At 45.3% G+C, this 238829-nt stretch overlaps 7 protein-coding genes, 5 long non-coding RNA genes and 3 pseudogenes across 20 annotated transcripts; 10 read left to right on the forward strand and 5 right to left on the reverse strand.

Annotated features, from left to right (window-relative positions):
- The first annotated feature begins 6937 nt into the window (after window positions 1-6937).
- On the forward strand, window positions 6938-60250 carry LOC105721759 (peroxisomal membrane protein PMP34). Of its 2 annotated transcripts, XM_064368122.1 has the most exons (10): window positions 6998-7077; window positions 22930-23065; window positions 26454-26514; window positions 30520-30586; window positions 33118-33269; window positions 46868-46984; window positions 48269-48414; window positions 48507-48602; window positions 51888-51970; window positions 59342-60250. In XM_064368122.1, the coding sequence occupies exons 3-10, from the start codon at window positions 26469-26471 to the stop codon at window positions 59487-59489; spliced, it is 855 nt and encodes a 284-aa protein (XP_064224192.1). In that variant the 5' UTR covers window positions 6998-7077; window positions 22930-23065; window positions 26454-26468; the 3' UTR covers window positions 59490-60250. The 2 variants fall into 2 exon arrangements, with proteins under 2 accessions (XP_021524404.2, XP_064224192.1); XM_021668729.2 differs by lacking the exon at window positions 22930-23065 and having other exon boundaries at window positions 6938-7077.
- LOC135271260 (riboflavin kinase-like) lies at window positions 33278-37100 on the forward strand (annotated as a pseudogene).
- On the reverse strand, window positions 56475-56598 carry LOC135271355 (U4 spliceosomal RNA; annotated as a pseudogene).
- A 17633-nt stretch (window positions 60251-77883) lies between the features above and the next one.
- Window positions 77884-92753, forward strand: LOC135271261 (cytochrome P450 2D19). Of its 4 annotated transcripts, none has more exons than XM_064368125.1 (10): window positions 77884-78211; window positions 83699-84248; window positions 85607-85778; window positions 86311-86463; window positions 86552-86712; window positions 87175-87351; window positions 87503-87644; window positions 87861-88048; window positions 88684-88825; window positions 88922-89610. In XM_064368125.1, the coding sequence occupies exons 2-10, from the start codon at window positions 84174-84176 to the stop codon at window positions 89098-89100; spliced, it is 1389 nt and encodes a 462-aa protein (XP_064224195.1). In that variant the 5' UTR covers window positions 77884-78211; window positions 83699-84173; the 3' UTR covers window positions 89101-89610. The 4 variants fall into 4 exon arrangements, with proteins under 4 accessions (XP_064224195.1, XP_064224194.1, XP_064224193.1 ...); XM_064368124.1 differs by lacking the exon at window positions 77884-78211 and adding an exon at window positions 82573-82926; XM_064368126.1 differs by lacking the exons at window positions 77884-78211; window positions 83699-84248 and adding exons at window positions 84820-84909; window positions 85259-85412.
- Window positions 92754-93233: 480 nt separating this feature from the next.
- Window positions 93234-100589, forward strand: LOC110567499 (uncharacterized). Its single transcript, XR_010339381.1, has 3 exons — window positions 93234-94203; window positions 97871-99094; window positions 99780-100589. It is a non-coding gene; the product is annotated as an uncharacterized LOC110567499 (long non-coding RNA).
- A 6978-nt stretch (window positions 100590-107567) lies between these two features.
- Window positions 107568-115802, forward strand: LOC135271262 (alpha-N-acetylgalactosaminidase-like). 2 transcript variants are annotated; one of them, XM_064368127.1, is made up of 7 exons: window positions 107568-107697; window positions 108066-108157; window positions 109964-110099; window positions 111308-111479; window positions 111953-112130; window positions 112434-112528; window positions 113074-115802. In XM_064368127.1, the coding sequence occupies exons 2-7, from the start codon at window positions 108142-108144 to the stop codon at window positions 113338-113340; spliced, it is 864 nt and encodes a 287-aa protein (XP_064224197.1). In that variant the 5' UTR covers window positions 107568-107697; window positions 108066-108141; the 3' UTR covers window positions 113341-115802. The 2 variants fall into 2 exon arrangements, with proteins under 2 accessions (XP_064224197.1, XP_064224198.1); XM_064368128.1 differs by lacking the exons at window positions 107568-107697; window positions 108066-108157 and adding an exon at window positions 108991-109124.
- On the reverse strand, window positions 107629-120242 carry LOC135271263 (NADH dehydrogenase [ubiquinone] 1 alpha subcomplex subunit 6-like). Of its 2 annotated transcripts, none has more exons than XM_064368129.1 (3): window positions 120026-120242; window positions 115730-115845; window positions 107629-107871 (listed from the first exon to the last, which is right to left on the reverse strand). In XM_064368129.1, exons 1-3 carry the CDS (start codon window positions 120162-120164, stop codon window positions 107644-107646), a joined length of 483 nt encoding a protein of 160 aa, XP_064224199.1. In that variant the 5' UTR covers window positions 120165-120242; the 3' UTR covers window positions 107629-107643. The 2 variants fall into 2 exon arrangements, with proteins under 2 accessions (XP_064224199.1, XP_064224200.1); XM_064368130.1 differs by lacking the exon at window positions 107629-107871 and adding an exon at window positions 114457-115014.
- A 255-nt stretch (window positions 120243-120497) lies between these two features.
- LOC135271265 (uncharacterized) lies at window positions 120498-136479 on the forward strand. Its single transcript, XR_010339383.1, has 2 exons — window positions 120498-121000; window positions 132872-136479. It is a non-coding gene; the product is annotated as an uncharacterized LOC135271265 (long non-coding RNA).
- Window positions 136480-139947: 3468 nt separating this feature from the next.
- LOC135271264 (uncharacterized) lies at window positions 139948-143983 on the reverse strand. The gene is made up of 2 exons (XR_010339382.1): window positions 141443-143983; window positions 139948-140757 (listed from the first exon to the last, which is right to left on the reverse strand). It is a non-coding gene; the product is annotated as an uncharacterized LOC135271264 (long non-coding RNA).
- An 8229-nt stretch (window positions 143984-152212) lies between these two features.
- Window positions 152213-163756, forward strand: LOC105722472 (postacrosomal sheath WW domain-binding protein-like; annotated as a pseudogene).
- On the forward strand, window positions 163751-169304 carry LOC135271315 (uncharacterized). The gene is made up of 3 exons (XR_010339422.1): window positions 163751-163814; window positions 166374-166480; window positions 168903-169304. It is a non-coding gene; the product is annotated as an uncharacterized LOC135271315 (long non-coding RNA).
- A 28149-nt stretch (window positions 169305-197453) lies between these two features.
- LOC135268078 (alpha-N-acetylgalactosaminidase-like) lies at window positions 197454-208336 on the reverse strand. Of its 2 annotated transcripts, none has more exons than XM_064368131.1 (10): window positions 208212-208336; window positions 207752-207843; window positions 205808-205943; window positions 204428-204599; window positions 203777-203954; window positions 203379-203473; window positions 202672-202833; window positions 200277-200474; window positions 198611-198754; window positions 197454-198096 (listed from the first exon to the last, which is right to left on the reverse strand). In XM_064368131.1, the coding sequence occupies exons 2-10, from the start codon at window positions 207765-207767 to the stop codon at window positions 197962-197964; spliced, it is 1236 nt and encodes a 411-aa protein (XP_064224201.1). In that variant the 5' UTR covers window positions 207768-207843; window positions 208212-208336; the 3' UTR covers window positions 197454-197961. The 2 variants fall into 2 exon arrangements, with proteins under 2 accessions (XP_064224201.1, XP_064224202.1); XM_064368132.1 differs by lacking the exon at window positions 208212-208336 and adding an exon at window positions 206785-206918 and having other exon boundaries at window positions 207752-207768.
- Window positions 208337-208888: 552 nt separating this feature from the next.
- Window positions 208889-212684, forward strand: SMDT1 (single-pass membrane protein with aspartate rich tail 1). The gene is made up of 3 exons (XM_064368133.1): window positions 208889-209142; window positions 211189-211329; window positions 212434-212684. The coding sequence occupies exons 1-2, from the start codon at window positions 208957-208959 to the stop codon at window positions 211324-211326; spliced, it is 324 nt and encodes a 107-aa protein (XP_064224203.1). The 5' UTR covers window positions 208889-208956; the 3' UTR covers window positions 211327-211329; window positions 212434-212684.
- Window positions 212685-215576: 2892 nt separating this feature from the next.
- LOC135271268 (NADH dehydrogenase [ubiquinone] 1 alpha subcomplex subunit 6) lies at window positions 215577-220992 on the reverse strand. The gene is made up of 3 exons (XM_064368156.1): window positions 220788-220992; window positions 216493-216608; window positions 215577-215777 (listed from the first exon to the last, which is right to left on the reverse strand). The coding sequence occupies exons 1-3, from the start codon at window positions 220924-220926 to the stop codon at window positions 215646-215648; spliced, it is 387 nt and encodes a 128-aa protein (XP_064224226.1). The 5' UTR covers window positions 220927-220992; the 3' UTR covers window positions 215577-215645.
- Window positions 220993-221309: 317 nt separating this feature from the next.
- Window positions 221310-238434, forward strand: LOC135271269 (uncharacterized). 2 transcript variants are annotated; one of them, XR_010339391.1, is made up of 3 exons: window positions 221310-221762; window positions 233632-233704; window positions 237523-238434. It is a non-coding gene; the product is annotated as an uncharacterized LOC135271269 (long non-coding RNA). The 2 variants fall into 2 exon arrangements; XR_010339390.1 differs by having other exon boundaries at window positions 221311-221762; window positions 233632-237561; window positions 238160-238330.
- Window positions 238435-238829: the final 395 nt, after the last annotated feature.

The raw sequence follows: 238829 nt of genomic DNA on the forward strand, positions 1-238829 counted from the left end.
TTTTAAATTAGCAATGTTTTCTTGTACTAATGATATCAGAAGGAAATTTTTTTTCTGCTTAAAAATATAGTTATATTTCTAGCTGTGTTAAAAATACGGTTTTAAACTATATATTGGGCAGGTGTGGTGGCTCATGCCTATAATCCCAGCACTTTGGGAGGCTGAGGTGGGCAGATCATCTGAGGTCAGGAGTTCAAGACCAGCCTGGCCAACATGGCAAAACTCCATCTCTACTAAAAATACAAAAATTAGCCAGGCATGGTGGTGCACACATGTGATCTCAGCTATTCAGGTGCCTGAGGCAGGAGAACCACTTGAACCCAGAAGGCAGAGGTTACAGTGAGCTGAGAGATCGTGAAACTGTCTCAAAAACAAATGTAGCAGGACACACCGCAGACAAAACCTCTCAGACACCAGATTTGTAAAGGAAGTGGCTTTTTATTCAGCCAGGAGTCTTGGTATACTCACGTCTCAAGAGCTGAGCTCCCTGACTAGAAAATCCTGGCCTCTTTTAGAGGCCCACAGTCTTAGAAGGTACATGTGAGAGGGTTGTGACTGATGAGGTAAGTGAGGGGTACGTGACTTAGGTGGAGGTCTAATCGTGATTAAGCAAGAACATTGCCTTCTGGGGAAGATTCCTCCACACCGTGCCTGTGATCTGTAGCTAGGATGGGAACTAGGGTTGGGGGTTTGATCTGTAACCTCCAGGTCCAGCTAGTGGCACCGGTTTTGTCTCCTCCACTGACCTTGTGCCTTCTATTTTCAACTTTTACTTTTGAAATGCAATGTAGAAGGTTCAGGGGAAGTGGTCTTAGAAGCTTAAGAGGAATAGGTCTCCTTCCTCATCCTGTCTTTGAGAACCTCACCTATAACATTATTGAGAGTTCTCACTCTCATTCTCATTTTCATGTTCGGGATCCAACTGGACCCCTTACTCACACAGTCATACACCTCCCACCACCTAAATTGAAACCAAAAGCAAGACTTCCAATGTTAGTTACAGAGAGAGAGCTGTGTTCATGAGTGCCAAATTCAGCACATGTGGGTGATCAGGCCAGGCTTCCACCTAAAGGAGGTGGGCAAGTTTCCCGGGACCAGTCCTACTGTGTTTCTGTCGTCTAGACTGCCAGTGCTGGCAAAGCATTCCACTGGGGCAAATGTCTATCTGGGAGCACTCAGGACCTGCATTGCCCAAGCGGTCTGGAGCCCTCTGCTGGGATGCTCTGCACGGCAACGCAAACTGCCTAAGAGGTTGTCTCCAGCTTGGTCAGGAAACCAAGAAATGGAGCAGGACATGCCACAGACAAAACCTTTCGGACACCAGGTTTGTGAAGGAAGTGGCTTTTTATTCGGGGTCGGGGGGAAGTCTTGGCATACTTGCATCTCAGGAACCAAGCTTCCTGACTAGAAAATCCTGGCCTCTTTAAAAGGCTCACAGTCTTAGAGGGTACCTGTGAGAGAGTCGTGATTGAAGAGGTAAGCGAGGGGTACATGACTTAGGTGGAGGTCTAATCGTGATTAGACAAGAACATTGCCTTCCGGGGAAGATTCCTCCATACCATGCCTGTGATCTATAGGATAGGAACTAGGGTGGGGAGTTTGATCTGTAACCTTCAGGTCCAGCTAGTGGCACTGGTTTTGTCTCCTCCACTGACCTTGTGCCTTCTGTTTTCAACTTTTACTTCTCCTTTTGAAATGCAACATAGAAGGCTCAGAGGAAGTGGTTTTAGAAACAAGAGGAAGGGGTCTCCTTCCTCACCCCAAGGCCTTTTTGTAGCATATGTTTTATGTCTCTGGTACTCATCTTATTTACTAGGCATATAAGGCTGCAGATTATTAAGTCTTGCAAACAAGGACCCCTAAAAAATACGTACTTTTCTTTTGGGTAGCTGTCCAGAGGCAGGCATTCTGCCATACTCAGAAGGTAGCTTCCATTTCTAGATCCAAAGTTGCTTGCTCTGGTGCTCATCCCCCAATTAAGGAAATAGAAAGGGTGTCTGGGAAACATGCTGAGATACTGAAGCTAATTTATGAAGTTAACGTTTTATTACTACTAATATCCCATTGGTCAGTTTGTGTGTTCAGGCTATGTTTAAGCTGCAGCGAAAGATAGCCAGTTTGTCATCCATAGCTGTGTGGTCATGGGCTCAAGAAAAAACTTACCGTAGAAACAGAAAAGACTTAGGGTGAGAACTAGCAGTCTACCATACTAGGAAATACTAGTTTGATAAGGGAGAAACAATTTTATTTTAGAGGTTTGCTAATAACTAAAATTAATGCACCTGAGTAGGCAGAGGTTAAGTAGCCCTGTTAGAATCAGTTTGCAAGTATTGGATCAATTCTGGTAATGACCATAAGGGTAGATACTGTTAGCACCACTTTACAATTTTATAGATGAGAAAACTGAAGCACTTAAGTAAATTGGCCCGGGATAACACAGCTGATTATTTGTAAAGCTGAGATTCTTGAATACAGAGGTTTGTGACTTCAAAAGTCTTCCTCCTAAACTCTATAACTGTACTGCCTCTGTGTACAAGGTTGATTCTTGCAGAATTTTAAGGAACTGAAAACAACTAAAATGTACATGTGAATAAGATTGGTTAGATAAGGAATGTCACACATTTAATGTGCTGATGTGTCATCCAATGGGTTTCTTCCCAATAGTAAGGGATATACCATAATTGAAGTGCATGACAGGCCCCCAAATAAGGGCAAGAATAAACTAAAAAAAAATTGTACAGTAATTCTGAAAATTTCAATATGTACTAGTATTTACAACCAGTAAATAATGTATTTAATAGAGCTCAGTTTGGGGAGGAAGATGCCCTAAAGTAAATAGGCAACAAAAATGAATAACTGTTAAGCTTTAAAAAGCAAATTTAAATAGAATGCCTGTCAAGTTGGCAAAAGCTTTTAAAATTCGGCAATTATTCAGTGAGACCTTTTGTATAGTACTGGTGGAAGTGTAAGTTTATGGTTTTCTATAAAGTTGTTTAGCAATAAACTAAAATTTTGATATTTGATGAAATCCTAATTTTAAAACAGCTCTAAGAAACCAGGAGGTACACAGAAGTAGTAAATGTATATGGTGCTCTGAAAATCTAGGCATCTAATACATAATTAAGTAGTTCACTCACCCAGATCACTGGGACATTTTTAGATTGCAGGGTAAGTAACCTGACCATACTTAAGCCAGTGTACAAGCAAGACACACGAAATGGCAAGTACTAGCTAGGTTCCTTTAATTCTTATAGCATGGGTGTATAGAGAATGACCCTAATTTTTTTATATACTTTATGTAGTGTCAGGGAGTATGATGCTTTTATCATTCAGAGGACCCTCTGTTTTGTCTTGTTTTGTTTTTTTGTTGTTTTGAAACACTCACTTCTTCACCCAGGCTGGAGTGGAATGGCTCAATCTTGGCTCATTGCAACCTCTGCCTCCCAGGTTCAAGCCATTTTCCTGCCTCAGCCTCCCAAGTAGCTGGGATTAAAGGTATGTGCCACCACCCCTGGCTAGTTTTTGTATTTTTAATTGAGACAGGGTTTCACCCTGTTTGCTAGGCTGGTCTTGAATGCCTGACCTCAAGTGAATCCACCTGCCTCAGCCTCCCAAAGTGCTGGGATTACAGGTGTGAGCCACTGCACCCAGCCTCAAAGGACCCTCTTTAAGGAAAATAATATCTAATTACGAACACTAAATTGGACACAAAAGTGGATATTTGTTTAGAATGAAAAAAGCCAAAAATTAAAACCCTTAGTTTTTTCTGAGACAATCTTTCTCTGTTGCCCACACTGGAGTGCAGTGGCATGATCACAGCTCACTACAGCCTCAACCTGGGCTCAAGCAATCCTCCTACCTCAGCCTTGAAAGTAGATGGGACTGCAGGCATGCACCATCATGCCCATCTGTTTTCGTTTTTTGTTTTTTTTTTCAAGACGGGGTTTCACCATGTTGGTCAGTCTGGTCTTGAACTCCCAACTTCAGGTGATCCGCCTGCCTTGGCCTCCAAAATGCTTGGATTACAGGCGTGAGCCACCACGCCTGGCCCTGTTTTCGTTTTTAACCACAATGAGGTCTCATTTTGTTGTCCAGGCTTCCAGGTCTGGAACTCCTGGTTTCAAATGATCCTCCTGCTTTGGCCCCCCCAAAGTACTGGGATTACAGGCGTGAGCCACTGCACTCATCTGAGTTACTATTTTTTTTTTTTTTTTGAGACGGAGTTTCTCATCAACCAGGCTGGAGTGCAATGGCGCTATCTCAGCTCACTGCAACCTCCGCCTCTCAGGTTCAAGAAGTTCTCCTGTCTCAGCCTCCCGAGTAGCTGGAATTACAGTTGCGCACCACCATTCTTGGCTAATTTTCATATTTTTAGTACAGACAGGGTTTCACCATATTGGCCAGGCTGGTCTCAAACTCCTAACCTCAGCCTCCCAAAGTGCTGGGATTACAGGTGTGAGCCACTGTGCCTGGCCTAAGTTACAGTTTTTTAAAATCATGTCTCAAACATTATATCATCATAGTTCCATTTAATAACTGATGTAGCTGTGCAATTTCTAAATTTTTCAGTGCATACTCTGATTATATGAAAATGACATTGGCTGGGTGTGGTGGCTCATGCCTGTAATCCCAACACTTTGGGAGGCCAAGGTGGGTGGATTACCTGAGGTCAGGAGTTTGAGATCAGCCTGGCCAACATGGTGAAACTCTGTCTCTACTAAAAATATAAAAATGAGCCAGGTGTGGTGGTATGCACTTATAGTCCCAGCTAATCAGGAGGCTGAGGCAGGAAGATCACTTGAACCTGGGAGGTGGAGGCTGCAGTGAGTCGAGATCACATCACTGCACTCCAGCCTGGGCTGTAGATCAAGACTCGGTCTCAAAAAAAAAAAAAAAAAGGTGACTTTGTACTGTTTTCAATATGTTCATCTTCAAGTAGTCGATCAAGGCCCAGTACAGTGGTTCATGCCTATAATACCAGCCACTTTGGGAGGCTGAGGCAGGTGGATTGCTTGAGCCCAGCTGTTTAAGACCAGCCTGGACAATGCAGAGAAACCCTGTCTCAGGTTTTAAAAAAAAAAAAAAAAAAAAAACTGATCAAAATGTTTTTGGTAGCTAAGATAGAAAAAACGTCAAAAGAAAGTATTCTAATGTTTTCTTAACTGCATAATCCAATATATTCTCGATAGCAAGTTCCCAATTTGATCAGGAGTCAATGAGAACTGAGTTCTCAAGTTTTGCAACCTACTAGTTTCTGTCTACATCCCCGTGACAAAATGATTATCTTTTTTTTTTTTTTTTTGGAGGAGTCGTCTTGCTCTGTCCCAGGCTCGAGTGCAGGCACAATCTCGGCTTACTGCAACCTCTGCCTCCTGGGTTCAAGCGATTATCCTGCCTCAGCCTCCCTAGCAGCTGCGATTTCTATATGTCTGGCTAATTTTTTCTATTTTTAGTCGAGAACGGGATTTTGCCAGCCTGATCAACATGAGAAACCCCGTCTCAACTAAAAATACAAAACTTCTGACCACAAGTGATCGGCCCCCCTTGGCCTCCCAAAGTGCTATGATTACAGGCCTGAGCCGCTGCTCCTAGCCCAAAATCGTATCTTAACTTTTGGTCCTGCACTTTCACGTAATGACTCTAAGGTGTGATGGGAATGTTCCCGGAAGCAGTATCTTCTGCAAATTTTGTGAAAACGACCAGGTTAAACTTCGTTAGGACCCTCTCCCAGGTATTAAGTGTGATGTTGGGCATAAAGCACTGATCTTGGCATGTAGTCAGCACTCAGGAGTTATCACGAGGGTATTCTAAAAGGAAGCATGATAGAGACAAGTGGTCAGGAAACAATGGAAGCTGGAGTCCCTGAGGAGCATCCTGAAGCAGAATCTCAGTATGTATGACAGGTTAAAGTTGAATGCGGCTTCTTTAGTTCTATGTAATTTTGTTACTCACTTTGCAACATGGAAAGAAAATTTTTTCCTTCAGTATTTTATGAAGTACAGCTACATAAATTGGCTTTCCTAATCCTCACAGCAAATGGGGATTGTTGGTACTAACATTGTCATTTCACAAAGGAGGAAACCCAAGAGGTTAAATGACTTCCATAGTTGCCAGCTAGGAGGTTGGCTCCCACTCGCGTCTGGTATCTTGGGCTCCTGATGCTTAACATCTCTTCCCACCACACTTGAAGGCTTTTCGGGAGGGAGAACCTTCCAAGTCTACAATTGAGTTTTTTCCTCTTGGCCAAAATGACTTTCAGAATAGAAAATAGCTCGCTCGCAGAGAAACAGGAAGGTTGGAGTCACATTGAGTCTCCCCATCTTTGTCACTAGAGTAAAAGAGGGCCATTAGGATTTCTGAGATGGGCCAGGGGCGGTGGCTCACGCCTGTAATCCCAGCACTTTGGGAGGCCAAGGCAGGTGGATCACGAGGTCAGGAGTCCAAGACCAGTCTGGCCAAGACGGTGAAAACCCGTCTCTACTTAAAAAAAAAACAAAAACCCACAAAAATTAACCGGGTGTGGGGTCGCGCGGTTGTGCGCCCGTAATCCCAGCGGCTCCGGAGGCTGAGGCAGAGAATTGCTTGGACCTGGGAGGCGGAGGTTTGGCGACAGAGTGAGATTCCGTCACACACACACACACACACACACACACGAGTGAGATTCCGTCACATACACGATTTCTGAGATGGTGGTACTGGTCAGAGCCCTGGAACGCGAAGGAACGTGGTCGGACCCCGGAGCCGGGTACCTCGGCTCCTGCTGTCCTGCGCCCTGGAGCCTGGCCCGCGCGAGCACCTAGCTGTTCCACGCTGCGCCCACAGGGGCCAATCAGCGTTCAGAGGCGTTTTAGCCCCACCCTCTTTTCCGCCCTGCAACCCGGAAGCGGTTCTTGAGGAGGCGGGCGGGTCTGAGAGGGTGGGGTTTTCGACGCTCACGCCGCGGGCTCCGGCACTCGCTTCCTAACTCCGCTGGTTGCTGCATCTGTGGGAAAAGTGTGGGTGGGTCTTGGAGGAGGCGCACCAATGGCCTCTGTGCTGTCCTACGAAAGTCTGGTCCACGCTGTGGCCGGAGCCGTGGTGAGACGGGGTCTTCACGCCCGGGCCGCAGCTGGGTGTGAGGCTTCTCTGGGGCCAGTCCCGGGACATGCCTGGGGGATGGGTCTGAGAGGGTGGTAGTGTGGGTTGGGTCCTCTGTTATGACTGTGGGGCAGGGAGGAATGGGCCATAGGCGGAAAGTTGTTGGAAAAATTCGGGGTGAGGGCCGAGACTTCGCCACCTCCTGGTTTCCTAGAGACTGGGGTAGAGAGCCGTGTTCACACATGCCCACTCCGGGCCCGCGTCTTTGCTTTTGAGAAGTTTAAGGTCAGTCTATCTTCCCCGCACACTCAGGCACTTTGCCTCATTGGCCTGGAGGAGAACGTGGGTGTGAAGGCGGGTTGCTTAATCACAGGCTCTCCTACCACCTGTCCGGAGTTCAAGAGATTCTCCAGCCTCAGCCTCCAGAGTATCTGGTACTACAGTGGCCCTGATGCACAGTTAATTTTTTGTGTTTTTAGTAGAGACGTGTTTCACCGTATTAGCCAGGATGGTCTCGATCTCATGGCCTTGTTGTGATGGCCCACCTCAGCCTCGCAAAGGGCTGGAATTATAGGCGTAAGCCACCGGGCCCGGCCTTTTTTCTTTCTTTCTAAATCAAGATCTGGGTTCCCGTCTACTACAAGTGTGGTTTGCTATGAGGTGTATGCTTGATTCTTGGGATTCTGGTGTCTAGGTTCCACTTCCCCCCTCCCCTCTTTTCCTTGAAACTTTCCATTTTTGGCTTGGGTGATTCCTCTTTTGGTTCTTTTATCTGTCTGCCTTTTCTCATATCCTTCCCCAGTTATTAGCACACACCTTTAGCTGTTAAAATCACTGTGATTTCAGAGGAACGTCACTGAATCCTGTTTATCCTCCAGAAACTTCACTGAGAGCTCATGTTCTGTATCTGGATTGAACCCTAACTCCATTGTTAGCTAGATGCCCTGTAAACCTCACTTTCCTAATTTGCAAAATAGGGGAAGTGATACCTACCTCACAGAGTTTAGAGAATTAAGTGGCATAGTATTTCATCAAAATGCCTAATTCAGGAAACCTGGTTCATTCAGTTCAGCCAAAAGAGCCTTTCAGCCAGTGTGAAGGCCAAGATGGACGCTCGCGTGACTTGATTTAAGATGGGCATGGAGGCCTGTGTGTCTGGAATGGAGGGAACAAAGAGGCAAATAGGTTTCAGGGGATCAAATTGTGTGAGACTTTCACTCTGGCTAGCTGTTGAATTTGTTGATTTACTTTTTTCTTTTCTTTTTTTTTTTTTTGAGAGGGAGTCTTGCTCCATTGCCAGGCTGGAGTGCAGTGGCAGGTTGTCGGCTCACTGCAACCTCTGCCTCCCTCGTTCAAGTGATTCTCCTGTCTCAGCCTTCCAAGTAGCTGGAATTACAGGCACACACCATGTCCAGCTAATTTTTGTCTCCCAAAACGCTGGAATTATAGGTGTCAGCCGCTATGTCCGACCCTACAGGCACGTTTTAATAATTAAATTAGTAGCTTTGAGTGTTCTATGGCACACCCTGGGATAATTGCAGATAATCTGGAATATCTCAAAACCAGATTTTTGTTGCTTCAGGAAAATGTTGTATTTTCGATTCATAATTATTTTATGTACATCAGTGGCCTTATATATAAAGTATTCTCAAAATTCAAGTATAATTAGATTTATAATTTTATATTTTGGTTTCATTAGATTCGCTTTGAAAGGTAGATTTTATTTGTGGAAATGTACATGTGTAAATAAAAGAGATTTTCTTGGTCTAGAATTTGAAAAATGCTGCTGTTGAAATTGCCCAGAGTGTTTTAGACACTGAAATAGACTTTGGAATTGTAATGCTATTGATTAAATGCTAATTTTCTTGTGTAGGGGGGCTTCTTCTCTCTGTTTATTTAGATGTTTTATTTGCATAATTTATATTTTAAAAGAATTACATATCATTGAATAAATGCTGACTCTTAAAAAATTCAAATAAAGAAATTATGAAAGGCCGGGCATGGTGGCTTTTGCCTATAATTCCAGCACTTTGGGAGGCTGAGGCGGGTGGACCACCTCAGGTCAGGAGTTCAAGACCAACCTGGCCAACATGGGGAGACCCCACCTCTACTAAAAATACAAAAATTAGCCAGGCATAGTGGCTCAGCTACTTAGGAGGCTGAGGTACGAGAATTGCTTGAATCTCAGGAGGCAGAGGCTGCAGTGAGCTGAGATTGAACCACTGCACTCCAGCCTGGGCGACACAGTGAGATTCCATCTCAAAAAGAAAAGAAAAAAATTATGAAAGATTTTATCTTTATCTTCCCACCTCCACCTGTCATTGCTCTGTGACCTAGGACCCAGGCCACCTATTACAAATGTATAAGAAGTCTAGTTTAGAGCACTTTTCACCAGTTGGTATGAGAAAAGAAAATTAGTCCCAATTCTTTGACTCTGTAGCTCATGCACTTACCATCACACTGGACTTATTGCCATGTAGACACAGTACCTGCCCTTTAGAAAACCCCAGCCTGGGAAACATAGTGAGACCCACATCTCTCCCCACCACAAAAAAGAAAAACCTAGTTAGACATGATGGCACAGGCCTGTAGTCCCAATTATTTAGGAGATTGAGGCAGGAGGACAGGAATTTGAGGCTGCAGTGAGCTATGATTGTGCCACTGCATTTCAGCCCGGGCAACAGAGCAAGACCCTATCTAAAAAAACTATACCAATCTGATCTGCAATCTGGCAGCTTTTTCAGCTTCTGCCTGTTCTCTTTCCCTCTAAAAGCTAAGCTTATTTAAAAAATATTCTGCATGTACTGCCTCTCCTCATCCTACTTTGACCACTGGAACTGCTCTTCCAAAGATCGACTCTGACTTCCTAACAGCTTAATCTACTATTGTGAATGTTGTAAGGTCAGGGATAACCAGGTACACACGTGTTTGTGTCTTTTCACACTGTCAGACTTTTATTGTATTATTTCAATTACAAAAGTCACAAGTTACATGGAGTTCTCAAGGAGGCAACTTTTTTTTGTACTTCTCATTCACTAGGTAGTCAATATTGTAAATCAACAATATTGTCAATATTGTTGCAGAATGTTTATAATATTTATATATTAAGTATACATAGTATATAAATATTATAGATTAAACATTCTACAACAAAGTAACATTGAACATCAAGAGAAAAGAGCTAGGAAAAAGGGTTAATGAACCAGTCCAGGGAGAGTGGTATAGACAGGTAGACAAAAGGAGTATCCTGGTCTGTTCTTGTTATGGCAGTGTGTTGGTCTTGTAAGAAAGAAATCTTTGATGTGGGCAGAGCCTTCGGAGAGAGAGATCAGATGTTTATTACAAGTGACAGCAAGACAGTGTTGTTAAGAGACCATTTTGAGCTTTTTAAGTCCTGTTCTTTTTATGGTCAGAGTCTTCTGGTGAGAACTGATAGTGGAAGAGCATGCTTCATTGTGTCTTTATCTGGAAAAGCATCTGGTCCCTGTTGTCAAAGCGCTTTTTGAAATGTCAGATGGAATCTTTTTCTAAGATGGAGTTATTTATGTCAAGAGTGCTCTATACATCTACTGACTGTTTTTGCATTCTTATTTGATTCTACTTTTTTATAAGTATTCTATACTGTGGACTCTTCTACCTTTCTGAAGCTCCTTCTGAAAGAGCAGTTGGTCTTTATTTTTTTACTAAATAGCAATTGCTCTTTTGGAAGGATCTTGAGAAACCATTACTCACTTTACGGCCCTAAAATTAACACTGACTCCTAGTACTAACAGATGCTATAGCTATAAAGGACATGTAGAAACCAACAATTGTTGAGTGCTGACTGTGTGCCTGATATGACGCTAGGTGCTTTCCATAATTTTCTTTTCTTTTCTTTTTGAGACTGTGTCTCGCTCTATCACCTAGGCTGGAGTGCAGTGGCACGACCTCGGTTTGCTACAACCTCTGTCTCCCGGGTTCAGGTGATTCTCCTGCCTCATCCTCCTGAGTACTTAGGATTACAGGCATGTGCCACCACGCCCGGCTCATTTTTGTATTTTTAGGAGAGACAGGGTTTCACCATGTTGGCCAGGATGGTCTCAAACTCCTGACTTCAAGTGTTGGGATTACAGGTGTGAGCCACTGTGCCTGGCTTTAAGATAATCTTTCTGTTCTATAATGCAGTGTTCTAAATCAGGAGATGCTGTACACTGATTTCAGTGCTGCTGCTGTGACTCAGCCACTTCTAGACTCCTCTGGAAACTGTTTTTGGACTAGTATTGTCTCCCCACCCCCTCCCCCTGCCCCCACTATTTTCATCCTCCTGCTGGGATAAATCAACATTTTAGAAACAGTCACATCTGGTGATTTGATTGGTATACCAACCTAAACATCCTTGTTTTATGCTTAAAAGGCATGAAAATCTGCTTCTGTATTTATGTATGTTCCTGTCTATTATTCCCATAAGATTACACATGCTGGGGGGAACCAAGTCTTGACCAGATTTGCCCAATGTTTCATTCTTACTCTGTAAAAGCCCAACCTCATGTGTGAATTGTATTGGCCAAATTAAAAAGTATATTTTAGATATTTGTTGCCCTTTTACAGGAGAGATATAGACCAGAATGAATAAATCATCTGTTTTTAGTATATAGCTCTAAATGTAGATGATGATACATTCTTTTTTTTTCTGAGACGGAGTTTCGCTCTTGTTACCCAGGCTGGAGTGCAATGGCGCGATCTCGGCTCACCGCAACCTCCGCCTCCTGGGTTCAGGCAATTCTTCTGCCTCAGCCTCCTGAGTAGCTGGGACTACAGGCACGCGCCACCATGCCCAGATAATTTATTGTATTTTTAGTAGAGACGGGGTTTCACCATGTTGACCAGGATGGTCTCGATCTCTTGACCTCATGATCCACCCGCCTCGGCCTCCCAAAGTGCTGGGATTACAGGCGTGAGCCACCGCGCCCGGCGATGATACATTCTTAAGAAATCCAGGTGCCAGGCTGGACGCGGTGGCTCACGCCTATAATTCTAGCACTTTGGGAGGCTGAGGTGGGTGGATCGCTTGAGGCCAGGAGTTCAAGACCAGCCTGGGCAATGTAGTGAGACCTTGTTTCTAAAAATAAAGGAAAAGAGAAAAAGAGAGAGAAGGAAAGAAAGAAAGAGGAGGGGAGGAAAGGGAGAGGGAGAGAAAGAGAAAAGGAAATCCAGGTGTCAGTTGTGGAATTGTTCACAAAAAAGAGGAACCCCCAAATCCCCAGGAACTTAGGCTAAAAATTGTTTATATGACTGATATAGTTTGGATGTTTGTCCCCTCCAAATCTCATGTCAAAACGTGACTCCCAGTGTTGGCAGTGAGGCCTAGTGGGAGGTGTTTGGCTCATGGGGACAGATCCCTCATAAATGGCTTGGTGCCATCCCCTTTGTGATGAGTGAGTTCTTGCTGTGAGTTCTTGGGAGAGCTGGTTATTTAAAAGAGCCTGGTGTCCCCCACTTACCATATGACATACCTGTTCCTCTTTCACCATGATTGTAAGCCACCTGAGGCCCTCAGCAGAAGCAGATGCCAGCACTTTGCTTCTTTTACAATCAGTATAACCATAAGCCAAAATAAAACTTTTTTCTTTATAAATGACCTAGTCTTGGGCATTCCTTTAGAGCAACATAAAACAGACTAATACAATGACTTTGCTTGCCATTTTTATATCTAGCTAAGTTCTGTCTCTGGGCTGCAATCTACTATTGCCAAATGCCTAAAAAAATTTTTTTTGCCTGTGAGATCATTCATTAATTCATTGTTAGGTTCCTTCCTTTGAAGTGCCTATAGTCTAATAAGGAAAAAAAAAAATCTCATTAACAACTAAATACAATACAGTGCAGTAATTTCTTTGTAGTAGCATTTTCTTTACAGGACACACAATGCCATTTGAACCCAGAAGAGACAGTAATTAATTCATCATTATCTCAAATTCACTACTTCTGAGATTTAACTAATAATTTCCTAAAACTAGGTACCTCTTTTGACTTTGTTATTTCCGTTAATGATATCTTCACTCCTGTGACTCTTCCCTTCTCCCTTACAGTCAATATCTAGTGAATCAGCAAATCCTGTTGATTTTCTATTTATCAGTTCTTCTGACAGATATCTCTTCTCTGTTTTTCTAGTCACCACACAAACTGTCTCAAGGCCTTCCTGTTTCAAATCAGATGTATTTTGCTAAAGCAGTGTTTGTATTTCTGTTCCGATCTTTCAGGTTGAAAGCTCTTGAAGCTACTTTGGCAGTCCCCTAAAAGACTTTTTGTCTTTTTTTTAAAATCAGATACTTGTGTACGGCGGTCGTAAGCAAATTTCTGGGGTTTTCCCTCCCTAATTTTGTCATTTTCCTATTTTCATATCCAGGATAAAATGACAGCTATTTTTTTTTGAAATGGAGTTTCACTCTTGTTGCCCAGGCTGGAATGCAATGGCGCAATCTTGGCTCACCACAACCTCTGCCTCCTGGGTTCAAGTGATTCTCCTGCCTCAGCCTCTGGAGTAGTTGGGATTACAGGCATGCACCACCACTCCTGGCCAATTTTATATTTTTAGTAGAGACAGGGTTTCTCCATGTTGGTCAGGCAGGTCTCGAACTCCCAACCTCAGGTGATCCTCCTGCTTCGGCCTCCCAAAGTGCTGGGATTACAGGCATGAGCCACCACTTCTGGCCAAATGACACGTATTTTATGTTTGTTTTTGGTTAGTATTTGTTACTCTACTAAATTTCATAAAGTTTTTTTGGAAGCAGAGAGATTAAGTTAGCAATACATTTCTTAGCTCACTCATTAAGTATCCAGGGAACCGATAAGAGTGGTGTTAGATGCTGTGGGGTAATAGATTACAAAACATGAGTCTGTGACCAACCTGCCCTTATAAAATTTTACCATGAATAAGAGCAAAATAGAATAAACAGCAAATAAATAAGTAAATCCACAAATGTTTTAATATATTTATTTGCTAAGGCTAGCAGTAGTCCACTGTAAAGTATTTAAAATGGGATTTCTGTTTCTGAAGAGCTAATCTAACCTCCTGAAAACTTGCTTCTATCATAATTTTTTAAAAGCCTGTATAAAATATTTAAACAACATCTTGAAAGCATTAATAAGAAGGCAAGAATGTAGGGTATTCTCAGAATGAGTGAAGGCAAGACCTAGAGGAGAGCAGTTTTTGCCCTGCATCAATTGCTTGACCGGGAAACATGAGTTTTAGATTTGTAACTTTCAGAGATGCAGGGAGGAGAAGAAAAAGTCTAGTCTGTCCAAGGTGAAAGTCTAGTAGGGGACTTTCCAGTAAACTTTGAATCCCAAAGGAATATGCTATAAAGGTGAGTGAAAAGTAATCTTGCTCTTCTCCAAGAAAATCAGTTATCTCCAAACTTGGCACAGAGTTGAAAGGGGGAAATCACTACTGAGATTTTGAAACCACAAGCCTTAGGTTACAGCGTGAATTCTCACTACATCCATGATTTGAAAACTAAATAAATTAATAAGTTAATAAAGCCAGCAATTTAACTTAGAGGGATCCCCAGTTGGTAGAGCCCAGAAGTAACTAGCAGAAAGCAACACCGAGTTTTCCAGATACCCACATCTTCATTAGGTCTAATACAATGTCCAAAAATTTAAAAACAATTTTTTTTGAGACAGGGTCTCACTGACGCAGGCTAGAGTCCATTGGTGCAAACATAGCCCACTGTAACCTTGAGTTCCTGGGCTCAAGCAGCCTTCCCGCCTTAGCCTCCTGAGTAGTTAAGACTATAGGCATGTGCCACTGTACCCTGCTTGCATTTATTTTTGTAGAGACAGGATCCCACTATAATGACCAGGCTGGTCTCGAACTCCTGGGCTCAAGTGATCCTCCCACCTTGGCCTCACAAATTACTAGGATTACAGGCATGCCACTGCTTCCAGCAAAAAATAAAATTCTAACAAAAATAAGCAGCTCAGTCCAAACTAAACTCACAGAGAAATAGGGACTATGAACTAGAACTGTAGACAGGAGCAACAGTCCTGCATGGAATCAGAAAATGAAATTTTTAGTCACAATCTAAAGTTATTTAATATGTATAAGAAAATAAAAGAAAGGCTAGAAAATATTTGTTAAAAATAAGAAACTCAGATTGCCAAACAGATTTGAAAATTAACCAAATAGAATATATAGAAATGGGCTGGGTGTGGTGGCTCACACCTAGTATCCCAGCACTTTAGGAAGCCAAGGTAGGTGGATCCCTTTGAGCTCAGGAGTTTGAGACCACCCTAGGCAACACTTTTTCTACAAAAAGTACAAAAAATTTAGCTGGGCATGGTGGCTCTCATCTGTAGTCTCAGCTACTCAGGATTCTGAGGCTGGAAAATCACTTAAGTCTTGGAAGCCAAGGTTGCAGTGAGCCGAGATTGTATCACTTGCACTCCAGCCTGGGTAACAGAATGAGACTCTGTCTCAAAAAAAAAAAAAAAATTCTAGAAATAAAATTACTACAATATAAAAGTTACTGCACAATTGGCCAGGTGCAGTGGCTCACACCTATAATCCCAGCAGTAGGAGTCCAAGGCAGGTGGATCACTTCAGGCCAGGAGTTTGAGACCATCTTGACAACATAGTAAAACCCTGTTTCTACTAAAAAATAAAATGAAAACAAAAAAATAAAAGTTAATGCATAATAATCATGGGAACATCAATTATTGATTTAAGCAAAAATCTTAATTATTAGAAGGATGGAGAGAATAAAGACAGGGACTTGAGACCAGCCTGGGCAACATGGTGAAACTCTGTTTCTACAAAAAAAAAAAATACAAAAATTAGCTGGGCATGGTGGCTGGAATCTGTGGTTGCAGCTACCTAGGAGGCTGAGATGGGAGGATTGCTTGAGCCTCAAAGATGGAGGTTGCAGTAAGCTGAGATCAAGCCACTGTACTCCAGCCTGGGCAACAGAGTGAGACCCTGCCTCAAAACAACAACCAAAAAGAGGGAATGTGGTCTAAAAGAGCTGAATTCTCATTCCCTGTAAGAGAATGTAGATGATTGATTAATGTGTAAAAATGGTTAATAAAAAGATATTAGTATATTATTATATGGAGATGTATAAATTTCAAAACAAGAATTTAATTGTCTCTTTGGAGGAAGATTGGATAAAGTAGAGAGGAGTGGGGCAAAAACTGCTATATTTTGTCATTTATACGAAGCAATTTTTTAAACGATGTGCATGCTTTGCTTTGATCAATTAAAAATGTACAATTAGAATATTTAATGCATAGCTCTGAATTTATAATTGTTGAAGCTGAGTGATAGGTTCAAATTCAAGCACAAATTTCTGAACATATTAGATACAGTTGAAGATGCAATTAATGCACTAAAAGATAGGGGCCACCAGTCATCTCATTATGTACAAAAAGACACCCTTAGCACTCTGGAGATTCCAAGGGTCTTAGATGCTCTTGTGTCAGGAACCAGGGACTAAGACACTATTATAACAAAAGACATTCCTATCATTCAGGAAATTACAAGAATTTTACCAGGAGCTCTGTGCCAGGAGCTTGGGCTAAGAACCAAATACATACTTTGCATCAGAATATCACATCCTGTCATTTAAAAACCCTAATAAATGATCATCTCTAAGACATTAATTATAGGATATAATTAATATCCTATATAATGTATTATGTATAGATAATAAATTATATATTTTTCCTAGTGGTATTTACCTTTTATAGAGTTTTCCTGGAAAGGACAGTAGCCAACTCAGAGGTAGTGTGATGATGTCAGGTTCTGTTTTTGTGACACTGGTATGATAAGTTAGCTGAAAGGAGTATTAGAATTGATAGTAAATCATAATGAAGTTATAAATTTTTTTTTTTTTTTTTTTTAGTTAATGGCCTGTATTCAAACTATGGTCACAGGACCCATTCACACTCCTAAAAATTACTACAGGCCAGGCACAGTAGCTCACACCTGTAATCCCAGCAGTTTGGGAGGCTGAGGCGGGCAGATCACCTGAGGTGGAAGTTCAAGACCAGCCTGACCAACATGGAGAAATCCCATCTGTACTATAAATACAAACTTAGCCAGGTAATTTTGGGAGGCATGCGCTGCCAAGCTACTTGGGAGGCTGAGGGAGGAGAATCACTTGAATCCAGGAGGCGGCGGTTGCGGTGAGCTGAGAACACACCACTGCACTCCAGCCCCTGGCAGCAAGAGCAAAATACAGTCTCAAAAAAAAAAAAAAAATTATATATATATATGGCAAACCCCAGAGTCTTGCTTATGTGGTTATAACTATCAATATTACTGTGTTAGAAATTAAAACTGAGAAATCATTGAGTTTTTCTTTTTTTTTGAGACAGGGTTCTCACTTTGTCACCCAGGCTGGAGTGCAGTGGCTTAATCTCATCTCACTGCAGCCCTGACAGCCCGGGCTCAAGACATTCTTTCACCTCAGCTTCCCAAGCAGCTGGGATTACAGGCGTGCACCACCACACCCTGCTAATTTTTTTATTTTTTGTAGAGACTGGGTTTCTACATGTTTTGCCATGTTGTTCAGTCTGGTCTCCAACTCCTGGGCAAGTAATCCACCCACCTCAGCCTCCCAAAGTGGGATTACAGGTGTGATCCACCGCGCCTGGCCTTTTTGTTTGTTTGTTTGTTTAAAGGGATATGGTCTATATTGTTGGTGCTCTTGAACTCTTGGCTTCAAGCAGTCTTCCTGCCTCATCCTCCCAAAGTGCTAGGATTACAGGCATGAGCCACCAAGCCTGGCCAAGATATTTGTTAATTCATTAAAAATACATTAGCTGGGTATGGTTGCTTATACCTATAATCCCCATGTTCTCTTACCTCTACAAAAAAAAAGGTAAAATACATCTATTACATGTTAACATATGTAACCTATATTTTTTTGAACCATATTTTCCAAAACATTGTAAGATGAATGGCATTGATGTATAGTTTTGCAAACTTCTGTTTGACTTGATAGAAGATAGCTGGGTCCTTTTATCTGCTTCTGAATTCAGTCTGTTGCAACTGAAATGTGTGACATTGCAACAGACATCTGTTGCAATATCACACATTTATGTAGCCTTTGGAAAATTTTGCTACACACGGTGAGAGAATGAGAATGAGAATGGCAAATAGCATTTTATTATTTCATAATGATACTTACAAAAAGATTTTTAATCCTACAAAGCCTCCTAGAAAGCATTTGGGGACTTTAAGGGATCTCTAGATTATAGCTTGAGAATCACTATACTATATTATCTCTTGTATTCTGATGTCTTTTACAAAAAATATTTGCCTCTTACCCACTTCAAAACTAGATTGTTTAACACATGCTTCTTTATATAAAATTATACAGAGATGCATAACATGAGAAATAGAAACCACTGTTAATTCACTCCCTTTCCCCATATAATCACTCTTAAGAATTACTTGTTTATTTTCCCAGATCTTGTATGTATGTGTTGTGTACACTTTTATAAGTGGAAGAGAAAATTTCAATATCACGTGTGTCTTGATGAAAAAAGGTTGAGAACTTATGTAATAGAACAATGAACAGTAGGAATAGGAGTCAGAAATCTTGGTTGTAACCTTGCCTCTGCCACTCTGGCTTTGGGTAGACGCCTTAACTACCCCACCTGTCTCCTCATTTCTCAGCTGAAGGCACTCTACTGCTTCAAATGCCAATATAGTGTAGGAAGTCACTTATTCTCCCAACACTGAATGGTTAAATGCTGCAGGGGCGGGAAGATAGAATGTTGTAATTAAAAATGTTTTGGGTGAGATATAAAGAAGGGTGTCTCTTGGGAAATAGATTCTTTAAGATTGTAATTGCTGTCAGCGAGAGAACTCCCACTCAGATAGATTGTTAGAATTCTGTGGGACTCAAAGTAATGGATTTATTTTATGCCTCTCTGGCACAACAGTATTATACAATGTGGTTATCTTCTCAGTATTTTTGCCTTCTAATTTTATATAAGTGAACAGACAGTCCTCGGGGAAAAAAATTGAGCATTTATGTTAAGATAAATTTAATTCAAATTCTGAAAAGTTCTGTGCTTATACAGCTTGGCGTAAGACTCACATGTATAACAAATATTTTGCTTCAGGTAACAGCTGCTTATAAAAAAATCATCTTTGTGTTTGCGTGGCTAGGAGACAAATATGGCAAGTCCCTGAGGTATAGAATGCTGTGTTCCAAAATTACCTTTAGCATTTGGAATACATTATCTTATGGATATAGACTTTATCTGTAGAGGTATACATTTATACATTCATTAACAGTTTAGGGCTTATGCTATGCCAGGCTCTATGCTGGGTTTTCACACTAGTTCGTTTAAAAAAATTGACACATAGGGCCAGGTGTGGTGGCTCATGCCTGAAATCCCAGCACTTTGGGAGGCCAACGTAGGTGGATCACCTGAGGTCAGGAGTTCAAGACCAGCCTGGACAACATGGAGAAACCCTGTCTCTACTACAAATACAAAATTAGCTGACTGTGGTGGCGCATGCCTATAATCCCATCCTATAATCCCAGCTACTTGGGAGGCTGAGGCAGGAGAATGGCTTGAACCTGGGAGGCAGAGGTTGCAGTGAGCCGAATTTGTGCCACTGTACTCCAGCCTGGGCAACAAGAGTGAGACTCCATCTCAAAAAAAAAAATAGTTTTAATTATGGTAAGAACATGAACTCTGTAGTCAGGCTGCCTGTGTTCAAATACTGAACCTGTCACAAACTAACTTCAGGAAAATTGCTGTACCTTTTGGCATTGGCTTCCTCATCTGTAAAATAAAGAGAATGATAGTGGCTGCTTCATCCAGTTGTTGTGAGGATTAAATTTTTTTAACTGAGATATAATTCATACAACATAAAATTATTTCAAGTACAGTTTAGTGGTAATTAATACATTCACAATGTTGTACAACCACCACCTCTATTTAATTCCAAAACATTTTGAATAGATAAAATGTGGTATATACACACAGTGAAATACTCAGCTATAAAAAGGAATGAAGAATTGATACATGCTGCAAGATGGGTGAACCTTGTAAGCATAAGAAGTGTAAAGAAGCCATGGCCAGGCATGGTGGCTTTCATCAGTAGTCATAGCTACTTGGGAGAGTGAGGCAGGAGGATCACTTGAGCCAGGAGTTAAAGGCTGTACCATGATCGTACCTATGCATAGGTACAGCACTCCAGCCTGGGCAACATAGCGAGACCCCATCTCTAAGAAAAGAAAAGAAAAGCCAGTAGCAATAAGTCAAGGTTACATGATTTCCTTTATGGTAGATATCCAGAATAGAGACAGAAAGCAGATTAGTGGCTGCCAGGAGCTATGTGGAGGGAGAAATGGGGAGTACCTGCTTAATGGGTATGAGATTTTCTTTGGGATGATGAAAATATTTTGGAACGTTGGTGGTGGTTGAACAATATCATGAATATATAGAATGAAATAATTTAAAATGGTTAATTTTATAATATGTTAATTCCACCTTTTTTTTTTTAAAGCCCCTTGAGCAATTAGACTGACAAAAAATCCTCAGACAACCAAAATAGAGAGCCTTCATGACCCTGTAGGTTTTTAATCTTTCTGGACCCAGTGGATTTCCCTTACTTTCTTGTGAGCTCAGCTAAGCATTTAAAGGGTGTTTTATTTATATATTTTATTCAACATTTCTAGGTGTTTTGTAGTACGTTGTCTAGGCTACCATACTGCTGGAAATCAGACTACATTTCAGCTTGAAATATTTAACCCTCACATTTACACATATGTTTTCTAACAGCCTAAAACAAATCTGTACGTGTGTGTGTGTGTGTGTGTGTGTGTACGCCCTCTCTTTTAATTGGTTAAAACTGGTCAACTTTTAGTTTCCTCCCCACTTCACGGCTTTCCTCCTGCCTCTGCCTGTTTGCTGTTTCTGGCCTCCAGGGATTGTAGCAAAAAGGTGGAATGGGTTCTGGCAAAATATGAGAATGGTTAGCTTTCTGGGCACAGAAATTGCTGTTCCAACTGGGTGCTCCAAGTCACCTTTGGCAAGTCAGGTTCCCATATTCACAGTTACTACTACTACTGCCTATCTGGTATTACTGTGGCACCCAGCCAGTCAACCTGAAAGTTGGCTCAGGGCTTTCTTCTACTTCCCAGTGTTTGTGTACACCATTTGTATAATAGCAATCCTGTTGTATTAGTTTTCTGTTGCTGTCACAAATGACCACAGACTTAGTCGCTTAAAATAACACAAATTTATTATCTGTAAGTCTTATAGATCTGTAGATCAGAAGATCAGACTGATACAGGTCGCACTGAATTAAAATCAAAGTGTCAGCAGAGCTGTGTTCCTTTTTGGAGGCTCTAGGCCTGCAGCTGTGTCCGGTCCTTTGAATGCGAGGACGTTTTTGCTTATCTGTTGTGCACGGACATCTGTTGCGGATATCACAAAAATTATGCACGGACCTTTTTTTAAGCTCATCAGCTCTCATTAGTGTTAGTGTATTTTATGTGTGGCCCAAGACAGTTTTTCTTCCAGTGTGTCCCAGGATTATCCCTAAAAAGTTGGACATATGTGCTCTAGGGGATAATCCATTTTCCTTGCCTTTTCCAGCTTCTAGAGGCCACCACATTCCTGGGCTAGTGGCCTCTTATCCCATCTTCAAAGCCAGCAATGGTGGGTTGAGTCCTCATCACACTGCAACATTCCTACTCTTCTGTCTTCCTCTGCTACCTTGTTTTGAGATGAAATCTCACTCTGTTGCCCAGGCTAGAGTGTAGTAGAGCGAACTCACTGCAACCTCTGCCTCTCAGGTTTAAGTGATTCTCCTGCCTCAGCTTCCCAAGTAGCTGGGATTACAGGCGTGTCCTACCACTCCCAGCTAATTTTTGCATTTTTAGTAGAGATGGGATTTCACCATTTTAGCCAGGCTGGTCTCAAACTTCTGACCTCAAGTGATCTACCACCTTGGCCTCCTGAAGTGCTGGGATTATAGGCATGAGCCACCACGCCCAGCCAATAATGCTTTCTTCAGAATAGCAGTTCTTGACCATTTTCTTTTTCTTTTTTTCTTTCCTTCCTTCTCTTTCTTTCTCTACCCTTTTTATATTTATTTTTTATAGAGACAGGGTCTTGCTATGTTGCCTAGGCTGGTCTCGAACTCCTGGCTCAAGTGATCCTCCTACCTTGACCTTCCAAAGTACTGGGATTAACAGGCCTGAGCCACCACACCTGGCCTTGGACCATTTTCTGACAACAGATAATGCTCACAGTTGACAGACCTGGAGGCTCTTTGGCATGTCAACCATAATCCCACCCTTTTCTCACACACTCAAGGAGACACTTCAGGCCAGAGTGAAGAGACAACTTACACAATAGGAGAAACTATTTGCAAACGATGCATCTGACAAGAGGTTAATATCCAAATAACAATGTCGTGCATATTTCAGGATAGCTAGAAGAGAAGATTTCAGATGTTATCACCACAAAGAAATGATGTTTAAAGTAATGGGTGTGGTAATTACCCCATTTTGATCATTATACAGTGTATACAAGCATGGAAACACCTCACTGGAACCCATAAACATGTACAATTATTATGTGTCACTTGTAACTTAATTTTAAAATGTCTAACTCTGGTATTCTTTTAATTCTCATCTACCAATTAGACCCCTTTTTGTTTTTCTATATAGTCCTTTTATATATAAATCTGTTCTCATTAGTCATTGGAGTAGGGAGGAGGCACTGGTGGGTTTTCAGGTAACCATCTTGAGCCAGTCTTTCGAACACTAATAAATTTATAAAACTGTTACTTGGTTTTACTGATTTAAATTTTCTTTTTTCTTTTTTTTTTTTGAGATGGTGATTCGCTCCTGTTACTCAGGCTGTAGTGCAGTGGCACTATCTTGGCTCACTGCAGCTTCCGCCTCCCGGGTTCAAGTGATTCTCCTGCCTTAGCCTCCCAAGTAGCTGGGATTATAGGCTGGGATTACAGGTATGCGCCACCACACCCAGCTAATTTTGTATTTGTAGGCATGCGCCACCACCCCTAGCTAATTTTTGTGTTTTTAGTAGAGACTGTGTTTCACCATGTTGGCCAGGATGGTCTCAAACTCCTGACCTCAGGTGATCCGCCTGCCTCGGCCTACCAAACTACTGGGATTACCGGTGTAATCCACTGTGCCTGGCCTGATTTGAATTTTCATATGCCAGTTCTTGAGGATGTAGTAGACCAATGAGCTCTTTGGGCTGACTGTTCTCTTGGTGTTTCACTTTAAAATTTCCAGGTAGGTAGGCAAGGACTTTTATGTTAGGAACCTTCAAGTGTCTACTTAAAGCAGGCAGAAAAGAGGGATGGAGGTGGCCCAGTGTTTGAAGAGGTAGCTTCTAAGCTAGACTTTTTCTATCTGGAGATGCCCTGTCTATGCAGTACACTTCATAGAAATGCAGTACCGGCCAGGCGCCGTGGCTCATGCCTGTAATCCCAGCACTTTGGGTGGCCAAGGCAGGTGGATCACTTGAGGTCAGGAATTTGAGACCAGCCTGGCCAACATGGTGAAACCTTGTTTCTACTAAAAACACAAAAAATTAGCTGGGCATGGTGGTGGGTGACTAATCCTGGCTACTTAGGAGGCTGAGACAGAAGAGTTGCTTGAACCCAGGAGGTGGGGGTTGCAGTGAGCCAAGATCGCACCATTGTACTCCAGCCTGGGCAACAAGAGCAAGATTGCCATAAAAAAAACAAAGAGAGAGAGAGAAAGACAGAAATGCAGTACCATGCAATAGAAAATGAATGCCAGAGCCTTAATAAACTTAATAAGCTTTCTCTAACTTTCCAGCTCCCATTTTTCTTGGAAATTGCCTCCTAAAGATGAGCAAGTTTACTGGATGCATAGATTTGTAGGATTTGTAAAGCTTTGTGGGTTTGGTGTTTTGTGAGACATTGAATATCATTTAGTCATTGAGTATCATTTCTGGAAACATTGAATATCATTTAATCATTTGTCATTACTGGAAAAGAAAATTTATGTTGGGGTCATCAAAAAACCATAAATAAGTGAAAGTACAGTGAATTGAATACATTTTTAATTGAGAATCTAGGATGTGCAAAGATACAGAATGAATATCCTCACAAATTAGCAGAAGAGTTGTATTTCACTGTAACATGTGCTGAAAGAGTCATAAATAAGTTCTATGGAGACCTAGAGGACTGAACAACCATTTGTAAGCTGATAGGTAGGGTGAGGTAACATTGAATATGAGTTTGTTTGTTTGTTTGTTTGTTTGTTTTTGTTTTTTTTTTTGAGACAGAGTTTCGCTCTTGTTAGCCAGGCTGGAGTACAATGGTGTGATCTCGGCTCACCGCAACCTCCGCCTCCTGGGTTCAAGCAATTCTCCTGCCTCAGCCTCCCGAGTAGCTGGGACTACAGGCGTGTGCCACCATGCCCAGCTAATTTTTGTATTTTTTAGTAAAGACGGGGTTTCACCTTGTTGACCAGATGGTCTCGATCTCTTGACCTCATGATCCACCCGCCTCGGCCTCCCAAAGTGCTGGGATTATAGGCGTGAGCCACCGCGCCCAGCCCGAATATGAGTTTTGAAGGATACAAATATTATAATAGAATATTCTCCCTTGTCATGGAGGCTGACCTATTTAAATAGATAATAGGCCTACCAAATTTTCTTACTTACCTTCAAAGTTGACTTAGATTCTAGTTGTTCATCATGATTAAAATATTGTACGAATCGAGGTGCGGTGGCTCACACCTGGTATTCCTGCACTTTGGGAAGTTGAGGCCAGAGGATCACTTGAGGCCAGGAGTTTGAGGTCCACCTGGGCAAATATAGTGAGACTCTGTCTCTATAAAAAATAAAATTAGCTGGATGTGGTGACACATATCTGTAGTCCTAAATACTTGGGATGCTGAGGGAGGAAGATTGCTTGAGCCCAGGAGTGCAAGATTACAGTGAAGTATGATCTTTCCCCTACAGTCAAGCCCAGATGACATAGCAAGACCTTGTCTCTAAAATAATTAACTAATTAAAATATTGTTTGTAACCATTATTAGATCAGCAGTCTGAAACTTGATTTTATGTCTGCAAATCTATACCAGTGGGTATGCATCTGGGTTGAGAACCATAAACCAGAATGGAAGTTTCATGCATATAGTTTCATCCCTACATATATGCTTATGGTTTTTATATAAGACCTTATGAGTGGAAGGACTGTTGTTTGCTTGTTTTCTCATTGATAATTTGTGTCACTGTGTTATCTTGGATGAGCTTAAAGAATTTTTAGCAAAGAGATTGTTCCTATTTAAAACACAAGCAAACCACTACTTCAAAGAACAATATGATTCTTACATGTCCTTTTACTTTGTGGCAAATGTATTAAGCACAGAATAAAAGTATGTATCTGTTTAATGAGTGGATATTTTGGTTTTGGGGGTTATCAGGGAGTGAGCATGGGAGCAGCAACTGACCTGTAGAAGGTGAAAAATCCATTTACCTGCTATCTTTGACATGTGTCCTAGGTTGCAAACCCTTAAATTTGTCATATGCAGGGAAATACTACATTTTCTTTTTCAGTATCAGAGAGAGAGAGAGAAAGAAGAGGAGTTTTATTCTGAAAAATTAAATGCTTCTAATAAAGCATATAACTGTAGAAACTTGAATAAGACTAATCCTCATAGATTAAAATATTGTATGTATTTATTCACTGAAAATCTGATTTGATCCATTGCTAATAATAAACTTTTGTTCATTTAAAAATTGTGACTCCCAGCCTGGGCAACAAAGTGAGATCCCCATCTCTTTTTTTTGAGACCGAGTTTCGCTCTTGTTACCCAGGCTGGAGTGCAATGGCGCTATCTTGGCTCACTGCAACCTCCGCCTCCTGGGTTCAGGCAATTCTCCTGCCTCAGCCTCCCGAGTAGCTGGGACTACAGGCACGCGCCACCATGTCCAGCTAATTTTTTGTATTTTTAGTAGAGACGGGGTTTCACCATGTTGACCAGGATGGTCTCGATCTCTTGACCTCATGATCCACCCGCCTCGGCCTCCCAAAGTGCTGGGATTACAGGCGTGAGCCACTATGCCAGGCCAAGATCCCCATCTTTACAGAAAAATTTAAAAATTAGCCAAACATGATGGTATGCACCTGTAATCCTAATGTGGTGGTATGTGCTTGTATCCCCAACTGCTTGAGAAGCTGAGGTGGGCAGATCACTTGAGCCCAGGAGTTTGAGGCTGCTGTAAACCATGACCATGCCACTGCACGCCAGCCTGGATGACAGAGCAAGACCCTGTGAAAAAAAAAAAAAAGTTGTGACTTATTATGTTTGTGATACTGCAATGGCTAAAGCCTTTTTCAAACTTTTCAGGGAAGCGTGACAGCAATGACAGTGTTTTTCCCCCTGGATACAGCTAGACTTCGACTTCAGGGTGAGTATTTATCTTTTGTAGAAATCATATGCCTGTTCATTTGGTGTCAGGAAGCAAACATTTTCTCTAGTAATTTCTTTCTTTTTTTTTTTCTTTTTTTTTTTTTGAGATGGAGTTTTGTTCTTGTAGCCCAGGCTGGAGTGCAATGGCATGATCTTGGCTCACTGCAACCTCCGCCTCCCAAGTAGCTGGGATTACAGGAACCTCTTTTTTTAGTAGAGATGGGGTTTCACCATGTTGGCCAGCTGGTCTTGAACTCCTGACCTCAGGTGATTGCCTGCCTCGAACTCCCAAAATGCAGGGATTACAGGCATGAGCCACTGCTCCTGGCCTCTTTTTTTTTTTTTTTTTTTAAATGTATGTGTGATTTTATTTTTTGGAGGGATAGGGTCAAGGGGGAACAAGTTTTGACTGAGAAATGAGCTTTTTAGCTGAAACTGTATCCCAAATGTTTGAAATAAGTTGTAGAAGAGGGAGAAGATAGACACCTGGTAGACTGGGACCTAAAGTTGCCACCTCTTTTCCCACTCTAGAGGCCCCATGACTTCCTCTTCCAGATTACAGTAGGGAAGGAAGCTTTCACTTTATTCTGCCCATCGATGATCTGAAAGAGGCAGATGGGGAAAAGGCTCTGAGGAACCAAGGGTGCACATCAGGCCATGTTACTTTCTCTGTCTGGATGAGTTCTCTACGACCCAGGGTAAAGGGTGGACTGTAGCTCTGTGGACTCGACTTGCCTCCAGACCTTTTCCAGAGCTTTTTGCCCAGTCATAGCTGACAACTGACGACAAGACAGTCAAAGATCAAGGCTAAACCAACAGCCTCTTCGAATTTCCAGAATAGGCGTGGTTGCATCAGAGCTGAGCAGATGGCTTTTGAACTCATTCCTTAGGTGAGCTGCATGTGGTTTTCTCCACAGACTCTGTGAAGCCACACTCTGGGATGGTTTTACCCTAGAAATGAGAATGGGGAGTACCCCCTTCTATGCAGATCTGAGGTGCTTAGGACTGCTGTTCTCAGGGCACAGAGGCAGCACTTACTCTGTCTGCATCCCTTGCGGAGGTTCCAGGTCAGGGCGGGAAAGCTGGAGGTACCCGTGGGGCAAAGGCTCTATCAGATGTCCCTGTGGCCACAGCAAGAAAAACCCATGTGCATTTGTTGGCTATGAAGGGAGGAAGGGCTGGCCAGGCACACAGGCCTGGCCTGCCCTCACCTCAGTTTAGTGATTTCTGAATTAATCTGTGATTTCTGATACTATAGAGATCTACCGTTGACTTTAAATACTGGTCATCATTGTTTCCTATGTTATTTTTTATTTTTAAGTTTTATTTTCCTTTTCTTTCCAGAAGATATCGTGTTTCCTAATTAACAGAGAGTCATTCATGGATGAGTCATAGCCTTAGCCATTTTCTAATCCAAGAATCTGAGTGGGTTCGCATTAATAATTTTGAATCACTACAGTCCTTTTCTAAGAAGCCATATGACTTTTAAGGCACACAGTGGAGAGTTTTTTGAGGGAGTTAGATGGTCTCAAAAGAAGAGGCAAAATAGGAACATAATGGAGCCAAATACTCACTGCCATTGCTAATGCAGACATATAGTCCTAATCTGCCTCTGCAGCTTTATAGGACTCTACAACTCACTGTGATTCTTGCTTGTTTTTTCTTCAGATTTGTTCAACTTGAAATTGTAAACCTATGCCAGAACTTACTTGAAGAGATGAATAAGATTAGCTTTGAATAGTAATTCAGAGGTTAAATCCTTTATGCCTACTATTTTTGGTTAATTTTAGAGTTTTTGGATAAATAATTTTATATGATCAAAAGGCAAAATATATAAAAAGGTATATAGTGCAGTAAAAATGCTCACTCTTAGTCTACCCTTTCTCCCTTTCCTCTTCACTGCAGGTAACATGTTTACTAGTTGCTTGAATAGCCTTGCAGACTTTCTTTATAGGATAACAAGTGAATAAGAATATATAGTCTTAGTTTTCTCCCTTTCTTACACAAAAAGCATACTTTACATGCTGTCCTATACTTTGAACTTTTCATTTAACAATATGTTTTAGATGCCTTCCATATCAGCACATTGGGAGCGTCTTCGTCTGTCTTACATCTGTGGAGTGTTCCATGGTGTGACCACACCATAACCTGTATTACCCTCCCTCTGTTGTAGATTCTTGGGTTGTTTCCACCCTTTTGTTATTACAGAAATGATGTAAGAATAGATTTGTTCCTATATCACGTTGTTTTTGTGAATTCTATGGGATAAATTCCCAGATATAGGATTACTGCATTAAAGGGTAATTGTGTTTTTGTGTTTGTAATTTTGATGGTTATTGCCAGATTGCTGCTTTTTTTTTTTTTTTTTTTTTGAGACGGAGTTTCGCTCTTGATACCCAGGCTGGAGCGCAATGGCGCGATCTCGGCTCACCGCAATCTCCGCCTCCTGGGTTCAGGCAATTCTCCTGCCTCAGCCTCCTGAGTAGCTGGGATTACAGGCACGCGCCACCGTGCCCAGCTAATTTGCTTTTTTTTTTTTTTCAAACAGAGTCTCACTCTGTCGCACAGGCTGGAGTGCAGTGACTCAATCTCAGCTCACTGCAACCTCCGCCTCTTGGGTTCAAGTGATTCTCCTTTCTCAGCCTCCCAAGTAGCTGGGATTATAGGCACCCGCCACCATGCCCGGCTAATTTTTGTATTTTTAGTAGAGACGGGTTTTCACCATGTTGGCCAGGCTGGTCTCAAATTCCTGAACCTCAGGTGATCAGCCAACCTTGGCCTCCCAAAGTGCTGTGATTATAGGTGTGAGCCACTGTGTCCAGCCTCAGATTATCTTCTGTAGGAATTTGCCAGATTGCCATCCCACAAGCCATACTGGTACCAATTTTAATTCTTAGGAAATTGGTTAATTTGCATATTTTATGTTCTCAAATTATTTCTCAGGTATGGGTAGGAAATTTGAAGTTAATTGAGGTGAGTTTTGTTTTCAGTGAGAATGCCAGGAAAAATAAAGTCTTAAATAAGTCTCATCCTTTTGAGACTTTATTTTTTAGATTAGGACACAACACAAGGCTAAAACCCTCTAAGAAACTTGAATTTTAATACTAGCTTTGTGGCCAACCATATCTGTCTTTCCAGATTTTGTGTCTATAGCCTCTCCTGTAAAAGGTAGATAGTAATTTATTTCGTCTTTACTTTATAAGATGCTAAAATGAGAAAATAGTTACATTAATTTGAATAAAACAAGAGAGCTTTATGAAATATAAGAAATAATTTTTTTCTGTCACATCTTTTCCTTTGGAAATTAGGAATTAAATTGAAATGCTTTATGGTTCATGAGTAATAGATGAAGGCCAAGTGATCTGCACATGGTCTGCACATGGAATTTTAGCACATGGTCACACGGGTGGATCATTTAGTTCGGGGGCAAACTAGGGAGATCAAAGGTGAGGTAAATGGCATTTCAGTGAAACTTGCTTATGCTGACAATTATAATTCTCAAAGGATTTAGTTTAAACATACACAGGCCAGGTGTGGTAGCTCATGTCTGTAATTCCAGCACTTTGGGAGGCTGAGGCGTAAGGATCTCTTGAGCCCAAGAGTTTGAGACCAGCCTGGGCAACATAGTGAGACTCCGTCTCTAAAAAAATTAAAAAATAGGTTGGATGTGGTGGCTCACTCCTATAATCCCAGCACTTTGGGAGGCCAAGGTGGGTGGATCACCTGAGGTCAGAAGTTGGAGACCAGATTGACCAACATGGCGAAACCTCATCTCTACTAAAATACAAAAAGTAGCTAGGCGTGGTGGTGTGCACCTGTAACCCCAGCTACTTGGGAGGCTGAGACAGAAGAATCGTTTGAACATGAGAGGTAGAGGTTGCAGTGAGCTAAGATCACACCACTGCACTCCTGTCTGGGTGACAGAGTAACACTCTGTCTCAAAAAAAAAGAAAAAAATTAATAAAAATAAAATAAAATAAACATACACTGTTTGGTTTTGTAGTTGATGAAAAAAGAAAATCCAAAACTACACACATGGTGCTCCTGGAGATCATTAAAGAAGAAGGACTGTGAGTATGACCTCATTTCATCTTCGTTAAACAAAGCAACTTGTTAGGAGATTCCTGTGTCTCTAGTAGAGTTATGCTTACTTTCTATCTATTCTCATAGCACTATAATGTTGTGAATTTGTAATTGCCTGCTTTATAAGTACATAATTGTTTTCAGTTTCTTAAAGATCTGCAGTGAGCCATTTGATTCTTTTTATTTATTTTTGTGCAATATTTATCTTAAGCCATTTGATTCTTGATCATGGAGTCTTCCATGAAACTAAAGCATTGTTTTATACACAGTAAACAGAAAAAAAAATCATAGTTGCTTAGTTCATTCTTGTCTGGTGCATTAAGACAGATTATGTACCTTTTTTTAGCCTTTTATTTGGAAATAATTTTAAATTTACAAAAATTTGCAAAACTAAACTTAAAGAAGACAAGTATATGCTTTGCTCAGATTCATCTGTTAACATCTTTTCCTGTTTGTTGTACTGTTTGTCTCATGTTCTCTCTCTCCCACCTCCCTTCTCTCCTTCTTACACACACTATACATGATTCTTCTCTGAATTATTTGAGAGTAAGTTACATACATCAAAGCCTTTTAGCCCCATGACATTGACACTTTTTTTTTTGAGACAGAGTCTCACTCTGTCGCCCAGGCTGGAGTGCAGTGGCCTGATCTCCACTCACTGCAATCTCTGCCTCCCAGGTTCAAGTGATTCCCCTGCCTCAGCCTCCTGAGTAACTGGGATTATAGGCACCCACCACTGCACCTGGCTGATTGTTGTATTTTTAATAGAGATGGGATTTCACCATGTTGGCCAGGCTGGTCTCCAACTCCTGACCTCAGGTGATCCACCCACCTTGGCCTCCCCAAAGTGCTGGCATTACAGGCGTTAGCCCCTGTGCCCGGCCAGACATTGACATTTTAAAAGAATACAGTCCCTCCCGGCTGGGTGTGGTGGCTCACGCCTGTAATCCCAGCACTTTGGGAGGCTGAGGTGGGTGGATCACCTAAGGTCAGGAGTTCGAAACCAGCCTGACCGACATGGTGAAACCCTGTCTCTACCAAACATACAAAAAATAGCCGGGTGTGGTGGCACATGCCTGTAATCTCAGCTACTTGGAAGGCTGAGGCAGAAGAATCACTTGAACCTGGGAGGTGGAGGTTGCACTGAGCCAAGATTGCATCATTACACTCTAGCCTAGGTAACAAGAGTGAAGCTCTGTCTCAAAAATAAATAAATAAATAAAAGAATACAGTCCCTCCCACTAAAAAAAAAAAATAGGGTGTTTCTCATTTTAAGTTTGGCTCACATTATCTCATGATTCCACTGAGGTCATACATTCTTGGCTTGAATAATACCCAGGGGATATTATGTCCTTCTCAGGGTATCACATCTTGAGTCACATATTGTCTACCTGGTTTTGGTTGGTTAATTATGATTTCTTAAATTTGATTTAGCTACTGTACAATTACTTTTTTATTCCCTTGTAACTATAAGCAGTCTGTGGGGAGACACTTTAAAACAATACAACCAGGTGCAGTGGCATGTGCCTGTAGTCCCAGCTACTCGGGAGGCTAGGGTGGGAGGATCACTTGAGCCCAGGGGTTCTGGGCTGTAGTGTGCTATGCCGATCGGGTGTCCACACTTAGTTCGTCATCAATATGGTGACCTCCCGGAAGCCGGGGACCACCAGGTTGCCTAAGGAGGGGTGAACGGGCCCAGGTCGGAAACGGAGCAGGTCAAAACTCCTGTGCTGATCAGTAGTGGGATCGAGCCTGTGAATAGCCACTGCACTCCAGCCTAGGCAACATAGCACGACCCTGTCTCTAAAAAACAAGACAGTACAAATATCCTGTACCATATCAAATTTTCTCCCCTAAATTTACCATGAAATTGCAAAACGATGACTATTCAACTACAGCATTGTCTCCACATTTACTAGTGTTGGCATTCTGCTAAAAGCAGGACCTCCCCTTCTCCCTCATTTATTTATCTACTTAATATTGGTATAGACTCAAAAATGTCTATTTTTCATTGGTTTACAATTGATTACTGTACTTAATAATTTTGGTATTCAAATTGCCTCAGATTTGGCCTATAGGAGCTCCTTCAGTTTGCTTCCTGTGCCCTTATGAATTCCCCCATCTTTTTTTTTTTTTTGGTACTTATTTTCTATAATTACTTCATTTTAACTGTTCTTGCCCTGTAGCAAACCATGAATGGTACTATATTAACTAACAGCCATGAGGAAGCTGTCTCTAACTTTACTTATATACCAATGTTACTAAAGAAAATTAAGGGAGGAAATTAATAAATCAATCAGACTTTGTATTGTTTCTTTGGTATCATTAGTGCTAGAATAGATTTCTTAATTTGGACATCCTTCGGAATGTGAGGTGTGTGTACAGTTTGGAGTCTCTTGTATTAGTGTAGGAGTGAAACTTGAGACCATGTGAGTGATGGTCAGCCTTTCCTAGGACTTGTCTGCCAATTTCTAATTTGTCCATGACCTTTACTTTGCTTATTGTGTTTTTCCCCTAGCCTGGCACCATATCGAGGGTGGTTTCCAGTGATTTCCAGTCTCTGCTGCTCCAATTTTGTCTATTTCTACACTTTTAATAGCCTCAAAGCAGTCTGGGTCAAAGGTCAACGTTTTACCACTGGAAAAGATCTGGTAATTGGGTTTGTTGCAGGTAACAAGGTTTTCTGGGTATAAAATGTTTTCATATTTATCTTGTGGTTTTATATCCTCTAAGAAGTTATTTAGCCCAAAGTAATGGCTTACAAAGAATATCGTCAGTTTTCCAACTTTTTTTTTTAATTGTGTTAAAAAACACGTGACATAAAATTTACCATGTTAATCATTTTAAGTGTAAGGTAAGTAGTGTTAAATATGTTCACATTGTTATGAAACAAATCTCCAGGACTTTTTCATATTGCAGACCTGATTCCGTTCTCATTAAACTCCCCTTTTCCCTCCCTCAGCCTCTGGTAACTGCCATCCCACTTTCAGTTTCTTAAGAATTTGACTACTTTACATACTTGATATAAGTCAAATCATACACTACTTGTTTTTTTTGTGTGTCTGGCTTATTTCACTTAGTATAATGTCTTCAACTTTCATCCATACCATATAGCATGCGACATGACTTCCTTTTTTATGACTGAATAATATTCCATTACATGTATATATCACATTCTCTTTATCCATTCATCTGTTAATGGGCACCTAGGTTGCTTCCATCTCTTGGCTGTTGTGAATATTCAGTTATTTTGGATATATATCCAGAAATGGGATTCCTGGATCACTTGGAATTCTGTTTTATTTTCTCTGGAACCTCCATACTGTTTTTCATAACATAGTAGCATTATAATCTCACCAACAGTATACAGAAGTTCCCATTTTTCCACATTCTCACTAACACTTATTTTCTGTTTTAGGATAGTAGCCAACCTAATGGGTGTGAGGTGATATCTCACTGTGGTTTTAATTTGCATTTCTCTGATGATTAGTGATGTTGAACATCTTTTCATATGTTTTTTGGCCATTTGTACATTATCTTTGCAGAAATTTCTATTCTGATCCTTTGTCCATTTTTTAATTGAGTCATTGGATTTTTTATTTTTAAGTTGTAGGATTTCTTTAAGTGGCATAATAAAAAATATATGTGCCCTTTGTCCCTGGTTCCTGGCACAGTTCCTAAAACTATCGGAATTTCCTGAGTGGCAGTATCTTTTGTCATTCCTAATGAGGCCCTTTGAACTATACCTGAGTTGTTTAGGCTAATAAGGTTACTATTGGTGGGCCCCTAGATAGCTTCAGGATGGAGGCTGGTGGCCAGAGGAACCAACCATGTGCTTAGAGAAAAGGGAATTGTGGATAAATAACTCAGGATAGAAATCTAGGAGTCATCACAGGCTCTTTGTGCCTTCCCACCCTCCACATCTGCTTGGCCATCAAGAACCATTGGTCTGGTTGGGTGCAGTGGCTCACACCTGTAATCCCAGCATTTTGGGAGGCTGAGGCAGGCAGATCACAAAGTCAGGAAATCAAGACCATCCTGGTCAACAAGGTGAAACCCTGTCTCTACTAAAAATACAAAAATTAGTTGGATATGGTGGCGTGTGCCTGTAATCCCAGCCACTCAGGAGGCTGAGGCAGGAGAATCGCTTGAACCAGGGAGTCAGAGGTTGCAGTGAGCCAAGATCACGCCACTACACTCCAGCCGGGTGACAGAGCAAGACTCCATCTCAAAAAAAAGAACCATTGGTCTGTCTCCTCAGTATCTCTTGGATCCATTTCCTCTTCTCCATATCCCTAGCCATTTCCCCAAATCAAGCCTTATTGTTGTTCATCTGGACTATTGCACTAGTCTGATCTTGCCTTCGAGGGCTTCCTCATGAACCCACTTTGCACAGTCTTGCAGCCTTTCTAGGAGAGTAGTTTTCCAACAGTATCACAACTCAAAGAACTCAAGTTTGAGATTTGTTCACTTTGGGAAAAAGTTAGAATAGTTTCTATACAGAAAGAGCTTTTCTTTTTTTTTTCAGAAATTACAACAAATGGCAATCCAGTAGCATCTTCTTTACTTGAAACCAGTTATTTGTAATACCTTGATTTTAATCATTGTAGATTACTATAGTTTATATATATTTGCATTTGAAAGATTGACTCAGAGGGACTAAATCATATAACTTTCCAGGAAACTTCTAATTCATGGATGATATGTTGAAATTTTTTGCTTTTTAAATTGTCCAAAGCTGTTTATTTGCTGCTGTGTCTTCCATCCCATTACCCACCAGATATATACCACCCTTGTGTTACTGTCTCTGTGTCCTGTTCGTTTCCTTTCTAACTCATACTGCAATTTATGATTACAGTAGACTTCCCCATACTTAACACAGCTGGACTGGTATAGTAGGCAGTTAACTTTTATTTTTTACTTTTTTCCACTGCTTTAAAAAGTTTTTTTCAAGGCTCATGCAAAATTTTTTTCTTTTTCTTTTTTTTCTGAGGCTCAGTTTTTAAAAGTCAGTTAAAGTAACAAATATAATAGCCTACTGACCTTAATTGTTATATTTTAACTTTAAAGTTCACTCTTCCAATTTTTTTTTTTCTTGAGATGGTGTCTCACTTTGTCGCCCAGGCTGGAATGCAGAGGCGTGATCTCGGCTGGCTGCAACCTTTGCCTCCCAGGTTCAAGTGATTCTTCTGCCTCAGCCTCCTGAATAGCTGGGATTACAGGCACCTGGCACCATGCCCAGCTAATTTGGCCAACATGGTGAAACTCTGTCTCTACTAAAAATATAAAAAATTAGCCCAGCGTGGTAGCAGGCACCTGTAATTCCAGCTACTCAGGAGACTGAGGCAGGAGAATCGCTTGAACCCAGGAGGTGGAGGTTGCAGTGAGCTGAGATTGCGCCACTGCGCTCCAGCCTGGACAGCAAGAAGGAAACTCCATCTCTAAATAAATAAATAAATAAAATATTTTAAAAGGTAGGGAAAGAAAGAAAAAGAAAATGAAAATGGTCGGGAAGCCCAGCTACTGAGTCTTCTGGCAGCTTTTGTTGGGTCAGCGGCATCAGGGATCCCTCGCGGCATGTCATCGGCATGTCATTGGCGCCACCCGGTCCCTGGTGCGCCCCTGCGACAGGCAGAGTTCACGCCCCTTTCCCATCCCCTGCTGGTCCAGGTCCCGGCACCGCGTTGACAGCATCTCTGCAGGACGCACGGACCGGGCCACAGCCCATGCCCCAAGCAGACTGTATTATGAGGCATCTGCCCTACTCCTGCCAGGGCCAAGTGGTGCGGAGCTTCCGCCATGACTCCAAGCAGCTGGGCATCCCCATAGCTAATTTTCCTGAGCAAGTGGTAATCTGCCAGCTGATACATTCGGGGACATTTATTATGGTTGGGCCAGTGTTAGAAGTGGAGATGTTCATAAGATGGTGGTGAGCATAGGGTGGAACCCATGACTACCAGAATAGGAAGAAGTCCATGGAAATGCATATCATGGATACCTTTAAAGAGGACTTCTGTGGGGCAATCCTTAGTTTGGCCATTGTTGGCTACCTTAGATCAGAAAATAACTTTGATTCTTTAGAGTCACTTTTTTCAGCAATTCAGGGTGATATTGAGGAAGCTAAGAAATGACTAGATTTACCAGAACATTTGAAACTCTCAAAATAGACAAATTCTTCCGGGTTTCTTAAAGCAAAATAATGAACGGCCACTGATGAAAAATCATATTATTTATTCATTCACTGTTTTTTAGTGTTTCAGTGTTTATTACTATCCAGCCTCATCTTGGTTATATTTCAAAAATCAAACATTTTCCTACAGCTGTGACTTAAACAATGCAATGTAGTTACCATATCATGCTTCAACTGTTAAATTAAGCCCATCATATCATAGCCCTAAAAAGATTCATTTAAAAATCAAGATTTAAAAAATACATATTGATTAAGATGTACCACCAGGAGCCGGGCGCGGTGGCTCACGCCTGTAATCCCAGTACTTTAGGAGGCCGAGGCGGGTGGATCACGAGGTCAAGAGATCGAGACCATCCCGGTCAACATAGTGAAACCCCGTCTCTACTAAAAATACAAAAAATTAGCTGGGCATGGTGGCGCGTGCCTGTAATCCCAGCTACTCAGGAGGCTGAGGCAGGAGAATTGCCTGAACCCAGGAGGCGGAGGTTGCGGTGAGCCGAGATCGTGCCATTGCACTCCAGCCTGGGTAACAAGAGCGAAACTCCGTCTCAAAAAAAAAAAAAAAAAAAAAAAAGATGTACCACCAGGAAGGTACTACATGTGTATAAGTATGTTAAAAAGGCAGTCACTAGTTTGAGATGAAAAGTAAAATTTTCATGATAAAATACCAGCATGTATGTACTTGTATAATGTATACTTCTTTTTTTTTTTGAGACGGAGTTTCGCTCTTGTTACCCAGGCTGGAGTGCAATGGCGCGATCTCGGCTCACCGCAACCTCCGCCTCCTGGGTTCAGGCAGTTCTCCTGCCTCAGCCTCCTGAGTAGCTGGGATTACAGGCACGCGCCACCATGCCCAGCTAATTTTTTTGTATTAGTAGAGACGGGGTTTCACCACGTTGACCAGGATGGTCTTGATCTCTTGACCTCGTGATCCACCCACCTCGACCTCGTGATCCACCCGCCTATAATGTATACTTCTAAATAGAGAAGGCTTATTCAAGTAAATGCATTAAGACCAAGTGCAGTGGCTCATGCTTGTAATCCCAGCACTTTGGGAGGCTGAGGTGGGAGGATTGCTTGAGCTCAGGAGTTTAAGACCAATCTAGGCAACATAGCGAGACCCCATCTCTATAAATTAAAAAAAAAAGTAAATGCATTAAATGGAATGTTGATAGTTTGCCAAAACCTACAAAGATGTTTGGAAAATTTTGTTTTAGTCATTTTCTTTGAAGTAACATCATTGTACTATCTTCATTTTTGGATGGAGCTGCTTCAATTCTAAATCTTCTAGATGTCCCCTGCCTATCTGTTTTTTGTTGTTGTTTAAGACAGTAAAATAAGTGTTTTTTAAGTCTAAAAATGAAAAGAAAATGGTCAAGGACTGCTATTCTGAAACTCTGAGTCTATTTTATCCTTGCTTAAAAGCTTTCAGTGTCAGTCCCTTGCATGCAGCTTGGCACCCTCAGCATACAAGTCTCCTAATATTTACAAGATAAAAACCTGATATATCTTATCTGCTATGATACTGCTTACCTCAAGTTTGATCTTTCCTGATTTTGATTGCAGACACCACAGGTAGGCTACTCGCTAGGATGCCTATGCTCTTCCACTTCTAGTCACTGAGTTTTATGCTTACCAAGAGTGAACTGTTTATTCTCAAATCTGCTTATGCCAGTTTCATCTGTTACTGTAGGCAAAGCATTATGGTATGGGTGTCCTTCCATGCCAAACTGTGATTCTTTTGACTGTACCAACCCATTCAGTAACTCCATTCCACTACACCAACTGTGGTCTGTCTGACACAGTCTTACTGCTTATTTCATCTTATTAATTCCCATTCATCCCTTTATTCTCAGCTTCCTGTTCTTCAGGAATCCTTCCTTGTTTCCTGTACCCACCACCCCTAGGTTTTTTTCTGGGTTAGGTGCCCTTCCTGTGTGCTCCAGCATAGCATCTACCTCTGTCTTAGTGTTTATTGTCTAATAATGAGCCTGCATATTCTTCTTCATCTTTAACTGGACAGTAAGCTCCTTAAAGGCAGAGATTACATTTTTGTTATTTCCAGATCCCCAGTGCCTTAGCACACTGCCTAGTACATAGAAAGTGCTTATTAAACATTGAGTGAATTAATTAAATTTAAAATACTGCTCCTCCTAGAGTCTTCTCCATTTTACTAAATGGCAACTCTGTTCTTCCAGTTGGTCTACCCAAAATCTTGAATGTATCCGTCTTCTCTCTGACCCCACCTCCAATCCATGAGCAAACCTTTGTTCTTATGATACCCAGAATTCAACTATAGTCGACCCTCCACATCCTTGGGTTCCACATCTGTGGATTCAACCAACTGTGAATTGAAAGTATTTGGGGAAAAAGAAAAGGGTAGTTGCATCTGTACTGAACATGTAGACTTTTTTTTTCTTGTCATTATTATTCCCTAAACAATACAGTGTAACAAGTATCTACATAGCCTTTACGTTGTATTATAAGTAATCTAGAGGGTTTTGTTTTGTTTTTTGTTTTTGTTTTTGTTTTTGTTTTTGAGATGGAGTCTTGCTCTGTCACTCAGGCTGGAGTGCAGTGGCACAATCTCGGCTCACTGCAACCTCCGCCTCCTAGGTTCAAGCGATTCTTCTGCCTCAGCCTCCCAAGTAGCTGGGATTACAGGTACCTGCCACCACGCCCTGTTAATTTTTTATTTTTAGTAGAGACAAAGTTTCACCATTTTGGGCAGGCTGGTCTCGAACTCTTGACCTCAGGTTATCCGCCTGCCTCGACCTCCCAAAGTGCTGAGATTACAGGCATAAGCCACCATGCCTGGCCGAGATTATTTAAAGTGTATGGGAGGATGTATGTAGGTTCCATGCAAATACTTGTCCCATTTTATATCAGGGACTGGAACATCTTTTTTCACACCATATTGGCCAGGTCTTGAACTCTTGACCTCAAGTGATCTGCCCTCCTTGGCCTCCCACAGTGCTGGGAGTGAGCCACCGTGCCCACCTGGCTAGAACCTCCTAACTAATCTCTCACTTCCGCCTTAGTCTCCTTCAGTCTGTATTCAACACGGTAGCCAGTGTGATCATGTTATAACATGAATGAGGGCTGGGTGCAGTGGCTCACGTCATTAATCCCAGCGGTTTGGGGGGCTAAGCTCAGAGGATTGCTTGAGGCCAGGAGTTTGAGACAAGCTGGGCAACATAGCAAAACCTCATCTCTACAAAAAATAAAACAATTAGCTGGGCACGGTGGCACGCACTTGTAGTCCTAGCTACTCAGGAGTCGTTCAGAGTGAGATCCTGTCTCTTAGAAAAAATTTTTAAAAGTGAATGAGATCATATTTCTCTGTTCAGAGCCTTCCAGTTGCTTCCCATCTCACTCAGAGTAAAACCCAAAGCCCTTACCTAGTCCTGCAAAGCCTGTTTAGCCTGGCCATCCTATTCTCTTTACTTACACTGCTGCAGCCACCCTGAATTCTTTTCTCCTTCCTGAACACTCCTGACATGTGTCTGCCTGTGTCCCTGCTGTGACTTCTGCCTGGTGACCATGTGGTTAACTCCTTCACCTCCTTTTAGGTTTTTCCCTAAATGGCCACTGTTAAATGATAAACTTTAGACAAATTGCGTTTAACAGAGTTTTTTTTGTTTTGTTTGAGGAGTCTCATTCTGTTGTTGTACCTGAGCGAGTCAAGGAATGTGCCTCACTCGGAGATTGAATTATGTCCTTTATTATGCCTGCGACCGAGAGGTGGCTAACACCCAAAATTCTCTCGGCCCCTAAGAAAATGTTGGGTGGTCTTTTATACCCTAGTTTTAAAAGGGAAGGGGAACCTAGCTGAAGCAGGTTTTTCACAGAAGCAGAGTAAGCAAAAAGTTAAAAGATAAACTAGTACATGAGAAATAAAACAGTGCCAGGTGCAAGGGGTAAAGCTGTCATGAAAGACATACAACTTACAGATAATGGGGGCTCTGGGCACTCGACAGCACCTGCATTCCCCGGCTCTGCTGGTACCACTTAACTCGGCCTCTTATCAGCAGATACATTCCTGGAGGTGCCCAGTGTCAGCCTGCCCCAGCTACATACTACAGTTACATACTTAATGGTGGGAAAATAACTAAAATGAAGAAGCCAAGATGGAGTCTGTCCGACTCAAGAAGCTAACATGAAGCCTGAACAGCTCTCAGTCTGAGAAAGAGGGAGTCAGTTTTAGCTGGCAAAAAAGGTTATCACACTGTCACCCAGGCTAGAGTACAGTGGTGTGATCTCAGCTCACTGCAACCTCTGCCTCCCAGGTTCAAGCGATTTTTCTGCCTCAGCCTCCTGAGTAGCTGGGACTACAAGTGCATGCCATCATGCCCAGCTAATTTTTGTATTTTTAATAGAGACAGGATTTCTCTATGTTGGCCAGGCTGGTCTCAAACTTCTGACCTCAGGTGATCCACCAACCTCAGGCTCCCAAAGTGCTGGGATTACAGGCATGAGCCATGCGCCCAGCCTAACAGAGTTTGATCAAGCAAAGAACAATTCTCAAATTGGGCAGCCCTCAGAACCAGGTCAGAGTGACTCTGAAGCTGTCACATGGTAGAATATTTATGGACAGAAAAAGGAAAGTGACATACAGAAATCAGAAGTGAGGTACAGAAACACCCAGATTGGTTACCACTTGTTTACCTTACTTGAACAGTTGGCTGTCTGTGATTGGTTGAAACTCTATGATTGGCACAAGATCCGGTTAGGTTGTAGTTCTGTCGCCCAGGCTGGAGTACAATTGTGCAGTCATAGTTCACTGCAGCCTCCAATTCCCGGGCTCAAGAGATCCCCCTGCATTGACCTCTCAAGTAGCTGGGACTACAGGTATGCCACTACACCCAGCTAATTTTTTTTTTATTTTTTGTAGAGATGGGGGTCTTACTATGTTGCCCAGGCTAGTTTCAAACTCCTGGCCTCAAGCGATTCTCCTGCCTCGACCTTCCAAAGTGCTGGGATTACAGGTATGAGCCACTGCACCCAGCCAAATACTCATTTTAAAAAATAAAAAGAATATTTATTTTTATTGATATTAAATCTACCTTCTTAAAGCAACTAGAAACAAATATGAAACTTATTATGTATGTTTTCTCCCCCTACAAAGGTATGAGTTAGCAAATCCAAAATGACTTTATGTGTACTTTAGGATAAGTAAATATATTGTGATCCTGGCCTAGTTGCCTTGGACAATAAAGAAAAAGTATACCCTCTCCCACAAGCCATTCATTCATCATGGTTTGTTCATTTAATATGTATTGAGTATCTAGTATGTGCTAAATCCAGCTCTAGGTGCTAAGGATACAGGAGTAAATAAAAAATGAAAATGTCCTCATGAAGCTTATGATCTAATAGTGTAAGATAGACAATAAACAAGGAAAATACATGGTATGTTAGAGGTTAAGGTTATGGACAAAATTTAAGCAGAGAATGGATAGAGAGTAGTGAGGGTTAAAAAGAGGTACCATTGGCCGGGCACGTTGGCTCATGCCTGTAATCCCAGCATTTTGGGAGGCACCTGAGCTCAGCAGTTCGAGACCAGCCTGGCCAACATGGTGAAACCCCTTCTCTACTAAAAGTGCAAAAATTATCTGGGTGTGGTGGCAGGCGCCTGTAATCCCAGCTACTCGGGAGACTAAGGTATAAGAATCGCTTGAACCCTAGAGGCAGAGGTTGCAGTGTGGGAGACCACACCACTGCACTCTAGCCTGGGAGACAGAGCAAGACTCCATCTCCAAAAAAAAAAGAGAAAGAGGTATCATTTTAGATAGTGTGGTCAAGTTAAAGCTATCGCTACATATTTTAACTTCAGTGCTGGGAATGTTAAAAAATTAAAAATAAATTAGCTGGTGTGTGCCTGTAGTCCCAGCTTCTTGGGAGGCTGAGGAGGGAGGATCACTTGAGCCCAGGAGTAGGAGGCTGCAGCAAGACCATGTCTCAAAAAATAAAATAAAATACTTTTAACAGCTAATGGAATAAAAGAGGTGTGAAAGTGAATTCCTGTGTTTTGAAATTGTAAAGAATAAAATGAATAATCACTTGGTGATTAGATTATAGTAGTGATTCTCCACTGAGGCTGATTTTGATCCACAGGGTCAAATGTGGCATCTAGTGGGTAGAGGCCAAGGAGACTACTAAATATCCTACACAATAGCCCACATACACACCCACACACAACAAAGAATTTTCTACCACAAAATATCAGTACTGTCTCAGTTGGGAGACCCTGGGTTAAAGAATTTTACAATCCTTTGTAATCGTGAGATTCTCTGATCATAGGTCTTCTGTTTTTCTGAAGGTTGGGAGTTCCTTGAAAATTATTTTTGTGAGTTTTAAACTCCTCTTCATAACAAGTTTTTGTACTTTAATATGTACATATTTTTATAATAATTCTAACAGCTTTCTCTCTTCCTGCTGTGAGCCTGTCGTAGGATTATAATCACTGCAGAAATGAGTTGTGTCATCTCTAAGGAGAACTAGAAACAGCATTGTTGCTCTTCAAATTCTTCTTGAAACTTAGAAATTTATTATTTATTGTATTTTCCTAGAAAAACAAGCCTATAAAGCTTAATAGCCTGGAGAATAATTTGAGACAGAACCTTAACAGATAACTTAAATGAGGAGACATTCATTTTATGAAATTGGAATTTTTACCAGTGACTCTTAATGAATGCCAAAGGTATTATCATTGCTGTGATAGTTCAAAATGCATTTTCTGCCCTCAGTCCTTAAATCTGGCAAGACAGGTTTGTTCCTGTTGTGTGTGAAGTTTCATTCCTTCCTACGGAGTCAAGTGATTTTTTAGATTTGTGCCTTTTCCTGCCATTTTCTTATATCCATGGTCATTGCACATATTTTCCAGAAGTGCATACCCAATTAACATACTTCGTTTGTGTTTTCTCTCCATAACAAAGGAGTCTCACTGCTGATAAAACTATTTGTTTTCACGATTTCAGGAGTAAATAGCTATGTTCCAGTTGTTCCTTGATTTAGTGTGTTCAATCACTGTTCTTCATCTCTTAATTTTGCTGTGTTCTTTCTTGTAAACAATTTGTTACATAAAAGAATGAAAGAAAATAGAATTATAGACATTAGAATTAGAAGAAAAACAGTCTTCTGCCCTTTAGTAGGTAAAATATTAATTTATATTTCCACTTTAGAACTGAAGTAGCATCCACAGCTTGGAACTGCCAGAAGAGTTGTTTTTTGTTGTTGTTTTTTGTTTTTTTTTTTGAGACAGAGTGTTGCTGTGTTACCCAGGCTAGAGTGCAGTGGCGCTATCTCAGCTCACTGCAACCTCCACCTCCCGGGTTCAAGGGATTCTTCTGCCTCAGCCTCCTGAGTAGCTGGGATTACAGGCACCCACTACCGCCCCCAGCTAATTTTTGTATTTTTAGTAGAGACAGGGTTTCACCATCTTGGCCGGGCTGGTCTTGAACTCCTGACCTTGTGATTCACCCACCTTGGACTTCCAAAGTGCTGGGATTACAGGCGTGAGCCACTGTGCCTGGCTGGAACTGGCAGAAGAGTTTTGTACACAGGCTTATACATAAGCAGACAATTTTCTTTATCCTTTGGGCCTGTCAAGAGTTGGAACTGGTACTCATGAATGGTTTGTGACATGCTTCTCTCGGTGGAATTTTGACCTTTTCTTGATGATATAGGTTGCAAGTTTTAGTAAAGGATTCTTACTTTACTTGGATTCTCAAGTATTTTGAGTGGCTTCTCTCAGAACTCATAAAATTATAGTGGTTAAAAAATATTCCTCCATCTATTTTGGCTTAGAGGGTGAAAAAAGTACTTGAACTTCTCAGATAAAAAGCTTTGAAATACCAAATGTTATTACAAGGACTTGATAATTTGTTATTTAAATAATGTGGTACATTTTTATACTTGAAGTTGTCCTTTAAAAGAATCCTTTCAGTCTTTCTGCTTGTGTTAATAATGGGGATATGAAAGCAGATTTTTTTTTTCTTTAAATAAGAAAAGGTGTCACTCTGTTGCCTAGGCTCTGGAGTGCAGTGGCATGATCACAGCTCACTGCAGCCTTAACCTCCTGGGCTCAAGGGATCCTCCCACTTCAGCCTCTTGAGTAGCTGGAACCACAGGAGTACGCCACCATGCCTGGATAATTTTTAGTATTTTTTGTGGAGATGGAGTCTCCCTATGTTGCCCAGAATGGTCTTGAACTCCTGAGCTCAAGTGATCCTCCCACATCAGCCTCTCAAAAGTGCTGAGATTACAGGCATGAACCACCACACTGGGTACGAAAGCAGAATTTTAAAGAATAGTTAGATCTTAATCTTAGCTGCATTGCCTCCTAAGTGTTTTTGTATGTGCCTACCTCTTAGATGAAGAATTTTTTTTTTCTAAATAGTATTTAATAGGCAACATTTCACTTGTTTAGAAAGGTGTGTGCACTATGCCTTTCTAGAGTGTCTGTGGAAGCTTGTGATCTCTGGTCCTGAGTTCTCCTGTCTTCCTTTTCTCTTAAAACGAATGCAGTAGGCTGCTCAATCCACTTTCTAGTCTGATTTTTCTGGCTGTTGGTTTTTCTCTGTTAAATGAAGTGTGCATTGCATTGAATAGGAATACATTCTAAAATCTAGGCAAATAGGAGTGTGTTAATATCCTTCTATACTGGCCTCTGGGGCACTAGTACTTTTAAAAATAGACTAGCAGGAATCTGTAACAGGGTTTTTAAGATTATAGTCAATGCCTCCAGTGACAATGTATGAATATTTTTAAGTTATAACTAAAGATGACTCCTTAATGTTATGTGAATCTATAAAAATATAACAAATATGACTGATAAAAGTCTTAGGTGATGTCTTTTATTTTGAGAAATGTGCTGTCATAATGCTCCTTAGAGATAGGCAGCAAGATATCTTTAACAACTGTATGCAACCAGTGAAAAAATTGAATTTGTATCTCTTGGCTGTTTTGCCAGGTTTATCCTTGGTTAGACTATATATAATATTCCTATATAGACTATATATAATATTCCTATATATAATATTTTGACATCCCTGAAATCAAAACTTTATTTCTTCAATTGTGTTTAAATGAATTTTAGTAAAAGACTCTTGCTTAAGATTTTTTTCTCTTGCTTCTTCAGATCTTGCTGCTTCAGATCCAGACAGCTGGATGTGTGCTTTTTTTTACTGAGTTTGTTCATTACTTCATTTGTTCCACTATTTATTTAACAAATTGTAACGTATGTACCATGTGTCAGGCACTTTGTTACAATTCTATCTGGTATTTTTTTTTAATCATTTCAGGACTGGTGAGGAATATTTTAATATCTCAAGATGGTGTTAAATTGGGATCATGTGTTTTCAAAAAAGAAGCACCTGGCTCTTTGTATTGTTCTACTCTGAGGCAACCTTGGGGGGCCAAGATCCCCGTCCTTAAGCTTGTAAGGATCATGATGCTTGTGAAGCTGTTTCAGGTGTTTTGTGACACTTAATAACTACTGCTTGCTGCCTGCCTATCCTAATTCTCTAAGGGATGAGGAACTCTTCAATGAGCTTCTAGTCTCTGTTAAGGCACTTTAAAATGTCACCACTTTTCCCCCTCCTGTCACCCATTGTACCAGATCCAGACTCACATCAAACCATGTGAGCTACTTAAGAGTTGTAAATTGTGTGTTTTATCTGATACTGTCATAGACTTAGCATGTTAGCTATAAGCCACTCCCATCTCTAAAGCTGTTATGTTAAAATTGTATTTAAAGCTGTATCTAAATTGCTACTTTGAATGGTATACAAATTGACAAATAGATTGCCTATTGTATAAATGAGGAAACTTGTTGCTCTTCATCTGGAGAGGTGCTGCTGCCAGCCATTTTGCCATTTTGCTATCAGCAAAGCTTCCAAATCGCTTCTAACAGTAGTGGCTTGCGTTGTACCCTGGCACAGAGGGACTCCTTACCTTAGGTCTCCTAAGAGATCAGTGGCAGAGATAGAAATGGAATATTGGTATGTAGCTTTAAAACAGCAAAGCTAAAAAGCTGACATTTTGCTTTCCTTTTTTCTCTCCATCTTTCTTGTTAAAGGAGTGGTTAACGTGTTGCTAACAACTCCACTCTGGGTGGTAAACACCAGACTGAAGCTGCAAGGGGCAAAATTTAGGAATGAAGACATTGTACCAACAAACTACAAAGGTGTCATTGGTAAGTATCTCTTTGCTGAGTTCCCGTTTAAAGGTTTTCCTTCTTCTTTGTATCTGGAATATGTTGCCACATAAAGCTACATAATAGAAAACCTCAAATCTCGGCATCCATCTGTAGCATTTTTTTTAACTCATGTGTCCGTGGATTGATGTGGTGAATTTGGCTCATCTAAGCTAGCCCTAGCCTGACAGTCTCAGCCCACATGTCTCTCCTCCTCTTTCTGGGACCAGCATGAGCATATTCTCCTCATTGTGATGGCAAAAGCTCAAGAGGACACAGCCAATTGTATAAACACCTTTCAACCCTGTTGGCACCTTGTCTGTTGACATCCCAGTGGCAAAGGACATCACATAGCCAAGCCCAAGACAAGAGGTAGAGAAGTGTACTTCTCCCAGAGAGTATCAGTGGGAAAGGATGAACATTTTTGAAGAATAATCTATACTTTTTTATTCCAGTGCTGTCTTTGGATAGATACCAGATTGGTATCAGATATCTTTGAGCTTCTGCCTTTCAATAGTACGGCATTACCAGGTTCTTCTTTTCCTATCACTCTTTGTACTGAAATAGTGGTTTTTAGAAGTCAAATCCTATATAATAAACTCCAGGAAACAATCTTACCTTTTCTTGTACTGGACTTTATTGTGAAATATGTGGGCTCAGTTCACAGTTCTGTATAATCTAGAGTTCCCAGTGATGGTGATAATGACTTAGGAGAATATGACATTCTAGCCCTGGATCATCAGGAATGGTTGCCTGTGATTGAAGTTAGTCTCTCAATAACTTGGTGACTGTCAATATCTGATTATCAAAAAATAATTAAGTGATAAACTTGCCCCCAGACTATCATTGCAAGAAGGAATTTTTTTTTTCCTTTTTTTTTAGTTGAAGTCTCACTGTGTCACCCAGGCTGGAGTGCATTGGCACAGTCTTGGCTCACTGCAACCTCTGCCTCTCAGGTTCAAGTGATTCTCCTGCCTCAGCCTCCTGAATAGCTGGGATTATAGGCTCACGCCACCATGCCTAGTTAATTTTTGTATTTTTAGCAGAGACAGGGTTTCACCGTGTTGGCCAGGCTGCTCTCAAACTCCTGACCTTGTGATCTGCCCACCTTGGCCTCCCAAAGTGCTAGGATTACAGGCGTGAGCCATTGCACCTGGCTGCAAGAAGGAAATCTTTATAGAACCAGTATGGTTTGTGTTCTGGGTACATTTGAACAGAATTCATGTTGTCTTTAATTAGGGGATTGTCATCATGCTTTTCAAAAGTCTCTCATTTCTTGCTTAGATGCTTTTCATCAGATCATTCGAGATGAGGGAATCTTGGCTTTATGGAATGGCACATTTCCCTCCTTGCTGTTGGTCTTCAATCCTGCCATCCAGTTCATGTTTTATGAAGGTTTAAAACGGCAGCTTTTAAAGAAACGGATGAAGGTAATCCCTGATTTTGAAAGCAGTAAAATAATTCTTTCTGACACCTTCTTGTTGACTAGATTGATGTGCTTTGTTCTTTCTTCGCTTTCCAGCTTTCTTCTTTGGATGTGTTTATCATTGGTGCAGTAGCCAAAGCGATTGCCACCACGGTCACCTATCCCATGCAGACGGTACAGTCAATTCTGAGGGTGAGTGCTGGGATTCTCTTCACATTTAGTCAAACAGCATTTTATTATATGTGGTCTCTATTTAAAACATTGTTAATAAAGCAATAGAGCAGTTAGTTGGTATGCCAGAGTATTCCCTATCCATTTTTTTTTCTTTTCTTTTTTTAAGACAGGATCTCCCTCTGTCACTCAGGCTGGAGTACAGTGGTACAACATGGCTCTCTGTAGCCTTGACCTCCTAGGCTCAAGCAGTCCTGCCTCAGCCACCTAAGTAGCTGACTACAGGCATACACCACCTTGTCCAGCTAATTTTAAACTTTTTCTGTGAAGATGGGGTGTCACTATGTTTCCCAGACTTGTCTCAAAGTCCTGGACTCAAGCGATCTTGCTACCTTGGCCTTCCAAAGTGCTGAGATTGTAGGCTTGAACCATTGTGCCCAGCCCCCATTTTTTCATTTGTTTGATACTCTGTTTAACTAGGCTGGCTATCATTGGTTTAGAATGCAGTTTGCATTTGTGATTTCTTAGGTAACGTAATGTCTCAGAAAACACAGATGTGGAGACAGGTTCTTTAAAGACCTCGGGAAAGCACAAGTTTGCTTCCTTCTCATTCAAGTTAATTGGTTTGGTGCCCCAGGGCTGATTATCCTTTACAAAGTCAGAGGTTAATTCCTTTAGTTCGCTCAGGAGGAATTAATGATTTAGCTTTTCTGAAGCACTTTCAAATTTTTGTTTTTTAATTCATTCAGTTATTTATCCATTCAAGTATTTATTAAGCACCCACACTGTGGGCGGACCTGGGCATGCAGTAGTAAATAAAAGTCATAATCCTTGCCCTTTTGAAGCTAATGGAAGAGAGACTGAATAGGTAAACAAACAACATAAATAGTTAATTACAAATTGAAAAAGGAGCTATAAAGGAAATTATTTAGTGGAGAGGGGCATGGTGGGGATCTTTTAAGATAGCATGATTGGAGTTGCGCTTCTTTGAGAAGGGATATTTAAATCAAGATGCAAGGGAGCATAAGACCCTAGCGGGGCAGGGTGGAGGAAAGTGCATTCCAGGGAGGGGGAGCATGATGTGTGTATTAGTCAATTCTCAGGATAGTCTAAAGGACTGCCTGAGACTGGGTAATTTGTAAAGGAAAGAGGTTTAATTGACTCACAGATCAGCATGGCTGGGGAGGCCTCAGGAGACTTACAGTCATGGCAGAAGGGGAAGCAAACACATACTTCTTCACACGGTGGCAGTGAGGACAAGTGCAAGGGAACTCGCCTTATGAAAACATCAGATCTCATGAGACTTATTCACTACCACAAGAATAGTAGAGGGGAAACCGCCTGCAAGATTCAGTTATCTCCACCTGGCCTTGCCCTTGACATGTGGGAATTACTACAATTCAAGTTGAGATTTGGGTGGGGACACAGCCAAACCTTATCAGTGTACTAAGAATTTGGTGCATACTAGGGACTGAAAGGAGGCCTTTATGCCAGTAGAGTGGCTCAGGATGAGATTGCAAAAGTAGCAGGGAAACTGTAGGTGAGGAATCTAGATTTTTATCCTCAGCGCTTTTTTTTTTTTTTTTTTGAGACGGAGTTTCGCTCTTGATACCCAGGCTGGAGTGCAATGGCGCGATCTCGGCTCACCGCAACCTCCGCCTCCTGGGTTCAGGCAATTCTCCTGCCTCAGCCTCCTGAGTAGCTGGGATTACAGGCACGCGCCACCGTGCCCAGCTAATTTTTTGTATTAGTAGAGACGGGGTTTCACCATGTCGACCAGGATGGTCTCGATCTCTTGACCTCGTGATCCACCCACCTCGGCCTCCCAAAGTGCTGGGATTACAGGCTTGAGCCACCGCGCCCGGCCTGTCCTCAGCACTTTAAGCTGAGAATATGTGATGGGAAAGGCTTTACGCTGGGGAATATGTGATGTGATTTGCAATTGGAGAAGATTGTTGTTGCTATTATGTGGTGAATTGGTCAGAAAGCTAAGAGAGAAAGCTAGGGGCAATCTGGTAGGAAGCCATTTCAGTAATACAGGCCAGAGAGGGTGGTGGCCTGGACCACAGTGGCGGCACTGGGGAGGAGAGGGATAGGATGAGGACAGATTCAAGATCTGTTTTAGAGGCTGGGTGTGCTGGCTCACACCTGTAATCCCAGCACTTTGGGAGGCCAAGGCAGGTGGATCACTTGAGGTCAGTAGTTCTAGACCAGCCTGACCAACATGGAAAAACTCCATCTCTACTAAAAATACAAAATTAGCTGGGGGTGGTGGTGCATGCCTGTAATCCCAGCTACTTGGGAGGCTGAGGCAGGATAATCGCTTGAACCCGGGAGGCAGAGGTTGCGGTGAACCAAGATCGCACCATTGCACTCCAGCCTGGGCAGTAAGAGCCCAGGCTCTTACTCTGTCTCAAAAAAGAAAACCCTTTTTGGAGAAAAATTTTCAAAAGGCTTGTTGCTAGATAAAATAGGGGTGGTCGTGAGAGTATTCCAGTTCAGAAAAATTAGTACTTTCTGTTAAAAGCATTTTTACTAAAATTGGTACTTAATATAAGGGAATTCAGTAGCATTCTTATAAATGTATTTTAACACTTTTAGAACATAAACATATAATATGAAGAGCTTAGATTGCAGAGGTTCTAAATGATTCATTTATCAGAACTTCCTAAAGAAGTGGAAGTTATTACCATCAATATCCAAATCATCATCCTGGGCATGTTTTTTTCTTTTGAGGTAGAATTTTCCCTATACTTCTCTATAAAATGAAAATGATTATGCTTGCTTCACTGAAAAATTTTTCTTAGGCCTGACATGGCTGCTCACGCCTATAATCCCAGCACTTTGGGAGGCCAAGGTGGATGGATCATTTGAGGTCAGGAGTTCAAGACCAGCTTGGCCAACATGATGAAACCACATCTCTACTAAAAATACAAAAATTAGCTGGGCGTGGTGCCACATGTCTATAATCCCAACTATTCGGGAGGCTGAGACAGGAGAATCACTTGAACCTGGGAGGTGGAGGTTGCAGTGAGCTAAGATTATACCACGGCCCTCCGGCCTGGGCAGCAGAGTGAGACCCTGTCTCAAAAAAAAAAAGAAAAAATTTTTCTTATTTTTACTTACTTAATTGAAATATTTCACTCAGTGGAAAAATACAGGATTAATGAAATCTGTGGTACTCATTGGGTAAATTTATTAATGTACGCTATAAGACGCTGCTCTAACCTAATATTCTCTCCAGGTAGAGATTAAGATTTTAAAAAGCAGTAACAGTACTTATCTTTTTTTCTCCTCTTTCCTCAGTTTGGGCGTCATAGACTAAACCCAGAAAACAGAACACTGGGAAGTCTTCGGAATATTCTCTATCTTCTTCACCAGCGAGTAAGGTGAGCTTCGTAGATGCCTCACGTTCCGTGCTCTCCTTCAGCAGCCATCTCTTCCAGGGAGTGGTTGGATTTCCCTCTTTTACACTACTGCCTTGGTGGTGGCAACCTCCAAAACCTCTCCCTTGCTTGCTGTGCTTAGACATTTCTCATTTTAGGAGCCTTGTACAGTATGACAGCATTTTGGGAAATTATGGAAAAGTTCAGGTTTTTATTCTTTGTTTGTTATTTACATACATACAGAACTCCTTCAGAAAGAGAACCCTTCTATACTTCAATCACCCTGAGTGGTGCTTTCACTAATAGTATATCCTATGACCCCTCTTAGCAATGTAACATCTGCCTATAGAATAGGAGTACTGAAGAAGGGAGGGCAGTGGAAAAAGTAATAATAGTGATGATGATGATGATGATGATGATGATGATGATACTGATGATGCTAAGAGTAGCTAACATTTTCAGTGGTTTGCTATGTGGCGGACACTGAGCTAGAGGCTATACGTAAGTAATCTCAATCCTAACAGTAGCTCTGTGAGTTAAGAACTATTATCATTTCCTGTTTCATTTAAAGAAATTGACACTTAGCGAAGTCAGATAAGTCAGGGACGTCCTTTGAAGCAAAAGCTCTTAGAACTTTATTAGTGTTTCTAGATACAAGCTACTCTGAAAATAAATTTATTCTTAAAATAAAATATGCAGCTGGGCACGGTGACTGATGCCTGTAATCCCAATGCTTTGGGAGGCTGAGTTGGGAGTATGGCTTGAGGCCAGGAGTTCAAGACCAGCCTGGGCAAAGTAGTGAGACCCTGTCTCTACAAAAAATATTTACAAAATTAGCCAAGCCTGTGGTATGCATCTGTAATCACAGCTACACATGAGGCTAAGGTGGGAGATTCACTGGAGCCCAGCAGATTGAGGCTATAGTGAACTATGATCGCACCACTGTACTTCAGCCTAAGGCTGTAGAAGCAAGACCTTGTCTCAAAAAAAATAAAAATAGGCCGGGCACGGAGGCTCATGACTGTAATCCTAGCACTTCGGAAGACCGAGGTGGGCAGATCACCTGAGGTTGGGAGTTTGAGACAAACCTGACCAACATGGAGAAACCCCGTCTCTACTAAAAATACATGAGCTGTGCGTGGTAGTGAGCACCTATAATTCCAGCTACTTGCCGGGGGCGGTGCGGGGGGCACTGAGACAAGAGAATCACTTGAACCTGGGAGGCAGACACTTTAGTGAGCTGAGATCTCACCATTGCACTTCAGTCTGGGCAACAAGAGCAAAACTCCATCTCAAAAAAAAAAAAATAATGAAAAGAACATTCAAGGGACTGAAAGATAAAATCAGGCTGGGCATGGTGGCTTACACCTATAATCCCAGCACTTTGGGAGGCCCAGACAGGCACATTGCTTTAGCTCAGGAGTTTGATACCAGCCTGGGCAACACAGTGACACCCTGTCTCTACAAAAATAAAAAACTAGCTAGGCATGGTGGTGCATGCCTGTAGTCCCAGCTACCCAGGAGGCTGAGGTGGATTGCTTGAACACAGGAGGTTGAGGCTGCAGTGAGCTGTGATTGTGCCACTGTGTGATTTTATTTTATTTACAAAATTAAATAAAAGACAAAGAATAGGTATAAAATAAAAAATAAATACTCACCATACCAAGTATTGGGCGGAATGTTGGAGCAGCCAGAACTTACTTTCTCCTGCTGCCGGCAGGAATACAGAATAGTACAGCAGCTTTGGAAGGCAATTTGGCATTTTCTTTAAAAATTTATAGATACCACACCTATTATAGGACCCAGCCATCCACTTCACGGTATTTACTCAAGAGAAACGAAAGCATATTTCTACACAAAAGCTTGTAAACAGATGTTAATGATGGCTTTGTTGTTTATTATTATTTATTTATTTATTTATTTTTAAAATTTTTTAATTTTAAATTTTTGTGGGTACATAGTAGGCATATATATTTTTGAGGTACATGAGATGTTTTGTTACAGGCATGCAAAGCATAATAATCACATCGTAGAAAATGGGGTATCTATCCTCTCAAGCATTATTTTGTTACACACAGTCCTATTATACTTTTAGTTATTTTTTAAAGTATAATTAAATTATTATTGACTATATTCACCTGTTGTGCTTGCAAATACTAGGTCTTATTCAAACTATCTTATTTTGTACCCATTAACCATCCCCACCTTTCCCCCAACACTACTCTTCCCAGTCTCCGGTAACCATCCTTCTACTCTTTATCTCCATGAGTTCAATTGTTTTGATTTTTAGATCCCACAAATAAGTGAGAACATGCAATATTTGTCTTTCTGTGGTTTGTTTCACCTAGCAGAATCACCTCCAGTTCCATCCATGTTGTTACAAATGACAAGATCTCATTCTTTTTAATGGCTGAGTAGTATTGTATTTTGTATAAGTATCACATTTTCCTTACCCACTTATCTGCTGATGGACACTTAGGTTGCTTCCAAATTTACGACATTATTTGTAAGAATCAAAAACTAGAAACAACCTGGCTGCATGCAGTGGCTCATGCCTGTAATCCCAGCACTTTGGGAGGCCAAGGCAAATGGATCATTTGAGGTTAGGAGTTCGAAACCAGCCTGACCAACATGGTGAAACCTCGTCTCTACTAACAATACAAAAAAAAAAAAAAATTAGCCAGGTGTGGTGGCACATGCCTTTAGTCCCAGCTACTTGAGAAGCTGAGGCAGGAGAATGAACCTGGGAGGCAGAAGAATGAACCTGGGAGGAACAGGTTACAGTGAGCCAAGATCTCACCAGTGCACTCCAGCCTGGGAGACACAGCGAGACTCTGTCCCCCCATAAAAAAAAAAGAAATCAGACAAAAAAAGAATTCATACTGTATTATTTCGCTTCAATAAAATTCTAGAAAATCAAGACTAATCTGTAGTAACAGAAAGCAGTCAGTGGTTATCTAGGGCCATTGTAGGCAGAGAGAGGAATGGTTATAAGGATATGAGGATACTTTTGGTGATGGATATGTTCACTGACTTGAAGGTGAACTTACCAAGATGGTGTCATGAGTATATACATGAGTCAAAACTCATCAAATGAAATCAGTTAAACTTCAGTAAAAGCTGCAAGTACATGCATACATGCATACATAATCCCTATTTTTCTCTCTCGTCTTATTTCTTTTCCAAGAGGCAATCACTATTAACATTTAAGTGTATATGTTTCCAAAATATTAATGTGAAATTTATATTGGCAACATATTGATACAGCTTGCCTTTTTTTTAGTCATCCTTACTCCTTCATCAGAATTTTTTTGGTTGGGAGAGATAGGGTCTCACTTCTGTCACCCAGACTGGAGTGCAGTGGTGCAATCATGGCTCATTGCAGCTTCAACTTCCAGACCTCAGGTGATCCTCCCACCTCAGTCTCTCAAGCAGCTGGGACTACAGGCACATGCCACATGCCACCACACCAGGCTAAATTTTTGTATTTTTACTAGAGACAGAGTTTCACCATGTTGCTCAGGCTGGTCTCCAACTCCTGGACTCAAGGGATCCACCTCCCTCAGCCTCCCAAAGTGCTGGGATTATAGGCATAAGCCACCATATCTGGCCACAACTTGCCTTTTTTTTTTTTTTTTGAGACGGAGTTTTCGCTCTTGATACCCAGGCTGGAGCGCAATGGCGCGATCTCGGCTCACCGCAATCTCCGCCTCCTGGGTTCAGGCAATTCTCCTGCCTCAGCCTCCTAAGTAGCTGGGATTACAGGCACGCGCCACCGTGCCCAGCTAATTTTTTGTATTAGTAGAGACGGGGTTTCACCATGTTGACCAAGATGGTCTCGATCTCTTGACCTCGTGATCCACCCGCCTCGGCCTCCCAAAGTGCTGGGATTACAGGCTTGAGCCACCGCGCCCGGCCCACAACTTGCCTTTTTAATAAACTTAATATCTCAAACATCTCTTCACATCGAAATCTATAGACTTAATCTATTTTTTGTAGTGACTGCCTGGTTTCCTATTATATAATATACCATGATTTGGCTGGGTGCAGTGGCTCACGCCTATAATCCCAGCACTTTGGGAGGCCAAAGCAGGCAGATCAGCTGAGTATCAGGAGTTCGAGATCAGCCTGGCCAACATGGTGAAACCCCATCTCTGCTCAAAATACAAAAATTAGCTGGGCGTGGTGGCAGGCGCCTGTAATCCTAGCTACTTGGGAGGCCGAGACAGGAGAATTACTTGAACCTGGGAGGTCGAGGTTGCAGTGAGCCGAGGTTGCACCATTGCACTCCAGCCTGGTGGACAAGAGTGAGACTGGGTCTTAAAAATAATAATAATAATAATATACCATGATTTATTTACCAATATACTTATTGATAGATATTTAGGTTGTTTCCAGGTTTTGCCTTTACAAACATTGCTGAATGAACAACCCATAAATTTAGCTCTGTATACCTGAGTGATTATAATTGTCGAGAAAATTATCTTTTTTTTTTTCAAATATTCAGTCTCTGTAGAGACTGTCAAAAATTGCCAATACCGACTATATTTCAAGTTGTCATGGCAGGGTATTGGGAAAGGTTTTCAATTAGCAATAATCGTGCCTCAGATAAACCTCATCTGCGCAAAGCTGAGAAAATTATCTTAACCAATGAGATTACCTGATTAAGGAGTATGAACATATGAACCTTTGATAAAAAATTTGCAAATTGACCCCAAAACAGTGGTAACAATTTCTGTTTCTATCAGCATTGAGAGAGTTAAGAAAGATGTAGTTAACAAGAAAGCTAAGAACATAGTGTTAAATAGAAATCTATGGGTTTATATAGTTTTCAAATCTATTGTGTTTTTATATTTTACATCTTCTTAGGGTCTCATTCAACCTTAGGGATGTGGAAGGGTGATTATATTTCCATTTCGAAGATTAGAAAACAGATTTAGAGAAAGAAAGTGACTTGCCCAATATGAGATCAAGGCAGGGTCAGATGTTCAAACTCAGATGCTCAGTAAGCACTCAGGAAGGACTGAATGAATAAGGGCTTTCATTCTGTTCTCTTGAATGCTCTTCAATGATGGAAACATCTGTACTGTCCAATAGGGCTGCCATTAGTTGCATGTGACTGTTGAACACTTGAAATATGCCCAGTGCAACTAAGAAATTGAGTTATTTATTTATTTTTATTTTCATTTATTTATTTTTTGAGACAGAGTCTCACTCTGTTGCCCAGGCCGGAGTGCAGTGGCGTGATCTCAGCTCACTTCAACTTCTGCCTTCCAGGTTCAAGTGATTCTCCGACTTCAGCCTCCTGAGTAGCTGGGACTATAGGCATGCGACACTGCACCTGGCTAATTTTTGTGTTTATCGTAGAGATGGGGTTTCACCATGTTGGCCAGGCTGGTCTTGAACTCCTGACCTCAGTTTATCTGCCTGCCTCGGCCTCCCAAAATGTTGGGATTACAGGCATGAGCCACTGTGCCCAGCCTATTTTTAAAAATTTTTAATTGCCACATATGGCTAGTGGCTGTGATAACAGATAGTGTAGTATACCGTACCAGGCCTCTCCAAACTTGTGTGGTTAAAAATCACTTCAGGTGCTTGTAAAATGTAGGTTTGCCTCCTCTCTGGGTTGTGGCCTGGCAATCTACATTTCTAAACAAACTCTGGTGCTTCTGATATGGCTGGTCCTCACCTAGAGAAACACTGAGGTGGAATTTCTTAGGTTTCTTGGGGTAACATAATTCAGATTAGTAAGGGAGCTAGAAATTCATGGGTCAAGTCTTTAAGTCATTCCCTTTTATCGTATGGCTTTCCCCCAATTATAGGTTTTCACACAGCATATATATAAAATGTAGTAATAGCTTCTGATGGGAACATTTGATTCAATATCTCAATCTGCATGCTATAAATAACCCTGGAGCTGCTGATGAACTGGCAGATGAGATTAATTCACTCTCAACAAATAGCTTTAGAGAGATCTTTTGCTCTAAACTCCCATTTTAGCTGAAACAATCTTCCGAGGTTAGAGCAGTGGTTCTTATGGGCTGGTTTCCAGGCTGGCATCCTCCTCCTTCTCATCTGGGAGCTTGTTAGAAATGCACATTCTTGGGCTGGGTGCAGTGGTTCATTCCTGTAATCCCAACACTCTGGGAGGTCGAGGCTGGAGGATCACGTGAGCGTAGGAGTTGGAGACCAGCATGGGCAACAGAGTGAGACCCTGTCTCTATTAATAATAAGAAGAAATGCAAATTCCTGAATTTCACCCCAAACTTAGTCAATCAGAAACTCTGGGAATTGACCCAGCAATCTATGGTTTGTTTTTTTTGTTTTTTTTGTTTTTTTTTTTTTAACGGAGTTTCACTCTTGTTGCCCAGGCTGGAGTGCAATGGTGCGATCTCGGCTCACTGCAACCTCTGCCTCCCAGATTCAAGTGATTGATCCTTAGCCTCCAAGTAGCTGGAATTACAGGCATGCGTCATCATGCCCAGCTAATTTTGTATTTTTAGTAGAGACAGGGTTTCTCCATGTTGGTCAGGCTGGTCTTGAACTCCCAACCTCAGATGATCCATCCATCTTGGCCTCCCAAAGTGCTGGGATTACAGGCGTGAGCCACCATGCCTGGTGCAATCTGTGTTTTACCAAGCCTTTCAGGTGATTTGGATGCCTGCTAAATCTGAAAACCACTGGGTTAGAGGATGAAATGTATGGGAAGTTTGAGCATCAGAAAGCTCTTCATTTGTCACTTTCTCTAGTTATATTGAGCTAAAATGATCTGAACATATTGACAGCTTTCCCCCCGTTTAGGGACTAAGGTGAAATAACTAAATTAGCATTAAAGTGAAGATCCACATCCTGGCCAACATGGTGAAACCCCATTTCTACTAAAAATACAAAAATTAGCTGGGTGTGGTGGCACACGCCTGTAGTCCCAGCTACTTGGGAGGCTGAGGCAGGAGAATTGCTTGAACCCGGGAGGCAGAGGTTGCAATGAGCTAAGATCGCGCCACTGCACTCCAGCCTGGTGCCTGGAGACGGAGCAAGACTCTGTCTCAAAAAACAAAAAGTCAAGATCCAAAAGTTCTTCGTTAGATCTCAGATTTTGCATTAAGATGGTTTTGGGATCTGCATCCTCTCAGTGGGATATCGTCAACATTCTGCTAATTTATGGTGACTATAAAGACCAAGTATTAATGGTTCATGAATACTAAACCTTCATCAGTCCCCAAATACCTTTAAAGATAAGAAGTACTTTGACAACAAAAGTCTGTGTTGAAATCTAAAACCTCCATTGCTTGTTCTCATCAAAGTAGCTATCTAGGTAGCATGTTCTCTGATGCAGGAGTTGACTTCTGTTTTTTCAAACCTCTTTCCCTTTAGACGTTTTGGAATAATGGGACTCTACAAAGGCCTTGAGGCCAAACTGCTGCAGACAGTCCTCACTGCTGCTCTCATGTTCCTTGTTTATGAGAAACTGACAGCTGCCACCTTCACAGTTATGGGGCTGAAGAGTGCACACAAACACTGAGACGCCTTCCCATGAGAAATTCCGAAGATGCTCAAGAGGGAGGTTTCCTCCTGAGTAAAGAGAAATGATTCTCCTTTGACTCGCTTCTGCCACCACAAACGTTACCCTCATTGGCTTGAAAAGCATCCAAGGGTGAACAGGGAGTATGGCTAACTGGACCTGTTGTCACCCTAATTGTTATGCTGGCTGGTTGGATTTTTGGGGTGGCAGTTGGACTAATATGAAAAAAAACATTGTCGAAAACCTCAAAATGAAAGTTTTTGAGTGTTTATTGGTTTTCTTAAGAGAAATGGACTATTTTGCTCTCGTATGTAATCTTTTCTATTTAAGTTTTTCTTAAATATGCCAGCTGTTCTCTTTCCATGAACTCTCCCCCAGGTTCTAGGACAAATTTAATAACATGTAATTCTCCTCAAATACTTTTGTATGTGTCAGTGTTGGTATTTTCCTCTGTAAAACTAATATTAGGACTTTGCCATGGGCATGACTTTATTTTTCTTGGGCTTTTTTTCTTCTGCTTAAGGAGAGGTGTCTTTTTTATTTTTAGGATATGAGCTATTTATTTTGTGAAGTGAAAATTGTTAATCCCAAATGAGTCTCTTATAAACTATTTGTGAATGTCACTTATTCATTAGTGTTTGACATAATTTTTAAAATATTTATTTTGAATCAGTCCTTTCATTACAGAAGCCTTGAGGTTTGTGTCCATCCGCACAAGCCCTGGTCAGTCAAGTCCCAATAAATGGTCAACACAAACAAGATATTCTTGAAAATTGCTCTTTATTAAGGTATTACATTGAGTTTGCAACCAGATGGGAAAAAGTACAAAAAAGAGAAGGGGAGCAGATATCTTTTTGAGGTCTGGCATGTTATCTCCCTTTATAAACTTGGTATAGGCTATATATTTTGAAAATAAACATCTGGTTGAGGTTATTTCATTTGGAAACCTTCCTTTGAGTCCTATTGCTGAAATGAGGTCCATCAGACAGTAACACTGCCATGAGCTGAGAGCTGGCTGGGCATGCAGCCCAGAGTTTGTGAATTCTGTTCCATATTTTAACATCCCCAGGTGATTTACAGTCACATTCAAGTTCAGGAGACCATAGGACCCCTGACCCATCAGAAGAAGTGATTGGTTTCAATTATAGAAATCAAGATAGGCCAGGCGAGGTGGCTCACACCTATAATCCCAGCACTTTGGGGGACCAAGGCGGGTGGATCACAAGGTCAGGAGTTCGAGACCAGCCTGACCAACATGGTGAAACTCCGTCTCTACTAAAAATACCAAAATTAGCCAGGCGTAGTGACACACGCCTATAATCCCAGCTACTCAGGAGGCTGAGGCAGGAGAATCACTTGAACCTGGGAGGTGGAAGTCACAGGAGCCGAGATCGCACCATTGTACTCCAGCCTGGAGACAGAGCAAGACTCCATCTCCAAACAAGAAAAAAAAAATCAAGATAAAGATTTTTCACAAAGGAAACATAGATTAATGTATTCAAACAACCTCTGAAAAATCTAGAAGTCCTAGGTCACCTTTTGCTTTCACATCGCAGCACGTTGTTAAGCTGGTAGAGCTTTTATTATGCGGCTAGGAAAGGATTTAGATATCTTGATCCTCTCTAGAAGCAAATTCTCTTGACATTAGTAGAGCAGTTCTTTGAATTTTTATGACTTAGTTTTTGTCCTTATAACAAAATGACAGGTTTTTCATTTATCAGTCCATGATTCAGTCAGAGTAATAATGAAAGACTTCATTGTTTAGGATTCTGTTCAATTTTGGGAGTGGAAATTTCCTTCTCTTATTTCCTCTCTTTAGTCCCTGTGGTAATTTCAAAGTATATAATTGTTAAAGATCATTGTATTGTTCTAGCAAACAAAAATTAGCAGGAGCTAATAATCTGGGAAGAAGACTGAACATTCATTCCCTATTTAAGTCAGATAATTGAAGACAGAATTGTTTTTACTACTTTTTAATTTACTTTAAGGTTTTTGTGTGCCTGTGGCAGACCTTGAGTGGGAAGCACAAAATTATTTTGATTGCTGTATAGAAGAAAAACGATCATAAAGGTGCCGTGTGTATTTTCATTGTTTTAATTATACTGTTCCCTTTGGAAGTTCAATTTTGAACTCAGTATATTTTGAGTTGGTATGTTAGGATAATTTCCACTTCAAATTATTTCTCTGTGTTAGGTATTTATGATGTGAGAATGTGTTTGATGCTTTTCTTTTTCTGATTTTATGAGGAAACAATTTAACATTGAGCGTTATGTTCCTTATGGAAATTTACAGACTCATTAGTTGAAACTAGGTAGTAACACACCTAGTTTTATAACCATTGGTTAATAACAAGTCGTTTGAGAAAACTAAAAGAGCTGAAGTCTATACTACAGAAATGGATTTTTTTTTTTTTCTGAGACAGAGTCTTACTCTGTCACCCAGGATGGAGTGCAGTGGCATGATCTCAGCTCACCACAACCTCTGCCTCTTGGGTTTAAGTGATTCTCCTGCCTCAGCCTCCCAAGTAGGTGGGACTAGAGGTGTGCACCACCATGCCCAGCTATTTTTTTTGTATTTGTTGCAGAGACAGGGTTTCACCACATTGGCCAGGCTGGTTTTGAACTCCTGACCTCTGGTGATCCACCCGTCTCAGCCTCCCAAAGTGTTGGGATTATGGGCATGAGCCACCATGCCCGGAAAATGGAAATTTGTTATTTTTAATACTTAGTGCAGTTTCTCTAGAATATGAGGATTAAGAACCTTAGGGATTATATTAGTATCACAGCAGTAGAAAATTTAATTTTTGTAAGTATTTAATGTGTGTTTTGTAAGTATTCAATGTGGGCACTGTAATATTTCTACCCTTGTCTGTTCTACAGTTAAGTATGAAATGCAGAAATAGATTTATCATAAGAACATATTCAATGCGAGTTAGAAATCTTGGGTTTTATTCCCAGCTCTGTTGCTGGCTAGCATATTACATCATCTCTTTGTAATTTTCTGTTTGATAAGTGGAGATAATACTCACTACCCACTTCAGAGGACATTTGAGAGCTAATGATGTCAGCTAAATCCCTTTATGACTGTGGGATAGAGAAGATCTGAGTGAAACTTCAGACAGTACCTAGATTTATATAGTAGTTTCCCTTTTTATAGCTTATATACTTTCTCATTTTATAATCCTAATATTTCTGTGAAATAGGTAGGGACAAGTAACAATATCCCCATTTAATTAACAAGGCAATTGAGAGAAAACTATCAAATGACTTGCCTCTTTGGAGGCAGGACTGGAGTTGAGTTTCCTGCAGTGTAGTGTAATGATTAAGAGAATGGGTTCTGGAATTAGATAGACCTAGATTCAAACTCTTACCCCACTCCATACCAGCTGTGGGAAAAAAGCAATTACTGGACTTTTTTTTTTTTTTTTTTTTTGAGACGGAGTTTCGCTCTTGTTACCCAGGCTGGAGTGCAATGGCGCGATCTCGGCTCACTGCAACCTCCGCCTCCTGGGTTCAGGCAATTCTCCTGCCTCAGTAGCTGGGATTACAGGCACGCGCCACCATGCCCAGCTAATTTTTGTATTTTTTAGTAGAGACGGCGTTTCACCTTGTTGACCAGGATGGTCTCGATCTCTTGACCTCGTGATCCACCCACCTCAGCCTCCCAAAGTGCTGGGATTACAGGCGTGAGCCACCGCGCCCGGCTTACTGGACTTTTATGAAACTTGGTTTCCTCGACTATGAAATGGATATCTTGATAAACCTACCTCATAGGGCAGTTGAGGATTAAATGAGATCATATGCATAAGTCACTTAGCACAGTGCTTGCCACATGAGAAGAACTAGATAAATATTAGCGAAAACTGTTATGATTATATCATTGTTACTGGTTAAGGATATGACTATTTGAATAGATGTATCTGTGGTTTAGCAGAAGGCACTCTGGATTTTGAGCCAGATCTGGTCCCAGTTTTCATTCTGTCGCTTATTAGCATTGTGGCTACAGACAAATCACTTGACCTTTTTGAGCTTTAAGGTCTTCATCTGTCAAGTAGAAATGATAACCTCTCAAAGCCATTCTGATGATCAAGAGCTGTAGATGTGAGAGAGTGTCTGGCACAGTATAGGGCATAAATATGTGCTTAATAAAAGCTGTTTGAGGCTGGGTGTGATGGCTCACACCTGTAATCCCAGCACTTTGGGAGGCCAAGGCAGGCAGATCATAAGGTCAGGAGATGAAGACCATCCTGGCCAATATGGTGAAACCCTGTCTCTATTAAAAAACAAAAAACAAGCTGGGCGTGGTGGCACGCACCAGTAGTCCCAGCTACTTGGGAGGCTGAGGCCGGGGAATTGCTTGAACCCGGGAGGCAGAGGTTGCAGTCAACCGAGATCGCACCACTGCACTCCAACCTGGGCAACAGAGCAGTGAGGCTCCGTCTCAAAAAAAAAAAAAAAAAAAAAAAAAAAGTTGTTTGAACCAAGCAAATGAACTAGGTTTTATTTCAGGGCACCTTTTCCTCTTTCCATTTTTTTAAATTGTGAACATTTCTTTTCTGGGAGCCTTCCTTTGTTGCATCTTCTCAAAAAGAAGCCAAATCCAGTAATTTTATATTTTATTTAGTCAAGTTTCCCAAACACTTAATCAGTTAAACAGTAAAACATAAACTCAGTTAAACAGTACGCCGAGCGTGGTGGCTCACGCCTGTAATCCCAGCACTTTGGGAGGCCGAAGTGGGCGGAGCACGAGGTCAAGAGATCAACACCATCCTGGTTAACACTGTGAAACCCTGTCTCTACTAAAAATACAAAAAAGGCATGCGCTTGTGGTCCCAGCTACTCTGGAGGCTGAGGCAGAAGAATCGCTTGAACCGAGGAGGTGGAGGTTGTAGTGAGCCAAGATTGTGCCACTGTTCTCCAGCGTGGGCAACAGAGAGAGAGAAAAAAAAGAAAAAAACAGTAAAACATGTTTTAATGGCAAAGTCACTGACTGATCTAGTGAATCACCTTGGCTCTTTTGAAAAGCTAAAGAGGCCAGGCGCGGTGGCCCACACCTGTAATCCCAGCACTTGGGAGGCTGAGGCAAGCGGATCACCTGAGGCCGAGAGTTTGAGACCAGCCTGACCAACATGGAGAAACCCCATCTCTACTAAAAATACAAAAAAATTAGCCCGGCATGGTGGTGCATGCCTGTAATCCCAGCTACTCAGGAGGCTGAGGTAGGAGAATCACTTAACCCGAGAGGCAGAGGTTGCAATGAGCTGAGATCGTGCCATTACACTCAGCCTGGGCAATGAAAGTGAAACTCCCTCTCAAAAAGTAAAAAGAAAGAAAAGAAAAGCTAAAGGATGGTGACTTCAGGAGCCAAATGCCACATGCCTAAGGAGAGCTTTTCTCTGGGTAAGTGAATTCATTACTTCCCTGGCAGTGTGGAATGTCACCAGAATACCAAACATACAAAGCCTCATTTGTAGAATATTTATGTATGCACTAAAAGTACCTGATTGAGACCAGGCACTAGGGTTCAGGCCTGTAATCCAAACTCTTTGAGAGGCCAAGGCAGGAGGATCACTTAAGTCCAGGACTTTGAGATCAGCCTGGACAACATAGTAAGACCCTGTCTCAATTATTAAAAAAAAAAAAAAATCAGCTGGGCACCATGGCTCATGCTACTTGGAGGCTGAGGTAAGAGGATCATTTGAGCCCAGGAGGCGGAGGTTGCAGTGAACCGTGGTTGCACCACAGCACTCCAGCCTGGGTGACAGAGGGGACCTCCATGTCCCCTCACCACCAAAAACAAGTGGCTGATCGAGACCCTGCAGGTTTTTTTTTCTTTTGTCTTCACAGGAGCAGTAGGAGAGTTTTTATTATATATACATTAAAGGTTAGTGCTGATCTTTCTGGGATATAATTGTTGCCCCTGAAAAGTCTATTCGGTGGGCTTAATGAGCAAGAAAAAAAGTTTTCTAAGGGCTAAGTGGGAGAAGAAGGAAAACTACTATTTAAAGACAGAGTGAAAAAGAAATTAAGAGATGGTATGAGAGTCAAGGAATGGGAGAGACCAGTGCCTATGACAACACTCAAAGAGATGTTCAAGAAATGTGTGGCAAGTACATACTGGACAGTGAACTGCGGGACCCAGCAAGTGGGGTTCGGTCTGTAATGACATTGAAGAGAAAGGAGAACTCAGTTTGAAACTAGTTACAGAGCGTAAGAGTGGTTACTGAAATTTCTATGCAACCATTGAATGCCCACTAAAATGCTAGTTACAGTTCATTTATATACATCACGATATCCTTGTAACTAGCAGAACATGCAGCAGACAAAACCTTCCAAACACCCCACTGAGTAAGGAAGTGGCTTTTTATTCAGCTGGGAGCTGCAGCAGGCTAATGCCTTAACAACCAAGCTCCCTGAAGAGCAGTTTTTTTTTTTTCCTTTGTAAGGGCTTACAACTCTAAAGGAGGAGCAGAGGTGAAACTGTGTTATTGCCCATTGGTGAAGCAGCTGATCTCACAGTCTTTGGCTTTCATCGATTTGCTAATTTATATTTGGTGCACGTGGGAAGGGAAGAGGGAAAGGGTTACAAGAGCTGAACAAAGGTAGTAAATCACTTGGTGGCAGATGCAACTCTAAGCAGAGGGGTCTGGATTGTGCAAACATGGAGTATGTGACTGGGGGCAGGTTCCTGAGTGAGAGGAAGAACATTCCTCTGCTACATTTCTAAGGTTTATAGATAACATAGACACCAGTTACAGAAGGGGAGTTATTTTCCCAGCCCTCAGGTCTCTCTGTGGCAAAGCCACTGGCTTTAGCTAGTTGCCTGTAGGTTGACTTCAGCTTCTTGATATTTTATTCTTTTTACCAGCAAGCAACAGGCAGGAAATAAATGGCTTCTCCTCACATAACAACTCTAATGTATGGAGTTTATTCCCATTAACAGGTGAAGTAGTTGAAGTTTAACAGGTAATTTATCTACAGTCACACACCTCATGAATGGGGTAGGGATTTCTAATTGAGGCTGACTTTTTACCCTGCCGTACGACATTCGTCAGATGTTCTTAAAAGTAAGCCATCTAGGCCGGGCTCTTTGGTTCACGCCTGTAATACCAGCACTTTGGGAGGCCAAGGCAGGCAGATCACTTGAAGTCAGGAGTTCTAGACCAGCCTAACCAACATGGTGAAACTCCGTCTCCACTAAAAATACAAAAATTAGTCAGGTGTGGTGGTGGGCACCTGTAATCCTCCTATAAAGCTACTCGGGAGGCTGAGGCAGGAGACTACTTGAATCCAGCAGGTGGGGGTTGCAGTGAGCTGAGATCGTGCCACTGCAGTCCAGCCTTGGTGACAGAGCAAGACTCCGTCCCAAAAAAGAAAAAGTAAGCCAGTGTGTGTGTGGTACCCATTTATAAGGGGGGCATATGATTGAACACATGCAATTCTTTCTGTAATGAACTGTCTGTACCCCAATATGATGCCACAAGTCCAAGGGAAGGTTGTGGACCATATCCAAGGATGGCTCCTTGACTCTATGCCACTTCTTGCCCCAGTACCTTTGTGTATGCTTTCTGGTCTGTCAGGAATCTCTTCCTACAACTCTGAGTGCAGTGGCGCGATCTTGGCTCACTGCAACCTCCGTCTCCCCGGTTCAAACAATTCTCCTGCCTTAGCCTCCCAAGTAGCTGGGATTACAGGCACCTGCCACCACACCCAGCTAATTTTTGTATTTTTAGTAGAGACGGGGTTTCACCATGTTGGCCAGGATGGTCTCAATCTCCTGACCTCATGATCCGCCCGCCTTGGCCTCCCAAAGTGCTGGGATTAAAGGCAAGAGCCACTGCGATTGGCCAGATTGATTTATTTCTTTGCTTTAATTGGAGTCACCAAAGTGACCTACCCTAAGGGTATTGTTTATGTAATCCTGTCATGTGCATATCATTCTTGTTTTGCTTTGTTTTCTGTAGAACCCGTTTGCAAAGTGGATGGCCAGTCAAGTAGGTGGCTCCCTGCGTGGGTATCATATGGAGGACCTGATTAAATTGCAAATTCCTATTCTAAGAATAACATTATATTCATTTAAGAAATTGTTTTTGATTATCTACCATATCCAAACACTATGCCAGTTGCTGGGATTATACGGATGAATAATAGTCTCTGCCCTCATGTATCTCATTGTTCAGCATGGGAATCATACAAAAACAGCTTAAAATTGTACCACTGATGAGTTCTGATGAGAACTATACTGTAAATGTACAGGAGTTGCTTTGAGAGCATGAAGCAGTGGGACCTAACTCTGTATTGAACTGTGGGGCCAGAAGGTGACATTTGAACTAAAAACACACCAAGCAGAGGATAGAGGACCTCCTTGACAGGAAATAGATAGCACATGCAGAGTAGGAAGAGGATGATACTTTATTATTTAGGCATTCGTTTGAATTAGATCCAGAAGCTTTCCAACCTGGACCTCTGGGTTGAACAAATATCGAAACGGAGGAGAAGAAAGAGCATCAGATCACAGGGCCTGCAACAACGAAGGAGGGGTAATAGGACCCCTATCCTGCTTAGCAGTTGTGTCTACATGTAGACTTGAGAAAGAAGATAAGGTGCTTGTACCTCTAAGAATTTAAAATCTAGGCCAGGTGTCATGGCTCATGCCTGTAACCCCAGCACTTTGGGATGCCAAGGCTGGCGGATCACATGAGCCCAGGAGTTCAAGACCAGCCTGGCCAACATGGCAAAACTCTCTCTACAAAAAATACAAAAATTGGTCTGGCGCGGTGGCTCTCGCCTGTAATCCCAGCACTTTGGGAGGCTGAGGCGGGCAGATCACGAGGTCAGCAGTTCAAGACCAGACTGGTCAACATGGTGAAACCCCGCCTCTACTAAAAAATACAAAAATTAGCTGGGCATGGTGGCTCATGCCTGTAATCCCAGCTACTTGGGAGGCAGAGGTAGGAGAATTGCTTGAACCAGGACCTGGGAGGCGGAGGTTGCAGTGAGCCAAGATCGCACCACTACACTCCAGCCTGGGCTATAGAGTGAGACTCCATTAAAAAAAAAAAAAAAAAAAAAAAAAAATTAGCCAGGCCGATCAGGTGCTGTGGCTCATGCCTATAATCCCAGCACTTTGGGAGGCTGAGGCAGGCGGATCACGAGGTGAGGAGATTGAGACCATCCTGGCTAACACGGTGAAACCCCGTCTCTACTAAAAATACAAAAAGCCTGGTGTGGTGGTGTAAGGTTTGTTCTTAAGTTCTTGCCGAGTTTAAAAGGAAGAAACTGAGGCCAATACAAGAAGATCCAATGTGAAGGAATTTATTCAGCCTACCGGGCGAGGTTCTGCGGTCCGACAGGAGGGGCTGGAGAAGTCACGCGGACTTCTCGCAGACATGGGGTTTTATAGGAAGTGAAGGAGCTCGATTGGTTGTGGGAGAGCAGGACTACTATTGGGTAAGGTTACAAACTTTTGTTTGCATACAGGACTTGGCTGCTATTGGTTAGAATTACTCGGCTGCTATTGGCTAGAAAGACTCGGCTGCTATTGGCTAGAAAGACTCGGCTGCTATTGGCTAGAATCACAAGACCTCGCTTGCATACTGGGTTCTTTAAGGGAAAGCCAGGCTGTGCGAGAAGGGGAGAAGGGAACATGCCCGAGCATGTCCGAGCTTTCGGAAAAAGGGGGAGTGGGGTGTGTCCGAACTCCCGGCGAGGCAACTGCCCTTACAGGTGGCACACGCCGGTAGTCCTAGCTACTCAGGAGGCTGAGGCAGGAGAATCGCTTGAACCTGGGAGGCAGAGATTGCAGTGAGCCAGGATCATGCCACTGCACTGCAGCCTGGGCAACAGAGCAAGATGCCATAAAAAAAAATAAAAATAACCAGGCATGGTAATGCACACCTGTAGTCCCAGCTACTTGGGAAGCCATGTGGGAGGGACACCTGAACCCAGGAGGCAGAGGTTGCAATGAACTGTGGTCGAACCACTGTATGCCAGCCTGGGTGACAGAACAAGACCCTGTCTCAAAAAAAAAAAAAAAAAAAAAAAAGCGGGGCACCATGGCTCACTGCTGTAATCCCAGCACTTTTGGAGGCCAAGGCAAGGGAATCACTTGAGGCCAGGAGTTTGAGACCAGCCTGGTCAATATGGTGAAACCCTATCTTTACTAAAAATACAAAAACTAGGCAGAAGTGGTGGTGGGCACCTATAATCCCAGCTATTTGGGAGGCTGCGGCAGGAGAGTCATTTGAACCCAGGAGGCGGGAGGCTGCAGTGATCCAAGATCACACATCCAGCCTAGAGGACAGAGTGAGACTCTGTCTCAAAAAAAAAAAAAAATTAAATCTAATTTTATGTTATTTATTTTTATAGAGATGGGGTCTTACTATGTTGCCCAGGCTGGTCTCAAACTCCAGGACTCCTCCCACCTTGGCCTTCCAAAGTGCTAGGAGTACAGACATTAGCCACCATGCCTGACCTAAAATCTAATTTTAAATGTACTTTAAAAATTAGACATAGGGCTAGGTGACAGAGTGAGACTCTGTCTCAAAATAATAATAATGAGACATAGCATTAATTGCTTAGTTTTACCTTTATGAAGACTGACCAGGAAGAACAGTTTAGGCTTACTGTTAATTCTTATTATCAAGATCTGGACTTGGATTTATATTGATTAATAGAGAAATGTTTTCTTGGAAACTAGTTCAGAAACTAGTTGAAGTTTTTTTTCTCCCCTCCTAATTTTTTTTTTTTTTTTTTTTTTGAGATAGCTCTGTTGCCCAGGCTGGAGTCCAGTGGTGCGATCTCAGCTCACTGCAATCTCTGCCTCCTGGGTTCAAGCAATTTCCCTGTCTCAGGCTCCCAAGTAGCTGGGACTACAGGTGCCCACCACCACGCCCAACTAATTTTGTATTTTTAGTAGAGATGGGGTTTCTTCACGTTGGTCAGGCTGGTCTCAAACTCCCAACCTCAGGTGATCCACCCACCTCAGCCTCCCAAAGTGCTGGGATTACAGGCGTAAGCCACCTCGCCCAGCCCATCTTAACCATTTTTAAGTGTGGAGTTCAGTAGCATTTAATATATTCATAATATTGTTCAACCAATAACACCATTCATCCTAGAACTCTTCATCTTGTAAAACTGAGACTCTATACCCATTAAACACTAATTCCATGCTCCCCACCTTCCCTTATCCCCTGGCAACCACCATTCTAGTTTCTGTCTCTATGATTCTGACTACTGTGAGTATCTCATTTAAGTGGAATCATATAGTATTTGTCTAATTGTGACTGGCTTATTTCACTCAGCATAACATTCTCGAGGTTCATCTATGTTGTAGCTTAGGCCAGAATTTCCTACCTTTTTAAGGTTGAATAATATTCCATTGTATGTATATACCACATTTTGCGTCTCTCTTTATTGATGGACATTTGGGTTGTGTCCACAGTTTAGCTATTGTGAATAATGCTGCTATGAATGTGGGTATACGAATATCTCTTTGAAACCTTGCTCTAAATTCTTTTGGATACATACCGCGAAGCAAAATTGCTGGATCACATGGTAATTCTATTTTTAATTTTTTTTTTTTTCAGACAGAGTCTCGCTCTGTTGCCCAGGCTGGAGTGCAATGGCATAATCGTGGCTCACTGCAACCTCCACCTCCTGGGTTCAAGGAATTCTCCTGCATCAGCCTCCCAAGTAGCTGGGATTACAGGTAGCTGCCACCACGCCTGGCTAATTTTTTGTATTTTTAGTTGAGATGGAGTTTCACCATGTTGGCCAGGCTGGTCTCGAACTCCTGACCTCAGGTGATCTGTCTGCCTTAGCCTCCCAAAGTGCTGGGATTACAGGTATGAGCCATGGTGCCCAGCTGTATTTTTAATTTTTTGAGGAATTACCATACTCTTCCATGGCAGCTGCACCATTTTACACTCCCACCAACAGGGCACAAAGGTTCCAATTTCTCCACATCCTCATCAACACTTGTTTTCTGCTTTTTTGATAGTAGCCATTGTAATGGGGTGTGTGGTGATATCTCATTGTAGTTTTGACTTGCATTTCCCTAATGATTAGTGATGCTGAGCATCTCTTCATGTGCTTATTGGCCATTTGTATATCTTCTTTGGAGAAATGTCTAACAAAGTCACTTGCCTACTACCTAGTGAGCCAACTCAGAATTAAAAAACAAAAAGTTATTTCCTTGTTTTTGAATCAAGTGCTTTTTTGTTGTTGAGTTTAGGAATTCTCTATATAATATGGATATTTATCTCTTATCAGATATATGATTTACAAATATTTTCGCCCATTCTGTGGGTTGCCTTTTTACTCTGCTGATAGTGTCTTTGATGCACGCATTTTGAAATTTTTATGAAGTCTAACTTGTCTGTTTTTTGTTGTCTTTGTCTGCTACTTGGAAAGCTGAGGTGGGAGAATATTGCTTGAACCCAGGAGATGGAGGTTTCAGGGAGCTGAGATCAAGCCATTGCACTCCAGCCTGGGTGACAAAGTGAGACTCTATCTTAAAAAAACAAAAAAAGAGAAAAGAAACTAGTTTTTATCTAAGTTCTTTATTTTGCATTTGTTAGTGTATTAAAAATTATAAAAGATTGGGTACAGTGGCTCATGCCTATAGTCCCAGCACTTTGGGAGGCCGAGGCAGAAGGATCACCTGAGGCCCAGGAGTTTGAGACAAGCCTAGGCAACATAGCAAGACCTCATCTCTACCAAAAATAGAAAAATTAGCTGGGTATGGTGGTGCTTACTTGCAATTCCAGCTACTCAGAAGGTTGAGATGGAAGGATTGCTTGAGCCCAGGAGACTGAAGCTGCAGTGAGCCACAATCATGTCACCACCCTCCAGCCTGGGTGACAAAGCAAGATCCTGCCTCAAAAAAAACCACATATATATGCAAATATATATATTTGTATATAATATATAATATGTATATATAAATTATATACACACATTTATATATAAATGTATTTAAATATATATTTATTTATTATATATTTTTATATTACACATAAGGATAATATATAAATTATCCTTCACCTTAAGTCTTCATTGTTTCTAGATATATATTTAATAATTTATTATAGATTTAATGTATGCTATATAATATATAATACATAAACATATATTTATATATTAATATATAACATATATTTATATTTTTAATGTTTTAAGTTGAGAAAATCCTATTTCTTTCCTTAATTTGCAACACGTTTATAGGTATAGTGTTTCCAGATTTTTCTTCTAATGTACTCATTCTCATTTTATTCTCTCTAGTATAAGATTTATTTTAGTTACTTCATACTGTATAGATGGAAAATGAGATACAGGTCTGGCTCAGGTCATATAGCAAAGAACGGGGAGTCTAAAAGAGGAATTCAAACATCCTGATGTTCTTTCTACCCCAGAATCTTATAGTGTCTTATCCTACAGGTATCTGTATTTTATTTATTTATTTTTTTAGAGACAGGATCTCACTCCATCACCCAGGCTGGAGTGCAGTGGCATGAGCAGCGCTCACTGCAGCTGTGACTTCCTGGACTCAAGCAATCCTCCCATCTCAGCTTCCCTAGTAGCTGGAACTGCAGGCACATGCCACCATGCTATGTTAATTTTTATATTTTTGGTAGAGGTGGGATTTCACCATGTTGCCCAGGCTGGTCTCAAACTCCTGGACTCGAGCAATCTCTCTGACTTGGCCTCCCAAGGTACCGGGATTCCAGGTGTGAGCCACTGAGCCTGGCCACTTTTCTAGTTCTTTAAGATGCATTGTTAGGTTATTCACTTAGTTTTTCTTCTTTTTTGATGTAGGGACTTAGAGATAAAAATTTCTTGCTTAATACTGTTTTCACGGTATCCCACAGGTTTTGCTATGTTCTGTTTCTATGATCATTTGTTTCAGGAATTTTTTAAATTTCCTTTTTTTTGAGACAGAGTTTTGCTCTGCCCAGACTGGAGTGCAGTGGTGCCATCTTGGCTGACTGCAACATCTGCCCCCTGGGTTCAAGTGATTCTCTTGCCTCAGCCTCCCAAGGAGCTGGGATTACAGGCGCCAGCCACCATGCCCTGCTAATCTTTGTATTTTTAGTAGAGATGGGGTTTCACCATGTTGACCAGGCTGGTCTCGAACTCCTGATCTCAGGTGATCTGCCTGCCTCAGCCTCCCAGAATGCTGGGATTACAGGCGTGAGCTATGGTGCCCAGTCAAATTTCCTTCTTAATGTCTTCACTGAACCACTGGTCATTCAGGAACATACTGTTTGATTTTCTTGTGTTTGTATGGTTTCTAGAATTACTCTTGTTGTGGATTTCTACTTTTACTCTGTTGTTGTCAGAGAAGATGTTTGATACTATTTCAGCTTTTTTAATGTTTTAAGACTTGCTTAGTGACCTAACATATGGTCTGTCCTTGAGAATGATCCATGTGCTGAGGAGAAGAGTGTGTATTCTGCAGACTGTGGACAAAGTGTTCTGTAAATACTAGGTCCATTTGTTCTATAGTGCAGATTAAGTCTAGTGTTTTCTTGTTGGGTTTCCATCTGGGAGATCCATCCAGTGCTGGAAGTGGGGTGCTGAAGTCTCTAGCTATTGTCACATTAAGGTCTGTCTCTCTAGCTCTAATAACATTTGGTTAATGTGCTCCAGTGTTGTTAGCATATATATTTACAATTATTATATTCTGTTGCTGGATGACCTTTGTCTCCTCTTAGAGTTATTGTCTTAAAATCTATTTTATTTAAGTATTACCACTCCTGCTCTTTTTTGGTTTCCATTGGCATGGAGTAGCTTTTTCCATCCCTTTATTTTCAGTCTATGTGTATCTTCACAGGTGAAGTGTGTTTCTTGTAGGCAACAGATCACTGGGTCTTGCTTTTTCATCCATTCAGCCACTCTGTGTCTTTGTATTGGATACTTTAGTCCATTTATATTCAATGTTATTATTGCCGAGTAAGGACTTACTCCTGCCATTTTGTTACTTATTTTCTTACTGTTTTGTGGTCTTCTGGATTTTTTGTTTTTTTTTTTCTTTCTTGTCTTTTAGTGAAGATGATTTTTATTGGTGGCTTGTGGTATGATTGAATTTCTTGTTTTTTATGTATCGTGTGTGTGTCTGTGTGTCTGTGTGTATGTGTTGAGACAGTCTCAGGTGTTTTTTGATTTGAGGTTACTGTGAGGTTTGCAAATATCTTACAACTCATTATTTTAAACTGATGTCAACTTAACACTGATTGAATAAATAAACATAAAGCAAAAAGAAAACTAAGGAAAACTCTATACTTTAACTTCATCCTGGTGCTTGTGCTTTATTTATTTATTTATTTTGAGACAGAGTCTCACTCTATCTGCAGTGGTGTGATCTCAGCCCACTGCAACCTCTGCCTACCGGTTCAAGCAGTTACCTGCCTCAGCTTCCCAAGTAGCTGGAATTACAGGCACCCACCACCATGCTTGGCTTTTTTTTTTTCTTTTGTATTTTTAATAGAGACAGGGTTTCACCATCTTGGCCAGGCTGGTCTTGAACTCCTGACCTCATTATCCACCACCTCAGCCTCCCAAAATGCTGGGATTACAGGTCTGAGCCACTGCCCCCATCCTGGTGCTTTTTAACTTTTTGTTTCTCTTTATGTTTTGTTTTGTTTTGTTTTGTTTTGAGACAGAGTGTCACTCTGTTACCCAAGTTGGAGTGCAGTGGCACAATCTCAGCTCACTGTAACCTCTACCGCCTAGCTTCAAGTGATTCTCCTACCTCAGCCTCCTGAGTAGCAGGTGTCCACCACCATGCCCAGCTAATTGTTTTGTATTTTTAGTAGAGACAGTGTTTCACCATGTTGGTGAGGCTGCTCTTGAATGCTTGACTTCATATGATCTGCCCACCTCGGCCTCCCAAAGTGCTGGGATTACAGGCATGAGCCACCGTGCCCTGCCTCTTTATGTTTTATTGTACTGTCTATGTCTTGAAAAGTTGTTGTAGTTTTTTGATTGGATCATTTAGTCTAATTAAGAGTACACACCACAGTTACAGTATTATAATATGCTGTTTTTCTGTGTGCTTACTAATACCAGTGAGTTTTGTGCCTTTAGATGATTTCTTCTTGCTCATTAACATCTTTTTTTTCAGATTGAAAAATTCCCTTTAGCATTTCTTGTAGGACAGGTCTGCTGTTGATGAAATCTCTCAGCTTTGTTTGTCTGGGAAGGTCTTTATTTCTCCTTCCTGTCTGAAGGACATTTTTGCCAGATATGCTATTCTAGGATAAAGGGTTTTTTCCTTCAGCACTTTAAATATGTCATGCCACTCTCTCCTGGCCTGTAAGGTTTCCACTGGAAAGTTGGCTGCCCCATGTATTGGAGCTTCATTGTATGTTATTTGCTTTTTCTGCTCTCAGTGCTTTCAGTATTCTTTCTTTATCCTTGACCTTTGGGAGTTTAATTATCAGATGCCTTGAGGTAGTCGTCTTTGGGTTAAATACGCTTGGTGTTCTATAAACCTCTTGTACCCAAATGTTGATATCTTTCTCTAGGTTTGAGATGTTCTCTGTTGTTATCCTTTTGAATAAGCTTTCTACCCCATGTCTTTCTCTACCTCCTCTTTAAGGCCAATGACTCATAGATTTGCCCTATGACTTAATAGCTTTAATTATGATTTATTAATAGATTTGCCCATAAATATATATATTTTTGCATATGTGTGTGTGTGTGTATATATATATATATATATATATATATATTTTTTTTTTTTTTTTTTTGGAGACAGAGTCTCTCTGTCACTTAGGCTGGAGTGCAGTGGCATGATCTTGACTCACTGCAGTCTCTGCTTCCCAAGTTCAAGCAATTCTCCTTCCTCAGCTGCCCAAGTAGCTGGGACTACAGGCACCCCCCTACCATGCATAGCTAATTTTTTGTATTTTTAGTAGAGACAGGGTTTCACCATGTTGGCCCGGGTGATCTTGAACTCCTGACCTCAGGTGATCCACTCACCTCAACCTCCCAAAGTGCTGGGATCATGGGCATGAGCCACCGTGCCCAGCCAATGCTGTGGTTTTTGAAACCTCATAGAGGTACCACCTGGGTGGTCTTAGATAGGATCTGGAAGTATTCTCTGGATTATCAGGCAGAGACTCTTGTTCTCTTCCTTTACTTTTCCCCAAACAAATGGAGTCTCTCTCTCAGTGCTGAGTCACCTGGAGCTGGGGGTGTGGTGATACAAGAACCTCTGTGGCCACCACCACTGGGACTGCACTGGTCACACCTGAGGCCAGCACAGCACTGGGTCTCACCCAAGATCTGCTGGAACCGCTACCTGGCTACCACCGATGTTCACTCAAGGCCCTAGGGTTCTGTGATCACCAGGTAGTGAGGCCATCCAGGTTTATGTCCTTCCCCCAGGCCCTAGGTGGGTCCAAAGGTGCTGTCTGGGAGCAGGGATTATTGTCAACAACCTGAGCAATTTGCCTCTTGTTCTATTCCACTGTGGCTAAGCTGGCACTCACACTGCAATACAAAGTCCTTCTGCTGCTGCCTCCACTTTCCACAGACAGGGGGTCCTCTCCAATGGCCACCACCCTGGCCAGCCCATGCTGCAGGGTTCTGGCAGCCCCCACTGGTGTTCACTAAGGCTCAATGGCCCTTCACTCAGCTTGTGGTCAATGCTGCCAGGCCTGAGACCGACCCTGCAGGGCAGCGGCCTTCCCTCTGGCCTAAGGCAGGTCCAGAAACACTGTCCAAGAGCCTAGACCTGGACTCGGGGACCCCAAGAGCCTCGTTGGTGCTCTGCCCCACTGTGGCCAGGCTGGTAGCTAGGGTGCAAGACCAAGTTCCCTTTTCTCTTCCCTCTCCTCCCTCTCTCACCATCGCCACCAGAGCTGGGAGTGTGCTGGGTCACTCCTGAAGTCAGCACGTCTCAGAGCCCAAGGCCCCTGATGTACTACCTGGGTATCCCTGCCAGTTATTCGGGGCCCACAGGTGATGAATCCTGCCAGGGCTGGGTCCTTTTTTTCAAGACAGTGGGTTCCCTTCTGCCCCAAAGTGTGTCTAGAATGCCAGTGAGCTAGGGCCTGGGCTGGAGGCCTCACTCCTCTGCCCAGTGTCCTCTCCTCCTGTGGTTGAGCTGGTATCCAAGATGCAAGACCAAGTCCTCATTACTCCTCACTCTCCTCTCCTTGAGCAGAAGAGAGGAATTACTTTCATTGTTTGGCCAGCTGTGCAGTCTGGGGTTGGGGGAGGGTGGCAAGCACTCCCTCGGCCACCCTGGCTCCTGGCTCCCTGGGTCATGTGCCACCCCAATCCCCGGCTCTCAGCCGAGCCCAGGACTAGGAGTTGCAGAGGAACTGCAGTCCTTGGGTCCTAGGCCCTCTTGCAAGTTTCCCTAGGATCCCTAAGTACTGTGGCCCATGGTGGGGAGGCTTGCCCAGAAACTCAAGTTCTGGCCACTGGAATGGGCGATTCCCCTCTGGCTAGGGCTGGCCCAGGTGCTCCCTTCCAGTTTGGGCACTGACTGAGCAAAGCATGGCTTTGGCTTTGCTCTCCGCAGTGACAGGGCGGCACTGAGTTCAGTGTCAGGCCTCCCAGTCATTGCTCTCTCCCTCCCGCCAGTGCACAGAGACTTGGTGCTGCATGGTGTCTGCCAGGGGGTGAAGGACAGGTGGCACCAGCGAATCAGGACTGTCTCTCCCACTCTCATCCATGCCTCTTTCTGTGATACGAAGAGAAAACCAGGTACTGTGATGGCTTGCCTGATTTTTGGTACTTGTGACAGTGCTTTTCTGTGTGCAGATAGTTGTTAAAATTTGGTGTTCCCGTGGGGGTGAGGGGTAGGATGAATGCCACCCCTCTTTTTTTTCTTCTTTGTTTCTTTTTTTTTGGATACAGGGCCTCCTGTGGCCCAGGCTGGAGTACAGTGCTGCAATTATGGCTCACTGCAGCCTCAACTGCCTGGGTTCAAGTGATTTCCCCCACCTCAGCCTCCTAAATAGCTTGGACCATAGACCTGCGTCACTGCACCCAGCTAACTTTTAAATTACCTGTAGAGACAGGGTCTCACCATGTTGCCCAGGCTGGTCTCAAACTCCTGGGTTCAAGGGATCCTCTTGTCTCAGCCTCCTAAAGTGCTGGGATTACAGGTGTGAGCCACCACGCCCAGCGTATCCTTTATTTTCAATGTAGCTAATGGCACGCAACAATAACCAAGGGATTGTATATTTAGCTTGTTTCTTGTTATTTTACATCTCCTTACACATCTGCTGTGCCAACTCTGTTGGGTCTTGGTTCCATCGTTTCTAAATTCCATAGGTAACTTTTAGCTCTTGTAATCAATCACAGTGCAGCTAGTGATGTAGTAACTGTGCAGAAATAAAGCTTCATCAGCGCTTTACCTTCCTTTCTCCAAGTTAAGCTTGCACTAAGTTTCAGAGAGGGTAATTCTAGCGAATCGCATTTCTGAAGCCAACTGTGTCTGGAGTCCCCAAGACCCCCCCTCAGTTCAATGATTTGCTATAAGGACTCACAGAATTCTGAAATGCTGTTATACTTACTGTCATGGTTTATTACACTGAAAAGATCCAGACGACAGTCAACAGAGGTCAGTGGTGCCCAGGACAGAGCCCAGGACAGACACAGCACAGAACTCCCGCTGTTGGCAGGGCACAGTCTCTCACACCTGTAATCCCAGCAGTTTGGCAAGCTGAGGCTGGTGGATCACCTGAGATCAGGAGTTCGAGACCAGCCTGGCCAAGATGGTGAAACCCCGTCTCTAATAAAAATACAAAAATTGGCCGGGTGCGGTGGCTCAAGCCTGTAATCCCCGCACTTTGGGAGGCCGAGGCGGGTGGATCACGAGGTCAAGAGATCGAGACCATCCTGGTCAACATGGTGAAACCCCGTCTCTACTAATACAAAAAAAAAATTAGCTGGGCATGGTGGTACGTGCCTGTAATCCCAGCTACTCAAGAGGCTGAGGCAGGAGAATTGCCTGAACCCAGGAGGCGGAGGTTGCGGTGAGCCGAGATCACGCCATTGCACTCCAGCCTGGGTAACAAGAGCGAAACTCCGTCTCAAAAAAAAATAAAAATAAAAAAAAATACAAAAATTAGCTGGGCGCCGTGGCAAGCACCTGTAATCCCAGCTACTTGGGAGACTGAGACAAGAGAATCACTTGAATCCAGGAGGCAGAGGTTGCACTGAGCCGAGATCACGCCACTGCACTCTAGCCTGGGCGAAAGAGCAAGAATGTCTAAAAGAAAAAAAAAATCCCGCTGTTGTCTTCCAGTGCAATCACATAGACAGTGCCGGATTCTCCCAGCCACAACGTGTGATACATGTACAGGACACGGCCTGTCGGGGACCTCTACCAAGCCCTCATGGCCAGGGGTTTTGCGAGGTTGGTCTTGTACGTACTGAGGACTTGGGTGGCTGACATTAGGTACCAAGTCTCCTGCCCCCTCCGGAGGTCAAACTGATCAACCGGATCCAAGGTCCTACCATACATCACATTGTCAGCAGACTGTCTGGCATGGCTGAGGCTCCAGGAACTCAAAGACACTGTTTCCAGGCAGAATACTACCAAAGCACACAGCTCATGTTCCAGGAACTGGTCAAGGTCTTGTTTTTCTGCTCAAAGATACAGAGACCCTGCCTTCCCAAGCTAGTGAGTATACCCTTTACTGCACAGGGGTTCTCTCAGTCTGGAGGCCCACATTTCAGGCCCAACTCAGGCCAGAATACCAAGGGCAGCGGTCCCACCAGCACCATCACAACGGTGACCTCCCTTCGTATATGACACCCCAAAATAAAAGACGAATCATGGAGAGTCAGGGAGCTTTGTGCCAGGGTTCAGTCTGCAGCTGCCAGACCGTTCCCTGGGAAGGACCCATGGAAGCCCAGGACTGAGCCATCACTCTCCGTCACCTCACCACAGGACTGGCCACCTCTCCAGGTCCTCAAGGATGCTGCTGTCCAGATGCCTGACCAGTGAGTGACAAGTTTCCACTCGGGGCCAGGCTGGAGATTGAGGAGGATGCTTGTCTGGGCTCCGACCTTAAGGCCATCCTCCCGGTGGCTGGGTCAGGCAGGGCCGTGCATGAGCCCTGTGGACAACAGGCCTGTCCTAGGAACAAGGGGCAACCTTGGACCCATGAGGCACTGGGGTGAACAGAGGAAGTGGTGGCGTGAGTGGCTGAGAATTAGAGACTCTGACCCTAGTCCTGGCTCTGCCACTGCCCCATGTGACCCTGGGCCTGCCCCTCCCCACCCTGGGCTTCTGTTTCCTTCTGCCAGTGAGAAGGCTGCTTCAGGTGCCCTGAGTCCTGTCTTTCTGCTCTGCCTTCTGGGGCTTTGGCCCTTGCTGGCCTGGAGCTGGAGCCCCCACCGAGGGCAGGGACCACTGTCCCCCATGTCTGTCCTCAGCACCACAGCTGGCTGGGCTGGGCACACAGGCAGTGCTCAAGGTTTCTAATGAGCATTTGCTTACCTGAGTCCTGAGCAGACCCTCTTAAGGGGACAGCCTGGAGCAGAGAACCAGACACTCCAAGAAGCCACTTGAGGCCTCTTTGGCAGAGGACCCTACAGCCTCCCTGACAGTGGTTCCCGCCATCATTTCTGTAAATGTCCTCGTGCCAGGGTGCACTCCAGCTGTCAGCACAAGAGGGACGTTGGCCTGTCCCCTGGCACTGAGTCAGAAGACCAGCCAGGGCCCCCTTGGGCCACTCCAGAGACAATCCACTGTGATGGCAGGGCTTGGTGGCAGGAAGTGCTATTCCTGCAGCTGTGGGACACAGAGTGTGCATGAGGCCAGACTGGGTTTGTCTGAAGATGGAGGCCCTGAAGGCGGCAGCCAGGCCTGTAGCAGCAGCAACAGCTTGTGGATTTCTGTTTTTTTTGTTGCTCAGGAGGCTGAGGCAGGAGAACCGCTTGAACCCGGGAGGTGGAGATTGCAGTGAGCTGAGATTGCAACACTGAATCCAGCCTGGTGACAGAGTGAGACTCCATCTCAAAAAAAAAAAAAAAAAAGTTATAAAAAAGAACCAAATGAAAATTCTGGAGTTGTAAGTAGAAATAACTGAAATGCAAATTCATCCCAGGGGCCCAAGTGCAGATTAGAACAATTGGAAGAAACAGTCGGTGACTGTGGAGAGCGGCCACCTGAGATCGTCCCCTCTGAGGAACAGGAACAAGAATGAAGAGCAATGCACAGACATCCAGAGACCTGGAGACGCTGCCAAGTTTGCCAACATACACGCAATGGGAGTCCCAGGAAAGAAGACGGGGAGAAAGGGCTAGAAGGAATAGTTGAAGAACTAATGGCTGAAAACCTCCCAAATTTGATGAAGAACATTAATCTGTACACCCAAGAAGCTCAACACACTCCAGATAGAATAGAATAAACTCAAAGAGATCTTCAGCCATATGCATCATCATAATCACTGTCCAAAGACAGGATTTCTTTTTTTTTAGAATTGTAAATGTACCTTTTAATTTGCTCCTGAGGCTAGGAGGCAGGATTGGTACTAGAGCAGTGTCCGGGATCAGAAGAATTTAATAAAGTGGGATTGGGTCAAACGGTTGGGTTAGGGGAGGCAACCTGCTCAGGAGTATCTGCCTCAGCCTGTCCATCCAACAGGACCTCCACCCTCCCTCTCCATAGGCCCACACCTGGAACCCAGAGCCATCTGCTGCTGCCCAGATCATGGCCGACAGCACTCCGCCAGACTGCAGCTGGAGCAGGAACAGGATTCGCTATGGAGGGCCATGGCCTGGCCCAGCTCATAGCCTACACCCAAGGATGGCTGTGTCACTTCTGCCACGACCACATCAGCCTGCCGCAGCCACGTCAAGTACTGTTCACGGATGAGCCTGTCACCCCCAGCAGCCTTATCGACCCCGGGTCAAGCTCCATGGCCACCACGTGCTCAGTGAGCACGGGCCCCAAGCACGGCAGCCACCACTCGATCCTCCTGTACAGCGCCTAGTCCTCCCGTCCTCCATGGATGATCCCGCAGAAGTCCAGGGCCTGGCAGCCACCCTCCCACAAAAGACAGGATTTTGAAAGCAGCAAAGAGCAGAGATGTATCTGCCAAGTGTGGTGTCTCAGGCCTGTAATCACAGCACTTTGGGAGGCCCAGGTGGGAGGATCACTTGAGCCCAGGAGTTTGAGACTAGTCTGAACAACCTGGCAGAACCCTGTGTCTACAAAAAATACAAAAATTACCTGGGGCTGGGCGCGATGGCTCATGTCTATAATCCCAGCACTTTGGGAGGCTGACGAGGGTGGATCACCTGAGGCCAGGAATTCAAGACCAGCCTGGCCAACATGGTGAAACCCCATCTCTACTGAAAATACAATAAATTAGCCAGGTGTGGTGGCAGGCACCTATAATCCTAGCTACTCCAGACGCTGAAGCAGGAGAATCGCTTGAATCCAGGAGCCAGAGATTGCAGTGAGCCAAGATTGCGCCATTGCTCCACCCTGGGTGACAGAGCAAAACTCCATCTCAAAAAAATAGGGGGGCGGGGGCGGTGCCAGGCATGATGGCTCACCCCTAGTATCCCAGCACTTTGGGAGGCCAAGGTGGGTGGATCACCTGAGATCAGAAGTTCGAGAACAGACTGGCCAACATGGTGAAACCCTGTCTCTATTAAAAATACAAAAAAAAAAAAAAATTAGGCTTGGTGGCGGGCCCCAGTAATCCCAACTACTCGTGAGGCTGAGGCAGGAGAATCTTGAACCCAGGAGGCAGAGGTTGCAGTAAGCTGAGATCACGCCACTGCATTCCAGCCTGGGCAACAAGAGCAAAACTCCACCTGAAAGGAACAAAAATTAGCTGGGCTCGGTGGTGCCTGTAGTCTCAGCTACATGGGGGGCTGAGGTAGGAGGTCCACTTGAGGTCAAGACTGCAGTGAGCTGTGATCCTGCCACTGTACTCCAGCCTGAGCAACAGAGGGAGACCCTGTCTAAAGAAAAAAAAAAAAAAAAAAAGCCATATATCATGAACAAAGGATCCTCCATAACATTACCACCAGATTTTTTTTTTTTGAGACAGAGTTTTACTCTTGTTGCCCAGACCGGAGTGCAATGGCCCAATCTTGGCTCACCACAACCTCTGAGGCCTCCTGGGTTCAAGTGATTCTCCTGCCTCAGCCTCCCGAGTAGGTGGGATTACAGGTGCGTGCCACCACGACCGGGTAATTTTTTGTATATGTTACCACCAGATTTCTAATCAGAGACATGGAGGCCAGAAAGCAGTGGAGGACAGCGGCCCTCAGGAAGCCACTGGAGGATGTTGTCAGAGGCTGTGGCAAGGGCCTTCAGGCTACGAACTGGGAGTTCTGGGAACAGCCCTGTTGCAAGCGAGAAGCCATGGCCAGGCTGGAGTCCAGGAATGTGGGCTGGGTTGGGAGCCAGGTGACAGCCTTGAGCCTTACTGGGAGCAGCCTCTGGACAGGAGGGGTCAGGTATGGCTGAGAAGCAGGGTACTTGGTGCTGGGTGGGTGGGGGTGTGTGTGTGTGTGTGGTGTGAGAGAGAATGCATGTGCTCTGAGTGTGAGTCTGTGTGCATGTGAGCATTGTCTGTGAGTGGGTGGTTTTGTGAGTGTGTGAATACGTCCCTGTACATGCAAACAAGGGGGCAAGAGTCTGGGAGTGTAGAAGTGTGTGTACCATCAGGCCTGTGCATAGCATCTGTGCATGTCAAGAGTGGAGTGTGAAGTGAAGGGACCAGGCCTGTGCGCCTCTGATCATCATGAACTCCCGAGGCCCCAGGTAAGTGCCAGTGACAGACAAGGGTGGTGAAAGCCACTCTGGAACGGGCAGGTGGGGTGAGGAAAGGGCAAGGCCACGTTCTGGAGGAGGGGTTGTGACCACATAAGGGCACATGAGCCTAGCAGGGAGGTGGATGGCAGGGTCCACTGAGACCCTGGTTATCCCAGAAGCCTGTGAGGGCTTGGAGAGTTGGGAGGAGTGACTTCTCCCACCAGGCCCCTCCACCGCCCTACCCTGGGTAAACAGCTGGGACAAGGACCTTTGGTGCGGCCCCTACGTGCCTTGGCCTGACCCTGCACCCACTGGCAGCACAGTCAGCACAGCAGGTTGGCTCACAGCAGAGGGCAAAGGCCATCATCAGCTCCCTTTATAAGGGAACAGTCACCACTCAGTGTGCTGAGTGTCCTGCCTGGTCCTCTGTGCCTGGTGGGGTGAGGGTGCCAGGTGTGTCCAGAGGAGCTCAGTGGGCAGCGAGGCAGCCATGGGGCTGGATGTACTGGTGCCCCTGGCTGTGACAGTGGCCATCTTCCTGCTCCTGGTGGACCTGATGCACCGGCGCCAACGCTGGGCTGCACGCTACCCGCCTGGCCCCATGCCACTGCCCGGGCTGGGCAACCTGCTGCATGTGGACTTCCAGAATACACCAAACAGCTTCAACCAGGTGAGGGAGGAGGTCCTGGAGGGCGGCAGAGGTCCTGAGCATCCCTCACTAGCAGCAAACATGGGTGGTGGGTGAAGCTGCAGGCTGGACCAGAAGCCAGGCTGCGAAGGGGAAGCAGGTTTGGGGGACGTCTGGGGGAGGGCATTTGTACATGGCCTGAAGGATTAGCTTTTCCAAATGCCAAGGAAGAGTAGGGCAAGGGCCTGCAGGTGGGGCTGGACTTGGCAGTGGTTGTGCAAGCCCACTGGGCAGCATAGACTCTGGAGCACAAAGTCCCCTCTGGTGACACCAGAAGGAAAGGACTTGGGAATGGGAGGGGAGTCAGGGTCCTGAGTGCCGTTTAAATCAGGATCCAAGGATGAAGGGGGTACAGTGACCCGGTTCAAGCCTGCACTCTGCATTCCCCGGCCTCACTGCTCACCAGCATGGACAATCATCTGTGAAATGGGATGCTGACTAGGGCCTGTCTGCAATTTCGGTCACTCTTGCAAGGTCATACCCAGGTGACATCCAAACTGAGTTCCTCTATTATAGAAGTTGTGACCCCCATCCCCGCCCCAGGATCAGGAGGCTGGGTCTCCTCCTCCCACCTTCTCACTGCTGGTAGCCCCGAGGGTGGCCCAAGGCTCACTTGGGACTAGGACCTGCAGTCTGGGGGGACCCTGGCTTGACTAAGGCCCTGACCCTCCCTGTGCAGCTGCGGCGCCGCTTTGGGGACGTGTTCAGCCTGCAGCTGGCCTGGACACCGGTGGTCGTGCTCAACGGGCTGGAGGCCGTGCGTGAGGCACTGGTGACCCACGGTGATGACACCGCCGATCGGCCGCCTGTGCCCATCAACCAGGTCCTGGGCTTCGGGCCCCGCTCGGAAGGCAAGCGGTGGTGGGGACGCAGACTGCGTTTCCGCGGGACTCGGGTGGGCGGTAACCGTAGCCCCAGCTGGGCCGAGAGGGCTCGGGGTTGTGGATGTGAAACACAGAAAGGCCAGCGAGTGGACTGGGGACAGCGGGGACACCACCTGATCTGGGGAGGTGCGAGCGTGCGGGCGGGGCCACTGCCCAGAACCGCCTGGAGCCGGGTGGGCGGGGCCGGCGCCTTTCCCAGCTGAAGTGGGTGTCTGGGTGGCCGCGCATGTACTGCGGGCTCAGTGCGGGTGGGGCCGGGCCGGCGGGATCTTCCCTGAGTGGAAAGGCGGTCAGGGCAGGCAGAGCCAAGTAGGGAGGCAAGCCCTGCCCCAGGCAGGGGATTGCAGGCGAGCAAGGTGGATGAGCAGAGCGGACCCTGTGCCCAGCTGGACGGGGCAAGGCAGTGCGAGAGACTAAAGGGAGCGCAAGGTTGGAGTGGGCGGTGCAGGGCAGGGCCAAGGCCTTCATGCCCACGCTCACGTGTCCATCTGGTCCCCAGGGGTGTTCCTGGCGCGCTACGGCCCCGCCTGGCGCGAGCAGAGGCGCTTCTCCGTGTCCACCTTACGCAACTTGGGGCTGGGCAAGAAGTCTCTGGAGCAGTGGGTGACTGAGGAGGCCGCCTGCCTCTGTGCTGCCTTCGCAGACCACGCCGGTGGGTGATGGCCAGAGGGGTGCAAGGCGGGAACTGGGAAGGTGGGGAACGGGAAAAGTGAGCCCTGCTCCACATCTTCTGCCCCCAGGACACCCCTTTCGCCCCAGAGGCCTCCTGGACAAAGCGGTGAGCAACGTGATCGCCTCCCTCACCTGCAGGCGCCGCTTCGAGTATGACGACCCTTGCCTCCTCAGGCTGCTGGACCTAACACTGGAGGGACTGAAGGAGGAGTCTAGCTTCCTACGCGAGGTGCGGAGCCAGGGACCGTGGGGCGTCTGCAGGGTGAGCTCCTGAGAGATTCCCGGGCTGCGGCGGGCTTCCAAGGAGCAGGGTTTGCATAGAGGGGTTTGGGAAAGGACATTCCAGGAGAGCCCACTGCAAGAGGAAGGGCCTGGAGGAGGACAGGAAATCTCAGACACAGTCGTGGAAGAGGTGTGCACGGATCAGGGGTTCCAGGTCAGGGGGCACCAAGAGAGGCCAAGGACCCTGTGCCTCCTGTCCACATTGAGAATTTGATTTTAGGTTTCTCCTCTGCCAGCCCCAAGGTAAGAAGAGAGAACATGGAGGCTGGCACTTGGGAAGGGACTTGGGAGGTCAGCGGTGGGGACAGGCAGGCCCTGGGTCTTCCCTGGAGAGGGCTGGGGCCTGAGACTGGTCCAGGTGACGGCAGAACACAGGAGAAATTGAGACCCCGTTCTGTGTCTAGTGCAGGTGCTGAATGCCATCCCTGTCCTCCTGCGCATCCCGGGGCTGGCTGGCAAGGTCTTACCCTCCCAAAAGGCTTTCCTGGCCCAGCTGGAGGAGCTGCTGACTGAGCACAGGATGACCTGGGACCCAGCCCAGCCACCCCGAGACCTGACTGAAGCCTTCCTGGCAGAGATGGAGAAGGTGGGAGTGGCTGCGAGGGTGGGGAGCAGGGATGGTGGGTTGAAGGTCCAGAGAGCAATGAGTGGCCAGGCAAAAGCTGGGGCTGGTGCATCACCCTGCAAGCAACACCTGGGTTGACCTGTCTCCTGAGTACCCTCTCGGCCCTGCTCAGGCCAAGGGGAACCCTGAAAGCAGCTTCAATGATGAGAACCTGCGTATGGTGGTGGCTGATCTGTTCTCTGCTGGGATGGTGACCACCTCAATCACGCTGGCCTGGGGCCTCCTGCTGATGATCCTTCACCCAGATGTGCAGCGTGAGCCCAGCTGGGGCCCAGTACGGGGCAGGGGGTGCGCAAGGGAGGAAGGGTACAGGCAGGTACTCTGAGCTTAGCTGGGACACCTGGGGCTCCAAGCACAGGCTTGGCCAGGCTCCTGTAAGCCTGACCTCCTCCAACACGGGAGGCAGGAAGGAGGGCATCATGGCCAGTCCCGTGGGTGCTAACCCATTGTGGGGACGCATGTCTGCCCAGGCCGTGTCCAACAGGAGATCGATGACGTGATAGGGCGGGTGCGGCGACCAGAGATGGGTGACCAGACTCGCATGCCCTACACCACTGCTGTGATTCACGAGGTGCAGCGCTTTGGGGACATCGTCCCCCTGGGTGTGACCCACATGACATCCCGAGACATTGAAGTGCGGGGCTTCCTCATCCCTAAGGTAGGCCTGGGGCCCTCCTCACCCAGCTCAGCACCAGCCCCTGGTGGGTGCCCCAGCGTGGCCACTGCCAGGTGGGCCCAGTCTGGGAACCCTGGCCTGCCAGTCCTCAATGCCACCACACTGACTGTCCGGCCTGTGTGTGGGGTGCAGAGCACAGTCAGGGCCGGTCTGTCCATCCAGAGCCCAGTGTAGTGGGGAAGACAGACCAGGACCTGCCAGAATGTTGGGGGACCCAACACTCCTAGGGAGAGGGGGCAGTGTGGGCACTGCCAGGTGGGCCCAGTCTGGGAACCCTGGCCACACAAACCTCAAAGCCACCACACTGTGGGGCATACGGCGGAGTCAGAGCTATCCTGTCCATCAAGAGCCTGTCTAGTGGGGAAGACAGACCAGGACCCGCCAGAATGTTGGAGGACCCCACACCTGTAGGGAGAGGGGGCAGCGTGGGCACCCCCAGGAGATGTGACGACTGGGACCTGCTATAGGGTCAGAGTGGGTGCCCAGGGGCTTCTTAGGTGAAGAACTAGTAGAGTCCAGCTGTGTGCCAGGCAGTGTGTGTCCCCCGTGTGTTTGGTGGCAGGGGTCTGAGAATCCTAGAGCCCAGTCCCCACTGCCGCCCTGCATCTCCTGCCCAGGGGACAACGCTCTTCACCAACCTGTCATCAGTGCTGAAGGATGAGGCCAACTGGGAGAAACCCTTCCGCTTCCACCCCGAACACTTTCTGGATGCCCAGGGCCGCTTTGTGAAGCCAGAGGCCTTCCTGCCTTTCTCAGCAGGTGCCTGTAGGGTGCTCGGCTCCCTGCCCTTCTGTGGAGTCTTGCAGGGGTATCGCCCGGGACCCAGGCTCACTGAGGCCCCTCCCCTACCCACAGGCCGCCGCGCATGCCTCGGGGAGCCCCTGGCCCGCATGGAGCTCTTCCTCTTCTTCACCTGCCTGCTGCAGCGCTTCAGCTTCTCCGTGCCCGCCGGACAGCCCCGGCCCAGCACTCATGGTGTCTTTGCTTTCCTGGTGACCCCTTCCCCTTATGAGCTTTGTGCTGTGCCCCGCTAGAATAGGGTACCTAGTCCTCAGCCTGCTCCCTAGCCAGGGGCCCTGATGTGCAATAAAGCAATGTGGTACTTCCAACCTGGGTCCCTGCCAGGCCTTGTGATGGGCCTCCTGGCCTCCCGAGGGCAGCCCCACCCCTGCCTCATTCCTGCTTACCCCAGCACCTGGCCTGGCCGTGTTTTTGAGACAGGGGTGTGTGGAGATTGAGCATGTGTCAGCTGGCCTTGCCCCTAATCCCATGTCCCCCACTGACCCATCTCTGACTGACTGCCCAGATAATTGGTGACACGAACTGTACATTGTCCCAGCATCTAGGGAAGGGGCCAGAATGGGCTGACTAGAGGTGTCAGTCAGCCCTGGGTGTGGTGGAGAGGGCAGTACTCAGCCTGGAGGCCCACAATTCAGGCCCGACTCAGTCTACCCTACATCAGGGGCAGCGGTCCCACCAGCACCATCACAACAGTGACCTCCCTTCGTATACGACACCCCACAATAAAAGACGAATCATGGAGAGTCAGGGAGCTTTGTGCCAGGGTTCAGTCTGCAGCTGCCAGACCGTTCCCTGGGAAGGACCCATGGAAGCCCAGGACTGAGCCATCACCCTCCGTCACCTCACCACAGGACTGGCCACCTCTCCAGGTCCTCAAGGATGCTGCTGTCCAGACGCCTGACCAGTGACAAGTTTCCACTCGGGGCCAGGCTGGAGATTGAGGAGGACGCTTGTCTGGGTTCCGACCTTAGGGCCATCCTCCCGCTGGCTGGGTCAGGCAGGGCCGTGCATGAGCCCTGTGGACAACAGGCCTGTCCTAGGAACAAGGGGCAACCTTGGACCCATGAGGCACTGGGGTGAATAGAGGAGGTGGTGGCGTGGGTGGCTGAGAATTAGAGACTCTGACCCTAGTCCTGGCTCTGCCACTGCCCCATGTGACCCTGGGCCTGCCCCTCCCCACCTTGGGCTTCTGTTTCCTTCTGCCAGTGAGAAGGCTGCTTCAGGTGCCCTGAGTCCTGTCTTTCTGCTCTGCCTTCTGGGGCTTTGGCCCTTGCTGGTCTGGAGCTGAAGTCCCCACAGAAGGTAGGAACCGCTCTCCCCGTCTGTCCTCAGCACCACAACTGGCTGGGCTGGGCACACCATTTTAGGGAACAGCCCGGAGCAGAGAACCAGACACTCTGAGAAGCCACCCGAGGCCTCCTTTGGCAGAGGACCCTATAGCCTCCCTGACAGTGGTTCCTGCCAGCATTTCTGTAAATGCCCTCATGCCAGGGTGCAGCCCAGCTGTCAAGGGACATTGGTCTGTCCCCTGGCACTGAGTCAGAAGGCCGGCCAGGGCCCCCTTGGGCCACTCCAGAGACAGTCCACTGTGGTGGCAGGGCTTGGGGGCAGGAGGTGCTGTTGCTGCAGCTGTAGGACATGGAGTGTGGATGAGGCCAGAATGGGTTTGTCTGAAGATGAAGGCCCCGAAAGGCGGCAGCCGAGCCTGCAGCAGCAGCAGCTCTTGGATTTATTGGAAACTTTTTCTTTGCGGTTCTGAGTCTTGGGGATGTCGGAGGCTGAGAACCAGCTCTGTCACGAGCATGGGACCCAGTCCCAGGGCCTTTACTCATTACTGTCCTCTTCAGAGGCCTCTACAAAGTAGAAACCGGCAGCCTTCTAAGTCCCCTGCTGGGAGCAACCCTCCCTCTGAGATGCCCCAGGAGGGCCAGTCAGCTGTGGTGAAAGGACAGGATGCAGCCGGCTCAGTGGAGTGGCCTGGAGTTCCTGCCAACCCAGGGAGGCTCCCGGGAAGGTCAAGACACCTGACTCCTAGGCTGCTTCCCTCCCCTCCCCAGGTCAGGAAGGTGGGAAAGGGCTGGGGGCTCTGTGACCCTAGCAGTCACTGAGATTAGCATGTTGGGCCCACGGTCTTACCAGATGGAGATGCAGCAAATTCCTTTGGAACCTGTTTATTTTCCTGGCAGGAAGAAGAGGGACCCAGCAATGAGATCAGACAGGTTCTGTGCTGCACAGACAGGGAAACAGGCTCTGTCCACATGAAGTCAGGGGAGGCCAGGATGAGACCCAGTCTGTTCACACATGGCTGCTGCCTCTCAGCTCCGCACAGATGTCCTCGCTCCCCTAAAATGGCAGCTTGGCCTGCTCGTCTCCGGGTTGAGCCAGCCTCCAGCAGTGCCTCTCTGCCTGCTCAGTTGGACTCATGCTGGAGATGTTCCAGTTGAAGCCCCAGGCTGTCCTTACCTCCCAGCCTGGGGTCCCTGCCACCTCTTGCTCAGCAGGAGTGGGGCTAGATGCTTCCTCCCATGGGGACTTCACCTGCTCTCCCTCCTGAGACAAGATGGCAGCCTCCTCCTTGGGGAGCAACATCATTCAGTCCTCCAGGTCCCCTGGGGGTCATGAGCTGCAGGAGGAATAAGAGGGTGGACTATGGGCAGACAGGCCTCAGAAGCCAAGTGCAGTGGTTCACGCCTGTAATCCCAGCACTTTGGGAGACTGAGGTGGGTGGATCACCTGAAGTCAGGGGTTTGAGACCAGCCTGCCCAACATGGAGAAACCTCATCTCTACTAAAAATACAAAAAAATTAGCCAGGCGTGGTGGCGTGTACCTGCAATGCCAGCTGCTCGGGAGAGCTGGACAGGAGAACTGCTTGAACCCGGGTGGCGGAAGTTGCAGTGCGACGAGATCACACCATTGCACTCCAGCCTGGGCAATAAGAGCAAAACTCCATCTCAAAAAAAAACCACCTTCAGAACATCTCATCCTCCTCATGTTCTCACACTAGGGTGTCACAGTTCTGGGACGTTCTTCCTTTTCAGCTGAGCTGTGGTAACCTTGTTGAGTTTCCTGGAGGGGGCCCGCCACTACCCCGGGACTCCCCGCCCTGTGTGTAACTGAGCTCCGACAGGAGAGAGCCCCAGCCCAGGGCCTTCCAGAGGGGAAGCCTTACCTCAGAGGCTGGCTTCTTCCCCCTCCTGTGTCTCTGCAGAGGGAAGTGGCAGGGGTGACACACAGCTATGAGTGCCGAGCAGTCCTTCCCCAACTGGCCCACCCTCTCCAGGTGCAGTCCCCCTTACTGTGTCTGCCAAGGGTACCCAGCACAGCCACCCCACTCCAGGGGAAGAGAAGTGCCTAGCCCTTACCCACCTGAGTGGGCACAATGTAGCATTTATTCATTAGCCCCCACACTGACCTTACAGTCTCCCCTGTGGGCTTCATGACAGAGAGAGAGAGAGGCTGAGGTGAGATCTACTGTCAAAACCTAAACTTAAAAACTCTAATTGGGCCAAGCACGGTAGTTCACGCCTATAATCCCAGCACTTTGGGAGGCCGAGGCTGGTGGATCACCTGAGGTCAAGAGTTCGAGACCAGTCTGGCCAACGTGTAGAAACCCTATCTCTACTAAAAATACAAAAATTAGGTGAGCATGGTGGTGCGCGCCTGTAATCCCAGCTACTCGGGAGGCTAAGGCAGGAGAATCGCTTGAACCTGGGAGGTGGAGGTTGCAGTGAGCCAAGATTGCACCACTGCACTCCAGCCTGGGCATTAAGAGTGAAACACTCTAAAAAAAAAAAAAAAATCTGTAATTGGTATCTTTAGAAAGATAAAACTTTACATTCATGAAATAAGAACAGGAGGTTCTAAAATAAAATGTTCACACACTCACCACCACTAATTCTTGATAAAAATATAGTCTCGGTACAGTAGCTCATGCCTGTAATCCCAGCATTTCGGGAGGCTAAGGCAGGAGGGCTGCTTGAGTCTAGGAGTTCAAGACCAGCCTGAGCAACATAAGAAGACCCTGTCTCTACAAAAAATTAAAATACTAGCCAGGTGTGGTGGCACATGCCTGTAGTTCCAGCTGCTTGGGAGGCTGAGGTGGGAGGATCACTTGAGTCTGGGAGTATGAGGCTGCAGTGAGTTATGATTGTGCCACTGTACTCCAGCCTGGGCAACAGAGACTCTGCCTTAAAAATAGAAAATAAAAGTCGGGCGCGGTGGCTCACGCCTGTAATCCTAGCACTTTGGGAGGCCGAGGTGGGTGGATTGCCTGAGGTCAGGAGTTCGAGACCAACCTGGGCAACATGGTGAAATTCCATCTTAAAAAAAAAAAAAAAAAGAAAATAAATAGGAATGAAAATATATATATATATATATATATATATATATATATATATATATATATATTCCAGAAACAAGAGAGAAGAGATCAGGAGCTCCAACAGCTAAATTGTTGTTTGGATGTCTCTGAAAGAGGCAGCAGAGAAAACAGACTAGGGGACAGGGAGAGATTCAAGTAAGTTTCTTTTTTGTCAAGACAATTTCTCAGAGAAAGAAACACCAAGTGTTCAGGACAATGGATGAAGGGGACCCAGCCCAGATTTTGTTGTCAATAAATTGCAGAACATGGAGGACAAAGAGTGGAACCTAAAAACTTCCAGAGTTATAAACAAAAAGTCTGAGCTTCAGGAATTCAATGTTCATCAAACTTCCCAATACCAACCTTTGAAGCTATAAGATAATGAGGATCTTCAAAATCTGAGAGAAAATATTTCCAATCTAGAATTCTATACCTAGCCAAGTGCTATGCAAGTATGAATTAAGACCTTTCGGATACATAAATGTCTCAAGACTACCCCTCAGGAAGCAACTGGAGGTTGTACTCCACTAAAATTAAGAGGAAATAGAAGATAACATGGGACCCAGCACAACAGGCAGGGAAGAGCCCCCCAGCATAAGAGTGAATGGAGAGCTCAGGAGGACAGCCGGGCAGCAGACCTCAAGGGCACCCTGTCTACTTAGAATCAGGGAGATGAGATGGAGGGCTCTCTGAGATATGTCTCCATGAAAATGATCATATGGATAAATATCCTGATCTGTCTAAACGTATTACAAAGATATTTCTATTTCTGGAAGAAAACTTGGATGAATTAATTATATAATAGATGCAGCAAAAACAAAATAAATTAAAAAGAAGAAAAACCAAAATCATGATTCAAATGGGACTACTGCTTACATTTTTTGTTTGTTTTGAGACAGGGTCTTGCTCTGTTGCCCAGACTGGAGTGCAGTGGCGTGATCACGGTTCACTGTGGCCTCCACATCCTGTGCTCAAGTAAGTGACCCCTCCACCTCAGCCTCTAGTAGCTGAGATTACAAGGCATCCAGCTAATTACCACACCCAGCTTTTTTTTTTTTTTTTTTTTTGAGATGGAGTTTCGCTCGTTACCCAGGCTGGAGTGCAATGGCGCGATCTCGGCTCACCGCAACCTCCGCCTCCTGGGTTCAGGCAATTCTCCTGCCTCAGCCTCCTGAGTAGCTGGGATTACAGGCATGCACCACCATGCCCAGCTAATTTTTTGTATTAGTAGAGATGGGGTTTCACCATGTTGACCAGGATGGTCTCGATCTCTTGACCTCGTGATCCACCCGCCTCGGCCTCCCAAAGTGCTGGGATTACAGCCTTGAGCCACCGCGCCCGGCCTTTTTTTTTTTTTTAAAAGAGACATGGTCTCCCAATGTTGTCCAGGCAGGTCTCGAACTCCTGGGCTCAAACAATCCTCCTCCATTGATCTCTCAAGAAGCTGGGATTATAGGCATAAACCACTGTGTCTGACCTAGCTAATTTTTTTCTGAATTTTTTTTTTTTTTTTTTGGTACAGAGTCTATGTTGAACAGGCTGGTCTTGAACTCCAGAGCTCAAGTGATCCTCCTGCCTTGGCCTCCCAAAGTACTGGGATTATAGTCATGAACTATTGCACCTGGTCTGTTTACACAGTTTTAGTAACATAAACCCTCAATATTGACCTAATTAAAATTTGAAATCTGCCTTTTAAAATGGCTTTCAAAAGTAACAAACGCTGAAGAGGATACAGAACAACTAGAGTGTCTTGGTTATTGCTGCTGAGACAGCCACTTAGAAAAAGTTTTGAGTTTCTACAAAATTAAACTTACACTTACCATATGACCCAAATTCCACTGCTATTTACCCAAGTGTAGGCAAAATCTATGTTCACACAAAACTTGTACGTGAATATTAATAGTGATTTTATTTATAATCACCCCAAACTAGAAACTGTGCAAATCTTCTGGTACATCCATACAATGAACCACCACTCAACACTAAAAGGGGGCCGGGAGCGGTGGCTCACGCCTGTAATCCCAGCACTTTGGGAGGCCGAGGTGGATGGATCATGAGGTCAAAAGATCGAGACCATCCCGGCCAAAACAGTGAAACCCCTCTCTACTAAAATACAAAAGTTAGCTGGGCATGGTGGCATGCGCCTGTAGTCCCAGCTACTTGGGAGGCTGAGGCAGGAGAACCGCTTGAACCCGGGAGGCAGAGGTTGCAGTGAGCCGAGATTGCAACACTGCACTCCAGCCTGGTGCCTGGTGACCGAGCAAGACTTTGTCTCAAAACAAAAACAATAAAAGGAACAAACTACTGATATACACAACTAGACAAATCTCAAATGCTTTGTGCTGAGTAAAAGAAACCACACTGAGAAGGCTAGTATATGTTTCCATTTATATGACATTCTTACAGAGGCAAAACTACAGGAACAGAAAGCTGTTCGCTGACTATGAAGGATTTTTTTTTTTTGAGACGAAGTCTCACTCTGTTGCCCAGGCTGAAGTGCAATGCCAAGATCTCGGCTCACTGTAACCTCCACTTTCCGGGTTCAAGTGATTCTCCTGCCTCAGCCTCCTGAATAGCTGAGATTACAGGCGCACGCCACCACACCCAGCTAATTTTTGTATTTTTAGTAGAGACAGGGTTTCACCATGTTGGCCAGGCTGCTCTCGAATTCCTGACCTCAGGTGATCCGCCCACCTCAGCCTCCCACAAGTGTTGGGATTACAGGCGTGAGTCACCGCATCCGGCCAGGAATTTTTTGAAGTTATGGAACTGTTTTGTATGTTGATCATGGTGGTGTACATAACTACAGATGCTTGTCAAACTCACAGAACTGTACACTGAAAGGTATTAATTTTACTCTATATAAATAACACCTTAATTTTTAAAAATGAATAAAAAGAGCCCACAGCAAGGATAGGGAAGGTGAAGAGGGGAAATAAAAAGCCCAATGAGGGGCTGAGCACAGTGATTCATACTGTGAATGAATTTTCATACACTGAAACGTTGGGCACAACATTTGATTGGTTGTGCCCAAGGTGAGTGTGGGACAAAATGGCAGGGAGTGGGGCCCGAATGGAACAAAATGGCAGGGAGTGGGGCCCAGATAGGACAAAATGGTAGGTAGGGAGTGGGGCCCAGATACGACAAAATGGTAGGCAGGGAGTGGGGCCCAGATAGGACAAAATGGTAGGTAGGGAGTGGGGCCCAGATACGACAAAATGGTAGGCAGGGAGTGGGGCCCAGATAGGACAAAATGGTAGGTAGGAAGACAAAATGGCAGGCAGGGAGTGGGGCCTGGATTGGACAAAATGCTATCAGGTAGGTTCTGGCGGGGAGAGGGGTGGGTGGGTGTGTGCGAGCTCCCGGCAAGGGAAGGAGGTGTGTCCAAGCTCTCCGTCAGGGAGGGGGGAGCGTCTGAGCTCCCGGAGAGGGAAGGGGCTGTGTCCGAGGTCTCCGCAACGCAACCAGCCTTACAATGCCCAGCTAATTTTTGTATTTTTAGTAGAGACAGGGTTTCACCTTGTTGACCAGGATGGTCTCGATCTCTTGACCTCGTGATCCACCCGCCTCCCAAAGTGCTGGGATTATAGGTGTGAGCCACCGCACCAGGCCTCACAACTAACTATTCTTTATCCAACCCAGTATATTGGTAACTGATTTAAACTGTGTTATCCAAAAGTTGGTTCACAACCTTTATAAGGTTGCCTATTTTAAAAATTCCTAAAGTTTAATCTTGTTCCATTTTGTCAGAAAAATAATTTGGATCAACCGTTTTTTATAAACTGGTAAATATACATATATATATATATATATATATATATTTTTTTTTTTTTTTTTTTTTTGAGATGGTGTCTTGCTGTGTTGCCCAGGCTGGAGTGCAGTGGTGCAATCTTGACTCACTGCAACCTCTGCCACCCAGCTTCAAGCAGTTATCCTGCCTCAGCCTCCCAGGTAGCTGGGACTATAGGTGTGTGCCACCATCTCTGGCTATTTTTTGTAGTTTTAGTAAAGACGGGGTTTTGCCATGTTGGGAAGGCTGGTCATGAACTCCTGGCCTCAAGTGATCCACCAGTGTCAATCTCCCAAAGTGCTGGGATTATAGGCGTGAGCCACTGCGCCTGGCCCGTGGCTAAGTTTTTAAGTTTTATTTTTATTTTATTTTTTTTGAGTCGGAGTTTCATTCTTGTTGCCCAGGCTGGAGTGCAATGGCGTGATCTCAGCTCACTGAAACCTCTGCCTCCCGGGTTCAAGCAATTCTGCCTCAGCCTCCCGAGTAGCTGGGATTACAGGTGTGCACCGCCACACCCAGCTAATTTTGTGTTTTTAGTAGAGATGGGGTTTCTCCATGTTGGTCAGGCTGGTCCCGAACTTCTGACCTCAGGTAATCTGCCCACCTTGGCCTCCCAAAGTGCTGGGATTACACACATAAGCCACTGTGCCTGGCCTTTAAGTTTTACTTTTAATAGAGATGAGGTCTCCTTATGTTGTCCCAGCTGGTCTCAAATTATTGACCTCAAGTGGTCCTCCTGCCTTTGTCTCCCACAATATTAGGATTATAAGCATGAGTGTTGGGCCTGGCCAAGGGTTCTAGTTTCTTGCTAGCATATGTTATTCTCTGACTGTTTAATTATAATTCTCCTAGTGGTTGTGAAGCGGTGCCTTATGGTTTTCATTTGCACGTTTGAAATGAAGAAACTGAGGCCAGCACGAAGATAATCCAATGCGAAGAAATTTATTCAGGCTCCCGGGTGAGGTTCTGCGGTCCGGACAGGAGGGGCTGGAGAAGTCGTGTGGACTCCTCTCAGGCACGGGGTTTTATAGGGAGTGGAGGCGTTTGATTGGCTGTGCCCAAGGTGAGTGGGACAAAATGGAGGGGAGTGGGACCTGGATGGAACAAAACGGAGGGGAGTGGGGCCCAGATAGGACAAAATAGTAGGCAGGAAGACAAAATGGCAGGCACAGGGTGGGGCCTGCAGAAGACAAAATGGCAGGCACAGAGTGGGGCCTGCAGAAGACAAAATGGTAGGTAGGGAGTGGGGCCTGGATGGGACAAAATGGTATCAGGTAGGTTCTGATGGGGCTTTTTTCCCAGACTCCCGGAGAGGGGGAGGGGGTGTGTCCGAGCTCCCGGAGAGGGGAAGGGGTGTGTCTGAGCCCCCGGAGAGGCAACCGGCCCTGCTCTGTCACCAGCCCCATTGAGATGTCATAAGAGCCCAGCTGCCCGGTGCCCCACCCGGACACAGACTAGTGGGTGACTCAGGACTACCCTCTCCATTTCTGACCATTGTATTGGTCTGTGCACAACTTTCCTAACATGGGAAATGTACTAAGTGTGTTTTTCTTTTTTCTTTTCTCTTTCGTCTTTTTTTTTTATTTTATATTTCTACTAAGTGTATTTTGTTCCTGGGTACACCGCAGGCTCCAGCAGCAGTGGCAACTGCAAGGGTCACCTCCAGTCCACACAAACTCTTCAGCCGGCCAGGTTCACCCCGCAGTTCCTGCGCGTCTGCCTGCCCCACCATGGTCACCTAATGTCCACGAAGACTCTTCAGCTCACCAGGTTCACCCCGCAGTTCCTGCGCATGCGCCTGCCCCGGGAGGGCTAAACTCTCATCGCTTCACCTTGTCCCCCGAGCCGGGTCTTCGACTTTGCATAGTAGTCACCTGCAAGATCTTGAGCTCCAGCAACCAACAGTGGGACCCTCCTCCCCGGGTCTGGAGGCCCCCATCGAGAAAGAAACCTGTGCTGCCTCCACACAACTTTGCAGGCAGCAGAAACACCGTGGGGACAGCGCCGGGCCAGACCCCAAAGGCGGAGGCGGGGGCGGCGGAAGAAGAGCTGGAAGCGATGGAAGTGGACGATGAGGTAGAGACCCAGGGGCAGGAGGAGGAGAAAGGGGGCCCCTGTAGCAGTGGGGGAGCAGCATCTATCTCGAGGCCCCTGGAGACTCAGGGAAACCTCGCTTCCGTCGACTGCAGTCCCAGGGCCTTAAAGGGAAATGTCCATAGCAGGAGCCTGACAGAAATGAACAGGGCTGACAAGGCCCAGGTGCCTGTGAGTTTCCACTCCAAGGGCCATGGAGTGCCCAGCGCACACAGCCCTGCAGGAGGCGTCCTTCCCTTTGGGAAGCCTGACCCAGTGTGGGGATCACTCCAGTGTAGAGACCCCTAAGTGTCTCCGCCATCATGGAGTTTGAGCCCAGACACGTTTTTCCCCCCTGGAAGCAGTTGAGCTGAGGGAAAGAAGGAACTGAAAGGAGTTTGATATTGCAAAAGTCTATTTCTGGTTCACTGACCTAATATTATGGCTGGGTGAAGGCTGTGTGGTTTTATTAGACATTGTGTTTCTTGAAGTTTTTGTACTGGGCTAGTTTTATCACTTTGTTTGCCAAGTATTCACTGAAGCTTGTGATTATTCTCATGCCATTTGAAATTGTTGTCCTCAAGATTTATCGCTTGCTTTGACAGTTGTAAAATGTTATCTTATTCCTGTAAGTAGAAAAGGTCATCTGTTTGTTTTATGATTTTTTGGATCAATCTTTATGTACTAGGTGCTGGGGAAAGACCACCTCCGCAGTTCCTCGGATTCCCCCATGGAATGGGAGGACACCCAGCCCAAGGATGCTGCAGCCCTTGCAGCAAGCAGCTGTTCCCTACCCACAGCTGGCAGCCAAAGTCTCCGACTGGTCCCTCCCCAGGAATGGAGGTGGGGGAGAGCTGAGGGGCCCCTACCCGCTAAACGTCCCCGCCGATCCCCGGAAGGATTCGGAGTCACCACAGGCAGACGTACAAGACCAACATCCAGGACACTCAAAAAGCGGCATGGGAGAATAAAGATGTGATCAACTGCAGTGCCAGCCAGCCTGCCCCGATCTCTCCCCACCCTGCCCCAATGACTCCCCACCCTGCCCCAATGTCTCCCCACCCTGCCCCACGCCACCTAAATCTCACCCTGACCTCAAAAAGCGGTGGGATTCCAGGCATGAGTCAGCATGCCAGGCTAATTCATGTGTAATCTCACATGCATTCAACACAAGCAGTGTAATTTGAGGTGCCAATCACCAGAGAAATTTGATTGGAAATGTGTATGGCTACAACTTTGATTTGGACATTTCTCTCCAACTAGTGTGAATAAAAATGTGCTTTTGATTGCATTGATTCCTCTGATTAGAGTACTACAAATTATGCCAAACTCATCCTAAATTTCTTGTTCAGTTTCCTTTACACGGTGAGGTCTGGATTACCCTGATTTCCTTAATTTACAAATTCAACTTGTATTTCAACTAGCTAGCATGGATGCCTTGCCCTCCTCCTATGCAACGGATATATTCTGGAATCAACATTAAACTGCATAGCAAGTTCGCATTCTCTGAGTTTTCTTTCTTTCTTTTTTTTTTTTTTTGGTGTTTTGAGATGGAGTTTCACTCTGTCTAGAGTTTTCCTTTACATAGTGTTTTTACTTGACTAAACACAAAAATAAAATTTGTTTCCATAGTTCAAAATCCAGTGCATAAGAGATTAATTAATATGTAGAAATTGGAGAGAAAAATTTGAAAGATATGACCCTTTTTTTCTGTTTTCAACTTGAGCAAGGTTTCTAAAGGATAGGGTCTAATTTATTAACAGTGTAAGTGAATAAAATTGGTTGAATAGTTTTATTGGAATTAAAAGGATAATAGGAGAGTCTTTCACCTCTAACTACTTGGCTGATAGATCTCTTATTTACGGTGCAGATAGTTAAAACCAGGGGCAATCGACATGCTTTGCATGCACGGTTTAGTAAAGGAATATTTAGTAGCTTCCCTTTATCATTCTTTTCCCACATCTGTAGAGTTTACGGATCCTGGACCACTGCAGGCTTTAGCCTTCTGCAGGGAATTGATCTGATAAGATTCAGTGCTGCTAATGTCTGAATTCTTACACAGAAAGAAAAAAACTCAAATCCCTTTTTATTTTTCAGGATACCTCTTTTATTTTCTCTGTAGAATCAAAATAATATTCGTTTCTCCAGGGAGAGAGAGTGACAGAAAATTGATAACATATTCTGTGAATAGCTGAAAAAGGAGCGGGGCGAGCCCCGGGACAGCGGCCTGGCTAACTTCTGCCCGGCGGTGCCCTTCCCAGAGCGTGCCCTCGCCGCCGGTGAGTGAGGACGGGACCCAGAGTGGGCAGCGGGAAGTGGGGCCCGCACGGGTGCGACTCCGACAGCGCCGCGGGACAGAGGGAAACTGAGGCCGGAGCCGTGGACCGGATATACGAGGGGGCGGCCCGGGGCAGCACTTGGGACTCGGTTACCGGGTCAGGGGCGGGAGCGGCGGGCAGCCGAGTCCGGGCCGCAGCCGGTGTTCCCGCGCGGGCGGCCTCCAGTCGGGGGCTCGGGAGGGGTAACTTGGACAACCCCGCCCCGTCCCGCTCCTGGCAGCGCGGCTTCTCCTGCAGGAAGCGCGGTCCCAGGACTGGCAGATGCTCCCTTTCCCGCCCATTCCGCACATAGGCAATCCCCCGCGGAGCTCCCTTGAGGGTCTCAGAATGTCTGGGAGACCTCGGGCTCCTGATTCCCCGAGACATCCCGTTTCATAGAGGAGGAGAATAGCTCAGATCGGGGAAGTTTTAGTTTGCCCACGGCCGGTTAGATGCCCCCTGTCCCTGGATTCCCAGTGCGGGGCCGAGGTGCGCTGCAGCTTGGACTGAGCTTCCTGTGAGCCGAGCAGCCTCTAGGACCTGTCTGTTCCCCTTGGCCCTTGCAAAGAAACGGGAGCCCAGGTGGGAGAAGCGGGCACTTCCTGATGTGAACACGCTGCTCGTGGGGGCAGCTTCCAGAGGCCATGGCCTGGCGTGGGCTTGGAGCCCCTCTGGCCAACCTGCCATGGCCTGGCCATACCCGATACCAGCCATGTGCCCTGGGCTGGATGGCAGGAGAGACAGGACTTGAGGCTGTCCCAGCATGAGCTCAGGCAGGGCGAGGACATCAAGGGTGGTGGTGTACAGGAAGCAACCGCTCAGCTCGCCTGGCACACAGCAGGCCCTGCCCCTAAAGGCCTGCTGCCAGAACATGGGCGAGGCCCGGCGTTTGTGGAGTCAATGGGGCCTGGGACAGGGCAGCGTGAGGCAGGTTTCCACTGGCGGTGAAAGGGGCCGTGTAACAAGGGCAGGAGAGCCAGTCTCAGCCCAGCAGGGGCAGGCGGCCCCTGAGTCTCCACCTGACTGCTGGCAGCCCCACGGGGAGGCTCTTCGGGAATCCTGGGCCCCCAGGGGAGTGCTGGAAACTGGGGGAAACTGAGGTTTACCAAGGAAGTCATTGTCTAGAGTTACGAAGCTGGCATGGTGGAGCCACGGCCTGGACCAGTGCAGTCTGATCCCAGCCTGCCTCCTCCACCGTGCCCCGAAGGCCACTTTCTTTCCTGGGAGTGTGTGTGTGTGTGTGTGTGTGTGTGTGTGTGTGTGTGTCCTGTCACGTATACACACCTGTGCCTGGCATGAGGCACCATGTCTGGCTGGATTTACCAGAAACTATTGACAGTGGGTTCTCCAGGTGGGGTGAGGGGCTTGGGCTGACAGGGAGAGAGCCTACTTTTCACTTTAGCTTTTTCATTATTTCATTTTCGAATCTCTGTTTTGTTTTGTTTCATTTCATTTCATTTCTTTTTTTTTTTTTTTGAGACAGGGTCTCACTCTGGTACGCAGGCTGGAGTGCAGCAATGCAATCATAGCTCACTGCAGTCCCCTGCAGAACCCCTGGGCTCAAGTGATCCTCCACCTTGGCCTCCCAAAGCGCTGGGATTACAGGCATGAGCCACCGTTCCTGGCTTATCTACGTTTTCTTTACTTTCAATTGGGCAAACAATGCCTGGATGTGCGCTCTTTGTTTAAAATAGTAGACTTTTTAATTTTTTAACCGTTAGACTACTAAGGAAGTCATTCTTAATTTCTTCTTTATTTTTATTTATATATATTTTTGAGACAGTGTCTCACTCCATCGCCCAGGCTGGAGTGCAGTGGTGCCATCTGGGCTCACTGCAACCTCCGCCTCCTGAGTTGAAGTGATTCTCCTGCCTCAGCCCGGCTAATTTTTGTCTTTTTAGTAGAGATGGGGTTTCACTCTGTTGGCCAGGCTGGTTCTTTATTTTTTACTAAAAAAAACTTTAACCCCTGAACCTTGAAGGAAAGGGAAGCAGTCTTTCTTAACAGAACCAATTCCCCCTGGATGCCCCACCCTCATTCCACCCTCTCCCAGGCCACCCGATGGCCGGGTTGGCTGTGAAGTTTTCCAGACCTGTGGGCTGTTGCACTGGTTACTTTTGTAATGAAAAATTTGCACAAAGGTTATGATGAGGACGGTTAGCCATGAGTCATTGAAAAAAAGCCTGAAAACACGTCCCTGGGACAGTGGTGGCTTCGCTGGAAAGACAGGGCTCAGGGGAGCTGGGTGTAGCTAGGGCAGGGGGATCAAAGAAAGGGTACGTTCCTTTTTCTGTTTCTGGGTTGCCTTCTTTTTATTTTTGAGATGGAGTCTCATTCTGTCGCCCAGGCTGGAGTGCAGTGGTGCAATCTCAGCTCACTGCAGCCTCCGCCTCCTGGGTTCAAGCGATTCTTCTGCCTCAGCCTCCTGAGTTGCTGGGATTACAGGTGTGTGCCACCACACTGGGCTAATTTTTGTATTTTTAGTAGAGATGGAGTTTCACCATGTTGGCCAGCCTGGTCTCAAACTCCTGACCTCAAGTGATCCACCTGCCTCAGCCTCCCAAAGTGCTGGGATTACAGGCGTGAGCCACCGCGCCCGGCTGGCCCTCATTCCTATGCGTGGCAGCAGCTGCCGCCCTGATGCTCTTAGAATCCCTCAGAATCACAGGCTATGCCCCACTTACCGTCTATAGCTCTCACAACCTCCAAAGTTTAGCTTCCTCTTCACACCTCACACACTTTCAGCCCCTTGCCTTCTCCAGCTTTATGTAGTTGCCCCTACTACTTAAACCACACCTCAGAAAGTTTCTGTTTCGATTATTTTCTGTCTAACTGTGCTCAAATTCACTGTACTCATTTATTTTTACATGCCCTGCTTCTGTTTAAGTTGCCAGTTTACACTTTTCCTCCAGGCAATTACAGCCGATATTTCACTCTCAATCTGGCTCCCGTTCTCTGCTCGTACCCAGTCTTGTTAATGAAAGTGAGTGGTTACTTACAGATACCACAGGCTTTCTCATAGACCATGAAAACAAAAGCTCTCCCTCTGCACAGTTACCCCACCAAGCCCCGCTACAACCTTTAACAGCCGCAGCCCTTACTGGTTCCCTTGGTGTCTGGGTACAAGACCCCAGCACCCCCTAGAACACTTTCTCATCTTTTCAGTTTACAGCTCCAGTTCTGTCTAAGCCAAGGACTTTTTTCTCCTCTGTGGTTCTTCTTATATCTGCCTTCCTACCAACTGGACAGGCACTTGTACCCTAGTTTTCCTTCAGCCCAAAATTCACTTTACCAATGGAGACGAAAGCCTCCGGGTTCCCCTTGTGGTCCTGACATATCACAAGTGAGTCATTCCATTGATCCTCTTACTTGTAGGGTCAGGAATTACTACTGTACTCTGCACAGGCATAGCAGGCCTCACCACTTCAGTTGTCACCTTCCGTAGCCTCTCTAATGATTTCTCTGCTGGCATTGCAGAATTAACTCAATCACTATCCCTTCTTCAAGCTCACATAAATTCCCTAGCTGCAGTTGTCCTCCAAAACCTCAGAGGTCTTGATTTACTGACTCCTGAAAAAGGAGGTCTTTGTCTATTTCTAAATGAAGAATGTTGTTTTTATGTACACCAGTCCGGCCTCGTATATGAGGCCATCAGTAAATTAAAAGAGCCCAAAAGCTCACTAATCAGGCAGATGGTTATTCTGGAGCTGACTGGACTGGCTGGACACGCTCTATCTGGGAGTCATGGCTTCTTCCAGCCCTTAATCCTCTGCTACCTCTATTTCTCCTTCTCTTATTTGGACACTGTGTTTTCCAGTTAATCTCTCAATTCCTACAAAATCGTATACAAGCAACAAGCAATCAGTCAATATGACAAATGATCCTTCTAACAACTCCACAATATCACCCCTTGCCCCAAGATCTCCCAGCAGTCTAAATTCTTTCCCATTTTCAGGTGTCCACACCACTCCCAATCCCGCCTGAAGAAGCCCTAAGAAACATCGCCCCATCACCCCTCTGTGCCGGCCTCCCTAATATTCCACTGCCCTCCTCTCTTCATTTCTTTTTCCTTTATATTACTACTATAAAAAGACAGGAATGTAAGGTCTGACCGAGCTAAGAACCTCAGCCCACCCGCACCCATGTGAATAAACAGCCATGTTGCTCACACAAAGCCTGTTTGGGTGGGGGGGGGGGTGTGTCTCTCCATTCAGAGTGTGTGTTTTAACAGTGGGGTGGGGCTCTGTAAATCTGGGAGGGCTGTTGGTCTAGACAGCGCTGTAAGGAGGGACCTGAGCGATTTCATTGCTACTCCGGCTGCTGTGGAGAGAATCCATGTCAGTAGAAGCTGAAGACCAGTGAGGAGCCTGCTGCCACGATCCAAGCGAGATGTCATGAGGGCGGCAAGAGAAGGGAGGGAGAGGCAGCGGGATTTAGAATGGCTTTTGAAGGTAGAGAACACAGGATTTGCTGAGGGGCTGAATGTGGGGAGTGAGGGAAAGAGCAGGCAGGACTGCACAGTTTTGGCTTGAGCACCTAGGAGAGTTATCATTATCTGAGATGTGGAAGGTGGCTGGTACTTGGTCTGGGTTATGTTTGAGACGCCCAGTGGCCATCTGAGTGAAGGTGCTGTTGGGGCTCAGAAAGTGATGCCTAAAAATATGGCACTTGGGCGTGCTGAGTACTTTGAACCAAAGGACTCTGGAAGAGCCTCAGAAGCAAAGACTCTCTCTCTGACCTCCTGCCCCCCTTCTTTCTCCTGCTTTCCTTTCTCCTGCAAGGCAAGCCATAGAAACTAAAATTCCTCCTCCCCAAGGTAAGTTATAGAAACTATGAATATTACTGGAAACATCCCCCACCTTTCTGTGTTGGACGTGGACATAAAGGAATCCTCTGACCTACCTTGTCTAATACTAGGTCGTAAGACTCTCATTCCAGAAGGGGTCTTGCCCTCTTCCCAGGAGGAGGGAAGTCCACCCAGAGAGAACAAGAAGAATCTGAACAGACAGACCTTGCTGGGTTTCCACACTCAGCTATTATCATTAAACCATTCCCTTTTGTCTAATCGCGTTTATACACAGTTATCCATTCCTTATTCCTTTTTTTCTTTTTTTCTGTTGCCCAGGCTGGAGTGCAGTGACACAATCACAGCTCACTGCAACCTCGACCTCCTGGGCTCAAGCAATCCTCCCACCGCAGCCTCTCAAGTAGCTAGGACCACAGGCACCTGCCTGATTAATTTTTAATTTTTTTGTAGAGATGGAGTCTCACTATGTTGCCCAGGTTGTTCTTAAATGTCTGCCCTCCTGCCTCAGGAAGTGATCCTCCTGCCTCAGCCTTCCAAAGTGCTAGGATTACAGGTGTGAGCCACCGCACCCGGCCAGGACTGTCCATTCTTCATCAAACTGAGACATAAAGTTTTCCCTGAATATTTGGGTCTTCCTGAAGGTTCTCAAGTCATATAAAACTTTTGAGTAAATCAATCTGTTATGCTTTTCTCTTGCTAACCTATCTTTTGTTTATAGGAGTGTCCACTGGGACCCTTGGGATGAGTGAGGAAAAATATCACACCTTTCTGCCCCTACAATGCCCAGAACAAAGCATTTGGCACCTAGCAGTTTCTCAATAAACACTTGATGAATGAAGAAAGAAAGAAATAGCCGAGCCTGTGCGAGCAGTCCCTGACCCTCAGGCAGGGAAGGGGAGCCGGCTGCTTTTGCGGGAGCTGTGACCGCCTGCTTTGCTGCCTCCCACAAACCTTCCTTGTAGACTATTAATACTCGATTTCCATTTTCCCAGCGGCCTGCGGGGACCTTGCTTGAGACAGTCTCTCATTTCCTCTGCACAAAACCCTCAGCAGGTATTCACTGCACAGACGCTTACTGAGCGCCCACGGTGAGGCTGGCACGATCCTCGCCCTCGTGGTCCCCACAGAGGTGGAAGACAGGCCTCGTGGGGTGCGGGCCACGAAGGACATCCAGTCCGAAACCCGCTCTGCAGATACTAGCCTCGCTAGCGCGCAGAGCGGGAGCCCAGTGGGGCGGGGCCTGGGGGGGGGGGTGGCTGGAGGGCGGGGCACAGGGAGGGCGGGGCCTGGGGGGGGTGGCTGGAGGGCGGGGCACTGGGAGGGCGGGCCCGTAGTGGGCGGGGCACAGCGTTGCTAGGGGGATTCTGATAGGTTGCGCTAACGGTTGTCCTCGTGAGGCCCCGCCCCACCGGAACGCTGCAGGCTTCTCAGGTTACGGGATTGGAGACAGTAGCGACCGCGGGACTGAGCGCTTCTGAAGGGTAAGTACGGCAGGCGGTGACTCTGCGGTTTTGGGGGGCCCAGGGCAGGAACCCGGACCCGGATTGGAGTCCGGAGCCTGGCCCCAGCCCCAGCCCCACCCCTCCGCTCTTCCTGGACGACCTCGAGCCAGTCACTGCCTTTTTCTGAGCCCAGGCCGCTCCGGGCTCCCACCACTGCAGAGGGAGTGAGATATGAAGTCCAAGACACATTGTTTAGTATTTATGAAAGAGGAATTCAAGCTCCGGGAAGTGATGGCTGGGGCTAGGGCGGGCAACTTGGGGACCGAGTGTGGGATCCACGTCCAAGGTTGAGGGTGGCCGGGCTAGCCAGGCAGCCGTGACCCCAGTGCTTTTCTGACGTTTCTTAGCTTCCAGAACCCAACACATACAACTGATACTCGCAGAGCAGACCTGATAAGGTCCTCGGACCCTGCGTCCAGAGCAATGCTGCTGAAGACAGGTACCTACACCGGCTGGGGTGGTTTGGGAGGGTCGAGGTGAGTGCTGCAAGGAGTGCTTTGACTGGCCCTTCTTCCCTAATGTGGTTATGTGGGGAGACAGGTTCTTCTTTTTCTTGGAGCTGAGCAGGAAGGGAGAAGGAGATGCTTGCCCATTCAGGAATCAGTTTCCCTTCAAAGAGGCCCTTCCTTTCTCACCTCCTCTCCCTTAAGTCCAGAGGCTCTAACGGATGTGATATCAACATGTGTGGAGAACGGCCTGTACAGTCCCTACAGATAAGGAAACATCTTACAGATAAGGAAACTGAGGCCCGAGGGGGAAAGGGGAAAAGTGAGCTGATTAGGTGTCCGTCCTGGCTGGCTTACTTCTTAAGCCTCCTGAGGAGTCCTGAGGGTCTATGGTAGAGAGCAAAGAGCTCTGGACTGGGGCTTAGGAGACCAGGAGTCTGGCCAATGGTCCCAAACGATTTTTCAACTTTACTGTGGTGTGAAATTGACACACATTCAGTAGAAACCACAGTACCCATACAACCATTCCATTCACTTTCTGTATTCAGTAAATTGCATGAAATATTAACAATTTATTATAAGATAGGCTTTGTGTTAGATGGTTTTGCCCAGCTGTAGGCTAATGTGCCTTGTTGGCACCTTTTTTTTTTTGAGACAGAGTCTCACTCTGTCACCCAGCCTGGACAGTGTGCTGGAATGCAGTGGCACAATCTCCACTCACTGCAACCTTCCCCTCCCGGGTTCAAGCAATTCTACTGCTCAGCCTCCCAGTAGCTGGGATTACAGGCACGCGCCACCTCATCCAGCTAATTTTTTGTACTTTTAGTAAAGATGGGGTTTCACCATGTGGCCCAAGCTGGTCTTGAACTCCTGACCTGAGGTGATCCGCCTGCCTTGGCTTCCCAAAGTGCTGGGATTACAGGTGTGAGCCACTGCGCCTGCCCTGTCAGCACTTTTAAGGTAGGCTAGGCCCAGCTATGATGTTTGGCAAGTTAGGTGTATTAAGTATGTGTGTGTATGTGTATATATATATATATATATATATATTTCATTTGATACACAGGTGCTCAACAGGTTGCTTCTTCCATATTAAGTATATTTTTGACATAATATTTTCTTTTTTAAAAAAATTATTGAGACAAGGTCTCGCTCTGTCACAGCCCAGGCTAGAGTTTAGTGGCAAGATCTCAGCTCACTGCAACCTCCACCTCTAGGGTTCAAGTGATCCTCTTGCCTCACCCTTTTGAGTAGCTGGGATTGTAGGTGCATGCCACCATGCCTGGCTAAGTTTTTGGATTTTTAGTAGAGACAAGTTTTCACCAATTGGTCAGGCTGATATTGAACTCCTGACCTCAAGTGATCCACCTGCCTTGGCTTCCCAGAGTATTGGGCTTACAGGCGTGAACCACTGCGCCCAGTGATATTTTCCACTTAAGCCGGGTTTATGAGAATGTAGCTCCATGGTAGGCCTAGGAGCATCTGTATAGTTAAGTTCTGTATATGGGATGGGAGGAGCTGATGGGGGGTATAGTAAGGAAGTAGCTTCAGGTGTTTGTTTTGCTAATTCGAGCACTGGTGATGGCCAGACCTCAAACCACTGCCTGGCCCAGGCACCATCCTCCCACTTAATGCTTTGCAGGAGCCAGCCATTGCAGGAAGAATGGCTAAACCCAAGAGACCAGTTTCCCTAATTGGCAGGCAGCCTCTGTAGGGCTGAGCAACATACGGATAGGGTGGGATGAGGGCTGGAGCTGTGGGGGCCACTGGCAGTCACCATCCCCTCCTCCCTGGCCCCCTAGTGCTCTTGCTGGGGCATGTGGCCCAGGTGCTGATGCTGGACAATGGGCTCCTGCAGACACCACCCATGGGCTGGCTGGCCTGGGAACGCTTCCGCTGCAACACTAACTGTGATGAGGACCCAAAGAACTGCATCAGGTAAGGTCTGCATCCACCTGACAAACCTTGCCCAGGGCCCTGCAGAGTGGGGGGCAGGAAGTGGAGGGTTGGCCAGAAAAGAAGGCAGGGTCACAGTTCTCCATCCCAAAGACTGCAGACAGAAGTCACTTAGACTGTCAGATGCCTAACCCCAGCCTAGCCCCATGACCTACCTGGGGCCTCTATAGGGACTGTCAGGCCCCAACCTGGTCACAAGGCAGAGACCTTGCAGGGGCCCAGCCCATGAGATAACGGTTAAAAGGTCAGGCCAGGCCCCCTGTAATTACCCAGACCCAGTCCTGCCTTTTGGCCTGGGGCCAAAGTCCCTGAGGACCCAGCCCATGAGATAACTGTTAAAAGGTCAGGCCAGGCCCCCTGCCTGGGAGGCCAGGGTCAGTGGTTTGGCTTTGGGCCAGCCACTCCTTTCAAGCCAGCTTGCTTATGGGTCATGGCACAATCCTTGCTGGTCATTTACACCGATACCTGGCTTACGCTTCAGCAAGGTCATGGTTTTTTGAGACGGAGTCTTGCTCTGTCACCAGGCTGGAGTGCAGTAGCACGATCTTGGCTCACTGCAACCTCCATCTCCCAGGTTCAAGTGATTGCCTTGCCTCAGCCTCCTGAGTAGCTGGAGCTATAGGCATGTGCCACCATGCCCAGTTAATTTTTTGGTATTTTAGTAGAGATGGGGTTTCACCATGGCCAGGATGGTCTCTATCTCCTGACCTCGTGATCTGCCCACCTCGGCCTCTCAAAGTGCTGGGATTACAGGCCTGAGCCACCAAGCCTGGCTGGTCTTTTTTTTTTTTTTTTTTTTTTTTTGACACGGAGTCCTTCGCTGTCGCCCAGGCTGGGGTACAATGGTGCAATCTCTGCCCACTGCAACCTGCCCCTCCTGGGTTCAAGCGATTCTTCTGCCTCAACCTCCTGAGTAGCTGGGATCACAGGTGCACACCACCACACCCGGCTTTTTTTGTATTTTTAGTAGAGACGAGGTTTCACCACATTGGCCAGACTGGTCTCTAACTAACTCCCGACCTCATGATCTGCCCACCTCAGCCTCCCAAAGTGCTGCGATTACAGGCATGAGCCACCGCGCCCAGCTTGGTCATGGTTTTTATAACCCAGAGTCAATCAGAGCTAAGGCAGGGTGTGGGTGAGGGCCGAGCTGGGTCCCTGAGCTGCCTCATCCCTCTGCCCCTCATTAGTGAGCAGCTTTTCATGGAGATGGCTGACCGGATGGCACAGGATGGTTGGCGGGACATGGGCTACACATACGTCAACATCGATGACTGCTGGATTGGTGGGCGCGATGCCAGTGGCCGCCTGATGCCAGATCCCAAGCGTTTCCCTCATGGCATTCCCTTCCTGGCTGACTACGTGAGCCGCATCCCAGCCCTGCCCTTGGCCTCAGGGCTAGACTGCTCCTTTCACCCTACCTTGCTAGGGCTCATTTACATAGTCCTCGTTTGAGATCTCACAGTCTACTGTGGGAAACAAATGAACGCCGACTTTGGGCCGGCTGTGGTGAGTGAGAGCCAGAAAGAGCATCTTACTCAGCCTGGGATTCCAGGAAGTTTCCCTGGAGGAGGCAGTTCTTGAGCTGAGCCCAGAGAGATGGCATAGGAGGCAGAGAGGATGGCAGGAGCAAACACCTAGGGGCAAACAGCTGCTGGGAGGTATGTGTTGGGGGAAGGGTGGGCCATTGTGGGCAGAGGCCTGGCCAGCATGCTGGGACCCTCTCCTTTGGTCAGTGGGAACTACTGAAGGTTTAATGGGGCCTGGTCAGATGTGCCTTGAGGAGGCTCCCTGAGGGTCCTGCTTGAGCCCACTGTGCCCTCAAACCCCCACAGGTTCACTCCCTGGGCCTGAAGCTGGGCATCTATGCAGACATGGGCAACTTTACCTGCATGGGTTACCCAGGCACCACACTGGACAAGGTGGTCCAGGATGCTCAGACCTTTGCGGAGTGGAAGGTGGACATGCTCAAGCTGGATGGCTGCTTCTCCACAGACAAGGAACGGGCCCTGGGTGAGTTATGTAGCTGCCTGGGGCACACAGGGAGACGGGGAGGGTGGCTGTGGAGACCCACCAGTGCCAACCTGGCTGAGCTTCCCAATTCCCCTCACCTAGGAGTTAGGGGGATTGTGGCTCCCAGGTTCCCTATATATGGGGTGGCAACATAGCCCACCCCAGAAGCGTTTGAGGCTCTGGGTATGAGGGGAGGCACCTACTCTTCGGAGCTTGTTTCCTCACTCACATCTGTTGGGAAAAGGTTTGGGCTGAGGGCCCAGACTGCCTCCTCAGGCCTCAAACAGGTTGGGCTTTCACCAGGGTACCCCAAGATGGCTGCTGCCCTGAATGCCACAGGCCGCCCCATTGTCTTCTCCTGCAGCTGGCCAGCCTACGAAGGTGGCCTCCCGCCCAGGGTAAGCCATTCTGCACCCTGCCTGATGGCACTTCCCCCAACCAGGCCTCCTTGCCTCCTCAGTGCCAGGCTTCAGGGAGGTGGCCTTCCAGAGCCAGGACTACTCTCACCACAGATGCCCCCATGGTGATCTGTAGGTGTCTAAAGACCTACATAAGTACCCGCAAAGAGCGGGTGAGCTCAGCCAGCTCAGAGAGGTGTGTGTTGGAGGGAGAGGCGGGCCTTAAAGAAGAGGCCCTTGAGAGGTGGGCTGAAGGAGTTGGCATCTGAGGCAGGAGATCCATCAGTGCTGGCACACAGTGCCCAGGATCCCGGGAGGTGCCCAGTGGGTGAGGAGACCCAGAAGGGCAGGGTAGGCTTCTGGCACCAGGATGCACAGAGGGGAGACCCTGGTAGCTCCAGAGCAGGGCACCGTCTCAGAGGCCTTCGTCACCCTGAGCAAGATGATGGGGCCTGTTCTCTTCCCCCTTCCCCAACTTCTGTGTGGGTCTCTGGGCTGCAGCGTGTGATTCTGGTGCTGGACTCTGCCTTCCCCTTGACATCCAGGTGAACTACAGTCTGCTGGTGGACATCTGCAACCTCTGGCGCAACTATGATGACATACAGGACTCCTGGCAGAGCGTGCTCTCCATCCTGAACTGGTTTGTGCAGCACCAGGACACACTGCAGCCGGTGGCTGGCCCTGGGCACTGGAATGACCCTGACATGGTACCAGGATGGAGGGGGATGTCCCTAGGCCCACCATCCATGATGACCCTGCTCCCCACTGCCCTGTGCTCTCTTCCTCCCTGGAGGCTCACTGCCAGGTTCTAGGTCAGCGCTTCTGAAATGTGTCCCTGAACTGGCTGCTTTAGACTTGACTTAGCTGTTTTCCAGGGCCCTATCCCCCACGTTTTGGATAAGAAGTTTCAGGGGAAGAACCTGGGAATGCCCACTGTTAAGCATCCCCCGCAACCCCAGGCAACTCTGATGTTTCTGAAAGCTCAAGAACTTGGTCTGTAGTGACCCTGGAATAAGATGTTATTGCTGTGCATGTTGAAGATCATGACCTTGCTATTCCTGGTGCCTGGAGTGCCCTCCCCCATCTGCCTCTGATCCTTCTGTCAGTGCCCTGCCTGGTCCTCCACAGGCACAACTGGCCCTCACAGTCCTGCTTCCAGCCCTCACATTTTATCTCAGTCATTGCCCTGGGCCATTTTGTTTTTGCAATTTATAACTTTATAGTTATCTGTTAGTCAACAAGCATTTTCTACTTGATTGATCCTATGATGATAAGAATTACAAGTGCAAAGCTAGGCAGAGGGAACAGCCTGGAGGAGCAAGAACTGGCCTACTGTGGAGTCCCGGCTCTAGCTCTGCCACTTTACCTTGGGAATTTGTTCTGTGCCTCAGTTTTGTCAATTGGAAATAATAGTAGCTACCTTATAGGGTTGTTTTGAGGGTTAAAATAACTCTAAAATGCTTGGGACAGTGATGGGCACAAAATTGTTATCACTAAGCCTGTAGCTTGTGTCCTGACTATGGATTGCTTGCCCTGGGGTTAGGAGTCCTCCTTGGTCCATTCAGCTGTGGCTAAGGCAGGTGGTTGTGGCCAGTGGTAGGTGCAGGAACTCTGTCCAGTTCTGTTGCCTTCCACTGTCACCCTGGAGCATTTATCAACTTGACCTAGTTTATAAGCTTTTTGGCCGGGTGCAGTGGCTAACACGTGTAATCCCAGCACTTTGGGAGGCTGAGGTGGGTGGATCACAAGGTCAAGAGATCAAGACCATCTTGGCTAACACAGTGAAACTCTGTATCTACTAAAAATACAAAATTAGCCGGGCGTGGTGGCATGTACCTGTAGTCCCAGCTACTTGGGAGGCTGAGGCAGGAGAATCGCTTGAACCCTGGAGGTGGAGGTTGCAGTGAGCCGAGACTGCACCACTGCACTCCAGTCTGGGCAACAGAGTGAGACTCTGTCTCAGAGGGGAAAAAAAAAAAAGCTTTTTGACAACAGGAGCCTGTATGATCATCTGAACCACCTGTGATGTAGTGGGGGCATAACCACCTCCATCACCTCTGTGGTTTTCTGAGTCGGAGTCTCGCTCTGTTGCCGAGGCTGGAATGTAGTGGTGCAACCTTGGCTCACTGCAACCTCCACTTTCCGGTTCAAGTGATTCTCATGCTTAAATAAGTAGCTGGGATTACAGATGCACACCATCACGCCTGAGTAATTTTTGTATTTTCTGTAGAGATGAGGTTTTGCTATGGTGGCCAGGCTAGTCTCTAACTCCTGGGCTCAAGTGATTCACTTGCCTCAGCCTCCCAAAATGCTGGGATTACAAACGTGAGCCACCGCACCTGGCCACCTGCCCACCCACCTACTGCTGATCCTGTGTTCTTCATGGAAAATAAAAGCTGATGCTTTGATAGAAAGTGACTTGAGGGTGGGCGCGGTGGCTCACGCCTATAATCCCAGCACTTTGGGAGGCCGAGTTCCATCTTTCCCTGAAGAGTGAGGAAAGAGGTCATCAGTCAAAGTCGTCAAGTTGAAGGCATATGACACTGAAGGCCAGGATTCTATTCTCTGTTCAGCACGGACTTGCTGAGTGACCTTGGGCAAGTAACTCCTCTGTCTGGGCAAAGTTCCTATGTCTGGACAATGAGGTGGTTAGGCTAAATTCTTTCTGAGACCTTTCAAAGATTCTTTAACTCTGTGGTTAACTGGTACCAAGAGGAGAATCCCATGACTACCTAACCTGACTGGCTTAACTTATGCTTCTGCTTATCATTTCTTCTGTTACCGACTGGTTCATGCTGAAGCTCCCATTGATGCTAATGTGACTGGCCAGGGAGACAGAATCAGCCCCAGGATTTGACCCAATTTATACAGGACGTATAACCAGCCAACTACCTCCTCTAGCTGTAAGCTGGCATCCAGAGGAAGTGGTAACTTCCAGGGATAAGGTTCAAGAAGAGTTCAAACTTTCCTCCCTATGTCTTTTTTTGGTTATAAAATGCAAGCCCCAGTGGATGTTCCCTTGATCAATCTTATCTATTTAACCAGGTGATAATCTCCAAATTCAACTATTTCTCTGAAACACAGCAATAATCACTGCTGAACCAGTAACTGCTTCTAAACTTGGAGACGAGTTCATTTGGAAAGACTAGTTTTGCGGACAAGCTGGCTGATCTTTTAAATTGGTCAGGGAGGGTCAGTTACCTTAATGACCAGAAGATCAACCACTCTGGGGTCTGTGACGTGGGCATTCTTCATAAACATTTCTCTGACTTTATCTCGTCCCTGTTTCACAGTGATGTCCAGCTGGAATTGGTGCACTAGAGAGAAAAACATGATTCAGGGTAGAAATTGTACGGTTAAAACATGTTTTTAAAACCTAGAGTCGGCCAGGCGCGGTGGCTCACACCTGTAATCCCAGCACTTTGGGAGGCCGAGGTGGGCGGATCACGAGGTCAAGAGATCGAGACCATCCTGGTCAACATGGTGAAGCCCCATCTCTACTAAAAATACAAAAAATTAGCTGGGCTTGGTGGTGCGTGCCTGTAATCCCAGCTACTCAGGAGGCTGAGGCAGGAGAATTGCCTGAAGCCGAGAGGCGGAGGTTGCGGTGAGCCGAGATCGTGCCATTGCACTCCAGCCTGGGTAATAAGAGTGAAACTCCGTCTCAAAAAAAAAAAAAAAAAGCCTAGAGTCAAAGGATATTCATTGAACACATACAGGTCACCCACCATTCCTTCACTAAAAATTAGCCTGACCCTAGGCTAGGTGACTTGTGATTCATGGCATTTGCTCTCAAGGAACTTTCTATTTTGTTTGGGGAAAAAGACCACTGAATTTGAAGAGGCAGTAAAGCATTGTTCAAGAGTTTGAACAACCTGGGTTCAAATCCCAACTCTGTTAGCTGTATGATCCTCTGTAAGTTAACTTTCTTGTGCCTGAGTGTATTTTTTTTTTAAATTTTTTTTAGAGACAGGGTCTTGCTCTGTTGCCAAGGCTGGAATGCAGTGGTATGATCAGAGCTCCCTTCAGCCTTGAACTCCTGGGCTCCCGTGATGCTCCTGTCTCTCAGCCCCCCAGCAAGTTGCTAGGATTACATGCGTGAGCCACTGTGCTTGGCTGAGTGTATTTATCAATGAAATGAAGACAATAACAGCACATAGAACTCTGATGGAGATTTCATAAGATAATGCAAAATGCTCACAATAGTGCCTAACATGGCATAAGCTCTCAATAGACATTAGGTTTTTTTTAGTGAGACGGAGTCTTGCTCTGTCATCAGGCTGGAGTGTGCAGTGGCTCCATCCCTGCTCACGGCAATCTCTGCCTCCCAGGTTCAAGCGATTCTCCTGCCTCAGCCTCCCGAGTAGCTGGGACTATAGGTGCGCGCCACCACACCCAGCTAATTTTTGTAGTAGCATTATTTTTATATGGAACAAAAGAAAACAGGATTGAAATTGATAATGCAAAATGATGTGGCCTAGGCTATTAATTACTATACAAACTTTGCGTTGAGGGAGAACTGCTAGGGGGTTACACAGGTCAGGGAGGCTTCAATCCAACAAGCAGTTAATACCATCGTAGGTTACTTGGTGGAAGCAAAGTTTATGATGTAGCTCCACTTGTCTAGGTGTTACATTCTGACTGGAGAGACAGCCAGCTAGGACAATAACCATAAAATCATAATATTCAACAACCCCTGATTAAGCTGCTAAAATAATGGCAAAGACGCAGTGACCTGGAACTTCGGATGAGGCGTAAGGATGTCTTTTGAAAATTAGGTTTTAGGCTGGGTGAGGTGGCTCACACCTGTAATCCTAGCACTTTGGGAGGCCGAGGTGAGTGGATTACCTGAGGTTAGGAGTTCAAGACTAGCCTGGCGAACATGGTGAAACCCTGTCTCTACTGAAAATACCAAAATTAGCCGGGAGTGTTGGTGCACATCTGTAATCCCTATAAATAACAAAAATAACAACAAAAACAATGGCCGCAGCTAACATTTAATGAGAGTTAAATATGCACCAAGCCCTGTTCTAAGCGTGCTCTCGCTATATAAATATATATATATATATATATATATATATATATATATTTTTTTTTTTTTTTTGAGACTGAGTCTCACTCTTTGCCCAGGCTGGCATGCAGTGGCACAGACTCAGCTCTGCAACCTCTGTCTCCCAGGTTCAAGCGATTCTCCTGCCTCAACCTCCTGAGTAGCTGGGATTACAGGCGCATGCCACCACGCCCAGCTAATTTTTTGTATTTTTAGTAGAGGCAGGTTTCACCATGTTGGTCAGGCTAGTCTTGAACTCCTGACCTTGTGATCTGCCCGCCTTGGCCTCCCAAAGCGCTGGGATTACAGATGTGAGCCACCATGCCGGCCAGCACTCTAGATATTTTAACTTAATACAGTAACTTTCTGAAGAGGGCACTATTATTCCCATTTTAAAGATGAGGAAACTGAGGAACAGATTAAATAACCGACCCATGGTCACACATCTGGTTTTTGAGGGCAGCACCTGGAGAAAAATCCATGCTCCTAACCACCACATTCTACGGCTTTTCACACACACACACAGGGACTTGATGGCTCTGAGGAGTGCCACCATGCTCCAGCTCACTCCAAAACACCTCTTTCTCAGACTAGCATGACAAGCCATGTGAAAACACACCAAGTCAGGCCGGGTGCAGTGGCTCATGCCTGGGGCCCAACACGGTGAAACCCTGTCTCTACTAAAAATACAAAAATTAGCTGGACATGGTGGTGCACACCTGTAGTCTCACCTACAGAGGCTTTGGCAGGAGAGCTGCTTGAACCCAGGAGGCGGACGTTGCAGTGAGCAGAAATCGGGCCACTAGACTCCAGCCTGGGCAGCAGAGCAAGACTCAAAATAAATAAAACACATCAAGTCGGCCGGGCACGGTGGCTCACGCCAGTAATCCCAGCATTTTGGGAGGCAGAGGCGGGCGGATCACAAGGTCTAGAGATTGAGACCATCCTGGCCAACATGGCGAAACTCCGTCTCTACAAAAAAAAGAAAAAAAAAAATTAGGGCCGGGCGCGGTGGCTCACGTCTGTAATCCTAGCACTTTAGGAGGCCGAGGTGGGTGGATCACCTGAGGTCAGGAGTTCAAGACCAGCCTGGCCATCATGGTGAAACCCCATCTTAAAAAAAAAAAAAATTAGCTGGCCGTTGTGGCGAGCGCCTGTAGTCTCAAGCTACTCGGGAGTCTGAGGCAGGAGAATTGCATGAACCCGGAAGGCGGAGGTTGCAGTGAGCCAAGATCATGCCACTGCACTCCAGTCTGGACAAGAGCAAGACTTGGTCTCCAAAAACAAACGAACAACAACAACAACAACAACAACAATCATCAAATCAAATAAAGAAAATAACAAAATACTGACAGTCCTTGACATTTGTACTGCCCTTGACAGTTCAGACGGAATTTTCCCCAACCCTTCTTTCATCCAGTACAGTGGGCAGCACTGAGAAGGATACCGAGGTAGGAAAACACCCTTTGCACTCTGGGAGCCTATACACAAATGCTTCAGACTAACAGGCTGGTTCTGCCACCTGAGGGAGGGGTTAGCAGGGAGCAGGCCAGCAGGAGGGAGGAGGAAGAATTCAAGGAATACTAGAGGCAGGTAGAGTTTGGGAGCAAGGTTTGGGAAACTGGAGGGAAGTGAGGCCATTTCAGCTGGAAGGACTGGAAAAGGGACTCTTGCGAAAGTCACCTCCCTTCTGTGTTCAGTTCATTTTTCTGTGAGGGGAGTGGGAAATGGATGACCGCTGAGATCCTATGGCCACTTTGCTTATAAAACCTAGCGGTGACGGGTAAGGTGGCTCAGGTCTGTAATCCCAGCACTTTCGGAGGCCAAGGCGGGCAGATCACCTGAGGTCAGGAGTTCGAGACCAGCCTGGCCAACACGATGAAACCCCTTCTCTACTAAAAATACAAAAATCAGCCCGGTGTGCTGGCGCACGCCTGTAGTCCCAGATACTCGAGAGGTTGAGGCAGGATAATCTCTTGAACTCAGGAGGTGGAGGCTGCAGTGAGCCGAGATCGTGCCACTGCGCTCCAGCCTCGGCGACAGAGTGAGACTCACTTCCAAAAACAAAAAAATCTAACGGGCATCTGTAATCATACTCTGCAACTCTAGACTTTGGGTTCCAGGTACACCAGTGGCTCGGTCTGGGCCCAGGGCACACCACTTCGCCTCTCCGTGCCTCCGCTGCCTCACCTACAAAATAACTGTCAGTAACAGTCCTCGTCCTCCCGCCCAGCGGCTCGGTAACATCTACGGGGGACAAAAGAAACCAAAGCTCCGAAGGCGCCGTACGGATGCTAGGTCCGTCCCAAGGTAGGCTCGGGTGACCCTCTTCCCCTAAAACACCCGCAGTCGCTTCTCCTCAGTTCGGCCCGTGAGAAATCCTGGCCCGGGTGGCTACGACCTTGAGCGGCGGCCTCCGGATCCCCACGTGCGCCGCTACCTCTCACCAGTGTGTGGCACCTCCCGATACCAGGCGCGGTAGAGCTCGCGCACTCTTCGCTTGGCCTCGTTCACGTCCCGACTGAAAATGGGCTTCACAGAGGTGCTGGCGGTAGTCGCAGCTCGGCGGATGCCGATCCCCGCCATCTTGCCAAAACATCCACTCCACAACTCCACCCCTTCGCGAGCAGCGCGTGCGGCCCGGGGGCGAAAGTCTCTTCTCTTTGGCTAAGGAGAGACGCCCCGCCTCTATGCTGGGTGGGCGGGAGGATGACTCTAAGGCTCTCCGATTGGCTAGGAAGCCTCTCTCTTAGGTGGGCGAGTGGTGGGGCTGCGCATGCGCATCTACTGAAGCGCCGCTTGGCCGTTGGGCCGCCCACCTGTTGCTCTGACGTGCCGGCGCCGCCGCAAGGTGGTTGCTGGGTGTGCCGCTGGCGCTGGCGCTGGGTGAGCGGAGCGGCTGCGGGGCTTCTCTCGGCGTCCGGGTGTCCAGCTTCCCACAGCGCGTCCTGGTAGCGTCCGTGGGCGCCCAGGCCTCGAAGAACCTCCTCGAGGCGGGCACCTGAGGTGGCGGCTGAGGCAGATAATGGCGCCTGGGCTGCGGTGGCGCTGGCCCTGTCGCCTGGAGGCTTTCTCCAGGGCCAGGATATACTTATTTTTTTGTAAACCAACTCTTCCTTAGCGCAGAAGAGGCGTCAAAGCTCTGGCGCGTCTCCAGAGCCCCGGGAGGAAGGCTGTAACGGCAGCCCCATCGTAGGCAGGGACATTCGCATCCCGAGCCCTGGATCGCTGAAAACCAGTCCAGAGTTCGGAAGCTGGAATGAACCTTAGAGTGTCGGTTCTGGGTTTTCTTCGCTGGCGTTTTCCCGCTGACGTTATGTAAACATCAAGAGGAGCCTAGAAGTGTAAAGGAAAAAAGGACAGCTAACCACAGGGCAGACCGTGGGCAAGATACCTTCGTGTTCTCCGCTCTCATAGGTCAGGTAGGTACCGTCAGCGTCCCCGTTTGACAAGTGAGGAAACTGAGGTGGCCCAGAGTCCAGGTCACTGGACAGATCCCCCCAACTGCAACCCCAACCCCCCCCCCCCGACTCCTGCCTAAGAGTCTCGGTTTTTTTCTGAAGGTGCAATTGACAGGAGCCTGTGAGTATTGGGGAAGGGGCCAGGGGCCAGGGCTGAGCTTACCCTGCATCTAGTCCAAACTTTCCCATTTTGAAGGGTTAAAAAACCAGATGTACTTTTTAGTTCCTTATTATCTTCTAAAATGTATGTATATTCAAGTGAGCTATACAAAAGAAAGCACGTAACATGTAAATTTAAAAGCATAATGGTAAAATGGAACCTCAGTACCAACTTAAGAAGCTGTAACAGTAAAGGTTTACATAAAGTGTCCTTAGTAGCCAGTGTTCTCTAGTTCTTTAGGTACATTAACTTGTCTAAGCCTCCCAACAACCAGTGAGATAAGTGTTGATCCTTTTTTTTTTTTGAGACAGTCTTGCTCTGTTGCCCAGGCTGGAGCGCAATGGCGCCATCTCGGCTCACTGCAACCTCCGCCTCCCAGGTTCAAGCGATTTTCCTGCCTCAGCCTCCCGAATCGCTGGGATTACAGGTGCGCACCACCATGCCCCGCTAATTTTTGTATTTTAGTAAAGACAGGTGACCTCTAGTAGAGGTAGTTTGTATTTTAGTAGAAAAGGGTGACCTCAAGTGATATGCCCGCCTCAGCCTACCAAAGGGCTGGGATTACAGGCGTGAGCCACTGCCCCCAGCCGATATACCCATTTTATAGATGAGAAAACTGAGGCACAAAAAGACTAAAAGTCGGTTTTCTGACTCTCACACCACCTATACCATGATATCTATCTGTGTGATTCTAACCCCTCTATGCGCCTGCCTCCTTCAGAAGTACCCACTATCCTAATAAATTAATTCTGTTTAACATTCTTTTTCACTGGGGAAAAAAAAATGGGATGCAGTGGTTCACACCTGTAATCCCAGCATTTTGGGAGGCCAAGGCGGGTGGATCACCTGAGCTCAGGAGTTCCAGTCCAGTGTGGCCAACATGGTGAAACCTCATCTCTACTAAAACTACAAAAATTGGCGTGGTGGCAGGCACCTGTAATCCCACCTACTTGGGAGGCTGAGGCGGGAGAATCACTTGAGCCTGGGAGGTGGAGGTTGCAGTGAGCTGAAACTGCACCACTGCACTCCAGTCTGGGCGACAGAGTGAGACCCTGTCTCAAAAAAAAAAGAAAAAGGAAATAGTAGAAAAGACCTCTAAACTCACAAACTGGGAGACAATTTTTGCAAATCACATATTCCATACGAGACTTGTATCTAGGAGATATAAAACTCTTACAGCTCAATAATAAAAAGACAAATAGCCAAATTAAAAAATGGGCAAGGGTGACACCACCAAATGCTGGTGAGGATGTGAAGCAATGGGAACTCTTTTCACTGGTGGGAATGCAAAATGGTACAGCAACTTTGGAAGACAATTTGGCTTTCTTACAAAACTAAACATACTCCTATGATAAGATCCAGCCATTGCATGCCTTAGTGTTTACCCAAATGAGCTGAAAACTTATGTCCACACAGAAACCTGCACATGGATGTTTATAGCAGCTTTATTTGTAATTGCCAAAGCTTGAAAGCAACCAAGATGTCCTACAGCAGGTGAATGGATAAACTGGCATATCCAGACATGCACTGTATTCAGCACTAGAAAGAAATGTGCTGTTAAGCCATGAAAAGGCGTGGAGAAACTTTAAATGCATTACTAAGTGAAAGAAGCCAATCTGAAAAAGCTACATACTGTCTGATTCCAACTATATTACATTCTGGAAAAGGCAAAACTATGGAGACAGTAAAAATATCTTTGGTTGTCAGGGGCTGGGAGTGGGGAGAAATGCACAGAGAATTTTTCAGGTAGTGAAATTACACTGGATGAGTGGTGGATACATGTTATTACACATTTGTCAAATCCAGCAGGATGTATGGCACCAGGAGTAAAACCTAATGTAAACTGTGGGCTATGGGGTATAATGGTGTGTGATGTAGCTTCATTGCTTGTAACAAATGTAACTTCTGGTGCCTGATGTTGACGATGGGGGAGGCTATGAGTGTGTGTGGGATAGGGGAACTTTGTATTTTCTGTTGAGTTTTGCTGTGAACCCAAAACTGCTCTTAAAGATGAAATTTTTATTTTAATGGGCTAAGTATTTGAATTTTTCCAAAGAGGATACACAAATGACTGATAAGTACATGAAAAGACATTCAGCATCATGAGTCATTAGGGAAATACAAATCAAAGCCATAATGAGATACCATTTTTCACCCAGAAGAATGGCTAGAATAAGAAAGACACACACAGCCAGGCATGATGGCTCACACCTGGGCATGGTGGTACATGCCCAGTTACTGGGGAGGCTGAGGCAGGAGGATTGCTTGACTTGGGAGGCAGAGGTTGCCATGAGTTGAGATCACGCCACTGCACTCCAGTCTGGGCGACAGAGTGAGACTCCATTTCAAAAAAAAAATAGACACAAGTTAGTGTTGGCAAGGATGTAGAGAAATTAGAACTTTCATGCTTTGCTGGTGGGAATGTAAAATGGTGTCTGGCAATTTCTTAAACAGTTAAATGTAGCCAGGAGTGGTGGTACACACCTGTAGGAGGCTGAGGCAGAAGCAGTGCTTGAGGTTAGGAGTTTGAGACCAGACTGGGCAAAATAGTGAGACTCTATTAAAAAAAAAATTAAAGGTAGACTTACTATATGATCCAACAATTCCACTCCTAGGTATCTACCCCAAAGAAATTTTTGTCCACACAAAGACTTGTATGCAGATGTTCATAGCAGCATTATTTACAATAGCCAAAAACTAAAAACACCCAAATGGCTATCAGTTGATAAGTAGATAAACAGAATGTGGTCTATCAGCCAGGCATGCTGGCTCATTCCTGTAATCTCAGGATTGCTTGAGGCCAGGAGTTTGAGAACAGCCTGAGCAACATAGGCCGCATCTCTACAACAATTTGTTTAAAATAGCTGAGCATGATGATATGTGTCCGTGTAGTTCCAGCTACTCAGGAGGCTGAAGTAGGAGGATTGCTTGAAGCCAGCAGTTCAGGGCTGCCATAAACTATGATCCTAGCACTGTACTCCAATCTGCGTGACAAAAAATAAAAATAAAACACAACAAAATATGGTGATACAGTTTGGATATTTGTCCCCTCCACAATCTCATGTCGAAATTTCATCCCTGGTGTTAGAGTTGAAGCCTGGTGGGAGGTGATTGGGTCATGGAGGCAGATCCCTCATGAATGGCTTAGCACCACCCCCTTGGTGATGAGTGAGTTCATGTGCAGTCTGGTTGTTCAAAGGTGTGTGGCATCTACCCCCTTACTTTCTCGCTCCTGCTGTCACCATGTGACATCCCTGCTCCCCCTTTTCTTCTGCTGTGATTGGAAGCTTCCTGAGGACCTCACCAGGAGCGGATGCTGGAGCCATGCTTGCACAGCCTGCCGAACTCTGAGCCAATTAAACCTCTTTTTTTATTTTTTATTTTTATTTTTTTAAGTCTTGCTCTATTGCCCAGGCTGGAGTGCAATGGCATGATCTTGGCTCACTACAACCTCCACCTCCCGGGTTTAAGTGATTCTCCTGTCTCAGCCTCCCGAGTAGCTGGGATTACAGGCGCCCACCACTACACCTGGCTAATTTTTGTATTTTTAGTAGAGATGGGATTTCACCATGTTGGTCAGGCTGATCTCGAACACCTGACCTCCAGTGATCCACCCACCTCAGCCTCCCAAAGTGCTAGGATTACAGGCATGAGCCACCGCACCCTGCCTAAACCTCTTTTCTTTGTGAATCACCCAGCCTCAGGTATTTATAGCAGTGCAAGAAGGGCCTAATACATGTGGTGTCTCCATATAATGGATACTCTTCATCAATGATGAACCCTGAAAAACACTAAATGAAAAAAGCTAAACACAGATAGCACATATTGTAGTATTCTGTTTTTGTAAAGGATTCCAGAAAAGAAAAATCTGTAGTGATAGAGGTAGATGAATGGTTATCAGATGCCGAGAGTGAAAATGGGGAGTGAATGTGAAAGGCACAAGGTTTCCTTTTTTGGGGGGATGGTGGAGACAAAGGAGTCTCACTCTGTCGCCCAGGCTAGAGTGCAGTCGTGCAATCTTGGCTCACTGCAACCTCTGCCTCCTGGGTTCAAGTGATTCTCATGCCTCAGCCTCCCAAGTAGCTGGGATTACAGGCATGCACCATCATGCCTGGCTAATTTTTGTATTTTTAGTAGAGACAGGGTTTCGCTATGTTGGCCGGAATGGTTTCAAACTCCTGACCTCAGGTGATTCGACTGTCTCAGCCTCCTAAAGTGCTGGGATTACAAGTGTGAGCCACGTGCCCGGCCTCAATGTTTCTTTTAAGGCTGATGGGAATTTTTAAAAATTAGTTTGTGGTGATAGCGTACAACTTTTAAAATATACGAAAATTCATTGAGTTGTACACTTAAAATGGGTGAATGACATATTTTACGGCATGTAAATTATATCACAGTAAAGCCATTTGGGAGGCGTCTTGTTCTGTGGCCCAGGCTGGAGTGCAGTGACACGATCTTGGCTCACAGCAGCCTCCCCTTGAGATCCTTCCACCTCAGCCTCCCAAGTAGCTGGGACTAAAGGCTATAGGGACTCCCAAGTAGCTGGGACTATAGGGACCACCATGTCCAGCTAATTTTTTTTGTATTATTTTGTAGAGACTGGGTCTCACCATGTTGCCTAGGCAGGTCTTGAACTCCTGGGATTAACCAATCCTCCCACCTCGGCCTCCCAAAGTGTTGAGATTACAGGCGTGAGCCACCTTGCTCTGCCATTTCTATAATTTTAACATTTCAAGAATATGATATAAATGAAATCATACACTATATGACCTTTTGGCTAGGCTTTTTTTTTTTCCCCTCAATATCAGTTTCTTGAGATTCATCAAGCTTGTTACATGTATAAATACTTATTCCTTTTTATATCTGAGTAGTAGTCCATGGTATGGATGCATTACAGGTTGTTGAACCATTCACCCCTTGAAGAACACATGGGTTGTTTTGGTTTTTGGCTATTACATATCAAACTACTGTAAACATTTGTGTATGGCTTTTGTGTCAACATAAAGTCTTCATTTCTCTGTATAATTCCCCAAGAGTGCAATGGGTCATATGGTTATTGTATATTTAGTTATTTAAGATACTGCCAAATTAGGCCGGGTGCAGTGGCTCCCGCCTATAATTCTATCATTTTGAGAGTCCAAGGTGGGCAGATCATGAGGTCAGGAGTTCAAGACCAGCCTGGCCAACATGGTGAAACCTTGTCTGTACTAAAAATACAAAAATTAGCCAGGCATGCTGGCGTGTGCCTGTAATCCTGGTTATTTGGGAAGCTGAGGCAGGAGAATTGCTTGAACCCAGGAGGCGGAGGTTGCAGTGCGCTGAGATCCTACCACTGCACTCCAGCCTGGGGTGACAGAGCAAGACTCCATCTTGGGGGCAGGTGAGGGGGGAAGAAAAAAAGGAACTGCCAAATTGTTTTTCAGAATAACTGTATCATTTTACATTCTCATTGGCAGTTTATGAGTGATCCGGTTTCTCCACATCCTCTTCTGCATTTGGTGTAACAACTTTTTACCTTTAGCCATTTGGGTAATGTAGAGGGATCTCCCATTGGAGTTTGAGTTTGCATTTCCTTAATGGCTAGTTATATTGAACATTCTTTCATAAGTTTATTTCCAATCTGTGTATTCTCTTTAGTGAAGTGCTTTTTTATGTCTTTTGCACATTGTTTATTTAGATTGTTTACTTTTGAGTTTTGGGAGTTCCTTATATATTCTAGATCCTTTGTTAGATAAGTAGTTTGCAAATATTTTCTCCCACTCTATGCCTTTTCATCCTCTGGACAGGGTCTTTTCACAGAGCAAAAGTGCTTAGTTTTGATGAAATCCATTTTTAAAAATTTTTCCTGTTATGGATTGTGCTTTTGGTGTCAAGACTAACAATGCTTTGTGTAGCTCTCAGTCTAGACGATTTTCTCCTTCATGGTTGATAATTTACATTTAAGTTCATGGTCTTTTTTTTTTTTTTGGCGGGGTGGGGAGACAGAGTCTCACTCCCTCACCCAGGCTGGAGTGCAGTGGTGTAATCTTGACTCACTACAACCTCTGCCTCCCAAGTTCAAGCAATTCTAGTGCCTCATCCTCCCAAGTAGCCAAAATTATAGGTGCACACCATCACACCCAGCTAATTTTTGTATTTTTGTTGGAGACGGGGTTTCACCATGTTGGCCAGGCCAGTCTGGAACTCCTGACCTCAAGTGATTTGCCCGCCATAACCTCTCAAAGTGCTGGAATTATAGGCATGAGCCACCGCACCGGCTCATAATTTTTGTGTATAATGTGAGAGTTAGTTCAAGGTTCATTTTCTTGCTTATGAATATCTGATTACTCCAGAACCATTTGTTAAAAAGCCATTTTCCCTCCATTGAATGCATCAGCACCTTTATTAAAAAAAAAAAAAAAAATGGGCATATTAGTTGATGACAGATTCTCTTAGTTTTCCTTCCTTTGAGAATTTTCCAATTTCCCCCAGCATTCTTGAAGGACATTTTCATTGGATATGGGATTCTGGGTTCATAGTTCTTTTAAACACTTGAAAAATGTTGTGTCACTTCTTTCTGGCTTCTATTGTCTCTGATGAGAAATCAGCTGTCATTCACATTTTTTTTTTTTCTATGTAAGTAACATTGTTTTCTTCTGGCTGTTTTCAAAAAAACTTTTTGTTTTCATAAGTCTGACTATAATGTGTCTTGGTATGAACTTCAGGTTTGACCTGATTGGAATTCTCTAAGCCTCTTTATTTTTATTTATTTTATTTTTTTGAGACAGACTCTTACTCTGTCACCCAGGCTGGAGCACAGTGGCAGGATATCGGCTCACTGCAACCTCTGTCTCCCAGGTTTAAGCGATTCTCCTGTCTCAGCCTCCCAAGTAGCTGGGACTACAGGCATGCACCACCACGCCCAGCTAATTTTTGTGTTTTTAGTAGAGACAGGTTTCACCATGTTGGCCAGGATGGTCTCAATCTCTTGACTTCATGATCTGCCCGCCTCGGCCTCCTGAAGTGCTGGGATTACAAGCATTAGCCACCGCACCCGGCCAGAATCTATTGTTTTATACATTTTGCCAAATAGGAAAGTTTTCTTTGATGATTTGTTCATTTGTTTGTTTGTTTATTTGAGACAGGGTCTTGCTCTGTTACCCAGGCTGGAATAGAGTGGCACAATCATGGCCCACTGCAACCTAGACCTTCTGGGCTCAAGTGTCACTCTCACCTCAGCTCCCAGAGTAGCTGGGACCACAGCTGTGCATCACCACACTCAGTTAATTTTTGTATTTTTTTGTAGAGATGGCATCTCACTATGTTGTCCAGGCTGGTCTCAAACTCCTGGGCTCGAGAAATCCTCCTCCTTCTGCCTCCCAAAATGCTGGGATTACAGGCATGAGCTATCACACCCCACTCTGATCTTTTATTAATAGTGTCACAGGTCCCTGAGGCTGTATTTACTGTTTTGTCCATCTGTCCATCTTTCCTTCCCTCCTTCCCTTCTGCCCTCCCTCCCTCCTTCTTTCCCTTTCTTTCTGCTTCCAAAAAAAAAAAAAAAAGACTCCATCTCAAAGAAAAAAAATAAAAAATAAGTGATTGAGGGCAGACATTTTTTGCCTTAAGACATTTCTGGCTTGGTGTGTTGGCTCACACCTGTAATGCCAACACTTTGGGAGGCCAAGGTGGGCAGATCACCTGAGGTCAGGACTTTGAGACCAGCCTGGCCAACATGGTGAAACCCAGTCTCTACTAAAAATATAAAAATTGGCCAGGTATGGTGGCGGACACCTGTAATCTTAGCTACTTAGGACGTAGGTAGGAGAATGTCTTGAACCTGTGAGGCGGAGGTTGCAGTGAGCTGAGATTGCACCATTGTACTCCAGCCTGAGTGACAAGAGTGCAACTCTGTCTCAAAAATAATAGTAATAATAAATAAATAAATTTAAGACATTCCTGAACTTAGGAGCAAAGCATTTAATATTTTACTATTGAGTATACGTTGCTAGCTATAGGTTTTTTGTAGATGCCTTTATCAGACTGAAAATGTTTCCATGAACTCCTAGTTTGCTGGAAATTTTTTTTCCTTTCAGGAACAGATGTTGATTTTGTGAAATATATTTTATGCATTTGTTGAGATAATCATGTAGTTTTTCTTCAGTCTGTTAACGTGGTAAATTTCATTTATTGGTTTTTAAATTTGAACCAACCTTGCATTCCTCGAAGTAAATGCCATTGATAATGTTGTATATATTTACATATTATTTTCAATGTGATAAGATTTTGTTAATACTTGGATCTGTGTTTATGAGGTCCATCTATCTCATTTCTTACGTCTGGTAATAATTGTTTTATATACTGAGAACTTCAGTGTTAAGGTGCATATGTATTTGGAATTGTGATATTTTCCTGTTGGACTAATTTTTTTTATCATTATATAATGTCCCTTTTTGTATTATTATTATTATTTTTTAGACGGAGTCTGGCACTGTCGCCCAGGCTGTAGCGCAGTGGCGCAATCTCAGCTTACTGCAATCTCCACCTCCTGGGTTCAAGCAATTCTCCTGCCTTAGCCTTCTGAATAGCTGAGACTGCAGGTGTGCACCACCACACCCTGCTAATTTTTTTGTGTTTTAGGAGAGATGCGGTTTCACCATGTTGGCCAGGATGGTCTTGATCTCTTGATCTCATGATCTGCCCGCCTCAGCCTCCCAAAGTGCTGGGATTACAGGCATGAGCCACCGTGCCTGGCCCTTTTTTTCTTTTTTAACTGTTATTGCTTTAAAGTCTGTTTGGGTGACATAAGAATAGCTACTCTTGCTCACTTTGGTTTCTATTTGCATGGAATACCTTTTTCTACCCCTTTACCTTAAGTTTATATGAGTTGTTATGCATTTGGCGAGTCTCTTGAAGACAGCAGATACTTGGTTGGTGAATTTTGTCCATTCTGCCATTCTGTATCTTTTAAGTGGAGCATTTAGGCCATTTACATTCAATGTTAGTATTGAGATGTGAGATACTGTTTTATTCATGGTGATAGTTGTTGCCTGAATACCTTGGCTTTTTAAAAATTGTGTTATTGTTTTATAGGCCTTGTGAGATATATACTTAAAGGAGATTCTATTTTTGTTTCAAGATTTAGAACTCTTTTTGGCATTCCTTGTAGTTCTGGCTTGGTAGTGACAGATTCTCTCAGCATTTGTTTGTCTGAAAAAGACTTTATCTCTCCTTCATTTATGAAGCTTTTTTTTGCTGGATACAAAATTCTTGGTTGGCAATCATTTTGTTTGAGGAGGCTAAAGATTGGACCCCAATCCCTTCTGGCTTATAGGATTTCTGCTGGGAAATCTGCTGTTAATCTGATAGGTTTTCCTTTATAGGTTCCCTGATGCTTTTGCTTCATCCCTCTTAAGATCCTTCGCTTCATCTTGACTTTAGATAACCTGATGACTGTGTGCCTTTGTGTGCCTGACTTGTGATCTTTTTGCAATGAATTTTTTAGGTGTTCTTTGAGCTTCGTGTATTTGGATGTCTAAATCTCTGGCAAGGCCAAGGAACTTTGCCTTGATTATTTCCTCAAATAAGCTTTCAAAACGTTTAGGTTTGTCTTCTTCCTCAGGAACACCAGTTGTTTTTAGGTTTGGCTGTTTAACATAACCCCAAATTTCTTGGAGGCTTTGTTCATTTTTTTAATTTGTCTTTGTCTGGTTGAGTTACTTTAAATGCTTTGTCTTCAGGCTCTGAAGTTCTTTCTTCTACTTGTTGTAGTCAATTGTTGACACTTTCCAGTGCATTTTGTATTTCTCTAAGTGTGTCTTCCATTTCCAGAAATTGATTGTTTTTTCTTTATAATATCTATTTCTCTGGATAATTTTTCATCCATAGCCTGTATTTTTTGTTGTTGTTTCTAGCTTTTTGTTTTTTGTTTTTTTTGAGACAGGGTCTCACTTTGTCGCCCAGACTAGAGTGCAGTGGTGCAATCTCAGCTCACTGCAATTTCTGCTTCCTGGGTTCAAGCAGTCCTCCTGCCTCAGCCTCCCGAGTAGCTGGGATTACAGGCGCATACCACCGTGCCTGGCTAATTTTTGTATTTTTAGTAGAGATGGGGTTTCACTTTGTTGACCATGCTGGTCTCAAACTCTTGACCTTAAGTGATCTTCCCACCTCAGACTTCCAAAGTGCTGGGTTTACAGGTGTGAGCCACCTCGCCTGACAAATCCAAAGCCTGTATTAATTTTTAAATTTCTTTATGTTAGTTTTCACCTTTCTCTGGTATCTCCTTGAGTAGTTTAATAATCTACCTTCTGAATTTTTTATCTGGCAATTCAGAGATTTCTTCTTGATTTGGATTTATTGCTGGGGAGCTAGTATGGTCTTTTGGGGGTGTTATAGAACCTTGTTTTATCATATTACAAATTACTTTTCTTATTTCTTCTCATTTGTGTAGACTATTTCAGGGGAAAAATCTGGAACTCAAGGGCTGCTGTTCAGATTCTTTTGTCCCACAGAGTGATTCCTTCATGTGATGGGCTCCCCCTTCCCCTAGGAATGGAACTTCCGGGGAGCCAGACTGCAGTGATTGCCATTGCTCTTCTGGGTCCAGCCACTCAGTGGGGCTACCAGGTTCCAGGCTGGTGCTGGGGAATGTCTGCAAAGAGTCCTGTGATGTGATCCATCTTCACCTGCTCTGGTGGAGTTGGGAGGGGAGTAAAGTAGACTGTGAGTGTGAGGGTCCTTGCTTGTAGTTTTGTTTAGTGTGCTGGCTTTCTCAAATGCTGGTTGTGCTAGCAGTGAAGTTGTCACGTGGACAGACTCAGGACCGCTGGTTAGCCAGGGTGTTGCAGGCAGTGGAATTAGCTGTTGTATTCTTCTTCCTTGGAGCAGGGTTATTCTGTAGTGAGTTGCTATAATTCCCTGACTTGGTTGACCTCCAGCCAGGAGGTGGTGCTTTCTTTTTTTTATGAAGACGGGGTTTCACCATGTTGGTCAGACTGGTCTTGAACTCCTGACCTCAGGTGATCCGCCCGCCTTGGCCTCCAAAGTGCTTGGATTACAGGCGTGGGCCACCATGCCCAGCCGAGGTGGTGCTTTCAAGAGAGCACCAGCTGCAATCCGAGAAGGGGGATATAAGCTTGCCCTGAGTTGGCCAGGATAAGTATTCAGGTTTCTCAGGTGATGACCATAAAGCTCCCAAGAGTTTATGGCTTTTGGATCAGTTACCAGGACCGGTAGAGAAATACCGTCAGGTGGGGGCAGGGTTAGGCAAGTCTGAGTTCAGACTCCTTTCCAGGAATCTTTCTGTTACCGATTTCTAATTTTTTTTCTTTTATTTATTTATTTATTTATTTAAAAGATGGAGTTTTGCTCTTGTTGCCCAGGCTGGAGTGCAGTGGCGCGATCTCGGCTCACTGCAACCTCCGCCTCCTGGGTTCAAGCAATTCTCCTGCCTCGGCCTCCTGAGTAGCTGGGATTACAGGCACGTGCCACCACACCCAACTATGATTTCTAATTTTTAATGCCACAGTAGTTGAAGGACATACTTGAAATAAATTTAAAATCTATTGAGATTTGTTTTGTGGTCCAGAATCTGGCCTATCTTGGCGAATGTTTTATGTGTATGTGAGACTGAGGCATCCATCCCTCAGTTTCAACCACCCATAGATTTGTAATTATTATTGTTACATTTACAGAAATTTGGAGGAAGGTAGAAGTTACTGTCTTGAACCATAAGATGTCTGTTTGAAGTCTTCAAGCTCCTCAAGGGTAAGCTCTATGTTTTGTTAACCTTTGATCCTCTCAGCATAATGCTTGGTCTAAAATGGAAGCTCAGCAGACACTGGTTGAACGAGTGAATGAATGAATGGATGACATTCAGTTGTTAGGCTGTGTTCTGGTTTTTGATTTAGAAAATATGCTTACTGTGTTACGCAATAAGATTGAGTTTTGGCTGGGTGCAGTGGCTTACTCCTGTAATCTCAATACTCTGGGAGGCCGAGGTGGGTGGATCACTTGAGGCTAGGAGTTTAAGACCAGCCTGGCCAACATGATGAGACCCTGTCTCTACTGAAAATACAAAAAATTAGGCATGGTAATACGTACTTATAACCCCAGCTACTCGGGAGGCTGAGGCACGAGAATCTCTTGAACCTGTGAGGCAGACGTTGCCTGGAGAGCCACTGTACTCCAGCCTGCGCAACAGATCAAGACTCTGTCTCAAAAAAAAAAAAAAAAGACTGAGTCTTACACACCTTTGTGTCTTTGTGTCTCTATGGGACTTCACACAGAGCTTGGCACATTGTGGCTGCTCGGTTAGCACTGTTTGTGCTGAATTGAACCAACCAGATATGTACAAAGGGGCTGCCTCTCACTACTGGGGATTTAAAGCCACCCTGAGGCATTTGACAAGCTGTTCTGGCCAAGGTTGAAGAGGTTGTCCCATCATAAAGCCCCCTAAGACATGATGTCACACATAGACACCATTCTCCCTGCAAAGTGGGGCGGGGGGGCCTGTGCACTGGACTCCCAGACTTAGCTGGGCTCCAGTGCTCTTCTCGGGTTTGGTCCTAGAGCCCAAGAGGAGGTGGATAAGCTACCTGACACTGATATGGTAAAAGGATTATCTGCAAATCACTAGCTTCATCAAGGTTGGCCTCTTTGGTAAGCAGGCCTAAAAGGCTGCACTCAGTAAACCACCCAAGCAGATGAATATTTTTTTACCCCAAGCCTACCTTTTCTGCATCCTTTCCTATTTGGCATGCCCTTCTGCTCCTCTCCTCTCCTTTAGGACTCATTCCTCTCCTTTCCTCCTCTAAACCTCCTCCCAGAAAAAAACCTGATAACTTCACTCACACCGAGTTATAGATAACTAACAAAGCTTACTATTAAATATATTGCTAGCAGGGTTCTGAGTCAGGTACAGCAACTTTTCAACTCTGATCAGGTCTTGAAGTGCTAGGATGAGCCACAGTCATGTAATCGTTCATTCATTTGGTTACTGAGCTCTTGCTGTGTCCCATGCATGAGGGCAGCTACTGGGGGTTTGACAGTGGGTGGGCCTAAAGTGGTCTCTCAGTCAGGAGACGGTACAGTACCCTAAGAGCACTGAAGAGGGCTACCTCACGTGAACTCAGGTAGTCGGGGAAGCCTTCCTGAAAGCCATGGAGAAGCACATTCTAGGTAGAGAACAGCATGTGCAAAGGCCTAGAAGTGAGAGCATCTGAGGTGAAAGTTCAGTCTCTGTTGTCAGCAGCAGGACATGGAGCAACACTGACATTGAGATTTAGGTAGAGGGAGACAGAGAATGAGAGGGGGAGAGAAGCAGACAGACAGAAGACAGGGACAGGTAGGAGGAAAACCAGAGCATGAAAGAGAAAGAGAGGAGTGGGAGGTAGTAGGTAAACCAGAGCATGAGAGGTCAAGCAGCCAGGAGGGAAGGTGAGGTTGTTAAAGAAAAGGTCAGCTGGGTTTGGTGACTAGGAGTGGATTGGTGACCTCAGTGAGAGGGGTTTCAGAGGCTTATGGGGACAGAAACAGGTTGCAGTGGGTTGTGGAGTGCGGGAGAGGTAGAAAGCAGGAAACACACCCCCTGCTGACGCCGCTCTCGAGGAGACTGGTGTTAAGTGTAGGGGTCAGTTAGGACAGTAACTGGAGAAAGAATACGGCTTCAAGGGAGCAAGGCTTTTTTCTTTTTTCTTTTTTTTTTGAGATGAAGTTTTGCTCTTGTTGCCCTTGGAGTGCAGTGGCGTGATCTCGGCTCACTGCAAACTCCACCTCCCAGGTTCAAGCGATTCTCCTCCCTCAGCCTCCTGAGTAGCTGGGATTACAGGCATGCACCACCACGCCCGGATACTTTTGTATTTTTAGTAGAGACAGGGTTTCTCCATGTTGGTCAGGCTGGTCTTGAACTCCTGACCTCAGGTGATCTGCCCGCGTTGTCCTCCCAAAGTGCTGGGATTACAGATGTGAGCCACTGCACCCAGCTGGCTTTTTTCTTTTCAATGGAAGAGATCAGCAATGTGTTTAGATGCTGATGGAAGGAGCCAGAAGAAAAGCAGAATATTGAGGTGAGACAGGAGATCCCCAAATGTCCAGGTGAGAAGACCAGATGAAATCGGGTACAGGAGCAGGGCTAGCCTCAAAGAGGCGAGGGCAGCCTCCTCCCCTCCTCCCCTCCTTCCCTGGCCAAGGCACGCCCTGGCCCGTGGCTTCCTGTCATAGGCCTAGGAGAAGCCAGTGAATGGATGGGTTTGGTGGCATAAAGTCGAAATGCCCATCTGATGGTGCCTGTGTTCTCTGCTGAAAATGAGGAAGACAGAGGTGGAGTTAGAGGTTAAAGAGAGAATCTAAGAGCTGGGCACTGTGTCCCACTCCTTTAATCCCAACGCTTCAGGAAGCCAACGCAGGAAGATCGGTAGAGCCCAGGAGTTCAAGACCAGCCTGGGCAACATAGTGAGACTCTGTCTCTAAAAAAATAAAAATAAAAAACTAGCTGGGCATGGTGGTGTGTGCCTGTGGTCCCAGCTATTCAGGAAACTGAGGTAGGAAGATCACTTGAGTGTGGGATGTTGAGGCTGCAGTGAGCAGTGATCACGCCACTCCACTCTAGCCTGAGTGACATAGCAAGACCCTATCTCAAAAAAAAAAAAAAAAAAAAAAAAAAAAAAAAAAATTAGTGCTGGGCATGGTGGCTCACGCCTGTAATCCCAGCACTTTGGGAGGCCGAAGCGGGTGGATCACCTGAGGTCAGGAGTTCAAGTTCAGCCTGGCCAACATAGTGAAACCCTGTCTCTACTGAAAATACAAAAACTGGCTGGGTGTGGTGGTGTGCATGCCTGTAGTCCCAGGTACTTGGGAAGCTGAGGCACGAGAATCACTTGAATCTAGGAGGCAGAGGTTTCAGTGAGCTGAGATCAGGCCATTGCACTCCAGCCTGCATGACAGAGTGAGACCCTCTCTCTCAAAAAAAAAAGAGAATTTAAAATGGTTCCTGTGGAGAATGGGAAACAGAGACTGCCAGGCTGCAAGCAGGGGCCCCTCTCACATGAGAGACCTGGACTTTACAATGGATGTTAGTCTTGGTGGGATTTTGACACTCATGGTGGAGTTTCAGGCAGAGAAGGTATTTTGAGGAGGCTAGAAAGTCTCCCCCAGTTCCCCAGAGTTATTTTTTAAATGCTGCCTAAACCAGAAAACAAAGTGTTGGTAGTTTTTAACCATTATCATTCACTGTAATAATTAGCCACCTAAACCTGTGGACATTTTCACCAAATGATCAATAAAGTGATGCCTTTTTCCTGAATCCTGTCTCACCCCTTTTTTTCATCTTGTTTCACTGGGACCCACTTCTCCAGCTCTGAGGACATTGAAACCAGCATTTGTTTGGGGGCACAATGGTCTTGGGAGAAGTTCCTGAGCATTTTCCAAGCTCCTTGTGTCACCAAGCTCCTCCTGCTGTCACCAGCAGGCCATGCTCTGGGGATGGCGGTTCTTGCCATTGCCCCAACGGCCTTGGGCCTGTTGCCATCCCTGCCAGTCACAGAGCAAGGATGCATTGACTGTTGTCCATTTTTTCTTCCTAGACTGAAAATGGCATTTGGTCTATGCTGCCAGAAAGCGAGGTAAAGTTTCTGTGGGGCCTGTTACCATGCCCTGAATGACAAGGAGGGGGACCTCCACTTGGGCCTAAGAGGAAGGGAGAATAGGGCTCTCTACCCCTTTCCTGACTGGTGTAGTGTCTCCCTGGCTTGGGGTCAGGATGAAAGAGCAAGTGTTGGGGCAGCAGGAGTTCAAGGGGGAGGGCCTGTTCTGGCAGAGGGCCTGTGTGTGTGTGTGTGTGTGTGTGTGCATGTCTGCGTGTGTGTGCATGTGTATATGTCTGTGTGTATTGTGTCTCTGTACGTGTGTGTCTCTGTACATGTGCATGTCTGGGTGTGTGCATGTGTGTGTTTGCATCTGTGTGTGTGTGTGTGCGTATGCCTTCCTGTGCCTGTGTGTCTATGTGTGCATGTGCACGTCTGTGTCTGTGTGTGTATGTGTATGCATGTGTGTGTGTGTATGTGTGTGTGTGTACATGTGCATGTGTACAGACAGGAAGCCACTATCATGGCAGTGCCAAGATGCCCTGTTTGTCCCAAGGGAGGTGCCCCAGAAGAGGAGAAAGGGTCACGGGATATTGTCTTTTTTTTTCTTTTTTTTTTTTTGAGATGGAGTCTTGCTCTGTCACCAGGCTGGAGTGCAGTGGCGTGATCTCAGCTCACTACAACATGTGTCTCTTGGGTTCAAGCGATTCTCCTGCCTCAGCCTCCCAAATACCTGAGACTACAGGTGTGCACCATCACGCCCAGCTAACTTTTTTAGTTTTAGTAGAGATGGGGTTTTACCACGTTGGCCAGGATGGTCTGGCTCTTTTTTTTTTTTTTTTTTGAGATTGAGTTTCGCTCTTGTTACCCAGGCTGGAGTGCAATGGCGCAAGCTCGGCTCACCGCAACCTCCGCCTCCTGAGTTCAGGCAATTCTCCTGCCTCAGCCTCCCGAGTAGCTGGGATTACAGGCACGCGCCACCGTGCCCAGCTAATATTTTGTATTTTTAGTAGAGGCGGGGTTTCACCATGTTGACCAGGATGGTCTCGATCTCTTGACCTCGTGATCCACCCGCCTCGGCCTCCCAAAGTGCTGGGATTACAGGCATGAGCCACCGCGCCCGGCCGGTCTGGCTCTCTTGACTTCGTGACCTCGAGGTCTGCCTTGGCCTCCCAAAGTGCTGGGATTACAGGCATGTGCCACCGCACCTGGCCAGAATATTATCTTTAATCTGGGTTGTGGGACCTATCACTACAGAGTAAGAAGGGCTTTGGAGAGGGATACAGGGAAAAGAGCTCTTCCAACTCTGAATGCCCGAAGAGCCTCCCCCTGGGGCTGCCAGCAGTCAGGTGGAGACTCAGGGGCCGCCTGCCCCTGCTGGGCTGAGACTGGCTCTCCTGCCCTTGTTACACGGCCCCTTTCACCGCCAGTGGAAACCTGCCTCACGCTGCCCTGTCCCAGGCCCCATTGACTCCACAAACGCCGGGCCTCGCCCATGTTCTGGCAGCAGGCCTTTAGGGGCAGGGCCTGCTGTGTGCCAGGCGAGCTGAGCGGTTGCTTCCTGTACACCACCACCCTTGATGTCCTCGCCCTGCCTGAGCTCATGCTGGGACAGCCTCAAGTCCTGTCTCTCCTGCCATCCAGCCCAGGGCACATGGCTGGTATCGGGTATGGCCAGGCCATGGCAGGTTGGCCAGAGGGGCTCCAAGCCCACGCCAGGCCATGGCCTCTGGAAGCTGCCCCCACGAGCAGCGTGTTCACATCAGGAAGTGCCCGCTTCTCCCACCTGGGCTCCCGTTTCTTTGCAAGGGCCAAGGGGAACAGACAGGTCCTAGAGGCTGCTCGGCTCACAGGAAGCTCAGTCCAAGCTGCAGCGCACCTCGGCCCCGCACTGGGAATCCAGGGACAGGGGGCATCTAACCGGCCGTGGGCAAACTAAAACTTCCCCGATCTGAGCTATTCTCCTCCTCTATGAAACGGGATGTCTCGGGGAATCAGGAGCCCGAGGTCTCCCAGACATTCTGAGACCCTCAAGGGAGCTCCGCGGGGGATTGCCTATGTGCGGAATGGGCGGGAAAGGGAGCATCTGCCAGTCCTGGGACCGCGCTTCCTGCAGGAGAAGCCGCGCTGCCAGGAGCGGGACGGGGCGGGGTTGTCCAAGTTACCCCTCCCGAGCCCCCGACTGGAGGCCGCCCGCGCGGGAACACCGGCTGCGGCCCGGACTCGGCTGCCCGCCGCTCCCGCCCCTGACCCGGTAACCGAGTCCCAAGTGCTGCCCCGGGCCGCCCCCTCGTATATCCGGTCCACGGCTCCGGCCTCAGTTTCCCTCTGTCCCGCGGCGCTGTCGGAGTCGCACCCGTGCGGGCCCCACTTCCCGCTGCCCACTCTGGGTCCCGTCCTCACTCACCGGCGGCGAGGGCACGCTCTGGGAAGGGCACCGCCGGGCAGAAGTTAGCCAGGCCGCTGTCCCGGGGCTCGCCCCGCTCCTTTTTCAGCTATTCACAGAATATGTTATCAATTTTCTGTCACTCTCTCTCCCTGGAGAAACGAATATTATTTTGATTCTACAGAGAAAATAAAAGAGGTATCCTGAAAAATAAAAAGGGATTTGAGTTTTTTTCTTTCTGTGTAAGAATTCAGACATTAGCAGCACTGAATCTTATCAGATCAATTCCCTGCAGAAGGCTAAAGCCTGCAGTGGTCCAGGATCCGTAAACTCTACAGATGTGGGAAAAGAATGATAAAGGGAAGCTACTAAATATTCCTTTACTAAACCGTGCATGCAAAGCATGTCGATTGCCCCTGGTTTTAACTATCTGCACCGTAAATAAGAGATCTATCAGCCAAGTAGTTAGAGGTGAAAGACTCTCCTATTATCCTTTTAATTCCAATAAAACTATTCAACCAATTTTATTCACTTACACTGTTAATAAATTAGACCCTATCCTTTAGAAACCTTGCTCAAGTTGAAAACAGAAAAAAAGGGTCATATCTTTCAAATTTTTCTCTCCAATTTCTACATATTAATTAATCTCTTATGCACTGGATTTTGAACTATGGAAACAAATTTTATTTTTGTGTTTAGTCAAGTAAAAACACTATGTAAAGGAAAACTCTAGACAGAGTGAAACTCCATCTCAAAACACCAAAAAAAAAAAAAAAGAAAGAAAGAAAACTCAGAGAATGCGAACTTGCTATGCAGTTTAATGTTGATTCCAGAATATATCCGTTGCATAGGAGGAGGGCAAGGCATCCATGCTAGCTAGTTGAAATACAAGTTGAATTTGTAAATTAAGGAAATCAGGGTAATCCAGACCTCACCGTGTAAAGGAAACTGAACAAGAAATTTAGGATGAGTTTGGCATAATTTGTAGTACTCTAATCAGAGGAATCAATGCAATCAAAAGCACATTTTTATTCACACTAGTTGGAGAGAAATGTCCAAATCAAAGTTGTAGCCATACACATTTCCAATCAAATTTCTCTGGTGATTGGCACCTCAAATTACACTGCTTGTGTTGAATGCATGTGAGATTACACATGAATTAGCCTGGCATGCTGACTCATGCCTGGAATCCCACCGCTTTTTGAGGTCAGGGTGAGATTTAGGTGGCGTGGGGCAGGGTGGGGAGACATTGGGGCAGGGTGGGGAGTCATTGGGGCAGGGTGGGGAGAGATCGGGGCAGGCTGGCTGGCACTGCAGTTGATCACATCTTTATTCTCCCATGCCGCTTTTTGAGTGTCCTGGATGTTGGTCTTGTACGTCTGCCTGTGGTGACTCCGAATCCTTCCGGGGATCGGCGGGGACGTTTAGCGGGTAGGGGCCCCTCAGCTCTCCCCCACCTCCATTCCTGGGGAGGGACCAGTCGGAGACTTTGGCTGCCAGCTGTGGGTAGGGAACAGCTGCTTGCTGCAAGGGCTGCAGCATCCTTGGGCTGGGTGTCCTCCCATTCCATGGGGGAATCCGAGGAACTGCGGAGGTGGTCTTTCCCCAGCACCTAGTACATAAAGATTGATCCAAAAAATCATAAAACAAACAGATGACCTTTTCTACTTACAGGAATAAGATAACATTTTACAACTGTCAAAGCAAGCGATAAATCTTGAGGACAACAATTTCAAATGGCATGAGAATAATCACAAGCTTCAGTGAATACTTGGCAAACAAAGTGATAAAACTAGCCCAGTACAAAAACTTCAAGAAACACAATGTCTAATAAAACCACACAGCCTTCACCCAGCCATAATATTAGGTCAGTGAACCAGAAATAGACTTTTGCAATATCAAACTCCTTTCAGTTCCTTCTTTCCCTCAGCTCAACTGCTTCCAGGGGGGAAAAACGTGTCTGGGCTCAAACTCCATGATGGCGGAGACACTTAGGGGTCTCTACACTGGAGTGATCCCCACACTGGGTCAGGCTTCCCAAAGGGAAGGACGCCTCCTGCAGGGCTGTGTGCGCTGGGCACTCCATGGCCCTTGGAGTGGAAACTCACAGGCACCTGGGCCTCGTCAGCCCTGTTCATTTCTGTCAGGCTCCTGCTATGGACATTTCCCTTTAAGGCCCTGGGACTGCAGTCGACGGAAGCGAGGTTTCCCTGAGTCTCCAGGGGCCTCGAGATAGATGCTGCTCCCCCACTGCTACAGGGGCCCCCTTTCTCCTCCTCCTGCCCCTGGGTCTCTACCTCATCGTCCACTTCCATCGCTTCCAGCTCTTCTTCCGCCGCCCCCGCCTCCGCCTTTGGGGTCTGGCCCGGCGCTGTCCCCACGGTGTTTCTGCTGCCTGCAAAGTTGTGTGGAGGCAGCACAGGTTTCTTTCTCGATGGGGGCCTCCAGACCCGGGGAGGAGGGTCCCACTGTTGGTTGCTGGAGCTCAAGATCTTGCAGGTGACTACTATGCAAAGTCGAAGACCCGGCTCGGGGGACAAGGTGAAGCGATGAGAGTTTAGCCCTCCCGGGGCAGGCGCATGCGCAGGAACTGCGGGGTGAACCTGGTGAGCTGAAGAGTCTTCGTGGACATTAGGTGACCATGGTGGGGCAGGCAGACGCGCAGGAACTGCGGGGTGAACCTGGCCGGCTGAAGAGTTTGTGTGGACTGGAGGTGACCCTTGCAGTTGCCACTGCTGCTGGAGCCTGCGGTGTACCCAGGAACAAAATACACTTAGTAGAAATATAAAATAAAAAAAAAAGACGAAAGAGAAAAGAAAAAAGAAAAACACACTTAGTACATTTCCCATGTTAGGAAAGTTGTGCACAGACCAATACAATGGTCAGAAATGGAGAGGGTAGTCCTGAGTCACCCACTAGTCTGTGTCCGGGTGGGGCACCGGGCAGCTGGGCTCTTATGACATCTCAATGGGGCTGGTGACAGAGCAGGGCCGGTTGCCTCTCCGGGGGCTCAGACACACCCCTTCCCCTCTCCGGGAGCTCGGACACACCCCCTCCCCCTCTCCGGGAGTCTGGGAAAAAAGCCCCATCAGAACCTACCTGATACCATTTTGTCCCATCCAGGCCCCACTCCCTACCTACCATTTTGTCTTCTGCAGGCCCCACTCTGTGCCTGCCATTTTGTCTTCTGCAGGCCCCACCCTGTGCCTGCCATTTTGTCTTCCTGCCTACTATTTTGTCCTATCTGGGCCCCACTCCCCTCCGTTTTGTTCCATCCAGGTCCCACTCCCCTCCATTTTGTCCCACTCACCTTGGGCACAGCCAATCAAACGCCTCCACTCCCTATAAAACCCCGTGCCTGAGAGGAGTCCACACGACTTCTCCAGCCCCTCCTGTCCGGACCGCAGAACCTCACCCGGGAGCCTGAATAAATTTCTTCGCATTGGATTATCTTCGTGCTGGCCTCAGTTTCTTCATTTCAAACGTGCAAATGAAAACCATAAGGCACCGCTTCACAACCACTAGGAGAATTATAATTAAACAGTCAGAGAATAACATATGCTAGCAAGAAACTAGAACCCTTGGCCAGGCCCAACACTCATGCTTATAATCCTAATATTGTGGGAGACAAAGGCAGGAGGACCACTTGAGGTCAATAATTTGAGACCAGCTGGGACAACATAAGGAGACCTCATCTCTATTAAAAGTAAAACTTAAAGGCCAGGCACAGTGGCTTATGTGTGTAATCCCAGCACTTTGGGAGGCCAAGGTGGGCAGATTACCTGAGGTCAGAAGTTCGGGACCAGCCTGACCAACATGGAGAAACCCCATCTCTACTAAAAACACAAAATTAGCTGGGTGTGGCGGTGCACACCTGTAATCCCAGCTACTCGGGAGGCTGAGGCAGAATTGCTTGAACCCGGGAGGCAGAGGTTTCAGTGAGCTGAGATCACGCCATTGCACTCCAGCCTGGGCAACAAGAATGAAACTCCGACTCAAAAAAAATAAAATAAAAATAAAACTTAAAAACTTAGCCACGGGCCAGGCGCAGTGGCTCACGCCTATAATCCCAGCACTTTGGGAGATTGACACTGGTGGATCACTTGAGGCCAGGAGTTCATGACCAGCCTTCCCAACATGGCAAAACCCCGTCTTTACTAAAACTACAAAAAATAGCCAGAGATGGTGGCACACACCTATAGTCCCAGCTACCTGGGAGGCTGAGGCAGGATAACTGCTTGAAGCTGGGTGGCAGAGGTTGCAGTGAGTCAAGATTGCACCACTGCACTCCAGCCTGGGCAACACAGCAAGACACCATCTCAAAAAAAAAAAAAAAAAAAAAAAAAAAATATATATATATATATATGTATATTTACCAGTTTATAAAAAACGGTTGATCCAAATTATTTTTCTGACAAAATGGAACAAGATTAAACTTTAGGAATTTTTAAAATAGGCAACCTTATAAAGGTTGTGAACCAACTTTTGGATAACACAGTTTAAATCAGTTACCAATATACTGGGTTGGATAAAGAATAGTTAGTTGTGAGGCCTGGTGCGGTGGCTCACACCTATAATCCCAGCACTTTGGGAGGCGGGTGGATCACGAGGTCAAGAGATCGAGACCATCCTGGTCAACAAGGTGAAACCCTGTCTCTACTAAAAATACAAAAATTAGCTGGGCATTGTAAGGCTGGTTGCGTTGCGGAGACCTCGGACACAGCCCCTTCCCTCTCCGGGAGCTCAGACGCTCCCCCCTCCCTGACGGAGAGCTTGGACACACCTCCTTCCCTTGCCGGGAGCTCGCACACACCCACCCACCCCTCTCCCCGCCAGAACCTACCTGATAGCATTTTGTCCAATCCCGGCCCCACTCCCTGCCTGCCATTTTGTCTTCCTACCTACCATTTTGTCCTATCTGGGCCCCACTCCCTGCCTACCATTTTGTCGTATCTGGGCCCCACTCCCTACCTACCATTTTGTCCTATCTGGGCCCCACTCCCTGCCATTTTGTTCCATTCGGGCCCCACTCCCTGCCATTTTGTCCCACTCACCTTGGGCACAACCAATCAAACGCCTCCACTCCCTATAAAACCCCACGTCTGAGAGGAGTTCGCGCGACTTCTCTGGCCCTTCCTGTAGGATCACAGAACGTCACCCGGGAGCCTGAATAAAACCCTTTGCATTGGATTATTTTCGTGCTGGCCTCAGTTTCTTCATCTTACTCTCGGCGAGAACAGACCTTACAGGCATGGTGGTGCACGCCTGTAGTCTCAGGTACTCGGGAGGCTGAGGCAGGAGAATTGCTTGAACCTAGGAGGCGGAGGTTGCAGTGAGCCGAGGTCGTGCCATTGCACTCCAGTCTGGGTAACAACAGTGAAACTCCGTCTCAAAAAAAAAAAAAAAGGAATAGTTAGTTGTGAAAACATGACTGCGTTATGTGAGGCAGCCCAAAACAGATGAGTGAGTCTAACCAGTCTGTACAGTTTTCTCTTGGACTCAATTTTTTGTCTTTGAAGAAAAGAATGTTGCCATTTCTTTTAGTAGAGGGAGGAAGTCTTTCCAAGGGAATTTCATCTTTTGCTTTTAAGAAACAGCATGAAGTTCATAATGATTTTCATTTTGTATCTGCTGGTTTTCAAGTGTTTTTAACTTAAACAGTCAGTATTCCAGAATAGCCATTTAGAGGATAAAGAGGAGGAATTGTGAGGAGTGGGGAGGCTCCAGAGAGGAAAAATTTCAGCTAGCTTTGACACAGTGTTTTGTAGGAAGGCAATCTTTGAGTCCTGAATGGACTTGTTTTTTAGCCTCAAGATACCAATGAGAAATGCATACTTTATTGGGAGTGTTGGCCGGGTGTGGTGGCTCACTCCTGTAATCCAAGCACCTTGGAGGCCAAGGCGGGCAGATCACCTGAGGTCGGGAGTTCAAGACCAGCCTGAGCATCATGGTGAAACCCCGTTTTTATTTAAAAAAAAAAAAAAAAAATTGGGAGTGTATTTTATAACCATGGTCTTGTTTAAAGAATAAACTAGGCCAGGTGCAGTGGCTCACACCTGTAATCCTAGCACTTTGGGAGGGCAGAGTAGGCAGATCACCTGAAATTGGGAGCAGCCTGACCAACATGGAGAAACCCATCTCTACTAAAAATACAAAATTAGCCAGGCATGGTGGCACATGCCTGTAATCCCAGCTACTCTGGAGGCTGAAGCAGTAGAACTGCTTGAACCCGGGAGGCAGAGATTGCGGTGAGCCGACATGGTGCCATTGCACTCCAGCCTGGGCAACAAGAATGAAACTTCATTTCAAAACAAAAAACCCCACCTAAGTCGCTGTACCCCATGCCCACTCCATGGCCCAAGACCCTTTCACATGTAAATTCTAGAGTTGTAAGCCTTTAAAGGGCAGGGACTTTCTCTGTGAGCTCAAGCCTGGCTATTGGGCAGCTACGCTTCCTTGCTCCTGGCCGAACAAATCACCCCTTCCTTCCCAGTTCAGTGTTCAAAAGGTTTGTTTCTCAGCTTTTCCTGCTCCATTAAGACTGACAAAACAGACTCCTTGTGGCAATAAGACACCAAATTTCAACCTGACTCTAGTATCACATCGCATGCTCTCTGAGGGCTGCCAACTAAGAAATTTCATCTACATAACAACAACCTTGGCTTCCACAACCCTTTTATCTTAAGCATTCTTTCTACTGACGACTTAAGTGTTTAGACAGAGTTTAACTCTGTCAGCCAATTGCCAATCAAGAAATCTCTGAATCCGGCCGGGCGCAGTGGCTCATGCCTGTAATCCTAGCACTTTGGGAGGCCAAGGTGGGTGGATCACCTGAGGTCAGGAGTTCAAGACCAGCCTGGCCATCATGGTGAAACCCCCATCTTATTAAAAAAAAAAAAAAAAGAAATCTCTGAATCCACCTGTGACCTGAAGCCCCTCCCCAAGATATCCCACCTTTTTAGACTGAAGCAACATACACCTTCCAGGTATTGACTTATATCTTTGCTCGTGACACCTGTCTCCCTAAAATGTATAAAACCAAACGATAACCCGACCACTTCAGGCACACTTTCTCAGGGCCTCTTTTTTTTTATTATTATTTTTTATTTATTTATTTATTTATTTTTAAAGACAGGGTTTCACCGTGTTGGTCAGACTGGTCTTGAACTCCCGACCTCAGGTGATCCGCACACCTTGGCCTCCAAAGTATTTGGATTACAGGCGTGAGCCGCTACGCCCGGCCCTCAGGAACTCTTGAGACTGTACTCCGGGCCATGGTCACTCGTCTTGGCCCAGAATAAACCTCTTTAAATATTTTACAGAATTAGCTCTTTCATCAAGTGTCAAAGACAATAGGTTTCACTTTGTATGGTTGCTCATAATAAAATAATTCTGACATATACTATCTATATAGTCATGACTATAATGCATGAGAAATAATATAGCCAGGCCGGGGTATATGGGAGGCCGAGGCAGATGGATTGCTTGAGGTCAGGAGTTCAAGACCAGCCTGGCCAACATGGTGAAAACCTGTCTCTACTAAAAATACAAAAATTAGCCAGGTGTGATGGTGCACACCTGTAGTCACAGCTACTTGGGAGGCTGAGGCAGGAGAATCGCTTGAGCCCGGGATGTGAAGGCTGAAGTGAGGCAAGATCACACCACTGCACTCCAACCTGGTCAACAGGGCAAGACTCCATCCCAATAAATAAATAGATAAATAAATAAAGTAAAATAGCATCACAATGCTGGGCATGGGGCACACTGACTCACACCTATAATTCCAGCACTTTCGGAGGCTGAGACAGGAGGATCACTTGAGTTTGAGACCAGTCTGGGCAACAAAGCAAGACCCCAACTCTACAAAAAGAAATTTTTAATTAGCTGGTTGTAGTGGTACACACCTAGTGCACCTCCCAGCTTCTTGAGAGCCTGAGGCAGGAGGATCACTTGAACCTAGGCATTCAAGGCTGCAGTGAGCTATTATTGTACCACTGAACTCTAGCCTGGGTTACAGAGGAAAACTCTGATTCAATATATATATTTTTAGTAGAGACAAGGATTCACCATGTTGGTCAGGCTGGTCTCAAACTCCTGATCTTGTGACCCACCCACCTCGGCCTCCCAAAGAACTGGGATTACAGACATGAGCCATGGAGCCTGGCCGAATGACCCAATTCTTAGGATCAACTTTCGCTATACATCTCACCATGATCCAGGGATTTTTGCAATGATCCAGTCTATGAAGAAGATATTTCTTACCTAATTGCAATATAATATTGTTATTTACTGAATTTTCACAGTGAGATCCTGCTGCCCCTGCCCACCTACGACCTGAGTTCTTTGTCCTGCAAGATACATGTAACCTTAGGGAAATTACAGGTCAGGTGTAAACGAAGTGTGGGAAATGGAGGCAGTGGTTCTGCTCTACATTGTGTGAAGAAGGCTGAACACTTTTGCTGGAGTGGTTTTGTCCCCTTCTATGTGGTATAAGTCTAGTTTACATACTAATATTTAGTATTTTATTCCTACTGTGCAACAAACCTTTTCAGGAGCAATAAACTAAAGCAAAAACATCCTAGAAACCCATATTTAATTATAAATTAAGTTCTGAATTTCAATTTCTCTAAGTTGATTATGAACGGGAAACTTCCATAAAATGGCAACCTTTACCTTTCATCATGGAGGTCGAAGATAAATCACCAACCTCAAACAAGATGACACAAGATAGATGTGATTCAGAAGCATCACATCTATCAAAACTTAGTAATTATTTTAAGACTACACCTGAAATCAAAATGTGGATCTGCAGAAGTGGATTTACATATCACCCTGTGAATCATGACTCTTCACTTAGATCAAATTACTTTTTCTTCAGAAAAGTACTTCAGTGTGACAGTATTAATAACACGTTTTTCTGGCTGAGCGAGGTGGCTCACGCCTGTAATCCCAGCACTTTGGGAGACTGAGGTGGGCGGATCACTTAAGCCCAGGAGTTCGAGCCTGGACAACATGGGGCAATTCTGTCTCTACTAAAAATCCAAAAATTAGCCGGGTATGCCGATGCATGCCTGTAATCTCAGCTACTTGGGATGGGAAGCTGAAGCAGGAGGATCACTTGAACCCTGGAGGGGGAGGTTGCTGTAAACTGAGATTGTGCCACTGTCTTCCAGTCTGAGCCACAGAGCGAGACGAGGCTCCATCTCAAAAAATAGGCCAGTGCAGTGCCTCACCGACACTCTGGGCGGCCAAAGAGGGTGGATCAGCTGAGATCAGGAGTTCAAGACCAGCCTGGTCAACATGGTGAAACCCCATCTCCACTAAAAATACAAAAATTAGCTAGGCATGGTGGCGCACATTCCAAATCCAAAAATAAGGAATCGAGAAGGGCCACGATTCTGCAGCATCCAAATCTGGTGAAGCACTCACAGGAATCAAGAGTTCCTTCCTCCCCCGGGGCGGGGGGCCTGCGAGCGTCAATGTGTGCCCCATGCAGGCACTGCAGCACCGCCCCACCGGGTTCCAGCCCCAGGGCCCCTTCCAGGCCGTCAGTATTTTTAATAGAGACGGGATTTCACCACGTTGTCCAGGCTGGTCTTGAACTCCTGACTTCAGGTGATCTGCCCTCCTCAGCCTCCCAAAGTGTTGGGATTACAGGTGTGAGCCACCACACATAGTCCATTTTGTATTATTTCTAATTGTCTTTTTTTGCCTGTTTATTTTTATTTTGTCTGTCAATCAGAGGTGAAAACTTAGTGCCTCTTCTGTGTGTGTGTTTTGTTTTTTGTTTTTAGTACAAATCCAGCCCTGGATATGTATGTGTGTGGCTTTCTTGTTTCCCAGGAATATGTGTGAGCTTTTCAAAGCCTTTATTCCTTAAAGCATCTCATTGCTCATCCTCTTCTAGGTAGCAGCAACTAATGCATTGGCTTGGAAATGTTTTTGACAAATGCCCTCCGGTAGCCTCATCAGTCCCAGGAAAAATACAAATTAAGTATGTGCCCTTCGAGCCAGTCCTTCAAGAAGCCACCAGACAAGTCAAAACAAACTACAATTTTTTTCTTTTTATGAGACAGAGTCTCACTCTGTTGCCCAGGCTGGAGTGCAGTGGCGTGATCTCGGCCCACTGAAATCTCTGACTCCTTGGTTCAAGCGATTTTCATGCCTCAGCCTCCTGAGTAGCTGGGATTACAGGCACAAGCCACCACACCCAGCTAATTTTTGTGTTTTTAGTAGAGATGGGGTTTCATCATGTTGGCCAGGATGGTCTTGATCTCGTGATCCACTGCCTCAGCCTCCCAAAGTGCTGGGATTGCAGGCATGAGCCACAAACTACAATTTTTTAGAATAAGTGTGTTCCGCTCCTTCTAGTACTTGGTATCTATCGTGAATATAGATTGTTGTCTTCAAGCTTCTGCCAAACTAGTAGTGGGGATGATACCAGGGTAGGTTAATATGCCATAAAGCTTACTTACCAGATTCAGCTTTTTAAAAAAATACATTGTTAGAAAAGAAACCTAAGAAAAAAAGCAAAATAAAAAAATAAATTGTTTAAGCATTCCCCTAGTTACTATAACCTTTTGATTAGATTCTAGAGCTCTGAAAAAGTTGACTCTGACAGGTTTTCTTTTGCTTTATTTATTGCTTTTATGGCTAGACTGACATTTAAAGGTTCTTACTCTACTGTTTTTTTTGGCTAATGTCTTGTATTTTCCTAGCTTTTTTTTTTTTTTTTTTTTTTTTTTTTGAGGCGGAGTTTCGCTCTTGATACCTAGGCTGGAGTGCAATGGCGCAATCTCGGCTCACCGCAACCTCCGCCTCCTGGGTTCAGGCAATTCTCCTGCCTCAGCCCCCTGAGTAGCTGAGATTACAGGCACGTTCCACCATGCCCAGCTAATTTTTTGTATTTTTAGTAGAGACGGGGTTTCACCGTGTTGACCAGGATGGTCTCGATCTCCTGACCTCGTGATCCACCCGCCTCGGCCTCCCAAAGTGCTGGGCTTACAGGCGTGAGCCACCGCGCCTGGCTATTTTAGGAATTCTTAAACTGATCCCTTTGATATACTAACACCTTCTTGATCATGTGACTTCCGTGTTGAGAAATCTGAAGCTCACAATTTCCCCTTGCCTACCAAATGATGTTTAAGCTGTAGTTCTGGCATAGCTTTCCAACTTTATTTCACTGTTCCTCCTAACCTCACTCCCACACTATGTTTTGATGAAGCCACACCACTAGGCTTCTCCCAAGTATGCAGTTTGCTTTCCGTATCTGCTCCTGTACCTCCATTAATGCTGTTTGCTCCCCATCTGGATTGCCCCTTACCCTCACCTCTGCCAGCTGAACACTACCCATCTCTCTCATTCTCTCTTGCTCTCTTTTTTCAAACAGGGTCTTACTCTGTTGCCCAGGTGGAGTGCAGTGGCTCACTGTAATCTCTGTTCCACGGCTCAAGCAATCCTCCCACCTCAGCCTCCCGAGTAACTGGGATTACAGGCGTGCATCACCATGCTCGGATAATTTTTATATTTTAGTAGAGATGGAGTTTCACCATGTTGGTCAGGCTGGTCTCAAATTCCTGACCTTAAATGATCCGCCAGCCTTGGCCTCCCAAAGTGCTGGTGTTAGAGGTGTGAGCCATCATGCCCAGCCAGAACACTACCTGTCTCTTAATTAGCTCAAATTGCACCCTTTCTATTAGGTCATTCCTAATTTCTTCAACCGAAACTAATTTCTTCCACTAAATTGCTATGACATTTTGGTACCATTTATATTATGTATATCATATATTGTTTATATTATCTGTATTCATGTTTTCATTCATTCTTTCAATAACTGCTTAGAACACCCACTGTTTGCTAGGGCTAGAGTATCAAAGAAGGCAGACAGTGTCCCTAATGATCATTAAGGTATACACTGGATTTATATATATACATACACACATATATATATAAAATATTATATATATTGTTATTAAGAAAGAGCTGGGGAGCTGGGTGTGGTAGTAGGCTCATGCCTGTAGTCTTAGCACTTTGGGAGGCTAAAGCAGATCTCTTGAGCCCAGGAGTTTGAGACCAGGCTGGGCAGCATGGTGAAACCCCGTCTCTACTGAAAACACAAAAAAATGTCAAGTATGGTGGTGCTTGCCTATGGTCCCAGCTACTCAGGAGGCTGAGTGTGAGGATCACCTGAGCCCAGGAGGCGGAGGTTACAGTGAGCCGAGATTATGCCAGTGTATTCCAGCCTGGGCAACAGAGTGAGACCCTGTCTCAAAACAAAAAAAGATGAAAGAGGGAGAAAGGGGTGGAGAGAGAGAGGGAGGGAAGGAAGGAAGGAAGGGAGAAAGAAGAAATAGAAAGAAGAAAAAGAAAGGAAGAAGGAAGGAAGGAATCCAGCAGGATTTGATGAGTGACAATAAGATGAGTCCAAGTTTTCCAGGTTAACAGTAAGGAGAGAGCACAACAGGCTGAGGGAACAACATGTCAGAGGGGGCTGGGGCAGTCTGCCACCTTACCTTTTTTACCAGCGTCAAAGAACCATTGCTATTAGCATGGTGCTTTATGCTTACCACACAAGAAGTCTAAGAATTAATGAGGCTGGGCACGGTGGCTCATGCCTCTAATCCCAGCACTTTGGGAGGCTGAGGTGGGTGGATCATGAGGTCAGGAGTTCAGGACCAACCTGGCCAAGATAGTGAAACCCCATCTCTACTAAAAATACAAAAATTTGCCAAGCATGGTGACAGGCGCCTGTAATCCCAGCTACTTGATTGAACCCAGGAGGCAGAGGTTGCAGTGAGCCAAGATCATGCCACTGCACTCCAGCCTGCGTGACAGAGCAAGACTCTGTCTCAGAAAAAAAAAAAAAGAATTAATGAATACACATTGAGAATAGGAGTAGGTTTGACAAGAAAAAGAATCAAATGATAAAGAGTAAATTGTCAGAGAATAAGATCATTTGAATATTTCTTTTAATTTCAATAAAATAGTAGTAGTAGTAATAGTAGCAGTAGTAGCAGCAGCTAATGTTTATTGAGTGCTTACTCTGGGAAAAAAAACTGTGCTAAGAACTTTATGTTTGTCATTTTATATACGTTCTGGATTGTGTGCTCTTCCTCCTTTTCTACAGTCTCTTGAAGCAGTCTCCAAATGTGGAGCTCTCCTTCCCACAGCGATCAGAAGGCTCCAATGTCTTTAGTGGTACAAAAACAGGAACATTGTTTCTCACTTCATACCGGGTAATTTCTGTTTCTACTTTAATCTGCTGATTAACTCTACATTTGTTTTCCTTAAAAATGAAGAAAAGTTAAATACTGACTTTCAAAGTGTTTTTCTTTCTTTCTTTTTTTTTTTTACATACCTGACAGCAATAATTTAAGTGAGAAAAATACTGTATTTTTTTTTTTTTTTAAATAGAGATGGAGTTTCACTTTGTTGGCCAGGCTAGTCTTGAACTTCCAGACCTCAGGTGATCCACCCGCCTCGGTCTCCCAATCAAAGTGTTTTTAAACATTTGTACGTTGGGATTTTCCATGTTGAAGAGTGATGGAAGAAATGATGATGTTTCTCAATTAGGCCAGAATGTACCTTGCTCTTATAAGTCTCAATCCATGGACCAATTCTGCATTCGTTTTCCAAAGTTTCTTTCCTTGTTTAGGTGATTTTCGTAACTTCGCACTCCATCAACGATCCCATGTTGTCTTTTATGATGCCATTTGATCTGATGACGAACCTCACCGTTGAACAACCAGTATTTGCTGCAAACTTCATTAAGGGAAGTATTTGGGCAGCTCCAGATGGTAAGTATTCCTTCAGAAGCGTGTATCTTTTTTCCTCAAAACTTTCTAGAATGTTTAAGATTCAAATTTGGCTCATGTTGAAATTCAAACAAAAGCTGCCCTGTTTTGTCAGGTAGTGCTTCCCTTGGTGTTTGTGGCAGTCTTTCTGTTGTCATCTGTGCCAGTTTCTTAGTGAGTGTGTGCCATTTCTTCCCCCAGGTGGCTGGGAAGGACAAGCTGCTTTTAAATTAGTCTTCAGAAACGGAGGTGCCATTGAATTTGCCCAGTTGATGGTGAAAGCTGCCTGTGCTGGTGAGTGATGCTGAAAAAGATATTAAGCACTTTGGGTTTTTTTGTTTGTTTGGGTTTTGTTGTTGTTGCTGGTGTTATTGTTTTGTTGTTTTTGAGAAAGGGATTTTTGTATTTTTTCTAAGTCGGGTTTTCACCGTGTTACCAGGCTGGTCTTGAACTCCTGAGCTCAAGTGATCCTCTGTCTTAGCCTCCCAAAGTGCTGGGATTATAGGCGTGAGCCACTGTGCCTGGCCCACTTTGGGTTTTAAGGCTTGCGGAATTAAAGTGGAGTAACTCAGCCAAGATTTGCTGGCCTCTGTGGCCAGGCAGTTGGTATTTGCACACATATTCAGTCGGCATTTTCTGGGCTTACCTACAGTTGCCAAATACCAAGTTACAGGATAGGAACACAAAGATTATTCAGTCTCTTCCTGTCCTGAGGGAGCTGGCAATGTAGTGGGAGCTTACAGTCAGACACCCAAGTGACTATATCTGATAGTCTTTTGTCCATTTAAACACTGACCTCAGATATCCACTGAGCGGTCTCTTTTTTGGGTCAGGGAGCCCTTAGTTATTCTTCCTTTGGTCTGGTTTTTTACTTTTTCTTCTCTCTGGACTCACCTTTGCTTTGCTCAGGTTTAGTCCCCATCTTATATGAGAGGGGAGTAGAGGTACTGTCAAGACTTATAGCACTGATCTAATGGGTATGCTAGAGAACTCTTTCATCTACAGCCATACCACCCTGAACGCGCCCGATCTCGTCAGATCTCAGAAGCAGAGCAGGGTCGGGCCTGGTTAGTACTTGGATGGGAGAACTCTTTCAAACTTTAACTACAAATAATTTTATATATATGTGTGTGTGTGTGTGTGTGTGTGTGTGTGTGTGTATATTTGTTGTTGTTGTTTGTTATTGTTGTTATTGAGAGGTAGTCTTGCTCTGTCACCCAGGCTGGAGTGCAATGGCACGATTTTGGCTCACTGCAACCTCCGCCTCCCAGGTTCAAGCCATTCTCCTGCTTCAGCCTCCTGAGTAGCTGATTACAGGTGCCCGCCATCACACCCAGTTAATTTTTGTGTTTTTAGTAGAGATGGGGTTTCACCGTGTTGGCCAGGCTAACCTCAAACTCCTGACCTCAGGTGATCCACCTGCCTCAACCTCCCAAAGTATTGGGATAACAGGCATGAGCCACCTCGCTCAGCTATGATATATTTTTATTTAGTCTAGCCTCACTTCATGCCCCTCACTTTCTTACCTTTTATGCTCCAATCAAACTGAACTTTTTTGTACTTTATTTTCTCTCATCTCTACACCTTTATGCTATTTTTTTCTGTCTGGAATGCTCTTCTTTCTCCCTGCCACTCACCCCCAACTTCAACCTAGTTGAGACAAACATGCTCTAGTAGACAGACATATGGCAGATACACTATTATATCTCAGGGAATATGCTGTAATAAAGATATGGACAAAGTGCTGGGGACACACAGAGAATGGAGTAAACTTTCTAGCTTAGAAGACTTAATGGATTGGGATGCTATAAACCGTGGTCAGAAATATAAGGCTGGGCCTGGTGGCTCATGCCTATAATCCCAGCACTTTGGGAGGCCGAGATGGGCAGATCACCTGAAGTCAAGAGTTTGAGCTCAGCCTGGCCAACATGGCGAAACCCCGTCTCTACTAAAAATACAAAAATTAACTGGGTGTGGTGGTGTGCACCTGTAGTCCCAGCTACTTGGAAGGCTGAGGCAGGAGGATCACTTGAACCAAGGAGGCAGAGGTTGCAGTGAGTCGAAATCATGCCATGTACTCCAGCCTGGGCAATAGAGTAAGACTCTATCTCAAAAAAAAGAATATAAAAGGCAGTCTAAGCCGGGCACAGTGGCTCAAGCCTGTAATCCCAGCACTTTGGGAGGCCGAGGCGGGTGGATCACGAGGTCAAGAGATCGAGACCATCCTGGTCAACATTGTGAAACCCCATCTCTACTAATACAAAAAAATTAGCTGGGCATGGTGGCGCGTGCCTGTAATCCCAGCTACTCAGGAAGCTGAGGCAGGAGAATCGCCTGAACCCAGGAGGCGGAGGTTGCGGTGAGCCGAGATCGTGCCATTGCACTCCAGCCTGGGTAACGAGAGTGAAACTCCGTCTCCAAAAAAAAAAAAAAAAGGCAGTCTAAGTTGAAGAAGAAATGAGTTCAATTTTAGACAAAACACTGGCTAACATATATTGAAATGTTTACTGTATACTCGGCAGTGTTCAAAGCCCTTTACGTGTGTCAATTTTTTTAATCCTTGCAAAAATCTTATGATGTAGGTACTATTATTATCCCCAGTTTATAGCTGGAGAAACTGAATCAGCGGTGGTATATAATTTCCCAAGGCTATATAGTTAGCAAGTGATGTAGCTGGGATTTGAACTCTAAACCTACTTTCTCTTCTTTTTAAGTCTTTTATTATTAAAACAAATCAGATCTATGGAAAAGTTGTAAGAATATTACAGTCGGCTTCCTTCATCTAGACTCGCCCTCAGTGTTAGCATTTTCCTACATTTGCTCTTTATTATTCTTTTTCTTCTTTTGTTCTTGCTAAACTATTTGGGAGTAAGTCACAAAGATTATTTTTTTCATTCCTAAATATTCAAGTGTGTTTCTCCTACGGATGCAGGTATCCTTTCATCTAACCTCAGTGTATTTATCAAATTCAGAAAATTTAACATTGATATAATATTGTTATTTAATATATAGTTTATATTCAGCTGGGCACAGTGGCTCATGTGTGTAATCCCAGCACTCTGGGAGGCCGAGGAGGGCAGATCACTTGAGGTCAGGAGTTTGAGACCAGCCTGGCCAACGTGGTGAAACCCCATCTCTACAAAAATACAAAAAATAGCTAGGCATGGTGGTATGTGCCTGTAGTCCCAGCTACTCAGGAGGCTGTGGCACAAGAGTTGCTTGAACCCAGGAGGCAGAGGTTGCAATGAGCCAAGATCATGCCACTGTACTCCAGCCTAGGCAACAAGAGCGAAACTCTGTCTCAAAAAATAAAAATGAAAAAGGGGGACCTCACCCCTGTAATCCCAGCACTTTTGGAGATCAAGGTGGGTGGATCACGAGGTCAAGAGATCAAGACCATCCTGGCCAACATGGTGAAACCTGTCTCTTCTAAATATAAAAATTAGCTGGGCATGGTGGTGAACGCCTGTGGTCCCAGCTACTCCGGAGGCTGAGGCAGGAAAATCACTTGAACCTCGGAGTTGGAGGTTGCAGTGAGCCGAGATTGCACCACTGCACTCCAGCCTGGCAACAGAGTGAGACTCCGTCTCAAAAAACAAACAAACAAAATATATAGTTTATATTCAAATTCAAATGATTATCCTGTTACTGTTCCTCATTCTAATAGCACTTTTTCCCCCACTCTAGGATCTAATTCTGGATCACACATTGAATTTACTTCTCTTATTTCTTCTGTTTACTTTAATCTGGAACTCAGTCTTTCTTTGTCTTTCATGAAATTGACGTTTTTAAAAGAATGTCAACTTATTGTTTTGTGGAATATCCCTTCATTTGAGTCTGTCTGTGTTCCCATGGTTATATTCAGGCCATGCATATTGGCAGGAATACTACATAAGTGATGTGTCTTTTTGAGCCTATACTCTTGACCCCTATACCATATTAAGTTGAGGTACAGGGAGGTCACTGGACATGCAGCTTGGAGCTCCAGAGATGAGCTATGTCTAGAGACTGATTTGGAAATCCTCAGCACACAGGTTGTCTCTGGAGCCATGTGAATGATGGGCTTCCTCAGTGATTTGAGGATAGAGTTCCTGACATTTAAGGGAAGGGAAGGGAATTAGTGATGTGCAAAGATTGAGAAGGGACTAACTGGAGACAAATGAGGAGAATCAAGTGAGTTTAATACACCAAAAGTCAATGGAGGAGAAAGTTACAAGAGATAGGGGGTGGTCATACATATCAGCTGTTCTAGATGTGTTTGGTAAAATGAAGACTGAAAAGTGTGCATTGTTTGTGGTAATTAGAGTTTGTTTATGGTAGCAAGAGAAATTTCAGTGAAATGCTGGAGAAGAAAGGTAGTGGAAGAGCCATATTCCGGGAGATTAAGAAGTAAAAAAAAATTTTCCAGTTACCTTTGATGATACAGTGCGAAGATAAAGAAACCAAGAAGTTCACAAGCTGTACCTAACCCACAGCTGCTTGGTAGTCCAGAGTGCAGGGAGCATCTGGAAGCCTGAAATGGATTGCAGGGTATCCTGACAGAGAAGTACAACTATGGGAAATCCAGAGACGGGACACTTGGAAGACTAGTACTTCTTTGCTACAGACATCTGAGGAACTCAGGACAGTAGCATACTGAGTCTTGAATTCACTTTTATTTTTGGCCCCATAGTACTGAAGAGGGCTTCTTTTTTAGGATTATGGGCTAAGGGTCAGGCAACTTTTGAGGTTCTTTGTACTCTCACCTAAGATCTACTTCTTGGTCTGCAATGCTAGCCAAGAAGGTTCAGCATCTCAGCAGTTACATAGCCACTTGAAAAGAGTTTAGGCAACTTAGATGAACTTGTCCAATGTCTGGAACTACTCTGGGTCTTCAGATTATACCATGGCTTAGATGTGGGAAACCTCCCCCTCCTCCACCTGCCCACACAAGAGCCAGGGCTTACGAGATAGATGTTCTTGAGGCCCTTGGAGTTAACTGTTAATCATTCTTTATGATCTGATTCTTTGACCAGGAAAGATTCCCTTTCCCTCTGCAGAGTTGATATGTCAGGGCTCTTTGATTTATGTTTTTAACATATGTATGTTGAGTACCTATTGTGAGCCAAATTCCCAATTGTGAGACAACTGGGAACACAACAGTGAATAAGACACACATAGTCTTTATAAATTTACAGTCTAGTGAGAGTCATATAAAAAGCAAAATTGTAAGTGAATAAAATAGTTATTGTTGGAATTACTATAAAGGACACAGAGGGTCCTCAAGGAGGGTGATGAGGGAAGAGGGGCAACTTTAGATTTATAGTGAATTAGTTAGAATAATCCTAGCTGCTGAAACATATAAACCCCAAATTATCAATGCTGAAGACAGTAGATTACTGCTTAATAAAGACCAATTAGCAGGGGCAAGAGGAGGCTGTGTTCCACATAGTTATTCAGGGACCCAGGGTAATGGGTCCTTGCTTTTTTTTTTTTTTTTTTTTTTTTTTTTTTTGAGACAGAGTTTCACTCTTATTGCCCAGGCTGGAGTGCAGTGGCGCAATCTCAGCTCACTGCAACCTCCACCTCCTGGGTTCAAGTGATTCTTCTGCCTCAGCCTCCCAAGTACCTGGGATTACAGGTGTCTGCCACCACACCCAGCTAATTTTTGTATTTTTAGTAGAGACGGGGTTTCACTATGTTGGTCAGTCTGGTCTCTAACTCCTGACCTCAGGCAGTCCACCTGCCTTGGCCTCCCAAAGTGCTGGGATCACAGGTGTGAGCCACTGTACCCAGCTAGTCCTTGCTGTCTTTAACCCATGGCTTCCATGACCTCTTTGTACAGCCAGCAGAGAAGGGAATAAAGTAAAGATCTCCCTTGGGAAGCTTTTATGGGCCAGGCCTGGAAACTGTGTACCTTACTCCTGGTCACATGCCATAGGCCAGAACTCAGTGTGGTAGGCTGATAATGGATCCACAGTCCCAATCCTCAGAACCTGTGAATGTTACCTTATTTATAAAAAGGGTGTTTGTATATGTAATTAATTTAAGGATCTTGAGATGACAAGATTACCCTATTAGGTGGCCCCAAATGCCATCACAAGTGTTATCATAAGAGAGATACAGAGGGAAGACAAGACAAAAGTGTTTTCTTCTGTACCACACTGCCTTACCTTGGTCTTTAATGGATATATCTTACCAATTTGGTAGAATCCTCACTTGGAAGTTTTTTCTGAATATCTGTTATGATAGGTGCTATGCTAGGCCTGGAATAAGCATAGGCAAATGAGACACAATCTCTTCCTGTAAGAAACATGTCATTCAGGACAAGGATCATATTTCTTTTCTTTTCTCTTCTTTTTTTGAGACAAGGTGTTGCTCTGTCACCCAGGTTGGAGGCTGCAGTGCAGTGGCACAAACACAACTCACTGCAGCCTCAAACTCCCAGGTTCAAGCAATCCTCCCACCTCAGCTTCCTGAGTAGCTGGGACCACAGACATGTACCACTGTGCCTGGCTAATTTAAAAATAATTTTTTGTAGAGATAGGGTCTTGCCATGTTGCCCAGGCTGTCTTGAACTCCTAGGGTCAAGCAATCCTCCCACCTTGGCCTCTCAAAGTGTTGGGATTACAGGTGTGAGCTACTGCGCCCAGCCCATGTTTCTTTTTTATCTTGTATCTCAAAAGCATTGTTGGAAACACATGCAAGATGGTTATTAAATACTCTGTTAATTGTTCAGTTGATACCTGCTATACCTCTGAATTAAAAGAGTTCCTATTTTGCCAAACTTGTCTTCCCAGCTGCCCGAGGATTTCCACTTAGAACCTTAAATGACTGGTTTAGCTCTACGAGAATTTATGTAATTACTGGAGAAGGGAATGTATGCACTCCACAGATGCCTTGTTCAGGTAAGGTATGGCAGAGAGGTTCTTCCTGGAAGGTGGGAAACTGTGCCGGAGGTTCAAAGATCTATCCACTGCAGGCTTGCCTCCAGCTCCCCTGCAGGAGAAGCAACAGAGATTTAGGGGGCTGGAAAATGGTCATGTCTGTGACTTTGTTTCCTGACTGAAACCCAGTGGCAAACTCAGCAAGTGACTGGGGCTTCGGTTTCAGGCTTACTTTCTTTTTTTGGATGGAGTTTTGCTTTTGTTTCCCAGGTTGGAGTGCAATGGCTTAATCTTGGCTCACTGTAACCTCTGCCTCCCGGGTTCAAGTGATTCTTCTGCCTTAGCTTCCCAAAGCGTGCCACCACACCCGGCTAATTTTGCATTTTTAGTGGACACGGGGTTTCTCCATGTTGGTCAGTCTGGTCTTGAACTCCTGACCTCAGGTGATCTGCCCTCACAAAGTGCTGGGATTATAGGCGTGAGCCACCAAGCCCGGCCTCAGGCTTACTTTTTAATGATATATTTAAACCTGGAACATACTTGAACAACTCCTGTTAGTGGGAAGGGTCACTTCCTGTTTATAGTCTGAGCAGAAAAATATGCTCTAGCCCACTTCCTCATTTCCATTTCACAAAGCATAGCCATCATGCCTGTGCCACACCCTTCAACCTCACTGAGGACTCTAGCCCTGGGCACTTTAACAGTTGTGCTGTTAAAGTCCACTGCTACTCAATGGGGTTTCTGGGAAGTAATTCTCAAATGTGGTCCACTGCCTACTGGCAGGCCACAAAGGGTCTCCTAATGCTGCCAACACACCCAAAAATACGGGACTTCTCTTGAGTTCTCCTTGGAAAATGATTTGCGTGTCCATGGGCTTTTAGTTTTGTATGTAACTTGAAGGCTACTTACTTGAAAACTTAGGAGTTACCTTGGTTTTTAAAGGCTATTAAAATATAATATTCAGAATCTAAAGTAAGTTTTGCTAGCATTTAACATTTTTAAAATTTGAGGTGAAACTCACCTAACATATTAACATTTTAAAGTGTACAATTCAGTGGTATTTAGTGTAAAATTTAGCAGTATTTGATGTATTCACAATATTATACATCCCCAAGCTCTCTCTAGTTTGAAAAGTTTTTTTTTGTTTTTATTTTTTCAGACAAGATCTTACTTTGTCAACAAGCTGTAGTGCAGTGGTACTATCATGGCTCCCTGCAGCCTCAGCCTCCTGGGCTCAAGCAATCCTCCCACCTCAGCGCCCCACAACCATAGTAGGCTAGGACCACAGGTGCAATCCACCATGCTCAGCTAATTTTCATGTGTTTTTGTGGAGACAGGAATTTCAGAGACTCATTGTGGTTTTAATTTGCATTTTCTTAATGACTAATGATGTTGAACATCTTTTTATGTGCTTTTTGGCTTTTTGTTTACCTTTACTGGAGAAATGTCTGTTCAAGTCCTTTGCCTATTTTTTTTTCTTTAAATCGGATTGCTTGTCTTTTTGTTGTTGAGTATAAGCATTCTTTATGTAGTCTGGATATGAAATCCTTGTCAGATATATTATTTGCAAATATTTTTCGGTTTTCATTCACATTTTTTTTTTCTTTTGAGACAGAATCTCACTCCATCACCAGGCACCAGGCTGCTCGGCTCACTGCAACCTCCACTTCCCGGGTTCAAGCAGTTCTCCTGCCTCAGCCTTCCGAGTAGCTGGGACTACAGACACGCGCCACTACGCCCAGCTAATTTTTTTTGTATTTTTAGTAGAGATGGGGTTTCACCATGTTGGCCAGGATGGTCTCGATCTCTTAACCTCGTGATCCATCCGCCTCGGCCTCCCAAAGTGCTGGGATTACAGGTGTGAGCCACCGCCCCCAGCCTTCATTCACATTCTTAATATTGCCTTTTTTTTTTTTTGAACTTTTTTTTTTAAGATGGGGTTTCACCATGCTGGTCAGGCTGGTCTTGAACTCCCGACCTCAGGTGATCCACCTGCCTTGGCCTCCAAAGTGCTTGGATTACAGGCATGAGCCACCATGCCTGGCCAATAATGACTTTTTTTTTGAGACAGAGTCACCCTGGCTGGAGGGCAGTGGCATCGTCCTGGCTCACTGCAACCTCTGTCTCCCAGGTTCAAGTGATTCTTGTGCCTCATCCTCCCAAATAGCTGGGACTGCAGGTGTGTGCCACCATGCGCAGCTAACATTTTTTTTTTTTTTTAATTAGAGATGGAGTTTTACCATGTTACTCAGGCTGGTCTAGAACTCCTGAGCTCAAGTGATCTACCTGCCTCAGCTGGTGTGTTACAGGTGTGAATCACTGTGCCCAGGAAAAAATGACTTTTAATGCACAAGGGTTTTTAATTTTTATCACATTTTTTTCTCTTGTTTCTCATGCTTTTGATGTAAAATTTAAAATTCATTGCCAAATCCAATGTCATAAAGATTTATCCGGCTGGGTGCGGTGGCTCACGCCTGTAATCCCAGCACTTTGGGAGACTGAGGCGGGTGGATCATGAGGTCAAGAGATCAAGACCATCCTGGTCAACATGGTGAAACCCTGTCTCTACTAAAAATACAAAAAATTAGCTGGGCATGGTGGCGCATGCCTGTAATCCCAGCTACTCGGGAGGCTGAGGCAGGAGAATTGCCTGAACCCAGGAGGTGGAGGTTGCAGTGAGCCGAGATCGCGCCATTGCACTCCAGCCTGGGTAACAAGAGCGAAACTCCGTCTCAAAAAATAAATAAATAAATAAATAAATAAATAAATAAATAAATAAATAAATAAATAAAGATTTATCCCTGTGTTTTCTTCTAAGGATTTTATAGTTTTAGCTCTTATATCAAGCTTGTCCAACCCATGGCCCAGGATGGCTTTGAATGCAGCCCAACACAAATTCAATAATGCTGAAACTATTTCCAGTTTTTAATTTATGAAGTAAATCAACAATATAAAGACATTTCTTATAATATTAAGTAAAAGAGCCAGATTTTAAAAATCATATGGTTGATATGATCATGATTGTATAAAGAATATTCACAGAGATTCTACAAAGAAATACACCAAAATATTAAGTGTTTGGTGATGGAATTATAGATGACTTTTTCCATTCCTCTTTCTCTATTTTCCAAATGCATATTCCTCATTAAGCATGTATTGCTTTTTTTTATAATCAAACTTTATTTAGTAAAATACATATCGTGCACAAGGAAGTAGTGCACTTATCTATTCATAGGGTTGTTTTCACGTTCATTTGAAATCGCTACACAACAGGAGGTGATACGCCTTCAACTGGTGATGGCTGGAGGAAATAGTTTTAGCATTATTCTGCCTGACTTCTCTTCTTGTGTCAGTTTGCTTCAGCATTATTTTTTAAGTTCTTCTTTCTCACATATTCCTTGACTTCCAGGTAACTGATTTTTTTTTCCTTCTCATTATAATTCCCAGTTATTGTCTATGGAGCCCCACCTGCGGGATATTGAGCCCCACCTCCCGGATATGGAGCCCCACCTGCGGGATATGGAGCCTCACCTCCTGGATATGGAGCTCCACCTGCAGGATATGGAGCCCCACCTCCAGGATATGTAGCCCTGCCTGCAGGATATGAAGTCCCGCCTGCAGCATATGAAGTCCCGCCTGCAGGATGTGAAGTCCTGCCTGCAGGATATGAAGCCCCACCTCCTGGATACAGAGCCCCTCCTGCAGTAGTATATGGAGCCCTACCTCCCAGATACGGAGCTCCACCTGCAGGAAATGAAGACCCTCGAGTTGGATACGGAGCCTCACCTGCAGGATATGGAGCCACACCTTCTGGATACAGAGCCACACCTGCTGGATCTGGAGCCAGGCCTCACGAATCTGCAGCAGCCCAAACTCCTGAAAATGAGGCTTCTCTTCCCTCTCCCTCCTCTTCTCAGGTCCACTCTTAAGCTTCTTAGATGTAAACATTGAAGACTCACCAAGAAGAGAGGTACGCTAAAATTGAAGTCAGGATAAGGAGGAGGACTCAGGTATGTGATTACAGGCTTCTCGCAGGTAGTCATTCCATCCTTTGGAAGAGCAATCTTATGGGGCAAGGTGAAGCTTTACTTGTGTGCCTAGATTTTAGAAGCAGAATCAAGTCTTGATTAGCTTGCTAAAGTAAGAGTATCATTGTAGGGCTAATTCCCAGTAATATGGTTGACATAGGGTTGCATTTTTAAACATACCTTGAATGTGAGTGTGGAAAAAGTTTCCTGTCTTTAGATCCCCATTCAAGAAACATTTACTATGCTCCGTTTGCTAGGCACTAAGATGTGTGCTAAAAACATCATGTTGAACACTTAGTTGTTTGCAAAAGCTAAATTTCCAATAGTGAAAGAAAATATTATAAATTATGGTATATCCATAAAATGGAGAGAAAGCCTCTTTGAGGAGGCCAAAAACAAATAAAAACATGATAAATTTTACTATATCAAAGTTTAAAACTTCTCTTTGACAAAAGTTAAAAGGTAGGCAACAGACTAGGAGAAAGTGATTTCCAACATATATATTTAAAAAATTATAGTCAGAATACATGAATAATTACAAATCAATTCTCCTCAAAATGACAAAAATTTGAATTGCCAACCAACCAAGGCAATAGCATGGCCAAAAAACATTTGAAAAGGTGTTCAGCTTGACTAGTGTTAGGGAAATGCAACTTGAAATGAGAAAACATTTTTGTCTCCAAAGATATACAAGTATTAAAACTCTTGATGTGGCACTTTCACATCTTAATATCTACCCCTGAGAAATACTTGGACGTGTGCACAAAGATGCATGTCAGAAGATTTCATATTATTCATTGTTTCTAACAGCACAAAATTAGAAATAACCTATATGCCTATTAACAGGAAATGTATGAATAGACTATGGTATGCCCATGCTACATATGCAGAAATTTCTAAGACTTGTTGATAATGAGAAAAGTTGTAGGAAGCATATACTGCAGTGATTTTCAGCCTCTTCGGACTGAATGCCCCATTTTATAACAAATATTTATATTTTATAACAAATGTTTATATTTTCATATTTATAACAAATATTTTGTAATGTCTCCATAACTCAATGAAGTTTGTAGATAATTGTATATGATTCCACACCATTTCAACCAAAATTAATATAATACCATAAATATGATAGAGGAAATAAAAGGAGTTTATAGTAAAATTTTAAGTGTTTTAATATATAAATGCTCAGATTCTACCATATTAGAAGACATACTGAAGTAATCAGGTGTTCACTCTCATATACATAGTCACCATAGGTATAAAAACTAGAAATGCTAACTGATATGAATATGTTGCTTTGGTGACTTGAATACCATTGCCATTGGCAATGTTGTTTTCCAAAATGGTGAACAACCTTTGAACATTTTCCAAATAAAACAAAGTTTAGTTTTCCTTTGATTTACACAGTGGTTGAATTCCTGAAAATTTCTGTATATATTAAAGTCATAGAAATTGAGTTAGGCTCTAGGCTCAAATGATTATAAATGTGCTTCACCTACATCACTGGCTGGAGAGCTATTTGAAAGTCAGGAGATAGCCGGGCGCGGTGGCTCACGCCTGTAATCCTAGCACTTTGGGAGGCCGAGGGGTGGATCACCTGAGGTCAGGAGTTCAAGACCAGCCTGGCCATCATGGTGAAACCCCATCTTAAAAAAAAAAAAAAAAGGTCAGGAGATAGACAATTCTTTGTTATGAGGTACTGCCCTGTGCCTTTCAGGATGTCTAGGGTCTTCGACTCCTCACCCATTAAATGCCAGTAATGGCCGCCAATTGTGGTAACCAAAAATGCTCCCACTTATTTCCTAATTGCTCCTGGGGGTGGAGGGGGGCAGTACTGTCCCTGCTGAGAATCACTATTCTAGACTATTTGAAGGTTTTCAGCACCTTCAGACACCATTCTCCCACTCTGGCAAGGTAGGCAAAGTTCCTAATTTCATTGGCCTTTCCTTATCTTATTGTAGGCTCATCAAGCTGCATAAAAGGGAGGCCTTAAAAATATATGGTAGCCAGGTGTGATGGCACATCCCTGTAATCCCAGCACTTTGGGAGGATAAGGTGGGAGAATCGCTTGAGGCTAGGAGTTGAAGACCAGCTTGGGCGATGTAGCCAGACCCTGTCTCTAGAGAAAAAAAGCGATTGTGGTACACAGTTGACCCAGAAGACATTTAAATCAATATATTTTCTATGCATTTTTTTTTTTTTTTTGAGACAGAGTCTCACTCTGTCACTCAGGCTGGAGCACAGTGGTGCAATCTTGGCTCACTGCAACCACCACCTCCTGGGTACAAGTGATTTTCATGCCTCAGCCTCCTGAGTAGCTGGGATTATAGGCATGTAACAGTATGCCCAGCTAATTTTTTTATTTTTAGTAGAGGTGGGATCTGGCCACGTTGGCCAGGCTAGTCTTGAATGCCTGGCCTCAAGTGATCCGCCCATCTCAGCCTCCCAAAGTGCTTGGATTACAGGCAGGAGCCACCATGCCTGGCGAATAATTAGATATTTTAAAGAATTTCTTCTTTTCTTACTTCCAAACTACAGTATGTGGGCAACAGTGACAAGGAGAGGAAGAGAGGAGAGACTCACCCAACTAGAGCAGGAATAAAGTTTCCCTTGTTCAGCTTTTCAGTGTCTGCTGGAATGTGTTGGTAAGTTGGGAACAGGGTGAATGGGTAAGGCCTTTTTTATATAGGAAAGTTTTCCAAGTAACTGATATCTGGCAAATATTTGGGGATTAGAATTCTAAAAGAATAAAAACTAGACTTCTCTTCTCCTCTCCATTTTAGTTATACTTGTATCAGGTAGAGTTGAGGTGAAGTCCAGTTACCTGAAAAGGGTAACAAGTGCAAGTTTCTTTCTTTCTTTTTTTTTTTTGAGACGGAGTTTTGCTCTTGTTACCCAGGCTGGAGTGCAATGGTGCGATCTCGGCTCACCGCAACCTCTGCCTCCTGGGTTCGGGCAATTCTCCTGCCTCAGCCTCCTGAGTAGCTGGGATTACAGGCATGCGCCACCATGCCCAGCTAATTTTTTGTATTTTTAGTAGAGATGGGGTTTCACCATGTTGACCAGGATGGTCTTGATCTCTTGACCTCGTGATCCACCCGCCTCGGCCTCCCAAAATGCTGGGATTACAGGCATGAGCCACCGCGCCTGGCATTCTTTTTTTTTTTTTTTTTTTTTTTTTGAGATGGAGTCTCGCTCTTGTTGCCCAGGTTGGTGTGCAAGGCACAGTCTCAGCTCACCACAACCTCTGCCTCCCGGGTTCAAGTGATTCTCCTGCCTCAGCCTCCTGAGCAGCTGGGATTACAGGCGCCCGCCACCACGCCCAGCTAATTTTTTGTATTTTTAGTAGAGACAGGGTTTCACTGTGTTGGTCAGGCTAGTCCCGAACTCCTGACCTCAGGCAATATACCCGTCTCGGCCTCCCAAAGTGCTGGGATTACAGGTGTGAACCACTGCACCTGGCCTCAAGCTTCTTGAAGATGGAATTCCACCATGTTCCCCTGTGCAAAGGGTACCCATTTACCTGCTCCACCAAACTGCCATACAACCGAAGACTGACTGTGTAAGGATAGGACCAAGCAGAGCCACAGTTTGGACCACATGGTGCTGTGTGGAACACCTGCTGTTAGTTAGCTCCCACTGTCTGGTGCAGTTGTTTCCCCAAAGACTCAGTCCAATTTATTCTGTAAGAGACACTATAAGAACTTCGTGTCCTGTACATTCAAAGGGCCCTGGTTTATGCTTTGCTTAGGACAAATCCAGTCAGAATTCAGCTGAGCCTTCTGTATGCTCAAAGCACTCATGTGCTGAGTTCCTCAGCTCCTCACTGACATTTTGAGTACTTTCTTTCTGACTCACTCACTGTGCTCATGGATTCTGCTCTTCCTGTCTCTTCCCCAGCTGCAATACAGAAACTAGACTCTGTTGTCTACTGTTTCATTTCCTATTAGAAATATAAAGGGATAGAAATAAGACCTTTTAGTCCTGGACTATCTAGTATTGGCCCCTAAAGTGAGCCTCCAAATACTCCTTTTCATGGGTAAGTGGATGCTCCCTAACCTGCTGGAGCAGATCCTTCCTGGCTTTGCTACCCTGAGATATCAAGAGAAAAACATACAGCTCGTGTGATTTTTCTTTTTTTTTTTTTGAGATGGAGTCTTGCTCTGTACCCCAGGCTGGAGGGCAGTGGTGCAATCTCGGCTCACTGCAATCTCTGTCCCCCAGGTTCAAACGATTCTCCTGCCTCAGCCTCATGAGTATCTGGGATTACAGGTGCCTGCCACCATGCCTGGCTAATTTTTGTGTTTTTAGTGGAGATGGGGTTTCTCCATGTTGGCTGGGCTGGTCTCAAACTCCTGACCTCAAGTGATCTGCCTGCTTCGGCCTCCGAAAGTGCTGGGATTATAGGCATGAGCCACCATGCCTGGCTGATTTTTCAATCTGTAGATTAATATGTTCAAGAAATATTGCTTGTCTCTATTTTCTTTAAATTTATTTATGTTACCAAGAATCCCACCACCATCTGCTTTGTTGGTGGGCTCCCCACAAATCCCAAGATTATGCAAAGATATCCAGATTTTATGTGGCACCACGATCCTGAGAAGGTCCTTCTGGTCATCAGACTGCTTCTGAAACAGCGACTATCCAGTCCTGGCAGTTGCATCAAGTCTAAAAGCTTGTTTCTTTGGGACCCCAAATTAGGATAGGGCATAGAACCAGGATGTCAGAGATCCAACTCTGTGTACCATATTGCTCCTGAGAGCTAGGTAGTAGAACCCTAATGCTCACCTTATCCTTGAGAGTCTCATAATTCCTTCCCCAAACTCCCAGATTCTGCACTCTCAGCTGCGCTGTTAGTCTTCATCCCCTCCACCTCTTAAGCATCTATCCTAATCCAAATCTCAGGATTTGGGTTTCCACAAAAGGTAATAGAAAGCCTTGCCTTCATGTTGACTTGGCTTTTCTTGCCCAGCACTTGGCTGGTTGCTTGAAAATCATGTATGTATATGTATAAAATGTAGAGGCCCAATTTACATTAATAATGTAAAAAATTATTCTGCTACACAGATTACCTTGTTGGAAATGAAACATATGGTATCCTTCCCAGCCTTTGACTTGAGGGTTTTCTGGAGCCTGAAGATGATGGGGCAGACAACCATGGACTGCTAGAGAATAAACTTTTTTTGAAGCTTCCTAAAAGGATTAGAAATAAAAGGTTCTGTCAAAGGGAAAGGTCTATATTGATGTTACCATAAGTTTGATTAGATGTTTGATTTAGTAGCCAATATAAGAAATTTGTGTGAATTTTAGTAATTAGAATTTATTACAAATAATAAAACAGGGTATTAGTAATGTTATAGTATCTTTGGGGTGTCACTTTTCTGGCCAGAAACCTCTGTGGCCGGGTGGTACCTCTGGCCAAGTTTTGCTTGGGCCCACTGGGCTCATTGCACCCACTCAGCCTGGCAGGCTGCACTTGGCTCACACTACTGGCCTGAGTCCCATGCCTGCCAAGGGAGACTGCATGGAGTGGTGAGGGGTGTGTATGAGGAAGTGTGGGGTCTGACTGTTAGTCAGACATGCCAGCTGCTGCAGTGGGCTGTCAGCTCCAGATACCAGTATGGGCACCAACTCCTGCGAGGCTGCAGCTGAACTAGTCACACTGCAAACGGCTTCCAGGGAAAAGGTGGCACCCGGAAGCTTGGAGACGCCAGCAACCGCAGGGCCCCAGAGAGGGAGTAACAGTCTGGCTCAGAGAGCTCCCAGGTTTGGGCTCCCCAAAGCTCTTCTTTCCTTCTCTTTGCCCACAGCATGGTTAGCAAGGAGCTCACCATGCTCCTTGTGTTACAGCTCTTTTAGCCTCATTTGGCGGGACCCGAGTTCTTGAATGAGGTATACAGACAAGTAGAGGGTGAGCAATGAGAATGAGGTATACAGACAAATGGAAGGTGAGCAAGACAAAGAGAAGCTTTATTGAGTGACAGTAGCTTGGAGGCCTTGGAGTGGGTAGCTCCTATCTACAGGCAGGTCTTCCTGTTGTCTCTGCAGCTCTCAGCAGAGAGGAGGCCCTAGAGTGGGTAGCTCCACTGGTTGTCCCAATGTCTTCTCAGCTCTGGCTGACCCCAGGGCTTTTATGGACCTCAAAAAAGAAGAAATTTGTACCAGTTGGTCCATGTGTGGCCATGGGCATGCCCACAAAAGGTACCACAAGTTCTCACTCTGGTCCATTGGACTGGCATCCTGGTCCCCAGCCTTCAAGCTCTCCCTGGCCTGGAGGTCGGGCCTCACCAGGGACCCATCCCCTTCTACCCAGGAACCTGTCTGCCCCCTGCCTTTCATGGTGTCCAGGCTGTAGGTGCCAAGCCAAACTGCCCTCAGCTCCCCTCGGCCTCCTTCCTGTGCTTATTGGTGCCCAAAATCTGGAGGGGGCTGAGGTGGCAGGGGGCTGGTGTGTCAGCAGTGCTCCAACTTTGCTCTGAGATCAGAGCAGGCACTGACAGCAGGAAGAAGCTAAGCAGTGGGAGCAGGCATTTCCATGCCTACAAGGGTAAGGGGGGCCTTCCTGGGCCCCAAAGAATGCAGGGATGCCGGGGTCTGCAGCCACCATTTGGGTGGCTGCAGCTGCGCCTGGGAGGATGGAGCTCCCACCTGCTCCTCTGGTCCCTAAGAGGACAGGGATGCCTGAGTCTGCAGCCATGGCTTGGTGAGCTGCAGCAGCATCCAGGGAGCTCCTGCCCCAACTTGGAAGGGGTGGGTCTCCCACTCGTCCCTGGCTCTCACCTGCTTCATGGAGCATGCATCCCTGGCCATGCCAAGCTGCTGCAGCCAGCATGATGGCAGCAGCTGCTCCACATGGCCTGCCTGTAGTATTTTGCACAATAGTCAAGATATAGAAACAACCTAAATGTCCTTCAGTGGATGAACAGATAAAGAAGATATGATTATACACACACAAACACACAAACACACATACAACAGAGTAGTACTCAGCCTTAATTTACTACAGGCAAAAAGATAGCTTTTATCTTTTTGACAATAGCCTAAAAGGTGTGAAGTGATATCTCATTAACATGTAGCTATTGAACACAATTGATCTTTTTTTGCCTTTTAAATTACTTTGTGATAATTTTTATTACATAAAAATTATATTTATTTAAGGCTTACACTTAATTGTTTTCATGAAACATTGTGAAATGACCATGACATTCCAACTAATTAACATATTTATTACCTCTATATACTTAACATTTTTATACTCTTTGACCAACATCCTCCATTTCCCATTCTTCTCAGTCCCTGGCAACCACCATCCTACTTTCTGCTTGATAGTTTGACTATATTAGATTCCACATAAAAGGGAGATCATGCAGTACTTCTCTTTCTGTGTCTTGCCTATTTTGTTTAACATAACTTCCTCCAGCTTCATTTTGTTACCAGTGACAGGATTTTCTTTTTTAAGGCTCAGTAATATTCGTGTGTGTGTGTGTGTGTGTGTGTGTGTGTGTTCTTGTTCACATTTTCTTCACCTGTTCATCCATTGAAGGACATTTAGGTTGTTTCCATATCTTGACTATTGTGCAAAATACTACAGTCAACATGGGAGTGCAAATAACCTTTACTATCATGTAGGATTGTTTGGTCATATGTTCTATTTATAATTTTTTGGGAACTTTCCTCCTTTTTTCATAATGGCTGTATGAATTTATATTCCTAACAGCAGTGTACAAGGGTTCTCTTTTCTCCACATTCTTGACAACATTTGTTATCTTTTATTTTTTTGATATAGCCTAAAAGGTTTCAGACCTTTTAGTGTGATATCTCATTGTGTTTTTGATCTGCATTTACCTGATTACAGATGTTGAACACATTTTCATATGCTTATTGGCCATCTGAATTTCCTTTTTTGAGAAGTATCTATTTTGGTTCTTTGCCTATGTTTTAATCCAGTTATTTATATTTTTGGTATTGAGTTGTATGAGTTGCTTACATATTTTGAGATATTAACGCCTTATCAGATATATGGTTTCCAAACATTATTTTCCGATTCTATAGGTTACCTTTTCCTTTTTGGGATTATTTCTTCTGCTATACAGAAGCTTTTTAGTTTGATATGATCCCACTTGTCTATTTTTTCTTTCCTTGCCTATGCTTTTGGTGTCATATTGAGAAAATTATTGCCAAGACCAATGTCAAGGTGTTCCCAATGTTTTCTTCCAGGAATTTGGCAGTTTCAAGTTTTACATTTAAGACTTTAATCTGTTTCAAGTTGATTGTTGTGTAGTATGAGATAGGGATCATATTTCATTTTTTTGTGTGTCTGTAGATATCCAGTTTTTCCAGTACTGTTTATTGAAGAGACTATTCTTTCCCAATTGCCTGTTCTTAGCACTGTTGTCAAAGTAAGTTGTTCAGTAATCAAATGAGTTTATTTTTGGGTTCTCTGTTCTGTTCCATTTTGTCTGTATCTGTTTTTATGCTAGCACCATACTATTTTGGTGATAGCTTTGTCAGATAATTTGAAGTCAGGAAGTGTGATGTCTCCAGCTTTTTGTTCTTGTTCAGAATCGCTTTGGCTCTTCAGGGTCTTTTGTAGCTCCATGTGAATTTTAGGATTGTTTTTCTATTTTTGTAAAAAGTGCAATTGGGATTTTGTTAGGGTTTGCATTGAATCTGTAGATTGCTTTAGGTAGTATGGACACTTTGACAATATTAATTCTTCCAATCTGTGAACATGAGATGTCTTTCCACTTATTTGTGTCTTTATTCCATTTATTTATATCATTTATTTTGCTGATTCCCATAAATTCCTAAGTATTTTAATTTTTGTTGCTAAAGTAAATGTGATTGCATTCCGAATTTCCCTTTCAGATAGTTCATTTTTGGTGCATTGAGGTGCCATGGAGTTTCATATCTTGATTCTGTGTCCTGAAACTTTACTGAATTCATTTATTAGTTCTACCAGTTTGGGGAATGTGTGTGGTGGGGGGAGGGAGGGGGTCTTTTGAGTTTTCTATGTATGTGATCATGGCATGTAGAAATAATCTTACTTTTTCCTTTCTGACTTGGAAGCCCCTATTTTTCTTGCCTGATTGCTCTATGATTTCCAGTACTATGTTGAATAACAGTGATAAGAGCGAACATCTGGCCAGGCATGGTGGCTCACGCCTGTAATTCTAGCACTTTGGGAGGCCAAGGTGGGCAGATTGCCTGACCTCAGGAGTTCGAGACCAGCCTGGGCAATTCTGTGCAACCCTGTCTTTACTAAAATACAAAAGAAATTAGCCTTCCTTGGTGATGGGTGCCTGTAGTCCCAGCTACTAGGAAGGCTGAGGCAAGAGAATTGCTTGAACCTGGGAGGCAGAGGTTGCAGTGAGCCAAGATCTCACCACTGTACCCCAGCCTGGGCGACAGAGCAAGACTCCGTCTCTTTAAAAAAAAAAAAAAAAAAAAAAAAGGGTGAGCAGCCTTTCCTTGTTCTGGATCTTAGAGGAAAGGCTTTCAGTCTTCAGTCTTTCACCACTGAGCATGATGTTAGCTGTGGGCATTTCATAAGTGACCTTTATTGCATTGAGGTAAGTTTCTTCCATACCTGTTTTGTTGAGAATCTATCATGAAAGGATGTTGACTTTTGTCAAATGCTTTCTCTAGGTCTATCGAGGTGAATCATAATTTGTGTTTCATTCTTGTTATTGTGATTTATCACATTGGTTGATTTTCATGTTAACTGACCTTGTATCCTATGGATAAATCCCACTTGACCATAGTGTATAATCATTTTAACGTGCTGTTGAATTTGGTTTGCTAGTATTTTTTATTTATGTATGTATTTATGTAATTTTTTTTTTTTTTTTTGAGACAGAGTCTCGCTGTGTTGCCCAGGCTGGAGTGCAGTGGCACAATCTCAGCTCACTGCAGCCTCTACCTCCCAGGTTCAAGCAATTCTCCTGCCTCAGCCTCCTGAGTAGCTGGGGTTACAGGTGCCTGCCACAACACCCGGCTAATTTTTGTATTTTGCTTTGCTACTATTTCATTAAGAATTTTTGCATTTATGTTCATCGAGGATATTGCCTGGTAGTTTTCTTATGTTATCTTAAGCTTTGGAATCAGGGTGATGCTGACTTTACAAAATGAGTTTGGGAGTATTCTCTTTTTGAATTTTTGGTAAGAAGGGCTAGCGTTCTTTGAATGTTTGAAGGTAGAATTATCCTACGAAGCCATCTGGTCCTGGGCATTTCTTTGTTGGAATTTTTTTTCTTTTTTGAGATAGGGCCTCATTCTGTTGCCTAGGCTGGAGGGCGGTGGTGTGATCATTGCTCACTGCAGCCTCAATCTCTTGTGCTCAAATGATCCTCCTGCCTCAGCCTCCCATATAGCTGGGACTACAGGTGTACCCCACCGTTCCCAGATAACTTTTTTTTTCTTAGTAGTGATGAGATCTTCCTATGTTGCCTAGGCTGGTCTCCAACTCCTGAGCTCAAGTGATCCTCCTGGCTCAGCCTTCCAAAGTACTGTGATTGTAGGTGTGAGCCACCACACTCAGCCTGGAATGTTTTTGATTACCGATTCAACTCCTTGTTTGTTATTGATCTACTCACACTTTGTTTCTTCTTGATTCAGTCTTGATAGTTTGTGTGTTCATAAGGATTTATCCATTTCTTCTAGGTTATTCCATTTATTGGCATATAAGTGTTCTTAATAGTCTCTTATGATCCTTTTTATTTCTGTGTCATCCATTGTAATATCTTCTCTTTTATTTATTTGAATCTTCTTTAGTTCATCTAGCTAAAGGCTTGTTGATTTTGTTGATCTTTTTAAAAAGCCAACTCTTAGTTTTTTCTATTTTATTTCCACTTTAATTTTTCTTCTTCTACTAACTTTGAGTTGAGTTTGTCCCTCTTTTTCTAGTTTCTTTATTTGTACAGTTAGTTTCTTTCTTTCTTTCTTTCTTTTGAGACAAAGACTTGTTTTGTCACCCAGGCTGGAGTACAGTGACTCAACCTAAGTGCACTGCAACCTCCGCCTCCTGGGTTCAAGCAATTCTCCTGCCTAGCCTCCAGAGTAGCTGGGACTACAGGTGGGTGCCATCATGCCTGACTAATTTTTTGTGTTTTTAGTTCAGATGGGGTTTCACCATGTTGAATAGGCTGGTTTCAAACTCTTGACTTCAAGTGATCCACTTGCCTTGGCTTCCCAAAGTGCTAGGATTACAGTTGTGAGCCACTATGCCTGGCCAAAGTTAGGTTGAGATCTTGTTTTTAAACATGGGTATTTAATGCTATACATTTTCCTTATGGAACTGCTTTTGCTGATTCTTGTAAATTTTAGAAAGTTGTAATTTTGTTTCAAGATATTTTAAAATTCTCTTTTGATTTTGTGTTTTATCCAATTGTTCAAGAATGTATTGTTTTTATGAATTTGTGAATTTTTCTATTTTCCTTTTGTTATTGATTTCTAGTTCATTGCACTGTGGCCTAAGACATATCAGGTATTATTTCAATCTTCTTAAATTTATTAAGACTTGTTTTGTGACTGAACATATCACCTGTCCTGGAATATGTTCCATGTATTGGCTCAAGATGAAATTGTATTCTGCTGTTGGGTAAAAAGTTCTGTATGTTAGGTCCATTTGGTGTATAGTGTTATTCAAATCAGTTGTTTATTTCTTGGTTGTCTGCCTGAATGTGCTCTTCATTATTGAAAGTGGAGTACTGAGTTCCACTACTATTATAATAATGTTTTTAATCTCTCTCTTCCTATCTGTCCAGATTCGATTTATATATTTAAGTGCTCTGATGTTCAGTACATATATGTTTATAATTGTTATGACTTCCTGTTGAATTGAAACATTTATCATAATGTGATGACTTTCTTTGTCCTTAGTAACAGTTTTGAACTTAAAAGTCTGTTTTGTCTGATAGAAGTATAGCCACCTTTGGTCTCTTTTGGTTATCATTTGCATGGAGTATCTTTTTCTATCCCTTTATCTTTAGTCTTAGTGTACTTATAGCTAAAGTAAGCCTCTTGTAGGCAGCATATTCCTGGATCTTTTTTTTCAATCCATTCCACTCTATGCCTTTTGATTTATATTTAAAGTATTTATTGGTAGGTAAAGACTTAATATTGCCATTCTGTTAATTGTTTTCTGTCTGTTTTCCAGCTCTTTTATCCTCTTCCTTTCTTTTCTTTTTTTGTTATTTGATGATTTTTTTTTTTTTGAGACACAGTCTTGCTCCATCGCCAGGCTCCAGGCTGGAGTGCAGTGGCGCTATCTCAGCTCACTGCAATCTCCGCCTCCCAGGTTCAAGCAATTCTCCTGCCTCAGCCTCCTGAGTAGCTGGGACCACAGGCACGCACCACCACGCCCAGCTAATTTTTTTGTATTTTTAGTAGAGACGGGGTTTCACCATGTTGGCCAGGATGGTCTCGATCTCTTGACCTAGTGATCCGCTCTCCTTGGCCTCCCAAAGTATTGGGATTACAGGCATGAGCCACCGCGCCTGGCCTATTTGATGATTTTTTATAGTGGTTTGCTTTCATTCTTCCTTTTTCTGTATCTTCTGTGTATATACTACAGGCTTTTTCTCTGTGGTTACTATGAGGCATGTATACATTTTGTTTTAGTTATTGAGATGGAGACTCGCTCTGTCACCCAGGCTGGAGTGCAGTGGCATGATCTTGGCTCACTGCAACCTCTGCCTCCCAGGTTCAAATGATTCTCATGCCTCAGCCTCCCGAGTAGCTGGGACTAGAGGTGCATGCTACCACACATGGCTAATTTTTATATTTTTAGTAGAGATGGGGTTTTACCATATTGGCCAGGCTGGTCTCTAACTCTTGATCTCAGGTGATCTGCCTCCCTTGGCATTTCAAAGTGCTAGAATTACAGTCATGCGCCACTGCACCTGGCTACATTTTCTTTTAGTTACGACCACCTATTTTAATTTGATGATAACTTCAATTGCATACAAAAACTTTACAAGCATACTCCCCTCCACTATGTGCTCTTCAAGTTAGAGTTTACTTCTTTTTATATTGTGAATTTTTATATTGTGACTCCATTACCAAATTTTTGTGGTTATAGTTATTCTTGATAGTTTTGTTTTTCAACTTCTGTGTTAGTGTTGTGGGTAAATTGGGTACCACCATTACAGTGTTATATTATTTTGTATTTGACTATATATTTACCTTTGCTTGTAAGATTTATGCTTTCACATTGCTTATTAGCATGTTTTTAATTCCATTTGAAGAATTCCCTTAAGCATTTCTTGTAAGACACGTTTAATGGTGACAAAATCAGTTTTTGTTTATGTGGGAAAGACTTTATCTCCCTTTCATTTTTAAAGGATAGCTTTGCAGGATATAGTATTCTTGGTTGCCATTTTATGTCAATATTTTGAAGATGTTATCCATTCTTTCCTGGCCTGCAAAATTTCTGTGGAGAAATCTGCCGATTCTCTTTTTTGAGACAAAGACCAAAAAAAGTTGCTTTTTTCTTGCAGCTTTCACAATTCTTTGACTTTGACAGTTTCATTATAGTGTGTCTTGGTGTAGACTTATGTCCAACCTATTTGGGGTCCTCTGGGCTTCTTTAGTCTGGATGTCTATTTCTCCCCAAAGACTTGGAAATCTTTTTAGTTATTATTTCTTCAAATATACTTTCTACTCCCTTCTCTTTCTTCTTCAGCTCATAACCCCATAATGTATATATTAGTTCACTTGGTAGTGTCTCATAAAGCCTATAAGCTTTCTTCACACATTTTAATTTCTTTTTTATTTTTTCTCTTCCACTTGGATAATTTCAAATGACGTGTTTGTGAGTTTGCAGATTCTTTCTTCTGCTTGAGTCATCTTCTGAAGTTCTGTATTGCATTTTGTAGTTCAGTCATTATATTCTTCAGCTCCAGAATTTCTTTTTAATTTTCCTATATATTTGCTGAACTTCTCATTTTGTTCTTGCTTTGTGTTGTTTTCCTGATTTCATTAAATTGTTTATTGGTGTTCTTTTGTAGTTTGTGAAATTTCTCTAAAGCAATTATTTTGAATTATTTATCAGGCAATTCATGGATATACATCTCTTTGGATTATTTACTAGAAGTTTGTGTTCTTCCTTTGGTGTTGTCATGTTTCCCTGATTCCTTGTGATCCTCCTAGCCTCACATAGGTGTTTGCACATTTAAAGAAGTAATCACTGGCTGGGTATGGTGGCTCATCCCTGCAACCCCAGCACTTTGGAAGGCCAAGGTGGGCAAATCACTTGAACTGAGGAGTTCAAGACCAGCCTGGGCAACACAGTGAAACCCTGCCTCTACCAAAAAAAAAAATAGAAAAATTAGCCAGCCGTGGTGGTAAACACCTGTAGTCCTAGCTACTCAGGAGGCTAAGGTGGGAGGATCCCTTGAGCCGAGGATGCAGAGGTTGCAGTGAGCCAAGATTGCAAAGAAATTTCACTGGAAACCCCTATTTTAAAAGCAATGTGAATACAGTTAACACTATGAACTGCATGTTTAAATCTTTTATTTTTGTGATGGAGTCTCGCTCTGTCACCCAGGCCAAAGGCATGAGCCACTGCACCTGGCCTAAAAATTATTAAAAGGATAAACTTTATATTACATGATTTTTTTTTTTTTTTTTTTTTTTTTTTTTTTTTAGTGTTATTCCAGTCTTGTTGATTTTTTTTGTCTTATTTTTCTTTTTTCTTTCTTTTTTTTTTTTTTTAAAGGGAAAGAGAGGAAAATAGGAAAGAGGAAAAAGGAAGAGAAAGAGAGAGACAGAATGGGGAGGAGGGAGAAGGAAAAGAGAGGGAGAGAGAATGGGAGTATTGATTTCTTGCCCAGGCTAGATTGCAATTTAGTAATGGGTATTGAAAACCTCTTTTATACTGATAATTATACTTAATGATGTAGCCAGGAAGGAATAAGGGAAGAAGATAACAAACAAACAGCCAACCAATATTTAATTTAAACCTATGAAATGCTATGCGATTACTGAGGAGTGATTTACTTCCAATTATATAGTCACCTTTGGAATAGGTGTGAGGTGGTAATGTATGTTTTGTGTATTTGAAGTGGAGAGTTCTATAAATGTTTATTAAGTTTACTTGTTCCGGGTCTGAGTTCAAGTTCTGAATATCCTTGTTAATTTTCTATCTCGTTGATCTATAGAATCGTTAGCTCTTCTTGTTGCACTGATCCTTTTGCCATTATGTAATGTCATTCCTCGCCTCTTTTGATCTTTGTTGCTTTAAAGTCTACTTTATCAGAGGCGAGAATTGCATCTCCTGCTTTTTGTTTATTGGTTTATTTTTACTCTCTGTTTGATTGGTAAATCTTCCTCCTTCTCTCTGAGTCTTTGTGTATTGTTGCATGTAAGATGGGCCCGGATGCAGCATACCGATGGGTTTTGGCTTTTTATCCAATTAAAATAGATATAAGTTTAATACCGCCGTTTGATGCTAGCTGGCTGTTTTGCCCATTAGTTGATGTAAATTTTTTATTGTGTTAAAGTTCTTTGCTTTTTGATGTATTTTTGGAAAGGCTGATATTGGTTGTTCCTTTATATGTATAGTGCTTCTTTCAGAAGCTCTTGTAAAGCAGGCCTGGTGGTGGTGAACTCTCTAAGTACTTGTTTGTTCGCAAAAGATTTAATTTTTCCTTCGCTCATAAAGCTTAGTTTGGCTGGATAGGAAATTCTGGGTTGAAAGTTCTTTTCTTTAAGGATGTTAAATATTGGTCCCCACTCTTTTCTGGCTTGTAGGGTTTCTGCTGAGAGATCTGCTGTAAGTCTGATAGGTTTCCCTTTATGGGTAACCTGACCTTTCTCTCTGGCTGCCCTTAGTATTTTCTCCTTCATTTCAACCCTAATAAATCTGGCGATTATGTGCCTTGGGGTTGGTCTTCTTGAAGAGTATCTTTGTGGTGTTCTCTGTATTACCTGGAGTTGAATATTACCCTGCCTTGCCAGGTTGGGAAAATTTTCCTGAATGATATCCTGAAGATTATTTTCCAACTTGGATTCATTCTCTTCATCACATTCAGGTACACCTATCAAACGTAAATTAGGTCTTTTCACATAGTCCCATATTTCCTGGAGACTTTGCTCATTCCTTTTCATCCTTTTTTCTGCATTCTTGTCTTCTCGTTTCATTTCACTGAGCTGGTCCTCGACTTCTGATATCTTTCCTTCTGCTTGATCAATTCGACTGTTTAGACTTGTGCATGCTTCGCGAAGTTCTCGTGTTGTGTTTTTCAGCTCCATCAATTCACTTATATTCTTCTCTAAATTGTCCATTCTCGTTAACAGTTCGTCAAACCTTTTTTCAAGGTTCTTAGTTTCTTTGCATTGGGTTAGAACAAGTTCTTTTAATTCACAGAAGTTTCTTATCACCCACGTTTTGAAACCTGCTTCTGTTATTGGAACACAGGTGTAATCTATTAAGCCTTGTTCCGTTACTGATGAGGAATTGCAATCCCCTGTAGAGGGAGAGGCATTCTGATTTTGAGTATTCTCTACCTTTTTACGCTGGTTTCTTCCCTTCATTATATATTTGTCTGTCTGTCGTCTTTATAATTACCGACTTTCTAACTGGGTCTCTGACGTCCAACTTGTTGATTCCCTGCGCCGAAATCTGAGCAATCCACTGAGCCGGCCAAAACAGCGGTGTTAAGATTGATGGTGCTTTTCTGCCCGGCAATCTCCGGACTCTGCACCAAGAACTGGCGTGCTAAGGCACCAGCCAAACCGCCACGCCGGCCACAAGAGTCGCCCTGGCGACCCGTGGAGCTCTTCCACTGGGAATCTCCCGGTCTGTGAGCAACAAATATTCGTCTGAAAGTGTGGCGTCCTCTCGTTCTTTGCTCTTTCACTGGGAGGTACGTGCCCGAGCTGCTAATCATCAGCCATCTTGGATCTCTCTGATTACATGATTTTTATCCATGCTGGAGTGCAGTGGCATGAACATGGCTCACTGCAGCCTTGGCCTCCTGGGTTCTAGTAATCCTCCTGCCTCAGCCTCCCCAGTAGCCGGGACTGCAGTCACATAGCACCACGCCCAGTGAAATTTTATTATTTGTAGAGACAAGTTCTCCCTTTGTTGCCCAGGCTAGTCTCAAACTCCTGGGCTTAAACAATCCTTCTGCCTTGGCTTCCCAAAATGCTGGGATTACAGGCATGAGCCATTGTACCTAGCCAAAACCAAAATTTTTATTGATCTTTTCAAAGAACCAACTTTGGTTTTGCTGATTTTCTCTATTAATTCCTGCTATGGCTTGAATGTTCCCTCTGAAATTCATGTTGAAACTTAATCCCCAATGGGACTGTATTGAAAAGTAAGGCCAGCTGGTCGCAGTGGCACATGCTTAATCTCAGCATTTTGGGTGGCTGAAGTGGGGGGATTCCTTGAGGGCAGGAGTTCAAGACCAGCCTAGTCACCATAGCGAGACTTCGTCTCTACAAAGATTAAAAAAAAAAAAAAAAAAAAAAAAAAAGGACCAGGCACGGTGGCACAACGCCTGTAATCCGAGCACTTTGAGAGGCCGAGGCCGGCAGATCATGAGGTCTGGAGTTCAAGACCAGCCTGGCCAACATGGTGAAACCCTGTCTCTACTAAAAATACAAAAATTAGTTGGGCATGGTTGTGGACACCTGTAATCCCAGCTACTCAGGCGGCTGAGGCAGGAGAGTCTTTTGAACCTGGGAGGCAGAGGTTGCAGAGAGCTGAAATAATGCCACTGCACTCCAGCCAGGGCAACGGCAACAGAGCGAGACTCCGTCTAAAACAAAATTAGCCAGGCGTGGTGGCACACATCTGGTGGAATAGGGACAGGGGTGGATAGAAAGCATTCTAGGCACAGACATGGTGAAACAGGAGAGCAGGGCACGTTCAGGTAACTCTTCTCCAAACCGAAAAGACAACTATTGCCTCTCTGAAGCAACAGAGAAGGAAATCATCTTTTCTTTTTTTTTTTAAAGATGGGGTTTCTCCGTGATGGCCAGGCTGATCTTGAACTCCTGACCTCAGGTGATCCACCCACCTCGGCCTCCCAAACTGCTAGGATTACAGGCGTGAGCCACCGCGTCTGGCCTTCATCTTTTCTTTTGTTAACAACTCAAAACTCTAGCTCCAGACCAGGTGTGGTGTTAACAGCTCACAACTCTAGCTCCAGGCCAGCTGAGGCAGCTCGAGCCTGTAATCCCAAACCAAGGTCGTGGATCACTTGAGGTCAGGGGTTCAAGACCAGCCTTCCCAACATGGTAAAACCCTGTCTATACATAAATTAGCTGGGCATGATGGCAGTTGCCTGTAATTCCAGCTACTTGGGAGTCTGAGGCAGGAGAACCCGGGAGGTGGAGGTTGCAGTGAGCCAAGATCACGCCACTGCTCTGCAGCCTGGGCAACAAAGTGAGACTGTCTCCAAAATAATAATAATTTAATAATTATTATTATTATTAAAACCTTCCAAAAAATAAAGCACCAGGCTCAGACGAGTTTGCTGGTAAATTCAATATGTTCCAGAAAATAGGAACAGAGAGAAACACTTGCTGACTTATTCTCTGAGGCCAAAAATACATAAGTACCAAAACCATGGCCAGGCGTGGTGGCTCATGCCTTGAGACTGGCCTGACCAACATGGCGAAACCCTATCTCTACTAAAAGTACAAAAGATAGCTTGGTGTTGTGGTGGGGACCTGTAATCTTAGCTACTCGGGAGGCTGAGGCAGGAGAATCTCTTGAACCCGGAAGGCAGAGGTTGCAGTGATCTGAGATCTCACTACTGCACTCCAGCCTGGGCAACAGAGCAAGACTCCATTCCCCCCACCCAAAAAAAACCCTAATTAACAAATAAATAAAAGATCTGAACAGACACCTTACTAAAGAAGATAAACAGATGGCAAACACACATATTAAAAGATGCTGAACATCATATGTCATTAAGGAATTGCAAATTAAAACAGTGAGATACTATTACACACCTATTGGAATGGTTAAAATCCAAAATGCTGACACCACCAAATTCTGGTGAAGATGTGGAACAACAGGAACGCTCATTCATTGCTGCTGGGAGTACAAAATGATACACTTTGGGAGACAGTTGGGCTGTTTCTCACTAAACTAAATATATTCTTACCATATGTCTCAGCAATTGTGCTCCTTGGTATTGATTCAAATAAGTTGAAAATCTATGTCCATGAAAATCTGCACTCAAATATTTATAGCAGCTTTATTCGTAATTGCCTAAACCTGGAAGCAACAAAGATGTCCTTGAATAGTTGAATGGGTAAACACTGGTACATCTATACAATGGAATATTATTCATTTTAGTACCTTGCTTAAAAAGTAATATGCTGTCAAACCATGAAAAGATATGAAGGAACCTTACATTCGTATTGCTAAGTGAAAGAAGCCAGTCTGAAAAGGTTATTTACTGTATGATTCAAACTGTGTGACATTCTGGAAAAGGCAAAACTATGGAGACAGTGAAAAGGTCAATGATTGCCAGAAGTAGAAGAGAGGGAAGGGAGGGATGAATCAGGTGGAACAAGGATTTTTAGGGCAGTGAAACTATTCTGTATAATACTGTAGCAGTGGATGCACCTCATTACACATTAGTGAAACCCCAGTGAATGTATAGCACAAAGAGTGAACCTTAATGTAAATTATGAACATTGGCTAATAATAATGTTTCAGTATTATCAATTATAACAAATGTACTGCATTAATGCAGGATGTTAACAACAGGGGAGACGGTGAGGGAAGAGAGGATATATGGGAACTCTGCATTTTCTGCTTAATTATTCAGAAAACCTAAACCTGGTCATTAAAGGGCTTGGGTCAGGGGAGGGATGGGGAGCCTATTTAGCGGGAGAGACTGATTTCCCACAGCTTTTTGTCTGAGGACTCCCAAGCTAGGTGGCAAAAACCACCATGTAGAAAAGCCTGGGCCTGAATAACTACTTATTCAGGTGCCATTCTCAGTGCTTTACATAAATTAGCTACTTAATTCCTGAGCAATAAACCCATGAGGTAGGAGCTATTATTATCCCCTCTAAAGGAAGTAGAATATTGTATTACATTATCCCCATTATAGAAGCAGCAGAAGCACAGAGATTAAGTAGGGTGCTCAAGATTGCCCAGCTGTAAGTGGAGTGAGGATTTACATCTAGGTATTAGTATATACAACTAAATTACCGTCTTATTCTCATTTGTAAACCGGTCAGTCTTTTTAATAAGGAAAATCATCTCTATTATTTTACACACTCCAAGTCAGTGCAGATGGATTTGTTTCACCCTGGAGAAGTAAAGGTCTGTCTTTGTAGGACTTGTTTACACACAGCCTCTCCAGGGACTGTCTTGAGGAATAGTTTTAAAGAACTTCTTGAAGCTCTTTAAACAGGAACCAACTTGCATTTTTTTTTCTCTTTTTCTTTTTTTGAGATGGAGTCTGCCTCTGTCACCCAGGCTGGAGTAAAGTGATGTGATCTCGGCTCACTGCAACCTCCACCTGGCTTCAAGTGGTTCTTATGCCTCAGCCTCCCGAGTAGGTGGGACTACAGTAACGCACCACCATGTCCAGCTAATTTTTTTGTATTTTTATTAGAGACAGGGTGTCACCATGTTGGCCAGGATGGTCTTGAACTGACTCAGGTTATCCACCTACCTTGGCCTCCCAAAGTGCTGAAATTACAAGCATGAGCCACTGTGCCAGGCCTGGAACCCACTTGTATTTTTTCCCCGGAGTCCAGAAATTCTAGACTATTGCTGGAAATAAGAGTGGCAAAATAGATACTTTTTGACAATTCCCCCTCCAATACTTTTGTCTTTATTTTACCAATATGTCTTTGGCCTGTGCATATTTCCTTGGCAGCCCCTCCCCAATGGTCACTGAGTCCTGGACATCTGGCCAGTCCCTCTTCTTCATCTTCACTGCGATCACCCCTGTCCTAACCTCCCTCTCACCTGGGACCTGGAACAGCTAATTGTAGGCTCTCTGTATACCTGAAAGGATCCAGTCAGAAGACAAAAGCCATGCATTATTCAAACAGAAAGATAGTTATGCAACTATAAGCACTATGATTCCAGAACATTTTCATTACCCAAAAAGAAACCCCATAACCACTAGCAGTCACTTCCCATTTCCTCTTTCCTCCAGCCCCTGGCAACCATTTATCTACTTTTTGTCTCTGTAGGTTTACCTATCCTAGACATTTCATGTAAATAGAATAATGTATGTCCTTTGTGTCTGGCTTTCACTTAGCATAATGTTTTCAAGGTTCAACCATGTGTCAGTATGGATGTACTGTGTACATTGCACGGATATAACACATTTTGTTTATCCATTCATCAGCTGATAGACATTTGAGTTGTTTCTACTTTTTGGCTATTATGAATAATGCTATGAGCATTCACATACAAGTCTTTGTGTGGACATATTTTTAAATTTCTCTTAAGTGTCTACCTAATAGTAGAATTGCTGGATCATATGGTAACTCTATTTTATATTTTAAGGAATTGCCAGGCAGGTTTCTTCAGTGAGTGATGACTAATGATGTTAGGCATCTTTTCATGAGCTTATTAGCCATTTGTATAACTCTTTGGAGATAATGTCTATTCAAATTCTTTGCCTATTTTTAATTAAGTCATTTGTCTTTTTATTAAGTTTTATATATTCTGGATACTGGACCATAATGAGAGTATATGATTTACAAATGCTGTCTCCCATCCTATGAGTTATCTTTTAACTTTGTTTTTTATTTTTTATTAAAGAAAAATAGAGGCCAGTTGCGGTGGCTCATGCCTGTAATCCCAGCACTTTGGGATGCCAAGGTACGTGGATAACCTGAGGTCGGGAGTTCAAGACCAACCTGACTAAGATGGTGAAACCCCGTCTCTACTAAAAATACAAAAATTAGCTGAGTGCAGTGGCACATGCCTGTAATACCAGTTACTCAGGAGGCTGAGGCAAGAGAATCCCTTGAACCCGGGAGGCAGAGGTTGCAGTGAGCTGAGATTGCACCCCTGCACTCTAGCCTGGGCGACAGAGCAAGATTCCATCTCAAAAACAAAAAAAAGAAAAATGAAAAATAGAAACAAGGTCTTACTATGTTGCCCAGGCTCTTCTTGAACTCCTGGCCTCAAGTGATCCTCCCATTTCAGCCTCCCAGTGTGCTGGGATTACAGGTGTGTGCAACCGTGCCTGGCCTCTTTGAACTTTCTTGATAATATACTTTGACATGGAAACATTTTTAATTTTGATCAAGTCCAACTTATCTATTTTTTTCTTTGATTGCTTCTGATTTTATTTACTTATTTATTTTGAGATGGAGTCTCAATCTGTCACCCCGGCTAGAGTGCAGTGGTACGATCCTGGCTCACTGCAACCTCTGCCTTCCAGGTTCAAGTAATTCTCCTGCCTCAGCTTCCTGAGTATCTGGGATTACAGGCATATGCCACCATGTCTGGGTAATTTTTTTTTTTTTTTTTTGTATTTTTTTCTTATTGTGATGGAGTCTCACTCTGTTGCCCAGGCTGGAGCGCAGTAGTGCAATCTCGGCTCACTGCAGTCTCCATCTCCCTGGTTTAAGCAATTCCCCTGCCTTAGCCTCCCAAGTAGCTGGGATTACAGGCACATGCCACCACACCTGGCCAATTTTTTTGTATTTTTAGTAGAGATGAGGTTTCACTGTGTTGGCCAGACTGTTCTTGAACTCCTGACCTCATGATCCACCCACCTCGGCCTCCCAAAGTGCTGGGATTACAGGCGCAAGCCACTGTGCCCGCCCTTTCTTTTGTATGTATTTTTAGTAGAGGCAGGGTTTTACTAAGTTGGCCAGGCTAGCCTCAAACTCTTGACCTCAGGTGATCTGCCCACCTCAGCATCCCAAAGTGCTGGGATTATAGGGGTGAGCCACTGCACCTGGCCTGTTTCTGATTTTAGCGTCCCATCTTATTTATTTATTTATTTATTTTGAGATGGAGTTTCGTTCTTGTTGCCCAGGCTGGAGTTCAATGGCCTTATCTCGGCTCACCGCAGCCTCCACCTCCCAGGTTCAAGCAATTCTCCTGTCTCAGCCTATTACAGGCATGAGCTACCATGCCCGACTAATTTTATATTTTTAATAGGGACAGGGTTTCTCCATGTGGGTCAGGCTGATTTCGAACTCTTGACCTCAGGTGACCTGCCCGCCTCAGCCTCCCAAAGTGCTGGGATTACAAACGTGAGCCACCGCACCTCGCGATTTTAGTGTCCTACCTAAGAAACTGTTGCATAATCCAAAGTCACTAAGGTTTATGCTTTTATTCTAAGAGTTTTATACTTTTCAGTCCTACGTTTAGGTATGTTAACCATTTTGAGTTCATTTTTTTTTTTTACATGTGGATATCTAGTTGTCCTAGCACCATTTATTTAAAAGACTATTTTCTAATTGAAAGGTCTTAGTACCTTTGTTAAAAAAAAAAATCAATTAACTGCCTGGATGCAGCGGTTCATGCCTGTGATCCCAGTGCTTTGGGAGGCCAAGGTAGGAGGTTTGTCTGAACCCAGGGGTTTGAGCCTGCAATGAGCTGTGTCACACCAGTACACACCAGCCTGGACAACAGAGTGAGACCTGGTGTCTAATAAAGAAAATAATCAGTTATAGATGTATGGGTTTATTTCTGGACTCTCAACTGTATGTCTGTTGTTATGCCAGTACCACACTGATGGTATTACTGTGGCTTTTTGCTAAATATTAAAATTGAAAGTGTGTGTCCTGTTTTTTCTTTCTTCTTCTTTTTTTTTTTTTTAGATGAAGTTTCACTCTCGTCACCCAGGCTGGAATGCAATGGTGCAGTCTCAGCTCACTGCAACCTCTGCCTCCTGGGTTCCAGCGATTCTCGTGCCTCAGGCTCCCGAGTAGCTGAGATTGCAGGTGTGTGTCACCACACTTGGCGAATTGTTTTATTCTTTATCTTAGAAAGTGTCAGTCCTTAACGATATAAAGTATAATGTTGACTATGGGTTTTTCACAGGCGTCCTTTATTGGGTTGAGGAAATTCCTTTCTAGTTCTAGTTTGTTGAGTGTTTTTTTATGATGAAAGCATGTTGTTTTTTCAAATGATTTTTTTTGCATCTATTGAAATGATCATGTGGTTTCCTCTTTATTAACGTTATACATTGTATTACCATTGCTTTTCATCTTTTGAACCAATCTTGAATTCTTGGTATAAATCTCACTTGGCTATGGTGTGTAATCCTTTGTCATACAATGCTGGATTCCATTTGCTAGTATTTTTTTTATTGTATTTTAGGTTTTGGGGTACATGTGAAGAACATGCAAAATTGTTGCATAGGTACACACGTGGCAGTGTGATTTGCTGCCTTCCTCCACTTCACCTATATCTGCCATTTCTCCCCATGCTATCTCTCCCCACCTTCCCACTCCCCACTGTCCCTCCCCTGTTTCCCTGCAACAGACCCCAGTGTGTAGTGCTCCCCTCCCTGTGTCCATGTGTTCATTGTTCAACACCCGCCTATGAGTGAGAACATGTGGTGTTTGATTTTCTGTTCTTGTGTCAGTTTGCTGAGAATGATGGTTTCCAGGTTCATCCATGTCCCTACAAAGGACATGAAGTCATCGTTTTTGATGGCTGCATAATATTCCATGGTGTATATATGCCACATTTTCCCTGTCTAGTCTATCATCGATGGGCATTTGGGTTTGTTCCAGGTCTTTGCTATTGTAAACTGTGCTGCAATGAACATTTGCTAGTATTTTTTCTTGAGGATTTGGTGTTTATATTCATAAGAGATATTGGTCTATAACCTTCTCATGTTTTTCTTTTTCTGGTTTTGGTATCAGGGTAATACTGGCTTCATATGATAAATTAGAAAGTATTCCCTTCTCGTCTACTTTCTTGCAACAGTTGGTGAAGGATTGGGCTACTTCTTCATTATACATTGGATACAATTCACCAGTGATGCTGTCTGTTCCTGGGCTTTTCTTTGTATAACTTTTTTGGTTACTAAATTAATCTCTTTACTTGTTGTAGGTCTATGCAGATTTTCTTTCCTTTCTTTTTCTCCTTTTTCTTTTTCTTTTTTTTTTTGAGACAGAGTCTTACTTTGTTGCCCTGCCTGGAGTGCAGCGATGCAATTGTAGCTCATGGCAGCCTCAACCTCCTGGGCTTAAGCGATCCTCCCCCCTCAGGCTCCTGAGTAGCTGAGACTACAGGCATGAGCCACTATTCCCAGCTAATCCTATTTCTTCTTGAATCAGATTTGGTAGTTTGTTCTTTTCTAGGAATTTACCTATTTCAACTAGGTTATCTGATTTGTTGGGATTGTTCATAGTATTTTCATAATCCTTTTTATTTCATAAAGTCAGCAATAATGACACATCTCTTAGTTTTCATTTTAGCAATTTGAATCATCTCTCTTTTTTTCTTGGTCAGTCTAGATAAAAGTTTGTCAGTTTTTTTTTATTCGTTTCAAAGAACTGAGTTTGTTTCACTAATATTTCTCTATTTTCTATTCTTTGTTTTTGCTCTACATTATTTCTCCCTTCTGCTTGCTGTGGGTTTAGTTTGCACTTTTCTTTCTAGTTTAAGATGAATGGTTATGTTATTGAGTTTTTTCTTTTTCTTTTTCTGAGATGGGATCTCACTCTGTCACCCAGGATGAAGTGCAGTGGCGCAATCTTGGCTCACTGCAACCTCTACCTCCTGGGCTCAAGGGATCTTCCTACCTCAGCCTCCCGAATAGCTGAGACCACAGGCATGTGCCACCATGCCTGGCTGATTTTTTGTCTTTTTGGTAGAGATAGGGTTTCATCATGTTGCCTAGGCTGGTCTCAAACTTCTGAGCTCAAGGAATCCACATGTCTTGGCCTCCCAAATTGCTGGGATTACAGGGGTAAGCCACCATGCCCAGCCAAGATTTTTCTTCTTTTTCTTTTTTTTTTTTTTGCAATGAACAAAGGTCTTTATTATTCTTACTCCTTACTCTGAATATCCACCTAGCAGATGGAAATTGTTATCTCCTCTCTTCTTGTTCAGTCATTTATGGATGGGGATGTTTGGGGGAAAAGTGAGGATGGCTATATTCCTGGAGCCAAATGATGTTCAGGGAAGGGTGGCAGAAAAATTGGATAATAATTGAATGAGAGAAAAGAAGAATGTTACATCTTACATTTTACCTGGATTCTGGGTAAAGAAGGAAGTGGTACAATAATCACTACTGGGTAGTTGATATTTAACTGATATGCACAATCACAATAGTGGCAAGGAAAATGACATTTGTAATGTCATCCCTAATGACACTCAGTTCTATCCTTTATTCCTCCTCTTGGGTATCCCAGGGCTGGTAGATGTGCACATCTCAATTAGATTCCTCACTTTTTTTGGGGGGGGCGGGGTATCTTTTTGCATTCCTGGGGAATGCTGCCATCCTATTCGAGGGCAAGACAGCATAGTCTCCATGAGCCCATGTCCTTTCTGGCCATGTTGGACTCTATTCAGCTGGACCTGTCCATAGCTACTATCTGTAAAATGCTGGGCATCTTCTGATTCAGTTTCAGAAATACATCTTTTTAAATTGTAGTAAAAATCATGTAATACAAAATTTATCCTTTAATAATTTTAAGCATACAGTTCAGTAGTGTTAACTGTATTCACATTGCTTTTTAAAATAGGGTTTTCCAGTGAAATTTTCTAGACAGATTATAAAAGAGCTGCAACACTTGTATTCACAGTGTTGTACAGCAGATCTCTAGAACTTTTTCATTTTGTAAAACTGAAACTACACCCACTGGACAACTAGACCTCATTTACCACTCCCTCCAGCCCCTGGAAACCGTCATTCTACATTCTACTTCCTTTTTGTATGAGTTTGAGTACTTTAGATACTTCAGAAAACTAGAAGCATACTTTTAAACAAATTTTAATTTTACTATTAGTGGATACATGGTAGGTATATATATATTTATAGGGTTCATGAGATTTTATTTTTTTAGATGAAGTCTCACTCTGTCACCCAGGCTGGAGTGCAGTGGCATGATCTTGGCTCACTGCAATCTCCACCTCCTGGGTTCAAGCGATTCTTGTGCCTCAGCCTCCCGAGTAGCTGGGATTACAGGTGTGTACCACCTACCCAGCTAATTTTTGTATTTTAATAGAGATGGGGTTTCACCATGTTGTTCAGGCTAATCTCGAACTCCTGACCTCTGGTGATCCACCCGCCTCGGCCTCCCAAAGTTGTGTGAGCCACCACACCTGGCACGATGTTTCGATATAAGGCATGCAAAACATAACAATCACATCATGAAAATGGGGTATCCCTGCCCTCAAGCATTTATCCTTTGTGTCACAAAGATTTTTTTTGTGTGAATATACTTTATTTCATCATTTTTGTTAACAGTTGAAACTCTGGGAATTCAAAATTAACATCCTTGCCCATAAGCTTCTTAACAGACACCAGAAAAAGTTTCAACCTTGCGTTCCACATTGTTCTGCTGTGCTTTGTCCAAATGAACCTTTTATGAGCTGGCTGCCATCCTGTTTAATGTGGGTTTTCTTGCCTACGATTTCACTTGGGAAGACCAAGTCCTCAAGGATTGCATCATGCGTAGCTGTCAGAATATGGTTCCTGGGACGCTTTTGCTTATTTTTTGTATGGCTTTTCCAAGGTGGCTTAGGCAGAATTCTCTGAGTAGTAAAGACAACATGTTTCCCACTGAACTTTTTCTCTAATTCACATACTAGCTGGATTTGGATTTTCTGGAAAGATTTCAGTTGAGGAACTGGAACAAAGATTATGATGGCTTTCCAACCACCAACTTCAATTTCCTTGGCTGCTGTAATATTCAGCTCCCTGAACTGAGTCTTGAGGTGTGAGTTCACTTTCTGCTCCAGAAGAGCCTGGGAAATGCTGGACTCAACCTCGTCGGGCTTCTCACCGTTGGGCTTCACAGTCTTGGCACTCAAATTGAATGTGGCCTTCTCCTTGCTGAGTGCCGGCTTAGGGAGAGCCAGTTATACTGTTTTATTTTAAAATGGATAATTAAGGCCGGGCGCGGTGGCTCACACCTATAATCCCAGCACTTTGGGAGGCCGAGATGGGTGGATCACGAGGTCAAGAGATCGAGACCATCCTGGTCAACATGGTGAAACCCCGTCTCTACTAAAAATACAAAAATTAGCTGGGCATGGTGGCGCATGCCTGTAGTCCCAGCTACTCGGGAGGCTGAGGCAGGAGAATTGCCTGAACCCAGGAGGCGGAGGTTGCGGTGAGCCAAGATCGCGCCATTGCACTCCAGCCTGGGCAACAAGAGCGAAACTCCGTCTCAAAAAATAAATAAATAAATAAAATAAAATAAAATGGATAATTAAATTATTATTGACTATAGTCACATACTAGCTCTTACTCGTTCTATTTTATTGTGGCATTAACCATCCCCACCTCCCTCATACAGCTCCACTACCTTTTCCAGCCACTGGTAACCATTCTTGTACTCTCTATCTCCGTAAGTTCAATTGTTTTCATTTTTAGATCTCACAAATAAGTGAGAACATGCTGTATTTGTCTTTCTGTGCCTGGCTTATTTCACTTAACACAATGATGTCCAGTTCCCATCCATGTTGTTGCAAATGACAGGATCTCATTCTTTTTTTATGGCTAAATAGTACTCCACTCCATTGTATATAAGTACCACATTTTCTTTACCCATTTGTCTGTTGATGGACATTTAGATTGCTTCCAAATTTTGGCTATTGTGAATAGTGCTGCAATAAACATGGGAGTACAGACATCTCTTTAATAACCTGATTTCCTTTCTTTTGGGTATCTACTCAGCAGCGAGATTGCTGGATCATATGGTAGATCTATTTTTAGTTTTTTGAAGACCTCCAAACTGTTCTCTATAGTGGTTGTACTAATTTACATTCTTACCAACAGTCTATGAGGGTTCCCTTTTCTCTACAGTCTCACCAGCATTTGTTATTGCCTGTCTTTGTATATAAGCCATTTTAACTGGGGTTAGATTGTATCTTACTGTAGTTTTGATTTGCATTTCTCTGATGTTGAGTGATGTTGAATACCTTTTCATATTCTTGCTTGCCATTTGTATGTCATCTTTTGAGAAATGTCTATTCAAATAGTTTGCCCATTTTAAAAATCAGATTACTAGATTTTTTTCCCTATAGAGTTGTTTGAGCTCCTTATATATTCTGGTTATTAATCCCTTGTCAGATGGGTAGTTTGCAAATACTTTCTCCCATTCTGTGGGTTCCCTCTTTACTTTGTTGATTTTTACCTTTGCTATGCAAAGCTTAACTTGGTGTGATCCCATTTGTCCATTACTGCTTTGGTTGTCTGTGCTTGTCAGGTATTATTCCACAGTGTAACTTTTGCCCAGACCAATGTCCTGGAGTTCCCCTGATATTTTCTTGTAGTAGTTTTCATAGTTTGAGGTCTTAGATTTGAATCATACTTTTTGTAATTATGATTTAGCATAATGTCCAACTCAAGGCTCCTCAGTGTTACAACAATGTGGTATTTCCTTTCCTTTATTATAATTTAAGAGACAGGGTTTTGTCTTGCTCTGTTGCTTAGGCTGGAGTGCAGTAGCATGATTATAGTTCACTGTAACTTCAAACTCCTGAGTTGAAGTGATCCTTCTGCCTCTGTCTCCTGAGTAGCTAGGACTACAGGCATGTGCCACCATGTCTGGCTATCTATCTATTTATTTATTTATTTTTGAGACTGTCTTGCTCTGTTGCCTGGGCTGGAGTGCAGTGGTGTGATCTTGACTCACTGAAACCTCTGCCTCCCAGGTTCAAGGGATTCTTCTGCCTCAGCCTCCCAATTAGCTGGGACTACAGGTACGTGCCACAACACTCAGCTAATTTTTTGTATTTTTTTTTTTTTTTGAGACAGTCTTGCTCTGTTGCCAGGTGCCAGACTGGAGTGCAATGGCGCAATCTTGGCTCACTGCAACCTCCGCTTCCCGGGTTCAAGCAATTCTCCTGCCTCAGCCTCCCAAGTAGCTGGGACCACAGGTGTGTGCCACCACACCTAGCTAATTTTTGTTTTGTTTTGTTTTGAGACGGAGTTTCGCTCTTGTTACCCAGGCTGGAGTGCAATGGCACAATCTCGGCTCACTGCAACCTCCGCCTCCTGAGTTCAAGCAATTTTCCTGCCTCAGCCTCCCAAGTAGCTGGGACTACAGGTGTGTGCCACCGGGGTTTCACCATGTTGGCCAGGATGGTCTCGATCTCTTGACCTTGTGATCCGCCTGCCTTGGCCTCCCATAGTGTTGGGATTACAGGCATGAGCCACCGCACCCGGCCAAAATTCTGTCTTTTGAGGGTTGATTATGATACGTCTAGGTATGGAGCTCTTTGCGTTTAACCTATGTGGAGTTCATGGAGTTTCTTGGATAGGTAGATTATTATTTTCCATCCAATGTGAGACATTTTCAAGCATTTCTTCCAATATTTTGCCCCCTTCTCTTTGTGTATATTGGTACATTTGGTGGAATCCCAAAGGTTTTAGGAGTTTTGCTCATTTTTCTTCATTCTTGTTTCTTTCTTTTCCTCACAGAGGTTAATTTCAATGAATCTGTCTTCAAGTTTGCTGATTCTTTTTCTGTCAAATCTACTATTGAACCTCTTTAGTGAATTTCTCATTTCAGTTATTGTACTTTCCAATTCCAGAATTTGTGCTTTCTTCCCTACTCTAGTTTTCTCTCTTTGTTATTCTCTGTTTGGACATCATTCTTATTATTTCCTGTATTTTATTTATTTATTTATTTATTTATTTATTTATTTATTTATTTTTTGAGACGGAGTTTCGCTCTTGTTACCCAGGCTGGAGTGCAATGGCGCGATCTTGGCTCACCGCAACCTCCGCCTCCTGGGTTCAGGCAATTCTCCTGCCTCAGCCTCCTGAGTGGCTGGGATTACAAGCACGCGCCACCATGCCCAGCTAATTTTTTTTTTTTTGTATTAGTAGAGACGGAGTTTCACCATGTTGACCAGGATGGTCTCTATCTCTTGACCTCGTGATCCACCCGCCTCGGCCTCCCAAAGTGCTGGGATTACAGGCTTGAGCCACCGTGCCCGGCCAATTTTTATAGAGAGAGGGTTTCACCATGTTGGCCAGGATGGTCTCAATCTCCTGACCTCATGATCCACCTGCCTTGGCCTCCCAAAGTGCTGGGATTACAGGCGTGAGCCATCTCGCCTGGCCTCTTTTTTTTTCTCGATGGAGTCTCACTGTTGCCCAGGCTGGAGTGCAGTGGCATGATCTCAGCTCACTGCAACCTCTGCCTCCCGGGTTGAAGTGATTCTCTTGCCTCAGCCTCCTGAGTAGCTGGGATTATAGGTGCGTGCCACCACACCCAGCTAATTTTTGCATTTTTAGAAGAGACCGCGTTTCACAATTTTGACCAGGCTGGTCTCGAACTCCTGACCTTGTGATCCCCCTGCCTTGGCCTCCCAAAGTGTTGGGATTACAGGTGTGAGCCACTGCACCTGGCTCTTTCCTGTATTTCTTTAGACATGGCTTCCTTTGGCTCTTTGAATATGTTGTTTAAAATAGCTGATTTAAAATCTGATAACGTAAAATACCACATAACTAACTGTTCCTACTGGAATTCAACAAAATTAATTTTTTTCAACTGAAGCTCTCTGGGTTGCTGCAAGCTTTTGGTGAATTTCCAAAGTTCTGTGAAATTCAAAGGTTGTTCAATGCTTTTATGAAGGGAGCAAACTTTCAGTGCCTCTCACTGGACCATTTTGATTCAGACAAACTACAGAGAGATATTTTTGAGACAACTGGCAAAAACTGAGCATAAAATCATTTTAAAATTGTTTTGTTAGATAGGAAAATTGTATTAAGGTCGTGTGTGTGTGTGTGTGTGTGTGTGTGTGTGTGTGTGTATATATATTTATTTATTTTTGAGGCGGGGTTTCACTATGTTGGTCAGACTGGTCTCAAACTCCTGACCTCAGGTAATCCACCTGCCTCGGCCTCCCAAAGTGCTGGGATTACAGGCATGAGCCACTACACCCAGCCCATATGTATATTTTTAAAGCCCTCATCTGTTAGAGATACATAGTGGTTTTTAGGGTTTTCTGAGATTTCCTTTCACATACTGTAGCTGACACATCAGAGGAGCATGTGCAGGAAGAGAGATGAAATAATGGTACAAGTTTGATGGTTGTTGGAGCTGGATGCTGGGTATAAGGAGGTTCACTCTACCATTTTGCTTTTGAATTTGAAAGTTTTTATGATAAAACTTTTTAAAACGAGAAAGGGTACCTTAAGTCCAAACAAGTCTGTCTTGAACTGAGAAAAAATAATTTCGTTCCTAACTGGCCTTGAATAAAAGGGAATAAACACCTGGGAGATAGATGGCATGTGTGTTGAAAGAATGAAGGGTGAAGAGATAGGATCAATGAGGCACCCTCAGGACAAAAAGATAACTTAAACAGCAAGTAAAGACATGTAGCTATCTTGGGCTGAAAGGTGAGGGAATTAATTGGTGAAGTCCAGGCTCAACTCTGGCCCCGAACTCACAAGTCCATGGTCTGAACTTAGATACTCCACCACATCCCAGAGTGGTGGGAAAGCCTTCCTGGAACTGGCAAGAGAAGGTGTTCCCAACTGAGACTATTCCATTTTGCTTGAACAGCACTATGAGCAAGACCCAAAGCTGGAACTATGCACAGAGGGGCAGGCCTTTAAGGACAGAGGCCTGGGATGAGGTAGGCGTCTGTCCTGAGTTTCTCAACAGCCTCAAGACATTGACTGCGGAAAGAAATTTTCTCTGGTGACTCTATACTTAACCAGTGAAGCTCCAGTCATCTTAAATGATGTAACAAAATGTGCACATGTAAGTGTTTACACGATACCCTAAATACAAGGATCTCAGAACCCTGAGGAGTGTGGGAGATCCACCCAGAAAATAGTCTTTGAGCAGAACAATGCAAGGCCTGGGGCACTGGGTGCTCCCACATTTAAAACCCAAGGAGGACCTAGCTAGCTTGCTCTGCCAACCAGCTCTTTCCAAAGGGGAGAGAGCCACCAGGGAAGACAAATACACTGTAGCCTTGGCTAAAAGAGGAGGGCTTGGGAAATGAGGACCAAAGCAAGATAGGCAAGAGCCTATCGTTCCTTCAACTTTGATCGTTACCCCATCCTTAGGAAGAGGAACAGGAAATCAGTTTTAAGACACAACTCCTGGACAGGTCTGTGGACACATCTGGGGAATATAAACCTCTGTAGCCAGGTTGGGAGAGAAATAATAAAGGGAGAAAAGTAGGGGTGGGAGTGGAGCCACCAGAGAGAAGAGCAGGCTGAGATGCTGGGCCAGGGGCCCTCCTGGGCAAAGAACAAGCTACAGGGCCTGGGAGCATTGCTACTTGGCCTCACCGTGTTGCCAGCATGCTAGGCACAGCAGGGGCAGCTCCTTAGTGGAGGCAAATCTGGCATCTCTAGGAAGTACAATCTTCAGGTCACTTTGGAAAAAGAGGGGCCAGAAGATGCCATACATCTTCTATAGAGGTGAGATTTGAATGTAGCACTCTGTGCAGTGCCACCAGAGTCCCTAACTAAAGGTGCTCCAGGTCCATATTACAACTACTTGATTACAACAACTTTCACAGGTTTATTGGTGACCCGAGGGAGCCAAGGTCTCCTTTTTGATCCTCACTCCCAGGTGGTATCAGCCTGCAAGGCCTTCTCTGGGTATAAAAGCCGATCACACAACTCATGGGTGTTCCTGGCAAGAGGTCAGATCTCTCTACTAATTTGAAAAATTCCAAATCCTGATTTCAGAGTCAACAACAAGGTCAGAGGCTAGAGTCCTGATGGGCATGGGGCTCAGGAGGCTGGCGAGTTGCTCAGCAACATCTGAGGGGCTGCACAGACAAAAGTAGAGGCCAGGAAGGCCACAGGAAAATTGCCCCAAGAGAAGTTTCCAAGAGGGCAGGGCATAGAACCTGGCCCTGACATTGCACTTTGGGTACGATGGGGTCAGTCACCAAGTGGGGCCTGGGGAGCAGAGAACCTGCCCACGTGCCCTGGGCATGCCAAAGTTCCATGGTCTAGGCTCAGTGGTGCCACCGCAGCCTGTCACATGTTCCAGCTCCTCACTGCTGGGACATCTCCAAGTTCTTGATGGGATACAGGTACCACATCACTACCCCCGAAGGGTTGATGATCACTGTGAAGTTGGTTTCAGCTTGGAGGCCACTGATGATATCACCTGTGTAGACATCCTGGGCCTGCAGTGGGGAGGGACATCACCAATGCCACTATGAGAATGGATGCACAGAGCCCCCACCCCCACCCAGAGGATGTAGAAGGCTTCTGCCTGGACTCTGGCCTGTCTGTGCTGGGCTTCCAGTATGCCCTACAGAAATGGGAGCCCTGAATCTCCATCATGTCTCTACCAGTAAATCCAACAGATGCCCAAGCACAGGCATGGAGAAAGCCCCAGCCCATGGAAAACTGAGAAACGTGCCAGCAAGGGCTGACCCGTGGGAGGAGGAGTACAGCCCTAGAGGCTAATGGGACTTATATTTATATGCAGTAGTTCTGTTTGCATAGGTTGAAAACACTGGTACAGAGCACAGCACCAGCTGCAGCTCTTAGTGCCTGCAGCTCCCCATGGGCACCTGCCAGAGGCCCTAAGCCCACGACTCAGGGGAGGCCATGTGTGAACAACCACCTTCCCATAACGCCCTCCCAGGGAAATCTGAAGCCCAGGTGGGTAGCTACAGGCAGCTGGACACTCACCTCATACATCATGGACCCATTGAAGTTCAGCTGGCCAAGGGAGGAGTGGTAGTGATAAGGCATATCGGTCCTGCGGCTGAAGAAGACTAAGGCGCTTGCCTTGTTGGACAGGGGCCGCATGTACACTTCGATAAGAGATTTTTCCTGGGCACAGAAGGTGGCTACTGGCTGGGGTCCCTTGCTCAGGCCCTACAGTTGCCTCCCTGGCCCTCCCTGAGTACTGGGTCACATAGGCTTACGGAGGATGCCACGGGCCTCCAGCACCCCAGCTTATCTAACCCTACCTGCCTGCTTTCCCTGACTCAGCAGACACTCATCAACACCTACTTGGAGCCCAGCCCCCATGCTAGCACCCTGAGACAAGTGCTGCATGAGGGCCTGCCCCAGAAGCTCACAGGACAACAAGAGGGATAAATGCAGAAACGGGGAAGCATCGACAGAATAGTACATGAGCGCCACCCCCAAACAGCTGCCAGTGCTGTCCTGGAGTGTGCTGTCCAGTGGGAACGATGAACTCTGTTCCAGGAGGGTGGAGAATGGAGCTGGATATGAACTCCCATCCTCCAGAAGGTTCTCCAGGCCCAGCTCTACCCATCAGCCCCTCTGGCAGGGAATTGTTACTTCCTCTGGGCATCACCAGTTCTACAGGTGCCTCCTGCAGTTCTGTAGGTTTATTTTTACCAGAGTCCAGGATTTGGTAAAGAGCAAGGCAGCCGGGCGTGGTGGCTCATGCCTGTAATCCCAGTACTTTGCAATGCCGAGGCAGGTGGATCACCTGAGGTCAGGGGTTTGAGACTAGTCTGGCCAACATGATGAAACCCTGTCTCTACTAAAAAAAAAATACAAAAAAATTAGCAGGGGCTGGGCGCGGTGGCTCAAGCCTGTAATCCCAGCACTTTGGGAGGCTGAGGCGGGTGGATCACGAGGTCAAGAGATCGAGACCATCCTGGTCAACATGGTGAAACCCCGTCTCTACTAATACAAAAAAAAAATTAGTTGGGCATGGTGGCACGTGCCTGTAATCCCAGCTACTCAGGAGGCTGAGGCAGGAGAATTGCCTGAACCCAGGAGGCGGAGGTTGCGGTGAGCCGAGATCACGCCATTGCACTCCAGCCTGGGTAACAAGAGCGAAACTCCGTCTCAAAAAAAAAAAAAAAAAAAATTAGCAGGGTGTGTGTGATGGCACATACTTGTAATCCCAGCTACCTGGGTGGCTAAGGGAGGAGAATTGCTTGAACCTGAGAGTTGGAGGTTGCAGTGAGCCGAGATGGTGCCACTGCACTCCAACTTGGACAACAGAGTGAGACCCTGTCTCAAAAACAAACAAAAAACCCAGCTCCTCCTGCTCTGCAGGGAAGTCTAAGTTCTCTGCAGGCCATCACAGTGTATAGAAGCCCTGTGCCTCATCCTTCCTGTGTGCCCTTATGTGGCTGATGCATCTTATTCCTGACTCCCTTGAGCTGTCCTGCTTTCACTCAGCAAGAGGACGACAGTGGGAGCAGCTCCCAGCAGAGTCCTAAACCATATGCAACTAGAAGGGGTATGCCTGGTTGGGGGTTGAGCAACTCCTGTACCCTCTCCAAGTATCTCCCCCAGGTGATGCTGTCAACTTTTCTCTCAGGGGAGCTCAGTTCCTCAGCCCTCCCCTTCCTTCCCTCCCTAGTACCTTGTGAATCCTGCGTCCCTGGATGCCTAAGGGATCCTGGTTGATTTTGATCATGAGTGGATTCTGTAGTATGTCCATGCTCTGGGCAGAGATGGTACGCAGGTCTGTGGACATGAAGAGGGGGGCTGCCAGCACTGTCCACAGGGCCATCTGGGCCTGGGATTGCTCTAAGCTGAGACCAAAGTTCCCAATGAGCAGCTGGGGACAGAGAAGACGAGTAGTCGGTTCTGATCTCCTCAAGGAGGTAGACACAGGGACCATCCCCAAACTTGTAGCCGAGGAAGAGCAGGTAGGGATTGGGGAAAGATGGCTGCATGTGGAGGCCTGGTTCAGCAAACACCATTCTCCAGTTGTGTGGCCTTGGGGGACTCAAGTCACTTTCTTTTTTTTTTTTTTTGAGACGGAGTTTCGCTCTTGTTACCCAGGCTGGAGTGCAATGGCGCGATCTCGGCTCACCGCAACCTCCGTCTCCTGGGTTCAGGCAATTCTCCTGCCTCAGCCTCCTGAGTAGCTGGGATTACAGGCACGTGCCACCATGCCCAGCTAATTTTTTGTATTTTTAGTAGAGATGGGGTTTCACCATGTTGACCAGGATGGTCTCGATCTCTTGACCTCGTGATCCACCCGCCTCGGCCTCCCAAAGTGCTGGGATTATAGGCGTGAGCCACCGCGCCCACCCTCAAGTCACTTTCTATCAAAGCATCAGCTTTTATTTTCCATGAAGAACACAGGATCAGCAGTAGGTGGGTGGGCAGGTGGCCAGGTGCGGTGGCTCACGTTTGTAATCCCAGCACTTTGGGAGGCTGAGGCAAGTGAATCACTTGAGCCCAGGAGTTAGAGACTAGCCTGGCCACCATAGCAAAACCTCATCTCTACAGAAAATACAAAAATTACTCGGGCGTGATGGTGTGCATCTGTAATCCCAGCTACTTATTTAAGCATGAGAATCACTTGAACCGGAAAGTGGAGGTTGCAGTGAGCCAAGGTTGCACCACTACATTCCAGCCTCAGCAACAGAGCGAGACTCCGACTCAGAAAACCACAGAGGTGATGGAGGTGGTTATGCCCCCACTACATCACAGGTGGTTCAGATGATCATACAGGCTCCTGTTGTCAAAAAGCTTTTTTTTTTTTCCCCTCTGAGACAGAGTCTCACTCTGTTGCCCAGACTGGAGTGCAGTGGTGCAGTCTCGGCTCACTGCAACCTCCACCTCCAGGGTTCAAGCGATTCTCCTGCCTCAGCCTCCCAAGTAGCTGGGACTACAGGTACATGCCACCACGCCCGGCTAATTTTGTATTTTTAGTAGATACAGAGTTTCACTGTGTTAGCCAAGATGGTCTTGATCTCTTGACCTTGTGATCCACCCACCTCAGCCTCCCAAAGTGCTGGGATTACACGTGTTAGCCACTGCACCCGGCCAAAAAGCTTATAAACTAGGTCAAGTTGATAAATGCTCCAGGGTGACAGTGGAAGGCAACAGAACTGGACAGAGTTCCTGCACCTACCACTGGCCACAACCACCTGCCTTAGCCACAGCTGAATGGACCAAGGAGGACTCCTAACCCCAGGGCAAGCAATCCATAGTCAGGACACAAGCTACAGGCTTAGTGATAACAATTTTGTGCCCATCACTGTCCCAAGCATTTTAGAGTTATTTTAACCCTCAAAACAACCCTATAAGGTAGCTACTATTATTTCCAATTGACAAAACTGAGGCACAGAACAAATTCCCAAGGTAAAGTGGCAGAGCTAGAGCCGGGACTCCACAGTAGGCCAGTTCTTGCTCCTCCAGGCTGTTCCCTCTGCCTAGCTTTGCACTTGTAATTCTTATCATCATAGGATCAATCAAGTAGAAAATGCTTGTTGACTAACAGATAACTATAAAGTTATAAATTGCAAAAACAAAATGGCCCAGGGCAATGACTGAGATAAAATGTGAGGGCTGGAAGCAGGACTGTGAGGGCCAGTTGTGCCTGTGGAGGACCAGGCAGGGCACTGACAGAAGGATCAGAGGCAGATGGGGGAGGGCACTCCAGGCACCAGGAATAGCAAGGTCATGATCTTCAACATGCACAGCAATAACATCTTATTCCAGGGTCACTACAGACCAAGTTCTTGAGCTTTCAGAAACATCAGAGTTGCCTGGGGTTGCGGGGGATGCTTAACAGTGGGCATTCCCAGGTTCTTCCCCTGAAACTTCTTATCCAAAACGTGGGGGATAGGGCCCTGGAAAACAGCTAAGTCAAGTCTAAAGCAGCCAGTTCAGGGACACATTTCAGAAGCGCTGACCTAGAACCTGGCAGTGAGCCTCCAGGGAGGAAGAGAGCACAGGGCAGTGGGGAGCAGGGTCATCATGGATGGTGGGCCTAGGGACATCCCCCTCCATCCTGGTACCATGTCAGGGTCATTCCAGTGCCCAGGGCCAGCCACCGGCTGCAGTGTGTCCTGGTGCTGCACAAACCAGTTCAGGATGGAGAGCACGCTCTGCCAGGAGTCCTGTATGTCATCATAGTTGCGCCAGAGGTTGCAGATGTCCACCAGCAGACTGTAGTTCACCTGGATGTCAAGGGGAAGGCAGAGTCCAGCACCAGAATCACACGCTGCAGCCCAGAGACCCACACAGAAGTTGGGGAAGGGGGAAGAGAACAGGCCCCATCATCTTGCTCAGGGTGACGAAGGCCTCTGAGACGGTGCCCTGCTCTGGAGCTACCAGGGTCTCCCCTCTGTGCATCCTGGTGCCAGAAGCCTACCCTGCCCTTCTGGGTCTCCTCACCCACTGGGCACCTCCCGGGATCCTGGGCACTGTGTGCCAGCACTGATGGATCTCCTGCCTCAGATGCCAACTCCTTCAGCCCACCTCTCAAGGGCCTCTTCTTTAAGGCCCGCCTCTCCCTCCAACACACACCTCTCTGAGCTGGCTGAGCTCACCCGCTCTTTGCGGATACTTATGTAGGTCTTTAGACACCTACAGATCACCATGGGGGCATCTGTGGTGAGAGTAGTCCTGGCTCTGGAAGGCCACCTCCCTGAAGCCTGGCACTGAGGAGGCAAGGAGGCCTGGTTGGGGGAAGTGCCATCAGGCAGGGTGCAGAATGGCTTACCCTGGGCGGGAGGCCACCTTCGTAGGCTGGCCAGCTGCAGGAGAAGACAATGGGGCGGCCTGTGGCATTCAGGGCAGCAGCCATCTTGGGGTACCCTGGTGAAAGCCCAACCTGTTTGAGGCCTGAGGAGGCAGTCTGGGCCCTCAGCCCAAACCTTTTCCCAACAGATGTGAGTGAGGAAACAAGCTCCGAAGAGTAGGTGCCTCCCCTCATACCCAGAGCCTCAAACGCTTCTGGGGTGGGCTATGTTGCCACCCCATATATAGGGAACCTGGGAGCCACAATCCCCCTAACTCCTAGGTGAGGGGAATTGGGAAGCTCAGCCAGGTTGGCACTGGTGGGTCTCCACAGCCACCCTCCCCGTCTCCCTGTGTGCCCCAGGCAGCTACATAACTCACCCAGGGCCCGTTCCTTGTCTGTGGAGAAGCAGCCATCCAGCTTGAGCATGTCCACCTTCCACTCCGCAAAGGTCTGAGCATCCTGGACCACCTTGTCCAGTGTGGTGCCTGGGTAACCCATGCAGGTAAAGTTGCCCATGTCTGCATAGATGCCCAGCTTCAGGCCCAGGGAGTGAACCTGTGGGGGTTTGAGGGCACAGTGGGCTCAAGCAGGACCCTCAGGGAGCCTCCTCAAGGCACATCTGACCAGGCCCCATTAAACCTTCAGTAGTTCCCACTGACCAAAGGAGAGGGTCCCAGCATGCTGGCCAGGCCTCTGCCCACAATGGCCCACCCTTCCCCCAACACATACCTCCCAGCAGCTGTTTGCCCCTAGGTGTTTGCTCCTGCCATCCTCTCTGCCTCCTATGCCATCTCTCTGGGCTCAGCTCAAGAACTGCCTCCTCCAGGGAAACTTCCTGGAATCCCAGGCTGAGTAAGATGCTCTTTCTGGCTCTCACTCACCACAGCCGGCCCAAAGTCGGCGTTCATTTGTTTCCCACAGTAGACTGTGAGATCTCAAACGAGGACTATGTAAATGAGCCCTAGCAAGGTAGGGTGAAAGGAGCAGTCTAGCCCTGAGGCCAAGGGCAGGGCTGGGATGCGGCTCACGTAGTCAGCCAGGAAGGGAATGCCATGAGGGAAACGCTTGGGATCTGGCATCAGGCGGCCACTGGCATCGCGCCCACCAATCCAGCAGTCATCGATGTTGACGTATGTGTAGCCCATGTCCCGCCAACCATCCTGTGCCATCCGGTCAGCCATCTCCATGAAAAGCTGCTCACTAATGAGGGGCAGAGGGATGAGGCAGCTCAGGGACCCAGCTCGGCCCTCACCCACACCCTGCCTTAGCTCTGATTGACTCTGGGTTATAAAAACCATGACCAAGCTGGGCGCGGTGGCTCATGCCTGTAATCGCAGCACTTTGGGAGGCTGAGGTGGGCAGATCATGAGGTCGGGAGTTAGTTAGAGACCAGTCTGGCCAATGTGGTGAAACCTCGTCTCTACTAAAAATACAAAAAAAGCCGGGTGTGGTGGTGTGCACCTGTGATCCCAGCTACTCAGGAGGTTGAGGCAGAAGAATCGCTTGAACCCAGGAGGGGCAGGTTGCAGTGGGCAGAGATTGCACCATTGTACCCCAGCCTGGGCGACAGCGAAGGACTCCGTGTCAAAAAAAAAAAAAAAAAAAAAAAAAGACCAGCCAGGCTTGGTGGCTCAGGCCTGTAATCCCAGCACTTTGAGAGGCCGAGGTGGGCAGATCACGAGGTCAGGAGATAGAGACCATCCTGGCCATGGTGAAACCCCATCTCTACTAAAATACCAAAAAATTAACTGGGCATGGTGGCACATGCCTATAGCTCCAGCTACTCAGGAGGCTGAGGCAAGGCAATCACTTGAACCTGGGAGATGGAGGTTGCAGTGAGCCAAGATCGTGCTACTGCACTCCAGCCTGGTGACAGAGCAAGACTCCGTCTCAAAAAACCATGACCTTGCTGAAGCGTAAGCCAGGTATCGGTGTAAATGACCAGCAAGGATTGTGCCATGACCCATAAGCAAGCTGGCTTGAAAGGAGTGGCTGGCCCAAAGCCAAACCACTGACCCTGGCCTCCCAGGCAGGGGGCCTGGCCTGACCTTTTAACAGTTATCTCATGGGCTGGGTCCTCAGGGACTTTGGCCCCAGGCCAAAAGGCAGGACTGGGTCTGGGTAATTACAGGGGGCCTGGCCTGACCTTTTAACCGTTATCTCATGGGCTGGGCCCCTGCAAGGTCTCTGCCTTGTGACCAGGTTGGGGCCTGACAGTCCCTATAGAGGCCCCAGGTAGGTCATGGGGCTAGGCTGGGGTTAGGCATCTGACAGTCTAAGTGACTTCTGTCTGCAGTCTTTGGGATGGAGAACTGTGACCCTGCCTTCTTTTCTGGCCAACCCTCCACTTCCTGCCCCCCACTCTGCAGGGCCCTGGGCAAGGTTTGTCAGGTGGATGCAGACCTTACCTGATGCAGTTCTTTGGGTCCTCATCACAGTTAGTGTTGCAGCGGAAGCGTTCCCAGGCCAGCCAGCCCATGGGTGGTGTCTGCAGGAGCCCATTGTCCAGCATCAGCACCTGGGCCACATGCCCCAGCAAGAGCACTAGGGGGCCAGGGAGGAGGGGATGGTGACTGCCAGTGGCCCCCACAGCTCCAGCCCTCATCCCACCCTATCCGTATGTTGCTCAGCCCTACAGAGGCTGCCTGCCAATTAGGGAAACTGGTCTCTTGGGTTTAGCCATTCTTCCTGCAATGGCTGGCTCCTGCAAAGCATTAAGTGGGAGGATGGTGCCTGGGCCAGGCAGTGGTTTGAGGTCTGGCCATCACCAGTGCTCGAATTAGCAAAACAAACACCTGAAGCTACTTCCTTACTATACCCCCCATCAGCTCCTCCCATCCCATATACAGAACTTAACTATACAGATGCTCCTAGGCCTACCATGGAGCTACATTCTCATAAACCCGGCTTAAGTGGAAAATATCACTGGGCGCAGTGGTTCACGCCTGTAAGCCCAATACTCTGGGAAGCCAAGGCAGGTGGATCACTTGAGGTCAGGAGTTCAATATCAGCCTGACCAATTGGTGAAAACTTGTCTCTACTAAAAATCCAAAAACTTAGCCAGGCATGGTGGCATGCACCTACAATCCCAGCTACTCAAAAGGGTGAGGCAAGAGGATCACTTGAACCCTAGAGGTGGAGGTTGCAGTGAGCTGAGATCTTGCCACTAAACTCTAGCCTGGGCTGTGACAGAGCGAGACCTTGTCTCAATAATTTTTTTAAAAAAGAAAATATTATGTCAAAAATATACTTAATATGGAAGAAGCAACCTGTTGAGCACCTGTGTATCAAATGAAATATATATATATATATATATATATATACACATACACACACATACTTAATACACCTAACTTGCCAAACATCATAGCTGGGCCTAGCCTACCTTAAAAGTGCTGACAGGGCAGGCGCAGTGGCTCACACCTGTAATCCCAGCACTTTGGGAAGCCAAGGCAGGCGGATCACCTCAGGTCAGGAGTTCAAGACCAGCTTGGGCCACATGGTGAAACCCCATCTTTACTAAAAGTACAAAAAATTAGCTGGATGAGGTGGCGCGTGCCTGTAATCCCAGCTACTGGGAGGCTGAGCAGTAGAATTGCTTGAACCCGGGAGGGGAAGGTTGCAGTGAGTGGAGATTGTGCCACTGCATTCCAGCACACTGTCCAGGCTGGGTGACAGAGTGAGACTCTGTCTCAAAAAAAAAAAGGTGCCAACAAGGCACATTAGCCTACAGCCGGGCAAAACCATCTAACACAAAGCCTATCTTATAATAAATTGTTAATATTTCTTGCAATTTACTGAATACAGAAAGTGAATGGAATGGTTGTATGGGTACTGTGGTTTCTACTGAATGTGTGTCAATTTCACACCACAGTAAAGTTGAAAAATCGTTTGGGACCATTGGCCAGACTCCTGGTCTCCTAAGCCCCAGTCCAGAGCTCTTTGCTCTCTACCATAGACCCTCAGGACTCCTCAGGAGGCTTAAGAAGTAAGCCAGCCAGGACGGACACCTAATCAGCTCACTTTTCCCCTTTCCCCCTCGGGCCTCAGTTTCCTTATCTGTAAGATGTTTCCTTATCTGTAGGGACTGTACAGGCCGTTCTCCACACATGTTGATATCACATCCGTTAGAGCCTCTGGACTTAAGGGAGAGGAGGTGAGAAAGGAAGGGCCTCTTTGAAGGGAAACTGATTCCTGAATGGGCAAGCATCTCCTTCTCCCTTCCTGCTCAGCTCCAAGAAAAAGAAGAACCTGTCTCCCCACATAACCACATTAGGGAAGAAGGGCCAGTCAAAGCACTCCTTGCAGCACTCACCTCGACCCTCCCAAACCACCCCAGCCGGTGTAGGTACCTGTCTTCAGCAGCATTGCTCTGGACGCAGGGTCCGAGGACCTTATCAGGTCTGCTCTGCGAGTATCAGTTGTATGTGTTGGGTTCTGGAAGCTAAGAAACGTCAGAAAAGCACTGGGGTCACGGCTGCCTGGCTAGCCCGGCCACCCTCAACCTTGGACGTGGATCCCACACTCGGTCCCCAAGTTGCCCGCCCTAGCCCCAGCCATCACTTCCCGGAGCTTGAATTCCTCTTTCATAAATACTAAACAATGTGTCTTGGACTTCATATCTCACTCCCTCTGCAGTGGTGGGAGCCCGGAGCGGCCTGGGCTCAGAAAAAGGCAGTGACTGGCTCGAGGTCGTCCAGGAAGAGCGGAGGGGTGGGGCTGGGGCTGGGGCCAGGCTCCGGACTCCAATCCGGGTCCGGGTTCCTGCCCTGGGCCCCCCAAAACCGCAGAGTCACCGCCTGCCGTACTTACCCTTCAGAAGCGCTCAGTCCCGCGGTCGCTACTGTCTCCAATCCCGTAACCTGAGAAGCCTGCAGCGTTCCGGTGGGGCGGGGCCTCACGAGGACAACCGTTAGCGCAACCTATCAGAATCCCCCTAGCAACGCTGTGCCCCGCCCACTATGGGCCCGCCCTCCCAGTGCCCCGCCCTCCAGCCACCCCCCCCCCAAGCCCCGCCCCACTGGGCTCCCGCTCTGCGGGAGCCTCTTACCCCCAGGAGCCTGAGATGCACCCAGGGTGGGCGCCCGGCCTGTTCCCCAGCCCTGCCTGGGAGCCCCGCAGCCACTGCACTTTGTTTTATACACAGATAGCACAGGCCTTTCTTTCTTATTGCTACAGTGCTTGGTACGCAGTTAAAACACTAGTAAAGCTTTTTCATTATTACTCATTCGGCTCCCTAGGTTTCTTTCCACAGCCGCTGAGGCCTGCTCTGGCGGCCGGGCGGTCCCAGGTGCGGGAACCTGGACTGCGGCCCCGCCCAGCAGGACGCGAACAGACGCAGCTGGGGCGGCCGCGCCGCGCTCGTAACGTCACCACGTAGGCCGGTGACAAACACCTCCCTCTGGCCGCCCCAGGAGGCGCCGGCACTACGCGGGTTGAGTGGGCTTCTCGTGTGCTCCTCAAAGTCTCGCGAGGCTTCGAGCGGCATTCTTTCCGAGGGCAGCACCGGGGCCGGGCGGTGGGGTCCGGGTGCCCGGGCGAGGGGCGGAGCTGCGGGATGGCGTCTGGAGCGGCTCGCTGGCTAGCTTTGGCAGCCGTCAGGTCTGGGGTTTTCCGGAGCGGGCCTAGCTTGAGGAAAGGTGGCGATGTCGCCGCGGCACGGAGCGACCCAAGCCGGAGCCTGGTACCGTCGAGGTCAGTCATCGTTACCCGCAGCGGCGCCATTTTGCCCAAACCAGTCAAAGTGAGTGTCTTCCTGGAGACGGGGCGAAGGGGCTGAGGCCAATCATTGTGGGGAATGCGTGCAGGCGGCGCTGATTGACTGGAGCCAAGGCCAATCATAACGATCCAAAAAGAAATGCGCTAATGAGTTGCTTATTTTGACAGGTGGGTAGAAAATGGTAGGTAGACAGAAGATGGGGGCAAACGCTGAGGAAGATGACCTTTTACATTAGCTTATCCTGAGAGGTACGGCGCGCTGCTCCTCTGGAGTCAGAAGACTCGGCCCTGTGCATCTAGCTTAGACTGTAATCTAAATCCTGTAATCTCTGCCCTCCCTGTAATCTAGTTTAGTCCTGTAATCTCTGCCTTGCCTGTCTCCTAGTTTATGGGATGAAATATGAATTGTGAAAGGACTCTGTAAACAAGGGGTACGTGGGACGGCCCTTATCTTTTTATGAGTTGTCACCTAGTGTTTAATTCATGTGATGTACAGTCCTGATAGATGTGCAGGGAATTATTATAATCACGGTTTTTCCAAATGAAGAATCAGGCTGGAGCTGTGAAGCCAATATCTAAGGCTTGCCCTGAGGCCGCAGCGTCCTGGTTTCTTGCTGATACTGTCCCGGCCAGGTCCTATCTTTTTCCACCACTGAACGCTATCACATGCCCTTGAGTTTTTCTAGGGAAAACGGAAACAGTCCCTTATAGCAAACAAAAGTTTGTTTTATGACTGCAGGGCTGTGTGGTATGGGAGTTAAAAAACAAATTCTCTTATAGCTAGTCTAAACTATGCTAACTCACACAATTGACTGCAAGGTCCACGTTGGGAAAGAGCTGCCTTATCAGAAGGCACAGTGACACTTTTTTAAACTCCAGGAATACAAGAGGAAATGTTGCTCAGATTTTACTGACACTCTCCCAATCTATCTAAATAGTCTTTTAGTGTAAATACATGCCCCCTTTCACACACATTAGTTTCTAAAATTTAATGTGCTTAAATCAAATTTCTCAGGCATCAGGGAACCTGTTACTTAATGAACTGTATAGAATATCCCTTCACTATACATCTTTTAAAAAAAAAAAACAAAAAAAAAACAGAGTTTCACTCTGGTTACCCAGACTATAGTGCGATGGTGCAATCTCGGCTAACCGCAACCTCTGCCTCCCAGATTCAAGCAATTCTCCTGCCTCAGCCTCCCGAGTAGCTGGGTTTACAGGCATACGCCACCACGCCCAGCTAATTTTGTATTTGGGGTTTCTTCATGTCAGGCTGGTCTTGAACTCCTGACCTCAGGTGATCTGCCCCCCGCCCCCTGGCCTCCCAAAGTGCTGGGATTACAGGCGTGAGCCCCCGTGCCCAGCCTTCCTAAAACGTACATCTTTCTGTCATAGGTTTTTGTGTATTTCATGTCTTCAAGTAGAGCTCACCATAGGCTAGCCCACCTAGTACTGGCGCACCTGTCTGCCTGTAGAGATTTAAAGTAATTATTAGCAGGTTCTATCCTACCTTTAGATGTCTAGGGTGCCTTAGACTTTTCTTTCCAGTGGACTTTTCATCCACTTTGATGGCCATGACAGTCACCTTATCTCCTTTTGTTTTTTCTTTTTCTTTAGACAGAGTCTCACTCTGTTGCTTAGGCTGGAGTGCAATGGTACAATCTTGCCTCACTGCAACCTCTGCCTCCCAGGTTCAAGCAATTCTCCTGCCTCAGCCTCCCAAATAGCTGGGATTACAGGCATGCGCCACCACGCTGAGCTAATCTTTTTGTATTTTTAGTAGAGATGGGGTTTCTCCATATTGTCCAGGCTGTTCTCAAGCTCCTGACCTTAGGTGATCCACCCACTTCGGCCTCCCAAAGTGCTAGGATTACAGGCCTGAGACACCTCGCCTGACCCTCTCCTTTTCTAATTCCTTTTCTTGCCCTGAATTTTTCCAAAGATTTTAAAATCAAGTTGCTTATGATGGGTCTAGTTCCACAGGAGGGAATGCCCATGAGAGGGCCAGGTCTTCTTTGGTCTTGCCAGAGGCGGCTCTGGAGCTCACAGCTGCCACTCTGACCCTCTGCAGATGTCCTTCGGCCTTCTCCGTGTGTTTTCCATCGTGATCCCCTTTCTCTATATCGGGACGCTAATTAGCAAGAACTTTGCTGCTCTACTTGAGGAACATGACATTTTTGTTCCAGAGGATGATGATGATGACGACTAACAAGTAAGACTTGCTTTACTCTAGATGGACCAGGAAGCTGGGTGGAGCATCTGTCTGTGATGCAGTTTGGCCTGGTAGCAGCATTTGGACATTGGGGGCAGAAGCTTTAATGAATTGACTCACTTGGTGGCTAATGTTTTTATTTTGCTTTTTCCCTTTATTGGATGAGGGTAACTTACTGACTTACGCATTCACTGGGGTCTCTTCCAACTAGGTTGGGATCCCAGCCAGCCTTTTCAGTTGCCCTTGATGTATCCTCATTCAATCAACCCACCCATTTTCTCGACAATTTAATATGCCTTACACATATACCACCAGCAGCATCATTTCAGCAGCTCCATATGGAAATGTAGAAACTGCAAGTCCTTCCCCATCAGCTTTCGTTACCAAGCTCTCACTGCTGTATCCTGTCCGTGGGCACCACAGCCTGGTTCATGCGTTGCTCACAGACTCCTCCCCTAGCAGTCCCAGTCCTTCCCATTCAGCTTCCTGTGTTGACTTCCTGTGCTCTAATATGTGCTGCATGGCATCACTGTCAGAGATGAGGACACTCCTGACTCCTTACCTGGCATTCAAGGCTTGCCATGATTTGGTCATGCCTCTTATTCCAGTCTCATCTTCCATATTTCCAGCCACTCACCGATCCCCAGTATTCACCATTTCTTGAGTTTGCACACTCATACCCAACCCCAAATATTGGCTCATTGTACCTCCCACATGGAAAGCTCTTTCCCAGAGGCTCTTTGGGTCTTAATTCTACCCATCCTTCAGTGTCTCTGAAGTCTTCCTTTCATTTGAAAGTGACTACTCCTTCCTCTGAGCAACCAGTACCTCTTCAAACACTCAGTATTGTGTGTCTAAACACACACAAACCAAAATTTTACTCCACTCTGAGCTTTCTGCTAGCAGGGGATGTGTTTTATACTTTTGGGCCCCCAGTGCCTGGCCCGTGGTGAATGCCCATTTAACATATGCATAAATAATCAAATGTGCTCAAAGCTCCCCTTCTCCTGCCATGTTTGATAGAAGCACTTTGTGGAATTCTTTCAGTGTGTGGATGTAAGACTGCTCTGTTGCCCAGTTCATTGCTGCTTTCCTTTCTTCCAGGAATTACAGAAAGCAGAAAGCACTAACTGAAGAGATGGTGATGCTTTCAGCCTCTCTGCCTTCCCTATCAGCAGGACTCAGGGAAAGCCCTCAACCTCCCAGTCTGGTGAAGCTGCCTCTGTAGTCCATGACTGTATCCCAGATCCCCAGGCTCTGGAAGGCTCCCTGAGATGTGCTGTCCACTAAGCACTGGACTAACAAGCAATCACATTATGAATAAACATAATAAATGCCAGCTGTGTGTGACTGAATGATGGCTGCAGTTTCTCAGTATGTGTAGGCTCTAGTTGGTGCGGTTCTCTCTGCTGTCGTTGATTTATGAGAGAAACATAGGCCTAGGTTATCCAGGTTTCAGTGGAGCCTGGTGAACTATTCTGGAGGCCCAGGAACTATTTTCATTGTTTACAAAAGCCCAGCAGAAACTCCGTTTTCCCTTAAGAAAGCTAATGGGCTACTAAAGCCTCAAGCCATTCTGTGTTCAGTGCCAGTCATGAGAGCTTTGCTTGTTATCATACAACTACTTATATGACTAGAATGATTCAAAACTTGGGTTCTGTGATATTAGGATATATGTAGGTTTTCATCTGTTTCCTGGCTTATAACCATCTCCCAAAGCCCTTGTTATAGGCTTTTGTTACAACGTTGGGCACTTCAGGCCTCAGAAAACAGCAGTTCTTTCTTGGACCTTCTGACCTCCCTTCACCTGCTGCTTTTTCTCCCCAAGGCAGGCCTAGAAACTAAAAGTATAACTTTTAGTTTATATAAACTTCCTTTGCCTTTCTGTCTTCTAGTTGGCCATAAAAAGAATTCTCTGACCTACCCTGTCTGAGTTTAGGTCATGAGACCCCCATTTCAGAAGGGATTCTGCCCCACACCTGGGAGGAAGAAATGTGGACAGGCCTTGTTGGACTTCCCTGCTCTGTATTAGATCATGCCTCTTTTGCCAATCCCACTTCTCTGCCGTTGTTTATGCTTCCATCATGCCTATCCAATGAGGTCTCTATAAAAGGTCCGAAAAGATAGGTTCAGAGAGCTTCCGGAGAGCAGAACACTTGATTTATCAGTGGCATGCCTGGAGAGGACATGGAAGCTCCATGCTCCTTCCTCCATACTTCACCCTATGCTTCTCTTCGTCTGTATCTTTTGTGATAATAAACCAGTAAACCTACCTAAGTGTTTCCCTGAGTTCTACGAGCTGCTCTAGCAAATTAAAAGGGGGTCATGGGAACCTCAACTTGAAGCTGGTCAGAAGTTCTGAAGGCTTGGACTTGAGAATGTTGTCTAAAGAAAGGGGAAGCAGTCTTGTGGGGCTGAGCCCCCAACCTGTGGGATCTGATGCTATCTCTAGGTAGATAGTGTTGGAAGTGAATTGGAGGACAGCCAGCTGGTGTCTGCTGGACAACTACTTGCTTAGTGTGGGGAGAAACCCTCATGTTTGACCACAGAAGTCTTTTTTTTTTTTTTTTTTGAGATAGCATTTCACTTTTGTTGCCCAGGCTGGAGTGCAACGGTGCAATCTCGGCTCACCGAAACCTCTGCCTCCCAAATAGCTGGGATTACAGGCGTGCACCTCCACACCCAACTAATTTTGTATTTTTAGTAGAGACAGGGTTTCTCTGTATTGGTCAGGCTGGTCTCGAACTCCTGACCTCAGGTGATCTGCCTGCCTCAGCCTCTCAAAGTGCTGGGATTTCAGGTGTGAGCCGCTGCCCTGGCCTAATCACAGGAGTCTTATGATTATTGTTGTTCAGTGAGAGAACACAAAAACACTTTTTTTTTCCCTCAGGTTGCTTAGGTAAAAAGATTATAAAGGGATCCCTAATGCCATAAGTTTTGGAACCATGTACAATGGCCGATGCCTGTAATCTCAACACTTTGGGAGGCTGAGGCAGGAGGATCACTTGAGGTCTAGGAGTTCAAGACCAGTGTGAGTACGGTGGCTCATGCCAGCACTTTGGGAGTCCAAGGCAGGTGGATCACTTGAGGTCAAGAGATCAAGACTAGCCTGGCCAACATAGTGAAACCCCCCAACTTTAGTAAAAATATAAAACTAGCTGGACATGGTTGTACACTCCTGTAATTCCAGCTACTTGGGAGGCTGAGGCGGGGAGAATTGCTTGAACTGGGAGGTGGAGGGTACAGTGAGCCAAGATTGCACCACTGTACTCCAGTCTGGGCAACAAGAGTGAACCTCTGTCTCAAAAAAAAGAAAAAAGGCCGGGTGCGGTGGCTCACACCTGTAATCCCAGCACTTTGGGAGGCCGAGGTGGGCAGATCACCTGAGGTCAGGAGTTCGAGACCAGCCTGGCTAACGTGGAGAAACTCATCTCTTTAAAAAAAAAGAAAAAATATATATATGTATGTAAAGATTCTGGGTCTTAAAAAAAAAATGCCCGGGCAATGGAAAGACCCCATCTCTACCAAAAAAAAAAAAAAAAAGTATGGGAATCCTCAGTGATCACACCTATAGATACCAAACCCCCTTCTCCATCATCTGGATTGCCCTGGGAAGGACGAGAGAAGACCATCATCCAAACAAACAGAGTTCAGTTCTTGAACCAGGGTTGATGTTGTTTATTCTCCTGCCACTAAGAGGTACCCCAGAGTTTATAAAGACAGTAGGAATATTTCTGTTCTCTATGTATATTGAACAGCTGTGCACCTAGCAGGGTGCCTGAGTGGGAAGTTAAGTTCATTTTGACGGCTGGAGCTTGTTACAAGTAGTGGAGCCAGGCCTTTGCACATCCATTTTCTTCAGAACCCAGGGAAAACTAGCCTATCTTGTCAGCTCTAGTTTTGCACCTGTTAGTGCTGCTCTCATCCCTCTCTGACAGCAAGAGCTGGCTAATTTGGGATCATCTGTGGCCTGACACTAAGGTATCTAATCATAGGGGCTGTAGAAACAACTACATTAACAAGTCATCCAGCCTTACACCCAGTGTGACAGTTTTTGAACAGATGGCCTCCTTCCTTCCTGTTTACTGACATGCAATGCTCTGAGAAAAAGAATTCAATCCAATTTACAGCAAACACCACATTGCAAGAAAAGGGAAAGAACAGGTGGTGTGTATACCAAGGCCCCACTTGTTCAGGCAACAAGAGGCTGCAGAAAATTGGCTCATCAATGGCAGTCTATCACGAAGTGACCATCGTATAGTGAGTTTATTTGTTCTCTAAAATAATATGAACATGTACCTTTCCACTACGTGACTTCATGGGTCATGGCCAACATAGAACTTGGATAAGAAATCCTTTGGCCTTGGCTCTTCTGTTTCATGGAAGAACCGCATGATATGTGTCCGCTGCTTCCATACGTTAATCGTTTCTTCCAGTTCCATCTTTCCCTGAAGAGTGAGGAAAGAGGTCATCAGTCAAAGTCGTCAAGTTGAAGGCATATGACACTGAAGGCCAGGATTCTATTCTCTGTTCAGCACGGACTTGCTGAGTGACCTTGGGCAAGTAACTCCTCTGTCTGGGCAAAGTTCCTATGTCTGGACAATGAGGTGGTTAGGCTAAATTCTTTCTGAGACCTTTCAAAGATTCTTTAACTCTGTGGTTAACTGGTACCAAGAGGAGAATCCCATGACTACCTAACCTGACTGGCTTAACTTATGCTTCTGCTTATCATTTCTTCTGTTACCGACTGGTTCATGCTGAAGCTCCCATTGATGCTAATGTGACTGGCCAGGGAGACAGAATCAGCCCCAGGATTTGACCCAATTTATACAGGACGTATAACCAGCCAACTACCTCCTCTAGCTGTAAGCTGGCATCCAGAGGAAGTGGTAACTTCCAGGGATAAGGTTCAAGAAGAGTTCAAACTTTCCTCCCTATGTCTTTTTTTGGTTATAAAATGCAAGCCCCAGTGGATGTTCCCTTGATCAATCTTATCTATTTAACCAGGTGATAATCTCCAAATTCAACTATTTCTCTGAAACACAGCAATAATCACTGCTGAACCAGTAACTGCTTCTAAACTTGGAGACGAGTTCATTTGGAAAGACTAGTTTTGCGGACAAGCTGGCTGATCTTTTAAATTGGTCAGGGAGGGTCAGTTACCTTAATGACCAGAAGATCAACCACTCTGGGGTCTGTGACGTGGGCATTCTTCATAAACATTTCTCTGACTTTATCTCGTCCCTGTTTCACAGTGATGTCCAGCTGGAATTGGTGCACTAGAGAGAAAAACATGATTCAGGGTAGAAATTGTACGGTTAAAACATGTTTTTAAAACCTAGAGTCGGCCAGGCGCGGTGGCTCACACCTGTAATCCCAGCACTTTGGGAGGCCGAGGTGGGCGGATCACGAGGTCAAGAGATCGAGACCATCCTGGTCAACATGGTGAAGCCCCATCTCTACTAAAAATACAAAAAATTAGCTGGGCTTGGTGGTGCGTGCCTGTAATCCCAGCTACTCAGGAGGCTGAGGCAGGAGAATTGCCTGAAGCCGAGAGGCGGAGGTTGCGGTGAGCCGAGATCGTGCCATTGCACTCCAGCCTGGGTAATAAGAGTGAAACTCCGTCTCAAAAAAAAAAAAAAAAAGCCTAGAGTCAAAGGATATTCATTGAACACATACAGGTCACCCACCATTCCTTCACTAAAAATTAGCCTGACCCTAGGCTAGGTGACTTGTGATTCATGGCATTTGCTCTCAAGGAACTTTCTATTTTGTTTGGGGAAAAAGACCACTGAATTTGAAGAGGCAGTAAAGCATTGTTCAAGAGTTTGAACAACCTGGGTTCAAATCCCAACTCTGTTAGCTGTATGATCCTCTGTAAGTTAACTTTCTTGTGCCTGAGTGTATTTTTTTTTTAAATTTTTTTTAGAGACAGGGTCTTGCTCTGTTGCCAAGGCTGGAATGCAGTGGTATGATCAGAGCTCCCTTCAGCCTTGAACTCCTGGGCTCCCGTGATGCTCCTGTCTCTCAGCCCCCCAGCAAGTTGCTAGGATTACATGCGTGAGCCACTGTGCTTGGCTGAGTGTATTTATCAATGAAATGAAGACAATAACAGCACATAGAACTCTGATGGAGATTTCATAAGATAATGCAAAATGCTCACAATAGTGCCTAACATGGCATAAGCTCTCAATAGACATTAGGTTTTTTTTAGTGAGACGGAGTCTTGCTCTGTCATCAGGCTGGAGTGTGCAGTGGCTCCATCCCTGCTCACGGCAATCTCTACCTCCCAGGTTCAAGCGATTCTCCTGCCTCAGCCTCCCGAGTAGCTGGGACTATAGGTGCGCGCCACCACACCCAGCTAATTTTTGTAGTAGCATTATTTTTATATGGAACAAAAGAAAACAGGATTGAAATTGATAATGCAAAATGATGTGGCCTAGGCTATTAATTACTATACAAACTTTGCGTTGAGGGAGAACTGCTAGGGGGTTACACAGGTCAGGGAGGCTTCAATCCAACAAGCAGTTAATACCATCGTAGGTTACTTGGTGGAAGCAAAGTTTATGATGTAGCTCCACTTGTCTAGGTGTTACATTCTGACTGGAGAGACAGCCAGCTAGGACAATAACCATAAAATCATAATATTCAACAACCCCTGATTAAGCTGCTAAAATAATGGCAAAGACGCAGTGACCTGGAACTTCGGATGAGGCGTAAGGATGTCTTTTGAAAATTAGGTTTTAGGCTGGGTGAGGTGGCTCACACCTGTAATCCTAGCACTTTGGGAGGCCGAGGTGAGTGGATTACCTGAGGTTAGGAGTTCAAGACTAGCCTGGCGAACATGGTGAAACCCTGTCTCTACTGAAAATACCAAAATTAGCCGGGAGTGTTGGTGCACATCTGTAATCCCTATAAATAACAAAAATAACAACAAAAACAATGGCCGCAGCTAACATTTAATGAGAGTTAAATATGCACCAAGCCCTGTTCTAAGCGTGCTCTCGCTATATAAATATATATATATATATATATATATATATATATTTTTTTTTTTTTTTTTTTGAGACTGAGTCTCACTCTTTGCCCAGGCTGGCATGCAGTGGCACAGACTCAGCTCTGCAACCTCTGTCTCCCAGGTTCAAGCGATTCTCCTGCCTCAACCTCCTGAGTAGCTGGGATTACAGGCGCATGCCACCACGCCCAGCTAATTTTTTGTATTTTTAGTAGAGGCAGGTTTCACCATGTTGGTCAGGCTAGTCTTGAACTCCTGACCTTGTGATCTGCCCGCCTTGGCCTCCCAAAGCGCTGGGATTACAGATGTGAGCCACCATGCCGGCCAGCACTCTAGATATTTTAACTTAATACAGTAACTTTCTGAAGAGGGCACTATTATTCCCATTTTAAAGATGAGGAAACTGAGGAACAGATTAAATAACCGACCCATGGTCACACATCTGGTTTTTGAGGGCAGCACCTGGAGAAAAATCCATGCTCCTAACCACCACATTCTACGGCTTTTCACACACACACACAGGGACTTGATGGCTCTGAGGAGTGCCACCATGCTCCAGCTCACTCCAAAACACCTCTTTCTCAGACTAGCATGACAAGCCATGTGAAAACACACCAAGTCAGGCCGGGTGCAGTGGCTCATGCCTGGGGCCCAACACGGTGAAACCCTGTCTCTACTAAAAATACAAAAATTAGCTGGACATGGTGGTGCACACCTGTAGTCTCACCTACAGAGGCTTTGGCAGGAGAGCTGCTTGAACCCAGGAGGCGGACGTTGCAGTGAGCAGAAATCGGGCCACTAGACTCCAGCCTGGGCAGCAGAGCAAGACTCAAAATAAATAAAACACATCAAGTCGGCCGGGCACGGTGGCTCACGCCAGTAATCCCAGCATTTTGGGAGGCAGAGGCGGGCGGATCACAAGGTCTAGAGATTGAGACCATCCTGGCCAACATGGCGAAACTCCGTCTCTACAAAAAAAAGAAAAAAAAAAATTAGGGCCGGGCGCGGTGGCTCACGTCTGTAATCCTAGCACTTTAGGAGGCCGAGGTGGGTGGATCACCTGAGGTCAGGAGTTCAAGACCAGCCTGGCCATCATGGTGAAACCCCATCTTAAAAAAAAAAAAAATTAGCTGGCCGTTGTGGCGAGCGCCTGTAGTCTCAAGCTACTCGGGAGTCTGAGGCAGGAGAATTGCATGAACCCGGAAGGCGGAGGTTGCAGTGAGCCAAGATCATGCCACTGCACTCCAGTCTGGACAAGAGCAAGACTTGGTCTCCAAAAACAAACGAACAACAACAACAACAACAACAACAATCATCAAATCAAATAAAGAAAATAACAAAATACTGACAGTCCTTGACATTTGTACTGCCCTTGACAGTTCAGACGGAATTTTCCCCAACCCTTCTTTCATCCAGTACAGTGGGCAGCACTGAGAAGGATACCGAGGTAGGAAAACACCCTTTGCACTCTGGGAGCCTATACACAAATGCTTCAGACTAACAGGCTGGTTCTGCCACCTGAGGGAGGGGTTAGCAGGGAGCAGGCCAGCAGGAGGGAGGAGGAAGAATTCAAGGAATACTAGAGGCAGGTAGAGTTTGGGAGCAAGGTTTGGGAAACTGGAGGGAAGTGAGGCCATTTCAGCTGGAAGGACTGGAAAAGGGACTCTTGCGAAAGTCACCTCCCTTCTGTGTTCAGTTCATTTTTCTGTGAGGGGAGTGGGAAATGGATGACCGCTGAGATCCTATGGCCACTTTGCTTATAAAACCTAGCGGTGACGGGTAAGGTGGCTCAGGTCTGTAATCCCAGCACTTTCGGAGGCCAAGGCGGGCAGATCACCTGAGGTCAGGAGTTCGAGACCAGCCTGGCCAACACGATGAAACCCCTTCTCTACTAAAAATACAAAAATCAGCCCGGTGTGCTGGCGCACGCCTGTAGTCCCAGATACTCGAGAGGTTGAGGCAGGATAATCTCTTGAACTCAGGAGGTGGAGGCTGCAGTGAGCCGAGATCGTGCCACTGCGCTCCAGCCTCGGCGACAGAGTGAGACTCACTTCCAAAAACAAAAAAATCTAACGGGCATCTGTAATCATACTCTGCAACTCTAGACTTTGGGTTCCAGGTACACCAGTGGCTCGGTCTGGGCCCAGGGCACACCACTTCGCCTCTCCGTGCCTCCGCTGCCTCACCTACAAAATAACTGTCAGTAACAGTCCTCGTCCTCCCGCCCAGCGGCTCGGTAACATCTACGGGGGACAAAAGAAACCAAAGCTCCGAAGGCGCCGTACGGATGCTAGGTCCGTCCCAAGGTAGGCTCGGGTGACCCTCTTCCCCTAAAGCACCCGCAGTCGCTTCTCCTCAGTTCGGCCCGTGAGAAATCCTGGCCCGGGTGGCTACGACCTTGAGCGGCGGCCTCCGGATCCCCACGTGCGCCGCTACCTCTCACCAGTGTGTGGCACCTCCCGATACCAGGCGCGGTAGAGCTCGCGCACTCTTCGCTTGGCCTCGTTCACGTCCCGACTGAAAATGGGCTTCACAGAGGTGCTGGCGGTAGTCGCAGCTCGGCGGATGCCGATCCCCGCCATCTTGCCAAAACATCCACTCCACAACTCCACCCCTTCGCGAGCAGCGCGTGCGGCCCGGGGGCGAAAGTCTCTTCTCTTTGGCTAAGGAGAGACGCCCCGCCTCTATGCTGGGTGGGCGGGAGGATGACTCTAAGGCTCTCCGATTGGCTAGGAAGCCTCTCTCTTAGGTGGGCGAGTGGTGGGGCTGCGCATGCGCATCTACTGAAGCGCCGCTTGGCCGTTGGGCCGCCCACCTGTTGCTCTGACGTGCCGGCGCCGCCGCAAGGTGGTTGCTGGGTGTGCCGCTGGCGCTGGCGCTGGGTGAGCGGAGCGGCTGCGGGGCTTCTCTCGGCGTCCGGGTGTCCAGCTTCCCACAGCGCATCCTGGTAGCGTCCGTGGGCGCCCAGGCCTCGAAGAACCTCCTCGAGGCGGGCACCTGAGGTGGCGGCTGAGGCAGATAATGGCGCCTGGGCTGCGGTGGCGCTGGCCCTGTCGCCTGGAGGCTTTCTCCAGGGCCAGGATATACTTATTTTTTTGTAAACCAACTCTTCCTTAGCGCAGAAGAGGCGTCAAAGCTCTGGCGCGTCTCCAGAGCCCCGGGAGGAAGGCTGTAACGGCAGCCCCATCGTAGGCAGGGACATTCGCATCCCGAGCCCTGGATCGCTGAAAACCAGTCCAGAGTTCGGAAGCTGGAATGAACCTTAGAGTGTCGGTTCTGGGTTTTCTTCGCTGGCGTTTTCCCGCTGACGTTATGTAAACATCAAGAGGAGCCTAGAAGTGTAAAGGAAAAAAGGACAGCTAACCACAGGGCAGACCGTGGGCAAGATACCTTCGTGTTCTCCGCTCTCATAGGTCAGGTAGGTACCGTCAGCGTCCCCGTTTGACAAGTGAGGAAACTGAGGTGGCCCAGAGTCCAGGTCACTGGACAGATCCCCCCAACTGCAACCCCAACCCCCCCCCCCGACTCCTGCCTAAGAGTCTCGGTTTTTTTCTGAAGGTGCAATTGACAGGAGCCTGTGAGTATTGGGGAAGGGGCCAGGGGCCAGGGCTGAGCTTACCCTGCATCTAGTCCAAACTTTCCCATTTTGAAGGGTTAAAAAACCAGATGTACTTTTTAGTTCCTTATTATCTTCTAAAATGTATGTATATTCAAGTGAGCTATACAAAAGAAAGCACGTAACATGTAAATTTAAAAGCATAATGGTAAAATGGAACCTCAGTACCAACTTAAGAAGCTGTAACAGTAAAGGTTTACATAAAGTGTCCTTAGTAGCCAGTGTTCTCTAGTTCTTTAGGTACATTAACTTGTCTAAGCCTCCCAACAACCAGTGAGATAAGTGTTGATCCTTTTTTTTTTTTGAGACAGTCTTGCTCTGTTGCCCAGGCTGGAGCGCAATGGCGCCATCTCGGCTCACTGCAACCTCCGCCTCCCAGGTTCAAGCGATTTTCCTGCCTCAGCCTCCCGAATCGCTGGGATTACAGGTGCGCACCACCATGCCCCGCTAATTTTTGTATTTTAGTAAAGACAGGTGACCTCTAGTAGAGGTAGTTTGTATTTTAGTAGAAAAGGGTGACCTCAAGTGATATGCCCGCCTCAGCCTACCAAAGGGCTGGGATTACAGGCGTGAGCCACTGCCCCCAGCCGATATACCCATTTTATAGATGAGAAAACTGAGGCACAAAAAGACTAAAAGTCGGTTTTCTGACTCTCACACCACCTATACCATGATATCTATCTGTGTGATTCTAACCCCTCTATGCGCCTGCCTCCTTCAGAAGTACCCACTATCCTAATAAATTAATTCTGTTTAACATTCTTTTTCACTGGGGAAAAAAAAATGGGATGCAGTGGTTCACACCTGTAATCCCAGCATTTTGGGAGGCCAAGGCGGGTGGATCACCTGAGCTCAGGAGTTCCAGTCCAGTGTGGCCAACATGGTGAAACCTCATCTCTACTAAAACTACAAAAATTGGCGTGGTGGCAGGCACCTGTAATCCCACCTACTTGGGAGGCTGAGGCGGGAGAATCACTTGAGCCTGGGAGGTGGAGGTTGCAGTGAGCTGAAACTGCACCACTGCACTCCAGTCTGGGCGACAGAGTGAGACCCTGTCTCAAAAAAAAAAGAAAAAGGAAATAGTAGAAAAGACCTCTAAACTCACAAACTGGGAGACAATTTTTGCAAATCACATATTCCATACGAGACTTGTATCTAGGAGATATAAAACTCTTACAGCTCAATAATAAAAAGACAAATAGCCAAATTAAAAAATGGGCAAGGGTGACACCACCAAATGCTGGTGAGGATGTGAAGCAATGGGAACTCTTTTCACTGGTGGGAATGCAAAATGGTACAGCAACTTTGGAAGACAATTTGGCTTTCTTACAAAACTAAACATACTCCTATGATAAGATCCAGCCATTGCATGCCTTAGTGTTTACCCAAATGAGCTGAAAACTTATGTCCACACAGAAACCTGCACATGGATGTTTATAGCAGCTTTATTTGTAATTGCCAAAGCTTGAAAGCAACCAAGATGTCCTACAGCAGGTGAATGGATAAACTGGCATATCCAGACATGCACTGTATTCAGCACTAGAAAGAAATGTGCTGTTAAGCCATGAAAAGGCGTGGAGAAACTTTAAATGCATTACTAAGTGAAAGAAGCCAATCTGAAAAAGCTACATACTGTCTGATTCCAACTATATTACATTCTGGAAAAGGCAAAACTATGGAGACAGTAAAAATATCTTTGGTTGTCAGGGGCTGGGAGTGGGGAGAAATGCACAGAGAATTTTTCAGGTAGTGAAATTACACTGGATGAGTGGTGGATACATGTTATTACACATTTGTCAAATCCAGCAGGATGTATGGCACCAGGAGTAAAACCTAATGTAAACTGTGGGCTATGGGGTATAATGGTGTGTGATGTAGCTTCATTGCTTGTAACAAATGTAACTTCTGGTGCCTGATGTTGACGATGGGGGAGGCTATGAGTGTGTGTGGGATAGGGGAACTTTGTATTTTCTGTTGAGTTTTGCTGTGAACCCAAAACTGCTCTTAAAGATGAAATTTTTATTTTAATGGGCTAAGTATTTGAATTTTTCCAAAGAGGATACACAAATGACTGATAAGTACATGAAAAGACATTCAGCATCATGAGTCATTAGGGAAATACAAATCAAAGCCATAATGAGATACCATTTTTCACCCAGAAGAATGGCTAGAATAAGAAAGACACACACAGCCAGGCATGATGGCTCACACCTGGGCATGGTGGTACATGCCCAGTTACTGGGGAGGCTGAGGCAGGAGGATTGCTTGACTTGGGAGGCAGAGGTTGCCATGAGTTGAGATCACGCCACTGCACTCCAGTCTGGGCGACAGAGTGAGACTCCATTTCAAAAAAAAAATAGACACAAGTTAGTGTTGGCAAGGATGTAGAGAAATTAGAACTTTCATGCTTTGCTGGTGGGAATGTAAAATGGTGTCTGGCAATTTCTTAAACAGTTAAATGTAGCCAGGAGTGGTGGTACACACCTGTAGGAGGCTGAGGCAGAAGCAGTGCTTGAGGTTAGGAGTTTGAGACCAGACTGGGCAAAATAGTGAGACTCTATTAAAAAAAAAATTAAAGGTAGACTTACTATATGATCCAACAATTCCACTCCTAGGTATCTACCCCAAAGAAATTTTTGTCCACACAAAGACTTGTATGCAGATGTTCATAGCAGCATTATTTACAATAGCCAAAAACTAAAAACACCCAAATGGCTATCAGTTGATAAGTAGATAAACAGAATGTGGTCTATCAGCCAGGCATGCTGGCTCATTCCTGTAATCTCAGGATTGCTTGAGGCCAGGAGTTTGAGAACAGCCTGAGCAACATAGGCCGCATCTCTACAACAATTTGTTTAAAATAGCTGAGCATGATGATATGTGTCCGTGTAGTTCCAGCTACTCAGGAGGCTGAAGTAGGAGGATTGCTTGAAGCCAGCAGTTCAGGGCTGCCATAAACTATGATCCTAGCACTGTACTCCAATCTGCGTGACAAAAAATAAAAATAAAACACAACAAAATATGGTGATACAGTTTGGATATTTGTCCCCTCCACAATCTCATGTCGAAATTTCATCCCTGGTGTTAGAGTTGAAGCCTGGTGGGAGGTGATTGGGTCATGGAGGCAGATCCCTCATGAATGGCTTAGCACCACCCCCTTGGTGATGAGTGAGTTCATGTGCAGTCTGGTTGTTCAAAGGTGTGTGGCATCTACCCCCTTACTTTCTCGCTCCTGCTGTCACCATGTGACATCCCTGCTCCCCCTTTTCTTCTGCTGTGATTGGAAGCTTCCTGAGGACCTCACCAGGAGCGGATGCTGGAGCCATGCTTGCACAGCCTGCCGAACTCTGAGCCAATTAAACCTCTTTTTTTATTTTTTATTTTTATTTTTTTAAGTCTTGCTCTATTGCCCAGGCTGGAGTGCAATGGCATGATCTTGGCTCACTACAACCTCCACCTCCCGGGTTTAAGTGATTCTCCTGTCTCAGCCTCCCGAGTAGCTGGGATTACAGGCGCCCACCACTACACCTGGCTAATTTTTGTATTTTTAGTAGAGATGGGATTTCACCATGTTGGTCAGGCTGATCTCGAACACCTGACCTCCAGTGATCCACCCACCTCAGCCTCCCAAAGTGCTAGGATTACAGGCATGAGCCACCGCACCCTGCCTAAACCTCTTTTCTTTGTGAATCACCCAGCCTCAGGTATTTATAGCAGTGCAAGAAGGGCCTAATACATGTGGTGTCTCCATATAATGGATACTCTTCATCAATGATGAACCCTGAAAAACACTAAATGAAAAAAGCTAAACACAGATAGCACATATTGTAGTATTCTGTTTTTGTAAAGGATTCCAGAAAAGAAAAATCTGTAGTGATAGAGGTAGATGAATGGTTATCAGATGCCGAGAGTGAAAATGGGGAGTGAATGTGAAAGGCACAAGGTTTCCTTTTTTGGGGGGATGGTGGAGACAAAGGAGTCTCACTCTGTCGCCCAGGCTAGAGTGCAGTCGTGCAATCTTGGCTCACTGCAACCTCTGCCTCCTGGGTTCAAGTGATTCTCATGCCTCAGCCTCCCAAGTAGCTGGGATTACAGGCATGCACCATCATGCCTGGCTAATTTTTGTATTTTTAGTAGAGACAGGGTTTCGCTATGTTGGCCGGAATGGTTTCAAACTCCTGACCTCAGGTGATTCGACTGTCTCAGCCTCCTAAAGTGCTGGGATTACAAGTGTGAGCCACGTGCCCGGCCTCAATGTTTCTTTTAAGGCTGATGGGAATTTTTAAAAATTAGTTTGTGGTGATAGCGTACAACTTTTAAAATATACGAAAATTCATTGAGTTGTACACTTAAAATGGGTGAATGACATATTTTACGGCATGTAAATTATATCACAGTAAAGCCATTTGGGAGGCGTCTTGTTCTGTGGCCCAGGCTGGAGTGCAGTGACACGATCTTGGCTCACAGCAGCCTCCCCTTGAGATCCTTCCACCTCAGCCTCCCAAGTAGCTGGGACTAAAGGCTATAGGGACTCCCAAGTAGCTGGGACTATAGGGACCACCATGTCCAGCTAATTTTTTTTGTATTATTTTGTAGAGACTGGGTCTCACCATGTTGCCTAGGCAGGTCTTGAACTCCTGGGATTAACAATCCTCCCACCTCGGCCTCCCAAAGTGTTGAGATTACAGGCGTGAGCCACCTTGCTCTGCCATTTCTATAATTTTAACATTTCAAGAATATGATATAAATGAAATCATACACTATATGACCTTTTGGCTAGGCTTTTTTTTTTTCCCCTCAATATCAGTTTCTTGAGATTCATCAAGCTTGTTACATGTATAAATACTTATTCCTTTTTATATCTGAGTAGTAGTCCATGGTATGGATGCATTACAGGTTGTTGAACCATTCACCCCTTGAAGAACACATGGGTTGTTTTGGTTTTTGGCTATTACATATCAAACTACTGTAAACATTTGTGTATGGCTTTTGTGTCAACATAAAGTCTTCATTTCTCTGTATAATTCCCCAAGAGTGCAATGGGTCATATGGTTATTGTATATTTAGTTATTTAAGATACTGCCAAATTAGGCCGGGTGCAGTGGCTCCCGCCTATAATTCTATCATTTTGAGAGTCCAAGGTGGGCAGATCATGAGGTCAGGAGTTCAAGACCAGCCTGGCCAACATGGTGAAACCTTGTCTGTACTAAAAATACAAAAATTAGCCAGGCATGCTGGCGTGTGCCTGTAATCCTGGTTATTTGGGAAGCTGAGGCAGGAGAATTGCTTGAACCCAGGAGGCGGAGGTTGCAGTGCGCTGAGATCCTACCACTGCACTCCAGCCTGGGGTGACAGAGCAAGACTCCATCTTGGGGGCAGGTGAGGGGGGAAGAAAAAAAGGAACTGCCAAATTGTTTTTCAGAATAACTGTATCATTTTACATTCTCATTGGCAGTTTATGAGTGATCCGGTTTCTCCACATCCTCTTCTGCATTTGGTGTAACAACTTTTTACCTTTAGCCATTTGGGTAATGTAGAGGGATCTCCCATTGGAGTTTGAGTTTGCATTTCCTTAATGGCTAGTTATATTGAACATTCTTTCATAAGTTTATTTCCAATCTGTGTATTCTCTTTAGTGAAGTGCTTTTTTATGTCTTTTGCACATTGTTTATTTAGATTGTTTACTTTTGAGTTTTGGGAGTTCCTTATATATTCTAGATCCTTTGTTAGATAAGTAGTTTGCAAATATTTTCTCCCACTCTATGCCTTTTCATCCTCTGGACAGGGTCTTTTCACAGAGCAAAAGTGCTTAGTTTTGATGAAATCCATTTTTAAAAATTTTTCCTGTTATGGATTGTGCTTTTGGTGTCAAGACTAACAATGCTTTGTGTAGCTCTCAGTCTAGACGATTTTCTCCTTCATGGTTGATAATTTACATTTAAGTTCATGGTCTTTTTTTTTTTTTTGGCGGGGTGGGGAGACAGAGTCTCACTCCCTCACCCAGGCTGGAGTGCAGTGGTGTAATCTTGACTCACTACAACCTCTGCCTCCCAAGTTCAAGCAATTCTAGTGCCTCATCCTCCCAAGTAGCCAAAATTATAGGTGCACACCATCACACCCAGCTAATTTTTGTATTTTTGTTGGAGACGGGGTTTCACCATGTTGGCCAGGCCAGTCTGGAACTCCTGACCTCAAGTGATTTGCCCGCCATAACCTCTCAAAGTGCTGGAATTATAGGCATGAGCCACCGCACCGGCTCATAATTTTTGTGTATAATGTGAGAGTTAGTTCAAGGTTCATTTTCTTGCTTATGAATATCTGATTACTCCAGAACCATTTGTTAAAAAGCCATTTTCCCTCCATTGAATGCATCAGCACCTTTATTAAAAAAAAAAAAAAAAATGGGCATATTAGTTGATGACAGATTCTCTTAGTTTTCCTTCCTTTGAGAATTTTCCAATTTCCCCCAGCATTCTTGAAGGACATTTTCATTGGATATGGGATTCTGGGTTCATAGTTCTTTTAAACACTTGAAAAATGTTGTGTCACTTCTTTCTGGCTTCTATTGTCTCTGATGAGAAATCAGCTGTCATTCACATTTTTTTTTTTTCTATGTAAGTAACATTGTTTTCTTCTGGCTGTTTTCAAAAAAACTTTTTGTTTTCATAAGTCTGACTATAATGTGTCTTGGTATGAACTTCAGGTTTGACCTGATTGGAATTCTCTAAGCCTCTTTATTTTTATTTATTTTATTTTTTTGAGACAGACTCTTACTCTGTCACCCAGGCTGGAGCACAGTGGCAGGATATCGGCTCACTGCAACCTCTGTCTCCCAGGTTTAAGCGATTCTCCTGTCTCAGCCTCCCAAGTAGCTGGGACTACAGGCATGCACCACCACGCCCAGCTAATTTTTGTGTTTTTAGTAGAGACAGGTTTCACCATGTTGGCCAGGATGGTCTCAATCTCTTGACTTCATGATCTGCCCGCCTCGGCCTCCTGAAGTGCTGGGATTACAAGCATTAGCCACCGCACCCGGCCAGAATCTATTGTTTTATACATTTTGCCAAATAGGAAAGTTTTCTTTGATGATTTGTTCATTTGTTTGTTTGTTTATTTGAGACAGGGTCTTGCTCTGTTACCCAGGCTGGAATAGAGTGGCACAATCATGGCCCACTGCAACCTAGACCTTCTGGGCTCAAGTGTCACTCTCACCTCAGCTCCCAGAGTAGCTGGGACCACAGCTGTGCATCACCACACTCAGTTAATTTTTGTATTTTTTTGTAGAGATGGCATCTCACTATGTTGTCCAGGCTGGTCTCAAACTCCTGGGCTCGAGAAATCCTCCTCCTTCTGCCTCCCAAAATGCTGGGATTACAGGCATGAGCTATCACACCCCACTCTGATCTTTTATTAATAGTGTCACAGGTCCCTGAGGCTGTATTTACTGTTTTGTCCATCTGTCCATCTTTCCTTCCCTCCTTCCCTTCTGCCCTCCCTCCCTCCTTCTTTCCCTTTCTTTCTGCTTCCAAAAAAAAAAAAAAAAGACTCCATCTCAAAGAAAAAAAATAAAAAATAAGTGATTGAGGGCAGACATTTTTTGCCTTAAGACATTTCTGGCTTGGTGTGTTGGCTCACACCTGTAATGCCAACACTTTGGGAGGCCAAGGTGGGCAGATCACCTGAGGTCAGGACTTTGAGACCAGCCTGGCCAACATGGTGAAACCCAGTCTCTACTAAAAATATAAAAATTGGCCAGGTATGGTGGCGGACACCTGTAATCTTAGCTACTTAGGACGTAGGTAGGAGAATGTCTTGAACCTGTGAGGCGGAGGTTGCAGTGAGCTGAGATTGCACCATTGTACTCCAGCCTGAGTGACAAGAGTGCAACTCTGTCTCAAAAATAATAGTAATAATAAATAAATAAATTTAAGACATTCCTGAACTTAGGAGCAAAGCATTTAATATTTTACTATTGAGTATACGTTGCTAGCTATAGGTTTTTTGTAGATGCCTTTATCAGACTGAAAATGTTTCCATGAACTCCTAGTTTGCTGGAAATTTTTTTTCCTTTCAGGAACAGATGTTGATTTTGTGAAATATATTTTATGCATTTGTTGAGATAATCATGTAGTTTTTCTTCAGTCTGTTAACGTGGTAAATTTCATTTATTGGTTTTTAAATTTGAACCAACCTTGCATTCCTCGAAGTAAATGCCATTGATAATGTTGTATATATTTACATATTATTTTCAATGTGATAAGATTTTGTTAATACTTGGATCTGTGTTTATGAGGTCCATCTATCTCATTTCTTACGTCTGGTAATAATTGTTTTATATACTGAGAACTTCAGTGTTAAGGTGCATATGTATTTGGAATTGTGATATTTTCCTGTTGGACTAATTTTTTTTATCATTATATAATGTCCCTTTTTGTATTATTATTATTATTTTTTAGACGGAGTCTGGCACTGTCGCCCAGGCTGTAGCGCAGTGGCGCAATCTCAGCTTACTGCAATCTCCACCTCCTGGGTTCAAGCAATTCTCCTGCCTTAGCCTTCTGAATAGCTGAGACTGCAGGTGTGCACCACCACACCCTGCTAATTTTTTTGTGTTTTAGGAGAGATGCGGTTTCACCATGTTGGCCAGGATGGTCTTGATCTCTTGATCTCATGATCTGCCCGCCTCAGCCTCCCAAAGTGCTGGGATTACAGGCATGAGCCACCGTGCCTGGCCCTTTTTTTCTTTTTTAACTGTTATTGCTTTAAAGTCTGTTTGGGTGACATAAGAATAGCTACTCTTGCTCACTTTGGTTTCTATTTGCATGGAATATCTTTTTCTACCCCTTTACCTTAAGTTTATATGAGTTGTTATGCATTTGGCGAGTCTCTTGAAGACAGCAGATACTTGGTTGGTGAATTTTGTCCATTCTGCCATTCTGTATCTTTTAAGTGGAGCATTTAGGCCATTTACATTCAATGTTAGTATTGAGATGTGAGATACTGTTTTATTCATGGTGATAGTTGTTGCCTGAATACCTTGGCTTTTTAAAAATTGTGTTATTGTTTTATAGGCCTTGTGAGATATATACTTAAAGGAGATTCTATTTTTGTTTCAAGATTTAGAACTCTTTTTGGCATTCCTTGTAGTTCTGGCTTGGTAGTGACAGATTCTCTCAGCATTTGTTTGTCTGAAAAAGACTTTATCTCTCCTTCATTTATGAAGCTTTTTTTTGCTGGATACAAAATTCTTGGTTGGCAATCATTTTGTTTGAGGAGGCTAAAGATTGGACCCCAATCCCTTCTGGCTTATAGGATTTCTGCTGGGAAATCTGCTGTTAATCTGATAGGTTTTCCTTTATAGGTTCCCTGATGCTTTTGCTTCATCCCTCTTAAGATCCTTCGCTTCATCTTGACTTTAGATAACCTGATGACTGTGTGCCTTTGTGTGCCTGACTTGTGATCTTTTTGCAATGAATTTTTTAGGTGTTCTTTGAGCTTCGTGTATTTGGATGTCTAAATCTCTGGCAAGGCCAAGGAACTTTGCCTTGATTATTTCCTCAAATAAGCTTTCAAAACGTTTAGGTTTGTCTTCTTCCTCAGGAACACCAGTTGTTTTTAGGTTTGGCTGTTTAACATAACCCCAAATTTCTTGGAGGCTTTGTTCATTTTTTTAATTTGTCTTTGTCTGGTTGAGTTACTTTAAATGCTTTGTCTTCAGGCTCTGAAGTTCTTTCTTCTACTTGTTGTAGTCAATTGTTGACACTTTCCAGTGCATTTTGTATTTCTCTAAGTGTGTCTTCCATTTCCAGAAATTGATTGTTTTTTCTTTATAATATCTATTTCTCTGGATAATTTTTCATCCATAGCCTGTATTTTTTGTTGTTGTTTCTAGCTTTTTGTTTTTTGTTTTTTTTGAGACAGGGTCTCACTTTGTCGCCCAGACTAGAGTGCAGTGGTGCAATCTCAGCTCACTGCAATTTCTGCTTCCTGGGTTCAAGCAGTCCTCCTGCCTCAGCCTCCCGAGTAGCTGGGATTACAGGCGCATACCACCGTGCCTGGCTAATTTTTGTATTTTTAGTAGAGATGGGGTTTCACTTTGTTGACCATGCTGGTCTCAAACTCTTGACCTTAAGTGATCTTCCCACCTCAGACTTCCAAAGTGCTGGGTTTACAGGTGTGAGCCACCTCGCCTGACAAATCCAAAGCCTGTATTAATTTTTAAATTTCTTTATGTTAGTTTTCACCTTTCTCTGGTATCTCCTTGAGTAGTTTAATAATCTACCTTCTGAATTTTTTATCTGGCAATTCAGAGATTTCTTCTTGATTTGGATTTATTGCTGGGGAGCTAGTATGGTCTTTTGGGGGTGTTATAGAACCTTGTTTTATCATATTACAAATTACTTTTCTTATTTCTTCTCATTTGTGTAGACTATTTCAGGGGAAAAATCTGGAACTCAAGGGCTGCTGTTCAGATTCTTTTGTCCCACAGAGTGATTCCTTCATGTGATGGGCTCCCCCTTCCCCTAGGAATGGAACTTCCGGGGAGCCAGACTGCAGTGATTGCCATTGCTCTTCTGGGTCCAGCCACTCAGTGGGGCTACCAGGTTCCAGGCTGGTGCTGGGGAATGTCTGCAAAGAGTCCTGTGATGTGATCCATCTTCACCTGCTCTGGTGGAGTTGGGAGGGGAGTAAAGTAGACTGTGAGTGTGAGGGTCCTTGCTTGTAGTTTTGTTTAGTGTGCTGGCTTTCTCAAATGCTGGTTGTGCTAGCAGTGAAGTTGTCACGTGGACAGACTCAGGACCGCTGGTTAGCCAGGGTGTTGCAGGCAGTGGAATTAGCTGTTGTATTCTTCTTCCTTGGAGCAGGGTTATTCTGTAGTGAGTTGCTATAATTCCCTGACTTGGTTGACCTCCAGCCAGGAGGTGGTGCTTTCTTTTTTTTATGAAGACGGGGTTTCACCATGTTGGTCAGACTGGTCTTGAACTCCTGACCTCAGGTGATCCGCCCGCCTTGGCCTCCAAAGTGCTTGGATTACAGGCGTGGGCCACCATGCCCAGCCGAGGTGGTGCTTTCAAGAGAGCACCAGCTGCAATCCGAGAAGGGGGATATAAGCTTGCCCTGAGTTGGCCAGGATAAGTATTCAGGTTTCTCAGGTGATGACCATAAAGCTCCCAAGAGTTTATGGCTTTTGGATCAGTTACCAGGACCGGTAGAGAAATACCGTCAGGTGGGGGCAGGGTTAGGCAAGTCTGAGTTCAGACTCCTTTCCAGGAATCTTTCTGTTACCGATTTCTAATTTTTTTTCTTTTATTTATTTATTTATTTATTTAAAAGATGGAGTTTTGCTCTTGTTGCCCAGGCTGGAGTGCAGTGGCGCGATCTCGGCTCACTGCAACCTCCGCCTCCTGGGTTCAAGCAATTCTCCTGCCTCGGCCTCCTGAGTAGCTGGGATTACAGGCACGTGCCACCACACCCAACTATGATTTCTAATTTTTAATGCCACAGTAGTTGAAGGACATACTTGAAATAAATTTAAAATCTATTGAGATTTGTTTTGTGGTCCAGAATCTGGCCTATCTTGGCGAATGTTTTATGTGTATGTGAGACTGAGGCATCCATCCCTCAGTTTCAACCACCCATAGATTTGTAATTATTATTGTTACATTTACAGAAATTTGGAGGAAGGTAGAAGTTACTGTCTTGAACCATAAGATGTCTGTTTGAAGTCTTCAAGCTCCTCAAGGGTAAGCTCTATGTTTTGTTAACCTTTGATCCTCTCAGCATAATGCTTGGTCTAAAATGGAAGCTCAGCAGACACTGGTTGAACGAGTGAATGAATGAATGGATGACATTCAGTTGTTAGGCTGTGTTCTGGTTTTTGATTTAGAAAATATGCTTACTGTGTTACGCAATAAGATTGAGTTTTGGCTGGGTGCAGTGGCTTACTCCTGTAATCTCAATACTCTGGGAGGCCGAGGTGGGTGGATCACTTGAGGCTAGGAGTTTAAGACCAGCCTGGCCAACATGATGAGACCCTGTCTCTACTGAAAATACAAAAAATTAGGCATGGTAATACGTACTTATAACCCCAGCTACTCGGGAGGCTGAGGCACGAGAATCTCTTGAACCTGTGAGGCAGACGTTGCCTGGAGAGCCACTGTACTCCAGCCTGCGCAACAGATCAAGACTCTGTCTCAAAAAAAAAAAAAAAAAGACTGAGTCTTACACACCTTTGTGTCTTTGTGTCTCTATGGGACTTCACACAGAGCTTGGCACATTGTGGCTGCTCGGTTAGCACTGTTTGTGCTGAATTGAACCAACCAGATATGTACAAAGGGGCTGCCTCTCACTACTGGGGATTTAAAGCCACCCTGAGGCATTTGACAAGCTGTTCTGGCCAAGGTTGAAGAGGTTGTCCCATCATAAAGCCCCCTAAGACATGATGTCACACATAGACACCATTCTCCCTGCAAAGTGGGGCGGGGGGGCCTGTGCACTGGACTCCCAGACTTAGCTGGGCTCCAGTGCTCTTCTCGGGTTTGGTCCTAGAGCCCAAGAGGAGGTGGATAAGCTACCTGACACTGATATGGTAAAAGGATTATCTGCAAATCACTAGCTTCATCAAGGTTGGCCTCTTTGGTAAGCAGGCCTAAAAGGCTGCACTCAGTAAACCACCCAAGCAGATGAATATTTTTTTACCCCAAGCCTACCTTTTCTGCATCCTTTCCTATTTGGCATGCCCTTCTGCTCCTCTCCTCTCCTTTAGGACTCATTCCTCTCCTTTCCTCCTCTAAACCTCCTCCCAGAAAAAAACCTGATAACTTCACTCACACCGAGTTATAGATAACTAACAAAGCTTACTATTAAATATATTGCTAGCAGGGTTCTGAGTCAGGTACAGCAACTTTTCAACTCTGATCAGGTCTTGAAGTGCTAGGATGAGCCACAGTCATGTAATCATTCATTCATTTGGTTACTGAGCTCTTGCTGTGTCCCATGCATGAGGGCAGCTACTGGGGGTTTGACAGTGGGTGGGCCTAAAGTGGTCTCTCAGTCAGGAGACGGTACAGTACCCTAAGAGCACTGAAGAGGGCTACCTCACGTGAACTCAGGTAGTCGGGGAAGCCTTCCTGAAAGCCATGGAGAAGCACATTCTAGGTAGAGAACAGCATGTGCAAAGGCCTAGAAGTGAGAGCATCTGAGGTGAAAGTTCAGTCTCTGTTGTCAGCAGCAGGACATGGAGCAACACTGACATTGAGATTTAGGTAGAGGGAGACAGAGAATGAGAGGGGGAGAGAAGCAGACAGACAGAAGACAGGGACAGGTAGGAGGAAAACCAGAGCATGAAAGAGAAAGAGAGGAGTGGGAGGTAGTAGGTAAACCAGAGCATGAGAGGTCAAGCAGCCAGGAGGGAAGGTGAGGTTGTTAAAGAAAAGGTCAGCTGGGTTTGGTGACTAGGAGTGGATTGGTGACCTCAGTGAGAGGGGTTTCAGAGGCTTATGGGGACAGAAACAGGTTGCAGTGGGTTGTGGAGTGCGGGAGAGGTAGAAAGCAGGAAACACACCCCCTGCTGACGCCGCTCTCGAGGAGACTGGTGTTAAGTGTAGGGGTCAGTTAGGACAGTAACTGGAGAAAGAATACGGCTTCAAGGGAGCAAGGCTTTTTTCTTTTTTCTTTTTTTTTTGAGATGAAGTTTTGCTCTTGTTGCCCTTGGAGTGCAGTGGCGTGATCTCGGCTCACTGCAAACTCCACCTCCCAGGTTCAAGCGATTCTCCTCCCTCAGCCTCCTGAGTAGCTGGGATTACAGGCATGCACCACCACGCCCGGATACTTTTGTATTTTTAGTAGAGACAGGGTTTCTCCATGTTGGTCAGGCTGGTCTTGAACTCCTGACCTCAGGTGATCTGCCCGCGTTGTCCTCCCAAAGTGCTGGGATTACAGATGTGAGCCACTGCACCCAGCTGGCTTTTTTCTTTTCAATGGAAGAGATCAGCAATGTGTTTAGATGCTGATGGAAGGAGCCAGAAGAAAAGCAGAATATTGAGGTGAGACAGGAGATCCCCAAATGTCCAGGTGAGAAGACCAGATGAAATCGGGTACAGGAGCAGGGCTAGCCTCAAAGAGGCGAGGGCAGCCTCCTCCCCTCCTCCCCTCCTTCCCTGGCCAAGGCACGCCCTGGCCCGTGGCTTCCTGTCATAGGCCTAGGAGAAGCCAGTGAATGGATGGGTTTGGTGGCATAAAGTCGAAATGCCCATCTGATGGTGCCTGTGTTCTCTGCTGAAAATGAGGAAGACAGAGGTGGAGTTAGAGGTTAAAGAGAGAATCTAAGAGCTGGGCACTGTGTCCCACTCCTTTAATCCCAACGCTTCAGGAAGCCAACGCAGGAAGATCGGTAGAGCCCAGGAGTTCAAGACCAGCCTGGGCAACATAGTGAGACTCTGTCTCTAAAAAAATAAAAATAAAAAACTAGCTGGGCATGGTGGTGTGTGCCTGTGGTCCCAGCTATTCAGGAAACTGAGGTAGGAAGATCACTTGAGTGTGGGATGTTGAGGCTGCAGTGAGCAGTGATCACGCCACTCCACTCTAGCCTGAGTGACATAGCAAGACCCTATCTCAAAAAAAAAAAAAAAAAAAAAAAAAAAAAAAAAAAATTAGTGCTGGGCATGGTGGCTCACGCCTGTAATCCCAGCACTTTGGGAGGCCGAAGCGGGTGGATCACCTGAGGTCAGGAGTTCAAGTTCAGCCTGGCCAACATAGTGAAACCCTGTCTCTACTGAAAATACAAAAACTGGCTGGGTGTGGTGGTGTGCATGCCTGTAGTCCCAGGTACTTGGGAAGCTGAGGCACGAGAATCACTTGAATCTAGGAGGCAGAGGTTTCAGTGAGCTGAGATCAGGCCATTGCACTCCAGCCTGCATGACAGAGTGAGACCCTCTCTCAAAAAAAAAAAAAGAGAATTTAAAATGGTTCCTGTGGAGAATGGGAAACAGAGACTGCCAGGCTGCAAGCAGGGGCCCCTCTCACATGAGAGACCTGGACTTTACAATGGATGTTAGTCTTGGTGGGATTTTGACACTCATGGTGGAGTTTCAGGCAGAGAAGGTATTTTGAGGAGGCTAGAAAGTCTCCCCCAGTTCCCCAGAGTTATTTTTTAAATGCTGCCTAAACCAGAAAACAAAGTGTTGGTAGTTTTTAACCATTATCATTCACTGTAATAATTAGCCACCTAAACCTGTGGACATTTTCACCAAATGATCAATAAAGTGATGCCTTTTTCCTGAATCCTGTCTCACCCCTTTTTTTCATCTTGTTTCACTGGGACCTACTTCTCCAGCTCTGAGGACATTGAAACCAGCATTTGTTTGGGGGCACAATGGTCTTGGGAGAAGTTCCTGAGCATTTTCCAAGCTCCTTGTGTCACCAAGCTCCTCCTGCTGTCACCAGCAGGCCATGCTCTGGGGATGGCGGTTCTTGCCATTGCCCCAACGGCCTTGGGCCTGTTGCCATCCCTGCCAGTCACAGAGCAAGGATGCATTGACTGTTGTCCATTTTTTCTTCCTAGACTGAAAATGGCATTTGGTCTATGCTGCCAGAAAGCGAGGTAAAGTTTCTGTGGGGCCTGTTACCATGCCCTGAATGACAAGGAGGGGGACCTCCACTTGGGCCTAAGAGGAAGGGAGAATAGGGCTCTCTACCCCTTTCCTGACTGGTGTAGTGTCTCCCTGGCTTGGGGTCAGGATGAAAGAGCAAGTGTTGGGGCAGCAGGAGTTCAAGGGGGAGGGCCTGTTCTGGCAGCGGGCCTGTGTGTGTGTGTGTGTGTGCATGTCTGCGTGTGTGTGCATGTGTATATGTCTGTGTGTATTGTGTCTCTGTACGTGTGTGTCTCTGTACATGTGCATGTCTGGGTGTGTGCATGTGTGTGTTTGCATCTGTGTGTGTGTGTGTGCGTATGCCTTCCTGTGCCTGTGTGTCTATGTGTGCATGTGCACATCTGTGTCTGTGTGTGTATGTGTATGCATGTGTGTGTGTGTGTGTGTGTGTACATGTGCATGTGTACAGACAGGAAGCCACTATCATGGCAGTGCCAAGATGCCCTGTTTGTCCCAAGGGAGGTGCCCCAGAAGAGGAGAAAGGGTCACGGGATATTGTCTTTTTTTTTCTTTTTTTTTTTTTGAGATGGAGTCTTGCTCTGTCACCAGGCTGGAGTGCAGTGGCGTGATCTCAGCTCACTACAACATGCGTCTCTTGGGTTCAAGCGATTCTCCTGCCTCAGCCTCCCAAATACCTGAGACTACAGGTGTGCACCATCACGCCCAGCTAACTTTTTTAGTTTTAGTAGAGATGGGGTTTTACCACGTTGGCCAGGATGGTCTGGCTCTCTTTTTTTTTTTTTTTTTTTTTTTTTTTTTTTTTTTGAGATTGAGTTTCGCTCTTGTTACCCAGGCTGGAGTGCAATGGCGCAAGCTCGGCTCACCGCAACCTCCACCTCCTGAGTTCAGGCAATTCTCCTGCCTCAGCCTCCCGAGTAGCTGGGATTACAGGCACGCGCCACCGTGCCCAGCTAACATTTTGTATTTTTAGTAGAGGCGGGGTTTCACCATGTTGACCAGGATGGTCTCGATCTCTTGACCTCGTGATCCACCCGCCTCGGCCTCCCAAAGTGCTGGGATTACAGGCATGAGCCACCGCGCCCGGCCGGTCTGGCTCTCTTGACTTCGTGACCTCGAGGTCTGCCTTGGCCTCCCAAAGTGCTGGGATTACAGGCATGTGCCACCGCACCTGGCCAGAATATTATCTTTAATCTGGGTTGTGGGACCTATCACTACAGAGTAAGAAGGGCTTTGGAGAGGGATACAGGGAAAAGAGCTC

This window comes from Aotus nancymaae, unplaced genomic scaffold, assembly GCF_030222135.1.
Source record: "Aotus nancymaae isolate 86718 unplaced genomic scaffold, 86718_ANA_hifiasm-v0.15.2.pri h1tg000076l, whole genome shotgun sequence".
In the NCBI taxonomy this organism is placed as follows: domain Eukaryota; kingdom Metazoa; phylum Chordata; class Mammalia; order Primates; family Aotidae; genus Aotus; species Aotus nancymaae.

What these genes read in the sequence shown, in the direction of transcription:
- LOC105721759 (XM_021668729.2), top strand. Translation starts at nt 7,024, where the DNA reads ATGGCCTCTGTGCTGTCCTACGAAAGTCTGGTCCACGCTGTGGCCGGA. An exon ending in ACGCTGTGGCCGGAGCCGTG is followed by an intron (nt 7,078 to 26,453) that starts GTGAGACGGGGT and finishes CAAACTTTTCAG; the next exon opens with GGAAGCGTGACAGCAATGAC. An exon ending in ATCATTAAAGAAGAAGGACT is followed by an intron (nt 30,587 to 33,117) that starts GTGAGTATGACC and finishes TTTTTCCCCTAG; the next exon opens with CCTGGCACCATATCGAGGGT.
- LOC135271261 (XM_064368123.1), top strand. Translation starts at nt 84,730, where the DNA reads ATGGGGCTGGATGTACTGGTGCCCCTGGCTGTGACAGTGGCCATCTTC. An exon ending in CCTTCACCCAGATGTGCAGC is followed by an intron (nt 87,645 to 87,860) that starts GTGAGCCCAGCT and finishes ATGTCTGCCCAG; the next exon opens with GCCGTGTCCAACAGGAGATC. An exon ending in GGGGCTTCCTCATCCCTAAG is followed by an intron (nt 88,049 to 88,683) that starts GTAGGCCTGGGG and finishes TCTCCTGCCCAG; the next exon opens with GGGACAACGCTCTTCACCAA.
- LOC135271262 (XM_064368127.1), top strand. An exon ending in GACCCAAAGAACTGCATCAG is followed by an intron (nt 110,100 to 111,307) that starts GTAAGGTCTGCA and finishes GCCCCTCATTAG; the next exon opens with TGAGCAGCTTTTCATGGAGA. An exon ending in AGACAAGGAACGGGCCCTGG is followed by an intron (nt 112,131 to 112,433) that starts GTGAGTTATGTA and finishes GGCTTTCACCAG; the next exon opens with GGTACCCCAAGATGGCTGCT.
- LOC135271263 (XM_064368129.1), bottom strand. Translation starts at nt 120,164, where the DNA reads ATGGCGGGGATCGGCATCCGCCGAGCTGCGACTACCGCCAGCACCTCT. An exon ending in TCGGGAGGTGCCACACACTG is followed by an intron (nt 115,846 to 120,025) that starts GTGAGAGGTAGC and finishes TTTTCTCTCTAG; the next exon opens with TGCACCAATTCCAGCTGGAC. An exon ending in TTGATCTTCTGGTCATTAAG is followed by an intron (nt 107,872 to 115,729) that starts GTAACTGACCCT and finishes CTCCCTCTGCAG; the next exon opens with TGGTGGGAGCCCGGAGCGGC.
- LOC135268078 (XM_064368131.1), bottom strand. An exon ending in AGGGACGCAGGATTCACAAG is followed by an intron (nt 198,755 to 200,276) that starts GTACTAGGGAGG and finishes TTCTGTGCCCAG; the next exon opens with GAAAAATCTCTTATCGAAGT. An exon ending in ATGGGTCCATGATGTATGAG is followed by an intron (nt 198,097 to 198,610) that starts GTGAGTGTCCAG and finishes TCCCCACTGCAG; the next exon opens with GCCCAGGATGTCTACACAGG.
- SMDT1 (XM_064368133.1), top strand. Translation starts at nt 208,957, where the DNA reads ATGGCGTCTGGAGCGGCTCGCTGGCTAGCTTTGGCAGCCGTCAGGTCT. An exon ending in TTTTGCCCAAACCAGTCAAA is followed by an intron (nt 209,143 to 211,188) that starts GTGAGTGTCTTC and finishes GACCCTCTGCAG; the next exon opens with ATGTCCTTCGGCCTTCTCCG.
- LOC135271268 (XM_064368156.1), bottom strand. Translation starts at nt 220,926, where the DNA reads ATGGCGGGGATCGGCATCCGCCGAGCTGCGACTACCGCCAGCACCTCT. An exon ending in TCGGGAGGTGCCACACACTG is followed by an intron (nt 216,609 to 220,787) that starts GTGAGAGGTAGC and finishes TTTTCTCTCTAG; the next exon opens with TGCACCAATTCCAGCTGGAC. An exon ending in TTGATCTTCTGGTCATTAAG is followed by an intron (nt 215,778 to 216,492) that starts GTAACTGACCCT and finishes CTCACTCTTCAG; the next exon opens with GGAAAGATGGAACTGGAAGA.